The sequence below is a fragment of the Pseudophryne corroboree genome, chromosome 4 (assembly GCF_028390025.1).
Source record: "Pseudophryne corroboree isolate aPseCor3 chromosome 4, aPseCor3.hap2, whole genome shotgun sequence".
NCBI lineage: Eukaryota > Metazoa > Chordata > Amphibia > Anura > Myobatrachidae > Pseudophryne > Pseudophryne corroboree.
Genome location: NC_086447.1, coordinates 858,855,820 through 859,100,843, shown reverse-complemented (window position 1 = coordinate 859,100,843; position 245,024 = coordinate 858,855,820). Strand labels below are relative to the sequence as shown.

The 245,024-nt window shown below is 46.4% G+C and overlaps 1 long non-coding RNA gene across 1 annotated transcript; it reads left to right on the top strand.

The window, feature by feature from the left end:
* Nucleotides 1-1,853: 1,853 nt before the first annotated feature.
* On the top strand, nucleotides 1,854-175,775 carry LOC134911841 (uncharacterized). The gene is made up of 3 exons (XR_010176888.1): nucleotides 1,854-2,405; nucleotides 134,945-134,999; nucleotides 174,716-175,775. It is a non-coding gene; the product is annotated as an uncharacterized LOC134911841 (long non-coding RNA).
* The last annotated feature ends 69,249 nt before the right edge of the window (nucleotides 175,776-245,024 follow it).

Genomic DNA, 245,024 nt, shown 5'->3' with positions numbered 1-245,024 from the left:
AAAATGGTGAACATTGACTCATTACCATTTGATGGCGACAAACATTGGAAAGTTGCCATCAAGTGGTAAAACTACTACCAACAAAACAAAAACATCGATGGTGTGAGCCATCATCATTCGATGTCCATCCCTAGCTACAGTACTTAGCAACTGCACTAATGCATGTCACACTCACAGAAACTCAACAACTGTAGAGGTACAAACAAGAACAGCAACACATATTAGAAGCACATTATAAAAGTGTGACCGGTCTCACCTGAGGCTAGGGGGTATATTTCATACAGGTCGATTGAAAATCGATTTCAGATCATTTAAAAACCGGTCTTAATCGATGTTGGGCTTCAAAAGGGATGTTGGGCTTCCAGGGGTAAAACAAGCATTTACTAACAATTAAAAAATATAAACAATAAATGTGTGTTTAAACACTGTAAACCCAACATCGATTCAAATCGATCTAAAATCGATTAAAAAAATTGACTTTTAAATATACCCCCAGCAGTCATTACACGCATCAGCTACGTGTCAGCAGTGTACAATATGTGACCGGGATAGTACTTGATGCTGCTGCCACTGAGAGACAGTGAAGTGGACCGGGGGTACGTAGTGTGAGCAGAGGGGGAGCTGATGGGGATGCTGCCTGATGCTGCTGCCACTGAGAGAGAGTGAAGCAGGGTCCACTTCACTCTCTCTCAGTGGCAGCGGCATCAGGCACCATCCCCGTCAGCTCCCGCTCTGCTCACACTACGTACCCCCGGTCCACTTCACTCTCTCTCAGTGGCAGCGGCATCACGCACCATCCCCGTCAGCTCCCGCTCTGCTCACACTACGTACCCCCGGTCCACTTCACTCTCTCTCAGTGGCAGCGGCATCAGGCACTATCCCGGTCAGCTCCTGCTCTGCTCACACCACGTCCCCCCATCCACGCACGCAGATCACTATGGTCAGATTAGCCGTCTCCCTTCCGCACAAGGCAGGCTGTGAGGGGGGAGGGAGGAGCGTTACCTTGCAAGGCGGCCCCTAGTTACGGCCCTAAAGACATTGGCACTGGACTGGAACCAGAGGAATACGTTGGAGCAAGACTTTAACCGGAGGAATACACTAGATCAGAGATAAGTCCCAGGAGCTCAGCAAGCAGGGCACAGTTAAGACTGTGCTGATATTGTACTGGCGCCAGTTGGCTGGCAGAAAGTCTCTTATATACCGTTATCTCACAGGGGATTGGTCATGGATGTCCTGTGATCGAATACTGGTCTCCCATTGGTGGTGCAGCGGTCAGCTGATGCATACTGTCATGGCAGCACTCATCACCCGGCGCTGGCGGGAAAGGACCGCAAGTGAACACCAGAGCCATGTGGCATGCTGTGGGGAGCGGGTGCAGAGGCTGCAGCCCATGTTGAAGCCGCAGGGATGCAGGGAAAGCTTCTGGCAAGCAGGAGACTGGAGGAGCATTGCAGATAAGTAATATGGAGGCAAGTGCCCGTTTTGTGCCAGACTACTGCATAGGCACATCCATTCCTAATACATACAAATCTATGCGGTCACACCAACACACTCTTTCGTATGCAAGTGCAACTGTCATTATTTTCATCAGAACTGGCACCTATCACATGGTAGGTGCAGGAGATCTGTCTGAATTTGATGTTCAAAATACGTATGCGTGACTCAGACTAGTGAGTTGCTCCAGCCACTCACCTGCGACACACCTCACCAATGGGGCAGTTCTCTGCATGCATTCGCAGTTGTTGCCATTCAGTTACCACCCATTTAGCAGCAGCAGAGAAATGACTGAGATGTTTATGGTGTGTTCATTTCCAAAGAGGAGGATGCACTGTAGCATGCAGGGCCGGATTAACAATGGGGCGGATGGAGCTGCAGCTCCAGGCCCCCCACTGAAAATAGGCCCACAGGATCTCCTGCAGTGCTGCCAGTGTTGACAGGGAAAAGTTTTTCCTGTCACCACCAGCAGCTCACTCCCTTCCCTCACCTCAGCCAGCCGACAAAACTCCTTCCTATCTCACAGTCAGACTCTGGGCCACCCGACCTGTAAGAAGCTCCGGCCCCGTTTTTGCGAAAGCTCCACCTCGCACACCAGACAAGCGGCGCCTCCCTCACCTGACAGAGACTCCACCTCCCGCAGCAGAAGCTCCCCCACAGCCGTCAGAAGCTCCGCCCACAGTACCCGACAGAAGCCCCGCCTCCCGCAGCCGTCAGAAGCTCCGCCCCTGCCCCCTTCCAGAAGCTCCCGCTCCCCGACAGAAGCTTCTCCTCCAGCAGCCGTCAGAAACTCCACAGCCATCAGTAGCTCCGCCTCCTGCACCCGTCAGAAACTCTGCCTCCCGCACCTGTCACAAGCCCGCCTCCTGTACCAGTTGGAAGTTTGGAAGCTCCGCAGTCACGATGTCCGGGTAAGAACTTGAAGTTCAGAACTTTTGAAGCTAGATCGGCAGCACGTGAGTAGAGCTGGGGATCATTGGGGATGTTAGGGGGGTGGTGGTGAGTAATTGACTGCTTAGGACAGAGGTTTAATACTTGGTTGTCAGGAATTTCACAATGCAGCCAATATCACAGGGTTCACAGCTCTTCCTGTGGATATGCTCCGCCCCATGACACCATTTTTGCTCCTACCCTGCTGCTCTTCCACCAGTATCTATGCTTTCTAGGGATCTGGATTGGCCTGATTGGTAGCCGCCTAATAGTAAGTAGTATTACTTACACCCACCCTCCCTCCGTGCAGTGCTCTCTAACAGCCTCCCTTCCGCGCCGCTACCTACACCCTCCCTCACGCGCTGCTCCCTACACCTCCCTCCCGCACCGCTACCTACACCTTCTCTCCCGCGCCGCTAACTACACCCTCCCTCCCGCGCTGCTACCTACACCCCCCCTCCCCCGCCGCTACCTACACCCTCCCGTACCGCTACCTACACCCTCCCTCACGCGCTGCTCCCTACACCCTCCCTCCCGCATCGCTACCTACACCCTCCCTCCCGCACCGCTACCTACACCCTCCCTCCCGCACCGCTACCTACAGCCTCCCTCCCGCGCTGATACCTACACCTTCCCTCCCGCACCGCTACCTACACCCTCCCTCCCGCGCTGATACCTACACCTTCCCTCCCGCACCGCTACCTACACATTCCCTCCCTCACCGCTACCTACACATTCCCTCCCGTGCCGCTACCTACACCCTCCCTCACGCGCTGCTCCCTACACCCTTCACTGATCCCTACTGCAACCCCGGGATTGAGTGTTTTTCAATCCCGAATCCCGGGAATGAAAAACAGCCCAGGATTGGCCTCCCTAATGCTTTCCTCTCCAGCTGTATCTCTGCCCCCTCCCCACCTGTATCTCTGCTCCCTCCCCACCTGTATCTCTGCCCCCTCTCCACCTGTATCTCTGCCCCCTCCCCACCTGTATCTCTGCTCCCTCCCCACCTGTATCTCTGCCCCCTCCCCACCTGTATCTCTGCTCCCTCTCCACCTGTATCTCTGCCCCCTCCCCACCTGTATCTCTGCTCCCTCCCTACCTGTATCTCTGCCCCCTCCCCACCTGTATCTCTGCTCCCTCCCCACCTGTATCTCTGCCCCCTCTCCACCTGTATCTCTGCCCCCTCCCCACCTGTATCTCTGCTCCCTCCCTACCTGTATCTCTGCCCCCTCCCCACCTGTATCTCTGCCCCCTCCTCACCTGTATCTCTGCCCCCTCCCCACCTGTATCTCTGCTCCCTCTCCACCTGTATCTCTGCCCCCTCCCCACCTGTATCTCTGCTCCCTCCCTACCTGTATCTCTGCCCCCTCCCCACCTGTATCTCTGCTCCCTCTCCACCTGTATCTCTGCCCCCTCTCCACCTGTATCTCTGCTCCCTCTCCACCTGTATCTCTGCCCCCTCTCCACCTGTATCTCTGCCCCCTCTCCACCTGTATCTCTGCCCCCTCTCCACCTGTATCTCTGCCCCCTCCCCACCTGTATCTCTGCTCCCTCCCTACCTGTATCTCTGCCCCCTCCCCACCTGTATCTCTGCCCCCTCCCCACCTGTATCTCTGCCCCCTCCCCACCTGTATCTCTGCCCCCTCCCCACCTGTATCTCTACTCCCTCTCCACCTGTATCTCTGCCCCCTCCCCACCTGTATCTCTGCTCCCTCCCTACCTGTATCTCTGCCCCCTCCCCACCTGTATCTCTACTCCCTCTCCACCTGTATCTCTGCCCCCTCCCCACCTGTATCTCTGCTCCCTCCCTACCTGTATCTCTGCCCCCTCCCCACCTGTATCTCTGCTCCCTCTCCACCTGTATCTCTGCTCCCTCTCCACCTGTATCTCTGCTCCCTCTCCACCTGTATCTCTGCTCCCTCTCCACCTGTATCTCTGCCCCCTCCCCACCTGTATCTCTGCTCCCTCCCCACCTGTATCTCTGCCCCCTCCCCATCTGTATCTCTGCCCCCTCCCCACCTGTATCTCTGCTCCCTCTCCACCTGTATCTCTGCCCCCTCCCCACCTGTATCTCTGCTCCCTCTTCACCTGTATCTCTGCCCCCTCCCCACCTGTATCTCTGCTCCCTCCCCACCTATATCGTTGCTCCCTCTCCACCTGTATCTCTGCCCCCTCCCCACCTGTATCTCTGCTCCCTCTTCACCTGTTCCTGCTCCCTCCCCACCTATATCGTTGCTCCCTCTCCACCTGTATCTCTGCCCCCTCCCCACCTGTATCTCTGCCCCCTCCCCACCTATATCGTTGCTCCCTCTTCACCTGTATCTCTGCTCCCTCCCCACCTATATCGTTGCTCCCTCCCTACCTGTATCTCTGCTCCCTCTTCACCTGTATCTCTGCTCCCTCCCCACCTATATCGTTGCTCCCTCTCCACCTGTATCTCTGCCCCTCCCCACCTGTATCTCTGCTCCCTCTTCACCTGTCCCTGCTCCCTCTTCACCTGTTCCTGCTCCCTCCCCACCTGTATCTCTGCTCCCTCTTCACCTGTTCCTGCTCCCTCCCCACCTGTATCTCTGCTCCCTCTTCACCTGTTCCTGCTCCCTCCCCACCTATATCGTTGCTCCCTCTCCACCTGTATCTCTGCCCCCTCCCCACCTGTATCTCTGCCCCCTCCCCACCTATATCGTTGCTCCCTCTCCACCTGTATCTCTGTCTCCCTCTCCACCTGTATCTCTACCTCCTCCCCACCTGTATCCCTGCTCCCTCTCCACCTGTATCTCTGCCCCCTCCCCACCTGTATCTCTGCCCCCTCTCCACCCGTGTCTCTGCCCCCTCTCCACCCGTGTCTCTGCCCCTCTCCACCTGTATCTCTACCTCCTCCCCACCTGTATCTCTGCCCCCTCTCCACCCGTGTCTCTGCCCCTCTCCACCTGTATCTCTGCCCCCTCTCCACCCGTGTCTCTGCCCCCTCTCCACCTGTATCTCTACCCCCTCCCCACCTGTATCTCTACCCCCACCCCATCTGTCTCTGTCTCCCTCCCCACCTTATCTCTACCCCCTTCCCACCTGTGTCTCTGCCCCCTCTCCACACATGTTTCTGCCTTCTCTCAACCCGTGCTTCCGCCTACCTCTCACACTTGTGTCTCTTCCACCTTCACTACTTGTCTCTCTGCCACCTTAACTGCCTGTGTGTCCACCCCTCTTCTCACCTGTGCCTTCCTACTTGCGCCTCTGCTTCGTTCCCCACTTGGGTCTTTGCCCCCTCCTTACTTGTTTCTCTTCATTCTCCCCACTGTGTCCCTTCCCCCTTCACCACCTGTGCTTATGGCCCCGTTTACACATGTGACTCTGTCCCCCTATCCAGCTGTATCTCTGCCTTCCACCCCACCTGTGGTTCTACCTTCTCTCTACCTGTGCTTCCACCTCCCTCTCCACCTCTCCAAAAGCATCTCTGTCTCCCTTCACACCTGTATCTTTTCCCCCCTCTCCACCTGTATCTCTATCTTCCTGTCCACCTATCCATCTACTATTCTGCCTCACTCCCCACCTGTGGTACTACTCCCTTCGACCCATGCTTTCGCCCATCTCACTGTAACCAGTTTCGCAGGGACAGAGCTCTCTCACAAGCTCTGTCCCTGAATATGATAATTGATACATCCTTGTGATGAATTCAGTCATCTCAATGTGATTTTGGTCGAATTTATCACATTCTATTCACATCTGAGAAGTGGATTGTAATAACTATGCCCCATGGTGCAGAGATGTAGTGTAGTAGTAATTGTACTAAGCAGTGATAAGAGCGGAGAAGTGAGCCAATGGAGAAGTTGTCCCATCAACCAATCAGCATTGACGTAACATTTATCATTTGCAAACTATAAAAGTATACAGAGCAGTTCCACTGGCTCACTTCTCCACTTTTATCACTGCTTAATACATCTCCACCATAGTTAAGAGATGTAGTATGAGGTGGAAGTGCAGTGATGTAGTATGCCACCACACACCCCTACCCTCCCAGGTAGAAATTCTGTGACGCTAATCACACCCACTGCGTGGCGCGCAATAGGCCCTTCATAAATTTCAGCTCCAGGCCCATGTGGACCTTAATCTGGCACTGGTAGCATGCCATGCAGCATGCTAGATGCTAGAAATCACTAGTTGCGTCAGCATCAGGTCCTGAAACGCTGTCTGCTTTGTACTTGTAGCCCATAAAAGTTTTCACACTGCAGTATAGATTTGGCTTTGGGCACAGCCCAGGACTTACTCCTACAGTGCGATGAGAACAGGCTGATCTGGTCCGAAGCTGACATCAAACACCCTCCCTGAAAACACTGCGTTTTCCCTGACACTGCCAGAAAATGGTCAGTTACCACCCACAAGCGCCCTCTTCCTGTCAATCAGCATACGAATGGCTGTGCAATTGAAATTTTCGCACCAGCCTGTCGCTGTTTGGTGATGCCTGTTGTTGTTTGGCGATGTATGTGCGCATTGCAGTGCATACGCATGTGCAGTCTATCGATAATCGTCCGCTGTGCAAAAACGGACAGCAGCGGTCAGGTCTGAATCGGGCCCCAAATCTCTGCACCTGTTACATCTGCCCCACCTGCAGTGCAGCCTGGTTTTACCAAGGTGCACAGTTACCTGCTCTTTTATTGCTCCCAACTGACAATTAGCCCCATTAGTGTATTTAGCATTTTTCTCATGACAATATTTATTTAGTAATTCTAATTAAATAGAAGTGTGGCTGTGGTTTATTGCTTGATGCGGCCTGTTTTGCTATGTTTGTGCACATGCTTAGACTTACATTATGTCTATGTTATAGAGAAATATTGCTTTTGTTCTGTACATTATGACTTAATTAGACGAGCAAAAACACTGTAGTGTTTTAAAGGGCACCCTGACCTTAACCAGACTGGCAAGTGCTCTCATACGTTTCTCCAACTACTGAATGCTGGATACAGTACAGCTTTTTCAAGTGTCCCATTTTTCTTTCTTATGAACATCTCAATGATTTGTCTGTAATAGTTATACTGATTATTTACTTAATACTTTTACAGTTCGCACAATGTGTTTATGCCATTTCAAATGGAAAGTTCCAGCTATGACATGAAAGTATTACAGTCTGCTGATTTTGGACTATAAGACCATTTGATTATTTGATATAATACAGACTCACAGATTAACTTGGACACCGAGACAAGCTACAGTGGGGGTAATTCAGACCGGATGGCTGCAGCGATCGCAGTCTGAATGACTATGCGCAGTGCGCACGCCATATATAGCAAGGAGACAAGCTGGCACTCATAGAGACTTAAACAAATGGAAGACACAGTTTCTGATGTCAACGTTTCAGGGTATTACCCTTTTATCAAGACCAACTGTAAAGAAACAATAAACAAACACTTATACATTACCGATCACCGCGTGCACAACTCATCCACTGCGCCCGCAGAGACCCGGTGACGTCATTGGCGTTCGCCAGCGCCGGCGACCCGGCGTCAGTAGGGGGCATGGAGTAACTGAATGAGTGACCCATCACCATGGAAACATGGACGGCTATAGGAAAAAATGCATGAAGTGTCAGAATACCTTAGAGCATAGCACTGTTACACTTAAACTAGAGGGACTGATAATAAAGTAGACTACAGAAATAAGAGAACCTAACCTTCACTCATTAAAGCGTAAACCTGCCGGATTCATTTATGGGGGCCGTCTTGTAGGTCTTAAAGATGCAGATAACCGGACCTCTAAAAGTGCTTCTATGAGAGAGAGGTAGCCCAGTAAATAGAAGTAGACCCCTATTCAGTAAATACAACTATAGGGATACATGCTAAGTGATGTCAAGAGCTAGAGGAAGCATGTGTATGATAGTATTTCGTTTAAACTCAGAGGTTTAACAGTCTGCAAAGTGTGAATCTACCACACCTCCTTTTGTAATAGGGTGCGTCCACGATTGCCGCCTCTTAGAGATTCAGGGACCCCATCAATAATTTTATATCGAATAGAGCACAGGTTCTCAAATTCGGTCCTCAGGACCCCACACAGTGCATGTTTTGAAGGTCTCCTCACAGAATCACAAGTGACATAATTAGCTCCACCTGTGGACCTTTAAAAATGTGTCATTGAGTAATTAATACACCTGTGCACTTGCTGGGTTACCTGCAAAACATGCACTGTGTGGGGTCCTGAGGACTGATTTTGAGAACCACTGGAATAGAGGATATGCTGTGTTGAAACTCCTTAAAGTGACGGGCTACTGGTTGATCTGCTCCTCGTCCTTCAAGGGCCGCCTATATGCTGGACCGGTGGAGCGCTATTCTTTCTTTACATTGTCGTATGGTTTTACAAATGTACAGGAGCCCACAGGGGCACTTGATATAGTATACGACATATCGACTTGAGCATGTAAATGAGTATTTGATCTTAAACTCTTTGCCCGATCTGGGATGATGAAAGACTACACCTGATTCCAGACTGCTGCACGTTGTGCAGCCCAGGCACTTATAGTTGCCCGGCTTCCTAGTCAGGAAATGTGTGACCGGCGGGGGCTTAAAAATGGTGATGTCGTTGTGTACAACAGAGTCTTTGATGTTACGTCCTCGACGGTAAGAAGGTAGAATGGTGGTCTCTTTGAATGACCCTAGTTGTTTGTCTTGGGTTACAATCGGCCATATCTGTTTTGCTTTTCGCATTGCATCAGTACTGGAGGTTGAGTAGTTTTGTGGCCACACTATGCGGTTGTGATCTTTAACACTTTGTGTTTTTTGTAATAGGCTGGTACGGTCCTGCCTTAGTGCCCTTTGTTTAGCTTTCTTGAGATATTTAAATTTGTAGCCTCTCTGGATGAATTTACGAGTCATAATGTCCATTTGTTTAATGGCCTCTGCTCTATCACTGCAAATACGCCTGATTCTGATGAATTGCGAGTATGGCAGTCCCTACTAACGGGCGGTGTGGGGGTGGTGGTGGTGGTGATGGCTATTGGCGTGTAAAGTAGTGTTTCTGTTGGTGTCTTTCACCAACAGGGAAGTATTAAGGCAGTGGAGTGAATCTTGTCTGACAGCCACGTCTAGATAGTGAATTGAAATATCTCAAGAAAGCTAAACATAGGGCGCTAAGGCAGGACCGCTCCAGCCTATTACAAAAAACACAAAGTGTTAAAGATCACAACCACGTAGTGTGGCCACAAGACTACTCAACCTCCAATACTGACGCCATGCGAAAGGCAAAACAGATATGGCCGATTGTAACCCAAGACAAACAACTAGGGTCGTTCAAAGAGACCACGATTATACCTTCTTACCGTCAAGGACGTAACATCAAAGACTCTGTTGTACACAATGACATCACCAATTTTAAGCCCCCGCCAGTCACACTTACCTGACTAGGAAGCTGGGCAACTATAAGTGCCTGGGCTGCACAACGTGCAGCAGTCTGGAATCAGGTGCAGTCTTTCATCATCCCAGATCGGGCAAAGAGTTTAAGATCAAATACTCATTTACATACTCAAGTCGATATGTCGTATACTATATCAAGTGCCCCTGTGGGCTCCTGTACATTGGTAAAACCATACGACAATGTAAAGAAAGAATAGCGCTCCACCGGTCCAGCATATGGGCGGCCCTTGAAGGACGAGGAGCAGATCAACCAGTAGCCCATCACTTTAAGGAGTTTCAACACAGCATATCCTCTATTCGATATAAAATTATTGATGGGGTCCCTGAATCTCTAAGAGGCGGCAATCGTGGACGCACCCTATTACAAAAGGAGGTGTGGTGGATTCACACTTTGCAGACTGTTAAACCTCTGGGTTTAAACGAAATACTATCATACACATGCTTCCTCTAGCTCTTGACATCGCTTAGCGTGTATCCCTATAGTTGTATTTACTGTTTAGGGGTCTACTTCTATTTACTGGGCTACCTCTCCCTCATAGAAGCACTTTTAGAGGTCCGATTATCTGTATCTTTAAGACCTACAAGACGGTCCCCATAAATGAATCCGGCAGGTTTACGCTTTAATGAGTGAAGGTTAGGTTCCCTTATTTCTGTAGTCTACTTTATTATCAGTCCCTCTAGTTTAAGTGTAACAGTGCTATGCTCTAAGGTATTCTGACACTTCATGCATTTTTTCCTATAGCCGTCCATGTTTCCATGGTGATGGATCACTCATTCAGTTACTCCACGCCCCCTACTGACGCCGGGTCGCCGGCGCTGGCGAGCACCAATGACGTCACCGGGTCTCTGCGGGAGCAGTGGATGAGTCGTGCACGCGGTGATCGGTTATGTATTAATGTTTGTTTATTGTTTCTTTACAGTTGGTCTTGATTAAAGGGTAATACCCTGAAACGTTACCATCAGAAACTGTGTCTTCCGTTTGTTTAAGTCTCTACGAGTGCCAGCTTGTATCCTTGCTATACACAAGTCTTAGAGAGCAGGGCACCGGAGCATTTACGTTATACACCTTAAGTGGAGTGCCGGACCTGTCTTTCATATATCTGCACCCTTTTGGATTTTGCTCCATTAAGGATCGTTCAAGCACCCAGTGTGCAGTATAGTTTCAAAGACTGCTTGTGGTTTTTAACAGTTTACTGGCTGGAATAGCATGACTACTGTGGATGTAGTACCCGGATACAGCAATATTTCACTTCCAGTGGGAGAAGGATTATGTCTGACAGACTCAGAAGCCGAGGCTATCTTATTCACTGATAAATTAGAGGATGCCTGTGGAGGAGAAACGGCTGAACAAATATTCATTGCAATGAACAGACTGAAGAAACGGGAAATTTACTTTTATTTTCACGGAGTCACATTATCTGACTATTATCGGGATAAAAAAATACCCTGCGTGTTCCGTATCTGCAACATACCTACGATTGGTCGATATAACCCCGATTTTTGTCGATGTTGGGCTGCAATATTAAATAAATGCTCGTACGACCTGATCCTCTTGGTCATAGAGGAATCTCGTAGAGAATTACTTATATCTAAAGAAAGAACCACCGTCTTTGAATCAATCAATTCCATTACAATTAATGCTGATACAGCGCAAGATTTTTTTGAACAAACTGATTTCGGACATTGAAAAGTACCACCTGGACCTAATTCAATTTAAAAATCCAAACGTAACATGGTCAACAGGGACTATCTGGAGCATAAGGTTTATGCATGGGCTTATACCCGCAACTCAGATACAAACAGAATACCCAAATACAGACGTAACAAGAGATTTATCTTGGAAACTGATCATTCTAGTGCGCTCTCATCTAACGACACAGAATGTGTAGAGGGTACCTCGTCAAAAACCTTGAAAAAAACCCCAGCGAGGGGTCACTACCCGAGCGGCGCGAGAACTCAAAAAAGTCCCTACACCTGTCGTGGTGGACAATGGGCAAGGAAAATAAAAAAAAGCCAGGAGCAAGAAAACATAGTTTTTAATCTATCATCTCACTCATTGACATCTGACGAATTATCCGTTCTTAATAAGGGTTTGCCCTATGTCCCAACTAAAAAGCCGGACATTTTCCGTAACAAAGTGGACCTATATAAGTTTCGTCGCAGAGTACGAATGAAGGAACACTTTGGAGATGATTCTACTTTAATGGTACAGGACATACCTTTATACAAACCCTCTACATTTGACCCGGTTTCCACTAACCTGAACATCAAGTGTTTTATAAATTACATGAATAACGTCTATCAGGATCCTCTAGTACAGAACACCACCCATGTCAACAATTTACCGGTGTCGGAATATACAGCACTCAATAATTTGGCTAACTACAAGGACATTGTCATCTGCCCGTCAGGCAAGGGCGGAGGCATAGTGGTTCAAGACCTCTCAACATATAAAGCAGAGGTCTACAGTCAGCTTGCTGACGAGTCTACCTACCAATTGCTGTCTGCAGATCCAACTTCTAAGTATAAGGCAGAAATTGATGGTATTCTTAATGAGGCAGTTGTGGAGAACATCATCAGTCTAAAGACTAAGGAAACATTATCACAAGATTGGCTGGTAATACCAGTTCTGTACACCATCCCCAAGCTGCACAAGAGTCCGTCAAAGCCTCCGGGACGATCGATCACTGGGGTCCGTGATTCCCTGTTCTATAATATATGGAAATATTTGGACTTTTTTTGCAGCCCATTGTACAAGATCAGCAGGTTTACCTTAAAGACACGATATAATTTCTGACACAGATTGAGAAATTATTACCCATTACCTGAAAAATATCTAATGTGTACTATTAATGTGATCAGCCTATATACCAACATCCCCCATAAAAGAGGTATTGAGGCCATCAGACGCTGTATTACAAGCAGTCATAGATACACGGTTCCGGATGTAGCGTTCTTTATTAATCTATTAGAATTGACCCTTACCCGTACCTATTTTCTCTTCGACGGGAAGATATATCGGCAGAGCTCGGGCTGCGCGATGGGGTCGTGCGTAGCCCCAAGCTTTGCTAATATCTTCATGCGTGAAGTTGAAAATGACCTGTTTCTCTGTAATCCTAATGTATCCTGCAAGTAATATTTTACAGTCCATATTATAATCAGAAAAGACGGTTTATTGTGGTATAAGGACAAACATCATTCCGACGTTTTGGTCCCGGCCAGGACCTTTGTCAAGGCTATATATATATATATATATATATATGGCAAATACCATATATGGCAAATACCACTGACTCATCACAAAATCTCCTGAACCATAAGGACTGGAAACTTGACAATTGGACAGTAACTTGCTTTTGTGATGTAGGCACCAAGTAAGAAGGGATTTTTCAAAATTCCACCCACGTGGAGGAGAGTTCAGACAGCCCACACAGCCGAGGCTATAAAGAATGCATGGTGCCGGCGATACAAAGTCGCGGAGGGAGGAGGACACAATGCTCTGTTCCTGGACTTCCTTACCACTGGCAGTTGCACAGCAGTCCGTTATTCAAATAGGGGAGCCACATCAACTGCCATCCCTAAACACTTTGAAACATCGCTGGGTGTGGCTCCCTTATTAGAATAATTGACTGCTGGCAAGGAAGTGCAGCCTTATGGTTCAGGAGCTTTTGTGATGAGTCAGTGGTATTTGCCTTTAAGTACTTACCCAACCTATTTCCAGTCAGAAGTGTCTCAATTATCAGAGGTGAACCTGTCACTTGAACTAAACATTGCCAAACCTCTCAGAGAGCAATATGAGGTATGCAGAGATAGATATTTTGACTCTTAAATGCATTAACGGAAAGCTTGATAGTCAGCAAATGGTTATCTGCTGTGTAAAGGGTACTGACAGCTCTCCCAGTGACCTTAAGTGTTGTGCATAAATCTTTACCTTTTTACCTCAAAGGAGAAGCTAAGCAAAGAGACCTAGGGCCCTTAGGAATAGAGTCAGCCTACCCCTGCAAACCTGCAAATCCAGATATAACACCAAGATGGCTGCCTCACCTTTTGCATGCTCCTGATCATCTCCATAAAACAGCTGAAATTCACCACAACTGACCTATAAATCATCATAAATATCCAAGGACTTACCTTTAACTTGTACTACTCTACGCGGACATCTCATCAAAACCAACGGATTGCATTCCTGCGATGAGATATACACTAGATTGAAACCTCTGCAAATCTCCACTGAGAAGTCCTTCAGTTTGGAATCTACTGTACTCTGCATTGGACATCCCAGACAAGGTACTGTGGACTACAACCTGTATTTGACTCCATCCAGCCCCTCACTTAGACATCATTCACCTCTGATCTCTGAGCAAAAAATATCTGACTTCTTGCATTAATCAACTAATATACAGCATATTCAGGCTCTGAATCACTGAAGGGTCACTGTTCACTTCAATTTGCAAGAGAGCCATTCCATAGGACACATGTTATCACTACCCCCACAAGAAATCTACTTCAAAGGCCTCTCACACTGAGATCTTTCACAGCTACTCAACAGGAATTGGATTCTAACACCTCTCCACAAGTCTGATTTGACTAAATCAGCAACAGAAAAAGCAGTTATTTTATTTACAGTATCACTTGTTTCAAATATACCCATTGTATTAAGGAGCAGCAATAGGTTACAGCAACAACGATTATAGCGATTACAATCTAAGATGGCGCCGCAGATGGCTGCCTCGGAGCTACGCAGCTCAGCCAAAATACCTGTTTCCCCTTGTTTTCCCCTGCCTTTGTCTACCCCACCGGTGACCAAATACAGCAGTGAAGCTCTCCTAAGTTGGAGCGCTCCTGAGGTGCTTACCACATGTTCGGGCCCGTCGGCGGGCGGATCAGCGGCCCTTGCAGCCCTTGCTGCCCTGTGTGGCAAGGATGCAGACGTCGTGGACACCCAAGTGGATGACCGAGCGGCCGCGCCCCCCCGCAGCCCGGGTGGTGACTGGCGAATGGATCGCCGGCCCCGGAAAGAGAATGATGAAGGCCCTCATGTCGGCCCTAGTAGAAGGACCTGGGCTCAGAGGAGAGGCTGTCGCGCAGGTGCCCTAGTGAGGTGGCGGCGGCGAGTGCACCGGTCTGCACTTCCCACGATCCTGCTTTCGAATGTGCGCTCACTGGCAAACAAGTTCGACGAATTGTCCCTCCTTCTGGGCAGTGAAGGGTCAGGCATTACCGGGTCGTCCGTCCTCTGCTTGACGACAATATTGCGGACAGCCCGATGTCTCTGCCGGGCTTCAGTCTATTCAGGGCCGATCGCTCCAAGGTTCTCTCAGGAAAAACGAAGGGTGGTGGCATCTGCTTCTACATCAATGACGGATGGTGCACCAATGTCACGATCATAGGCAAATCATGTAGCCCTCACCTGGAGATGCTGAGTATCAACTGCAACCCCTTCTATTCCCCCCGGTAATTTGCCTCCATTGTCCTTGTGGGAGTGTACATCCCCCCCCTCGCCTGCGCGAACGAAGCCCTGCACCACCTGGCCGTATGCATATCCAACATAGAACAAAAACACCCAGACTCTCTGCTTATAGTACTGGGTGACTTCAACAGAACTAACCTGAGCAAGGAGCTACCTAAGTACAAACTACAAATCACGTGTCCCACTAGAGAAGGGCACCCTTGATCATTGCTACACTACCCTCAAGTCTGCCTTCCGGTCTATCCCGAGTGCTGCACTCGGCCTATCTGACCACTGCCTCTTCCACCTACTCCCTACCTATACACAGAAGCTGAGAGCGGTTAAGCCTGTCGTCAAGACTGTTAAGAAATGGACCAATGAGGCCAAAATGAAGCTCCAGGCCTGCTTTGACTGCACGGACTGGGGGGTCTTCGAAGCCTCGGCAACCGACCTGAACGACCTAACAGACACTGTCACATCCTACATCAGCTACTGCAAAGACATGTGTGTACCTACCAAGACTTACCGCATTTACAACATTAACAAGCCCTGGTTCAACGCCCAGCTCAGGAAACTTCGTCGGGCCAAAGAGGAGGCCTATAGCAGCAGTGACAGAGAACTATACAACCGTACTAGGAACTCTCTGACTAAAGGAATCAGGCTAGCAAAAAAGAGGTTCTCGGACAAGCTAACAAACGATCTCTCCACCAATGACCCTGTATCTGTATGGAAAGGAATGCAATCCATAACCAACTATAGGAAAACATCGAAGTCCACCACCATGCACCAAGACCTAGCAGACAAACTGAACCACTTTTATTGCAGGTTCGAAAAAGAAGTCCCCTGCAACCCAAACAATCACCTCTACGATGCCCTGAACACCGAAGGCCAACCCCAGGCACTGCAAGTTGCCCAAGAAAAGGTGGAGGCATTATTTAAAAGGGCCAAACCCAGGAAAGCTCCGGGTCCTGACGGAGTGTCACCATCTGCCCTAAGAGCATGTGCGGGTCAGCTCGCCCCCATATTCACCAAGATCTTCAACAAATCGCTGGAGCTACAGAAAGTCCCTTCCTGCCTCATAAGGTCTACTATCGTCCCTGTCCCCAAGAAACCCTATATCACGAACCTGAACGACTACAGGCCGATAGCACTGACGTCTGTGGTTATGAAAACGTTCAAGCGTCTGGTTTTGAATCACCTGAAAACTGTGACTGGCCCCCAACTGGACCCCCTGCAGTTCGCCTATCGATCAAATCGGTGTGTCGAGGATCCAGTCATCCTGGGCCTGCCCTAGACATTCCCGGTACGTATGCGAGGGTCCTGTTTGTCGATTTCAGCTCCACCCCAAATTACTTCGCCTAGGGGTCCCAGAAGCTACCTGTTCCTGGATAGTAGACTTCCTGACAGATAGGACACAGGTGGTGAAAGCGGGGGAATTCACCTCTCAAGCGCGGTCCATTAGTACAGGGGCCCCTCAGGGCTGTGTCTTCTCACCCCTGCTCTTCTCCCTGTACACAAATGACTGTACCTCAGAGGCGCAATCAGTAAAGATCATCAAGGACGGGGACGAAACGGCCTATAGACGGGAAGTAGACCAGTTGGCCCAGTGGTGCATCCACAACAACCTTGAGCTCAACCCCCTAAAAACTGTCGAGATGATAGTGGACTTCAGGAAGAAGTCATCTAGTGCACCTCCGCTAATGATTGCTGACAGTGTGGTATCGCTAGTGGACTCCTTCAAGTTTCTAGGGACCACAATCTCCCGGGACCTTAAATGGGGGTCCAACGCTGATGCCACTGTTGGGAAAACGCAGCAGAGGTTGTTCTTCCTCAGGCAATTAAGGAAGTTCAACATCCCACAGATGCTTCTGCTCCTCTTCTACTCCGCAATTGTGGAACCGATACTGTGCTCCTCGATACTCGTATGGTACATCTCCGCCAGCGCGAGGGACAGATGCAGGCTCCAAAAGGTGGTCAGAACCGCAGAGAAGATCATCGGGGCCAACCTTCCCTCAGTCCAGGACCTGTACCTTTCCAGAGCTAAAAAGCGGGCAATGAAGATAGTAAAAGACCAGCTACACTCCAGCCACAGCATGTTTAACTTGTTTCCTTCAGGTAGGCGTTACAGGGCCGTCCCCGCCAGGTCCACCAGGAGCCTCAAAAGTTTATTTCCCCAAACGGTCCGCCTGCTGAACTCCTGAACATTGACTGACTAGACGTACATGTAACTAACTTGTGTCCCTACCGTATACCTATATGTGTGACTTTACTCCCCCCCCCCCCACCTTCTTATCTGTTACCTACTTGGCTGTTGTATAGCAAACCGAAGACAAATTCCTAGTATACGCAAGTATACCTGGCCAATAAAGCTGATTCTGATTCTGATTCTTACATATTTAACATAAAACGGGCAGAGCTTGGCCTGTCGTCCCAGTATCTACAGCTTTGAGCAGGGCAGCATCAGAGGCGCGACGGGGCAGAGAAAGAGGTGGATTATTCTCCTCAGCGCCAGCCTTTTGACAGCATCATTCCAGGGAAGGCCCGTCTGGAGGTGCGGCCTGACAAAGATTGGCATTATACTTGAAATTCCGTAGCGAAGCACGGGCATTCAGCTAGTGTGGTAGAAAAGGAACTCGAGTGCATTCTAATGTTACATAATATGAACCTGGGGCATTTAATGTAGCACAATATGAAGCGGAGGCACTATAGTGTGACATAACATGAACTGGGGACACAGTATGTGACAATGTGAATTAGAGGATAATGTGTGACATAATGTGTACTGGCAGCCGTACCATGTGACATAATGTGAAATATGCCACTACTATGGTTCATGAATTAAACTAGGGGACTACCACGGGGCATAAAATTAACTAAGGCATTACTATGGTTCAGCAAATGAACTGCACTATTATGAGTCATAACATTACATTACAACTGCTGTGGAAAGTTATCTCTCAAGAAGTAATGGGACAGGGGCCCCTTCACAATGTTGCTACGGGGCCCACAATGTTCTGGCTATGCCCTTGTTACTAAGATAAGATGCTATTTAATCAGCACATCAATATTTCCCTTAGGATATTTACGGTTCCAGAGCTGAATGAAGTATATCTTGTCCCTGTGGTGATGCATCTAAGCTCTGCAATGCTACTTATGTGGAACAGAGCATTCTGCTCCTGATTCTTCAGTAAAATCCAGAGAAACTATAAAAGGATTTATAGTAATGAATAAAAAGGATTGCACTGCGGAGCCAATCTGACAACAGACTGATATTACCTATTTTAATGTACTGGACTCCGTCCAACATGCTACTTTCAACGCATATTATTAACACTGTTTTATTAACTCCCTGAAGACTAATGCCATTGACAAAATAAACATATGACTCCTTGTGTGCTAACTATCCAATTATGCCCTTACTTTATTATTGTTCCAAGATTCAGAGACTTCTAGTAGTGCCCTGTGGGAGATTTATAGAGGCTTACTATAAATTACTTTTGAACGATGGTCGATTTCCTGATTTTCCTCTCTCTTCTTTAGTATGTTGTTTCATTGAATGATTATGTGATCTTAAATGCTTTGCGTATGCCCTTATCACTTAATTCATCTAACTCTAGATTTAAAGGAACAGTCTACTGAATTCTCCCAACATATGGAAAGCAATTATTATTATTATTACATTTTATTTATAGGGCGCCACAAGTGTTTCGCAGTGCCGTACAAAGGACAGCACAGGGAGACAAAACTTAGCATAACAGTAAATAAATAACAAAAATGGAGTGCAGGTAACAAAGAGCACCACAATTCTCAAACATAATACAGCTTAGATGTAAGTAGCAAGGAAGTAATCATTGTACTACTTGGGGCTGGCGGCCATAGATAGAGAAGAGCCTTTACCAGTAGGAGAAAAGGCAGGTAAAGATGGTCGCTGAGTGAAATGTGTCGAGAACAGGGCTGAGACAACAAGAGGAAAGAGGGCCCTGCTCTGAAGAGCTAACAATCTAGTGTGGAGGGGCGACAGACAGATGACATGAGGTGCAAGCAAGCAGGAGGAAGCCTGATGGCAGTATGCAAGCAAAGCAGAAATGTCCAAGGCATGGGGCAGGGGGATGGAGGACCAGCCTAAGGACTAGGTTATGCATTGGAGGGGTACGCTTTGATAAATAGGTGGGTTTTCAGTGCCCGTTTGAAGCTTTGCAAGGTCGGGGAGAGTCTAATGGAGCGGGGAGTGCGTTCCACTGCAGTGGTGCAGCACGGGCAAAATTCTGAATTCGTGCATGGGATGCAGTGACCAAGGGAGAGGAGAGGCGACGGCCATCAGCTGACCGTAGTGGGCGGGAGGGAGTATGAAGGGAGAGGAGGTTGGAGATGTAGGGAGCAGTGGAATTAGAGATGGCCTTGTATGTGAGGGTAAGGAGTTTGAAGAGGATTCTGTAGGGGAATGGGAGCCAGTGTAGATTTTGTCGAAGGGGAGTGGCAGAAGTGGAGCGGCGGGAGAGAAAGATGAGCCTAGCTACGGAGTTGAGGAAAGATTGGAGGGGAGCGATGTGTGCGCAAGTGAGGCCAGTGAGGAGAACATTGCATTAGTCGAGTCGTGAGATGACCAGTGAGTGGATGATAAGTTTGTTTGCACTCTGGGAGGGAAATGGCCTGATGCGAACAATGTTGCGTAGCTGGAACCGACAAGATTGCGCCAGAGCTTGGATGTAGGGTGCAAAGGAGAGGGAGGAGTCAAGAGTGACGCCCAAGCAGCGGTGTTGGGAAACGGGGGATATGATAGTGTTGTCAACAGTGATAGAGATATTTCTCTTACGTCCTAGAGGATGCTGGGTACTCCGTAAGGACCATGGGGTATAGACGGGCTCCGCAGGAGACATGGGCACTCTAAAGACTTTAGATGGGTGTGCACTGGCTCCTCCCTCTATGCCCCTCCTCCAGACCTCAGTTAGATCCTGTGCCCAGAGGAGACTGGATGCACTGCAGGGGAGCTCTACTGAGTTTCTCTGAAAAGACTTTTGTTAGGTTTTTTATTTTCAGGGAGCACTGCTGGCAACAGGCTCCCTGCATCGTGGGACTGAGGGGAGAGAAGCAGACCTACTTAAATGATAGGCTCTGCTTCTTAGGCTACTGGACACCATTAGCTCCAGCGGGTCGGAACGCAGGTCTCACCCTCGCCGTTCGTCCCGGAGCCGCGCCGCCGTCCTCCTCACAGAGCTGGAAGATAGAAGCCGGGTCAGTATGAGAAGAAAGAAAACTTCAAAGGTGGCAGAAGACTTCAGATCTTCTATGAGGTAACGTGTGGCGGTAACGCTGCGCGCCATTGCTCCCACATTAACACACACACTGGCGGCACTGTATGGGTGCAGGGCGCAGGGGGGGGCAACCTGGGCAGCAATTATTAAACCTCTAGGGACACTGGCATAGTTATATACTGCGGAGGCAGTATATTACAAAAACCGCCGCCAGTATATATATTTGAGCAGGATCGAAGCCCGCCGGTGAGGGGGCGGAGCTTGATTCCTCAGCACTAACCAGCGCCATTTTCTCCACAGCACGCTGCAGAGAAGCTGGCTCCCCAGACTCTCCCCTGCTGAACACAAGTACAGAGGACAAAAAAGAGGGGGAGGGCACATTTATCTGGCGCAGTGAGTATATTTTTATAAAAGCGCTGTTCTGGCTGGGATTTTATTCCATTGTCCAGGGGCGCTGGGTGTGTGCTGGCATACTCTCTCTCTGTCTCTCCAAAGAGCCTTATTGGGGGACGGTCTCCATATATATATCTATATATATATCTATATATATATCTATATATATATATATCTATCCCTGAGTGTGTGGGGGTGTCGGTACGTGTGTGTCGGCATGTCTGAAGCGGAAGGCTCATCTAAGGTGGAGGTGGAGCAGATGATTGTGGTGTCTTCGTCGGCGACGCCGACACCTGATTGGCTGGATATGTGGAATGTTTTAAATGCAAATGTGTCTTTATTACATAAGAGAATGGACAAAGCAGAGTCCAGAGAAAAGACAGGGAGTCAATCCATGGCTTTGGCTGTAGCACAGGGCCCTCCAGGGTCTCAGAAACGTCCCCTGTCCCAAGTAGCAGACACTGATACCGACACGGATTCTGACTCTAGTGTCGACTATGATGATGCGAGGTTACACCCAAGGGTGGCCAAAAGTATTCATTATATGATTATTGCAATAAAAGATGTTTTGCATAACACAGATGTCCCTGACTCTGTCATAACTCTGTCCCTGACGCGAGGGTATGTATGTTTAAGGAAAAGAAACCTGAGGTAACCTTTCCCCCATCTCATGAGCTGAACGCATTATTTGAAAAGGCTTGGGAAACTCCAGACAAGAAACTGCAGATTCCCAAGAGAATTCTTATGGCGTATCCTTTCCCTGCACAGGACAGGTTACGGTGGGAATCCTCGCCCAGGGTGGACAAGGCTTTAACGCGATTGTCCAAGAAGGTGGCGCTACAGTCTCCAGACACGGCAGCCCTCAATGATCCTGCTGATCGCAGACAGGAAACTACCTTAAAATCAATTTATGCACATACGGGTGCCTTGCTCAGACTAGCAATAGCATCGGCTTGGGTTTGTAGCGCAGTAGCAGCTTGGGTAGATAACTTGTCATCTGACATTGATACCCTAGATAGGGATAGCATTTTATTGACCTTGGGTCACATTAAAGACGCAGCCTTATATATGAGAGACGCTGCGAGAGACGTTGGGCTGTTAGGTTCAAGAGCCAACGCCATGGCGATTTCTGCTAGGCGAGCACTGTGGACCCGCCAATGGACGGGTGATGCCGACTCAAAGAGACATATGGAAGTTTTGCCTTACAAGGGTGAGGTTTTATTTGGGGACGGTCTCGCGGACCTGGTTTCCACAGCTACCGTGGGTAAATCTACTTTTTTACCTTATGTTTCCCCACAGCAAAAGAAAACACTACAATATCAGATGCAGTCCTTTCGGTCGCATAAGTCCAGAAGAGGTCGGGGCTCTTCCTTCCTCGCCAGAGGTAAAGGTAGAGGGAAAAGAATGCCTGCTACGGCTAGTTCCCAGGAGTCCTCCCCGGCTTCTACTAAATCCACTGCATGACGCTGGGGCTCCACTGAGGGAGTCCGCACCGGTGGGGGCACGTCCTCGACTCTTCAGCCACATCTGGGTTCAGTCAGACGTGGATCCTTGGGCGATGGACATTGTATCCCAAGGCTACAAGCTGGAATTCGAAGAGGTGCCTCCTCGCCGATTTTTCAAATCGGCTTTACCAGCTTCTCCCCCAGAGAGGGAGAAAGTTTTAGCTGCAATTCAAAAACTGTGTCATCAACAAGTGATTATCAAGGTTCCCCTAGGTCAACAGGGGAAGGGGTACTATTCAACCCTGTTTGTGGTCCCGAAACCGGATGGCTCGGTCAGACCCATTCTAAATCTAAAATCCCTAAACCTGTACTTGAAAAAGTTCAAATTCAAGATGGAATCGCTCCGGGCAGTTATCTCCAGCCTGGAAGGGGGGGAATTTATGGTGTCACTAGACATAAAGGATGCAAACCTTCATGTCCCCATATATCCCCCTCATCAGGCGTACCTGACATTCGCTGTACAGGACTGTCATTACCAGTTTCAGACGTTGCCGTTTGGGCTTTCCACGGCCCCGAGGATTTTCACCAAGGTAATGGCGGAGATGATGGTGCTCCTGCGCAGGCAGGGAGTCACAATTATCCCATACTTGGACAATCTCCTGATAAAAGCAAGATCGAGAGATCAATTGCAGAAAAGCGTGTCGCTCCCCCTGAGAGTGCTGCAGCAGCATGGCTGGATTCTAAATCTACCAAAGTCACAGTTGGTTCCAACGACTCGGCTGTCTTTCTTAGGCATGATTCTGGACACGGAACTAAAGAGGGTTTTTCTCCCGATGGAAAAAGCCCAGGAACTCCAGAACATGGTCAGAGACCTGTTAAAACCGAAAAGAGTGTCAGTCCATCAATGCACTCGAGTACTGGGAAAAATGGTGGCGACCTACGAGGCCATCCCCTTCAGCAGGTTCCATGCGAGGACGTTTCAGTGGGACCTTCTGGACAAGTGGTCCTATCTACAAATACATCTGAAAATAAGCCTGTCCCCCAGGGCCAGGGTGTCTCTCCTGTGGTGGCTGCAGAGCGCTCACCTTCTCGAGGGTCGCAGGTTCGGCATTCAAGACTGGGTTCTGGTGAGCATGGACGCCAGCCTCCGAGGATGGGGAGCAGTCACACAAGGAAGAAATTTTCAGGGACTATGGTCAAGCCAGGAGGCTTGTCTACACATCAACGTTCTGGAATTGAGGGCCATATACAACGGCCTACGATAAGCGGAGAATCTTCTTCGCGACCTACCGGTTCTGATTCAATCAGACAACATCACAGCTGTGGCTCATGTAAACCGCCAAGGCGGGACAAGGAGCAGAGTGGCAATGGCGGAAGCCACCAGGATTCTTCGCTGGGCGGAAAATCACGTAAGCGCTCTGTCAGCAGTCTTCATTCCGGGAGTGGACAACTTGGAAGCAGACTTGCTCAGCAGACACGATCTCCATCCAGGAGAGTGGGGACTTCATCGGGAAGTTTTTGCAGAGATAACAAGTGGGGACTTCCACAAATAGACATGATGGCGTCAGGCCTCAACAAGAAGCTTCGGAGGTATTGTGCCAGGTCAAGAGACCCTCAGGCAGTGGCGGTGGACGCCCTGGTGACACCATGGGTGTTTCAGTCGGTCTATGTGTTCCCTGCTCTTCCGCTTATCTCAAAAATACTGAGAATCATAAGACGAGAAAGAGTGCAGACAATACTCATTGTTCCAGATTGGCCTCGAAGGGTCTGGTAGTCAGATCTTCAGGAAATGCTCACAGAAGATCCGTGGCCTCTTCCTCTCAGGGAAGACCTGTTGCAGCGTGTTCCAAGACTTACCGCGGTTACGTTTGACGGCATGGCGTTTGAACACCAAATCCTAGCGGGGAAAGGTATTCTGGAGGAAGTCATCCCTACTCTGATTAAGGCTAGGAAGGAGGTGACGGCGAAACATTATCACCGCATCTGGAGGAAGTATGTATCTTGGTGTGAAGCCAAGAATGCTCCTACTGAAGATTTCCATTTGGGACGTTTTCTCCACTTTCTACAGACAGGAGTGGATATGGGCCTGAAGTTAGGCTCCATTAAGGTACAGATTTCGGCCCTATAATTTTTCTTTCAGAAGGAATTGGCTTCTCTTCCAGAAGTCCAGACTTTTGTAAAGGGAGTGCTGCATATCCAGCCTCCTTTTGTGCCCCCCAGTGGCACCATGGGACCTTAACGTGGTGCTACAGTTCTTAAAGTCTCACTGGTTTGAGCCTCTTTAAACAGTTGAATTAAAATTTCTCACTTGGAAGGTGGTCATGTTGTTGGCCTTGGCATCTGCAAGGCGGGTGTCCGAATTGGCGGCTTTGTCTCACAAGAGCCCCTATCTGATTTTCCATGTGGATAGAGCAGAATTGAGGACTCATCCTCAATTTTTGCCTAAGGTGGTTTCATCTTTTCATATGAACCAACCTATTGTGGTGCCTGTGGCTACGGGTGACTTGGAGGATTCCAAGTCCCTTGATGTAGTCAGGGCCTTAAACATTTATGTAGCCAGGATGGCTCGGGTTAGGAAAACAGAGGCTCTGTTTGTTCTGTATGCAGCCAACAAGGTTGGCGCTCCTGCTTCTAAGCAGACTATTGCCCGCTGGATCTGTAACACAATTCAGCAGGCTCATTCTACGGCTGGATTGCCGTTACCAAATTCGGTAAAGGCCCATTCCATTAGGAAGGTGGGCTCGTCTTGGGCGGCTGCCCGAGGCGTATCGGCATTACAGCTTTGCCGAGCGGCGACTTGGTCGGGTTCAAACACTTTTGCTAAATTCTAGAAGTTTGATACCTTGGCTGAGGAGGACCTCATGTTTGCTCAATCTGTGCTGCAGAGTCATCCGCACTCTCCCGCCCGGTCTGGAGCTTTGGTATAATCCCCATGGTCCTTACGGAGTCCCCAGCATCCTCTAGGACGTAAGAGAAAATAAGATTTTAAATCTACCAGTAAATCTCCTAGTCCGTAGAGGATGCTGGGCGCCCATCCCTGTGCGGACTAAATTCTGCAAGACTTGTATATAGTTATTGCTTACATAAGGGTTACAGTTTTGATCAGTCTCTGGCTGATGCTGTTTTGTTTCATACTGTTAACTGGTTTGTATGTTCCAAGTTGTACGGTGTGGATGGTGCGGGCTGGTATGTATCTTGCCCTTAGATTACCAAAAATCCTTTCCTCGTACTGTCTGTCTCCTCTGGGCACAGTTCTCTAACTGAGGTCTGGAGGAGGGGCATAGAGGGAGGAGCCCCTGCACACCCATCTAAAGTCTTTAGAGTGCCCATGTCTCCTGCGGAGCCCGTCTATACCCCATGGTCCTTACGGAGTCCCCAGCATCCTCTACGGACTAGGAGAAAAAGATTTACCGGTAGGTTTAAAATCTTATTTTGTAGCGGAGGTTGTTGTTCTAGCTGGGGGAAAGATGATGAGTTCAGTTTTGTCCATGTTGAGCTTCAGAGAGTGCTCAGACATCCAGGAGGAGATGGCAGAGAGGCAGCTGGAGACATGAGAAAGGACATAGGGGGACAGACTATGGGGATTATTCAGTATGGATTACAGATTTAGCTAAAAAGCAGAATCTGCAATCCTTTCTTTCACATGCTGGGGGTCTCAGATCACAGCGAAAGGCTGTCCAGCATGCAGAATGCTGCCATTGCAATTTATTTGCTGATGCAGCAAATGTGGATGAACCCCTGCCGCCGCAGCTAGGCTACGTATGCAGGCGATCAGCCTTTTTTCTCATTGGAGCGGCTGTGTGTGACGTCACGCAGCCGCCCCAAAAACATAGCCGACCCACCCTCATTTTCCCAGCGCTACCCACGCAACGCTCTGTCGCCGTTCGCAGCCATTCCGAGCGTGCGCAGGATGGGACCTGCACATGCACATTGGCGCCGGGAATGAGGTTATTGCGGTTGCATTACTTAGCGATGTGACCTGAATAACCCCCTATACTCATGACAGTTTTTCCAATATACTGTATATATAGTTAAAATACAGTTTCCTGTCTCATTTCTGAAAATTACTGTGTAGGTGGAGTTTGTTATCTGTTTCGAGACTCCACAACAGTAACTGACGGTCCAAACAGCTGTTAGATGTTGACCAAAAGGTGGCGATGTAGGCAAAAATCTGAAATCACAAAGCATAGCATATCACTGGTCAGACTCCTGTACATTAATTGGTCTGTAGATTGTACAGATAGAAATTTGTCAGGTGACACTTGAAGAAGGGGCCAGGCCCCCGTAAAGATGTGCATCTCAGCCATTTGGGAATCAAGTACTCATACAAGAAAATTTGCCCACTTACCTAACATGGGACTGATTCAGTATTGTACACAAACCCAAAGGTTTGCATACACCTTCAATGGCGGGGGTACTGGCATGTGCATAACTCGTTCTGTGCAAGTGCTGAACGGGTCCTGCGTCATCGATTGACAGAATGTGGGCGTTGTTAGGGTCTCCTGCTCTGTGCTGCCACGTCGTCATGGCAACCGGGAGACAAGTGCTAGCGGAGTAACCTGAGCGTAGCTGATACTCCGGTTCGGGTCTTTTGCTGTGCAGTGGTTACAGGCTCTGTGCACGGCAGGAGATCCGGTGCTGGTTTTTGTGCTCACAGTCTGTGAGGTCTGAGTGGGGCGTGGACAGCACCTGCTATATAAACCCTCTTCTCAGGTTAGGCAGATGCTGCTGAATCTTTGTTGGTTAGTCAGTTCCTGAAAGCTAGCTAGTACTGTGTAAACTTTGTATTTGTTTGTTGCTTACTGCAAATAGGCCTTGGGATTTGGTATTACACTCTGCCAATCCAGACCTAGCAGTAAGACTGGAGTCAGTCGTTTAACCTGCTGGGGTTCTTTTGCTACTCTGTGAACCTAGCAAGTTTGCGGCTGTATTCTCAGACTTGACTGCCAAAATCCTTTCTCACTGTGCAAGGTGTTCAGGTGTCAGTTTAGTGGCAGTAAACTGAACCAGTGCACTGCAAGTGAGGACTAGGATTGTGGAGACTCTCCTTGTGTCTATTATTCCATCTCTGACCAAGGAGTTTACTGCCACACCCGTTGGTTACCCTTTAGGGGTTTGCTGTTGCCCTTAGCAACAGCATTTCGGGTTCTCTACGTATTAAATCACTACATCTCGCTTCTTTCCATCTGAGCATTCCTAATACTAGGGAGACACCCAGTTTCTTAGCCTTTGAGCTTCTCTGTTCACTTTGTGTTTATTTTGTTACCCTATCACCTTCTGTGTATGTAATGTCATATTCCCCAGTCTGTCTGTGAGTTCATTTGTTTTGCATCCCTCACCGTTCAGACACCAGTACATTCCTGCTGGCACTGGTGTGCATAACAGGCGTTTGGGGCAGGGAGGGTGTGGTGCAGTGTAGCGTTTCTGAAAATGGGGGCTCGTTCTTCACATTTGTATTTGTAATGAACTCTGGACTATGAAAATGGTCTGTACTTTGTCCCCCACAATGTGAAAGCAGTGGTGACTGTATAGTATTCTGAGTAAGACGCAGAGTGGCCGCGAGTGCTGATGTCGGCGGCAGACAGATTTATTACCTTATGCTGATGCTGATATTCGTCCATCTACCAGCATATGGCGCCCAGCTATTTTTCTTCGTAAGCTGTCATCATTAGAATTGGCACGTTCACCTGTCTCGGCTGGATGCAAAAGATCTGTCTGATAAAGGTGTCCACGCACTTCATCTATGTCCGTGTGCCTCAAACAAGCAGAAGAGACAGCTGCTTGCCCATGCTGCTCCCACAGGACTCCATGAGACATCTGTTCCGTGCATCCGCATTGCACAAACCATCTGTTCCCATAACCTCCAGTAAGGAGTACATGCGTGGTGCGGCACAAGCACACTTTGCATTCGCTTTCCTTGGCGCATGTACAGTCTGCTGAAAATCATGTGATGAGTCAGCTACTGGACTTTGCTCCTGACTCAGGCCCTATATGAGTGCATGTGGAATTTCTTTCTGTAGTTTATACAGAATATTGGCTTTGCATGTCTCCCACTGAGCCTGTATTAGCTGGCGTTAGATCTGATCTGCCACAGAAGTTATAAACTTCACACGTCAGATGCATTCGCACGCCACTCAAGCACACTTATCTTAGTAAATAAAGACTGAACAACCGTAATTGGCGTGAAAGGGGTCAGCTTTTTATTTTGACTGAGAGGAAGGCCTATTAATACTAAAACTAAAATTGCAGACTTCCCTCTCTAACTAAGGTGGCGGGGAGAAGAACGGTTAAGCCTGATAAACAACTTAATAAGGGTGATCCAAAATTATATGACAAAATAAAGCAATAAACATATGTGTGTGAGGGGGCCTTCTACCCCAGATGTTCTGGGATCGGCCTCTTGCCTGCATCCCAGACATCGGAAATCCAAAATACAAGGCCAGGGGTCGACCTTCTGCCACTACCCCTGCCCACCAACAGTTGTAGGGACGGAGGTACGCTCCGCCCCTACGGGGTAAAAAATTGGGCCTCCGGCCTCGATATCCGCACATGTTTATGGTCTATCATATGGGCCCACCAGGTACGGTGGTGCCCATCAATTAATACTAAGACTATAAAAATATCTAAAAGTTCACCCGAACTTACTAACAATAAACTCCTTAAGTTAAACTTCAATAACCGTTCAGAAACCGGCCACCAAAAGCCGACACAAGTAACCCCATTGTAGCAACAAAAAACCAACTCCCCAGGGCGGGAGGGTGGGTCACGGAAAAGCTGGAAAGAGGCAGGATGTCCTAGGTCTGAAGACTATATGTATGTCAGACCAGCCCCTATACAGTATACAGCCAATCACAATCCAGGCAGTTTTCCTTAAGTTCCTCCCACAAAAACTGTAACCCCTTCCGTGCCAGAGTGATGCATTAAGAGGCGTGCCGCAAGCCCAGCCGGTGAGTTTATGCTGTTTTGGCCACATTCATGACCTATGCAGTCTATATTGGCTTACTAGAAAACAAGACAGATGGAATAAAACTTCCATTATGATGCAGATTGGTTATGCCCACAGAAATCTACATTTAGTGAATAGCTAGACTCTCCACCTCGCTACAAAACTTCAAACGGGCTCTCAAGACCCACTTCTTCACCAAACCCAGCCTACTCTCTTCCTAACCCTCCTGTCTATGCTCATTGTCTACCCCATCTGTGTCACCCCAGTCTGTTTGGCCTTCACCTTTTAGATTGTAAGCTCTCAAGAGCAGGGCCTTCTTTCCTCGTGTGCCTTTCCTTCTCTTACACTATCTTATACTCCATACTTCCTTTGATGGCACCTAAACCCTGGTTTTCCATACCTGTCCTATATTGTCTTGAACTGAAAGTGCTGTTTTTTGTTTGCTCATTTGATTCCATACTGTGTAATGGGCGCTGCGGATCCCTTGTGGTGCCATATAAATAAAGGATAATAAAAATAATAATCATAATAATAATAATAACAATAATAATTTACATTTCCACCCATTTACAGACTTCAAAACCCTGCATTCCACTTCCATTCAATTCCTGCAAATTCTCCATTGCAGTTAATTAATCATGTCAGTGTGGGAAATACGCACTTTCCTTGTGCAGGAAGAATATGGTTATTGATCCAGAACATAACAGATCAGCCAAGAAAAACAAGAAATCAGCCCAGAGCCAATATAGCAGCCAAGAGAGCAAAGAGGATTAAGCATGAAAGTAGCACTGTCATCTCCACATAAAGCTATACTAGTGCCCGCTAGATATCGCTGTACTGGAAACAGAAAGGAACTGTGGCCTTTTCTATTCTATCCTCAAGCACAGTGACTGTACACTCTGTATACTGTAGCCTATGAGGATACACGGTGGAAGCCAGCAGGAAATTTATCAGACCTCAGTAGGTGCAAAAATAACCTAAAAATATGATACAATGATTGATGAACCCTGTCACTAACAGATAGGTGGCAGCCCTCTTGTGGGCTGAACCCAATATTCATGAGAATACGTCCACTAGGAATCAGTGTCTCATTAATATTAGTAAGACAATGAATATTGGTCATGTATTTCTATGAGAAGGTCATTAGTTCATAGTGAATAGCTAGGCTGTATTTCCATGAATGCTGTTCCAGCCCGCAAATGGCTGCAGGTCCACTGTGTGCGGATAACAGGTTCTCTTGATAAGGGTGTGGTATGAAATATTGAAAGTCATAATGTTGACATGAGACTGTTGATATGGTCATAATATCGATATTGACCGTGTCAACAGTCATCATGCAGACAATGGGAAAATGTTGAAATATCGATCCTGGTGGGCAGCCGGTACTTTATTTGCTCATGGTGGCTACTGCAGCATCTTCCAGGTCCCAGCGGTCATGTGATCGGCAGTTCCAGGTCAAGCCTCTAATCATCTGGGGTTCAGGTAAGTACGTCTCCCATATCCCTAACCCTAATCCCTACCCTTAACCCTCTTAGTGCATAACCCTAACCCCACCCCCTCCTCTGCCTAACCCTATCCTCTTTCTAGTGCCTAACCCTATCCCTTCCCCCTCCTCTGCCTAAACCTAACCTCCCCCTAGTGCCTAACCCTAATCCCACTCCCTCCTCTGTTGAACCCAAACTACCCTCTAGTGCCTAACTCTAACCCAACCCACCTCCTCTGACTAACCCTAACCTCCCCCTAGTGTCTAAAGGGCCCCATACACTAGAACGATATGTCTGAGGCTGAAGTCGGAGGCGATTTATCTTGAACTCTTCCCGGAGCTTCCTGGGAGTGGTTCCATACGATTCCAAACGATTTGGTACATTTTACATGCGATATATCATATGCGATCCCAGCCATGCCTGCGGGAACCGACATATCGCGACCTAGGGGATCCGATCCTACACTCACGGGAATGCACACTGGATTGGATCGGAAACACTTCCAGATTTCACTCGATATATCGGTCCCGAATGAATTATCGTTCTAGTGTATGGGGCCCTTAACCCTAACCCCACCTCCTCCCTAGCATAACCCTATCCTCTCCCTAGTGTCTAACCCTAACCCCACCTCCTCCCTAGCATAACCCTATCCTCTCCCTAGTGTCTAACCCTTTCCCCACCTCCTCCCTAGCATAACCCTAACCTCCCCCTAGTGCATAACCCTAACCCCACCCCCTCCTTCGCCTTACCCTTAACTCCCCCTAGTGCCTAACCCTAACCCCACCCCCTCCGTCGCCTTACCCTTAACTCCCCCTAGTGCCTAACCCTAACCCCACCCCCTCCTCCTGCTAACCCTAACCTCCCCCTAGTGCCTAACCCTAAGCCACCCCTTTCTCCGCCTAACCCTAACCTCACCCTAGTGCCTAACCCTAACCCCACTACCTCCACCGCCTAACCCTTGTCACGGTCCGGGTAACTAGACGCTGTTTCCTACCTGTTAGGTGCCTCCTGAGATTGGCGCAGCGAGCCAGAGCCGGGCCATAGTTATGTTTTTAGTTATGGCCGGCAGCGCTGGTTTCAGCGGCCTTATCAGTAATTGCACTTACGGCGGTGCGGCGTTCTCAATCCCGTCGCGGCTGTCACTGCCGTGCCTGTGGTCCTCTGCTTGGTGTGCGTCCTCCGTGTGCCCCGGCTGCCGCTTCCATCCCTGTGGCCGCTGTGCGCATCTGGGCGTGTGGAACTCTGCTGCTGCGGCCTCCGCCGCCATTGTTGCTTTACACATGGTCTCAGATTACTTCTTTCCCCTTCAATCTCCGTCTATGGGCGCAGCCATTTTGGACTCTAATCACATGTCCCCATTTCACCTATCCACAGTGCTGCTGGAGCCAGGGCATAATTGTCAGCCAATCCCTGCTATCCAGCAGGTATAAATATCCTGTCCCAGCACCTAGAAGATTGTCAGTGCTTCAATTGTCTCTCCAGCGTTTCCAGTGTGCAGTTCACTGTGGACTCTCCTGTGGACCTTCTCTGCGATATAGCCTGACTCCCTGGTACTTTCCCTCTGTGGTGCTGTTCCAGTCTTCCTATGCTAAAGTCTGTGGTGCTACCTGCCTCCTTTGTACCTGCACCCAGCGCTAGCAGAGTATGTCTCTCCGGCTTCCAGCAGCCACCCTCCAGCAGCTCTCTGCTTTCCTCTCAACCAGTATTAACTCATACTGTGGTATACTAACCTGCGAACCCCAGCTTCGCTCACAGTTACCTACGAACCCTAGCTTCATTCTAAGTTTCACCTATGTTTCCCAGCATTCACCTTTAACCTCACCTGGGCTCCCAAGTATTATACAGCACTCTTCACTCCAGCTCCTGTTTACTGGTCTCTACCAGTAGTGCTCAGAGACTCACGTCCTCACTTATTGTTTGGTTGCTTGTTATTGACTTTTATTTAATAAAACCCTCAAAGGCATCTTCTGTTGTCGTGGTCACGCCTTCGGGCATCTGGGTACTACTGCCTAAGCGCATGTCTAGGAGTCCTCTCTCACCTCCTAAATTCCGGTACCCGTCAGCCCCTACAGCTGAGGCTTCCAGCTACTGTCACCAGCCCTCAGTTGTGACAACCCTAACCTACCCCTAGTGCCTAACCCCATCCTCACCCCTTCCTCTGCCTAACACTAACCTCCCCCTAGTGCCTAACCCTAACCCCACCCCCTCCTTTGCCTAACCCTAACCTCCCCTTAGTGGCTAACCCTAACCCCACCTTCTCCTCCGCCTAACCCTAACCTCCCCCTAGTGCCTAACCCTAACCCCACCCACTCTTCTGCCTAACCCTAACCACCCATCATAGTGGCTAGTGGGGATAGCGGAGGGGAACGCAATGATGCTTGGGAGGTGGTGTAGACTGTGGCAGCCGATTCCAAATAGAGTGCTCATTGACGTAGATGCCATGCAGCCTACTACTACAGTGCATGTCGCCACCCCCTTCTCTGCTGCCTCTAACCCCTCACACACTCTGGAAGGGGGCAACCAGGTTGACATAACAGAGTGGATGGGCATGCAGGGGCATGGAATAGGTGGAAGGCACAGAGGGTGGGGCCAGGATGGCGCAATTCAGTGAGAATGGTATCATCGGCAATCTGGACTGCCTACGGTGAGCAGCTGCCGGACACTTAAATGCTCTTCCAGGGGGGGCAAGCGCGTCTCCCCTATCTTCCTCATTAATACATAAGCGTCTCCAATTATTTGACACTGCCACTGCAATGCAAACCTCTTTAGTAAAGTAAATACTATATCTTGACAAACATTATTTGCAAGACAGAGATTTCTCAAACTCATTTGCTGAACTTTAGTTCCTACAGGCTCTAGAGCTGTAATGATTAATAATATAATTCCTTTATTTAAAAATATGAGCATAATATGCAGCACTGTACATTGTGGTGATCATGAGACAAATAATCTGCGTGTAGTGACATATCTCAGAAGGTAAGGCGTGTGCTGCCCATGTGAGCTCACAATCTTAGAGGTGTGGGCAACACATGACACTTAAGGGATGTACATAAATTAATGGAATAGCAATTTTATCTGCTCATTGGAAATTGCTCGGCTATCTAATGCCTACTGATTAGGTCATTAATATTGATGTACTGGGGATCTGTAGTCAATACAGTAGCATTAGTTAGAGTGAAGTCTCCATTAGGTTTAGTGAAGGTGTATTCCATACAGCTACTGCACCTGACAGTCCTGTATTTCTGAATGCTGCACCTATGCTGGATATACTGTATACTTGTAGTTCCCAGTCACATATCATACTGTTTAAAAACATAACCACATTGGGGGTAATTCTGAGTTGATCGCAGCAGCAAGTTTGTTAGCAATTGGGCAAAACCATGGGGGTAATTCCAAGTTGATCGCAGCAGGAAATTTTTTAGCAGTTGGGCAAAACCATGTGCACTGCAGGGGAGGCAGATATAACATGTGCAGAGAGAGATAGATTTGGGTGGGTTATTTTGTTTCTGTGCAGAGTAAATACTGGCTGCTTTATTTTTACACCGCAATTTAGATTTCAGTTTGAATACACCCCACCCAAATCTAACTCTTTCTACACATGTTATATCTGCTCCTCCTGCAGTGCACATGGGCCCTCATTCCGAGTTGTTCGCTCGCAAGCGGATTTTAGCAGATTTGCTCATGCTAAGCCGCCGCCTACTGGGAGTGAATCTTAGCATCTTAAAATTGCGAACGATGTATTCGCAATATTGCGATTACACACCTCGTAGCAGTTTCTGAGTAGCTCCAGACTTACTCGGCATCTGCGATCATTTCACTGCTTGTCGTTCCTGGTTTGACGTCACAAACACACCCAGCGTTCGCCCAGACACTCCTCCGTTTCTCCGGCCACTCCTGCGTTTTTTCCGGAAACGGTAGCGTTTTTTCCCACACGCCCATAAAACGGCCTGTTTCCGCCCAGTAACACCCATTTCCTGTCAATCACATTACGATCGCCAGAACGATGAAAAAGCCGTGAGTAAAATTACTAAGTGCATAGCAAATTTACTTGGCGCAGTCGCAGTGCGAACATTGCGCATGCGCATTCAGCGGAAAATCGCTGCGATGCGAAGATTTTTACCGAGCGAACAACTCGGAATGAGGGCCATGGTTTTGCCCAACTGCTAACAAATTTGCTGCTGCGATCAACTCAGAATTAGGCCCATTGGTGGTCATTCCGAGTTGTTCGCTCGTTGCCGTTTTTCGCAACGCAGCGATTAGGTGGAAAATGCGCATGCGCATGGTACACAGCGCGCATGCGCTAAGTTAGTTAACACAAAAATTAGTAGATTTGCTGGTGTTCGTGCGGCGCTTTTCAGTCGCACTGCTGATCGGTGAGTGATTGACAGGAAAGGGGCGTTTCTGGGAGGTAACTGAGCGTTTTCCGGGAGTGTGCTAAAAAATGCAGGCGTGCCAGGGAAAATCGCAGGAGTGGCTGGCCGAACGCAGGGCGTGTTTGTGACGTCAAACCAGGAACTAAACGGACTGAGGTGATCGCAATCTAGGAGTAGGTCTGGAGCTACTCAGAAACTGTAGGGAATTATTTAGTAGCAATTCTACTAATCTTTCGTTCGCTATTCTGCTAAGCTAAGATACACTCCCAGAGGGCGGTGGCCTAGCGTTTGCAATGCTGCTAAAAGAAGCTAGCGAGCGATCAACTCGGATTGAGGGCCATTGTGCAGAATATTGCTCTTTAGTAACAGGGTCTTAATCGTCTAGATAAATAAACTGTGTGATGCAACTTCATTATGCAAATCAAGGGGCTGATTTAGAGTTGAATGCAAGGTGGCTGCAGATGTGGCAGCATTGTGTACCCAGAAATAAATGCAGATCTCTGTGTGTGTTGGCTGCACAGACCATAGCCCTGAAAATAGCCAACATCTTTATAAGTGTGATATTTCACCAGCCCTGAGCGTATGCTCTCTCCCCATACGCTCAGCTCTGAATACAGTAGCTCGAAGGTCTGCCTACATACCCACGGAACACTCCACCTGCATGCAAACCGCTGAGTGCCGCACAGTCGTACCCACTAAGTCGCAGGTGATGTGTCTGAGATGCGTACGACACTGAATCACCCATAGTTGCTCAAAGATGTGTATATTCGGCACCAAATCATGAGCCATCTGAAAAATTACAAGAATTGTTCACAAAACAGACTTAGGTGCAACTCCGATGAGCCCCTAAGTATATACTGTACTTAGAAACATAGAATTTGACAGCAGATATAATAAATGTATTATATGAATTTGTACGGTTTCCTTTTATTTTCCAATAACTAAATGAAATGAGAAACTGCTGGAACCCACAGGAGAATGAACCCTTGCCTTGCTTTCTATGTCCTTGAGGAGCTGCAGAATTACAGACCCCAAGGTAGAAAGAAAAGTTGCACAAATTATACTTCAAAGCAAAACGGGTGAACATGTTGCGGAACTGAGGTTAAGTGCCTGATTCAGAGGTTGTGTCTGCAGGTGTCTCTGTTGGTGGAGCCACGGTGGCAAAAATAGGTAAATGCTAGTATCAGCCTCTCCCCGGTGCAGTAGCCAGCGTCTGAGTGAACAAGCCCCGAGGTGCCCACTTTCTGCATCTCTGCACGCTGCAACACCGCCGGGGATGCTTCACACGCCACTATTGGTGCACCAGCATTATGTGCACCAACAGCTCCTGCACCAGCACTATGGCAGGTGAAGTTTGTCCAGGTGAACATGCCCTCTGTCGCTGTGGCTCACACTGACACTCCAATAACGCACACGAATTGGGCTCAGTTCAGGCCGCCTCCCAGTCACCACCCAGCAACACTCATCTCTTCCCATTTCTGTTGCCGTCTTTCCCGATTGCAGTAGAATAATGGAGCATACTCTGTGTAACGCATGCCCCATAGGAGTAATTCAGGGCTTTTGGCCCATGCACAGTGGCATACTGGGCAGATGTATTAAGCCTGGAGAAGGGATAAAGAAGTGATAAGCGCAAAGTGATAACGCACCAGCCAGTCAGCTCCGTAATTACTGAATGGTGCCTTATCACCTTGCGCTTATCATTGCTTTATCACTTCCTTTTCCCTTATCCAGGTTAATACATCTGCCCCACAATCTCTAACTGCATAACAACGACATTGCGCTCGATTTGCCTGCGCTCGAATCAGGTCCTAAAACCCACATATATGTCAGATAAAGTTTATGCTCACAGCAACTAAGGGAGTTTTTTCATTACTATCATCTTATGTTAGAGATCGTCATAAACCGCATCAGCATTGCAAATTGAAGTGTAGTATACATGGAACATTTATTCCATAGACAGTATGCATCATCTCTGAACTGTCATATGAGCTGTCATTAAGGAACACCAAGCTATATTTATCAAAATCTCATCAAGTTATGAATGAGGTAAACTATCACTTTTCAAATACTTCTGCAGTATATTTACTTTCCCTTATCTTTAATCACTTTTTTGTACTAATACATCTCGGGTATGGAATATCGAGGTGTTATAAATACAAATTCAAGAGCAGTTTGTCATGGACAAAAATATAATATAATAAAAAAGTAAAGGTTAGTGTGGGTCATGACAAGATGATTGATGTAATATTATTTCCCAGATATTATGGACTCTCTAAGTTACCCTCCTCTCAGAGGCTGATATTTGTCAGTATGAATGCCGAACGCATTCAACAATCTCCCACTTTTGAAATAAGTATCCTTGAAGAGAGCATAAAATGAAAATGACATTGAGTATAATCAAATAACATGAAGTCTAGGGAAAAAGGATCATATTGTAAATATCTCAGCATTTATCTCCCTGGAATGTCTCTGTCCTTGTATGTCTCAACCGCACTTTCAGGCATTTCGTGACTTCAATGCAACTTTTAGCTTCGTGGGCTGATTCTTGTAAAATGTCGGCTGCATCTCTCTTTAGTGATTAATGGGAAAAAGACGGAATACTGTTTGTCCGCACATGGAAGTCGATGAAATCAATAATGAGAAAATGTGTCCATTTAAAAAAAAAATTCAGATAACTCTATATTCTGAGCCTGCACAGCCAAACTGAAAAAGCATAGACATCCTGCATTATCCGTTTTATATATTTATAACCCAGCGCCTGTTGCATTTTTCTAAACCGATTTGTCTATTGTATCACGCGGCGACATCTAATTTATTTAAGTATTGTATGCGTGTTTTATTTAGTATATATGAGGGTGGTTTAATAAGTAAGGTAATAAGACCATGGGCCAAATGTAATAGAATGAGAGTTTCAAAAAGTGAGAGATTTGGTAAGGTTTTGCTGTTTTTTTTAAAAGTGGCAATCATTTACACAGCAAGATCAACCTGGTTTTGCAGTGTAAATGATTGCCACTTTAAAAAAACTGAAAAACCTTACCAAATCTCTTACTTTCTGAAACTCTCACTCTATTACATTTGGCCCCATAGGTAATGTTATCTATTTCATTCTAATTTCCCACCAGCCCAGAGCAGGTAGGCCCATGTTTTCCCTCACGGCCATTAGACTGCTCCTCATATCAGTTATACTGTTCCAACATCACTTCTAAGATGACAGGGCTGGCGGAATCTAGAGATGAGCGGGTTCGGTTTCTCTGAATCCGAACCCGCACGAACTTCATGTTTTTTTCACGGGTCCGAGCAGACTCGGATCCTCCCGCCTTGCTCGGTTAACCCGAGCGCGCCCGAACGTCATCATGACGCTGTCGGATTCTCGCGAGACTCGGATTCTATATAAGGAGCCGCGCGTCGCCGCCATTTTCACACGTGCATTGAGATTGATAGGGAGAGGACGTGGCTGGCGTCCTCTCCATTTAGATTAGGGTTGAGAGAGAGAGATTGACCTGAGGCTGTGATACTGTAGAAGAGAGTGCAGAGTTTAGTGACTGACGACCACAGTGACCACCAGACAGTGCAGTTGTTTGTTTTATTTAATATATCCGTTCTCTGCCTGAAAAAAACGATACACACAGTGACTCAGTCACATACCATATCTGTGTGCACTGCTCAGCCCAGTGTGCTGCATCAATGTATATATATATCTGACTGTGCTCAGCTCACACAGCTTATAATTGTGGGGGAGACTGGGGAGCACTGCAGTGCCAGTTATAGGTTATAGCAGGAGCCAGGAGTACATAATATTATATTAAAATTAAACAGTGCACACTTTTGCTGCAGGAGTGCCACTGCCAGTGTGACTAGTGACCAGTGACCTGACCACCAGTATATATAATATTAGTAGTATACTATCTCTTTATCAACCAGTCTATATTAGCAGCAGACACAGTACAGTGCGGTAGTTCACGGCTGTGGCTACCTCTGTGTCGGCACTCGGCAGCCCGTCCATAATTGTATATACCACCTAACCGTGGTTTTTTTTTCTTTCTTTATAGTCATACTAGTTACGAGTATACTATCTCTTTATCAACCAGTCTATATTAGCAGCAGACACAGTACAGTGCGGTAGTTCACGGCTGTGGCTACCTCTGTGTCGGCACTCGGCAGCCCGTCCATAATTGTATATACCACCTAACCGTGGTTTTTTTTTCTTTCTTTATACATACATACTAGTTACGAGTATACTATCTCTTTATCAACCAGTCTATATTAGCAGCAGACACAGTACAGTGCGGTAGTTCACGGCTGTGGCTACCTCTGTGTCGGCACTCGGCAGCCCGTCCATAATTGTATATACCACCTAACCGTGGTTTTTTTTTCTTTCTTTATACATACATACTAGTTACGAGTATACTATCTCTTTATCAACCAGTCTATATATTAGCAGCAGACACAGTACAGTGCGGTAGTTCACGGCTGTGGCTACCTCTGTGTCGGCACTCGGCAGCCCGTCCATAATTGTATATACCACCTAACCGTGGTTTTTTTTTCTTTCTTTATACATACATACTAGTTACGAGTATACTATCTCTTTATCAACCAGTCTATATTAGCAGCAGACACAGTACAGTGCGGTAGTTCACGGCTGTGGCTACCTCTGTGTCGGCACTCGGCAGCCCGTCCATAATTGTATATACCACCTAACCGTGGTTTTTTTTTCTTTCTTTATACATACATACTAGTTACGAGTATACTATCTCTTTATCAACCAGTCTATATATTAGCAGCAGACACAGTACAGTGCGGTAGTTCACGGCTGTGGCTACCTCTGTGTCGGCACTCGGCAGCCCGTCCATAATTGTATATACCACCTAACCGTGGTTTTTTTTTCTTTCTTTATACATACATACTAGTTACGAGTATACTATCTCTTTATCAACCAGTCTATATATTAGCAGCAGACACAGTACAGTGCGGTAGTTCACGGCTGTAGCTACCTCTGTGTCGGCACTCGGCAGCCCGTCCATAATTGTATATACCACCTAACCGTGGTTTTTTTTTCTTTCTTTATACATACATACTAGTTACGAGTATACTATCTCTTTATCAACCAGTCTATATTAGCAGCAGACACAGTACAGTGCGGTAGTTCACGGCTGTGGCTACCTCTGTGTCGGCACTCGGCAGCCCGTCCATAATTGTATATACCACCTAACCGTGGTTTTTTTTTCTTTCTTTATACATACATACTAGTTACGAGTATACTATCTCTTTATCAACCAGTCTATATTAGCAGCAGACACAGTACAGTGCGGTAGTTCACGGCTGTGGCTACCTCTGTGTCGGCACTCGGCAGCCCGTCCATAATTGTATATACCACCTAACCGTGGTTACGATTACGGACATGTCGTCTACTGTCACTGCATATGATTCTCTCCCCATTGAAAGAATGGTGGAGGATTATATGAGTGACCGCATCCAAGTAGGCACGTCACACTGTCCGTACTTATACTGGCAGGAAAAAGAGGCAATTTGGAGGCCCTTGCACAAACTGGCTTTATTCTACCTAAGTTGCCCTCCCACAAGTGTGTACTCCGAAAGAGTGTTTAGTGCCGCCGCTCACCTTGTCAGCAATCGGCGTACGAGGTTACATCCAGAAAATGTGGAGAAGATGATGTTCATTAAAATGAATTATAATCAATTCCTCCGTGGAGACATTGACCAGCAGCAATTGCCTCCACAAAGTACACAGGGAGCTGAGATGGTGGATTCCAGTGGGGACGAATTGATAATCTGTGAGGAGGGGGATGTACACGGTGATATATCGGAGGATGATGATGAGGTGGACATCTTGCCTCTGTAGAGCCAGTTTGTGCAAGGAGAGATTAATTGCTTCTTTTTTGGTGGGGGTCCAAACCAACCCGTCATATCAGTCACAGTCGTGTGGCAGACCCTGTCACTGAAATGATGGGTTGGTTAAAGTGTGCATGTCCTGTTTATACAACATAAGGGTGGGTGGGAGGGCCCAAGGACAATTCCATCTTGCACCTCTTTTTTCTTTTCTTTTTCTTTGCGTCATGTGCTGTTTGGGGAGGGTTTTTTGGAAGGGACATCCTGCGTGACACTGCAGTGACACTCCTAGATGGGCCCGGTGTTTGTGTCGGCCACTAGGGTCGCTTATCTTACTCACACAGCGACCTCGGTGCAAATTTTAGGACTAAAAATAATATTGTGAGGTGTGAGGTATTCAGAATAGACTGAAAATGAGTGGAAATTATGGTTTTTGAAGTTAATAATACTTTGGGATCAAAATGACCGCCAAATTCTATGATTTAAGCTGTTTTTTAGGTTTTTTGGAAAAAAACACCCGAATCCAAAACACACCCGAATCCGACAAAAAAAATTCGGTGAGGTTTTGCCAAAACGCGGTCGAACCCAAAACACGGCCGCGGAACCGAACCCAAAACCAAAACACAAAACCCGAAAAATTTCCGTCGCTCATCTCTAGCGGAATCATGGTGAAACATTGAGGTGCGTAGTGTGATGAGATTTCTGTGTCTAAAGGGCACATCAGCCGCTGAAATTCATTGCCAACTTGTTGAGGTGTACGGTGATAGCGTCATGTCACGGAAACAGGTTTGGGCTTGGTGCACTGCCTTTAATAACTGCAGGACAGACATTCCAGCGATCCGGAAGGACAGACGTTCCAGCGATCCGGAAGGACAAGCACGTCCACCACAGGCAGAGCACCAAACTCAAACTTCTTTCCGTGACATGACATTATCACCGTACACCTAGAGTTGATCCAGACACGACGGGTCCTGGATCATGACGGGCCATGACGGGTCCATGTCGTTAGGCACAGACTTACTGGACCCGGTTGTCTGGATCCTACGGTCAGCCTGAGTAGGCCCCAGCTTACTCAGGCTGAGCGGTGCCTAAAAACAGTGTTTTTTGCGACCATCCGAGGCTGCGTCCTCAGAAGCAGCACTCAGATCTTGCAAATGCACTCAGGAGCTGTCTAGGGGCCTAATTCAGACCTGATCGCTGTGCTGCAAATGACACTGTCCTGTGATTAGATATAGAGATGAGCGCCTGAAATTTTTCGGGTTTTGTGTTTTGGTTTTGGGTTCGGTTCCGCGGCCGTGTTTTGGGTTCGAACGCGTTTTGGCAAAACCTCACCGAATTATTTTTGTCGGATTCGGGTGTGTTTTGGATTCGGGTGTTTTTTTCCAAAAACACTAAAAAACAGCTTAAATCGTAGAATTTGGGGGTCATTTTGATCCCAAAGTATTATTAACCTCAAAAACCATAATTTACACTCATTTTCAGTCTATTCTGAATACCTCACACCTCACAATATTATTTTTAGTCCTCAAATTTGCACCGAGGTCGCTGTGTGAGTAAGATAAGCGACCCTAGTGGCCGACACAAACACCGGGCCCATCTAGGAGTGGCACTGCAGTGTCACGCAGGATGTCCCTTCCAAAAAACCCTCCCCAAACAGCACATGACGCAAAGAAAAAAAGAGGCGCAATGAGGTAGCTGTGTGAGTAAGATTAGCGACCCTAGTGGCCGACACAAACACCGGGCCCATCTAGGAGTGGCACTGCAGTGTCACGCAGGATGGCCCTTCCAAAAAACCCTCCCCAAACAGCACATGACGCAAAGAAAAAAAGAGGCGCAATGAGGTAGCTGTGTGAGTAAGATTAGCGACCCTAGTGGCCGACACAAACACCGGGCCCATCTAGGAGTGGCACTGCAGTGTCACGCAGGATGGCCCTTCCAAAAAACCCTCCCCAAACAGCACATGACGCAAAGAAAAAAAGAGGCGCAATGAGGTAGCTGACTGTGTGAGTAAGATTAGCGACCCTAGTGGCCGACACAAACACCGGGCCCATCTAGGAGTGGCACTGCAGTGTCACGCAGGATGTCCCTTCCAAAAAACCCTCCCCAAACAGCACATGATGCAAAGAAAAAGAAAAGAAAAAAGAGGTGCAAGATGGAATTGTCCTTGGGCCCTCCCACCCACCCTTATGTTGTATAAACAAAACAGGACATGCACACTTTAACCAACCCATCATTTCAGTGACAGGGTCTGCCACACGACTGTGACTGATATGACGGGTTGGTTTGGACCCCCCCCAAAAAAGAAGCAATTAATCTCTCCTTGCACAAACTGGCTCTACAGAGGCAAGATGTCCACCTCATCTTCACCCTCCGATATATCACCGTGTACATCCCCCTCCTCACAGATTATCAATTCGTCCCCACTGGAATCCACCATCTCAGCTCCCTGTGTACTTTGTGGAGGCAATTGCTGCTGGTCAATGTCTCCGCGGAGGAATTGATTATAATTCATTTTAATGAACATCATCTTCTCCACATTTTCTGGATGTAACCTCGTACGCCGATTGCTGACAAGGTGAGCGGCGGCACTAAACACTCTGTCTGCTGCTAATATATAGACTGGTTGATAAAGAGATAGTATACTCGTAACTAGTATGTATGTATAAAGAAAGAAAAAAAAACCACGGTTAGGTGGTATATACAATTATGGACGGGCTGCCGAGTGCCGACACAGAGGTAGCCACAGCCGTGAACTACCGCACTGTACTGTGTCTGCTGCTAATATATAGACTGGTTGATAAAGAGATAGTATACTCGTAACTAGTATGTATGTATAAAGAAAGAAAAAAAAACCACGGTTAGGTGGTATATACAATTATGGACGGGCTGCCGAGTGCCGACACAGAGGTAGCCACAGCCGTGAACTACCGCACTGTACTGTGTCTGCTGCTAATATATAGACTGGTTGATAAAGAGATAGTATACTCGTAACTAGTATGTATGTATAAAGAAAGAAAAAAAAACCACGGTTAGGTGGTATATACAATTATGGACGGGCTGCCGAGTGCCGACACAGAGGTAGCCACAGCCGTGAACTACCGCACTGTACTGTGTCTGCTGCTAATATATAGACTGGTTGATAAAGAGATAGTATACTCGTAACTAGTATGTATGTATAAAGAAAGAAAAAAAAACCACGGTTAGGTGGTATATACAATTATGGACGGGCTGCCGAGTGCCGACACAGAGGTAGCCACAGCCGTGAACTACCGCACTGTACTGTGTCTGCTGCTAATATATAGACTGGTTGATAAAGAGATAGTATACTCGTAACTAGTATGTATGTATAAAGAAAGAAAAAAAAACCACGGTTAGGTGGTATATACAATTATGGACGGGCTGCCGAGTGCCGACACAGAGGTAGCCACAGCCGTGAACTACCGCACTGTACTGTGTCTGCTGCTAATATATAGACTGGTTGATAAAGAGATAGTATACTCGTAACTAGTATGTATGTATAAAGAAAGAAAAAAAAACCACGGTTAGGTCACTGGTATATACAATTATGGACGGGCTGCCGAGTGCCGACACAGAGGTAGCCACAGCCGTGAACTACCGCACTGTACTGTGTCTGCTGCTAATATAGACTGGTTGATAAAGAGATAGTATACTACTAATATTATATACTGGTGGTCAGGTCACTGGTCACTAGTCACACTGGCAGTGGCACTCCTGCAGCAAAAGTGTGCACTGTTTAATTTTAATATAATATTATGTACTCCTGGCTCCTGCTATAACCTATAACTGGCACTGCAGTAGTGCTCCCCAGTCTCCCCCACAATTATAAGCTGTGTGAGCTGAGCAGTCAGACAGATATATAATATATATATAGATGATGCAGCACACTGGCCTGAGCCTGAGCAGTGCACACAGATATGGTATGTATGTGACTGAGTCACTGTGTGCTGTGTATCGCTTTTTTCAGGCAGAGAACGGATTATAAATAAAAGTGGTGGTCACTGGTCACTATCAGCAAAACTCTGCACTGTACACTACTGAGTACTCCTAATGCTCCCCAAAATTAGTAAATCAAGTGTCTAAACGGAGAGGACGCCAGCCACGTCCTCTCCCTATCAATCTCAATGCACGTGTGAAAATGGCGGCGACGCGCGGCTCCTTATATAGAATCCGAGTCTCGCGATAGAATCCGAGCCTCGCGAGAATCCGACAGCGTCATGATGACGTTCGGGCGCGCTCGGGTTAACCGAGCAAGGCGGGAAGATCCGAGTCGCTCGGACCCGTGAAAAAAAACATGAAGTTCTGGCGGGTTCGGATTCAGAGAAACCGAACCCGCTCATCTCTAATTAGATAGTTGCTGCCCAGGGGCAGTGAAAATTTGCCCCGTGCAAGTGAGTGATTGCATGTGTACACTGTGCGAAAATTCCCCTCAATCAGCGGACAGCTGCAAAACCGTTCACATCACACTCACCATCGAATGTTTTTCCCATGCTGTGCAGTGTGTGCAGTCTGTGCATAGCTCAATACTCACTCCTCCAGTGCGAAGAAATCAGGCTGATCGGGGCTGGAGCTGACGTCAGTCACCCTCCCTGAAAACGCTTGGGAGCGCCTGCATTTTTCCAGACACTCCCAGAAAATGGCCAGTTACCACCCACAAATGTCCTCTTCCTATCAATCACCTTGCGAACACCTGTGCGATCAAAATTTTCAGACCATCCAGTCGCTGCTGTCCGTCAAGCATGCGCATTGCTGTGCATACGCATTGCATACGCATGCGCAGTAGTTCGATATATCGCCCGATGTGCGAAAATGCATAGCAGCGATCAGTTCTGAATTGAGCCCAATATATTACAGACGCCTCCTTTTGTATTTGAATTTTAATGACATGGAAGTGCACATCCGCTTCCTGGTGACTGTGCAATTCCTGACAAACATGAATGAGGCCCTCTGAGAGGAGTACATTTTGGACAATCTATTACAAGACAATCGGATGGCTGGGTACAGAGACCTGTGGGCTCTTAATAGTTAATGGGAGTGTAGACATGGATGTGTTAGAACTCATAAGTAAAGATTCTAATGACATACTCGTAAGCCAGCAAGGAAAGTACAGTGTAATGAAGTCCAAGGAAGCTAATGGTATGCAGGAACAGGGAATGATCAATAGTGTCAAAAGCAACATACAGAAGGAGCCGCTGCATCGCAGACGGGGGCGCGCAGCGTGACTAGGCGCGTGTGCACCTGGCCTCGCCGGCAAGTGTAAATATATGCTCCCATTCACTTTGAATGGGGAGCATGCGCATCCCATTCATTCCCAGAAGTGCGCCTCGCCGGGTGCACTGAGTCACAGACGGGGCCACGATTAGCGCGGCTCCATCCGTAGACCTTAAGTTTCTATGACACTGCTTACCTCCACTGACACTCAGGTGTTTGCAAGTCACAATCAGCACTGTAAGGGCGGGGCTAGTATATGTAGTTTGCTTGTGAACTGATCTTTGCTTGTTCTGATTTGCTTGTCTGCAATCTGCACTGACATCAGCCTGTTGCAAGATTTTCTTTATCTGACTTCAGCCTGTTGTAAATTTCTGCCTGCCCTTACCATGGTTTGAGATAATATCTGTTATCTGCCTGCCCTATTACAGACTGTACCTGACTATCCTGCCTTTATTTTGACTTTTTGTCATCTGATATCTGGTATTTACTCTATACTAGGTCATGGCCATCAATATATCCTATGCATACATCATTCTATAAACCTATACTACTACTTTATTGAAGATGAGAGCTGAATCCGATGGAAACTACAGTATTTAGGTGTCATTGTGTACATGTAGATTTGGCAATGGGGTCAGGTGGGGGATGAAGTCAAGGTCACTGAGGAATAAATCATATGTGTTCACTATGGCTACTCAATAATGTTTCCAGTTCATATAATAATTCTTCTTTTTCTTCTTCTATTTCTTCTTTTTTCTTCTTCTTCTTCTTCTTCTTCTTCTTCTTCTTCTTCTTCAATAAGGCTGCTTAATATTTTGATAAAAACAAGAAATAGAATTCAAAAAAGTATGACAAGTTGTGATGACATTAAAATCATGTTGAGTTGAATGCACATGCATAAAATAATTGGTTTTAAGGAGTCTTAGGGGTATATTTACTAAAGTTCGGGTTTATACAAGTGGAGATGTTGCCCAGAGCAACCAATCAGATTCTACTTATTATTTATCTAGCACCTTCTAGAAGATAGCATGTGGAATCTGATTTATTGTAATAGTCAATATCTCCACTTCTATAAACTTGCACTTTAGTAAATATACCCCTTACAGTATATAAAAATTGCACCGTGATGACCATATCCTGAGCTGTAGGCATAGCATCCATCTCCAGGGTCAGACTGGGGAATAAAGGGCCCACAGAGAAATGTTTTGGTGTTGTCCTATAACATAATGTGTACACCACTAAGGGAGCATGGTCTGTCACCAGAAGGGTTGTGGCCAACCACTATATGAGCAAGGCTAGCCATTAGAGGAGACATGGTCAGCCCTATGAATAAAGTATTACAGCAACTTCAAACCAGTTGCAAATCGCCTGTGATTTTGCCCCTAAAACCATCAGATTTAATTTTCCATTTTCCACATTCCATTATTCTCCCCAAAGAGATCAAAAGGAAATGAAAGTTGGTAATAAAACCATCCTAAATGCAATAAAACTAATAGAACAATTCTAAAACAGTAATATTTTTATCCATTTTCTCTTTAAATATAGTAACAAGATAAGGAGGTCCTGTCCTCTCATAAACTGGGTGAATCAAAGATATAGGTTCTATGAACTTCCTTTATTGGTCCAACTCTTAAGCAGCAATTCTTGTTTGCAATTCGCCAACAGCAACATGAATATTTATGACTGTTCCAATTTCCCAATAGGCGTGGGGCAGAAACACATCTAAACCAGAGCAATGACAAGAGGTGCTTCCACTGTGCAGGACCTTCCAGTTTTTATGTGAATACAATGTTCATTTGCAAATGTACTAGAGATCGATACAAATAAAGTGTATGACAGCAGTAATGGCGCCTTTCCTGGTAGACTCATATCACGAAACTGCAGATACCTGTATCTGTAACTAGATTGACCTTGCTCCAATCCTCGTCCTCAGTGCTAATCACATAAGTCCACCAGCATCCGTAAAGGATCAGACTAAGGGGCATATTTATCAAACAATATTTACTGGTGTACCCACAAATAATAAGGATCCCCTGAATGTATCTGCAAGGACTGCTACAAGCCCTCCTTTTTGAACTGCAAAAGCAGCCTCCATAGGTTTTTAAGGTGGGCCTGCCTAAATGCCCAAAATACCAATTTTACTAATCTCTTGAATATGAATCAAGTAGCTGAGACCATCCGCTGATGTCATTAGCCATTATAAAATATGGGCTGGAGATGGCAAAATTTACATGGGAGGGATCTGTAGGAACCCTATCCAGGACTATCAGCCCGCACATGCCCTATCATCAGATCGATTGTTAGATCACTCTACATTTACATGTCGCAGGGACGGGCTTCTATCAGAAATTACAATTATTAGGTCTAAAACACCACAAATAATAAATAGGCTGATATATTCTTAGACAAATATAAAGGGAAAATAACAAAAAGTTTCCTTTTAAATGCCCTTAAAATATTTCTAACATATATACGATAAAATTAGAAGAGGACAATGACTTTGCATTTTTAATTTTATTTAACTATTAGAAATGAGAAAAATTGCAGCAAAATCCCAGCACAGTGACTTTTGCAGAACATATTTCACAGGGGTTCGGTCACATAACTACATCCCATTTCACAGATGTTGAAGCGTTGGTGACACAACGTTCATGTTCCGCTTTTCTGCCTTACCACTTTGATGAATGCCGTTCATCACTACATTGGTAAATAGTATATGCAGTCTATGAATACAGCTGGGATGACAGTGTTCTGTTGGTTTTGCTTTGTCGTGTGGGCGCGGGATGAGTGGGAACAATAAAGGCCTGATTCCAGTGGTGAAACATAACACAATTTCATGATCAACTATGGAACTAGACAGAAGAGTATTGAAAACTTTGCTCATCTCTATGACTTTTTTTTAACATGTGAAATGTAGAGGAAAGTAGGATGGAGAATCAACACTAAAAACATGTTGGCAAATTAATTTTATTACATGAGCATTGTACATGGACCCATTAGAAACTATGGTAAGTCATAGATTGCGCTGCAACCCTCAGGGAATTTGTGCCATAGCCAAACAATGGGTTATAGGGGGAGATGTACCAAGCTTTGGAAAGAGGTAAAACGGAGAGAGATAAAGTACAAACCAATAAGCTCCTAACTGCCGTGATACAGGCTGTATTTGAAAAATGACAGATAGGAGCTGATTGGTTGTTACTTTATCTCTCTCCACTGTATCTTTCTCCAAGGTTTATCACTTTTCATAGGGGGTAATTCAGATCTGATCGCAGCAGCAAATTTGTTAGCAGTTGGGCAAAACCATGTGCACTGCAGGGGGGGCAGATATAACATGTGCAGAGAGAGTTAGATTTGGGTGGGGTGTGTTCAAACTGAAATCTAATTTGCAGTGTAAAAATAAAGCAGCCAATATTTACCCTGCACAGAAACAATGGCCCTCATTCCGAGTTGTTCGCTCGCAAGGCGATTTTAGCAGAGTTGCTCACGCTAAGCCGCCGCCTACTGGGAGTGAATCTTAGCATCTTAAAATTGCGAACGAAGTAATCGCAATATTGCGATTACACACCTCGTAGCAGTTTCTGAGTAGCTTCAGACTTACTCGGCATCTGCGATCAGTTCAGTGCTTGTCGTTCCTGGTTTGACGTCACAAACACACCCAGCGTTCGCCCAGACACTCCCCCGTTTCTCCGGCCACTCCTGCGTTTTTTCCGGAAACGGTAGCGTTTTTTCCCACACGCCCATAAAACGGCCTGTTTCCGCCCAGTAACACCCATTTCCTGTCAATCACATTACGATCGCCAGAACGATGAAAAAGCCGTGAGTAAAATTACTAAGTGCATAGCAAATTTACTTGGCGCAGTCGCAGTGCGGACATTGCGCATGCGCATTAAGCGGAAAATCGCTGCGATGCGAAGATTTTTTCCGAGCGAACAACTCGGAATGAGGGCCAATATAACCCACCCAAATCTGACTCTCTCTGCGCATGTTATATCTGCCCCCCCTGCAGTGCACATGGTTTTGCCCAACTGCCAACAAATTTGCTGCTGCAATCAGGTCTGAATTACCCCCTTAATCTGCAGAGCAGAAATATTTGCAGTGTTGACTGCCACTTGCATTTACAGTAAAGTACATTTTCCAATGAGAATTTTCAAAACCTGGGGGTAAATTTACTAAGCGGCGGCTTTTTGGAATATTAACTTTGGCATTTAAAACAACAATGATATTAAAAGCAAAACACATTGGGGGTCATTCTGACCCGTTCACTCGCTGCTTTTTAACGCAGCAGAGCGAACGGGTCCCTACAGCGCATGCGCCGGCGCCGTAATGCACCGGCGCATGCCAGACAGCCGAAGGCCATAGCAGGGATGCGATCGCCTCTGCCTGATTGACAGGCAGAGGCGATTGCTGGGCGGGAGGGGGCGGAACGGCTGCGTTTGGCCGCCGTTTCATAGGTTCGGTACGGCCAACGCAGGCGTGGCCGGACCGAATAGGGGGCGGGCCGCAGCGGCTGCGTGATGTCACACGCAGCCGCTGCGGGCCGGGGAGCGATGAGTAGCTGCGCTGGTCGGGAGCTACTCTTAAAGTGCAAAGGCATCGCCGCAGTGCAATGCCTTTGCACTTCTGTGCGGGGGGGGGGGGGGGGGGGGGGGCGGATTAGCCCTGTGCTGTCCCCCTGCATGTCAGGGAAGATGATTGCAGCTGTGCTAAATTTAGCACAGCTACGATCAACTCGGAATGACCCTCTATGTATTTCCTTTTACTATCATTCCCTGGTTACATTTCTGTCTGAAACACATCTAGAAGTGGTGGCTTAGTAAATGTACCCTGTGGAGTGAGTGAAAGATAGAGAGGTCCTAAAACAGTGGCTTCCAACCTCAGTCCTCAAGTACCCCTAACAGTTCATGTTTTCCAGGTCACCTAGCAGTTGAACTGGTGTAGTCATTACTCACTGACACATTTTAAAAGACCCACAGGTGGAGCAAATTATTTCACTTGCAATCCTGTGAGGAGACCTGGAAAACATGAACGGTTGGGGGTACTTGAGGACCGAGATTGGGAACCACTGTTCTAAAAGGCGCTAAATTATTTAATATCAATGGTAGGAAAGAACTCAAAAATAAATCTGAGTTCTACCCAAATAAATCAAAGGGGTCAAGTATTGACAGCTTTTACAAAACAACCCTAGAAGACTTTCAAGACATGTGCTCTAAAACTTCTGACTCGCATAAATCTGACAATCTAAATAAATGGGAGAAACAAGCTCTTGCGTAAATTAATGAAGGATGATGCCATCATAATTAAGCAAGCAGATAAGGGTGCAGGGGACTCATTATGCAAGATAGATCAGATTATGTTAAGGAGGCCAATAGGCAGCTCCATAATGGTGAGTTTTATAGGATTCTTCAAAAGGACCCCACCTATCAATATCTTTCAGAATTGTATAACCTTCTTGATGGTGCTTTGTGTAACAATCTGATCTCCAGGGAAGAATTTAGATTTTTATATAATTCACACCCTACTGTCCCCATTTATTACCACCTCCCCAAGATCCATAAGTCACTCACGTCACCTCCTGGTCGTCCCATAATTTCTGGTGTAGGTTCCCTAACATCCAATCTTTCACATTATGTTGATATTTTTTTTACAGCCACGAGTTTCTATGCTCAAGTCACATATTAAGGACACAATCCACTTTTTGAATCTTATCAAAGACATTGAGTGGAGAGATACGTATGGATTCCTCCCAGCCAACGTCCAGAGTTTGTACACAAATATTCCCCACGACTTAGGTATTAATGCAATAGCAAAAAAACTCACTGAGGATGGGGATCTCACCCCTTTACATCAACAATTTATTTTGGACTCAATACTGTTCATCTTAAGTCACAATTATTATTAATTTCTTGACACTTTCTACCTTCAGGTGATGGGGACGGCCATGGGAACCAGGTTCGCGCCCAGTTGCGCCAACCTCTACATGGGTGAGGTCTAAGACCAGCTCATGTGGGGCGGCAGCTTTGGCGCGAACCTGGTTCTCTATGGCCATTATATAGATGATCTGTTTATTATTTGGGATGGGGACAACACTTCGGTTTTATCATTTGTTACACATTTAAATTCTAATCCTTTTAACTTGGTTTTTACACATTTTTTTCACTCTCACAAGATTAACTTTCTGGATATCTCCCTGGAGATCAGGGATAACCAAATCTCCACTATAATTTTTTTGAAAGATGTGGGGACAGATGCTTATTTGCACTTTAAAAGCAGTCATGATATGCCCAGGAAAAGGAGCATTCCGAAGAGACAATTATTACGACTCAGGAAAAATTGCTCAGATCTCACCTCCTTTGATATTCAAGCAAGAACTATGTCTGAAGCTTTCTTCAGTAGAGGATACCCAGCAGAGCTAGTTAGAACATCTTTAGTAGAAGTTAGAAATAAAGATAGAAATGAATTGTTAACATCTAGAACAAGGAAAGAAACCAAAGGTGACAAAATGGAGGAGATAGCATTTATCTCCACATTCAATAAGTGTCATTCGGAAATCAAGAAGATTGTTTCTAAGAATTATGACATCTTAAGACATGATCTACAACTTTCTACAATATTAACCCCTGAACCTAGGTTCATTTTTTGCAAGAATAAGTCTCTCAAGAATTTGTTAGCACCCAGTCATTTGAAAAACATCAGAGAAATCACTGAAGATGGGGCAAACAATGGGGATTGGCTTAGAAACCACCAACAAAAAGTAAAGGGATGCTATAAATGTGGGAAAAGTAAATGCATAACTTGCAACTACATACAGAACCGTATTAAGAAAATCACTGTAGATAAGATCGAAGAAATCTCATTTGAAATCGAGAGTTTTATTAATTGTGATACAGGTTGAGTCTCCCTTATCCAAAATGCTTGGGACCAGAGGTATTTTGGATATGGGATTTTTCCGTATTTTGGAATAATTGCATACCATAATGAGATATCATGGTGATGGGACCTAAATCTAAGCACAGAATGCATTTATGTTACATATACACCTTATACACACAGCCTGAAGGTAATTTTAGCCAATATTTTTTATAACTTTGTGCATTAAACAAAGTGTGTCTACATTCACACAATTCATTTATGTTTCATATACACCTTATACACACAGCCTGAAGGTCATTTAATACAATATTTTAATAACTTTGTGTATTAAACATAGTTTGTGTACATTGAGCCATCAAAAAGCAAAGGTTTCACTATCTCACTCTCACTCAAAAAAGTCTGTATTTCGGAATATTCCGTATTTCTGAATATTTGGATATGGGATACTCAACCTGTACATTTTATGTAATCTATTTGCTGACCTGTGGTTGTGATAAGAAATATGTGGGTCGTACGAATAGACCTCTTAGAGTAAGATTCTTAGACCACAGGAGGAACATCATGAAAAGAGCGCAGACACATAGTGTCTCCAAACATTATGATGTCGTTCATAATGGAGACCCAAAGTGTTTGAGATTAGTAGGATTGGAATCCATACTACGTACTTCACGGGGTGGTGATAGATATAAAAAATTATGTAGGCAGGAGGTATTCTGGATGTTCCGGATGAACACTATCTTTCCAGAGGGTCTCAATGAATCGGTCGAACTAAATGCTGTAATTTAATTTGGGGTCCACCTTGACTACATATCTGGTTCCAGTTGGTGAAATCTAGATGGTGATTGTGCTTTATTAAGGAATCTTCCCACTTATTGATCTATCTATACATATTGGGCTCTTTCTTTCCTTTCGGTTTGGCTGGGGGCCTTTTTAGGTCCTTCATAATTATGGTAATAGGATAATTTCAGTTATAGATTATGGGGAATATGTGAAAAGTGTAAATTAAACTGAATTAATGCTACATCTAGGAGACTGTATCTGACCAGACATGTTCTGAAATTACTATAATGAGAAAATTCGTTGATGTGTTTTTCCCTTTTCTCCCCTCTCTGTCATTATTCTCTTCCCTTTATGATATCTCTTATTAAGTGTATAATCTGTGCAGAGGGTTTTATAAAAATTACCTCTGCAGAGTTTTTAAAAAAAAATGCTTAGTTTAAATGTTTAGATACTGCTGTTTCTCTATATATCTTAGTGGGTTATCGTTTTTATTTTTTTATTTTTCTATAAAAAGTATATTATTAGTAGGTTTTCTATAGAATGAATTGTGAATTGCTCGGAATATTAGAAAAGGGGAGAGAACCACATTTTAGTAAGCCTCGTAATTGGATAATGGTTTCCAGGGCAACAAGTATAAATATCTTCCCCGTCTGATAGCGTCTCTGCGTCACGTGCCAGGAGTTGCTTCTGGTTACGTGATTGCGGAGACATGAGAGATGAGAAGCAATCCCTGTTCCTCCCCTTGGTGACCGCAGCTTGCGGTTCACCTAGTGGAAGTGACGCTAGATGTGACACCCAGAACTTCCGGTCATGGGATTGCGGTGACTCGCGAGACAGGAAACAACTCCTGTTCTTCCATTCAGCAACCGTGACTTGCGGTTCACTGAATGGAAGTGACATCAGAGACAGTACCCGGAAGTGATTACTGGGATGTCGGCAATTTAAGTTAAAAACGAGCCTTATACTGTTGATGCCCTCCGTTTTTAAGTAATGATGTAATTAAAATAAGGTTATTTGTCACAGAATGGCTGGATATATGAAACAATCCGTTATTAATGAAATTACCCTGGAGCTACACGCTCCCCTTAACTCGGAAGTAATTGAAGTGTGTTTGAATTTTAGATGAATTAAAAACTTTATAAAGAGATATTTCACATATTAATACTATTCATAAAATGAGTCTGTCCTAGGATTATACTTTTTAAGTATATTTTAAGTGTTTTTTTATTGATTTAAAGTGAGTAGAAGGATTGAGTAAACAGCTGTTAATCATCTGACTATTATGAAGGGTATAAATACCCAGACATTTCACTTGTACAAACCACCTTTGATAAAGCTACAGGACCTGCAGCGAAACGCGTCAGGAAGGAGGCTATTGGGGTCCCCATTCTTCTGAAATTTATTGCCCAAGTGTGCCCGGACCAGGACTGGACTTTGCTTTTAGCAGAATTGCTGTGGTGATTGCTAACAACAGGACTACCACTATTCCTCCCTATCTAAAGAGGACACCGCGATGCAGTGAGGAGCCGCAATTATGAACTATTTCATGAGTTAATCTCTAGGGACTCTACCTCCAGCGGCCAAATGTGGTAAATAACTTTTAACTTTAGGACTGCGCTGTCGGTCCAGTGACAACCTTTCACCTATCTGCTATCCGGTCTATACCAAACAGGAACGGATCACACAGAAAAAGGCAGCTATTAATGTGACCCTTTTTAGCATTATTTGATTTTATTTATATGTGGATGTTTATGTCAGTAAAGCGTTTTTATGGTTTATTAAATATTACCAATTGGTACTCAATCCTTCTATTTAATTAATTTCTATATTAGCGCTGCTACCTGGTTTTCTTGTGTTCTGTAATTTAATTGGGTGTGACTATCCCAATTATTTAGCAGCAGCTTAGAGAAACAGCACATAAAAGCGCCCGATCTTTTATCTTCTTAATAAATTTCTTCTTGCGACCTGGAAAACATGAACTGTTGGGGATACTTGAGGACCGAGGTTGGGAACCATTGTTCTAGAAGATAATAGCTGCCATCTGATTGGTTGCTATGAGCAACATCTTCACTTCTAAAAACCTGCAGTTTAGTAAATACACAACTTACTACAGTATATACGTTTTTCATGCATTTAGAAGTGACAAATTCAAATCTAATGTTTACCTAAGATTCCCTGTGTGCCACCTGTCCATGCACAACACAAAACAGAGAAAAAGAAGACTCCTGTGTGTGTGGGCGCACTCTTGTTTTTTTAATAGATAGGAATCAGCAGTGGTATAAATTATGAGATGTTCTGATCTGTCTCTTAATGGAGAGGATTAAAAAGATGTAGACACGGCAGTACTACATGTGTTTTACACTGACCATTACAGTTGAATCTGTATTGCTGAGACCCCAATGGGTCATTTAAACACTAGGGAGAGCCTACACACCTGCTTATATATTTATGAGGACCTCGTAAAGTTGATAAGGGCAATTCTATATAAGAAATTAGGATACGAATTAGCTATAATTTGCTAATGAATAGATTGAAAAAAGGAAAAGTGGTGATCCTGCTGTTAGTGTTATTGCTTGAATTACACAGCCATATTAGTCCAGTTTATCTACAACACTTGGTATTCCCTGGGGATTTCCCTCCCAAGTACTGACCTAGCCCAATACTGTTTGGCTTCCAAGATCGGACGAGATCGGGCATTGATGCTAAGGTATGGTTGTAGGGGTTGGACTGAATCGCCACAACACTAAAGAGAGCTAAAAAAATGCAAAATCATGCACTTGAGTCCCAAAAACCCAAAGGCTAAATATAGTATCAAGGGTACTATAATGGAAACTACTGAGGAGGAAAGGGATTTAGGAGTCACTATTTCAAGTGACTTGAAGGCAGGAAAGCAATGCAACAGAGCAATGAGAAAGGCAAGTCAGACGCTTGGTTGCATAAGGAGAGGAATCAGTAGCAGGAAAAAAATAAGTGATAATGCCACTGTATAGGTCATTGTTTCCAGTTCTGAAACCAGAAGGATATAAATACATTAGAGAGTGTACAAAGAAGGGCAACTAAAATGGTGCATGGCCTACATCACAAAACTTACCCGGAAAGGCTAAAAGATCTTAACATGTATAGTTTGGAGGAGAGAAGGGAAAGGGGGGACATGATAGAAACTTTCAAATATATCAAGGGCCTTAGCAAAGTTCATAAGGGAAACATTCTTCAAAGGAAGAGAAGTATTAGAACTCGAGGACATACACTGAAACTGGAAGGGGGGGGGGGGGGTTCAGGGGAAATTTAAGGGAAAATTACTTCACAGAAAGGGTAGTGGATAAGTGGAATATCCTCCCATCAGAGGTGGTAGAGGCTAAGTCTGTAGAGCAATTTAAACATGCTTGGGATAGGCATATGAATATCCTTACAAAGAATTAAGGTTCAAACAGGGTTGAAATTGCCTAAAGGATAAAAAAGGGGCAGACTAGATGGGCCAAGTGGTTCTTATCTGCCGTCAAATTCTATGTTTCTATGTTTCTATGAGAGTGCACCTTGATAGAGGAGAAAGTTGGTGGAAGAGACCACAAGGGGTGGGTTCAGGTTGAACCGTAAGTATAAGCAGGCAGTGGATCTGCTGTCTGCATTAGGCAGGTAGAATAGGGGTGGAGAAAGTTATAAAGAAAAATAACTGTTCCTTAAACAAGCCCAAATTTCTCCACCCCTTCTCTACCGAAACTCTTCAAATGGACTCTCATCTGTGATCCATGTTATACCTGCCTAGTGTTTAAATGACCCATTGGGGTCTCAGCAATACAGATTCATCTGTGTTGGTCAGTGTAAAACAGATGTAGTACTGCCGTCTCTACATCTTTGTAATCCTCTCCATTAAGAGACAGACCAGAACAGCTCTTCGGGGGTAATTCCAAGTTGATCGCAGCAGGAAATTTTTTAGCAGTTGGGCAAAACCATGTGCAGTGCAGGGGGGCAGATATAACATGTGCAGAGAGAGATAGATTTGGTTGTGGTGAGTTCAATCTGCAATCTAAATTGCAGTGTAAAAATAAAGCAGCCAGTATTTACCCTGCACAGAAACAAAATAACCCACCCAAATCTAACTCTCTCTGCAAATGTTATATCTGCCCCCCCCTGCAGTGCACATGGTTTTGCCCAACTGCTAAAAAATATCCTGCTGCGATCAACTTGGAATTACCCCCTTCATTTTTACCACTGCTGATTCCTACCTAATAGGAATTGTGCCATACTGTCAGTGGGATACTAATTATCTAATCTCTTAACGAGAAAGTAATAAAAGTGAATTTGTATCTGTTACTTTCTTTCAAAATTTTCTTAAGATATCTATCAAAAAAACAAGAGTGTGCCCACACAGGAGTCTTCTTTTTCTGTTTTGTGTTGTGCATGTACCTACTTCTGACTCTGGGCGCACCACCCAGTGGACGTAATAAGAATGAATATTACGTTCTAACATATCGTGCAATTTGGGTACTCATATATTTATTCTGAATTATCTGACTTGTGCGGAATCGTCACCTTGTCTCCTGTCATCTGTCCTTTGCAGATTCTCCATCCTCCTCTTCCATGCAGTTCTTACCTGTTGGAATAATTAATAAGGTAAGGAAGCAAGGATAGCATTCCTGGCTCCTCCGAAGATGTGGGGCACCTCCCTGCATTCAGCAGCTCAAACCCAGATGTCTGTAACCCCTAAAAGACATCCCCTTGAATTAGCAGAATTCATTTTTTTTTTGTAGGGTTACCCTACAGTAATTCTGAATAATTAATTTACTGCAGTTGTTCCCCCCCCCCCCCCCCCCCGTAACATACTGTATAGGAAACTGGGTATAATACAGATGTATCCCCCTCATCACTGCCGTGATGCTCACACACATGCGCAAACATCGCCGTAGCAATTACACTGAATTTCATATCATTACTGTAAATGTTTTTTGTCAAATATTAATATTATTATTATTTTTTTTTTATAAATCCTTCGATCCATGTGATTCTTAGATGTCTGTTGTATAGCGCCACCTCCTGGTGAACAAGAATAGCTGCATCTCGCCTGTTGACCTCAGACGTGTCACTCATACATAATAATCTGATGTTAATGTTGGAATTTTGTCAGGTTACACAGACAGTTACCATAAAGCACGCTACAGCATAACCCTAAGTAGGTTGATTTGCAGCTGTTAAAAAGTGCACTTTCTTTTAAATGTTTCCTATTGTGCTTGACGAATAATTTGTCTTATATATTCTAAAGTAGTATATTCCATCAATGTATACTTAATGATGACTACATTAAAGCATTGAAAGGCAAGCATCACAAGTAAAATGCCATGCCTTCTGCGACGTGTTGAGAGGCAATTATGTGAAAACAAACAACTGAGTTTAACAGGTTATTTTAAACCTAAAATATGACAGGTAGTTATTTTATCTACCACTCAAACCTACATGTGTGTTTAAGTGGAGGTCACTGTTGGTTCTTGATGAATCAGACACATTCTGTGTGTTTGGTGATTTTTGTTTTGCTGTTGGTTGTCTTAGAATTGCAGCTTCTGGCATTAAGGGTCTAATTCAGCATGGAACGCTGCTGTGTCAGCGCTTGCATGCTGAAGCCCTGTGAAGTGTGCATGTGCGTGCGCACACAGTGGGATGCAACGGCATGAATCCCCGCACGTCCATGCAATGGATCATAGATCTACGATCCATGCTGAATCCATGCTGAATTAGGCCCTAAGGGGTCTATTTACTTGCATGGAGATAAAGTGGCCGGAGATAAAGTACCAACCAACCTGCTCCTGTCATTTTTCAAACCCAGCCTGTGACATGGCAGTTAGGAGCTGATTGGCTGGTACTTTATTTCTGTGCACGTTATGTCCGTCCAAGGCTTAGTAAATAGACCCCTTAGTCCTTTATTTTGTTTATTCAGACTCTGCTGTGCCATTCCAGTTATGGTAGAACCGACTGTAGAGGTTGCTTCATGTCACCCTCTGTGCTTTAAAATGTCGTGCACTATCCTTCATTCACACGCATACTCAAGACATACTCTAAAGAAATAACTGACACCGACAACAGGAATAAGTTTGCCAAATAAAAATGTCAGCTTTATTATTAAACAAATGGTATGGAGGGACGGCCTATTTAACTTAAGTCCCTATTTATTCTACATTTTAACCCTTTTAATTGTGGCTGACCCAAACAACATCTACATTTCAGAACACAAGAAGAGGCAAGGGCCCAACCTCAGTCCAGCTTCCATTGCATCACAAGGGACCATAAGGGGCCATTTGCCACCCCTTGTGTTGATTAATCTTTACCGGGGATACTGTGGCCAACTCTCCACTCAAGGTATTCCCCAACTCCAAACCAAAAGGTGCTCAGGTGTCTACCCACTCCACCGGAGACAGAAGCCCACCTGGTCCGATGGTACTCCGGCCCCGTAATGTATCAAACTTTACCACCTTTTCATCTCCTGAGCACATTTAAAACCTTTACAACTACAGCCACAATTTCAGGCCATCCCAACCCGTCACAGTTTCAAAGAAACCCCGCAACCATACCTCAAACCTTAAAAACACTCCGCTTACTCCTCCTAAAAACCTTCTACCTAACTTGTTGTCATTTTTCTGGAGGACAGCAAGTTCTCCAGAAAGATTTCCATACCTCTCAAATTTAAATGGACACCATCGGCCATGTAAAGTTGAGGGGCAGAAACCGAAATGGAGGGATGCAGGACCACAAACCCCCAATTCTCACTCACAGCCCGGCCCACCACAGAATTGATCCGGTGCCGGACCAACTCTATGGCAGCCGGTCTCTCCGCACCTCTTCACACCAACCGTGGAACAATGTCAGACCATCCCACGCTTAGAAAGGGTAACCTGTTTTGTAGGCTAACTAAGTCCCTAACCATGGTTTACCGAAGGTCAAGACCCGACCTTTTGGTCAAGTCGTTTCCCCTGGTATGGAACACCATTCTCAACAGGCATCCAGACCTCTGCATCTGCTGCCAAAACAGGGGCATGACTTGCTCCCAACGTAGGCCCCTCACACCGATCCACCTGATCAGTTATGCTTCAGGGCACTGAGGGTACTCCAACCCAGACCTTTCACCGTGGAAGACATGTGAGTGCCCCACAATCCATATCGGACACTCATCCAAATGCCAATCTGAAAATACAAAAACAATGTTCACAGAACCTTCATACTACAAGAAATTCAAATAAGATGACCTAAAAAACAAAATTACTTCCAAGACAAAAAACCACCCGACTATTCCCATTATAACCTTTCTAACATGGTATTTTTTAATCATTAAGCTATTTTAATTTGGACTCTAAGATAACGAATTTGAAATGTAGGGTGGTGGGGGGAGGGAATATGAAGAATCAGACTTGACGAGAGGCGAAAAACATACCTGCGAACCCCATGGCTTACGGCACCTGACAGGATGAAAAAATAAGATTTTAAACCTACCGGTAAATCTTTTTCACCTAGTCCGTAGAGGATGCTGGGGACTCCGTAAGGACCATGGGGTATAGACGGGCTTCGCAGGAGACATGGGCACTACAAAGAACTTTTAGTATGGGTGTGCACTGGCTCCTCCCTCTATGCCCCCCCTCCAGACCTCAGTTAGAAAACTGTGCCCAGAGGAGATGGACAATATGAGGAAAGGATTTTGTTAATCTAAGGGCAAGATTCATACCAGCCCACACCAATCATACCATATAACCTGGAATATACGCAAACAGTCAACAGTATGAACAAAAAACAGTATCAGTCAAAGACCGATTCCAACTGCAACATAACCCTTATGAAAGCAACAACTATATACAAGTCTTGCAGATTTAGTCCGCACTGGGACGGGCGCCCAGCATCCTCTACGGACTAGGAGAAAAAGATTTACTGGTAGGTTTAAAATCTTATTTTCTCTTACGTCCTAGAGGATGCTGGGGACTCCGTAAGGACAATGGGGTTTATACCAAAGCTCCAAACTGGGCGGGATAGTGCGGATGACTCTGCAGCACCGGCTGAGCAAACGCAAGGTCCTCCTCAGCCAGGGTATCAAACTTGTAGAATTTCGCGAAAGTGTTTGAACCCGACCAAGTTGCTGCTCGGCAAAGCTGTAATGCCGAGACGCCTCGGGCAGCCGCCCAAGAAGAGCCCACCTTCCTAGTGGAATGGGCCTTTACGGAATCTGGTAACAGCAATCCAGCCGTAGAATGAGCCTGCTGAATCTTGTTACAGATCCAGCGGGCAATAGTCTGCTTAGAAGCAGGAGCACCAATCTTGTTGGCCGCATACAGGACAAACAGAGCCTCTGTTTTCCGAACCCTAGCCATCCTGGCTACATAAATCTTCAAAGCCCTGACTACATCCAGGGACTTGGAGTCCTCCCAGTCCCCCGCAGCCACAGGCACCACAATAGGTTGGTTCATATGAAATGAAGAAACCACCTTAGGCAAAAATTGAGGACGCGTCCTCAACTCAGCTTTATCCACATGGAAAATCAAATAGGGGCTCTTGTGGGGCAAGGCCGCCAACTCGGACACCCGCCTTGCAGATGCCAAGGCCAATAACATGACCACCTTCCACGTGAGAAATTTTAGCTCAACTGTTTGAAGAGGTTCAAACCAGTGAGAACTCAGGAATTTTAAGACTACATTAAGGTCCCACGGTGCCACTGGGGGCACAAAGGGGGGCTGGATGTGCAGCACTCCCTTCACAAACGTCTGGACTTCTGGGAGAGAAGCCAATTCCCTCTGAAAGAAGATAGATAGGGCCGAAATCTGTACCTTAATGGAGCCTAACTTCAGGCCTATATCCTCTCCTGTCTGTAGAAAGTGGAGAAATTGGCCCAGATGGAAATCTTCCGTAGGAGCATTCTTGGCTTCACACCAAGATACATACTTCCTCCAGATACGGTGATAATGCTTTGCCGTAACCTCTTTCCTAGCCTTTAGTAGAGTAGGGATGACTTCCTCCGGAATAACCTTCTCAGCTAGGATTTGGTGTTCAACCGCCATGCCATCAAACGTAACCGCGGTAAGTCTTGGAACACACATGGCCCCTGCTGTAACAGGACCTCCCTGAGAGGAAGAGGCCATGGATCTTCTGTGAGCATTTCCCGAAGATCTGAGTACCAGGCCCTTCAAGACCAATCTGGGACAATGAGTATTGCCTGCACTCTCCTTAGTCTTATGAGTCTCAATAATTTTGAGATGAGAGGAAGAGGAGGAAACACATAGACCGACCGAAACACCCATGGTGTCACTAGGGCGTCTACAGCTACTGCCTGAGGGTCCTGTGACCTGGCACAATACCTCCGAAGCTTTTTGTTGAGGCATGACGCCATCATGTCTATTTGAGGAATTCCCCAAAGACTTGTTATCTCTGCAAAAACTTCTTGATGAAGTCCCCACTCTCCAGGATGGAGATCGTGTCTGCTGAGGAAGTGTGCTCCCCAGTTGTCCACTCCCGGAATGAAGACAGCTGACAGAGCGCCTACGTGATTTTCCGCCCAGCGAAGAATCCTGGTGGTTTCCGCCATCGCCACTCTGCTCCTTTTCCCGCCTTGGCGGTTTACATGAGCCACGGCTGTGACATTGTCTGATTGAATCAGAACCGGGAGGCCCCGAAGAAGATTCTCAGCTTGTCGTAGGCCGTTGTATATGGCCCTCAATTCCAGTATGTTGATGTGCAGACAAGCCTCCTGGCTTGACTATAGTCCCTGAAAATTTCTTCCTTGTGTGACTGCTCCCCATCCTCGGAGGCTCGCGTCTGTGGTCACCAGAACCCAGTCTTGAATGCCGAACCTGTGACCCTGTAGAAGGTGAGTACTCTGCAGCCACCACAGGAGAGACACCCTGGCCCTGGGGGACAGGGTTATTTTCTGATGTATTTGTAGATGAGACCCGGACCACTTGTCCAGAAGGTCCCACTGAAAAGTCCTTGCATGAAACCTGCCGAAGGGGATGGCTTCGTAGGCTGCCACCATTCTTCCCAGAACTCGAGTGCATTGATGCACAGACACTCTTTTTGGTTTTAGCAGGTCTCTGACCATGTTCTGGAGATCCTGGGCTTTTTCCAATGGGAGAAAAACCCTCTTTTGTTCCGTGTCCAGAATCATGCCTAGGAACGATAGCCGAGTCGTTGGAACCAATTGTGACTTTGGCAGATTGAGAATCCAACCGTGCTCTTGCAGCACTTTCAAGGAGAGCGACACGCTCTCCAGCAATTTGTTTCTCGATCTCGCCTTTATCAGGAGATCGTCCAAGTATGGGATAATTGTGACTCCCTGCCTGCGCAGGAGCACCATCATCTCTGCCATTACCTTGGTGAAAATCCTCGGGGCCGTGGAAAGCCCAAACGGCAACGTCTGACACTGGTAATGACAGTCCTGTACAGCGAATCTCAGGTACTCCTGATGAGGATGGTATATGGGTTTATGAAGGTATGCATCCTTTATGTCTAGTGACACCATAAAATCCCCCCCTTCCAAGCTGGATATTACCGCTCGGTGCGATTCCATCTTGAATTTGAACTTTTTCAAGTACAGGTTTAGGGATTTCAGATTTAAAATGTGTCTGACCGAACCATCCGGCTTCGGGACCACAAACAGGGTTGAATAATACCCTTTTCTCTGTTGGACCAGGGGAACCTTGACCACCACTTGCTGGTGACACAGCTTTTGAATTGCAGCTAACACTACTTCCCTCTCTGGTGGAGAAGCTGGCAAGGCCGACTTGAAAAATCGGCGGGGGGGTACCTCTTCGAATTCCAGCTTGTAGCCCTGGGAAACAATTCTGAGTGCCCAAGGATCCACCTCTTAAAGAAGCAAGATTTGGCTGAAAAGTCAAAGACGTGCCCCCACCGGTGCGGTCTCCCTTAGGGGAGCCCCAGCGTCATGCGGTTAATTTAGTAGAAGCCTGGGAGGACTTCTGATCCTGGGAACTAGCCAACGCAGGCGTTCTCTTTCCCTTACCCTTACCTCTGGCAAGGAAGGAGGAGCCCCGACCTCTTCTGGCCTTATACGACGAAAGGAATGCATCTGATACTGTGGAGTTTTCTTTTGCTGTTGGGGAACAAAAAGGTAGATATACCCGCGGAAGCTGTGGCAACCAGGTCTGCGAGCCCCTCCCCAAACAACACTTTGCCTTTGTAAGGTAAAACCTCCATATGCTTCTTGGAGTCTGCATCACCCGGGTCCATAGAGCTCGTCTCGTAGAAATAGCCATGGCATTGGCTCTGGAACCCAGCAGCCCCACGTCTCTTTGAGCATCCCTCATAAATAAGACTGCGTCTTTAATGTGGGCTAATGTTAATAAAATAGTATCCCTGTCTAGGGTATCAAGTCCAGCTGACAAGGTATGTCCATGCTGCAACTGCGCTACATACCCATGCCGATGCTATTGCCGGTCTGAGCAAAACACCTGTATGCGCATAAATAGACTTTAAAGTAGTCTCCTGTCTGCGATCAGCAGGATCCTTGAGGGCTGCCGTGTCCAGAGATGGTAGTGCCACCTTCTTGGACAGGCGTGTCAAAGCCTTGTCCACCCTGGGAGAGGATTCCCAACGCACCCTGTTCTGAGCAGGGAAAGGATACGCCATAAGAACCCTTTTGGGAATCTGCAGTTTTTTATCTGGAGTTTCCCAAGCTTTTTCAAACAACTCGTTAAGCTTATGAGAAGGGGGAAAGGTTACCTTAGGTCTTTTCTCCTTATACATGCGCACCTTCGTGTCAGGGACAGAGGGGTAATCTGTGATATGCAAAACCTCTTTCATTGCAATAATCATACACTGAATACCTTTAGCCACCCTTGGGTGCAATCTTGCATCATCGTAGTCGACACGAATCAGAATCCGTGTCGGTATCAGTGTCTACTATTTGGGATAGAGGACGTTTTTGAGACCCAGAGGTCCCTGTGGCCCAGTCCAATCCGTGGATTGACTCCCTGCTTTCTCCCTGGACTCTGCCATGTCCAGTCTCTTATGCAATGAGGCCACACTTGCATTTAACATATGCCACATGTCCATCCAATCATGAGTCGGCGTTGCCGACGGAAACACACCACTCATCTGCTTCACCTCCTCCTTGGACGAGCCTTCCGCTTCAGACATGCCGACGCGCACGTACCGACACCCACCCACACACACACACACACACACACACACACACACACACACACACACACACACACACACACACACACACACACACACAGGGATATATCTATAAGGGGACAATTCCCAACAAGGCCCTTTGGAGAGACAGAGAGAGAGTATGCCAGCACACACCCAGCGCCCACTGATACTGGAATATAACCCAGATAGCGCTTTTTATTATTAATCAATGTGTATAACACTCGCTGCGCCTTAAAAATGCCCCCCCCCCCTCTTTTTCAGCCCTCTGTCACCGAGTTCAGCAGGGGAGAGTCCGGGGAGCCAGCTTCTCTGCAGCGTTCTGTGGAGAAAATGGCGCTGTTAGTGCTGAGGGATCAAGCTCCGCCCCCTCCAGCGGCGGTCTTCGGTCCCGCTTCAATATACAAAAAATGGCGGGGGATCTCTTCATTTACTGCCTCCGCAGCCTAATGTGCCCTTATTGCCAGTCCCGAGGTTTATTGCTGCCCAGGGCGCCTCCCCTGTGCCCTGCACCCATCAGTGTCTTTCTGTGTGTGTAGTGTGTGGGAGCTTACCTCAGTGAAGATCTGAAGTCTTCTGCCGCCTTGAAGTCTTCTTTTCTTCCCATACTCACCCGGCTTCTATCTTCCGGCTCTGCGAGGAGGACGGCGGCGCGGCTCTGGGACGAACGGCGGGATGAAACCAGCGTTCTGACTCCCTCTGGAGCTAATGGTGTCCAGTAGCCTAAGAAGCAGAGCCTAGCATTTAAGTAGGTCTGCTTCTCTCTCCTCAGTCCCACGATGCAGGGAGCCTGTTGCCAGCAGTGCTCCCTGAAAATAAAAAACCTAACAAAATTATTTTTCAGAGAAACTCTGGAGAGCTCCTCTGTAATGTACCCTATCTCCTCTGGGCACAAAATCTAACTGAGGTCTGGAGGAGGGGCATAGAGGGAGGAGCCAGTGCACACCCATACTAAAAGTTCTTTGTAGTGCCCATGTCTCCTGCAGAGCCCGTCTATACCCCATGGTCCTTACGGAGTCCCCAGCATCCTCTAGGACGTAAGAGAAATTCCTCAATACCCCCAAATATGGCGAGTGGCTGAAACCTCAAGTCTGATTTAGATACCCCAAGTCAAAACCTGGCATATTTCTGAAATACATCAGACTTCCACCTCCCAAGAGCTCTAATTTGCCCGCTCGAACAGCCCTCAGCAGCCGCTGTTGTCACCGCACCTATTTCAATACTGGTAAACCTATCGTGAAAATACAGCGTTCCATCACCCATCTAAATTGGAATTGAGTAACCGGCATACCCTATATATGCTGCAGCCATGGACCTGGAATATCAGTCCTTGCTCTCAAATATGCATTTGCCAGAGACACTGGACAAATCTCATTATCGTCAACACACCTCAAGGCCACCCAACACCCTTTGCCTAATTTTGGAACGTTGCACTTTGCACCATAAGCATCCTTCTTCAAGTGACATATGCTCACGAAGCATAGGTGACATCACTGTTCTTGTTGCGGCCACCAATTCACTGACTCTAAAAGCCCCAGAGAAGGCTATCACGAAACACAATTTAAATACAAGTGCTTCGTAATCAGACGCACAAACCTCCTGCAAAATGACCGCCATGCGCTGCAACATTGAAATGGTTATTGGTCTTCGTGCATCCTGTACAGGGGGCATTGTTCGTGCCCACCCTTTAAGTACTCTCACTAAAAAGAAAAATTTAGTGAATTCATGCCGGCCTTCAAGTCTCAAGAAGTAAGATAGAGCAGACAGTAAGCGTGATACAAATCTCTTGGCTTGCCTGCCCTAAAACATTCCCAAACATAATCCAATAACATGGTATACTCATTCTTACCTTGGTCTCGACGCATGTGGACATATCTCTTGCTGTTCTGTACCCCCAAAGAGTAGAAGGCGCCAAGGATCTTAGCACTAAGCCCTTCAATCTGGGCGTCTCACCTACCAGGCACAAGACGGGCAAGGGTCACCAGATACATTCGCATCCGGCGCTAGCACCCACAACCTGTGCCACTCTAAACGTGAAAGAGCATCTGCCACGCCATTTTCAATGCCTGGAACATGCTTAGCGCAAAAATGTATATTCCATTGAAGGCAACGCAGCACAATCTGACACAACAAACGCAAAACAGGTAGACCAGCAGCTTTCTGTCTGTTGATCGCATGAACTACTCCCAAATTATCACACCAAAAACTACTGAAACATTGCCCAATACCTTGTGCCATAACTCAGCCAGTGCAACCATAATTGGGAACAATTCTAACAACAACATATTCCCAGTAAGACCTTCATCAAAACATGCTTTAGGCCAAGGGGAAGAACACCACCTACCCTCCAGATACGCTCCGAAACCCAAAGAACCAGCTGCATTCGTGAATAATTGCAACTCAACATTGGATCTGGGTTCAGACTGCCAAATGCGAACACCATTAAAATTTGACAAAAACCCTTCCCAAATATGCAAATCCCTACGAATTTCTTTAGATAATCATATAAAATGACCAAGCCTCCCAACACCCTTTGTCTCTCTTTCCAACTTCCTGCTAAAGACCTTACCCATTGGGATAACTCTGCAAGCGAAATTGAGGGACCCCAATAATGATTGAGCTTGTTTCAACGTCACTTTGCCATTGGCCAATGCCACCATTATCTCCTCCCTCAGCTTAGCTATTTTTTTCAATGGGCAAACGGCAGCAACCCTCAATCGTATCAATTTCAATACCCAAGAACAGAGCCGGCCCTAACCAATATGATGCCCTAGGCAAGATTTTGGCTGGTGCCCCCTAGCACCACCGCTGGTTCGGCCTCTGACCTTGCACCTCTTTTCCCGGCACCATCACCCCTCACCCATAGCAGTCGTTATTTTGGTGTTTGTACCCCCTATATTTTAAATAGGAACAGACTGCACATTTGGTGCTCAGCCCAAAAAGGGGCGTGTTTTTGCTGGCAAGGGGTATGGCCACACAATAGTAACCCCAATTCCAATTACGCCACACAGTACTGCAACTTTATTCACATTTGATCATGCGATAGTGTCCATAATTCAGATTACATCCCACAGTAGTATCACTTTACCTTATATACGTTACTCCTCACAGTAGAGACCCTTATTCACATTACATCACACTGAATTGCTCCTTATTCACATTACACCACACCTTATTGCTCTTTATTCACATTAGACGATACAGTAGTGCCCTTTCTATACACAATGCCACATAGTAGAGCACCTTATACACATAATGCCACAGAGTAAAGCCCCTTACACATATGAGACACATTATTAATGTCCTTATAAACATAATGTGCCTTACACATTATGAAAACTTTTATTAATGCCCTTTTACACATAATGTCCCTTACACATATGCCGCAAATTATTAATGCCCTTATACACATAATGACACACATAGTGCCCCCTACACATTTGCTGCACATAATTTGTGCCCCTATACACATAATGACACACATGCAGTAGTACCCTGTTACACATATGCCGCACATTATTAATGCCCTTATACACATAATGACACATATAGTGCCCCTTACACTAGAGATGAGCGGGTTCGGTTTCTCTGAATCCGAACCCGCCCGAACTTCATGGTTTTTTTCACGGGTCCGAGCAGACTCGGATCCTCCCGCCTTGCTCGGTTAACCCGAGCGCGCCCGAACGTCATCATGACGCTGTCGGATTCTCGCGAGACTCGGATTCTATATAAGGAGCCGCGCGTCGCCGCCATTTTCACACGTGCATTGAGATTGATAGGGAGAGGACGTGGCTGGCGTCCTCTCTATTTAGATTAGAAGAGAGAGAGAGAGAGATTGACCTGATTTACTGGAGCTTAGGAGTACTGTAGAAGTGTAGAGAGTGCAGAGTTTACTAGTGACTGACCACAGTGACCACCAGACAGTGCAGTTTTGTTTTATTTAATATATCCGTTCTCTGCCTGAAAAAAACGATACACACAGTGACTCTGTCACATACCATATCTGTGTGCACTGCTCAGCCCAGTGTGCTGCATCATCTATGTATATATATCTGACTGTGCTCAGCTCACACAGCTTATAATTGTGGGGGAGACTGGGGAGCACTGCAGTGCCAGTTATAGGTTATAGCAGGAGCCAGGAGTACATATTATATTAAAATTAAACAGTGCACACTTTTGCTGCAGGAGTGCCACTGCCAGTGTGACTGACCAGTGACCTGACCACACTGACCACCAGTATAGTTAGTAGTATACTATATTGTGATTGCCTGAAAAAGTTAAACACTCGTCGTGTGACTTCACTTGTGTGGTGTTTTTTTTTTTATTCTATAAAAAACTCATTCTGCTGACAGACAGTGTCCAGCAGGTCCGTCATTATATAATATATACCTGTCCGGCTGCAGTAGTGATATATATATATTTTTTATATCATTATTTATCATCCAGTCGCAGCAGACACAGTACGGTAGTTCACGGCTGTAGCTACCTCTGTGTCGGCACTCGGCAGTCCATCCATAATTGTATACCACCTACCCGTGGTTTTTTTTTCTTTCTTCTTTATACATACATACTACTACATCTCTTTATCAACCAGTCTATATTAGCAGCAGACACAGTACAGTACGGTAGTTCACGGCTGTAGCTACCTCTGTGTCCGCACTCGGCAGTCCGTCCATAATTGTATACCACCTACCCGAGGTTTTTTTTTCTTTCTTCTTTATACATACATACTACTACATCTCTTTATCAACCAGTCTATATTAGCAGCAGACACAGTACAGTACGGTAGTCCACGGCTGTAGCTACCTCTGTGTCGGCACTCGGCAGTCCGTCCATAATTGTATACCACCTACCCGTGGTTTTTTTTTCTTTCTTCTTTATACATACATACTACTACATCTCTTTATCAACCAGTCTATATTAGCAGCAGACACAGTACAGTACGGTAGTTCACGGTTGTAGCTACCTCTGTGTCGGCACTCGGCAGTCCGTCCATAATTGTATACCACCTACCCGTGGTTTTTTTTTCTTTCTTCTTTATACATACATACTACTACATCTCTTTATCAACCAGTCTATATTAGCAGCAGACACAGTACAGTACGGTAGTCCACGGCTGTAGCTACCTCTGTGTCGGCACTCGGCAGTCCGTCCATAATTGTATACTAGTATCCATCCATCTCCATTGTTTACCTGAGGTGCCTTTTAGTTGTGCCTATTAAAATATGGAGAACAAAAATGTTGAGGTTCCAAAATTAGGGAAAGATCAAGATCCACTTCCACCTCGTGCTGAAGCTGCTGCCACTAGTCATGGCCGAGACGATGAAATGCCAGCAACGTCGTCTGCCAAGGCCGATGCCCAATGTCATAGTACAGAGCATGTCAAATCCAAAACACCAAATATCAGTAAAAAAAGGACTCCAAAACCTAAAATAAAATTGTCGGAGGAGAAGCGTAAACTTGCCAATATGCCATTTACCACACGGAGTGGCAAGGAACGGCTGAGGCCCTGGCCTATGTTCATGGCTAGTGGTTCAGCTTCACATGAGGATGGAGGCACTCAGCCTCTCGCTAGAAAAATGAAAAGACTCAAGCTGGCAAAAGCAGTAGCACCGCAAAGAACTGTGCGTTCTTCGAAATCCCAAATCCACAAGGAGAGTCCAATTGTGTCGGTTGCGATGCCTGACCTTCCCAACACTGGACGTGAAGAGCATGCGCCTTCCACCATTTGCACGCCCCCTGCAAGTGCTGGAAGGAGCACCCGCAGTCCAGTTCCTGATAGTCAGATTGAAGATGTCAGTGTTGAAGTACACCAGGATGAGGAGGATATGGGTGTTGCTGGCGCTGGGGAGGAAATTGACCAGGAGGATTCTGATGGTGAGGTGGTTTGTTTAAGTCAGGCACCCGGGGAGACACCTGTTCTCCGTGGGAGGAATATGGCCGTTGACATGCCTGGTGAAAATACCAAAAAAATCAGCTCTTCGGTGTGGAGGTATTTCAACAGAAATGCGGACAACAGGTGTCAAGCCGTGTGTTCCCTTTGTCAAGCTGTAATAAGTAGGGGTAAGGACGTTAACCACCTCGGAACATCCTCCCTTATACGTCACCTGCAGCGCATTCATAATAAGTCAGTGACAAGTTCAAAAACTTTGGGTGACAGCGGAAGCAGTCCACTGACCAGTAAATCCCTTCCTCTTGTAACCAAGCTCACGCAAACCACCCCACCAACTCCCTCAGTGTCAATTTCCTCCTTCCCCAGGAATGCCAATAGTCCTGCAGGCCATGTCACTGGCAATTCTGATGATTCCTCTCCTGCCTGGGATTCCTCCGATGCATCCTTGCGTGTAACGCCTACTGCTGCTGGCGCTGCTGTTGTTGCTGCTGGGAGTCGATGGTCATCCCAGAGGGGAAGTCGTAAGACCACTTTTACTACTTCCACCAAGCAATTGACTGTCCAACAGTCCTTTGCGAGGAAGATGAAATATCACAGCAGTCATCCTACTGCAAAGCGGATAACTGAGGCCTTGGCATCCTGGGTGGTGAGAAACGTGGTTCCGGTATCCATCATTACTGCAGAGCCAACTAGAGACTTGTTGGAGGTACTGTGTCCCCGGTACCAAATACCATCTAGGTTCCATTTCTCTAGGCAGGCGATACCGAAAATGTACACAGACCTCAGAAAAAGAGTCACCAGTGTCCTAAAAAATGCAGCTGTACCCAATGTCCACTTAACCACGGACATGTGGAAAAGTGGAGCAGGGCAGGGTCAGGACTATATGACTGTGACAGCCCACTGGGTAGATGTATGGACTCCCGCCGCAAGAACAGCAGCGGCGGCACCAGTAGCAGCATCTCGCAAACGCCAACTCTTTCCTAGGCAGGCTACGCTTTGTATCACCGCTTTCCAGAATACGCACACAGCTGAAAACCTCTTACGGCAACTGAGGAAGATCATCGCGGAATGGCTTACCCCAATTGGACTCTCCTGTGGATTTGTGGCATCGGACAACGCCAGCAATATTGTGTGTGCATTAAATATGGGCAAATTCCAGCACGTCCCATGTTTTGCACATACCTTGAATTTGGTGGTGCAGAATTATTTAAAAAACGACAGGGGCGTGCAAGAGATGCTGTCGGTGGCCAGAAGAATTGCGGGACACTTTCGGCGTACAGGCACCACGTACAGAAGACTGGAGCACCACCAAAAACGCCTGAACCTGCCCTGCCATCATCTGAAGCAAGAAGTGGTAACGAGGTGGAATTCAACCCTCTATATGCTTCAGAGGTTGGAGGAGCAGCAAAAGGCCATTCAAGCCTATACAATTGAGCACGATATAGGAGGTGGAATGCACCTGTCTCAAGCGCAGTGGAGAATGATTTCAACGTTGTGCAAGGTTCTGCTGCCCTTTGAACTTGCCACACGTGAAGTCAGTTCAGACACTGCCAGCCTGAGTCAGGTCATTCCCCTCATCAGGCTTTTGCAGAAGAAGCTGGAGACATTGAAGGAGGAGCTAACACGGAGCGATTCCGCTAGGCATGTGGGACTTGTGGATGGAGCCCTTAATTCGCTTAACAAGGATTCACGGGTGGTCAATCTGTTGAAATCAGAGCACTACATTTTGGCCATCATGCTCGATCCTAGATTTAAAGCCTACCTTGGATCTCTCTTTCCGGCAGACACAAGTCTGCTGGGGTTGAAAGACCTGCTGGTGAGAAAATTGTCAAGTCAAGCGGAACGCGACCTGTCAACATCTCCTCCTTCACATTCTCCCGCAACTGGGGGTGCGAGGAAAAGGCTCAGAATTCCGAGCCCACCCGCTGGCGGTGATGCAGGGCAGTCTGGAGCGACTGCTGATGCTGACATCTGGTCCGGACTGAAGGACCTGACAACGATTACGGACATGTCGTCTACTGTCACTGCATATGATTCTCTCCCCATTGAAAGAATGGTGGAGGATTATATGAGTGACCGCATCCAAGTAGGCACGTCACACAGTCCATACTTATACTGGCAGGAAAAAGAGGCAATTTGGAGGCCCTTGCACAAACTGGCTTTATTCTACCTAAGTTGCCCTCCCACAAGTGTGTACTCCGAAAGAGTGTTTAGTGCCGCCGCTCACCTTGTCAGCAATCGGCGTACGAGGTTACATCCAGAAAATGTGGAGAAGATGATGTTCATTAAAATGAATTATAATCAATTCCTCCGCGGAGACATTGACCAGCAGCAATTGCCTCCACAAAGTACACAGGGAGCTGAGATGGTGGATTCCAGTGGGGACGAATTGATAATCTGTGAGGAGGGGGATGTACACGGTGATATATCGGAGGATGATGATGAGGTGGACATCTTGCCTCTGTAGAGCCAGTTTGTGCAAGGAGAGATTAATTGCTTCTTTTTTGGGGGGGGTCCAAACCAACCCGTCATATCAGTCACAGTCGTGTGGCAGACCCTGTCACTGAAATGATGGGTTGGTTAAAGTGTGCATGTCCTGTTTTGTTTATACAACATAAGGGTGGGTGGGAGGGCCCAAGGACAATTCCATCTTGCACCTCTTTTTTCTTTTATTTTTCTTTGCGTCATGTGCTGTTTGGGGAGGGTTTTTTGGAAGGGACAACCTGCGTGACACTGCAGTGCCACTCCTAAATGGGCCCGGTGTTTGTGTCGGCCACTAGGGTCGCTAATCTTACTCACACAGCTACCTCATTGTGCCTCTTTTTTTCTTTGCGTCATGTGCTGTTTGGGGAGGGTTTTTTGGAAGGGACATCCTGCGTGACACTGCAGTGCCACTCCTAAATGGGCCCGGTGTTTGTGTCGGCCACTACGGTCGCTAATCTTACTCACACAGCTACCTCATTGCGCCTCTTTTTTTCTTTGCGTCATGTGCTGTTTGGGGAGGGTTTTTTGGAAGGGACATCCTGCGTGACACTGCAGTGCCACTCCTAGATGGGCCCGGTGTTTGTGTCGGCCACTAGGGTCGCTAATCTTACTCACACAGCTACCTCATTGCGCCTCTTTTTTTCTTTGCGTCATGTGCTGTTTGGGGAGGGTTTTTTGGAAGGGACATCCTGCGTGACACTGCAGTGCCACTCCTAAATGGGTCCGGTGTTTGTGTCGGCCACTACGGTCGCTAATCTTACTAACACAGCTACCTCATTGCGCCTCTTTTTTTCTTTGCGTCATGTGCTGTTTGGGGAGGGTTTTTTGGAAGGGACATCCTACGTGACACTGCAGTGCCACTCCTAGATGGGCCCGGTGTTTGTGTCGGCCACTAGGGTCGCTAATCTTACTCACACAGCTACCTCATTGCGCCTCTTTTTTTCTTTGCGTCATGTGCTGTTTGGGGAGGGTTTTTTGGAAGGGACATCCTGCGTGACACTGCAGTGCCACTCCTAAATGGGCCCGGTGTTTGTGTCGGCCACTAGGGTCGCTAATCTTACTCACACAGCTACCTCATTGCGCCTCTTTTTTTCTTTGCGTCATGTGCTGTTTGGGGAGGGTTTTTTGGAAGGGACATCCTGCGTGACACTGCAGTGCCACTCCTAGATGGGCCAGGTGTTTGTGTCGGCCACTAGGGTCGCTTAGCTTAGTCATCCAGCGACCTCGGTGCAAATTTTAGGACTAAAAATAATATTGTGAGGTGTGAGGTATTCAGAATAGACTGAAAATGAGTGGAAATTATGGTTTTTGAGGTTAATAATAATATGGGATCAAAATGACCCCCAAATTCTATGATTTAAGCTGTTTTTTAGGGTTTTTTGAAAAAAACACCAGAATCCAAAACACACCCGAATCCGACAAAAAAAATTCGGTGAGGTTTTGCCAAAACGCGGTCGAACCCATAACACGGCCGCGGAACCGAACCCAAAACCAAAACACAAAACCCGAAAAATTTCAGGCGCTCATCACTACCTTACACATATGTTGCACATTAGTAATGCATTTTTACATGACACACATAATGCTCCTTACACATATTCCGAACACTGCTGCACAACCAACCCACTCACATGCACACAGCACTAACACAGCCACTAACACTGTGACCTCTGCCTCTGCTTGGATACAGATGTGTCCTCATAAATCTTGCCTCAATGCTAACGTCGGGCACCTTTTTTTATGAAAATGCAGCTTATTTGCATTGCTATGTGGCTAGGATGCACAAGCAGCTCCTGCTGATTAAAACAAAATGTAGCATGCCTATATACTGTGTGAGACTGTGGCTGTATCTGCATATGAAATGCTACACACATAATATAGGCATGCTGCATATCATTTTAATCAGCAGAAGCTGCTGATGCCCCTAGGCATATCAAATGCCCTAGGCAATTGCCTAGTTTGCCTATGCCTATGGACGGCTCTGCCCAAGAAGGTTAACACCGATACAGGGCCCACCGTCTTATCCTCAGCTACTGGAACCCCAAATTCAGTAAACAATGACAAAGCATTTGATAAAATATTACCACAAATATCGGACTCAGCTGGGCACATGACCAAAAAATCATCTAAATAATGAACAATTCCAGACTGACCTGAATATTCTGAAATGCACCAATGTAAAAATCTACTAAACTTTTTAAAATACGAACAAGATATAGAACAACCCATCGGAAGACATCTATCATCATAGTAACCATCATCCAGGCGAAAACCCAAATAACGAAAAAATTCCGGATCAATGGGCAAAAGATGAAAAGCCGACTCTATGTCAATTTTACTCATCAACGCTCCTTTACCCAATAACCTAATCTTTTCCAACGCATCCTCAAAAGATTGATAAACTACCACGGACAAAGACTCAGGAATTGCATCATTAACTGAAGACCCCTTTGGACAGGATAAATGCTGAATTAGTCTAAATTTTCCCGCTGTCTTTTTAGGAACAACACCCACCGGGGACAACATTAAATCCGGAAAAGGTGGAGAACTAAATGGCCCTACCATTCTTCCCAAAGCAACCTCTTTATCAATTTTTTCTTTCAAAATTTCCGGGAACTGCTCAGCCAAGCGCAAATTACGAACAAAACCACAACTAACTTGGCCCTTAATAAGCAAAGGGAAACCTCTGAAAAAACCCAACCTCAATAAATCAGCATCCTCTCTGTTTGGATAATAATCTAACCAATAAGACAATTTATCCAATCTCACAGGAGTAGGGGCCCTACATAGTATTGGCAACTGTGGGAGCGCAGTTCTGCTGTGTGTTAAAACCTCCTCTACCATCTGAGGGTCGCGAGCAGTCTCTAATGGGATGTGACCCCCCACAGCGGATACAAACATGCTGAAAATGACACATTGACCCTAGGGTGCATTGACCATTATTAAAAGCATAGCACCTACCCTGTTCTTCCCTGCCGTCCATCTATTACTGTTACTACCGCGTTTCTCACTAATCGCTTCAGAACCACTCTTCAGTGGTTGTGTAACATCTACAAATATCTCCACATCTTTTTTTACCAAAATCTATGACTGCTTTGCCATTCTGTTTCCTGCGAAACTCCTCCAAGCTGTCCCACTCCCTGATCTCGCCAATTCACGTAACAAATACATATATTTGATTATGTTCAAATGCTCTTGAGGTCTCGTCTCTAAGTAGCAGGCCGCAAAGACCAGCATGCCTTTTTGCCAGTTAGAATATGATTTAAACGCCTCTTCACTTATACCCGATTTCTTTCTGGCCGCAGCTAATGCCTTCTTTGCTTTGCTGGTTAACGCAAACATGTTAACAAATCTGCCCTCTCGCATACGATCCCTAATTCTGGGCCGTACTCCTCTTAAAACAGCCATATTAGCACATTGCAGAGTCCTCAGGACCCTCCTCTGAAAACATACTAGAACTGCTGTGTCTGCGCCTTCTTTTGTGTTTTTCTTGCAACCACTGCAATCGCTGTCTACCGAATCTGAGGACTCAGAGGAAGATGTGGATGAACCACTCTCCTTCCTGAGCCTGCGCCTACCCTTTCGTTTATCCGCAGCTTTTTGCTTGCATGTTTTCTCCTTACCCGATGACTTATTACCCGAGCTGGCTACTACACCCTCCTGACATGCTTCAATGTCAAACTCAGACTCACCATAAAATCGACCGCCCTCATCCAGAGCGGATTCGACCACAGCCGCCGACTCCCCTGAATCTTCCTGTAGTTTGGGGGCAATCAAAGATTCTGCAGGAGAAATGCAAGGGGAAAAATCCACTAGACACTCATCAAGTATCTCATTACCCCCTCTTTTCCTGCGTGCCCTAACTCGTGAAGCCGCGGCCGCTGGCTCACTTACATTAGCCTCATTCATCATGGAGGGATTCTGCCCACTCAAGACTCTCCCCTCAGCATGACCTGCCGCAAGAACAGGGACCAGTGCTGATAGTACTGAAGTGCATATAGACGCTACTTCAGACGAGTTCCAGCCAGCACCTTCTCGCCCAAAACGCACAACGTATGAATGCCTAGAAACCGTGCGCCTGATTTTATTTACCTCAGACGCCACACTTCTACCCCTCATACACAAGTTAACAGGCTCCATTACCTGCAGCACATCAGCATTTTCCAGGCCTGAAGTACCCGTACACTGACCAACTCCCTCCATGATTTCACAGGTACCCCTTAAACTGGCCCTCTCCCTGTTAAAGCCTCTATTAGGTGGTCCCACTCCTTGCACCACCAATTGCTCAGTTGTGCCCCTTCCAGTTTGCTCACCTCTGAAAAGTCTGGTACTGCGACTAACGCCTATGCCAGCCACGGTCCCCCGCGGGCCCACGGGACGACTGCGGCACACCTCCAGCACATGTAATCCTGAGGTAACCCCTCTCCTTGTTACCACTCTCCGCATCACCCTAATCCGTGACTCCACCATAGCTCCCACGCTCCGAGACATTGCACCTTCGGTCTGTACTTCCAAAGGATAAGCACTCAAAGCACTAAGTATGCCACCAGCATGTGACACAGACCAGCTGTTCACCCGGTTTCTGCGTGATGCAGCTCCGCCAGTCACAGCCCTCTCAGGCGGTCGAGGCCGACCCCTGGTGGCGGGATTACCACACACATTTACTACACCTTGCCATCTTCCCTGTGCTGAAACAACCTGTCCCCACCTGACACAGACTCAGCGTCACCCCTTGCACCGCTTTCAATAAAATTGATAGGGGGACCCACAGCACGACTGGGCCTTGGCATGTTAAAGGAAAGAATAGTTATATAAAGAAAGATTTAGAGAAAAAGGGGTGAGAAAAATAGAGAGTAGTAAAGATTGAAAGGAAAAGGAGTAGAAAATACCACAAATTCACAGTTATAAACAGTTCTGTATAACACAAACACAAAGCACTTCACTGTTCAATTTTTCCTGAGGAAAAGAGGGAGAACTTAATCAATTCTCCCCTCATAAGGGCTAAGCCCCTCCCATCACATGATTCCTCAGCAATCTCATAGGTCAAGCAGTTACCACCTCCACCTGTCCTTGCTGCTTCATTCAGTATACTACTCAGAATTTTATGTCACTATGGACATACAGTATGAAATGTCCTTTGTTCTCTTAATTGCAGGCTGTAGGGTCACAAATGTTGAGCAGTCAAGTGGAGGTGAGCAGTGGTGCAGATAGGGGGGGACGAGTACAAATTACCTGGGCGCGGGCTGCTGGAGGGGCCCGGCGGGGGGGGGGGGGGGGGGGCAGGTCTGCTAACCCCCCAGTATACCTGTGCTGTGGCACCATCTTCCTGGTTATCTCTTAGGGACGATAGTCCCACACATACAAAGCAAAGTATCTGGCACTGTGCCAGAATCTTTGCTCTCCAGTTGCCAGCGTCATCTTCCCATATCACTGGGAAGATGGCAATGGCCGGGGGGAAGGGACCCTAACGAGGACATGTATTTATTGGCAGAACCTATCGATGTATTGGCAGTGGGTAAGGCAGGGGCAAATGCAGGATGTCTGGAGGGGGGTGTCTAAATGTTTGATGTTAGAGCGAATGTCAGATTCTCTCTGAAGTGCACTGATTGAGCACTCCAATATACAGACACACACAGCACACTTGGTATGAAAATCTGCGGCCACTGGGCATGTGCAGCAGCTCCATTCCAGCCTTTATCGTGCATATAGTGGCCGCTAGCCAGGCTGTAGGGAAATGGGGTTTCTGGGCAACTGCCCCCCCCCCCCCCCCCGTGTATGCCTATATAAGGAAATCAGTCCACACTTTGACTATAAACCACAGTAAGTTTTATTGAAGATAATGGGATACATGTGATAGATGATAAACAACAGTCAATTTGATAAGGTAGCAATCTCACTGTGACACTCCAATACCTCAGTGACTGGCTTGGGCATATGCAGACCCTTTTACAGAGCCAAGAAAACAGCATGCACCTGCAGTCTAATCAGCTTGACCTTTAAGTCTGGTGACTCAGAAATGTGATGTTATTGTGGCTGATGAGTCATACATAATAACAATCAATTAAGAGACAGCTTGTTGTCTTTAACCATTTAACTACATATCAACAAGATGTTGGTAGCAGCAGTGTGTGATGAAGGTCAGTCCACACAATAAATAACTTAATCAGGTTGTGGTAGAACTAGGTAGAACGGGTTGCACAATAACACAGGGTTAATGTAGTAGGCATACAATGTACTATATGTAGCATGTTTAACAGATCCAGCCAGATATTTGTGTTGGTTACTATAGGAGATGTGCTATATAGTGAGGCACACATCTGTGAGGCACACTGGTTTCATTGCTGTAGGTGCACCGCACCCATGTTTAATACTAACCTCTCTGGAGTCCCACATCGGCACGCCATAAGCAGCAGGAATCACTGGGAAAATGGAGTGGGGGGGCTACTTCCCTGGAGATTTGCATATGCACAGTAAAGAAGTCACAGAGAATATGTCGCAGGAGCCATATTCCCGGAGACATGAGCATGCACAGTAGACTCTGGCACTATTCCAGAGTCTACTGCACTGCATAGAGGTAGCAGTCTACACATAGGCTCCCTCCACTTTTTAACAACTCCTGAGTGGTGGCAGTGGAATACTTAGTGCAACTAGCGGTGTTGACAAACTGGCACTTTCAGGGTCTGTTGTTACTCACCATCTCCACACAGGGAGACATACAGGGGTACAACCTTCTACCATGGAGGATAAGCTGGAAGATGCCCGGACAAGCCACACATGCGCCTTAGTTGGCTGAATCGGAGGCTGTGCTGTGTCACCACTCCAGCATTACTGGGTCCTCTAGCAGAACTAACATCTCACTTATCTACAGTATGTGCTCTATGGTATCCTACATTATCATGTAGTGCAGTGATGAAGGACATCTTATCGCAGCAATGTATTAAATGCAGAGTTACCACAGAGGTGTTACAGTCCCCCCCGGTGATCTTGATCCGTCTGTATTGCATCATCATAGTGCTGATGCCATATACTGTACAGTGTTTTAATTCCTATTTGCGCATTTGTGAAATCTTTAAACAAGATCTTAATGGAAGACAGCTCCCCATACGGAGGCGACAGCGGGACCTGTAAGTAAGCATAGTGCCATCCTCAGATGGAGCTATAGTAGGTGTTATTAGACAGGTAAGTGCCCATCATACTTAGACACCATAGAGCCTAATTCAGATCTCATGGCTGGGCTGTGTTTTTGCTGCCCTGCGATCAAATAGTCGCCGCCTACTGGGGTAGGATAAAAACGCTGTGCAAATGTGCGATCACTTCGTTAGCAGAGCTGCACAAAAATCAGTTTGTGCAGTCTCTGCGCAGCCCAGGACTTACTCAGCCGATGTGATTGAATCCTCCTGATCGGGGCCGGAGCTGACGTCAGACACCCTCCCTCAAAACGCCTGAGCCCGCCTGCCTTTTTCCGGACACTCCTGGAAAACGGTCAGTGGCCACCCACAAACGGCCTCTTCCTGTCAATCTCCTTGCGAACGCCCGTGCAACTGGATCCTTTGCACCATCTCATCGCAGGGCGCCGGTCCCCGTAGCAGCCATCCGTCGTGCCGGCGCAGTGCGGCTCAGACTCATGCGCAGTTCGGATCTGATTGCACGCTGTGCAAAAACAGCACAGCAGCGATCAGATCTGAATTACCCCCATAGTTGGCTATATGTTCAGCATTATTAAAGTAACCAAAAGCTTCGCTGGGCTGCATTATAATGCATTTTGGAGAAGCAAAAAAAAAAAACCCTTCTTCAGTAAAATGCTTAAGAAAGGAGTTATCACCACTTGATGCATCAGCGGGATTACTGGAAGATTTCAGTTCCGAATACGGAGGAAATGTAAAACTCTCTTCTTTCCCCCATGAATTCAGAAGTAGATTAAAGGATTAAATACATAATAATAATAATAATAATGGCACTTTTTGATGCTAAAATGTACTCTGCAATATCAGGGTCACTTTGCCCTTTCCTAACTGTGGAAAGTAAAGTGATTTGTGATGAAAGACTAAGGGGCACAACATCTAACCTCCTCCTGTCTACATAATTGTCTCCTGTTTGTTTTGTTACTAAAGCAGCAAATGGAGAATTCAGTCGTCCCTGACAGCTCTCCTTCCCGGATTCAACACCAGAGATCTCCCTGTACTGTGGGAGGAATTTCATCAACTAACCAGAACAATCCTGAAATTTCAGCTTTTAACTATAGGGCTGTGTCCCCTAAGGAGAAAGTACCATATAATTAGATAGTATTTTATAGATGACTGCCTGGCACGTCTACAAGACTGACTGGCGTGTGTGAGTGTGTGTGTGTGTGTGTCATACTTACCTACATTCTGGCTGCTCTCTGCGGGAGAGAGCAGCCAGGTCGTCTCAGAGGGCGGGCAGGGGAGGCTGTGACGTGGATGAAGGGGTGGGCCGGAGGCGGGGCGGAGTCACGATGACACTGCCTTTAAGCCACGCCCCCCGCACTGTAATGCCGCGATCACCGGCATTACACTGCAGGGGGCGTGGCTATGATGACGCGATTCAGCAAGAATCGCGTCATCAACTGCCCGGACCGCCCACTTTACACACTAAGTGGGCGGACGGGCAGGGGGACCCCGCTAATCGGGAGACTTGCCTGCTCTTCCGGGGGGCCGGGAGGGTCACCCGATTTTCGGGAGCCTCCCGGCCATTCCGGGAGAGTAGGCAAGTATGGTGTGTGTGTGTGTGTGTGTTAGAGATGAGCGGGTTCGGTTCCCCGGAATCCGAACCCGCCTGAACTTCATTTTTTTTTACACGGGGCCGAGCGACTCGGATCTTCCCGCCTTGCTCGGTTAACCCGAGCGCGCCCGAACGTCATCATCCCGCTGTCGGATTCTCGCGAGGCTCGGATTCTATCGCGAGACTCGGATTCTATATAAGGAGCCGCGCGTCGCCGCCATTTTCACACGTGCATTGAGATTCATAGGGAGAGGACGTGGCTGGCGTCCTCTCCGTTTATAGAGAAGAGAGTGAGACTAGAGTAGAGAGAGACACAGTAGTAATTTTGGGGAGCATTAGGAGGAGTACTTTAGGAGGAGTACTACTACTTGCTGAAGTGATAGATAGATAGTGTGACTGTATAATGTATATCTGACTTGTGGGGGAGACACTGACAGTGGGGAGCAGTTAGAGTCTGAGAGCAGGACTCAGGAGTACATATAACGTACAGTGCACACTTTTGCTGCCAGAGTGCCACACTGCCATTGTGACCACACTGACCACCAGTATAATATATATTGTGATTGTCTGCTTAGGAGTACTACTTGCAAGTTGCTGATAGTGTGACCAGTGACCTGACCACCAGTTTAATAATCACCACCAGTTTAATATATATAATATATATATATAATTGTATATAATATATATATAATATTGTATACCACCTACCCGTTTTTTTTTTTCTTTCTTCTTCTTTATACATACTACTATAGTAGCTTACTGTAGCAGTCTGTGGTGCTGCTGAGCTGACAGTGTCCAGCAGGTCCGTCATCAGTCATTACATAATAAATATATATACCTGTCCGGCTGCAGTACTAGTGATATTATATATATATATATATTGATTTCATCTCATTATCATCCAGTCTATATTAGCAGCAGACACAGTACGGTAATCCACGGCTGTAGCTACCTCTGTGTCGGCAGTCGCTCGTCCATCCATAATTGTATACCACCTACCCGTGGTTTTTTTTTTCTTTCTTCTTTATACATACTACTATAGTAGCTTACTGTAGCAGTCTGCGGTGCTGCTGAGCTGACAGTGTCCAGCAGGTCCGTCATCAGTCATTACATAATAAATATATATACCTGTCCGGCTGCAGTACTAGTGATATTATATATATATATTGATTTCATCTCATTATCATCCAGTCTATATTAGCAGCAGACACAGTACGGTAGTCCACGGCTGTAGCTACCTCTGTGTCGGCAGTCGCTCGTCCATCCATAATTGTATACCACCTACCCGTGGTTTTTTTTTTCTTTCTTCTTTATACATACTACTATAGTAGCTTACTGTAGCAGTCTGCGGTGCTGCTGAGCTGACAGTGTCCAGCAGGTCCGTCATCAGTCATTACATAATAAATATATATACCTGTCCGGCTGCAGTACTAGTGATATTATATATATATATTGATTTCATCTCATTATCATCCAGTCTATATTAGCAGCAGACACAGTACGGTAGTCCACGGCTGTAGCTACCTCTGTGTCGGCAGTCGCTCGTCCATCCATAATTGTATACCACCTACCCGTGGTTTTTTTTTCTTTCTTCTTTATACATACTACTATAGTAGCTTACTGTAGCAGTCTGCAGTGCTGCTGAGCTGACAGTGTCCAGCAGGTCCGTCATCAGTCATTACTTAATAAATATATCTACCTGTCCGGCTGCAGTACTAGTGATATTATATATATATATATATTGATTTCATCTCATTATCATCCAGTCTATATTAGCAGCAGACACAGTACGGTAGTCCACGGCTGTAGCTACCTCTGTGTCGGCAGTCGCTCGTCCATCCATAATTGTATACCACCTACCCGTGGTTTTTTTTTTTTCTTTCTTCTTTATACATACTACTATAGTAGCTTACTGTAGCAGTCTGCGGTGCTGCTGAGCTGACAGTGTCCAGCAGGTCCGTCATCAGTCATTACATAATAAATATATCTACCTGTCCGGCTGCAGTACTAGTGTGATATTATATATATATATATTGATTTCATCTCATTATCATCCAGTCTATATTAGCAGCAGACACAGTACGGTAGTCCACGGCTGTAGCTACCTCTGTGTCGGCAGTCGCTCGTCCATCCATAATTGTATACCACCTACCCGTGGTTTTTTTTTTCTTTCTTCTTTATACATACTACTATAGTAGCTTACTGTAGCAGTCTGCGGTGCTGCTGAGCTGACAGTGTCCAGCAGGTCCGTCATCAGTCATTACATAATAAATATATCTACCTGTCCGGCTGCAGTACTAGTGATATTATATATATATATATTGATTTCATCTCATTATCATCCAGTCTATATTAGCAGCAGACACAGTACGGTAGTCCACGGCTGTAGCTACCTCTGTGTCGGCAGTCACTCGTCCATCCATAATTGTATACCACCTACCCGTGGTTTTTTTTTCTTTCTTCTTTATACATACTACTATAGTAGCTTACTGTAGCAGTCTGCAGTGCTGCTGAGCTGACAGTGTCCAGCAGGTCCGTCATCAGTCATTACATAATAAATATATCTACCTGTCCGGCTGCAGTACTAGTGATATTATATATATATATATATTGATTTCATCTCATTATCATCCAGTCTATATTAGCAGCAGACACAGTACGGTAGTCCACGGCTGTAGCTACCTCTGTGTCGGCAGTCACTCGTCCATCCATAATTGTATACCACCTACCCGTGGTTTTTTTTTTTCTTCTTTATACATACTACTATAGTAGCTTACTGTAGCAGTCTGCGGTGCTGCTGAGCTGACAGTGTCCAGCAGGTCCGTCATCAGTCATTACATAATAAATATATATACCTGTCCGGCTGCAGTACTAGTGATATTATATATATATATATTGATTTCATCTCATTATCATCCAGTCTATATTAGCAGCAGACACAGTACGGTAGTCCACGGCTGTAGCTACCTCTGTGTCGGCAGTCGCTCGTCCATCCATAAGTATACTAGTATCCATCCATCTCCATTGTTTACCTGAGGTGCCTTTTAGTTGTGCCTATTAAAATATGGAGAACAAAAATGTTGAGGTTCCAAAATTAGGGAAAGATCAAGATCCACTTTCACCTCGTGCTGAAGCTGCTGCCACTAGTCATGGCCGAGACGATGAAATGCCAGCAACGTCGTCTGCCAAGGCCGATGCCCAATGTCATAGTACAGAGCATGTAAAATCCAAAACACCAAATATCAGTAAAAAAAGGACTCCAAAATCTAAAATAAAATTGTCGGAGGAGAAGCGTAAACTTGCCAATATGCCATTTACCACACGGAGTGGCAAGGAACGGCTGAGGCCCTGGCCTATGTTCATGGCTAGTGGTTCAGCTTCACATGAGGATGGAAGCACTCAGCCTCTCGCTAGAAAAATGAAAAGACTCAAGCTGGCAAAAGCACCGCAAAGAACTGTGCGTTCTTCGAAATCCCAAATCCACAAGGAGAGTCCAATTGTGTCGGTTGCGATGCCTGACCTTCCCAACACTGGACGTGAAGAGCATGCGCCTTCCACCATTTGCACGCCCCCTGCAAGTGCTGGAAGGAGCACCCGCAGTCCAGTTCCTGATAGTCAGATTGAAGATGTCAGTGTTGAAGTACACCAGGATGAGGAGGATATGGGTGTTGCTGGCGCTGGGGAGGAAATTGACAAGGAGGATTCTGATGGTGAGGTGGTTTGTTTAAGTCAGGCACCCGGGGAGACACCTGTTGTCCGTGGGAGGAATATGGCCGTTGACATGCCTGGTGAAAATACCAAAAAAATCAGCTCTTCGGTGTGGAAGTATTTCAACAGAAATGCGGACAACATTTGTCAAGCCGTGTGTTGCCTTTGTCAAGCTGTAATAAGTAGGGGTAAGGACGTTAACCACCTCGGAACATCCTCCCTTATACGTCACCTGCAGCGCATTCATAATAAGTCAGTGACAAGTTCAAAAACTTTGGGCGACAGCGGAAGCAGTCCACTGACCAGTAAATCCCTTCCTCTTGTAACCAAGCTCACGCAAACCACCCCACCAACTCCCTCAGTGTCAATTTCCTCCTTCCCCAGGAATGCCAATAGTCCTGCAGGCCATGTCACTGGCAATTCTGACGAGTCCTCTCCTGCCTGGGATTCCTCCGATGCATCCTTGCGTGTAACGCCTACTGCTGCTGGCGCTGCTGTTGTTGCTGCTGGGAGTCGATGGTCATCCCAGAGGGGAAGTCGTACTCGTAAGCCCACTTTTACTACTTCCACCAAGCAATTGACTGTCCAACAGTCCTTTGCGAGGAAGATGAAATATCACAGCAGTCATCCTGCTGCAAAGCGGATAACTGAGGCCTTGGCATCCTGGGTGGTGAGAAACGTGGTTCCGGTATCCATCATTACTGCAGAGCCAACTAGAGACTTGTTGGAGGTACTGTGTTCCCGGTACCAAATACCATCTAGGTTCCATTTCTCTAGGCAGGCGATACCAAAAATGTACACAGACCTCAGAAAAAGAGTCACCAGTGTCCTAAAGAATGCAGCTGTACCCAATGTCCACTTAACCACGGACATGTGGACAAGTGGAGCAGGGCAGGGTCAGGACTATATGACTGTCACAGCCCACTGGGTAGATGTATGGACTCCCGCCGCAAGAACAGCAGCGGCGGCACCAGTAGCAGCATCTCGCAAACGCCAACTCTTTCCTAGGCAGGCTACGCTTTGTATCACCGGTTTCCAGAATACGCACACAGCTGAAAACCTCTTACGGCAACTGAGGAAGATCATCGCGGAATGGCTTACCCCAATTGGACTCTCCTGTGGATTTGTGGCATCGGACAACGCCAGCAATATTGTGTGCGCATTAAATCTGAGCAAATTCCAGCACGTCCCATGTTTTGCACATACCTTGAATTTGGTGGTGCAGAATTTTTTAAAAAACGACAGGGGCGTGCAAGAGATGCTGTCGGTGGCCAGAAGAATTGCGGGACACTTTCGGCTTACAGGCACCACGTACAGAAGACTGGAGCAACACCAAAAACGCCTGAACCTGCCCTGCCATCATCTGAAGCAAGAAGTGGTAACGAGGTGGAATTCAACCCTATATATGCTTCAGAGGTTGGAGGAGCAGCAAAAGGCCATTCAAGCCTATACAATTCAGCACGATATAGGAGGTGGAATGCACCTGTCTCAAGCGCAGTGGAGAATGATTTCAACGTTGTGCAAGGTTCTGCTGCCCTTTGAACTTGCCACACGTGAAGTCAGTTCAGACACTGCCAGCCTGAGTCAGGTCATTCCCCTCATCAGGCTTTTGCAGAAGAAGCTGGAGACATTGAAGGAGGAGCTAACACGGAGCGATTCCGCTAGGCATGTGGGACTTGTGGATGGAGCCCTTAATTCGCTTAACAAGGATTCACGGGTGGTCAATCTGTTGAAATCAGAGCACTACATTTTGGCCACCGTGCTCGATCCTAGATTTAAAACCTACCTTGGATCTCTCTTTCCGGCAGACACAAGTCTGCTGGGGTTCAAAGACCTGATGGTGAGAAAATTGTCAAGTCAAGCGGAACGCGACCTGTCAACATCTCCTCCTTCACATTCTCCCGCAACTGGGGGTGCGAGGAAAAGGCTCAGAATTCCGAGCCCACCCGCTGGCGGTGATGCAGGGCAGTCTGGAGCGACTGCTGATGCTGACATCTGGTCCGGACTGAAGGACCTGTCAACGATTACGGACATGTCGTCTACTGTCACTGCATATGATTCTCTCCCCATTGAAAGAATGGTGGAGGATTATATGAGTGACCGCATCCAAGTAGGCACGTCACACAGTCCGTACTTATACTGGCAGGAAAAAGAGGCAATTTGGAGGCCCTTGCACAAACTGGCTTTATTCTACCTAAGTTGCCCTCCCACAAGTGTGTACTCCGAAAGAGTGTTTAGTGCCGCCGCTCACCTTGTCAGCAATCGGCGTACGAGGTTACTTCCAGAAAATGTGGAGAAGATGATGTTCATTAAAATGAATTATAATCAATTCCTCCGTGGAGACATTGACCAGCAGCAATTGCCTCCACAAAGTACACAGGGAGCTGAGATGGTGGATTCCAGTGGGGACGAATTGATAATCTGTGAGGAGGGGGATGTACACGGTGATATATCGGAGGATGATGATGAGGTGGACATCTTGCCTCTGTAGAGCCAGTTTGTGCAAGGAGAGATTAATTGCTTCTTTTTTGGTGGGGGTCCAAACCAACCCGTCATTTCAGTCACAGTCGTGTGGCAGACCCTGTCACTGAAATGATGGGTTGGTTAAAGTGTGCATGTCCTGTTTATACAACATAAGGGTGGGTGGGAGGGCCCAAGGACAATTCCATCTTGCACCTCTTTTTTCTTTAATTTTTCTTTGCGTCATGTGCTGTTTGGGGAGTGTTTTTTGGAAGGGCCATCCTGCGTGACACTGCAGTGCCACTCCTAGATGGGCCAGGTGTTTGTGTCGGCCACTAGGGTCGCTTATCTTACTCACACAGCTACCTCATTGCGCCTCTTTTTTTCTTTGCGTCATGTGCTGTTTGGGGAGTGTTTTTTGGAAGGGCCATCCTGCGTGACACTGCAGTGCCACTCCTAGATGGGCCCGGTGTTTGTGTCGGCCACTAGGGTCGCTTATCTTACTCACACAGCTACCTCATTGCGCCTCTTTTTTTCTTTGCGTCATGTGCTGTTTGGGGAGTGTTTTTTGGAAGGGCCATCCTGCGTGACACTGCAGTGCCACTCCTAGATGGGCCAGGTGTTTGTGTCGGCCACTAGGGTCGCTTATCTTACTCACACAGCTACCTCATTGCGCCTCTTTTTTTCTTTGCGTCATGTGCTGTTTGGGGAGTGTTGTTTGGAAGGGCCATCCTGCGTGACAGTGCAGTGCCACTCCTAGATGGGCCCGGTGTTTGTGTCGGCCACTAGGGTCGCTTATCTTACTCACACAGCTACCTCATTGCGCCTCTTTTTTTCTTTGCGTCATGTGCTGTTTGGGGAGTGTTTTTTGGAAGCGCCATCCTGCGTGACACTGCAGTGCCACTCCTAGATGGGCCCGGTGTTTGTGTCGGCCACTAGGGTCGCTTATCTTACTCACACAGCTACCTCATTGCGCCTCTTTTTTTCTTTGCGTCATGTGCTGTTTGGGGAGTGTTTTTTGGAAGGGCCATCCTGCGTGACACTGCAGTGCCACTCCTAGATGGGCCCGGTGTTTGTGTCGGCCACTAGGGTCGCTTATCTTACTCACACAGCTACCTCATTGCGCCTCTTTTTTTCTTTGCGTCATGTGCTGTTTGGGGAGTGTTTTTTGGAAGGGCCATCCTGCGTGACACTGCAGTGCCACTCCTAGATGGGCCAGGTGTTTGTGTCGGCCACTAGGGTCGCTTAGCTTACTCACACAGCTACCTCATTGCGCCTCTTTTTTTCTTTGCGTCATGTGCTGTTTGGGGAGTGTTTTTCGGAAGGGCCATCCTGCGTGACACTGCAGTGCCACTCCTAGATGGGCCCGGTGTTTGTGTCGGCCACTAGGGTCGCTTAGCTTAGTCATCCAGCGACCTCGGTGCAAATTTTAGGACTAAAAATAATATTGTGAGGTGTGAGGTATTCAGAATAGACTGAAAATGAGTGGAAATTATGGTTTTTGAGGTTAATAATACTTTGGGATCAAAATGACCCCCAAATTCTATGATTTAAGCTGTTTTTTAGTGTTTTTTGAAAAAAACACCCGAATCCAAAACACACCCGAATCCGACAAAAAAAATTCGGTGAGGTTTTGCCAAAACGCGGTCGAACCCAAAACACGGCCGCGGAACCGAACCCAAAACCAAAACACAAAACCCGAAAAATTTCAAGTGCACATCTCTAGTGTGTGTGTGTGTGTGGGGAGGGGCAACGGGGAAGGGGGAGATGTAACAAGTCTTGGAGAGAGATAAAATGGATTAGTTGCTTAAAGCACCCAGTCAGCTTTTAATTTAGCTTTATCTAGCACAATCTATGACAGGGGTATATTTATTATAGTACGGGTTTATTGAAGTGGAGATTCTAATTATCACTTATCTACACCTTCTAGAAGACAATAGCTAGAATAAGATTGGTTGCTATAGGCAACATCACCACTTCTATAAACCCCAACTTTATTAAATATACCCCTTAGAATCTGATTGGCTGCTTTGGGTGACTTCTACACTTTAGTCTAGATCGCAGGTTCTCAAACTCGGTCCTCAGGACCCCACATGGTTCATGTTTTGCAGGTCACCTGTAGATTTTTTAAATATGACAGTTGGTGACACACAGTGCAGCTGCTGGGTGACATGGAAAACGTGAACCGTGTGGAGTCCTGAGGACCGAGTTAGTTTGAGAACCACTGGTCTAGATGCATCATCACTTGTAAAGTGAGAAAATGCGGAGCAAAAAAGTACCAGCCAATCAGCTCCCAACTGCCATGTCACAGGCCCTGTTTGAAAATAAGAGTTACTGTAGGAGCTGGTTGACTGGTACTTTATCACTTTCCATTTCATCACTCTCCAAGCGATGATGCATCTAGCCCTTTATCTCTCTGGGGCTTGATACATCTTCCCCGAAGAAATGTAAAAATAAGTGTTACCTTAGTGATACATTTAAAGCAGCATACACCACCGACTATGCTCTTCAGCAGGGGTAGCCATTGTAGTTCAACTGTAAAGCATAGTAAAGCTGTAGTGTAGTAGGAGTAATTGTAGTGTACAGTAGTAGGTAACTCAATACATGTACCAATAATATGATGGAACCGTAGGGCCTGATCAGAGTTGGACGCAATGCCGATATTTGTGCAGATAGCCGATGTTTCTTACCGGGCAGTTTTTAGAGTTGTACTGCACATGTCCCACATTGGTCTTGCAATGACAGCCATAGTGATAATTGGGATGCAGAGTGATTGACAGTTATAGAGCATTTGTGAGAGGTATGGGGATGGGGTGTGGTAACTTAAATGCAGGCATGTCGAGACTGTTTCGGGGGCATGTTGCAGCCAGTAACAGCATCTTCTAATGCAGTGGCTCTGGCCCCGGTGTCTTAATGGTGACAGTCCGATGGTGCTACCGATAGTGTATCCAGTATTGCGTCTTCATGCGCAAGTGGTGGATCTGAGATGCCGGCAGTGGGCTTCTCACAACAGGGAATTATATATATTTTTTTTTCTCTTTTTGAAACCTTCTAAAAAGGATTAGTGAAGATAGTGCCCACAGCATTCAGAATCTAGCTATCATGTATTTAGTACATTCTCTCTATAATATAATAATGGACCTCTCTAGAATATGTACAGTAGAGATACTATCACATAGAGTCCAATTTTGGTATGAGTGGATGCTTAGCATAGTACCCGCTTAATGGATCTTTCTGAGGGCCTAATGCAGACCTGATCGCAAAAGCAAAATCTTTCTCTAAAGTTCAAAACCATGTGCACTGCAGGTGGGGCAGATATAACATGTGCAGAGAGAGTTAGATTTGGGTGGGTTATTTTGTTTCTGTGCAGGGTAAATACTGGCTGCTTTATTTTTACACTGCAATTTAGATTTGAACACCCCCCACCCAAATCTAACTCTCTTTGCACATGCTATATCTGCCCCCCCCCCCCCCCCCCCCCTGCAGTACACATGGTTTTGCCTAGTAGAGAAAAATATTGCTGCTGGGATCAGGTCTGCATTGGGCCCTGAATTGGGCAAACGATTTGTTTTACCCCTCCCATCTAACCCTCTATTCCTAATACAGGTTGAGTATCCCATATCCAAATATTCCGAAATACGGAATATTCCGAAATACGGACTTTTTTGAGTGAGAGTGAGATAGTGAAACCTTTGTTTTCTGATGGCTCAATGTACACAAACTTTGTTTAATACACAAAGTTATTTAAAACATTGTATTAAATGACCTTCAGGCTGTGTGTATAAGGTGTATATGGAACATAAATGAATTGTGTGAATGTACACACACTTTGTTTAATGCAAAAAGTTATTAAAAATATTGGCTAAAAGTACCTTCAGGCTGTGTGTATAAGGTGTATATGAAATATAAATGCATTCTGTGCTTAGATTTAGGTCCCATCACCATGATATCTCATTATAGTATGCAATTATTCCAAAATACGGAAAAATCCCATATCCAAAATACCTCTGGTCCCAAGCATTTTGGATAAGGGATACTCAACCTGTAGATAAAAGAAAAAAAAAATGACACCTATTAAGATGCTTTGTCCTTTGCTAGACAGATCAAACACGACAGGTACCTACAGTATATTCTCTAAATACCCTCATAAATATAACTGATTACTGTTCAAATAAACTAATGTTACAATTTATTTAAATCCAAGTGACCTTTGAGAAAGGGACACGGGCCCTCATTCCGAGTTGTTCGCTCGGTATTTTTCATCGCATCGCAGTGAAAATCCGCTTAGTACGCATGTGCAAAGTTCGCACTGCGACTGCGCCAAGTAACTTTACTATGAAGAAAGTATTTTTACTCACGGCTTTTTCTTCGCTCCGGCGAACGTAATGTGATTGACAGGAAATGGGTGTTACTGGGCGGAAACACGGCGTTTCAGGGGCGTGTGGCTGAAAACGCTACCGTTTCCGGAAAAAACGCAGGAGTGGCCGGAGAAACGGTGGGAGTGCCTGGGCGAACGCTGGGTGTGTTTGTGACGTCAACCAGGAACGACAAGCACTGAACTGATCGCACAGGCAGAGTAAGTCTGGAGCTACTCTGAAACTGCTAAGTAGTTAGTAATCGCAATATTGCGAATACATCGGTCGCAATTTTAAGAAGCTAAGATTCACTCCCAGTAGGCGGCGGCTTAGCGTGTGTAACTCTGCTAAATTCGCCTTGCGACCGATCAACTCGGAATGAGGGCCACTGTTACTCCAACTTCCTGAATTAGAAACTGACAACTCGGGGGGCGTGGCTTGGACGCCATACTGAGCAGCAGCACTGTTTGTGAGCTCCGGGTTTTCGGCCCACAGATTCCGGCCTCCCACCCTTACACTCCCCTTCCCGCCTCACTTACATTATCCCCCGGCTCGGAGGTTGGTGCGCGGCAGCGACAGGGCAGGTCCATGGAATCGGGGACCGCAAAGTTGCGCTCCTGCGGGTTGCGGCCTGCTCCAGTCCACTAAGCCGGGGACTTGATTTTCTGGCACAGCCGGGGTGGAGCTCCAGGATCGGCGGACGGCTGTGATTGCGGAGGCCTGGCGGCTGGAGGTGATCTGGGGGTGTCCACCGGCTCCCCAAGGTGTCAGGTACACACTGGAGACCCCGCTGGATAAGAAGGAGAAGCCCCACAGAGGTGAGGGAGACAGAAGTAGCTGGAGGGCCTGGCTGAGGGAACTGCGGTGGCCATCTTTGATCAGGGCACTGACAGGCACTAAGTGCTAGACTGGCTGGGCTGACATATAAGGCAGCAGCAGTCTAACACCTTTCACTCAGCTACCTTGGTTTCCTGCTTCTCCCCTGCTAAATAGCACCTATTCCTGACCATGGATATTTATTCTCCTCACTGCTATATTATACTCTCCTCATACTCCATCTCTGTCACATACTCCGCATTTATTATCTGAAGTGACCTGCCGGCCCTCGCCCTTCCACCACTGGATTTCTCGTAGCAATGAGAAGATCCCCTCCCACCTCTCTGACAATGCGGATATCCACTTGATGACCGGTCAAAGCCATGTGGGGGGCTACTGCATGGTGATAGTCCACGCATTTTTATAATACCAAGGACACGTACAGAGAATCCCGTCCCGCTATTTATTATAAACCGATCTCATGGTGAGAGGCACGAAAAAAAAGACCATGACCAAGCCAGACGGGACTCCGAGATCTGCTGTCCGCCATTCGTCTGACCTACGTCAGTTCTTAACGCTGTCCGGTGCAGACCTGTCTTTTATTTCAACGGCTCCTGATTCCCCGACCTTGTCTTCTTCGGCTGTCGATATGTCCTCCCTTAGGGACACACAACCACAGGCGGCCTATTCTCTGACCGCAGAAATTAGTAAGATCTTATCCCATGTCAAGTCACTACCCACAAAACAGGACTTTTTGGCTTTAGAGACTCGCTTGCTATCCAACATCAAGCAAGAGGTGACCATCATCCAAAAAGACATGATCTCTCACCAGATGAGTGATATTTCCATTCTCAAATCACGCATTGAAGATATGGATAATCGTGGGAGACGGAATAATATTAGAGTCAGAAGCCTACCTGAAAGCATCCCACAAGCGGACCTGACGAATGCTCTCACAAAAATATTTGGAGAACTCATTGATCTAGATCCAAAGAGTAGTATAGTGTTTGACAGGGCACATCGTGCTCTCTGGCCTCGTGGCCTACCATTGGACAGACCACAAGACGTGATTTGCAGGCTTCATTACTATACTCAAAAGGAGGAGATAATGAGGAAGTTCCGTCAACTGTATGGAATCGATTTTCAAGGCGACAGGATACAATTATTTCCAGATCTGGCCTGGTCGACTCTACAACAACGCCGAGCTTTGAAGCCCCTTGAACTGAAGTACAGTTGGGGCTTCCCTTTCTCTCTCTTCAGGTTTCTCATAATTATTATTATTATTACATTTTATTTATAAGGCGCCACATGTGTTTCGCAGCGCCGTACAAAGGACAGTACAGAGGACAAAACATTGCATTACAGTAAATAAATAACAGAAGTAAAGTACAGGTAACAGAGCACCACACATTCTCAAGACATAATACAGCTAAGATGTAAGTATTGAGGGAGTGATCATCGTACGACTAGAGGCTGGTGGCCATAGATGGAGATGAGCCTTTACTAGCAGGATAAAGATGGTCGTTGAGTAGGGGAGAGCTGTGAGTGAAATGTGTTGAGACGAGGGCTTAGATAACAAGAGGAAAGAGGGCCCTGCTCTGAAGAGCTAACAATCTATTGGGGAGGGGCGACGATGGTAAAGTAGCTACACTCTTCAAGCCAGCGGACTTGCCGACCTTTTTTACTACCCTCGGCATACAACCGCTACTGCTGCCAAACTGGGACTATTTCCACCACCAACCTGAACTCCCTTCCGTAGTTCTTCCAGATGATGTTTGGCACCAGGTACGCTCCCCACGGATGCGAGGGAAACATCCTATGAGCCCAAAATCTTCTGAACCGCCTTGATTGAGATGTTTTGCCTCCCGCTGGTGAGGTGGTCCCTGTCATTGCTGACATATGCTTTATTCTTCTTCACTATGCTAAACTATGTCACTGAAGCATTATGTCTGTTTCTACTGTTCGTATAATATACAGTCTGCTACTGTTAGAGTTTGCTTTCATATGTTCATACTGAAAACCCTTCACTGGCTGTACCGTTTTTTTTTTTTTTCTCTCCATATTTGGATTTTTTATACTTTAGAGTATGCTAGTTTTCACTCCTTCGTTATTTTTGCATTAGGCAATTCTGTAGCCTGGACGGTCACTGTCTTTGTCCCCCCGAAGGACCCCCCCCCCCACTATGCTGCATTCTCTGTCTCTCTGGGATGGGAGTCGGCAGGTTTCCACTCCTGACCCTTTTGCAGCATTCCTTTCTTTCATGTTGGTGTTAGTTTTATCTTATACAAATGTACTCTGTTGTGTGTCACTTTACACGATAATCCTTTCTCTCACCTTTCTTGTTTTCTTCTTATCTCTATTACTATTGTCGAAGTAGGAAAATATTATGGTACACACATCACGTACAAACACCACACAGATGGCCTCCGTGCGCGTACTTGTTCTGCCGTGCGTGCGCATATTCGCAAATTGCGTATGACCGCTCACACGGTAGTACGTATTCGCGCGTGGTATGAGTAATTATGGTAGCATTTGTATTTGCACGGAAAAGCCACAAAGACATATCTCATATTTAATCCACATAGTGCAAAATGTACACATAGCCCACATGCACCACACCAGCAAGTTATACTTGTTTAAAAGGTACAATAACAAAGGGATTCACTTTTACAGGATATGAGGGGACAGCATTAGGTTAGGAGGTGGTGCTTGGTATCTAACTGTAGGGTATTTTAAGGGCAACATTCCGGTAGCAGTTTGCAGAAGATAGCACGCTCCTAGATATGCGCAGGAACACAATATTACTATTATACTGTATTTACTGTACTCTGATATTCGGAGGGAACCCAGTGGAGACCAACTGCAAGTGCACCTGGACCAGGCATCGCCCACCTATTCAAACCAACCTATGACTTCTCCTGTACTGTAAATGACCAGCCCTTTGACCCATAGGTGAAGAGATTTCAGTTTCTATTGTATTATGTTTTAGCCAAATGTATAAAAAGCCAAGCTGCTTGGCCGGTCTCTCTCTCTGAAGGTCATCTTGCTTGATTGACTGAGCACCGGGACCATGTGGCGCTGGCGAAACAAACGTATGTACCATTGATTGTAGCCTCTTTTTTCTTATTGTGATTGTATTGTTATTGTAACTGCCTTTTTCAATTATATGTTGGTGGGTCGGATCCCAGCATTTTAAATACAATTGGTGTCGTGTCTCTTTCCTGCTAAGGTTTAAAGTGTATTTCAGCCACACGTGTAGCTGCATTGTGCTTTCAGAGTGTCGGTGTGTGTGTACGCTAAGTTAGTAAAAAGTATTGTCAAAGTTGAAAAATAATGTAATGCATACACCATGTACTAACCCCATGCACATGCCCGCTGCGCGTGCACTTAGTCCGCGTGCGTGCACATATCCGCAATTTGCGTATGATCGCTCCCGCGTTCCTGCGCGTGGTATGGGTATTTACGGCGGAGTTTGTGAGCGCATAGGGGGTTATTAGAACATTACTTATTTAACCCAAATAGTGTACATTTTAGATATAGCTCCCTTGCACCACATCAGCGAGTATCAACAGTTTAAATAGTTCCAGGACTAAGGGATTCGCCTTTGCATGATAGGAAGGGTCAGACTGAGGTTAGAAGGTGATGTCTAGTATCCAGCTGTAGGGTATTTTAAGGGTAACATTTCGGTGTTGGTTAGAGAAAGATAGCATGTTCCTGCGTATAGTTATGTGCAAAAGTAGAATATAGATATTAACTGTATTTACTGTATATTATGTATGCGGTGGGAATCCAGAGGATACCACCCACAAGAGCAGTTGAGAAAGACATCGCCCACCTTTTAAAATCAACCTATGACCTCTCCTGCAATGTAAAGACACATCTCTGTGTCCAATGGACAATGAGATTACAGTGACCATTGTATTGTGTATGTAAGTTGTGTATAAAAAGCCCGTTGTTGCCTGGCCGGTCAGAAGACTCTGAACGCTTTCTACCTGATAAGCGGAGGACTGGTCCAGTTGCGCTTGCGAACATTCTCACGTATGTACATTGACTGTAGCCATTATTCTGTTTTAGATTTATCTTGTTAGCCTGTAGTGTATGATTTGTACTGTTTTACCTTTTGAAATAATCCACTGTGGCCTTAGAACCCTGTGGTTTCAACTACAAATCGGTGTTGTGTCCTCACTTTCCTGCAAGGGTTTAAAGCGTATTTAACTATATAAGGTTTATAAGTATTGATAAGGTGTACGCACTGCGGGTACTTTATACCGCCAGCGCTAGTTAAGGTTTAAAGTATAACATCATTACAGTGCTTTGCGGCACATGGTTTAGAGTGTAAGAATAACATTGCATTGCATTACGAATAAGGTTTAAAAGTTATCAATTGTGTGTGCGCGTGCTGTGCGTACTCTGTACACTCAGCGCGACGTGTGTACGCCAAGTACGTACCACGTACGGGACTCTGTACACAAATAGCGTAGAGCGTGTATTCAGTCTAGCGGCCATAGCGGCTCCACGGTAAAAATGTATCTAGAGGTATAGCTTTATGGTTTAAAATAATATCGACATTATCAATTGGGGGCATCGTCCGGTTTTTCCTTATACCCGCAGCCTAGTAGGGTACAGCAGACTTTATCTATCAGCAAAGGGCGGAAAGGTATGCCACATAAGCCTTCTCCTGGTTGGTGGATACACTAGTGCTGATTAGATAAGCGTCTGCTCTGCATGGTTTGTAGGGATGCTGGAGGGATCCGTAAGGTAAGAACGAAAAGCTATTTTTAAAGTCTGTAAATTTCTGTTTGGCGCCAAATGCGCACACAACACACGCATACACCTGTATTTTGTACTTTGCATATCTGCTCGCATTATTGCCATAAGTAGCGATTATTAGATTCATTTTGACCTGTACTGAGAAAATTTGTTGTTATTTAGTTAAAATACAGAGTTAATATTTAAGGAAGTAAGTGTAAGACGCACACGCAGCCTGGCCTAGTTGTAAAGGTTTATACAGAAGAAACTGTGTGTTGTGTTAAGTGAGCGATTATAGTTAAATATTGCTTACATTTATAGAAGTGTGGGATTTGTAGTACTGCGGACGTACGGCCTTTGTACACGTGTCTCGTTCAAAGTACGGGACTGCGTACGCAACGTAAAGGCATACACACGTGGCGTGTTTACGCAACGAGCGTAAAGGTACGACCGCTAAGTACAAGCCACACAATAGCATTGTTTTAGTTTAGGCGCGAAACGGTAGCCACGCGATAATAGCACAAATTGTTCAGTTTCCAATATTTAGTTTAAAAACATTTTTTACTGTATTACCTCTGGCACTAAGGCTGTTTTAGCTGAATGAAAGTTAATTTTCTGTACAGAAAAACCAAAGTGTATATGAGTGAAGGAGCGTGAGTGTGCAAACAAAAGGTTTTGTGGACCCAAGGAATTCCGGATCCCGTAGGAGACCACACCAGGTGAGTGGACACTTGGTGGCGTGAGAGTGGCTTGCTCACGTTAACATTGATTAAAGTACAAAGGAGCAAAGTAGTAGATATCGCAGAACAAAGGTCAGCGAAGATATAGAGTACCGCAGACCAAAGGTCAGCAAGGTTTTTGTTTAGAGATCGCAGCCCAGGGGGTTAGCGAAGAACCCATATAGGCCCGTTCAGATACGCTCCGGCTGAGGTTTCGCAGCCTGAAAAACGATTCCATTGGTCGTACGGCGGATAAGTAACAGTTACCTATACGCTGTGCGATTGGACCGCGCGTTCGTGGGTGCAATACTTAGCTCAACGTGATACCCTTTTTACGAGCTTTGCATAAAATCGCGGGATCATTAGCGTTGGGTGTAGCATACGCAAGCGTGATTTGAGTAAAAAGTTTTTGTTTTAAGGGAGTTTCGCTGGTCACTCAGGAAATCTCCAACAACCAATATTTACTGGAAAGGGTAAGTCACTCCCAGATACTTTCAGTGAATAGAGGTTACACAGGGGCCCTAGGTTGGGTACATTGCCTGCGCTATCAACAGTGTATGGTAGTATTGGCCAACGTGGGCGTGAGTGGGTGAGAGCACTCGTTGAACTTTCACCGTTGCGTTATATTGAGTATTTTGTTTTTTTGTAGGAATTAGCTGAGAAGGCAATAACTGCAAAATATGGGGGCCAGTTGCTCAAGTAAGGGACGATCAACCAGGGTTCAGGTTGATATTCCGCGGCCCAAGGGGTCGGCGAGGTACATAATGTGTGAGAAATATGGATCACACGCAGAGGTTTTATGCAATGAATGGGAACGTATGACTGCGGAAGATAGGGAACCATTCCCTAAGGTAGGCAGTTTTAGTCCAGAGGTGTTGCAGAATTTAAGGATTAGGATATGTCTGTTAAAATCCCGAAAACAAAGGGTCAGACACGCAAACTGTTTACATTTATGGCAGCAAGATGGTGATATGCAGAGGGAACTAGCTCACGCAGCCGGTTCCAACCCTAGCAGGAAACTGATAGCAACTGCACCACCACCACCGTATATTACAGGGGAGAAAGTGGCTACAGACAATGGCATACTAATATATGATAAGAGTGAACTTGATAAATGTATTAATGCTAACCCGTGCAAGTTGTATCCCATCTTAAACTTCCCTCAGGACTGCGACCAAGAAGACGAGCCCAGCACGATATCGGCACTCTCTCTAGCAGCCACCATACAAGACACACAAGTGGGCACGGCCCAACCAGTAAGAGCAGTAGCAAAGGCCCCTAGCGGAGGGACAGGTGAGGTCGTGTCCACAGGTAAGTATGGTACCGTACATTATGCAGAGACAATAGCACCTCACATTGTAGAAGCAACTCAGAATGATGTATTTGAACTAAATCCTGTCAGGGTGATCGCAGTCCCCAATGGGAAGACTGACGCTCAGGGAGTCACTCCCATCAGGAACATTGCTATGCATTGTCCTTGGTCCCGGACAGAATTGAGGACAATTATGTCTGAATTTCCCGATCCCAGAAAGGATCTAGCCGCATGTCAGAGGTTTATTAGAGAATTAGGTAACGCCACCGAACCCACAAACAAAGATTGGCGAACAGTGCTACGGGCATGTTTACCCTCCAATATTGACCCTGCCAAATTCATTGCTGATTGTAAATTAGATATAGAAGTACCTCTCACTGATGAATACACTCAGGAGAATGTACGACAAATCAATCTACAATTAGGAGTATATTTCCCTACTGTTGTCAAATGGAATAAAATCTTTTCCATAAGACAAAAAGAAGGTGAAACTGCTTCTGAATATTTCCATCGAGCCCGGCAGGAAATGGCTAGATACACTGGGGTCGAGGACGTTAAGGAAAATGTACATCATAGAGAGGTAGCTGTGTCAGTATTAATGGACGGGTTAAAAGAAACGTTGAGAACAAGGGTACAAACCACTCAACCTAACTGGAGAGGTATTTCGGTGGCTGCATTAAGAGAGTCCGCTATCGAGCACGATCGGAACATCATTAAGCACAGGGAGTCACAGGGGGATAAGCTGATGACAGTAAGTATAAAAGCCCTGACAACGAAGCCACATCAGCCAAAATCCCAGACCCCTGATGGTAAGTCGTATGTAGTAAAATGTTCTAATTGCCAGAGGGAAGGACATTGCGCACGGAACTGTAATTATAAAGGCACACATAAGGTATATCGACCCCCTAGACCAGAACATGACTCACAGCATAACACACGTAATTGGGATCAGGGATCGCATAGGAGGAGTTATGAGCCACATGCAGGGTAAACAAGAAGGTACCCACCTAGGAGGGACTGGCTGATCTCTGAAAATTCTCAGCTACCCCCCTCACATATTGTAGCTGCCAGCGCGTTGCGGGAGGGTCACAGCCTACAATAGGGGTTAGGCCACATCTGTAATCTGCAGCCAGTGAAGTTGATTGCTAGCCTTGGAAATGAACCCGAGGTTACAGTTGATGTAGCTGGTAGATCACTACCTTTCCTTGTAGATACAGGGGCGGCCAGGTCAGTGTTAAATTCAACGGTAGGTATGAAAACCACGGGTAAAACAATTTCAGCAATGGGGGTAACAGGAATAGTGCAACACTACCCTTTAGTAGACCAGCGGAGATTACGATAGGGCCTTTGCAGACCAAGCACTCCTTTTTGCTAGCTGCATCGGCTCCGACTAATCTACTTGGGAGAGATTTATTGTGTAAAATGAGGTGTGTCATATATTGTACTCCTGAGGGTGTCTTCTTAGATATACCCGAGAATCACGTTCAGGAAGTGCAGGATATGTTAGACACCCCACAAAGGTTAATGTCACACTCTGCTGTTATAGACAGGTGTCCATCCAAGGTAGAGGAAATGATCTCCCAGATACCGTAATCCTTCTGGACCAAAGATGGACAAGACACTGGATTGATGGCAAATGTAGCTCCTGTAGTAGTGCAAGTAAAAGATGGTAGGATAGCTCCAAAAATCCCACAGTATCCTCTGAAGCCAGAGGTGGAATTAGGAGTGTACCCAGTCATAGAGCGCTTGCTACAACAGGGCATCCTAGTTAGGACGTCCAGCACTGCCAATAGTCCCATCTTCCCTGTGAAAAAGAGTGGGGGGAGGGGTTACAGGCTAGTGCAGGATCTAAGGGGGATAAACAAGATAGTTGAGAGCCAATTCCCCGTAGTGCCAAATCCAGCTGTCATCCTCATGCAAATTCCCCCTACTGCGAAATTTTTCACTGTCATTGACCTCTGTTCTGCTTTCTTTTCGGTCCCTCTGCACCCTGACAGCCAATATTTGTTTGCATTCACATACAGGGGAGTACAGTACACCTGGACTCGCCTACCCCAAGGTTTCATTGACAGCCCAAGTATTTTCTCCCAGGCTTTGCATGACTGTTTACAATCCTTTCAACCTGAGAGCGGATCAGTATTAATACAGTATGTAGATGACTTACTGCTGTGTTCAGATTCACTCGAGTCGTCCTTGAAAGACACGAAACAGCTTCTGTTTCTCCTTTCTAATACGGGACACAAGGTTTCAAAGGATAAGTTACAGTTGTGCCAGACCAAGGTAAAATATTTGGGACATTGCTTGACACAAGGACTTAGACACCTCACCGCTGATAGAATACAGGCGATTCGAGACATGACTCTGCCACAAACCCAGCAGCAGATCCGCACTTTCCTTGGAATGTGTGGGTACTGCCGAAACTGGATCCCAGGGTTCTCCATACTGGCTTTACCTCTGCAGGAAATGGTCTCTTCGAACAAACCAGATCAGATCTCTCACACAGATGAGTCCGAACTGGCATTTGAGAGACTTAAACAATGTCTATCACAGGCACCTGCATTAGGCATGCCAGATTATGGGAAACCCTTTGAATTGTATGGTACGGAAAGTGCTGGGTGTGCGGCAGGTGTCCTAACCCAGAAACATGGTGATGCCAGCAGGCCGGTAGCTTACTACAGTGCACAGTTGGACACCGTAGCACGGTCTCTCCCCACATGCTTGCGAACTGTTGCAGCGATAGCTTTGCTAGTGAGTAAGGTGGTCATTCCGAGTTGTTCGCTCGCAAGCTGCTTTTAGCAGCTTTGCACACGCTAAGCCGCCGCCTACTGGGAGTGAATCTTAGCATAGTAAAATTGCGAACGAAAGATTAGCAGAATTGCGAATAGAAACTTTTTAGCAGTTTCTGAGTAGCTCCAGACTTACTCGGCAACTGCGATCAGTTCAGTCAGTTTTGTTCCTGGTTTGACGTCACAAACACTCCCAGCGTTCGTCCAGACACTCCCCCATTTCTTCAGACACTCCCGTGTTTTTCCCAGAAACGGTAGCATTTTTTCACACACTCCCATAAAACGGCCTGTTTCCGCCCAGAAACACCCACTTCCTGTCAATCACATTACGATCACCAGAACGAAGAAAAAACCTCGTAATGCCATGAGTAAAATACCTAACTGCATAGCAAATTTACTTGGCGCAGTCGCAGTGCGAACATTGCGCATGCGCAATTAGCAGAAAATCGCTGCGATGCGAAGAAAATTACAGAGCGAACAACTCGGAATGACCACCTAAAAGCGAAGACGTAGTGTTAGGACACAACCTGACCATCCATACACCTCATGCAGTGTCAGCCTTACTGAACTCTGCCCAAACCAGACATGTCTCATCACCACGGTTTACAAGGTGGGAATTAGCACTAATGGCCCCTGTAATCATCACCATAAAGAGATGCAGAGCACTAAATCCTGCAACTTATCTCCCAGGTGTGCCTGGACAGGCACAAAGGGTGGAGGATGAGAATGATGGTGAAGGAGGATTTAGTATAGACACTGACACACATGATTGTATGGAATATCTGAACCAAACTTTCACTGCAAGACCCGACATTAGTGATAATCCACTGGAAGGCGTAGATTTTACTTTTTACACTGACGGTAGTTGCCACAGACAGACGGACTCTGGAGACCTGTGTACTGGATACGCAGTCGTAGATGACAGAGGTATCATAGAAGCTGAACCCCTGGGCCCACCGCACTCAGCACAAGTTGCCGAGCTGGTCGCCCTAACCAGAGCGTGTGAATTGGCAAAGGGTAAGTCAGCCAATATATATACAGATTCTAGGTATGCCTTTGGAGTAGTGCATGATTTCGGGGCCCTATGGCGCCTCAGAAATTTCATGACGGCAGCTGGCACACCTGTAGCGCATGCATCCCATATAAAAAGACTTCTAACAGCGATACAGGAACCTGACAGAGTGGCTGTTATCAAGTGCAAAGCCCATACTTACAGTCAAGACCCAGTGTCACTTGGTAACAGCCAGGCAGACGAAGCTGCTAAAACAGCAGCCAGCACCCCCATACAAACAGATATCACATCACTGATGATATTCAACACCGTCAATACACAAAAACTAAGTGAAATGCAAAATTTGTGTTCTCCACAGGAAAAGGCAGTCTGGAGGTCAAAGGGATATGGCCAGGAGTCCTCAGGACTCTGGACAGATGGACAGGGTAAGCCAGTAGCCCCCAGAGCATATCTTGAGGAAGAATATTGGAAAGTCAATACCAACAGAACCATCCCATATCCCGCCAACAGACGGCCCTTTTCAGGTAATACAGATTGATTTCATACAGTTGCCACCCTGCAGAAATGTAAAATATGTGTTAGTCTGTATTGATGTGTTTTCAAATTGGGTAGAAGCGTTCCCCGCTGCCACAAATACTGCTACGTTCACTGCAAAGAAAATTGTGCAGGAATTTGTGTGCAGATATGGTATCCCTAGGATAATTGAAAGCGGTAGGGGTACCCATTTCACAGGTGAAGTCTTTCAGGTTAAGTGCAAACTGATGGGGATTAATAGCAAGCTGCATACTCCGTACCGCCCACAGGCGAGTGCGAAGGTGGAAAGAGTAAACAGCACTATTAAGAACAAGCTGAGCAAAGTGATGGCTGAAACTGGATTGTTGTGGCCAGAAGCATTGCCACTTGTATTGTACAGCATCAGAACCACTCCCAGCCCCCCCCTTAACCTATCACCCTTTGAGATTCTTTTTGGTCGACAACCCCATGTAATGATTGACCCCCAGGATGATTTGAAATGCAATAATGAGGTGACTGTAAAATATATGGTTAAGATGAGCCAGCAGTTGAGGAATCAAAACAGAAATCTATAGCTGGTGATTCCTGACCTACCAAACAGTAATTGTCATGACATTGAACCTGGTTATTATGTAATGATTCGAAATTTTCTACGCTCAGGTTGCCTCATTGATAGGTGGGAAGGACCGTACCAAGTCTTACTAACCAGCACGACAGCATTAAAGGTTGCCGAAAGAGGGACTTGGGTCCACTCGTCCCACTGTAAGAAGGTCGCTGACCCAGAGAGAGCCCGTGACAAAGAGCAGAGTGTAGAGGAAATCGTATCACTGGAGTGTCTGTTCCGGGAAGGTTGAGAGGCAGGACTGTTGTCACGGCACCTGAGCACGGAGAACTACAAGACCAGAGGCGGTTGTCGCACCAAATTTCTTTTTCCTTTTTATTATTTTCTCCATCTCCCTTTACCCTCCTTTCCTTCCCCTTCTTGCTCCCTTTTCTCTCCCCTTAACAAGATGGACTTACCCCAAGAGACTGCGTTCCGGGTTTTCCTGTTGACTCTGTTGTTGACCAGAGCAGTCTGTTTCGGTGAGAGTACCAGAGAGGTTAAGAAAGGATCTGGAATGAGTTCTGATGGCAAGGACGGATTTGTAGAATTCCAAGAGCAACACATCCACCGAGCAAAGGCGAGTATCAGAAAACGATCTGGTAGTCAAGAAACTAGGAGGCACTGTGAAGGGTTATTGGCTGAGGAAAATTGTATTTGTAGATACTGTGAAAACATAGTTGAGGACGGGTGCATCCAGAGATGTCAGTCCAGCCTTAATATCAACATGGACCGTCATCCATTGAGTGATTATCACTCATTAGTTGGCACGGTTTTAAACCAAACAGAATGCTGGGTGTGCTCACAAGTACCTCAAGGTCAGAGCAAGTCAGGACTAGTACCATACCCTTTAACAATAGATGAGGTACTTGAATTACGGGGTGGGAGACTGGTGGACAAGAAATTTAATATTTCTAGGCCCCCTAGTTTGAAGCTCCACCAATATCATGTGGATAGATCCTTAGTATGTTTCAACATTTCCAATTCACGAAAGCCGGGAAATTGGGAAGTGTCATGGAATAACCAGACCATGGCATATTCACACAGAGCTGATAGAATGCCCGTAGATTCTGAACTTATACGCCAAATAGCCGACGGTGGAAGGTATTTTCGGTATAGGTATACCCTAGGAAGTAAGACCATGCGGGTTGGAGAAGTATCACCAGGGTACTGTGCGCATATCATACAGCCTGATACGTGTACTGAACAGATGAGAGAACTAGGGATTGGGTTTTTCACTTGGAAGGTTTGCAATATGGTAATGTCATATTCTGTCCCATATGTTCTCCCCGATGATGCTTATTTCATACTAGGTGCTTCATCGCGCCCTACAGGCGCTGTTCACACCGTCGCAAGGGGCTACGCCCCTTTAACACTTGCATGCCTATATGGGGTTCAATATTTGTATTATATGGAGTATTACCTGCATTCCTTTGTTAGTGGTTAAATATTGCACAATGAAAGGGCGTGCGATGGTGAAGGAGGCGCAGCCCCTTGCGACGGCGTGAACAGCACCTGCAGAGCACGATGTACAGAATGAGCGGGTGCGGGGGGGACTGCGGATGGGGAAGGGTGTCTGTAGATGCTGCAGGTGGAGGGGGGGCAGATGCGGGGGGGCCCGGATGGGGAAGGGTTGGGAGGTGCTTTGGGTGGGGGAGAGACATAAGAGTGGGGGCTGTAGATGGGGGAGGGGTCCGGAGGCACTGCAGGTGGGGGAGGGGCAGTGGTGCCACGGGGGAGGGGCAGGTGCAGGGATGTTGTGGATGGGTGAAGGGTTCCGGAGGTGCTGTCGGATGGGAAGGGGCGGGGGTGCCGGGGGTGTGGTTGGGGGTCCGGAGGCACCGCGGTGGGGGAGAGGCAGGTGCGGGTGGTGCGGCGGACGGGGAAGGGGGTCCGGAGGCGCTGCAGGTGATGGAGGGGCAGGTGCGGAGGTGCCGTGGGTGGGTGAGGGGGGGACCACGAATGGAGGAGGGTGTCTGCAGATGCTGTGGGTGGAGGGGGGCAGGTGTGGGGGTACACATATATGGGGGGTGGATGGTGGAGGGGATCTGGAGGTGCTGTGGGTGGTGGAGGGGTGGGGGAGTGGGAGCCGCTGGTGGTGTAGGGGGTCTGGAGACACAGCATGTGGGAGAGGGAAGGAGTGTCGCATGTGGTGGAGGGGAAGGTGCGGATGTGCATTGGGGAGGGGTCTGGAGGCGCTGCGGGTACTGTACCTGCCAAAAAGGTAGTTGGAGGGTATGCAGTAACAGGGCCAGGACAGGGGTGACAGGGTCAGAACAGGGGTGACGGGGCCAGGACAGGCGTGACGGGGCCAGGACAGGGGTGACAGGGCAAGGACAGGGGTGACGGGACCAGGACAGAAATGACAGGGACAGGATAGGGGTGACAGGGCCAGGGTAGGGGCGGCAGGACCAGGATTTGGTTGACAGGGCCAGGATAGGGTTGACAGGGCCAGGATAAGGGTGACAGGGCAAGGCCAGTGGTGACAGGGCAAGGCCAGGGGTGACAGGAACATGACAGAACACAGGGCACGGAGAGATTGGTATTAGGGACAAAACAGTGGTGACAGACAGATGTGTCTTACCGGAGTCACTGCTGCTGGCTGCTGCTGTTCCACTCCAACCTGTTTGGATCTGCTGCTGGTGGAGACTTGGCATGGTTGACTCTATCAGGCTGGAGTCCTGCTTCCTCTGCCCGTCCGCATCCCTCCCCCCCACTCCTCAGTCACACACCGCGGACCTCGCACGGCTGCTGGGCACTGTGGTAAGGGGAGACTGGGAGTAACTGGTTAGCCCCCAGGAGACGCTGTGGCTGGAGGGAGGAGGGGGTCATAGCATGCACGCGGTGCGGACCTCGCGGCTGCCGGGCACTGTGGTAAGGGGAGACCGGGAGTGACTGGTTAGCCCCCAGGAGACGCTGCGGCTGGAGGGAGGGGGTCGGAGTCTGCAAGCAGCGCGGACTTCTGCAGCGCTGCCCGCCGGCTAAAGTGTGTGAAGGAGCTGGGCGCACCTCACTGCGGGTGGCAGCGCTGCAGCTAGCGGTGGGGTTGCCGGGGCTGGAGATAACAGAGGCAGTATGGAACCTGCACAGCGGCAGGTGCCCCACAAAACTGCAGCTAAGAAGCGTTGAGTGTGCCAGAAAGTGACGCTCCTCCGCATCAGATAGACCCTGCTGAGTATGCTGATGTGGGTGGTCAAGTACACAGTGAGCTGGTGCCCGTCTGTCTGTATGGCATACCCCCTCACACACCCCCATACCTCCCCACTGTCCTGATTTTCGCGGGACAGTCCCATTTTTTTGGGTCTGTCCCACTGTCCCACCCGCGGGCCGCAGTGTCCTGCGGTGGGGGGGTGGCAGTTGGGAAGCTCCTGTACTCGCTGTTCTGCTTAGCATGCACACAGCGTCTATTTAGTGGAGACAGAGGGAGAGGGGGCATCAGGGGGTATTGATTAAGGGTGGGCCCAGGGGGTACGGATTAGTTTTAGGGGGACCCCCAGCTGGAGTCGCTCTGTCCCAGCTCTGAAGCTCCCCCGTCCAGCCAGTAACAGCTGCAGCATTGTCCTACAGTCATAGGCGTGCGCACGGGGGGTGCCTGGTGTGCACAGGCACCCCCTAATGTCCATCACCCCCCGCACGCAGGGCCAACCGTCGAACCTTTGTCCTGGGCCCTGACAGACATGGGGGCCCAGGTGGCATCGGAGTACATGTGAGCCGGCGGACAGAAGCAGGGCAGTCAGTAATCAGACAGGGCAGGGAGCGCTGCGCAGTAGTGAGTGACAGACTCGATGGTGGCATTAAAATGCAGCGCCGGTCTCCAGCCAATCGGAGCTCTCGTAGCGCTAGCGAATCGGGAGCAGCGGCTACTGATTGGCTGCCGGGCCGCGGCTTCTGATTGGCCTGTGGCCAGCGCCACATTTGAGTTGCCACCAGCAAGCCTGTCACTCTCACTACTGCGCAGCGCTCCGAGTCCCTGCCCTGTCTGATTACTGACTGCCGCGGTGCTGCTCCTGGCCTCACATGCAGGTGAGAGAACGGAGGGGGGAGAAGGGAGGATTCACACAGATTGAGGTGCAGGCTGAAAGGGTGAATGGGGGCAGGCTGAGAGAGTGAAAGGGGGAGGGACAGGCTGAAAGGCACAGAGGGATGGGGTAGCCGGCAGAGAGGCACAGCGTAAAGGAGGGAGGGCAGGCTGAGTGGTACAGAGTGAAAGGGAGGGGTAGGCTGAGATGCACAGAGGGAAGGGGTAGCCAGCTGAGAGGCACAGAGGGAAGGGGTAGCCGGCTGAGAGGCACAGAGTGAAGGGGGGCAGGCTGAGAGGCACAGAGTGAAAGGGGGGGGCAGGCTGAGAGGCACAGAGTGGAAGGGGGGCAGGGTGAGAGGCATTCTTTGCATTCTTATGCTCCCCCACTTATACTAATTGTAAAATGGTGCAAGCCGCACCCAATAGGTGGTGCTAGACTTGCCCCTCCGGCGGTGCACACCCTAATAAAATGTGCTGCGCACGCCTATGCCTACAGTCAGCACACACTGCTGCGTGTTGGCAGGTCTGTGGTGTTGCAGGGAGGCAGCAGCCTCCCTGCTTTCTTCTGCCTGTGCGGGTGTGTAGGGGGGAGCAACCACCCCCTCTGGATTTACCCCTAGCTGAGGGGCCAAAATCCCATAAAAAAAAAATATCCCGGAATTTGCATAAGGGGGCGTGGCCACGAGGGCACAATTAGGTCACGCCCCCAAACCCACAGCAGGCACAGCAATGAGATAGGGTTCCTGTCTCAAGTGCCCTGGGCCCCCCTGACTCATAATCTGCCACTGGGGGCATGCCAGCAGCTCACAGAGTGCTGGGCATGCCCCCTCACTGACGAAAACAGGGGCGTGGCTCGAGATCGCAGGTCCACACGTGAAGCCACGCCCCCTTTCCCATTGGCCATGCCCCCTTTTTGCTGTGTGTGTGTCCCTCCTGCCTGAAGAAAGTTGGGAGGTATGCACCCCTGCTTGTGCCATGGCCATACCATCTGCTCCTGCTCCAAGTCTCCTATAGATTTGCCCAGATCTGTGACTCATTTGACTAACTCCGCCCAGTGTTTTGACTCCACCCAGCGTTAGCAAATGAAGCACAAAGTCACAGATCTGGGCTATTATATAGGAGATGCAGGACGAAGGCGTATAAGTGGCTTGCCCCAAACTCAGAGGGATTGTGTTACATTGGAAGAGTGTTGCCAGAAGTAATGACCATAACCCATAATAAGATGAAAGACGTTCACCGCAATGCTCAAGCTCCTTACACTCATACTCACTATGAACACATTGTTAAGAGACACCTTATAGATAGGACAGAGCATGCAGCCTCTGATTTGATCCACAAATCCACCGGGATTCAATTCCTACTCACGTTAGACATCACCCGTACCGCCAGAGGAATTATAAATTATAGGTATATCCACGCGCTAGCGAATCTGATAGATAATATCACCGAGATGTATGATGACACCTTCAGGTATACAGGAAGGGAGTTGCAAGCTTACAAAACGGAACTGATCCAGCACAGGATGGTCCTCAATTATATCACAGCGGTGACAGGCGGGTACTGTGTCACTTTGGCAACTCAGTATGGTGTGAAGTGCTGCACGTATATTACAAACAGCACTGATCACTCAACCGAGGTCATAGATCAAAAGATGGACGATATCTTGCAGTTGAAGTGGGAGTTCCGGAGGAGACACAACCTTACCCTTACTGCTGTGAGTAATGAATTCACCGGCTGGGTCTCATGGTTGAACCCACGCAATTGGTTCTCAGGTTTAGGAGAGTGGGCTCAAAATGTTATCGTGAGTGTAGGAAAGTTTCTCCTTTGTATCCTGGGAGTTGTCATAATGATTGGCTTGATATTTAGGTGTGTTCGAATTTTAACGCGGCGCAAGCACGGTACCAAAGTGATGAGTTTAAGGAGCGGGGGCATTGTTACAGCAACTGATTTAATTTATGACCCATCAATAGAGACAATGTTGTGATAAAACGGGATTCCACGGTCCGTTTCTTTCACCCGTTTCTCCTTTGTTTTCCCTCAGCAAAAATACACCCATCCGGAGAAGACTTCAATCAACACCCAAGAATGATTACGCAAATGTTATGTGAATGTATGTTTGATATGTGTCTTATCTTCATCTCTACAACCTTCAGGTAGTGACACACATAGTCGACAGGTGATATCCACATATTAGCATTCACATGTGCTCCCCCTCCATGTATCATCAACTAAATGTGCACCCCATTTGTTGGAACAAGAAGCCGAAAAAGAGCTCTGTAGTGTTTGTTGGCCCATTTACAGACCCTTAATACGGGATAAGAAGGATTTAATGTGTACTTCGCAATACCTCGAAGCTTATCTAGAACATATACGGCACGATGATACATGCCCCTCAGACATGGATTTCATACATACATGCTTTTACTATCCCACTATGTCATACATTTCCCGCCTACACCTCTCCTCCTACCATCCAATCATCTGTGGATAATGTATTGTATATTTTTATCCAATCATCTGTAAATATTGTATTGCATATTTTTCTCTTACGTCCTAGAGGATGCTGGGGACTCCGTAAGGACCATGGGGTATAGATGGGCTCCGCAGGAGATAGGGCACCTAAAAAGAACTTTGACTATGGGTGTGCACTGGCTCCTCCCTCTATGCCCCTCCTCCAGACCTCAGTTAGGTCTTGTGCCCAGAGGAGAATGGGTGCACTGCAGAGAGCTCTCCAGAGTTTTCTGTGGAAAAATAATTTTGTTAGGTTTTTTATTTTCAGGGAATCCTGTTGGCAACAGGCTCCCTGTATCGTGGGACCGAGGAGAGAGAAGCAGAGCTGGCTTGTTAAGTTGGGCACTGCTTCTAAGGCTACTGGACACCATTAGCTCCAGAGGGAGTCGGAACACAGGTCTCACCTGGGGTTCGTCCCGGAGCCGCGCCGCCGTCCTCCTCACAGATGCCGAAGGTAGAAGCGGACAGAGAAGACAGAAGACATCTTAGGCGGCAGAAGACAGCAGATCTTCATGAGGTAAGGCGCTGCGCGCCATTGCTCCCACAAACACACACAGAGCAGCACTGAAGGGTGCAGGGCGCAGGAGGGGCAGCAATAAATCGCACATTTTGGCAGAAATACAGTGGGATTAGACTGCGGAGGCAGTAAATCGCTGTTCCCCCGCCATTTTATTGAAAAATCACTGGGACCGAAGCCCGCCGTCGGGTGGGCGGGCCTTGATCCTCAGCACTAACCAGCGCCATTTTCTCCACAGAAGCTGCATGAGAAAGAAAACACTGGCTCCCTGGTCTCTTCCCTGCTGAACACAGGCTGGAAAAAAAGAGGAGGGGGGCACTTTGGCGTCGCAGTGAGTGGGAATTGACATAATATATATAAAAAAGCGCTATCTGGATATATATATATTTTTTCCAGTGTTGTTAAGCGCTGGTGTGTGCTGGCATACTCTTTCTCTGTCTCTCCTTAGGACCTGGTTGGGGTTTTGTCCCCTTATAGGTTAATCCCTGTGTGTGTGGGGTGTCGGTACGTGTGTGTCGACATTTCTGAGGCGGAAGGAGGAGGTGGAGCAAATGAGTGGTGTGTCCCCGTTGGTTGTGCCGACTCCAGATTGGATGGACATGTGGCATACGTTGCATGCAAGTGTGGCATCTTTACATAAAAGGCTTGATAAGGCTGGTTTAGGGGGGACATCAGGCGGTCAATCCTCAGATTGGACTGACTCACAGGGCCCGTAGGGGTCTCAAAAGCGTCCCTTAACACAAGACACTGCTACCGACACGGATTCTGATTCCAGTGTCGACTATGACGAAGTAAAATTGCACCCTAGGGTGACTAAAACCATTCAGTGTATGATTGTGGCAATAAGGGATGTGTTGCATATTGTGGATGAACCCTCGGTCCCCGACACAAGGGTACACATGTTTAAGGAAAAGAAACAGATTATTAATTTTCCCACATCTCATGAATTAAATGAGTTCTTTGGAAAAGCTTGGGAGACTCCAGATAAGAGACCGCAGATCCCCAAAATAAATTTTATGGCATACCCTTTCCCTAAGCAGGACAGGGAGATTTGGGAATCACCCTCCACTGTGGACAATGCCCTGACGCGCTTGTCCAAGAAAGTGGCGCTACCGTCTCCTGACACAGCGGCCCTTAAGGACCCTGCAGATTGCAGGCAAGAAACTACCTTAAAGTGTATTTATTCTCATACGGGTGCTGTGTTAAGACCGACGATTGCGTCGGCATGGGTGTGTAGCGCAATTGCAGCTTGGACAGATGAGCTGACAGATCAATTTGATACTATGGATAAGGATACTATATTCCTAACTCTAGCCCATATAAAAGACGCAGTCTTATTTATGAGGGATGCTCAAAGGGACATTGGATTGCTAGCTTCTAGGGCCAATGCCATGGCTATCTCAGCGAGAAGATCCTTATGGACTCGCCAATGGACGGGTGATGCGGATTCCAAAAAACATATGGAAGTACTACCCTATAAGGGGGATGTATTGTTTGGGGATGGGCTGACGGACCTGGATGGGCTGACGGACCTGGTATTCCCCAACAGCAAAAGAAAGCAACACCCTATCAGATGCAGTCCTTTCGGTCGCACAAGTCCAAAAGAGGTCGGGGATCCTCTTTCCTCGCCGGAGGTAAGGGCAGAGGCAAGAGAGCACCTGTTTCGGCAGGTGCCCAGGAACAAAAGTCCTCCCCGGCTGCTCCAAAAACCACAGCATGACGCTGGGACTCCCCTGAGGGAGTCCGCACTGGTGGGGGCACGTCTTCGACTTTTCAGTCAAGCCTGGGTCAGATCGGACCTGAATCCCTGGGTGTTGGAAATAGTTTCCCAGGGTTACAAATTGGAATTCGAGGATGTGCCCCCGAGCCGATTTTTCAAATCAGCCCTACCAGCTTCCACATCGGAAAGGGATGTAGTGTTAGCTGCAATTCAAACGCTGTGTATACAGCAAGTGATAATCAAGGTTCCCCTGCACCAGCAGGGAAGAGGTTATTATTCAACCCTATTTGTGGTCCCGAAACCGGACGGTACGGTTAGACCGATTTTGAATCTGAAATCCCTAAACCTGTACATAAAAAGATTCAAATTCAAAATGGAATCTCTCAGAGCAATAATAGCCAACATGGAGGAGGGGGAGTTTATGGTGTCTCTGGACATAAAGGATGCGTACCTTAATGTCCCCATATATGCCCCCCATCAGGAATACCTGAGATTCGCTGTACAGGATTGTCATTACCAATTTCAGTCGTTGCCGTTTGGACTTTCCACGGCCCCGAGGATTTTCACCAGGATAATGGCGGAAATGATGGTGGTCCTGCGCAAGCATGGAGTCACAATTATCCCATACTTGGACGATCTCTTGATAAAAGCGAGATCAAGAGAGAAATTGCTGAGCAGTGTGGCGCTCTCTCTGAGAGTGCTCCAGCAACACGGTTGGATTCTAAATCTACCGAAGTCACAGTTGATTCCGACAACTCGACTACCGTTCCGAGGTATGATACTGGATACGGAACAAATGAAAGTCTTCCTCCCAATAGAGAAAGCCCAAGACATCCAGAACATGGTCAGAGACCTGCTAAAACCGAAAAGGGTGTCAGTTCACCAATGCACTCGAGTTCTGGGGAAAATGGTGGCGGCCTACGAGGCCATTCCCTTCGGAAGGTTCCATGCAAGGACTTTTCAATGGGACCTTCTGGACAAGTGGTCCGGGTCCCATTTGCATTTACATCGGAAAATAACTCTGTCCCCAGGAACCAGAGTGTCCCTCCTGTGGTGGTTGCAATGTGCTCACCTGCTGGAGGGTCGCCGGTTCGGGATTCAGGACTGGATCCTGGTTACCACGGACGCGAGCCTCCGAGGATGGGGAGCGGTTACACAGGGAAAGACTTTTCAGGGTCTTTGGTCAGACCAGGAGTACTGTCTACACATCAATGTGTTGGAACTCAGGGCCATTTACAACGGCCTTCGACAAGCGGAGAGTTTTCTTCGAAACCTTCAGGTTCTGATTCAATCAGACAATGTCACAGCAGTGGCTCATGTGAACCGCCAAGGCGGGACAAGAAGCAAAGTCGCGATGGTGGAAGCCACAAGGATCCTTCGCTGGCGGAAAATCATGTAAGCGCTCTGTAGGCTGTCTTCATTCTGGGAGTGGACAACTGGGAAGCAGACTTCCTCAGCAGACACGATCTCCATCCAGGAGAGTGGGGACTTCATCAAGAAGTCTTTGCAGATGTAACACGTCTTTGGGGAACTCCTCAAATAGACATGATGGCGTCACGCCTCAACAAAAAACTTTGGAAGTATTGCGCCAGGTCTTGGGACCCTCAGGCAGTAGCAGTAGACGCACTGGTAACACCGTGGGTGTTCGAATCGGTCTACGTGTTCCCTCCTCTTCCTCTCATCATGAAAGTGTTGAGGTTCATAAGACGAAGAAGAGTACAGACGATACTCGTTGTCCCAGACTGGCCTCGAAGGGCTTGGTACTCGGATCTACAAGAGATGCTCACAGGAGACCCCTGGCCTCTTCCTCTGAGGGAAGACCTGTTGCAGCCGGGGCCCTGTGTATTTCAAGACTTACCGCGGTTACGTTTGACGGCATGGCGGTTGGACGCCGAATCCTAGCAAAAAAGGGGATTCCGGAAGAGGTCATCCCTACTTTAATAAAGGCTAGGAAGGAAGTGACGATAAAACATTATCACCATATCTGGCAAAAGTATGTGTCTTGGTGTGAGACCAAGAATGCACCTACGGACGATTTTCATTTGGGTCGTCTTCTCCACTTCCAGACGTTTGTAAAGGGAGTGCTGCACATCCAGCCCCCTTTTGTGCCTCCTGTGGCACCATGGGATCTGAACGTGGTGTTGCAGTTCCTAAAATCACACTGGTTTGAACCGCTTAACAAGGTTGAGTTGAAATTTCTTACCTGGAAGGTGGTAATGTTGTTGGCCTTAGCATCAGCAAGGCGAGTGTCAGAATTGGCGGCTCTATCACACAAGAGCCCCTACTTGATTTTTCATGTGGATCGAGCTGAATTGAGGACACGTCCGCAATTTTTGCCTAAAGTGGTTTCGTCGTTCCATATGAATCAACCTATTGTGGTGCCTGTGGCTACCAGTGACCTGGAGGATTCCAGATCCCTGGACTTAGTCAGGGCCTTAAAAATGTATGTAGCCAGGACGGCTAGAATTAGGAAAACAGAGGCTCTGTTTGTCCTGTATGCGGCCAATAAGATTGGCGCTCCTGCTTCAAAGCAGACTATTGCTCGCTGGATCTTTAATACGATTCAGCAGGCTCACTCTACGGCTGGATTGCCGGGACCAAATTCGGTTAAGACCCATTCCACTAGGACGGTGGGCTCTTCTTGGGCGGCTGCCCGAGGCGTATCGGCTTTACAACTTTGCCGAGCGGCGACTTGGTCGGGGTCAAACACTTTTGCTAAATTCTACAAGTTTGATACCCTGGCTGATGAGGACCTAGCGTTTGCTCAGTCGGTGCTGCGGAGTCGTCCGCACTCTCCCGCCTGATTGGATGCTTTGGTATAAACCCCATGGTCCTTACGGAGTCCCCAGCAACCTCTAGGACGTGAGAGAAAATAAGATTTTAAACCTACCGGTAAATCTATTTCTCCTAGTCCGTAGAGGATGCTGGGCGCCCGTCCCAGTGCGGAAACTCTGCAAGACTTGTATATAGTTGTTGCTTACATAAGGGTTATGTTACAGTTGACATCGGTCTTGGACCGTTACTGTTGTTTTTGTTCATACTGTTAACTGGTTATGTATGTTCCAGGTTACATGGTATGATTGGTGTGGGCTGGTATGAATCTTGCCCTTGGATTGCTAAATCCTGCCTTGTATTGTCCATCTCCTCTGGGCACAGTTCTCTAACTGAGGTCTGGAGGAGGGGCATAGAGAGAGGATCCAGTGCACACCCATAGTAAAAGTTCTTTTTAGGTGCCCTATCTCCTGCGGAGCCCGTCTATACCCCATGGTCCTTACGGAGTCCCCAGCATCCTCTACGGACTAGGAGAAATAGATTTACCAGTAGGTTTAAAATCTTATTTTCTGTTTAATGTTTAGATAGTGGCAGTTATTGTTGACTGCCAAAGGGTGGACTGTCAAAGTCGAAAAATATTGTAATGCATACACCATGTACTAACCCCATGCACATGCCCGCTGCGCGTGCACTTAGTCCGCCGTGCGTGCACATATCCGCAATTTGTGTATGATCGCTCCCGCGTTCCTGCGCATGGTATGGGTATTTATGGCGGAGTTTGTGAGCGCATAGGGGGTTATTAGAACATTACTTATTTAACCCAAATAGTGTACATTTTAGATATAGCTCCCTTGCACCACATCAGTGAGCATCAACAGTTTAAACAGTTCCAGGACTAAGGGATTCGTCTTTGCATGATAGGAAGGGTCAGACTGAGGTTAGAAGGTGATGTCTAGTATCCAGCTGTAGGGTATTTTAAGGGTAACATTCCGGTGTTGGTTAGAGAAAGATAGCATGTTCCTGCGTATAGTTATGTGCAAAAGTAGAATATAGATATTAACTGTATTTACTGTATATTATGTATGCGGCGGGAATCCAGAGGATACCACCCACAAGAGCAGTTGAGAAAGACATCGCCCACCTTTTCAAATCAACCTATGACCTCTCCTGTAATGTAAAGACACATCTCTGTGTCCAATGGACAATGAGATTACAGTGACCATTGTATTGTGTATGTAAGTTGTGTATAAAAAGCCCGTTGTTGCCTGGCCGGTCAGAAGACTCTGAACGCTTTCTACCTGATAAGCGGAGGACTGGTCCAGGTTGCGCTTGTGAACATTCTCACGTATTCACATTGACTGTAGCCATTATTCTGTTTTAGATTTATCTTGTTAGCCTGTAGTGTATGATTTGTACTGTTTTACCTTTTGAAATAATCCACTGTGGCCTTAGAACCCTGTGGTTTCAACTACAAATCGGTGTTGTGTCCTCACTTTCCTGCAAGGGTTTAAAGCGTATTTAACTGTATAAGGTTTATAAGTATTCATAAGGTGTACGCACCGCGGGTACTTTATACCGCCAACGCTACTTAAGGTTTAAAGTATAACATCATTACAGTGCTTTGCGGCACATGGTTTAGAGTGTAAGAATAACATTGCATTGCATTACGCATAAGGTTTAAAAGTTATCAATTGTGTGTGCGCGTGCTGTGCATACTCTTTACACTCAGCACGGCGTGTGTACGCCAAGTACGTACCACGTACGGGACTCTGTACGCAAATAGCGTACAAGGTGCGTAGAGCGTGTATTCAGTCTAGCGGCCATAGCGGCTCCATGGTAAAAATGTATCTAGAGGTATAGCTTTATGGTTTACGATAATATCGACATTATCAATATGTATGTTAAAGATTAGATCCAGCAGCCACAGCTGCTCGAATTTCAGTGTAAAAGCTATTGCTTTTTCTGTTCTGTATGTTAATCAACATTAACAATTGGTGGCTCGGCCGGTTTTCACACATTCATAGACTGGCATACCATAGCAGACTATGATCTATCAGCAAAGGGTGGAGACGCATCTTTAAGTGAAACCTTTTCCTGGTTGCTAGGGCATTTTAAAACTCTCTTTTGTGCTGAATTAGATCACGTCTGCTCTGTCTAGTCTACAGAAGTGCTGATAGAACCCGGAAGAAACAGGAAAAAAAAGCTATTTAAAAAATCCGCGTGTAAACAGAAAAAAAAGGCTATTTAAAAACTGTGTCAAATTTTTTTGATGCCAAAAGGCATACACAATGCGTACTGATACTTTGAATACTCTCTCACATATTGTTGCCATAGGTTACTAGTCATTTTAAACCTGTGTGAAATAGGATACATTTGTTTGCTATATAGATAAATTTGAAATAAGTGTATTAAGGGTGTAATTATAAAACACAAAATGCAGTTCTGGCCTAGTCATTAAAGGTTTATACAGAAAAACTGTGGGATGTGTTTGTGAGCGATAGAAACTTTTATTGCTCACATTTATAGAGACTGTGTAGTTTGTTGAATTGCAGACGCACATTTCTACACGTGGTATGGACAAAGTACAGGAAAGGCACGCATGGTCACGTGTTTACGCAAGGTTGCTTAGGATTGCGGATGCAAAGTACAAATCACACGATAGCTGTTCAATTAAAGGTGGGATAGTATACATTTAATACAATAGCACATAACTATCCGATTTCAAAAGCAGGTAACCTTAATTCTTTGTTTAAACTGTATTACCTCTGGGATAAGACCACTAGTCAAAAGGAGTGATATTTTCTGTACAGAAAAGAAAAACACAGTGTATTTGAGTGAGTGAAAGTAGGAGTGGATGTATTGAACCCCGACGAGAAATCAGGATCCCGTGGAAACACTGGGTTAGTAGAGGCTCAGTGATGTAAGGGTTCGCAACCCTACGTATTGTCTAGGTGTTCTAGGTGGTCTGAAGTGGTCTAGGTGATCTAGGTGGTCCAAATCTAGGTGGTCTAGAGTGGTCTAGGTGTTTCAGGTAACCGATCATAGGGTGGATAGATAACAAGTATCTATATTCTGTGCGATTGAACCGCATGCCCGTGTGTTCTACACATCACAACGTGATACTATTGTGTCATATGCGCTGTGGAAAGCTTACGCAGGCGTGATTGTGTAAACAAGGGGTTTTTCTTTGATAACGTCGGGAAATCTCCCTGGTGGGCTTCCACTGGAAAGGGTGAGCAATAGTTATTGAAGTTTTCTATTTTTCATCCTACAAAATTCCAGTGGAAAGATACCGAAAAGGAATTTTTCGCGGCCTCTCTCAGGAAAATATTCCAACAGAACTTCCACCGAAAGAAATTGCGGTGCTGTAAGGTCTGATAGGAGCCATAAATTGGGTACATCGCGATCCACTATCAACAGTGTATCGTAGTACTGGCCAGCGTGGGCGAGAGCAAGTGAAAGGTGCTCAAGTAACTTTTACCGTCTACTTGTATTGTGTATTTTGGTGTTTGTGGCAAAAGGCCCACAAATATAGGAGCCAGTTGCTCAAGCAAGAGACGTTTAGCCAGGTTTCAGGCAGGAGAAGTGCGACCAAAAGGGTTAGCAAGGTTTATTATGTGTGAGAAATATGGTCCACACACGTAGGCCACCATATAGGACACCCAGGTGGGCACGGCCCAACCACCAAGAGTAGTAGCAATACCCCCCAGCGGAGGGGTTAGTGAGGTTGTGTCCACTGGTAAGTATGGTACCATACACTATGCAGAGACAATAGCTCCTCGTATTATAGAATCAAACCAAAATGATATAGTTGAACTAAATCCTGTCAGGGTGATTGCAGTCCCAAATGGGAAAACTGACAGTCAGGGGGTGACTCCCATCAGAAACATTTCCATGCATAGTCCTTGGTCCCGAGCAGAGTTAAGGTCAATTATGTCAGAATTCCCCGATCCCAGAAAAGATCTAGTCGGATGCCAGAAATTCATTAAAGAATTAGGTAACGCCCATGAGCTCACAAACAAGGATTGGTGGACAGTGCTCAGAGCGAGTTTACCCTCAAATATTGACATCCCAAAATTCATAACGGATTGTAAATTAGACGCAGAGGTACCTCTCACTGATGAGTACAATCAGGAGAATGTACAGCAAATCAACCTGCAATTAGGAGTGTATTTCCCTACTGTTGTTAAATGGAATAAAATCTTCTCCATAAGACAAAAGGAAGGTGAAATGGCATCCGAATAGTTCCATAGAGCACTGCAGGAAATAGCAAGATACACTGGGATCGAGGATATTAAGGAGAATGCACACCACAGGGAGGTAGCTGTCTGTGTTAATGGACGGTTTAAAGGAGGCACTAAGGACAAGAGTTCAAACCTCTCTGCCTAATTGGAGAGGTATCTCAGTGGCTGCGCTGAGAGAGTCCGCTATCGAGCATGATCATAACATCAGTAAGCACAAGGAGTCGCAAGGAGATAAGCTGATGACGATAAGTATACAAGCTCTTACAGCAAAACCCTATCAGCCAAAACCCCAGACCCCTGATGTTTGGAAAAGGCAGAGAATATGTTACATTTGTAAAAAGGAAGGACATTTTGCCCAGGATTGCAGGAGTAGTAGGACACATAATGTATACAGACCCCCTAGACCTGAATACGAACCACACTACAATTCACATAATTGGGATCAGGGACCACACAGAAGAGATTACGAGCCACATAGAGGGGAAACACGGAGGTACCCACCCAGGAGAGACCAGAAGGCCTCCGAAAACTCACAGCTGCCCCCCTCACATATTGTAGCTGCCAATGCGCTGCGGGAGGGTCGTACTAAACAATAGGGGTTGGGCCACACCTGTAGTCTGAAGCCAGTGAAGTTTATTGCTAGCCTTGGTAGTGAACCTGAGGTCATGGTTGATGTAGCTGGTTCACCATTACCTTTTCTTGTAGATACAGGGGCGGCCAGGTGACTGTTGAATTCCACAGCAGGTGTAAAAACCATGGGTAAAATGATTTCGGCAATGGGAGTAACAGGAACAGTGCAACAATACCCTTTGAGTAGACCTGCAGAGATTACGATAGGTCCCTTGCAGACAAAACATTCATTTCTGCTGGCTGCATCGGCTCTGACTAATCTACCCGGCAGAGATTTGTAGTGTAAAATGCGGTGTGTCATATACTGTACTCCTGAGGGTGTGTTCTTAGCTATACCTGAGAGCCATGCTCAAGAAGTGCAAGATATATTAGACACCCCTCAAAGGCTAATGTTGCACTCTACTGTTATAGACACGTGTCCATCGCAGGTAGAGGAAATTATCTCACAAATACCGGGTTCCCTATGGACCAAAGATGGACAGGACACTGGATTGATGGCAAATGTAGCTCCAGTAGCAGTACAAGTAAAAGATGGTAGGATAGCTCCAAAAATCCCTCAGTATCCTCTGAAGCCATAGGTAGAATTAGGAGTGTACCCAGTCATAGAGCGGCTGCTACAGCAGGGCATACCAGTCAGGACATCCAGCACTGCCAATAGTCCCATCTTCCCTGTGAAAAAGAGTGGGGGGAGGGGTTACAGGCTTGTGTAGGATCTAAGGACGATAAACAAAATAGTTGAGAGCCAATTCCCCGTAGTGCCTAATCCAGCTGTCATCCTCATGCAGATTCCCTCTACCGCAAAATTCTTCACTGTCATTGACCTCTGTTCTGCTTTCTTTTCTGTCCTTCTTCACCCTGACAGCCAATGCCTCTTTGCCTTTACTTACAGGGGAGTACAGTACACCTGGACTCGCCTACCCCAAGGATTCATTGACAGCCCGAGTATTTTCTCCCAGGCCTTGCATGACTGTTTGCAATCCTTTCAACCTGAGAGTGGATCAGTGCTAATACAATATGTTGATGACTTGTTGTTGTGTTCTGACTCACTCGAGTCATCCTTGGCAAATACCAAACAGCTTCTGTTTCATCTTTCCCAGACAGGACACAAGGTTTCAAGGGATAAGCTGCAGGGTTAAATACTTGGGACACTGCTTGACACAAGGACTTAGGTACCTGACCGCTGATAGGATACAGGCGATTCGCGACATGACCCTGCCACAAACTCAGCAACAGATCTGCATGTTCCTCGGAATGTGTGGGTACTGTCTGAACTGGATTCCAGGGTTCTCCATACTGGCACTACCTTTGCAGGAGATGGTCTTTTTGAACAAACCAGAATGGGTCTCACACAGATGAGTCCGAACTGGCGTTTGAGAGACTAAAACAGTGTTTATCACAGGCACCTGCGTTGGGAATGCCAGATTATGAGAAGCCCTTTAATTATACGGTACTGAAAGTGCTGGGTGCGCGGCAGGAGTTTTAACACAGAGACATGGTGATGCCAGCAGACCGGTAGCCTACTACAGTGCACAGTTTGACACTGTATCATGGTCTCTCCCCGCTTGCGAAGTGTTGCAGCAATAGCTTTGCTGGTAAGTAAAAGCGAGGACATAGTGTTAGGACACGACTTGACCATCCATACACCTTATGTATCAGCCTTGCTAAACTCCACCCAAACCAGACATTTCTCATCTGCTCGGTTTACAAAGTGGGAATTATCACTGATGGCCCCGGTAAACATCACCATTAAGAGATGCAGCTCACTAAATCCTGCAACATACTTGCCAAGTGTGCCTGGTCATGCACAAAGGGTGGAGGATGAGAACGATGGCGAAGGAGGATTTAGTGCAGATACTGATACGCATGATTGTATGGAATACCTGAACCAAACTTTCACTGCGAGACCTGACATTAGTGACAACCCACTGGAAGGAGTAGACTTTACCTTCTGCTCTGATGGTAGTTGCCACAGACAGACGGATTCGGGAGACCTATGCACCAAATATGCAGTTGTAGATGATGAAGGTATCATAGAAGCTGAACCCCTTGGCCCACCACACTCAGCACAAGTCGCTGAGCTGGTCGCCCTGACCAGGGCATGTGAGTTGGCCAAAGGTAAGTCAGCTAATATATGCACGGACTCTAGGTACGCCTTTGGAGTGGTGCATGATTTTGGGGCCCTGTGACGCCTCAGAAATTTCATGACGGCAGCTGGCACACCTGTAGCGCATGCATCCCACATCAAAAGGCTTCTGACAGCAATGCAGGAACCAGACAGAGTGGCTGTTATCAAGTGTAAAGCACACACTTACAACCAAGACCCAATCTCACTTGGGCAGACGAAGCTGCTAAATAAGCAGCAAGCACAACCATACAAACGAACATCACATCACTGATGACATTTGAAACAGTTAAATGAAATGCAAAATTTGTGTTCCCTACAGGAAAATGTAGTCTGGAAGGCGAAGGGATATGGCCAAGAGTCCTCAGGACTTTGGACAGATGGACACGGTAAGCCAGTGGCCCCCAGAACATATCTTCCAAGTCTAGCTGAGGCGGCACATGGTCTGACTCATCTGGGCAAGGAGTGTATGTGCAAGCTGGTAAGAGCCTACTGGAGTGCACCAGGATTCTCTTCTCATGCAGGTAAGAAAGCAATGACATGTCTTACTTGCTTGAGGAAGAATATTGGCAAGGCAATACCAACGGAGCCATCCCATATCCCTCCTACAGACGGACCATTTCAGGTAATACAAATCGACTTCATACAGTTACCACCCTGTAGGAATTTAAAATATGTATTAGTATGTACTGATGTGTTTTCCAACTGGGTAGAAGCATTCTCCGCTGCCACAAATACTGCTGTGTTCACTGCAAAGAAAATCGTGCAGGAATTTGTGTGCAGATATGGTATCCCTAGAATGATTAAAAGTGTTAGGGGTACCCATTTTACAGGTGAAGTCTTTCAGGTCATTTGCAAACTATTAAGAATAAGCTGAACAAAGTAATGGCTGAAACTGGATTGTTGTGGCAAGAAGCATTGCCACTAGTGTTGTACAGCATCAGAACCACTCCTAGGTCAATGCTTAACTTATCACCCTTTGAAATTCTTTTTGGTCGACAACCCCATGTAATGATAGACCCCCAGGATGATTTGAAATGCAATAACGAAATAACTGTGCCATACTTGGTTAGGATGAGCCAGCAGCTGAGAAATCAACAAAGAAATCTAAAGCTGGTGATTCCTGACCTACCGAACAGTAATTGTCATGACATTGAGCTTGGGGATTATGTAATGATTCAAAATATTTTACGCTCAGGTTGCCTCATAAACAGGTGGGAAGGACCGTATCAAGTTTTGTTAACCAGCACGACAGCACTAAAGGTCGCCGAAAGAGAGACTTGGGTCCACTCGTCCCACTGCAAGAAGGTCGCTGACCCAGAGAAAACTCGTGACAAAGAGCAAGGTGAAGAGAACCTCGAATCACTAGAGTGTTTATTCCTGGAAAGCTGAGAGGCAGGACTGTTGAAACGGCACCTGAGCGCGGAGAACAACAAGATCAAAGACGGTTGTTGTACCATTTTTCTTATTTTTCACCTCCCACTGCATTTTTCTCTCTTTCCCCCTTCTTATTTTCCCTCTTTTTCCCTTAACGAAATGGATCTACCTAAAGAGACTGCGTTTTGGGTTTTTCTGGTAATTCTGTTTTTGACAATCTGTTTTGGTGAGGGTCCCAGAGACGTCGAGTAAGGATCTGGAATGGGTTCTGATGGCGAGTACGGATTTGTAGGATCTCAGGAGCAGCACTTCACTCTAGTAAATGCTGGTACTAGTAAGCGCTCTGGTAGTCACTGAGCTCGGAGGCAATGTGAGGGGTTATTGTCTGATGAATATTGTAATTGTAGGTATTGCGAGAACATAGTCAAAGATGGGTGCATCCAGAGATGTCAGTCCAACATTAATATCGACATGGACCAATATCCGTTGAGTGATTACCACTCACTAGTGGGTAAGGTCTTAACGAAGACAGAATGCTGGGTGTGCTCACAGGTACCTTAAGAACAGAGTAAGTCAGGATTAGTGCCGTACCTTTTAACGATAGATGAGGTACTCGAATTACGGGGTGGGAGACCGGTGGACAAGAAATTCAATATATCTAGGCCCCCTAGCTTGAAGCTCCACCAGTATCATGTAGATAGATCACTAGTGTGTTTTAATATTTCCAATTTCCGAAAACCAGGAAATTGGGAAGTGACGTGGAATAACCAGACAATGACCTTTTCGCACAGAGCTGATAGGATACCTATCGACTCTGAACTTGTACGCAAGATAGCCAACAGTGGGAAGTATTTTCAGTACCGGTATACACGTGGAAGCAAAACCATGTGGGTTGGAATGGTATCGCAGGGGTATTGTGCCCATGTCATCCAGCCCGATACTTGTACTTAACAAATGAGAGAACTAGGGATTGGTTTCTTTACATGGAAGATTTGCAATATGGTGTTGTTACATTTTGTCCCCTATGTTCTCCCAGACGATGCCTATTTTATATGTGGGAGGAAAGCGTACAAGTGGCTTACTCTGAGCTCTGAGGGATTGTGTTATATTGGGAGAGTACTACCAGAGGTCATGACCATAACCCACGACAAAATGAAAGACGTCCACCGCAACGCTCAGACTCCTTATACTTATACCCATTATGAACACATCATCAAGAGACACCTCATAGATAGGGCAGAGCACGCAGCCTCTGATTTGATCCATGAATCCACCGGGATTCAGTTCCTTTTCTCATTAGATATCACCCGTACTGCCAGAGGAACTATAAATTATAGGTACATCCATGCGCTAGCGAACTTGATAGATAATATCACAGAGATGTATGATGACACCTTCAGGTATACGGGAAGGGAGTTACAAGCCTACAAGAAGGAACTGATTTAGCACAGGATGGTCCTTAATTATGTTACAGCTGTGACAGGTGGGTACTGTGTTACCCTGGCAACTCAATATGGCGTGAAGTGCTGTACGTATATTACGAATAGCACTGACGACCCTATGGAGATAATTGATCAAAAGATGGATGAGATCTTACAGTTGAAGTGGGAGTTCAGGCGGAAGCACAACCTTACCTTGATGGCTGTGGGTAATGAACTGACCGGCTGGGTCTCATGGTTGAACCCACGCAAATGGTTCTCAGGGTTAGGAGAGTGGGCACAGAATGTTATTATGAGTGTGGGAAAGTTTCTCCTTTGTATCCTGGGAGTCATCATAATTATTGGTCTGATATTCAGGTGTGTTCGAATTTTAACGCGGTGCAAGCATAGCACAAATTTGATGAGTCTAAGGAGCGGGGGGCATTGTTACAGCAGCAGATTTGATTTATGACCCATTTGTAGAAACAGTGTTATGATAAGGATTGCAAATTAATTTCATGGCCTGTTTTCTTTCACCATTTTTCTCTGTTTCCCCCTTTACCCAGAAACATCCAACCGGAAAAGACGTCAACCCTACCCAAATGTTTATGTGAATATATTTTTATATATGTGTCTTATCTTCATCTCTACAACCTCCAGTTAATGGCACACATAGTCGACAGGTGTTATCCACATATAGTAGCACTCACATATATTCCCCCTCCTTGTATCATCAACTAACTGTGCTCCCCATTTGTTGGTACTAGAAGCCAAAAAGGTGAGGGTCAAAAGCCCTTACCCGAAAGGAGCTCAGTAGTGTTTGTTTGCCCATTTACAGGCCCTTAATACGGGATGAGAAGGATTTAACGTATACTTCGCAATACCTCGAAGCTTACTTAGAACATATACGGCACGATGATACATGCCTCTCATTGATTCATACATACATGCTTTTTACTATCCCACTAGGCTATACATTTCCCACCTACAACTCTCCCCCGATCATCCAAACTTTGCATATATTGTATAAATAATATTTTCCGTTTATTAGTTAAGAGTGGCAGTTATTGATGACTGCCAAAGGGTTGACTGTCGAAGTTGGAAAATATTATGGTACACACATTACGTACAAACACCACACAGATGGCCTCCGTGTGCGTACTTGTTCTGCCCTGCGTGCACATATTCGCAAGTTGCATATGACCGCTCACGCGGTAGTGCGTATTAGCGTGTGGTATGAGTAATTACAGTAGCATTTGTATTCGCACGGAAAAGCCACAAAGACATATCTCATATTTAATCCACATAATGAAAAATGTACACATAGCCCACATGCACCACACCAGCAAGTTATACTTGTTTAAAAGGTACAATAACAAAGGGATTGACCTTTACAGGATATGAGGGGACAGCATTAGGTTAGGAGGTGGTGTTTGGTATCTAACTGTGGGGTATTTTAAGGGCAACATTCCGGTAGCAGATTGCAGAAGATAGCACGCTCCTGCGCATAGATATGCGCAGGAACACAATATTACTATTATACTGTATTTACTGTACTCTGATATTCGGAGGGAACCCAGTGGAGACCAACTGCAAGTGCACCTGGACCAGGCATCGCCCACCTATTCAAACTAGAAATGAGCGGGTTCAGTTCTCCAAGATCCGAACCCCCCCGAACTTCACCTATTTTACACGGTTTTCGAGGCAGCCTCGGATCTTCCCGCCTTGCTCGGTTAACCCGAACGCACCCGAACGTCATCATCCCGCTGTCGGATTCACGCGAGATTCGTATTCTATATAAAGAGCCACGCGTTGCCGCCATTTTTACTCGTGCAATGGCCCCCTTAACCCTTGCATGCCTTTCTGGGGTTCAATATTTGTGTTATATGGAGTATCACCTGCATTCCTTTGTTAGTGGTTAAATATTGCACAATGAAAGGGTGTGCGATGGTGAAGAAGGCGCAGCCCCTTGCAACGGCGTGAACAGCACCTGCAGACCACAATGTACAGAATGTAGCGGGTGCGGGGGGTACTGCGGATGGTGTCTGTAGATGCTGCGGATGGAGGGGGGGCGGAAGTGGGGGTGGGGCCCGGATGGGGAAGTGTTGGGAGGTGCTGCGGGTGGGGGAGGGGCAGAGGAGTGGGGGATGCAGATGGGGGAGGGGTCCGGAGGCACTGCAGGTGGGGGAGGGGCAGGGGTGCCATGGGTGGGGGAGGGGCAGGTGTGGGGATGTTGCAGATGGGTGAAGGGTTCCGGAGGTGCTGTGGGATGGGAAGGGGCGGGAGTGCCACTGGTGGGGTAGGGGTCCGTAGGCGCCATGGGTAGGGGAGGGGCAGGTACGGGTGTTGCGGCAGATGGGGAAGGAGGTCCGGAGGTGCTGCAGGTGGTGGTGGGGCAGGTGCGGGGGTGCCATTGGTGGGGGAGGGGTGGGTGAGGGGGGGACCGCGGATGGAGGAGGGTGTCTGCAGATGCTGCGGGTGGAGGGGGGCAGGTGTGGGGGAGACATATAAGGGGGGTGAATGGTGGAGGGGGCCTGGAGATTGCTGGGGGTGGTGAAGGGGCGGAGGAGTGGGAGCCGCGGGTGGTGTAGGGGGTCTGGAGGCACAGCATGTGGGGGAGGGGTGGAGTGCCGCATGTGGTGGGGAAGGTGCGGAGGTGTGGTGCATTGGGGAGAGGTCTGGAGGTGCTGCGGGTACTGTACCTGCCAAAAAGATAGTTGGAGGGTATGCAGTAACAGGGCCAGGACAGGGGTGACAGAGTCAGAACAGGGTTGACTGGGCCAGGACAGGGGTGACAGGGTCAGAACAGGGGTGACAGGGTCAGAACAGGGGTGACGGGGCCAGGACAGGGGTGACGGGGCCAGGACATGGGCGACGGGGCCAGGACAGAAATGACAGGGACAGGATAGGGGTGACAGGGTCAGTGTAGGGGCGGCAGGACCAGGACAGGGGTGTCAGGGCCAGTATAGGGTTGACAGGGCAAGCACAGGGGTGACAGGGCCAGGATAGGGGTAGCAGGGCCAGCATAAGGGTGACAGGGCCAGGATAAGGGTGAAAGGGCCAGGATAAGGGTGAAAGGGCCAGGATAAGGGTGGCAGGTCAAGGCCAGGGGTTACAGGGACATGACAGAACACAGGGCACGGGAGAGATTGGTATTAGGGACAGAACAGTGGTGACAGACAGATGTGTCTTACCGGAGTCACTGCTGCTGGCTGCTGCTGTTCCACTCCAACCTGTTTGGATCTGCTGCTGGTGGAGACTTGGCATGGTTGACTCTATCAGGCTGGAGTCCTGCTTCCTCTGCCCGTCCGCATCCCTCCCCCCCACTCCTCAGTCACACACCGCGGACCTCGCACGGCTGCTGGGCACTATGGTAAGGGGAGACTGGGAGTGACTGGTTAGCTCCCAGGAGACGCTGATGCTGGAGGGAGGAGGGGGTCAGAGCCTGCAAGCAGCACGGACTTCTGCAGCGCTACCCGCCGGCTAAAGTGTGTGAAGGAGCTGGGCGCAACTCACTGCGGGTGGCAGCGCTGCAGCTAGCGGTGGGGTCGCAGGGGCTGGAGATAACAGAGGCAGTACGGAAAGTGCACAGCGGCTGGTGACCCACAAAACTACAGCTAAGAAGCGTGGAGTGTGCCAGAATGTGACGCTCCTCCCTGCCAGAGAGACCCTGCTGAGTATGCTGATGTGGGGGTCAAGTATGGCATCCCCCCTCACACACCCCCATACCTCCCAAATGTCCCAATTTTCGCGGGACAGTCCCATTTTTTGGGGTCTGTCCCGCTGTCCCACCTGCGGGTCGCAGTGTCCTGCGGTGGGGGGGGGGAGCAGTTGGAAAGCTCCTGTACTCGCTGTTCTGCTTAGCAGAGCAGCGGTGAATAGTGGAGACAGGGAGAGGGGGCATCAGGGGGTACGGATTAAGGGGGGGTTCCAGCAGCAGGGCCGGATTAAGGGGGGGGGCAGGCGGTACGTACCGTTGGCCCCACAGTTTTAGGGGGCCCCCTGGCTGGAGTAGCTCTGTCCCAGCTCAGAAGCTCCCCCGTCCTGCCAGCAACAGCGGCAGCATTGTGCTACAGTCAGCACACGCTGCTGCGTATTGGCAGGTCTGTGGTGTTGCAGGGAGGCAGCAGTCTCCCTGCTTTCTTCTGCCTGTGCGGGTGTGTAGGGGGGAGCGACCACCTCCTCTGGATTTACCTCTAGCTGAGGGGCCAAAATACCATAAAAAAAAAAAAAAATCCCGGAATTTGCATAATGGGGCGTGGCCTCGCGTCCCGCGATTAGGCCACGCCCCCAACCCACAGCAGGCACAGCAATGAGATAGGGCTCCCCTGTCTCAAGTACCCTGTGCCCCCCGGACTCATAATCAGCCCCTGGGGCCATGCCAGCAGCTCACAGAGCGCTGGGCATGCCCCCTCACTGACGAAAACGGGGGCCCTCCCGCAAAGCCACGCCCCCTTTTCGCCGTGTGTGTGTGTGTGTGTGAGTGTGTGTGTGAAAGCTGGGAGGTATGCACCCTGCCTGTGCCATGTCCATACTATCTGCTTCTGCAGCTGCTCCTAGTGTCCTATAGATTTGGCCAGATCTGTGACTCATTTGACTAACTCCGCCCACTGTTGTGACTCCGCCCAGCGTTAGCAAATGAATCACAAGATCACAGAATAGGGCTATTATATAGGAGATAGTACAGTAGGCCATTGCTGTATCTTGCAGCTCTGTGTCAAGTATACGATCTCTGTGCTGCATTATTGTGAGCAGTATATAGTAGGACAGTGCAGCATTTTGGTGACCAGCAGTATACATATAGTACAGTACAGTAGGCCATTGCTGTATCTTGCAGCTCTGTGTCAAGTATACTATCTCTGTGCTGCATTATTGTGAGCAGTATATAGTAGGACAGTGCAGCATTTTGGTGACCAGCAGCATATATATAGTACAGTACAGTAGGCCATTGCTGTATCTTGCAGCTCTGTGTCACTTCTAGTATCCTGATCAGTGCTCAATATCTGCTGCATTGTTGTGACCAGTATGTATACTGTACTGTGCGACGTGTGTTATACACCTGGTGATTTTATACATCCTGTAATCTGTACTGAGCGATGTGTGAGATACACCTGGGGATTATACACCCTATATACTGTACTGTGCAATGTGTGTTATACACCTGGTGATTATACATCCTGTAATCTGTACTGAGCGATGTGTGAGATACACCTGGGGATTATACACCCTATATACTGTACTGTGTGATGTGTGAGATACACCTTGGGATTGTACACCCTATATACTGTACTGTGTGATGTGTGAGATACACCTGGGGATTGTACACCCTATATACTGTACTGAGCGATATGTGAGATACACCTGGGGATTATACACCCTATATACTGTACTGTGCGATGTGTGTTATACACCTGGTGATTATACATCCTGTAATCTGTACTGAGCGATGTGTGAGATACACCTGGGGATTATACACCCTATATACTGTACTGTGTGATGTGTGAGATACACCTGGGGATTATACACCCTATATACTGTACTGTGCGATGTGTGTTATACACCTGGTGATTATACATCCTGTAATCTGTACTGAGCGATGTGTGAGATAAACCTGGGGATTATACACCCTATATACTGTACTGTGTGATGTGTGAGATACACCTGGGGATTATACACCCTATATTATTATTATTATTATTATTATCCTTTATTTATATGGCGCCACAAGGGTTCCGCAGCGCCCAATTTCAGAGTACATAAATAGTCAAACAGGAAAACAGCAATTTACAGTTGATGACAGCATAGGACAAGTACAGGGTAAATAAACATAGTTACATCAGCAGATGACACTGGAATGAGTATCAGGTGGCAGAAGACTGCTGGATGTGGTACAGTTGAAGATTATTAAAGTAAGACAAAGGATAAGCACATGAGGGAAGAGGGCCCTGCTCGTGAGAGCTTACTATCTAAAGAGGAGGGGTAGACATACATGGGTGACACAGATGGGGTACATAGAGAACATGGAACAGAGGGTTAGGATGAGATTTGGCTGGGTTTGGTGAAGAAGTGGACCCCCAGAAGGCACAAGTCAATACTTAACATTGCAACATCTTACTGGGCTATGCAGGAGAAAATTAAAAATAGGGAAGGGGGGGGGGGAAAGAATCGATAACTTCTACCGCTTTCAAAAAGGTCAATGGAAGCTGAAATAATGGACAACTACCTCATGGAAGCCAGATACAGTATACCAAACAGTACTTAGCAGAGTTAGGAATGAGTGCTTATGAAATACAGTAACATTTTTTCACAATATTTCAGAAACTGCATGGCTGGTCTCTTGCACTCTTTTGCTCTAATACACCACCTGCTTTAGGATTTATATTCAAAAACATTATGTCTCCATAATCCCAAAAACGTCAGTCTTCTTGGAAAGTGGTTTGTTTCTTTGTAAGGGAAAGAGAACAAACGTTCTCAAACAACGGTTTCTCAATTTAATTTTCCTCTGGGAAGGGATTGTGGATTCGCAGGAATATCTGAGCATTTCTGTAATCAGAAAGCAGCGACTTTCTACAAATGTTTACGAATAATTCTAGTGGTTTTGTAATTTTCTTCCAGTGATTTGGAACAATAATACCATTGATTAGAATGAATAATTCCAGTGATTTTTTCATTTTCTTCCAGTGATTTGGACCAATAATACCATTGATTAGAATGAATAATTCCAGTGATTTTGTCATTTTCTTCCAGTGATTTGGACCAATAATACCATTGATTAGAACAAATAATTCCTGTGATATTGAGGTGTTTGTGTCGCTTAGCTTAGCCGTCCAGCGATCATAGTGCACCTCTTTTTCTCTTTTCTTTGCATCATGTGCTGTTTGGGGCCAATTTTTTTAAGTGCCATCCTGTCTGACACTGCAGTGCCACTCCTAGATGGGCCAGGTGTTTGTGCTGCCCTCTTGGGTCGCTTTGCTTAGTCATCCAGCGACCTCGGTGCAAATTTTAGGACTAAAAATAGTATTGTGAGGTGTGAGGTGTTCAGAATAGACTGGAAATGAGTGGAAATTGTGGTTATTGAGGTTAATAATACTATAGGATCAAAATTACCCCCAAATTCTATTATTTAAGCTGTTTTTGAGGGGTTTTTGAAAAAAAAACACCCAAATCCAAAACACACCCGAATACGACAAAAAATTTTCAGGGAAGTTTTGCCAAAACACGTCCGAATCCAAAACACGGCAGCGGAACCAAATGCAAAACCAAAACACAAAACCCGAAAAATTTCCGGTGCACATCTCTAACAAACCAACCTATGACCCCTCCTGTACTGTAAATGACCAGCCCTTTGACCTATAGGTGAAGAGATTACAGTTTCTATTGTATTATGTTTTAGCCAAATGTATAAAAATCCAAGCTGCCTGACCGGTCTCTCTCTCTCTCTCTGAAGGTCATCTTGCTTGATTGACTGAGCACCGGGACCGTGTGGCGCTGGCGAAACAAATGTATGTACCATTGATTGTAGCCTCTTTTCTCTTATTGTGATTGTATTGTTATTGTAACCCCCTTTTTGCAATTATATGGTGTCGTGTCTCTTTCCTGCTAAGGTTTAAAGTGTATTTCAGCCACACGTGTAGCTGCATTGTGCTTTCAGCGTGTCGGTGTGTGTGTACGCTAAGTTAGTAAAAACTCTGTATGTTAAAGATTACATCCAGCAGCCACAGCTGCTCGAATTTCAGTGTAAAAGGTATTGCTTTTTCTGTCCTGTATGTTAATCAACATTAACACTATTCCCTAGTGCTTTTCCCACACCCCCTCCCTGTTCTTTATTTGTTGCTGGATGAGGATCCTCTCTGGTCTGATTTATAATGGGTTCGGATGATTTACATGTAACTACCCTTAATGTAAAAGGCCTAAATATTCCTGAGAAAAGATCTAAACTTCTTAAATGGCTTAGGGATGAAAAGGTTGATGTTGCCCTCATTCAGGAAACACATTTTAGGATTGGCAGTGTGCCGTCACTTAAATGTCACTATTATCCCCATGTTTTTACAGCCAACAACCCTTCTGGCAAGACACTGGGAGTGGCAATTTTATTGGCACGTCACTTACCTATCCTTAATGTCACTTCTCATAGACTAATTGAGGGCAGGGGATTATTAGTTAAATGTGATATCAATAATCAACATTTTATCTTTTTGAAGGTCTATGCTCCCAACACAAAGCAGCCTTCCTTTCTATCTTCTGTTTTATAAAAAGTTGAACCTCTCCTCGAAGGGGTACTGGTGATGGAAGGCAATTTAAATTGGACTCTCGATCCTCTCCATGACATCTCAAAAAAAGTTTCCCATAGACCAGAAAAAGAGTATAGGAGGGTGAGACGTAGCCTGCTTGATCACCAGCTGTTTGACACCTGGAGATTGACACATCCCTCTGATGTGGATTATTCCTATTTCTCACATCCTCATCAGACATACTCCAGAATAGATTATTTGTTTCTAAGTCACCGGCACCTCCATTTAATTTCTGACGCTTCGATAGGGCAAAATACATGGTCTGATCATGCCCCTGTTAATCTTATGTCTTCCGACACAAACATGAGGGCCATGGTCATGGCGTTTTAATGATACCCTCCTACAAGATTCATCCTGCTGCACCCAAATTGATTCTGCCATAGAAGCTTATATTAGTACTAACGATCACGTTGATATCTCTAAAGTTCCAGTCTGGGAAGCACATAAATGCGTTTTACAAGGTGTTTGCATCCAGATAGGCTCACATCGGAAAAAACAAAGGGTGAAACATAAAGATGACCTACTAACTAAGATACGAATTCTTGAAACTATGCATTAGAAATTTCAATCCCCTCAACACTATTCTGACCTCGAAAATACCCGAGCCGCTCTGAATAAACTTCTTTCTGATAATGTTAAACTGTCATATCAAAAGTGTCGTAGCAGATACTATCAATGGGGCAAAAAGCCTGGTAAGTTGCTGGCCAAGGCTCTTTGAGAACAACGGGCACTTACCTTTATTCATGCAATAAAGGATGATTAGGGTAGGTCACATCACAAAATATTACACATTGCTAAGGTCTTCCAGGCCTATTATTCCACCTTATATAACCTTTCAGGGCCGAATAATGGGTAGATGCAATATCACTCCAAGGCGCTGTTTCTGAATATCTGAAATCCTTGGATATCCCCACTCTGCCAAAGGAAGAAGCAAATTGTTTGGATGCCCCCTTCTCTACTGAGGAGGTTCTGAAAGCTATTGACTCCTCTTCCAACGATAAAAGTCCAGGCCCTGATGGGTTTTCTATTGCTTATTATAAAGCCTTTTTATGGGGAAATTAGCCCCTCTTCTCACGAGGGCCTTTAATGCTATTTCTGAAGAATCCAGTTTCTCTACAAAATCCCTGGAGGCTCATGTTACAGTATTGCCCAAAGAGGGTAAAGATCCCAGTCTCTGTTCAAGTTACCGGCCGATCTCATTGTTGAACATAGACATAAAACTTTTTGCCAAATTGATCGCAAACCGCCTTAAATTATTATTGCCAGATTTGATTCACGGAGATCAGGCGGGCTTCGTTATGGGTCGGGAAGCCAGGGACAATACCTCCAAAGTACTCAATATGATTCACTATGCTAACCAATCTTCATCTCCCTCTATTGTGCTATCAACAGATGCCGAAAAAGCATTTGATAGGGTAGACTGGGGTTTTCTGTCTGGTATATTGCGACATCTGGAGCTAGGTAACACCTGTCTCCATAGAATCTTATCTCTTTACACTACTCCATTCGCCAGAATTAAAATCAATGTCTCCCTGTCTGATCCTTTTACCATTTCTAATGGCACAAGACAGGGATGCCCCCTGTCCCCGCTATTATTTGTTCTATTTATGGAAGCTTTGGCTAGGAGCATTAGAGCCAACGAAAATATTTCAGGTCTGCTAGTTAAAGGGGAGGAATATAAATTAGCTCTCTATGCTGACAATTTGCTTGCCCTAATCTCGAATCCGACGGCTTCACTTCCGAACCTGATGTCGGAATTTGATAGATTTGGAGCTCTTTTCAACTTAAAGATAAATTATTCCAAATCCATTGCTATGAATCTAACTCCTCCTCCCAGTGTTACTGCTGGTTTGAAATGCTCCTTCCCTTTCACATGGCATGATCATAAACTGAAGTATTTGGGGGTTATGCTCTCTAACGACTTATCCAAACTGTTTTCCTTGAATGTTACCCCCTTATTAAAAACACTCCGTCTAGATTTTCAGCGGTGGAGGCGATTACGTCTATCTTGGTTTGGTAGAATAAATGTGGTCAAAATGAATTCCCTCCCCGGATATTATTTTTTCTACAAACTCTTCCCATACATATCCCGCTCCTATGGTTTCGTGATATTCAGAATCTCATTCGGATGTTTGTTTGGGGTCGCAACACACCTCGCTTTAAACATGAGATTTTATTTAGGAGAAAACACCATGGAGGTCAACAGCTCCCTCACATTCCCAGCTATTATAATGCAGTGCTATTAAATAGAATTTTAGAATGAACGCGGGCTAAAGATTGCAAACAATGGGTACTCCTGAAAGAAGGCTGTCTACCACATTATAATGAAATTGCCCCTTGGCTGTCCACCCTTCCGAAGGTTGCCCATCCCACGGTCTCTCCTACACTTAAACTGTGGAATAAGCTTCGGCTACAAAGCCACATATCTTCCAAATTTTCCCCTCTTACTTCCTTTATTTTTAATCCTGAATTTATTCCAGGTCTCCATGGAACAGCTTTTAGTCAGTGGGCCGAGACTGGGTTTTTTAGGGTTGGTCAGCTGGTGAGTTCTGGCAGAGTGCGGTCATTTTCTGATATCCAATCTCTCTGGAATATACCAAGTTCTGATTTTTGGAAATACCTTCAGGTACGCCACTTCCTAACATCTTCCAAGAATCTCTCTGATATAACAAGAGATCTCACCACTTATGAAAAACTGTGCTTGTCCCCCCAATCCCCTATACACACTATTTCTCATATTTATACACTTATTATTAAAAATCTTTTTACTCAACCCCCTTCCTTTACAATCTCCTGGGAGAAAGAGATGCAGGGATTAGTCACACAATTTATTTGGGATTCCGTATTCCGTAACATGCAGACGAGTTCTTTATGTTTATCAACGATGGAAACGCTGTACAAAATTATATACAGGTGGTACAGAATCCCCCTTATCCTTATTAAGATGTTTTCCTCAGTCTCCAACCTGTGCTGGAGAGGTAAAGCGGCTCCAGGGAGGTTTTTTTTACATATCTGGTGGGACTGCTCCCTCATATCCCCTTTTTGGACAGAGGTCTTTAAATGCTCCTAATTAATATTAGGGGATGTAGTATCTAAGGATCCGGGGTTCTGGCTCCTCAACCAGACTCCGGCAAGTACGCATTCCTATAAATGTTCACTACTCAGACATCTTAACAATGCAGCCAAGGCCATTATACCGGCTCTTTGGAGATCTTCTTCAACGCCATCGATCAAGCAATGGTTTTAGAAGATTGACTATTTTTTAGATATGGAAGATATCATCTCCTTTTCTGTAGGAAAAACCATTAATTTTACGACCATTTGGTTCCCCTGGTGTGAGTTCAAAGAGACGCCTCTATATGAGTCTTATTTAGGTATATAGATTACTCTCCACTACTGATCCATACATCTCTCGTACACATTTCAGAGTCTCTAACGGCAGTGCCTCCCTCCCCATGTCTACTAGACCCATTCCTACACTAGGAATACCCTCGCTCGATTTCTCTTCTTTCTATTTCTATTTTTTTTTTCTTTCTTCTCTTCACTTTCTTCCTTTCTCTCTCTATACATTTCTTATTTAGCTGTTTTACTAAAATTTTTATTTTTTAATGTATACTTTTATAATTGTACATGTAGACAAATTATTATTTGGAGACCAACATATGGACAATTGATATGTATGTATCTTTGTGCGCTTTCACACGATTGCACTGACACTGTCTCCTGATGTCGGATTTATGTTGTTTTATTTGCTTGTCTACTGTCTTAATAAAAACAGTTTGAACACAAAACAAAACAAAACAAAAAACTGACAACTCTATTAAACAAGATAGCTAGAACTAACAGCATTCCTACGGTGAATGTAATTAACTGTTTGGAAGTTTGTTTAAAAAATAAAACAGATTAGTTGTGTATATTCTTTTGTTACATAAACCTTTACAATTCTCTCTCATTCCTTTTCCTATTAATAATTATATCATCTTATGTATCTCTTAAAAAGAACAACTGGTTGATCAAAACAGTTGTTATTCTATATGAGATCTCTCCCACTTGCCGATGTACACTACAAGTTAGAATCATTTATTGAGTGTTGAATTATATTACCTATGGTGAAGCACACTGCTGAAGGTAAAGTAAGTTGAGAAATACAAAATAATTATATTCATGAATGAAGTGTGCAGACCATCCAACACGACCCCTTCCACCAGATACAAAATGTTCTGCTCCTGGAATTCCTAGTTTAGTTACAATTCCAGTGTTGATTGTGTTTTAAGTTAACACAGATGACTGCAATTATAATTCAAGTGGGAAGTCCAAGAGTAGAGCGTTTTGTACCTGGTGGAAGGGGTCATGTTGGAGATTCTCAGTGTGTACCTTCAGGAATAACATTTCACTAATTTGCTTAGTTTTCCCTCACTCACCCTCAGGGCCGTCTTAACAGCAGTGTAGGCCCCTGGGCATAGCAATGCACTGGGGCCCCTATCCATCCTCCATTAGTAGGGGTGGGGGGGTCACCAACAATGCGACCAGTCAGAAACGTAGAGTGGCCGGCTGCCGGAAGATATTCTTCTAGCAGCCACCAAACACAAAGGGACCATCCGGACCCTCTGCATCCCTGCACCCTCCCCCATTGTCTGCTGTGCTGCCAATCAGTCAGCACAGCAGGTGTAGAGAGGAACAGCCGCCCGGGAAATGTAAATGAGCAAATGCTAAAAATTGTTTATTATAAAATCGTTTTGGATAAGTTTTATATGTACTGTATATGTGTTCTTGACCTAAATCAATAATAAAAAACCCCCAGACAATTTCTGAGAGTTTTTTGGAGAAAACAAAATTGCCATTTAAGTGGTTAATAAGATGTTATGGATATGAAAACCTTACACAAGATCGGGGTAAGCAGTCTATCCATAATATGTATCATACAGAGCAAAAACAACTACAGGTTGAGTATCCCATATCCAAATATTCCGAAATACGGACTTTTTTGAGTGAGAGTGAGATAGTGAAAACTTAGTTTTTTGATGGCTCAATGTACACAAACTATGTTTAAATACAAAAAGTTATAAAAAATATTGTATTAAATGACCTTCAGGCTGTGTGTATAAGGTGTATATGTAACATAAATGCATTCTGTGCTTAGATTTAGGTCCCATCACCATGATATCTCATTATGGTATGCAATTATTCCAAAATACGGAAAAATCCCATATCCAAAATACCGCTGGTCCCAAGCATTTTGGATAAGGGATACTCAACCTGTATATAACATTTTCTATTACAAGCAATATGAAAATATACTTTGGTAATGCAGACTTCATTATCACAGAAATTACTGTATAATAACGAATTGACTTATATATATTCTGTCACAGAATCCAGATGAAAGGTCGACAGTTACTAGGGCGCCGGTCAGTAGGTCGACACCTTGCCCGAAACTTGGCGAGATACACTTATTGGGGTTCCACGTGCTAATACGGAGAAAATGATATTAAAATAAACTAAAAAACTCATGTCGACTTTTTCACGTGTTAACCTTTACTGTGTTGATCTTTTGTCAATGTCAACCTAGTGCATGTCGACCTTTTGGGGTCGACGTAGACACTGTCGACTTAATAACTGTTACATGAAGTGGTGCGTGAAGTGGAGGAGTCCTATTCCGGCGGCTCAGCATCCTCCGAGAAGCTCATGCGTGTATAGTGTTATTCGCGGGATAGAGAACCACAGTTCCGCGAGACAGTTACTGTGATACGGCAGGGTTTGCAGGTGGTGCGGTGAAAGGATAGTCGATGCTGCAGCGTCCAAATACAGCGTGTGCGTCTGATGCTGCAGCGTCCAAATACAGTGTGTGTGTCTGATGCTGCAGCGTCAAAATACCGCGTGTGTGTCCGATGCTGCTGCGTCCAAATACAGTGTGTGTGTCTGATGCTGCAGCATCCAAATACCGCGTGTGTGTCCGATGCTGCAGCGTCCAAATACAGTGTGTGTGTCCAACGCTGCAGCGTCCAAATATAGCGTGTGTGTACGATGCTACAGTGTCCACATACCGCGTGTGTGTCCGATGCTGCAGCGTCCAAATACTGTGTGTGTCCAATGCTGCAGCGTCCAAATACAGTGTGTGTGTCCAATGCTGCAGCGTCCAAATACAGTGTGTGTGTCCAATGCTGCAGCGTCCAAATACTGCGTGAGTGTCCGATGCTACAGCGTCCAAATACCGTGTGTGTGTCCGATGCTGCAGCGTCCAAATACTGCGTGTTTGTCCGATGCTGCAGCATCTAAATACCGTGTATGTGTCCAATGTTGCAGCTTCCAAATACCGCGTGTGTGTCCGGTGCGGCAGCGGTCAAATACAGCGTGTGTGTCCCATGCTACAGCTTCCAAATACCGCGTGTGTGTCCCATGCTGTAGCGTCTATATACCGCGTGTGTGTCCAATGCTGCAGCGTCCAAATACTGTGTGTGTGTCCGATGCTGCAGCGTCCAAATACAATGTGTGTGCCCAATGCTGCAGTGACCAAATACCGTGTGTGTGTCCAATTCTGCAGGGTCCAAATACCGCGTGTGTCCAATGTTGCAGCGTCCAAATACAGAGTGTGCTTCCGTTGCTGCAGCGTCCTAATACCGCGTGTGTGTCTGATTCTGCAGCATCCAAATACCGCGTGTGTGTCCGATGTGGCTTCGGTCAAATACAGCGTCTGTGTCACATGCTACAGCGTCCAAGTACCATGTGTGTGTCCGATGCTGCAGAGTCCAAATACCGCGTGTGTGTCCGATGCTGCAGCGTCTAAATACTGCGTGTGTGTCCGATGCTGGAGCATCCAAATACTGCGTTTGTGTCCAATGCTGCAGCATCCAAATACAGTGTGTGTCCGATGCTGCAACGTCCAAATACAGCATGTGTGCCTGATGCTGCAGCCTCCAAATACAGTGTGTGTCCCCGATGCGGCAGCGTCCAAATACTGTGTGTGTGTCCAATGCTGCAGCATCCAAATACTGTGTGTGTCCCCGATGCGGCAGCGTCCAAATACTGTGTGTGTGTCCGATGCTGGAGCATCCAACTACTGCGTTTGTGTCCAATGCTGCAGCATCCAAATACTGTGTGTGTCCCCGATGCGGCAGCGTCCAAATACAGCGTGCGTGTCCAATTCTGCAGCATCAAAATACAGTGTGTGTGCCTGATGCGACAGCGTCCAAATACAGAGTGTGTGTCCAATGCTGCAGCGTCCAAATATCGCGTGTTTGTCTGATGCTGCAGCGTCTAAATATCGCGTGTGTGTCCAATGCTGCAGCATCCAAATACAGTGTGTGTATCCGATGCTGCAGCCTCCAAATACAGCGTGTGTGCCTGATGCTGCAGCCTCCAAATACAGTGTGTGTCCAATGCTGCAGCCTCCAAATACAGCATGTGTGCCTGATGCTGCAGCCTCCAAATACCGCGTGTGTGTCCGATGCTGCAGCATCCAAATACCGTGTGTGTGTCCGACGCTGCATCGTCCAAATACAGTATGTGTGTCCGATGCTGCAGCGTCCAAATACCGCGTGTGTGTCCGATGCTGCAGCGTCCAAATTCCACCTGTGTGTCCGACACTGCAGCGTCCAAATACAGTATGTGTGTCCGATGCTGCAGCGTCCAAATACAGTGTGTGTCCGATGCTGCAGCGTCCAAATACAGTGTGTGTGTCCGATACTGCTGCGTCCAAATACAGTGTGTGTGTCCGATGCTGCAGCGTCCAAATACCGCGTGAGTGTCTGATTCTGCAGCGTCAAAATACCGCGTGTGTGTCCGATGCTGCTGCGTCCAAATACAGTGTGTGTGTCCGATGCTGCAGCATCCAAATACTGCGTGTGTGTCTGATTCTGAGGCATCCAAATACCGCGTGTGTCCAATGCTGCTGCGTCCAAATACAGTGTGTGTGCCCGATGCTTCAGCGTCCAAATACCGCGTGTGTGTCCGATGCTGCAATGTCCAAATACAGTGTGTGTGTTCGATACTGCAACGTCCAAATACCGCGTGTGTGTCCGATGCTGCAGCATCCAAATACAGTGTGTGTGTCCAATGCTGCAGCGTCCAAAAACAGTGTGTGTGTCCAATGCTGCAGTGTCCAAATACAGTGTGTGTGTCCAATGCTGCAGCGTACAAATACAGTGTATGTTTCCGATGCTGCAGCGTCCAAATACAGCGTGTGCGTCTGATGCTGCAGCGTCCAAATACCGCGTGTGTGTCCGATGCTGCAGCATCCAAATACAGTGTGTGTGTCCAATGCTGCAGCGTCCAAAAACAGTGTGTGTGTCCAATGCTGCAGTGTCCAAATACAGTGTGTGTGTCCAATGCTGCAGCGTACAAATACAGTGTATGTTTCCGATGCTGCAGCGTCCAAATACAGCGTGTGCGTCTGATGCTGCAGCGTCCAAATACCGCGTGTGTGTCCGATGCTGCAGCGTCCAAATACAGTGTGTGTGTCCAACGCTGCAGCGTCCAAATATAGCGTGTGTGTACGATGCTACAGTGTCCACATACCGCGTGTGTGTCCGATGCTGCAGCGTCCAAATACTGTGTGTGTCCAATGCTGCAGCGTCCAAATACTGCGTGAGTGTCCGATGCTACAGCGTCCAAATACCGTGTGTGTGTCCGATGCTGCAGCGTCCAAATACTGCGTGTTTGTCCGATGCTGCAGCATCTAAATACCGTGTATGTGTCCAATGTTGCAGCGTCCAAATACCGCGTGTGTGTCCGGTGCGGCAGCGGTCAAATACAGCGTCTGTGTCCCATGCTACAGCTTCCAAATACCGCGTGTGTGTCCCATGCTGTAGCGTCTATATACCGCGTGTGTGTCCAATGCTGCAGCGTCCAAATACCGCATGTTTGTCCGATGCTGCAGCGTCCAAATACAATGTGTGTGCCCAATGCTGCAGTGACCAAATACCGTGTGTGTGTCCAATTCTGCAGGGTCCAAATACCGCGTGTGTCCAATGTTGCAGAGTCCAAATACCGCGTGTGTGTCCGATGCTGCAGCGTCTAAATACTGCGTGTGTGTCCAATGCTGCAGCATCCAAATACTGTGTGTGTCCCCGATGCGGCAGCGTCCAAATACTGTGTGTGTGTCCGATGCTGGAGCATCCAAATACTGCGTTTGTGTCCAATGCTGCAGCATCCAAATACTGTGTGTGTCCAATGCTGCAGCATCTAAATATCGCGTGTGTGTCCAATGCTGCAGCGTTCCAATACTGCGTGTGTGCCTGATGCTGCAGCATCCAAATACAGTGTGTGTCCGATGCTGCAACGTCCAAATACAGCATGTGTGCCTGATGCTGCAGCCTCCAAATACAGTGTGTGTGTCCAATGCTGCAGCCTCCAAATACAGTGTGTGTCTCCGATGCTGCAGCATCCAAATACCACGTGTGTGTCCGATGCTGCAGCGTCCAAATACCGCGTGTGTGTCCGATGCTGCAGCATCCAAATACCGTGTGTGTGTCCGACGCTGCATCGTCCAAATACAGTATGTGTGTCCGATGCTGCAGCGTCCAAATACCGCGTGTGTGTCCGATGCTGCAGCGTCCAAATTCCACCTGTGTGTCCGACACTGCAGCGTCCAAATACAGTATGTGTGTCCGATGCTGCAGCGTCCAAATACAGTGTGTGTCCGATGCTGCAGCGTCCAAATACAGTGTGTATGTCCGATGCTGCAGCGTCCAAATACAGTGTGTGTGTCCGATACTGCTGCGTCCAAATACAGTGTGTGTGTCCGATGCTGCAGCGTCCAAATACCGCGTGAGTGTCTGATTCTGCAGCGTCAAAATACCGCGTGTGTGTCCGATGCTGCTGCGTCCAAATACAGTGTGTGTGTCCGATGCTGCAGCATCCAAATACTGCGTGTGTGTCTGATTCTGAGGCATCCAAATACCGCGTGTGTCCAATGCTGCTGCGTCCAAATACAGTGTGTGTGTCCGATGCTTCAGCGTCCAAATACCGCGTGTGTGTCCGATGCTGCAATGTCCAAATACAGCGTGTGTGTTCGATACTGCAACGTCCAAATACCGCGTGTGTGTCCGATGCTGCAGCATCCAAATACAGTGTGTGTGTCCAATGCTGCAGCGTCCAAAAACAGTGTGTGTGTCCAATGCTGCAGTGTCCAAATACAGTGTGTGTGTCCAATGCTGCAGCGTACAAATACAGTGTATGTTTCCGATGCTGCAGCGTACAAATACAGCGTGTGTGTCGGACGCTGCAGCGTCCCAATACAGCGTGTGTGTCGGATGCTGCAGCGTCCAAATACAGTATGTGTCCAATGCTGCAGCGCCCAAATACCGCATGTGTCTGATGCTGCAGCGTCCAAATACAGTGTGTGTCCGATGCTGCAGTGTCCAAATACCGCGTGTGTCTGATGCTGCAGCGTCCAAATACAGTGTGTGTCTGATGCGGCAGCGTTCAAATACAGTGTGTGTGTCCCATGCTGCAGAGTCCAAATACCGCATGTGTGTCCGATGCTGCAGCATCCAAATACAGTGTGTGTCCGATGCTGCAGCATCCAAATACAGTGTGTGTGTCCGATGCTGCAGCGTCCAAATACAGTGTGTGTGCCCGATGCTGCAGCGTCCAAATACTGCGTGTGTGTCCGATGCGGCAGCATCCAAATACCGCGTGTGTGTCCGATGCTGCAGCGTCCAAATACTGCGTTGTCGAAGTCAAAAATATTACATAGAAAGAACATACAAACTCTACACATTATAAGTCGCTATACTTGCAAATACGCGCAGCGAGCACAGCAATATATGGTAACACACGCATTTACATGGACATGCCACAGAGATGGATTCGACACTTATTTCATACAGTACATAATTATAATAATATCAAGCGCCAGACATCATAATGATTTAACATTATATAATGAAGTAATGTCATGTATGTGTATTATTTGAACGAAGCAAGATAGACCTGTCATATTTACTATTAAAGCAACCAGATTAATGTGTAGATTCATTTGATACTTGTTATTAAGTTGTAGGATATTGCAACAAGGAGTTATGATTAAATGTATGAAAGCTAAAATCACTCTTATTAGGATAGTGGACAGGAAGCTCAGGCCAGCCCCTTTTAATGTCTTCAAGACGGAACCTGTTTAGCATACGAACAGACTAGTGACTCATCATGAATGAAAAAGTTCCCTCCCACCAAACTAGATAACACATTGCTGAACACACAGTTGCCAGTTGCTGTTTTTGTCCCAGACGATGATGGAGTGCCTGCATGATTTTACAGAGAGAGAGAGAGAGAGAGAGAGTGATATGGAGGGACGGATATATTAAGAGAAAGATATTGTGATTGTATCGCTGGCCTGTAACTGTATGTATTTTGTATTAACTGATTATTGTATAAATTGTAACCATGAAACTATATGTATACTGTACATTGTAATATATTGAATCCATATCCTTTTAATAACAAATATATACATCAATGAGCTTTGGAACTCAGATAATGTGTGGGTGTATTGTTTTCTCTTATGGGATGCAGTGTTTTGCGATGTACAGCGCACTTTTATCGTATATGGTAATAAGATGCGCCTGGCGTCTGCAGTATATATTAGAGTGGGCATTTAAATATTTGTTAGAAAGCAATTTGGTATTTACAGATGAGGGCTCATCCGCGATATCAAGGTCTTAATGATGCACTGTACATTACAAACGCGGCTGTGAATGACCGGCTCCGATGGACGCATCGCGACGCTGATGAATAACATCCACGTGTGTATTGTTGTGTTATCAGTAAGCCAATTATATCAAATTTCAAGGGACAATGTGTTTCTCATAATATTTAAGATGCTAAAATGTATTTTTATTGTTGCAAAACAAAGTTCAAATAAGTCATATTGTGCTTGATTCAGATTGGATTGTTTATCTGTTAAGTAGATTTAAAAGTACATTTAAAGTTGCTGTATAGCTTTGATAAAGTTTTTTTTAAAACTCAGGCCTAAAATAATTTCTGGTGCTTGTATAATGTGTGATTTCTTTGTGACAAAGGAAGCCGCAGGGTCTGTCCTCCATTTTGGACTAACCACATGGCCTGTACACCATCTTGTGTAAACCTCATGGATGTGGAAAGGGGAGGAGCAGTGGCCATTTTAGGAAGGTCATTTTCTAAATAGCTGATTTTCAGTCTGCTCAGAACAATCAGTTTCCTTTGTCACATCAAGCACCATTTATGAGTTACCAATGCATTTATTTAACCCATGCCATAGTCAATTATAAATAGTTTCAATTGGGCCTAGTGAGAGTAAATGGAGAGATAAGTTTTTTTTTTCTTTCCTTCTTGTCTGTGCGTAATTACTTTACATCAAGTGGGGAGTTGCACACAGATAGAAAAAGGAAAGAAAGGGGTTTTTTTTTGTTTTCCTTCCAAGACTTGTAGAATCTGCTTACTAGGGAGGATAGCCATTGAAATGCAAATTAACCTGTGTAACTGCTTTTTTTTAGCAGTGAAAAGCAAATAGCTTTGATATGCAAATAAGAGGTAAGTTGTCACATAGAAGGCTAGTGAATGATATATATATAATATTATTATAATTATGTGTATATTTATATCAGTGTATGTTCTGCAAGATAGCTATCCAATCTGAATCATATTTAAATTATAGATTATTGCAGTCATTATAGATCTGTGCGAAATTGTATACATTTGTTGCTATATAGGTAAATTTGAAATAACAGTATTTAAGGAAGTAAGTGTAAAGACAAAAACGCAGTTCTGGCATGGTTGTTAAGAAAAAACTGGGTGTTGCGTTAAGTGAGCGATTATAGTTAGTATTGCTCACATTTATAGAGACTGTGTGGTTTGTTGAATTGCGTACGCACATTGGTACACGTGGTATGGAACGTGAGGACAGCGTACAAAAACGTGCACGTGGTGCAAGGCCACACACGTGGCATAGGGGTACGCACGGTTGCGTAATTATGCAAGCTTGCGTAGGGTTGTGTGCGCATAATAAAACCACACGATATTTGTTCAATTAAGGTGGGATAGTAGCCATGCTACAATAGCACAAAACTACCCAGTTTCTAAAGCAGATTAGTATAAAACTTTGTTTAAACTGTATTGCCTCTGGGGGAAAAGCTGCTGATCAGAACGAGTGGAAATTTTCTGTACAGAAAAACAAAGTGTATTTGAGTGAGCGAAAGCGGAGTGAGTGGATTTGAACCCCGGAAATCGGGTCCCGTGGTACACCAAGTAAGTGGATGCTTGGTGGCGTGAGGCGGCTGACTCACGTTAATATAGAATTGAAATACGCAAATCGTGAGATTTGCAGAGGAGCGTAATAGGGAATTGTGAATTGTGTAATATTGAAGTAATAAGGTTTTTTGTTAGGCTCCGAACCGAGGGTCGCAATTTGTACATCGACCCGTGGTCGTACGGCAGATAGGTAACAAGTACTTATACGCTGTGCGATTGGACCGCGCGTTTGTGGGTGCGGTATATAGCACAACTTGATACCCCTTTTACGAGCTTTTGCGTAAAATCGCGGTATCATTAGCGCTGTGTAGAGCATACGTAAGCGTGATTTGTGTATAAAAAAAAGTGTATAGGGAGTTTTCGCTGGTCTCTCTCAGGAAAATCTCCAGCGGTGGATATTTACTGGAAAAGGTAAGTCACTCCTAACACTTCCAGTAAATAGAAACCAATAGGGCCTCACTGGGTACGTGGTGTTCACTATTGGAGTGAGTCATGGTACTCAGCGGAGAAGGAGCGAGTGAAAGCGCTAGGTGTCTTTCACCGTCTATTTGCGGTGTGCATTGGGGATTGCGTTTATTGGCAAAAAGTCCGCGATGGGATCCAATTGCACAAGCAGTGGGCATTTGGTATCTAGGGTTCAGGCTGAAGAAGTGGGACCGAAAAGGTCAGAATTGCGACCGAGAAGGTCAGCAAGGTTTATTATGTGTGGAAAATATAGTTCACACACGTAGGCTTTTTGCAATGAATGGTTACGTATGACTGACAAAGATAGGGTACCATTCCCTAGGGTGGGCAGCTTTGAACCAGAGGTACTGCAGAACTTAAGGATAAGGATATGTCTGATAAAATACAGAAAACAAAGGGTCAGACATACAAATTGTTTAAACCTGTGGCAGCAAGAGGGGTTGGTGAGTTTGATCCTAAGGTATTGCAGGTGGTATGTCTAACCAAAGTCATATAAGACAAGAATGGAAATATAAGAACTGTTTGAACTTGTAGCAACAATAAACAAGTAGGAAGAAAAAAAATAAAAGAGAATGCAAGTACACCGCCATATGTAGATGTGGAAGCAGTTACGGCCAGCATACAAACTATAGAAAATAATAAAAATATAAAAAATATGACTGTAACCTATATATGTACTAATGAATGTTGAAGTTTTATTTAGGAGGAGAAGGTGACCTGATTGTTTTCAGCCATTTCTCATGTACCCAGAGGAGTATCCAACCGGTAAAAGAAGAGCAGTAGCCTGTGGGGGAAGTGGCTGGGACCAGTGGAACAGGTAAGTATGGTATCATTCGTGTACATATATAGTAAAACCCAAAAATAAAACAAAAACAAAATCAAGAAAGTAACGTCAGAAATGGAGAAAAACCTGTCCGCACATTAGTTTTTGCCAATAGGAAAGCGGACAGAGACAAGGTAACCCCCGGGTATTTCTTTCAGTTACCATATAAGAAGTATTCATTCCTAGTAATGCCCCTAGTCAAGATGAGCTCGGAAATGTTTGTTGGACCATGTACAGACCCTTAATACGGGATGAGAAGGATTGAATGAATACTTCGCATGACCTAGAAGCTTGTTAAACTTTTTTTTTTTTGTCTTTTGCAGTAATAGAAAACTCTCCATCTGGATAAGATCACTGGTAAACACTAATTCGACAAGTGGGAGGTGGCTGTCTCTGTGCTAATGGACGGGCTCAATAAGGCATTGAGTGTCAGGGTGCAGACTTCTTTGCCAAACTGGAAAGGGGTCTCAGTAGCTAATCTTAGAGAGTGTGCTATTGAACATCACAAGAATAGTGCTAGGCGCAGAGAACAACAGGTGGAGAGGTTGAGGACGGTAAGTATACTAGCACATACAGGAAAGACCCATCAGCCCATACCCCATATCCCTAATGGTCAATAATATGTTACTCTTGTAGGAAGGAAGGGCATTTTGCCAGAGATTGTAGGAGTAGTAGAACACATAGTCAATATAGACCCCCTAGACAGAAAACACAAGCCACATTATTAAACACATAGACGGGACCAAGGGACATATAGTAAGGCATCATAAGCCATATAGAAAACACAGATTCGGCTAATGGGAAGAACAAAATAAATGCAACATTACCCTTTGACAAAACTTGCTGGGGTTAAGATGGGGCCTCTAAACTTTTGCTTCTTTTTCCTAGCAGAAATGGCCCCTGAAAAACTTAATTTTGTTAGATATGATATACATATACTGTGCTCCCGCTCAGGAAGTACAAAGTATGTTAGACACCCACGAAGACTAATGTTACATTTCATGGTTCTAGATTCATGTCCATCACAGGTAGAGGAAATTATCTCACAGATACCGGGTTTCCTATGAACTTAGGATGGACAGGACACTGGATTGATGGCTGGGATAGTCCCAATAGCGATACGATAAACACAGAATTTTTTTTAAGGGGAGTAGACCAAATAGAGAATCACTTCCCCGTAGTGCCCAATCCAGTTGTCAAATTTTTATAAAATCTTCTCCACTTCTACAAACTCATCTGTCACCAACCTCTATTCTGTTTCTCTACAATTTCCTCTTCATCTTTTGCGTTCACACAGGGTGGTACAACACATGGACCCAAGTACAGTTCAAACTCCACATGCCTAAAAGGTCCTTCAGATTTCTGCCCATACCCAGTATATCTCAACAGCACGATAACACCAGTATTACTGCAGTGTGCCTTGTCATGCACAAAGGGTGGAGAATGGGAATACTGGTGAAGGGAAATTTTGTATAGACACTGATATGCCTGTTGGTGAATGTCAAACCTGACATTTTCTTTTTCATTTTCTTCTTCTTTCTCTCCTCTAGAGATGTTTCTTTTTTCTTTTCTTTTTGAGTTATGCTCATGGTACTCCACATTGCAAACACACAATGACTTCGTACAGTTAACACCCTTTAGGAATTATTGTTATGTATTGGTCTGCACTGATGTTTTCTCAAACTGGGTAGAGGCATTTCCTGCCGCCACGGATGCTGCTGTGTTTACCGCAAAGAAAAATTGCACAAAAATTTGTGTGTAGATAATGGTACCCTTAGAAGTTGGAGCAAAGCTTAAAATTGTACTATAGTGATCATAGATACTGCCACTAGTATTATGTAGCATCGTAACCACTCCCAGATCTTCACTTAACGAATCACCCTCTTTGAAATTTGTTTTTGTTTTGGTTTTGGTATTTGTGTCTTTTTTTTGGGTTGTTTTTGGAAGACAACCTCATGTCATGATTGATCCGCACAATGATCAGAAATACACTAATGAGGTGACAGTACAGTACCTTATTGAGATGAGCCAGCATTTGAGAACTTGACAAAAGAACGTGAAACTGTTGATTGCTGGTATGCCAAATACTAACTGTCTTGATTGTGAACCAAGACACTGTGTGATTGTTCTTACGCTCAGGTTGCCTAATAGACAGGTGGGAAGGACCATACCAAGTTTTGTTGACAGCACTATCCCAGTGAAAGTAGCTGAGAGAGAGACTTGGGTCCACAATTCCCATTGCAGGAAAGTCGGTAGTCCGGAAGGAACTCGTAAATGGAGTGAGATCGCAAAAGTATCACCAGAGACTCTGTTCCGTGAAGACTGAGAGGCGGCACTGTTGAACACTACCTGAGCGTACTAAAGGATTGCAGAAAGACCAGTCATTGTAATTGATTTGTTATGAACAAGAGTTGTTTTGTTCTATTTCTCTTTTCTCTCTTTCCCGCTGACAAACCTTTTTTTTAGGACATTCTATTTTTGCGAGGTTTTTTTTATGAGGAGTCGAGTGTGGGACTGGAACTGGTTCTGGAGGAAGGAGTGATTTCCTTATAGGATTCCAAGATTAGCCGATCAGTTTGTTAAAGCCAGAGAAAAATCAAAGGTCTAGTCGTTATGGAGTTCAGAGGTAATCAGGAACAATCAGACAATGGCTATTCACACATTGCAGATAAAGAGCTCATTAATATATGTGGAAGAAAGGTTTATGAGTGGCTCTCCCCGAACTCCGAAGGTTTATGTTATTTAGGAAGGACACTACTTATAACCCTTGTTCAATTATTAAACAGACCTAGCATATGTTCCAGAAATGGAAACAATGTTCAGAAAATGATAGGAATATGTAGATCATGAAAATTTTATATGTCACTTTCACGATTTGTTTGTGTCTTCTTCATCTACCCAGCAGAACCTCAATCTAATCCAAACATCAGTGTACAAAGATATAGGTTCATGTATGTGTGAAATGTTCGTTGCAAATCAGACATTATAGGCCAAAGCACTGCCCCAGCATACTCTAGAGAGAGAGTGATATGGAGGGACGGATATATTAAGAGAAAGATATGGTAATTGTATCGCTGGCCTGTAACTGTATGTATTTTGTATTAACTGATTACTGTATAAATTGTAACCATGAAACTATATGTATACTGTACATTGTAATATATTGAATCCATATCCTTTTAATAACAAATATATACATCAATGAGCTTTGGAACTCAGATAATGTGTGGGTGTATTGTTTTCTCTTATGGGATGCAGTGTTTTGCGATGTACAGCACACTTTTATCGTATATGGTAATAAGATGCGCCTGGCGTATGCAGTATATATTAGAGTGGGCATTTAATTATTTGTTAGAAAGCAATTTGGTATTTACAGTGTGTGTGCCCGAGGCGGCAGCATCCAAATACTGCGTGTGTGCCCGATGCGGCAGCGTCCAAATGCAGTGTGTGTGTCTAATGCTGCAGCATCCAAATACAGTGTGTCCCCCCGATGCTGCAGCGTCCAAATACAGTGTGTGTATCCGATGCTGCAGCGTCCAAATACAGTGTGTGTATCCGATGCTGCGGCGTCCAAATACAGTGTGTGTGTCCGATGCTGCAGCGTCCAAATACAGTGTGTGTATTCGATGCTGCAGCATCCAAATACAGTGGTTGTATTCGATGTTGCAGCGTCCAAATACAGTGTGTGTCCCCGATGCTGCAGCATCCAAATACAGCGTGTGTGGCCGATGTTGCAGCTCCCAAATACAGTGTGTTTATCCGATGCTGCAGCGTCCAAATACAGTGTGTGTATCCGATGCTGCAGCGTCCAAATACAGTGGGTGTGTCTGCTGTTGCAGCGTCAAAAATGCTGCGTGTGTGTCCAATGCTGCAGCATTGAAATACAGCGTGTGTGTCCGATGCTGAAGAATCCAAATACAGCGTGTGTGCCTGATGCTGCAGCATCCAAATACAGTGTGTGTGCCCGATGTTGCAGCATCCAAATACAGTGTCCCCCCCGCTGTTGCAGCATCAAAAATACTGTGTGTGTGTGTTAGAGATGTGCACTTGAAATTTTTCGGGTTTTGGTTTTGGGTTCGGTTCCGCGGCCGTGTTTTGGGTTCGACCGCGTTTTGGCAAAACCTCACCGAATTTTTTTTGTCGGATTCGGGTGTGTTTTGGATTCGGGTGTTTTTTTCAAAAAACACTAAAAAACAGCTTAAATCATAGAATTTGGGGGTCATTTTGATCCCAAAGTATTATTAACCTCAAAAACCATAATTTCCACTCATTTTCAGTCTATTCTGAACACCTCACACCTCACAATATTATTTTTAGTCCTAAAATTTGCACCGAGGTCGCTGGATGACTAAGCTAAGCGACCCTAGTGGCCGACACAAACACCTGGCCCATCTAGGAGTGGCACTGCAGTGTCACGCAGGATGGCCCTTCCAAAAAACACTCCCCAAACAGCACATGATGCAAAGAAAAAAAGAGGCGCAATGAGGTAGCTGTGTGAGTAAGATAAGCGACCCTAGTGGCCGACACAAACACCTGGCCCATCTAGGAGTGGCACTGCAGTGTCACGCAGGATGGCCCTTCCAAAAAACACTCCCCAAACAGCACATGACGGAAAGAAAAAAAGAGGCGCAATGAGGTAGCTGTGTGAGTAAGATAAGCGACCCTAGTGGCCGACACAAACACCTGGCCCATCTAGGAGTGGCACTGCAGTGTCACACAGGATGGCCCTTCAAAAAAATACTCCCCAAACAGCACATGATGCAAAGAAAAATGAAAGAAAAAAGAGGTGCAAGATGGAATTGTCCTTGGGCCCTCCCACCCACCCTTATGTTGTATAAACAGGACATGCACACTTTAACCAACCCATCATTTCAGTGACAGGGTCTGCCACACGACTGTGACTGAAATGACGGGTTGGTTTGGACCCCCACCAAAAAAGAAGCAATTAATCTCTCCTTGCACAAACTGGCTCTACAGAGGCAAGATGTCCACCTCATCATCATCCTCCGATATATCACCGTGTACATCCCCCTCCTCACAGATTATCAATTCGTCCCCACTGGAATCCACCATCTCAGCTCCCTGTGTACTTTGTGGAGGCAATTGCTGCTGGTCAATGTCTCCATGGAGGAATTGATTATAATTCATTTTAATGAACATCATCTTCTCCACATTTTCTGGAAGTAACCTCGTACGCCGATTGCTGACAAGGTGAGCGGCGGCACTAAACACTCTTTCGGAGTACACACTTGTGGGAGGGCAACTTAGGTAGAATAAAGCCAGTTTGTGCAAGGGCCTCCAAATTGCCTCTTTTTCCTGCCAGTATAAGTACGGACTGTCTGACGTGCCTACTTGGATGCGGTCACTCATATAATCCTCCACCATTCTTTCAATGGGGAGAGAATCATATGCAGTGCCAGTAGACGACATGTCCGTAATTGTTGGCAGGTCCTTCAGTCCGGACCAGATGTCAGCATCAGCAGTCGCTCCAGACTGCCCTGCATCACCGCCAGCGGGTGGGCTCGGAATTCTGAGCCTTTTCCTCGCACCCCCAGTTGCGGGAGAATGTGAAGGAGGAGATGTTGACAGGTCGCGTTCCGCTTGATTTGACAATTTTCTCACCAGCAGGTCTTTGAACCCCAGCAGACTTGTGTCTGCCGGAAAGAGAGATCCAAGGTAGGTTTTAAATCTAGGATCGAGCACGGTGGCCAAAATGTAGTGCTCTGATTTCAACAGATTGACCACCTGTGAATCCTTGTTAAGCGAATTAAGGGCTCCATCCACAAGTCCCACATGCCTAGCGGAATCGCTCTGTGTTAGCTCCTCCTTCAATGTCTCCAGCTTCTTCTGCAAAAGCCTGATGAGGGGAATGACCTGACTCAGGCTGGCAGTGTCTGAACTGACTTCACGTGTGGCAAGTTCAAAGGGCAGCAGAACCTTGCACAACGTTGAAATCATTCTCCACTGCGCTTGAGACAGGTGCATTCCACCTCCTATATCGTGCTCAATTGTATAGGCTTGAATGGCCTTTTGCTGCTCCTCCAACCTCTGAAGCATATATAGGGTTGAATTCCACCTCGTTACCACTTCTTGCTTCAGATGATGGCAGGGCAGGTTCAGGCGTTTTTGGTGGTGCTCCAGTCTTCTGTACGTGGTGCCTGTACGCCGAAAGTGTCCCGCAAATCTTCTGGCCACCGACAGCATCTCTTGCACGCCCCTCTCGTTTTTTAAATAATTCTGCACCACCAAATTCAAGGTATGTGCAAAACATGGGACGTGCTGGAATTTGCCCATATTTAATGCACACACAATATTGCTGGCGTTGTCCGATGCCACAAATCCACAGGAGAGTCCAATTGGGGTAAGCCATTCCGCGATGATCTTCCTCAGTTGCCGTAAGAGGTTTTCAGCTGTGTGCGTATTCTGGAAACCGGTGATACAAAGCGTAGCCTGCCTAGGAAAGAGTTGGCGTTTGCGAGATGCTGCTACTGGTGCCGCCGCTGCTGTTCTTGCGGCGGGAGTCCATACATCTACCCAGTGGGCTGTCACAGTCATATAGTCCTGACCCTGCCCTGCTCCACTTGTCCACATGTCCGTGGTTAAGTGGACATTGGGTACAACTGCATTTTTTAGGACACTGGTGAGTCTTTTTCTGACGTCCGTGTACATTCTCGGTATCGCCTGCCTAGAGAAGTGGAACCTAGATGGTATTTGGTAACGGGGGCACACTACCTCAAGAAATTGTCTAGTTCCCTGTGAACTAACGGCGGATACCGGACGCACGTCTAACACCAACATAGTTGTCAAGGCCTCAGTTATCCGCTTTGCAACAGGATGACTGCTGTGATATTTCATCTTCCTCGCAAAGGACTGTTGGACAGTCAATTGCTTGGTGGAAGTAGTAAAAGTGGGCTTACGACTTCCCCTCTGGGATGACCATCGACTCCCAGCAGCAACAACAGCAGCGCCAGCAGCAGTAGGCGTTACACGCAAGGATGCATCGGAGGAATCCCAGGCAGGAGAGGACTCGTCAGAATTGCCAGTGACATGGCCTGCAGGACTATTGGCATTCCTGGGGAAGGAGGAAATTGACACTGAGGGAGTTGGTGGGGTGGTTTGCGTGAGCTTGGTTACAAGAGGAAGGGATTTACTGGTCAGTGGACTGCTTCCGCTGTCGCCCAAAGTTTTTGAACTTGTCACTGACTTATTATGAATGCGCTGCAGGTGACGTATAAGGGAGGATGTTCCGAGGTGGTTAACGTCCTTACCCCTACTTATTACAGCTTGACAAAGGCAACACACGGCTTGACAAATGTTGTCCGCATTTCTGTTGAAATACTTCCACACCGAAGAGCTGATTTTTTGGGTATTTTCACCAGGCATGTCAATGGCCATATTCCTCCCACGGACAACAGGTGTCTCCCCGGGTGCCTGACTTAAACAAACCACCTCACCATCAGAATCCTCCTTGTCAATTTCCTCCCCAGCGCCAGCAACACCCATATCCTCCTCATCCTGGTGTACTTCAACACTGACATCTTCAATCTGACTATCAGGAACAAGACTGCGGGTGCTCCTTTCAGCACTTGCAGGGGGCGTGCAAATGGTGGAAGGCGCATGCTCTTCACGTCCAGTGTTGGGAAGGTCAGGCATCGCAACCGACACAATTGGACTCTCCTTGTGGATTTGGGATTTCGAAGAACGCACAGTTCTTTGCTGTGCTTTTGCCAGCTTGAGTCTTTTCATTTTTCTAGCGAGAGGCTGAGTGCTTCCATCCTCATGTGAAGCTGAACCACTAGCCATGAACATAGGCCAGGGCCTCAGCCGTTCCTTGCCACTCCGTGTGGTAAATGGCATATTGGCAAGTTTACGCTTCTCCTCCGACAATTTTATTTTAGATTTTTGAGTTCTTTTTTTACTGATATTTGGTGTTTTGGATTTTACATGCTCTGTACTATGACATTGGGCATCGGCCTTGGCAGACGACGTTGCTGGCATTTCATCGTCTCGGCCATGACTAGTGGCAGCAGCTTCAGCACGAGGTGGAAGTCGATCTTGATCTTTCCCTATTTTTGGAACCTCAACATTTTTGTTCTCCATATTTTAATAGGCACAACTAAAAGGCACCTCAGGTAAACAATGGAGATGGATGGATACTAGTATACTTATGGATGACGAGCGACTGCCGACACAGAGGTAGCTACAGCCGTGGACTACCGTACTGTGTCTGCTGCTAATATAGACTGGATGATAATGAGATAAAATTAAAATATATGTATATTTCACACTAGTACTGCAGCCGGACAGGTATATATTATGTAATGACGGACCTGCTGGACACTGTCTGTCAGCACTGCAGACTCCTAAAGTAAGCTACTAGTATCAAGAAGATAGAAAAAAAAAAAAACACGGGTAGGTGGTATACAATTATGGATGGACGAGCGACTGCCGACACAGAGGTAGCTACAGCCGTGGACTACCGTACTGTGTCTGCTGCTAATATAGACTGGATGATAATGAGATAAAATTAAAATATATATATATATCACACTAGTACTGCAGCCGGACAGGTATATATTATGTAATGACGGACCTGCTGGACACTGTCTGTCAGACTCAGCACTGCAGACTCCTAAAGTAAGCTACTAGTATCAAGAAGATAGAAAAAAAAAAAAACACGGGTAGGTGGTATACAATTATGGATGGACGAGCGACTGCCGACACAGAGGTAGCTACAGCCGTGGACTACTGTACTGTGTCTGCTGCTAATATAGACTGGATGATAATGAGATAAAATTAATATATATATATATCACACTTGTACTGCAGCCGGACAGGTATATATTATGTAATGACGGACCTGCTGGACACTGTCTGCAGAATGCGTTTATAAAAACACCACACGACGAGTGTTTAACTTTTTCAGGCAGACAATCACACAATATACTGGTGGTCAGCAGACAATCACAATACTGGTGGTCAGTGGTCACTGGTCAGTCACACTGGCAGTGGCACTCTGGCAGCAAAAGTGTGCACTGTACTTAAAATATGTACTCCTGCTATAACTGCTCCCCAGTCTCCCCCACAATTAAGCTGTGTGAGCAGTGAGCACTCAGCACAGTCAGATAATGATATACAGTATTACATATGATGCAGCACACTGGGCTGAGCACAGATATGGTATGTGACTGTGTCACACTGTGTATCGTTTTTTTTCAGGCAGAGAACGGATTAATTTAAACTGGTGGTCACTGGTCACACTATCAGCAGCAAGTAGTACTCCTCCTAATAATATGCTCCCCAAAATTTGTGTCTCTCTCTAGTACTCTAGTCTAAACGGAGAGGACGCCAGCCACGTCCTCTCCCTATCAATCTCAATGCACGTGTGAAAATGGCGGCGACGCGCGGCTCCTTATATAGAATCCGAGTCTCGCGATAGAATACAAGCCTCGCAAGAATCCGACAGCGGGATGATGACGTTCGGGCGCGCTCGGGTTAACCGAGCAAGGCGGGAAGATCCGAGTCGCTCGGCCCCGTGTAAAAAAACCTGAAGTTCGGGCGGGTTCGGATTCCGAGGAACCGAACCCGCTCATCTCTAGTGTGTGTGTCCGATGTTGCAGCATTGAAATACAGTGTGTGTGTCCAATGCAGCAGCGTCCAAATACATTATGTGTGTCCGATGCTGCAGCGTGCGTGCGTGCGTGTGTCAACGGTACACGGTGGGGCTCGGGGTTTGCTATTACTTTAACTAGTGGGGGCCCCCCACAACTTTGTTGCCCCTGTGCCCCCACCAGCCTTAATCCTGCCCTGATCTTCACTAATTAGAGTAGCATTTACTGATGTGCAGCAGAGGAATATGATTTGTAGACATTGTGGTACCTACTGTAATTAGTAATTAATAATGCCATCCTCAAAATGATTAAGATGACTGAAGGAGCTGAGTAAATACATGTAACCTGCAAGATAAGCTCTTAATTACTGTACTGTAATTAACCGGTCACAATACCAACGTCAAGATCCCGATCCCTGAATATCCGACCAACAGGGACTATTCCCACTCATGGGTGTCCACTACACCCGTAGAGTGGGAATAGAACCTGTGGTGAGCGCAGCGAGGGGCTTTATTGCGCTTGCTTCCACCCCGCCAGCCAACTAACCGGGATCCCGGCGTTGGTATGGAGACCGGCGCTCAGGCACACAAACCCAACCCGTCCATTTATGTGATTGCTTTACAAAATGTTTTAATACAGCATGTGATGCCTGTTATACTGTGGGAAAATGTGCGATATTGAATACATCTTTGTTATTGTTGGAGGCACATATTGTATTATATTAATTAAGTATGATATGCAAATATTAATGTAAGAATTGGACTTCAACCTCATAACATTATAATGAATAATAAATGACAGCTAAAACAAATATTCAAACAATAGAGAATGAATAATCTCTTTAGCATTACATTATAGAGTAGTTTAAAAAATCATTAAGCTCATAAAATAGGACCCACATGTGAGTTCTCAGGGGAGGCTTTGACCTTGATTTAATAGACAGAAGAGTTTTATTTCAAAATTATATTCATGAATAATGTACCAAAGCAGTTAATGATAATTAATATCAATCATGGGGGTCAATCCAATTAGCCATGATGATCTTGTGGGTGCGATTCCGTGCGGCACCGGCTGCACTTTACGGTGGCCCGAATTTGCACAATAGTGCTCACCACCCCATAGAGGTCCAAGCAATTTTGTGCAAATTGGGGCTGATTTCAGCCCGCGAAGGGTGGGAGATTGGGTGTCGTTGCCGGCATTGCAACGGCGCATCGCACCCTTCGCGGCTAATTGGATCGACCCCGTGTGTTGGGAATTTTTTGTCAACATATATCATGTCGACATGAGACTGTTGATATGGTTGTAATGTTGATACTCACCATGTTGACATCTGCCTACACTGATGAAATATGAATATGATGAATATGAATTCCGTAAGTATGTCTATTATTAAAAAGTGAGAGACATTGGCCCTCATTCCGAGTTGTTCGCTCGCTAGCTGCTTTTAGCAGCATTGCACACGCTAGGCCGCCACCCTCTGGGAGTGTATCTTAGCTTAGCAGAATAGCGAACGAAAGATTAGCAGAACTGCTACTAAATAATTCTTTGCAGTTTCTGAGTAGCCCCAGACCTACTCCTAGATTGCGATCACCTCAGTCCGTTTAGTTCCTGGTTTGACGTCACAAACACACCCTGCGTTTGGCCAGCCACTCCCCCGTTTCTCCAGCCACTCCTGGATTTTTACCTGGCATGCCTGCGTTTTTTAGCACACTCCCGGAAAACGCTCAGTTACCTCCCAGAAACGCCCCTTTCCTGTCAATCACCGATCAGCACAGTGACTGAAAAGCGTTGCTCAGACCTGTGTAAAATTGCTTTGTTTGATGTTAAAATACTTAGCGCAAGGGCGCTGCATTTTCCACCTAATCGCTGCTTTGCGAAAAACGGCAACGAGCGAACAACTCGGAATGACCACCATTGTTCATGATTCTACTGTTTAGCAATGTTTCCCAAATCCAGTCCACAAAGTACCCTACCAGTACTCATTTTTAGGGGTGTATTCAATTGTTTGAAAAGTCAGTTGGGTGTCTGTTTTTTTCCTATCTAATAGACTGGAAAAAAACAGACACCCAACCAACTTTTCAAACAACTGAATTCCGCCCAAGTATCACACAGAATCACAATAAAAATAAGTAGTACAGTACCACCTTTGAATCATTTAAAATGTGTTAATCGGTAATAAATACACCTGTCTCCTGGCAAGAAAATACAGGAAACATGCACAGCTAGGGTGGACAACCCATAGTCAGGTACTCCTGTATACTATAAATAGCAGGATTTGTCTAATGTCTTCTTGGATGTTGGTACTATGTTGGCTATTTAAAACTCTTTAGATAGTCTGCACAAAGTACGTGAGTCTTTGGATTACTGTCATTTATCTGCATGTTTCTTAATATTCCCTAAATGTCATTATATTTTACAATATGGTTGCAGGACCCCATGTGTGAGCTACAAGAATAACTCATGTCTGCTCTTGTTGGATTCAGGTAACACTTAAAATGTAGGGCAATACTGTAGGTAAAGTGAACAGTACAATATATACAGTAGTTGGAAAAGCTTGAGAGGTCTCATTTATGCAAAAAAGTTGGTTTTAATATAACATTATTTACTCTCTTCATCAATTTATTTCAATACAACCATACATAAAGAAGCTCTTGACTTCTAAAAAATACAATTCATAATATAGGCCACTCTTTTGTTTCCAAAGGTTCTGCTCTTGATTTCCCATTCATGCCCAATGTATCCACTAACTCATTGACCGGCTTTTTTAGTTTTTTTGCTCCCCTTTGACCTGTCCCCCGCTCCTCGTACAAACCATTCTCTCTTTTGGGCTCTCCTACTCTCACATGGCTGTATTCCTAATTATCTAACCACTCCTTCACTGTCCTACATCTTACTGTTTATGTCCACCAAAGGCCTTGGTCCCCTTCTATTCTCCCTCTACACCTTCCCCTTTTATGAAATCATCATCTCCTTCAGTCTTCATTACCACCTTTGTGCTGAGGATACACAAATCTACTTCACCTCTTCTGACTGCTCCCTTTCCAATCTCTCTCTCATGTCTGTATTCCTTCTCTTCCTAGATGATTCAACACTTTCTCAAATTCAATATGTCTAGGACTGAGTTTAATGTCCCCCCTACCCCCCTAGGGCCACATTTCTTTCCTATTTCTGTTGCTATGACTGTCCTCTCTCCTGCCCTAAAGTCCATTGCATGAGTGCAATCACTGACTCCTCCCTCTCCTTCACCACCCACATTCATGTTATCCCCCAATCCTGTTACTCTCACTTCCTCATCTTCAGGAACAAACCTTATCTCACCCTAGAGGCTTCCAAAACTGTTCTTCATGCTCTTGTAATCTCTCATCTGGACTAGTGCAATCCCCTACTCTCTGGCATTCATCTCTCTTGCCTATCCCTTCTTAAATGCATATTCAGTGCTGATGATCATCTCATTTTAATTTCTCATCACACTCAGTCGAATTCTCCCCCCTAATGTCTTTATTGTTTTCACTTCATATACAGAATCCAGTTTAAGCTCAACCCCTTCACTTTCAAAGTTTTCATTTGTTCCTCCCCATCCTACATATCTAGCCTTTTCTCTATACACACCCCCTGGAGAGTGGGAGGACCTCTCTTTGTTCTTTTGACTGTCAGATATCCTCTGCACTGACCACCTTCTTCCACTCCCCTTCTGGTTCTCCTGAATTATCCTTGTCCACAGGGTGTTCTTACTCACAGTCTGTGACTTGATCATTTCTGCCCACACCCCCAGGGCTGGTACAGTGGATTCAAAGGGACATACAGTATAGATGAGGCAATGACATGAATTCTGGCCATAAAGTCCAGTGAAGACATACAAATATGCATGTTTGTAGTAGAGATGTGCGGCTGGCATTTTTCGTGTTTTCTGTTTTGGTTTTGGTTCTCATTCCACTTTCGTGTTTTGGTTTTGGGAATTGATGGAGGTATTGTGTCCCTGGTACCAAATCCCATCTAGGTTCCACTTCACTAGGCAGGCGATACCGAGAATGTACAGAGACGTCAGAAAAAGTGTCGCCAGTGTCCTAAAAAATGCGATTGTACCCAATGTCCACTTAACCACAGACATGTGGACAAGTGGAACAGGGCAGACTAAGGACTATATGACTGTGACAGCCCACTGGGTAGATATATGGCCTCCCGCAGCAACAACAGCACCGGCACCAGTAGCAGCATCTCGCAAATCCAAACTCGTTTCTAGGCAGGCTATGCTGTGTATCACTGCTTTCCGTAAGAGGCACACCGCTGACAACCTCTTATGGAAACTGAGGGACATCATTGCGCATTGGCTTACCCCACTAAAACTCTCCTGGGGATTTGTGATATCGGACAACGCCACCAATATTGGGGGTCATTCCGAGTTGTTCGCTCGTTGCCGATTTTCGCTATGCTGCGATTTGTTGCTAATTGTGCATGCACAAGGCACGCAGGGCGCATGCCAGTGCCAGCAACACCCATATCCTCATCCTGGTGAACTTCAACAGCGACATCTTCAATTTGAATATCGGGAACTGGACTGTGGGTGCTCCTTCCAGCACTTGCACGGGGTGTGCAAATGGTGGAAGGAGGTACCTCTTCCCGTCCAGTGTTGGGAAGGTCAGGCATCGCAACCGCCAACACACTTGGACTCTCCTTGGGGATTTGTGATACCATCTCAGAACGCACAGTTCTTTTCTGTGCTTTTTCCAGCTTAACTCTTTTTATTTTTCTAGCAGGAGGATGAGGACTTCCATTGTCACGTGAAGCTGAACCACTAGTCATGAACATAGGCCAGGGCCTTAGCCCTTCCTTGCCACTCCGTGTCGTAAATGGCATATTAGCAAGTTTACGTTTCTCCTCAGACCATTTCAATTTCTTTTTTTTTCTTCTTTTTTTTACTGTACTTTGGCTTTTTGGATTTTACTTGCCCTCTACTATCACATTGGGCATTGGCCTTGGCAGACAACGTTGATGGCATTTCATCGTCTATGTCATGGCTAGTGGCAGCAGCTTCAGCACTAGGAGGAAGTGGTTCTTGATCTTTTTCTGGAGTTATATAACACAATATGCTGCACAGGATCAATGGACATATGGCAGCAGAGGATACCACTATGACTGGTCACTGGAATGACTGATGGCTGATACACAGGACACTACCACTGGTCTGATGCAGGACAACACAGCAACACTGTAAGGGACTTGTTATTATTATACAGCAGCACTGGACATATGGCAGCAGAGGATACCACAGTGATTGCCTGGTCACTGGAATGACTGATGGCTGATGCACAGGACACTACCACTGCTCTGATGCAGCACAACACAGCAACACTGTAAGGGACTTGTTGTTATTATTATACAGCAGCACTGGACATATTACAGCAGAGTATACCACTATGTCTGGTTACTGGAATGACTGATGGCTGATGCACAGGACACTACCACTGGTCTGATGCAGGACAACACAGCAACACTGTAAGGGACTTGTTGTTATTATTATACAGCGGCACTGGACATATGGCAGCAGAGTATAACACTGTGACTGGTCACTGGAATGACTGATGGCTGATGCACAGGACACTACCACTGGTCTGATGCAGGACAACAAAGCAACACTGTAAGGGACTTGTTATTATTATACAGCGGCACTGGACATATGGCAGCAGAATATACCACTGTGATTGCCTGGTAACTGGAATGACTGATGGCTGATGCACAGGACACTACCACTGGACTGATGCAGCACAACACAACACAACTGAACTGATGCAGCACAACACAGCACCCTATACAGCAGCACTGGACATATGGCAGCAGAGGACACCACCACTGTGACTGGACTGATGCAGCACAAGACACCACCACTGAACTGATGCAGCACAACACAGCACCCTTTACAGCAGCACTGGACATATGTCAGCAAGAGGACACATCCACTGTGGCTGGACAGATGCAGCACAAGACACGGACACTGAGAGAACGGAGACACGTCCTCTCTGTACACTCTCCAATGCCGGAGTGAAAATGGCGAGGTTGCGCGGCTCCTTATATGGAATCCAAATCCCGAGAGAATCCGACAGCGGGATGATGACATTTTGCCTCATTCTGGTTTTCCCGCCTGACTCGGATCCGGGCTCGGAGCGTGAAGTCCGGTAGGGTTCAGTTCTCTGAGAACCGAACCCGCTCATCTCTAGTTTGTAGATAAATGACTTGCAGGTACTAAAAAACTGGAGTTGGTGATGAGGACCTCCGCAGGCCAAGCCTGCTTTTTCCAATGCATTTAAGGAACACCCAATAAAGCAAATAAAATAAAACTGCCACTGTTGTGATGTAAAGATAACAGTGTACTGAACACTTAATAAAAAAATAAAATAAAGTATGTTTCCTACTTTATTTGGAGCAGGGAAAGTGACCCCTATGTTTATTATCGTAAACCAGTGGAGGGTACATTTTTTCTTTCATTAGTGAACATTTTAATGATAAAACATAAAGTTAGCTAAATGATATCAAAATCACCTACTTTCTGCTGGAATTACAAAAACATTCTCCTGTGCGCACAATGGTTCAACATCTTGGAGGGTTAAGGTGTGGGAAAGGGTAGAGGTTAAGGATAAGGGTTAAAATACTGTGGCAGGAGAGGTACTTTGCCACCTGTAAGCTACACACAGGGTCCTGGGGGTAGGTGGGAAGTGTGCATGGACCAGGTTCCCATCCATTTGGCCCAGACCAGGTCTTATAGGCTTCTTAGCCCAAGAAGCTACTTCATCAGCCAGCACCTGGGTGCTGGGTTTAAAGCAGAGTCTCTCCCATGAGTCAGGGCTCCTGAAGGCAGTTAGCGTCCAGGTGATAGGCTTGCTATGGACAGTGGGATCCAGAGGGCTGGGCCAGTAGTGTCAGGATGCCGAGACTTGAAGGATTCCTTATTAAGTAAGAGGGAGTGAGGCAGGGCCTAACCTCCCTGGTAGTTTATTCTAAAGACAGTGATCTTTGTTTTATGTATATCTTTGTTTTTGAGCTACCTGAATAAAAGGTATTTGTTGTTTTTGCACAAGCCTGGAGTCGGTCGTTGGTGGAAATTGTTGTAGCAGAGCACATTCTAGCAAGACTACTGTTACTATACTTACCGGATTGCTAGAGGAGCAGACATCTCAGCCGCAGGTGCTGGTTGAATGGGTGCTTTAAACCCAGCAGATGACGCTGGAGACACCGCTGATTTTGAGCCAGGTAAGTTACTAATGGGCCACTTGGGATGTCATGTTGACATTCTGTCATGGTGACAGGTTTGCATTTCGACATGAGAACTGTTGATCTAACATACCATGCCGCCACCATGGAATACTGTAGATGCACTGAATCTATATTTATCACGTTAATTATACAGGAAAATCTATACATTCACCTCTTCTGTTACAAGAAGTCATATAGCTGGAATTGTTATACATCAGCGACTATTACATGGCAATGTACTGTACCTTTAAATGTCACACAAAGAAGATTGTTAGCTTCCAGCACCATTAATACAGTAGGCAGTTGTTCTTGCTACGACTGAATTTTTAGATTCTTGCTGAGCTGGAAACCCGGCAGCATTTTTCAAAAATGTCCAAAAGACAATTCAAAGTCACTTATTATGGGTCATTTTCTTATGAAGAGAGGTGACTCCATTTCCCATCAGAAAATCACCCTAATGCTTGGTGAATGGTACGGAATTGCTCCAACTTTTCCCATTTCATCATATACTTAGAAAACAGTCTTTACAGTATGTCAGCTGCCCCAGTGTGACAGGCGGGCACCGTGTATCGTACTCAATTTTCTTTGCAGCCTAAGAAGGACATTTATAAAAAATGGAGAAATGGAAATGTCATGCTTAAAGACGCCTATGTTACAGTAAAATTACATTGCGATAATGTCCGGCAGCCTCTAGAATAAGCTGTGATCAGGTTCAGTGGATACAATACGTTAATTGGGGAAGTGTCCTATGCAGTGGTAGATTTTATCTATGGGCTGCAGGACTGCTGCCCCCCCAGTAAAATCCACCACTTCACTGAGCTCAGCTAAGCCAGTTTCAGCCTGTGACAGGACTGGCTACACTGTGACGGTCAGTGACTTCCTACTGGAAGTACTACCTGCCAGTCACCCGCAGTACAGGCAGTCCCATTGGGAGGTGTTTCCTCCCTCTGGGACTGCCAGTCCGGGCTGCGATTAGCAAAGAGCTGGATTCCTGTAGGAAGCCACTCCCTGCCTGATCGGCAGCCTTAGCTGGCTTCTATAGGCTGCAGCTGACAGAGTCTGTAGAATCCGGGGGTTTGCGCATGCACAATCAAGCTGCCACTTGTGCGCATATGCCAGTCCCAAATGCCAGAACCCGGATGTCTCCTTGCCCCATCCTCCTCTCTGGGCATGGGTAGTGGCAGCCCCCCTACCCAAAAAAGGTAGGAGCCGCCGTTGGTCCTATGACAGTATAAAGTGCAGAATATTTAAATTATGAACATGTTCTGTGGCTAAGTAGATAGGTGCAAACAGTGCTGTAGCATGGCATGACTTGGTCCTTGCCCCCCCCTTCCCTCCCCACACACAACATTCGCTATGACACCCCCACACACACCCCCTGAGGTTAGTATCACAAAAATTTAGTTTCAACACCAACTCACAACACTCTGCAATTTAGATTACGTTACATACAGACAATAATTTTACGAAATCTTTTTAGGAATTTTTGTATCTGGAACGCCTAACGTCAATGAAGCTCTCTCTCTCTGCTGTGAATAAAGCATGCACGTCTACAAAGCAGAATAATACATTTCAGCATTTCACAACTTAACAAACTAATAGAGGAAATGAGAAATGATCATGTATGAACTGTAGTCCTAATGGGGCCCCCATATACTAGTTTATGTTAGAGATGAGCGGGTTCGGTTTCCCTGAATCCGAACCCGCCAGAACTTCATGTTTTTTTTCACGGGTCCGAGCGACTCGGATCTTCCCGCCTTGCTCGGTTAACCCGAGCGCGCCCGAACGTCATCATGACGCTGTCGGATTCTCGCGAGGCTCGGATTCTATCGCGAGACTCGGATTCTATATAAGGAGCCGCGCGTCGCCGCCATTTTCACACGTGCATTGAGATTGATAGGGAGAGGACGTGGCTGGCGTCCTCTCCGTTTAGAATTAGAATAGATTAGAGAGACACTTGATTTACTAATTTTGGGGAGCATTAGGAGTACTCAGTAGTGTACAGTGCAGAGTTTTGCTGATAGTGACCAGTGACCACCACTTTTATTTATAATCCGTTCTCTGCCTGAAAAAAGCGATACACAGCACACAGTGACTCAGTCACATACCATATCTGTGTGCACTGCTCAGGCTCAGGCCAGTGTGCTGCATCATCTATATATATTATATATCTGTCTGACTGCTCAGCTCACACAGCTTATAATTGTGGGGGAGACTGGGGAGCACTACTGCAGTGCCAGTTATAGGTTATAGCAGGAGCCAGGAGTACATAATATTATATTAAAATTAAACAGTGCACACTTTTGCTGCAGGAGTGCCACTGCCAGTGTGACTAGTGACCAGTGACCTGACCACCAGTATATAATATTAGTAGTATACTATCTCTTTATCAACCAGTCTATATTAGCAGCAGACACAGTACAGTGCGGTAGTTCACGGCTGTGGCTACCTCTGTGTCGGCACTCGGCAGCCCGTCCATAATTGTATATACCAGTGACCTAACCGTGGTTTTTTTTTCTTTCTTTATACATACATACTAGTTACGAGTATACTATCTCTTTATCAACCAGTCTATATATTAGCAGCAGACACAGTACAGTGCGGTAGTTCACGGCTGTGGCTACCTCTGTGTCGGCACTCGGCAGCCCGTCCATAATTGTATATACCACCTAACCGTGGTTTTTTTTTCTTTCTTTATACATACATACTAGTTACGAGTATACTATCTCTTTATCAACCAGTCTATATATTAGCAGCAGACACAGTACAGTGCGGTAGTTCACGGCTGTGGCTACCTCTGTGTCGGCACTCGGCAGCCCGTCCATAATTGTATATACCACCTAACCGTGGTTTTTTTTTCTTTCTTTATACATACATACTAGTTACGAGTATACTATCTCTTTATCAACCAGTCTATATATTAGCAGCAGACACAGTACAGTGCGGTAGTTCACGGCTGTGGCTACCTCTGTGTCGGCACTCGGCAGCCCGTCCATAATTGTATATACCACCTAACCGTGGTTTTTTTTTCTTTCTTTATACATACATACTAGTTACGAGTATACTATCTCTTTATCAACCAGTCTATATATTAGCAGCAGACACAGTACAGTGCGGTAGTTCACGGCTGTGGCTACCTCTGTGTCGGCACTCGGCAGCCCGTCCATAATTGTATATACCACCTAACCGTGGTTTTTTTTTCTTTCTTTATACATACATACTAGTTACGAGTATACTATCTCTTTATCAACCAGTCTATATATTAGCAGCAGACACAGTACAGTGCGGTAGTTCACGGCTGTGGCTACCTCTGTGTCGGCACTCGGCAGCCCGTCCATAATTGTATATACCACCTAACCGTGGTTTTTTTTTCTTTCTTTATACATACATACTAGTTACGAGTATACTATCTCTTTATCAACCAGTCTATATATTAGCAGCAGACACAGTACAGTGCGGTAGTTCACGGCTGTGGCTACCTCTGTGTCGGCACTCGGCAGCCCGTCCATAATTGTATATACCACCTAACCGTGGTTTTTTTTTCTTTCTTTATACATACATACTAGTTACGAGTATACTATCTCTTTATCAACCAGTCTATATATTAGCAGCAGACACAGTACAGTGCGGTAGTTCACGGCTGTGGCTACCTCTGTGTCGGCACTCGGCAGCCCGTCCATAATTGTATACTAGTATCCAATCCATCCATCTCCATTGTTTACCTGAGGTGCCTTTTAGTTGTGCCTATTAAAATATGGAGAACAAAAATGTTGAGGTTCCAAAATTAGGGAAAGATCAAGATCCACTTCCACCTCGTGCTGAAGCTGCTGCCACTAGTCATGGCCGAGACGATGAAATGCCAGCAACGTCGTCTGCCAAGGCCGATGCCCAATGTCATAGTACAGAGCATGTCAAATCCAAAACACCAAATATCAGTAAAAAGCCTCTTTTTTTCTTTGCGTCATGTGCTGTTTGGGGAGGGTTTTTTGGAAGGGACATCCTGCGTGACACTGCAGTGCCACTCCTAGATGGGCCCGGTGTTTGTGTCGGCCACTAGGGTCGCTTATCTTACTCACACAGCGACCTCGGTGCAAATTTTAGGACTAAAAATAATATTGTGAGGTGTGAGGTATTCAGAATAGACTGAAAATGAGTGTAAATTATGGTTTTTGAGGTTAATAATACTTTGGGATCAAAATGACCCCCAAATTCTATGATTTAAGCTGTTTTTTAGTGTTTTTGGAAAAAAACACCCGAATCCAAAACACACCCGAATCCGACAAAAAAAATTCGGTGAGGTTTTGCCAAAACGCGTTCGAACCCAAAACACGGCCGCGGAACCGAACCCAAAACCAAAACACAAAACCCGAAAAATTTCAGGCGCTCATCTCTAGTTTATGTCCAATAAATAGTTCATGTTGTAATCTCTTTAGCTCCTTATCCAGTTTTTCCAACTCAGGGGTTTATTTACTAAGGTGGGAGGTTTTTTTTTTTTAGCACTGGTGATGTTGCCCATAGCAACCAATCAGATTCTATCTATTATCTTCTAGAAGCAGCTAGATAAATGTTAAGTAGAATCTGATTGGTTGCTGTGAGCAACATCACCAGTTCTAAAAATACTCCCACCTTAGTAAATTTACCCCTCAGAGTCTTATGCTAAATATGTACATTTTGTAGGAGTAGGCTGGTTGTAGTCCAATGGGGGAAAGTTTCCCTTTCTTTATATAAAAAGATGACCAGGGATTAAAGTGAGCCGGAATGGGGCGGAACTGCGTTCCGTCAGTTCCACTTGGAGACGGAACGCAGTTCCGCCTCCTCCGACTCACATTACCCGATGTGTGCCCGGCGCCGCAGGGAGATGACGGGCACCCGCTGAGATTATGTTACCAGCGGGTGGCTGTCTCCCTCTCTACAGCGGAAGCTGGGGGCAGGAGCTGAGTACTGAGCTCCGGCTTCCGGCGCTGTCACTGTGCACTATGGGATAGACGTCATGACGTCTCTCCCATAGTACCGAGGAGCGGACGCGAGGAGGACTGCAGCGGTCTGGAAGCGGGAGCGGGGCTCGGTGAGTATTGTGATTTTTGTTTGTTTTCTTCCTTAGTGTAGCGGCGCATCTACTGAGGACAAACTACTGGGGGGGGGGCATTACTACTGGGGGGGCATCTACTGGGGTCAAACTACTGGGGGCATTACTACTGGGGGAGTATCTACTGGGGGCAAACTACTGGGGGACATTACTACTGGGGGCCAACTACTGGGGGCAAACTACAAGGGGGCAGGCTACAAGGGGACAAACTACAAGGGGGCAAACTACAAAGGGGCTATCTACTGGGGGCAAACTACAGGAGGGCATTACTTCTGGGGGCATAACTACAGGATCATTACTACAGGGGGGCTAAACTACTGGAGTCATTACTACTGGGGGATAAACTACAAGGGGGCATTACTACAGGGGGGCTAAACTACTGGAGGCATTACTACTGGGGGATAAACTACAAGGGGGCATAACTACAGGGGCTAAACTACTGGAGGCATAACTACAGGGGCTAAACTACAAGGGGGCAAACTACAGGGGGGCATTACTACTGGCGGCTAAACTACAAAGGGGCAAACTACTGGGGCTAAACTACTGGGGGCATTACCACTGGGAGGCTAAACTACATGGGGAAGACTACATGAGGGCTAAACTACTGGGGGCAATACCACTGGGAAGGGGGGGGGGGATAAACTACTGGGGTCATAACTGCAGGGGCATTACTACTGGGGGCTAAACTACAGGGGGCTAAACGACTGGGGGCATTACTACAGGCAACATTACTACGGGGGGGCAATACTACACAGGGGCATTACCATTAAGGGCATTACTACTGGGGGCCCTACTAATGAGTGCATCGTAAGGGGCATCACTCCTGGGGACAGAAGGGGCACTACTATTGCGGGCATTGCAAAGGGGCACCACTACTATGGGCTCTATATAAGGGGCACTACCACTGTGGGCACTACCAGTACAGTGGACATTGCATAAGAAGCACTACTACTGTGGGTATTGTATAAGGGGCGCTACCTCGGTGGGCATTATGTGTATTATGGGGTGCTACTACTGTGGGCATTATTACTATTGTGTGAACACGCCCCTTTATTTTTGAGACCACGCCCCTTTTATATGGCACGCACAATACCTTTAATACATGGGCACCGTGGGGTGGGTGGGGGTCGGGGGGGTTAGTTCTACCACCTCTCTAGGACCACTTTAAGCACTGAAGATGACACTGTTCAACTCACAGTCAGTTGTAGCTTTGTAAATTTCTCCAGGTAACTTTCCCCACAAAAGTATCTACTTCTAACTGTTATAGGAATCTATAACTCAGTCAGATATGGGGGAGAGACTGGAGAAATCCTGCTGCACTGGCACATAATACACAAGCATACCTCCCAACTTTCACTAGGGAGGAAGAGGGAGCCCTGAGCGGTTAAGCCGCATGTGACCTGAAAAATGGACGTGGCTTAGTGTGGGATGGGCGTGGTCTTGGCCGAGTGGGCGTGTCCGAGCATCACGGACCCGTTTTCGGCATTTTGGGGGCGTGCCCAGTGCTCCCTGAGCAGCTCGGCAGCTCCCTGCTCCTCTCCCAGCATTGATTAGATGCCGTGCGCTTGCGCACGGCAGCTTTTCAGTGATCACTGGTTGCTTTACAGAGCAGAGCAGCGGGTGAGCAATGCCTCCCCCAACTGCTCCCCCGCCCGCGGGACACTGCGATCCGCGGGAGGGGTAGCAGGACAGTGTCCGAATAGCGGGACTGTCCCACTGAAATCGGGACAGTTGGGAGGTATGCACAAGTGACAGGTGGTGCAGAAGTCAGTCTCTCTATGGGGGTAATTCCAAGTTGATCGCTCGCTAGCTACTTTTTGCAATGCTGCGATCAGATAGTCGCCGCCTATAGGGGAGTGTATTTTCAAGTGTGAGAATGCCTGTGCAGCCGAGCAGTACAAAACCAGTTTGTGCAGTTTCTGAGTAGGTCTGAACTTACACAGCTCTTGCGATCACTTCAGCCTGTTTGGTCCCAGAATTGACGTCAGACACCCGCCCTGCAAACGCTTGGACATGCCTGCGTTTTCCCAAACACTCCCAGAAAACGGTCAGTTGACACCAATACATGCCCTCTTCCTGTCAATCTCCTTGCGATCGGCTGTGTGAATGGATTTTTCGTTAAATCCATCGCTCAGCAACGATCCGCTTTGTACCGGTGTGATGCGCCTGCGCACTGCGGTGCATACGCATGCGCAGTAGTGACCTGATCGCTGCACTGCGAAAAACAGCAGCGTGCGAACAGGTCGGAATGACCCCCTATGTGTTATTTGTCACTCTGACTTATATTTATCAGAATCACTATTACTGTCCTGAAGGCGTGTAATCTGCCGTGCAATGTTCACAATGTCTCTCAGATCATGGCAATGTTTCTCCCCCTCCTCCTCCTCCTCCTCACTAACAGTGTAGGGCTTTGCATTGTGAGGAAAATGCTTTCTGTACATCCTGTAATCACCTCCTCTTCTTCTCTTACCAGCTCTTACATTGGTGAACTCTGGTCTACAGGAACAGAAGGTGGCTTTCCATAATCTGAGCAGCGCTCCTGTCACACACCGGCCACCACAGTGCCCCATCCAGGGGTGTTTTAAGAGAGGAGGCAGCCATTTTGGGACAGATTTTTGACACTACTGCTGCGGCTTCATTGCCCATCACGGGACTCCGGAAAGATGAGTTTTAACACAGCATGGGTGCAGTGTGTGTGGTGTGGGCCCCCCTGGCACCGCACACATTGCACCCATGGTAGAAACGCCAATGGCCCCATCCGATGCGCAAGATGACTGCAATTAACTGCTCCAACTGCCACTCTGCCTGACGCCTCTTTTGCAGCACAAGCTCTCTGTTCCCTGCCAGAGCCGCATGTCACTCTCAGTAGCCGGCATGTGGGTGAGAGTTTCTTCTCACAACGTGCCAGCTCTGTAGCTACTGTCACACCATGACCCCACAACACGATGTCATGATGCCATGGAAGAGGCAGCCGTGATAACTGATCACCTGGGGTGTCCAGAGCGTGGTATGCAGCTCTCCAGGCGGCAGGGTGTTGTACCAGACTGCCTGCAATCCAAATACAGGTTCCATTAGACAGCACTGTTTCCATCCCCTATGGGCGGGTGAGTCAGCCTCACACCCTTAATTATGGCCCCGGGTGTAAAATCCTTTGTATTTGGTGAGCAATAGATTGATATGATGGCACTGGCAGATCAGCGGTGAGTAGATGCTGTGTATATATGCACAGAATTTATTCAAGGGAAGGAGGGACCTGATTGTATGCATGCCCCCACACTAATGAAAACATGGACATTGCACATAGACACAGCATTCCCATGAGGCTATGCCCCCTAGCCACGAGGCCACACCCGGTAATTTGGGCGAATGTCCCTCTTCTGGCTGGCAAGAAGGAGGGAGCTATATGACAGCCGCAGTGTCTCATGTCTGCACCGTATGTAACAGAATAGAAAATAATCATGTCCTGTGGTCATTTTTCTGTAAAGTGGGTGCAGTGTTCAGTGGCTATAGTGTATATAATGTAATAAAATGATGACCATGTATTGTAGTTGTGTTGAATACAGTAGGTCTAGTGTCCTTGTGTATTAGTGAGGATCTGAATGTTGTGTCTGAGCATGCAGCCCCGAATCACCACCGCGTACCAGCCAGCCTGCGTATGCTGTAGCTTGCTCAGGCTGGCCGTCAGATCCGGACACCAGTCCAGGAATTCTACCTCTGATGACACAGACCCTGGATCCATCACGCTTTCAAAGCGGGGGCGACACACCCCTGTTTTGAAAAATGCTGCCAGGTGCTTCCCATGCTCCGCCCCCCAAATGCTACAGCCAGGGCAGTCTTAACAGCATTGCAGGCACCTGGGCAAAGCAATCCACTGGAGCTCCTACCCACTAATTCATGGGAATATGTAAATAAAAAACCTCCTACGGTCTCGCGACATCTCTCCACATGCTTCCTGGCTACTGCTCCCCCCCTACTGCCCGTATGCATGCCTACTGCTCTCCCCTGATTGTATGCATGCCTACTGCTCCTCCCTGATTGTATGCATGCCTACTGCTCCCCCCTGATTGTATGCATGCCTACTGCTCCCCCCTGATTGTATGCATGCCTACTGCTCCCCCCTGATTGTATGCATGCCTACTGCTCCCCCCTGATTGTATGCATGCCTACTGCTCCCCCCGATTGTATGCATGCCTACTGCTCCTCCCTGATTGTATGCATGCCTACTGCTCCTCCCTGATTGTATGCATGCCTACTGCTCCCCCCTGATTGTATGCATGCCTACTGCTCCCCCTGATTGTATGCATGCCTACTGCTCTCCCCTGATTGTATGCATGCCTACTGCTCCCCCCCCAATTGTATGCATGCCTACTGCTCCCCCCTGATTGTATGCATGCCTACTGCTCCCCCCTGATTGTATGCATGCCTACTGCTCCTCCCTGATTGTATGCATGGCTACTGCTCTCCCCTGATTGTATGCATGCCTACTGCCCCCCCCACTGTATGCATGCCTACTGCCCCCCCCCACTGTATGCATGCCTACTGCTCTCCCCCCCACTGTATGCATGCCTACTGCTCCTCCCTGATTGTATGCATGCCTACTGCTCCTCCCTGATTGTATGCATGCCTACTGCTCTCCCCCCCACTGTATGCATGCCTACTGCTCTCCCCCCACTGTATGCATGCCTACTGCTCTCCCCTGATTGTATGCATGCCTACTGCTCCCCCCCCACTGTATGCATGCCTACTGCTCTCCCCTGATTGTATGCATGCCTACTGCTCCCCCCTGATTGTATGCATGCCTACTGCTCCCCCCCCAATTGTATGCATGCCTACTGCTCCCCCCTGATTGTATGCATGCCTACTGCTCCCCCCTGATTGTATGCATGCCTACTGCTCCTCCCTGATTGTATGCATGCCTACTGCTCCCCCCTGATTGTATGCATGCCTACTGCTCCTCCCTGATTGTATGCATGCCTACTGCTCCCCCCTGATTGTATGCATGCCTACTGCACCCCCCCCCCAATTGTATGCATGCCTACTGCTCTCCCCTGATTGTATGCATGCCTACTGCTCTCCCCTGATTGCATGCCTACTACTCTCCCCTGATTGTATGCATGCCTACTGCTCTCCCCTGATTGTATGCATGCCTACTGCTCCCCCCCCCACTGTATGCATGCCTACTGCTCCCCCCCCACTGTATGTATGCCTACTGCTCCTCCCTGATTGTATGCATGCCTACTGCTCTCCCCAGATTGCATGCCTACTGCTCTCCCCTGATTGTATGCATGCCTACTGCTCTCCCCTGATTGTATGCATGCCTACTGCTCCCCCCCACTGTATGCATGCCTACTGCTCTCCCCCCCCCCCACTGTATGCATGCCTACTGCTCCTCCCTGATTGTATGCATGCCTACTGCTCCCCCCTGAATGTATGCATGCCTACTGCTCCCCCCTGATTGTATGCATGCCTACTGCTCCTCCCTGATTGTATGCATGCCTACTGCTCCCCCCTGATTGTATGCATGCCTACTGCTCCCCCCCCCAATTGTATGCATGCCTACTGCTCTCCCCTGATTGTATGCATGCCTACTGCTCTCCCCTGATTGCATGCCTACTACTCTCCCCTGATTGTATGCATGCCTACTGCTCTCCCCTGATTGTATGCATGCCTACTGCTCCCCCCCCACTGTATGCATGCCTACTGCTCCTCCCTGAATGTATGCATGCCTACTGCTCTCCCCTGATTGTATGCATGTCTACTGCTCCCCCCTGATTGTATGCATGCCTACTGCTCCTCCCTGATTGTATGCATGCCTACTGCTCCTCCCTGATTGTATGCATGCCTACTGCTCCCCCCCCAATTGTATGCATGCCTACTGCTCTCCCCTGATTGTATGCATGCCTATTGCTCTCCCCTGATTGCATGCCTACTGCTCTCCCCTGATTGTATGCATGCCTACTGCTCTCCCCTGATTGTATGCATGCCTACTGCCCCCCCCCACTGTATGCATGCCTACTGCTCTCCCCCCCACTGTATGCATGCCTACTGCTCCTCCCTGATTGTATGCATGCCTACTGCTCCCCCCTGATTGTATGCATGCCTACTGCTCCCCCCTGAATGTATGCATGCCTACTGCTCCCCCCTGATTGTATGCATGCCTACTGCTCCTCCCTGATTGTATGCATGCCTACTGCTCCCCCCTGATTGTATGCATGCCTACTGCTCCCCCCCCCAATTGTATGCATGCCTACTGCTCTCCCCTGATTGTATGCATGCCTACTGCTCTCCCCTGATTGCATGCCTACTACTCTCCCCTGATTGTATGCATGCCTACTGCTCTCCCCTGATTGTATGCATGCCTACTGCTCCCCCCCCACTGTATAAATGCCTACTGCTCCCCCCCCCCACTGTATGTATGCCTACTGCTCCTCCCTGATTGTATGCATGCCTACTGCTCTCCCCTGATTGCATGCCTACTGCTCTCCCCTGATTGTATGCATGCCTACTGCTCTCTCCTGATTGTATGCATGCCTACTGCTCCCCCCCCACTGTATGCATGCCTACTGCTCTCCCCCCCACTGTATGCATGCCTACTGCTCCTCCCTGATTGTATGCATGCCTACTGCTCCCCCCTGATTGTATGCATGCCTACTGCTCCCCCCTGAATGTATGCATGCCTACTGCTCCCCCCTGATTGTATGCATGCCTACTGCTCCTCCCTGATTGTATGCATGCCTACTGCTCCCCCCTGATTGTATGCATGCCTACTGCTCCCCCCCAATTGTATGCATGCCTACTGCTCTCCCCTGACTGTATGCATGCCTACTGCTCTCCCCTGATTGCATGCCTACTACTCTCCCCTGATTGTATGCATGCCTACTGCTCTCCCCTGATTGTATGCATGCCTACTGCTCCCCCCCCACTGTATGCATGCCTACTGCTCCCCCCCCCACTGTTTGTATGCCTACTGCTCCTCCCTGATTGTATGCATGCCTACTGCTCTCCCCTGTTTGCATGCCTACTGCTCTCCCCTGATTGTATGCATGCCTACTGCTCTCCCCTGATTGTATGCATGCCTACTGCTCCCCCCCCACTGTATGCATGCTTACTGCTCTCCCCCCCCCACTGTATGCATGCCTACTGCTCCTCCCTGATTGTATGCATGCCTACTGCTCCCCCCTGATTGTATGCATGCCTACTGCTCCCCCCTGAATGTATGCATGCCTACTGCTCCCCCCTGATTGTATGCATGCCTACTGCTCCTCCCTGATTGTATGCATGCCTACTGCTCCCCCCTGATTGTATGCATGCCTACTGCTCCCCCCCAATTGTATGCATGCCTACTGCTCTCCCCTAAATGTATGCATGCCTACTGCTCTCCCCTGATTGCATGCCTACTACTCTCCCCTGATTGTATGCATGCCTACTGCTCTCCCCTGATTGTATGCATGCCTACTGCTCCCCCCCCCACTGTATGCATGCCTACTGCTCTCCCCCCCCACTGTATGCATGCCTACTGCTCCTCCCTGATTGTATGCATGCCTACTGCTCCCCCCTGATTGTATGCATGCCTATTGCTCCCCCCTGACTGTATGCATGCCTACTGCTCCCCCCTGATTGTATGCATGCCTACTGCTCCCCGCTGATTGTATGCATGCCTAGTGCTCCCCCCCCCCAACTGTATGCATGCCTACTGCTCTCCCCTGATTGTATGCATGCCTACTGCTCTCCCCTGATTGCATGCATACCTACTGCTCCCCCCGATTGTATGCATGCCTACTGCTCCCCCCTGATTGTATGCATACCGACTGCTCCCCCCTGATTGTATGCATGCCTACTGCTCCCCCCTGATTGTATGCATGCCTACTGCTCCCCAACAATTGTATGCATGCCTACTGCTCTCCCCTGATTGTATGCATGCCTACTGCTCCCCGATTGTATGCATGCCTACTGCTCCCCCCTGATTGTATGCATGCCTACTGCTCCCCCCCAATTGTATGCATGCCTACTGCTCTCCCCTGATTGTATGCATGCCTACTGCTCCCCCTGATTCTATGCATGCCTACTGCTCCGCCCTGATTGTATGCATGCCTACTGCTCCCCCCTGATTGTATGCATGCCTAGTGCTCCCCGCCAACTGTATGCATGCCTACTGCTCTCCCCTGATTATATGCATACCTACTGCTCCCCCCTGATTGTATGCATGCCTACTGCTCCCCCCAATTGTATGCATGCCTACTGCTCTCCCCTGATTGTATGCATGCCTACTGCTCCCCCTGATTGTATGCATGCCTACTGCTCCTCCCTGATTGTATGCATGCCTACTGCTCCCCCCTGATTGTATGCATGCCTACTGCTCCCCCCCAATTGTATGCATTCCTACTGCTCTCCCCTGATTGTATGCATGCCTACTGCTCCCCCTGATTGTATGCATGCCTACTGCTCCCCCCTAATTGTATGCATGCCTACTGCTCCCCCCCAATTGTATGCATGCCTACTGCTCCGCCCTGATTGTATGCATGCCTACTGCTCCGCCCTGATTGTATGCATGCCTACTGCTCCGCCCTGATTGTATGCATGCCTAGTGCTCCCCCCTGATTGTATGCATGCCTAGTGCTCCCCCCCAACTGTATGCATGCCTACTGCTCTCCCCTGATTATATGCATACCTACTGCTCCCCCCTGATTGTATGCATGCCTACTGCTCCCCCCCAATTGTATGCATGCCTACTGCTCTCCCCTGATTGTATGCATGCCTACTGCTCCCCCTGATTGTATGCATGCCTACTGCTCCTCCCTGATTGTATGCATGCCTACTGCTCCTCCCTGATTGTATGCATGCCTACTGCTCCCCCCTGATTGTATGCATGCCTACTGCTCCCCCCCCAATTGTATGCATTCCTACTGCTCTCCCCTGATTGTATGCATGCCTACTGCTCCCCCTGATTGTATGCATGCCTACTGCTCCCCCCTGATTGTATGCATGCCTACTGCTCCCCCCCAATTGTAGGCATGCCTACTGCTCTCCCCTGATTGTATGCATGCCTACTGCTCCCCCTGATTGTATGCATGCCTACTGCTCCGCCCTGATTGTATGCATGCCTACTGCTCCCCCCTGATTGTATGCATGCCTAGTGCTCCCCCCAACTGTATGCATGCCTACTGCTCTCCCCTGATTGTATGCATACCTACTGCTCCCCCTGATTGTATGCATGCCTACTGCTCCCCCCTGATTGTATGCATGCCTACTGCTCCCCCCTGATTGTATGCATGCCTACTGCTCTCCCCTTATTGTATGCATGCCTACTGCTCCCCCCTGATTGTATGCATGCCTACTGCTCTCCCCTTATTGTATGCATGCCTACTGCGCCCCCCTGATTGTATGCATGCCTACTGCTCCCCCCTGATTGTATGCATGCCTACTGCTCTCCCCTGATTGTATGCATGCCTACTGCTCCCCCCCAATTGTATGCATGCCTACTGCTCTCCCCTGATTGTATGCATGCCTACTGCTCCCCCCACTGTATGTATGCCTACTGCTCCTCCCTGAATGTATGCATGCTTACTATTCCCCCCGATTGTATGCATGCCTACTGCTCTCCCCCCCCACTGTTGCGTGGCTACCCCTTCCCCCCGTATGCATGCCAACTGCTCCCCCCCCACTGTTGCATGGCTACTGCTCCCCCCGCATGCATGCCAACTGCTCTCCCCCTGCTGAATGTTGGTAGGCATGCCTACTGCTCTCCCCCCGCTGACTATTGCATGGCTTCTACTCCCCCCAACTGTATGCATGCCTACTGCTCCCACTCCCCCCACTGTTGCATGACTGTTGCTAGAAGCCCCCCCCTGCTTGCTTCAGGGTTCTTCAGGTAACGGCCTAGGCAGAGTGGGCTGAGCTGCATGCGCGGCCAAAATGTCCCGGGCCCCTAGGATCATTAAGCCCATGTGAAAAGACACCCTTAGTTACAGCATGTCAATCATACTGTGGCTGAAGGGGGGCTGCAAGTGACATCGGAAAACCCATACGGCACATGTGCAGGACAGGTCTTGCGCTTGCACAGATCCCCAAACAATTGGGTTTGTGTACAAATAGGAATTAGGTCCACTGTCAGGGAACGTCAATAACATTTCCGCTGCTGTACGTCCAAATCTGTACTGCGACTCTGTACAAACAATGGTCCTCATTCCGAGTTGATCGCTCGCTTGCTATTTTTTGCAGAGCAGCGATCAGATAGTCGCCGCCTCTAGGGGAGTGTATTTTCACTTTACAAATGCTTGTGCAGCCGAGCGGGACGAAAAAGTTTTTAGCAGTTTCTGAGTAGGTCTGAACTTACTCAGCCCTTGCGATCACTTCAGCCTGTCCGGTCCCGGAACTGACATCAGACACCCGCCCTGCAAACGCTTGGACACGCCTGCGTTTTCCCTACCACTCCCAGAAAACGGTCAGTTCACACCCATAAACGCCCTCTTCCTGTCAATCTCCTTGCGATCGGTTGTGCGAATGGATTAGTCGCTAGAAGCCTTACACTGCAACGATGCTATTTGTACCCATACGACGCGCGTGCACATTGCGGTGCATATGCATGTGCCGTAGTAACCTGATCGCTACGCTGCAAAAATCTGCAGTGTGCAATCAACTCGGAATGACCCCCAATATCAGGACACATTTGCGATGGAACTAAATGCATGTGCAGGCAAATAAACATCTTCTGTTTTGGTGAATCTTGGAATTGTGTCTTGACTCAGGCCAATAAGGTCATGTAACCGCAAGAAGGACAACATACTGAATGGCCACATGCCCCTGCAGCTACCAACAATGTTGCATGAGTAGCTGGAAGTATTGGGGGATGGAGCTACTCCCCAGAAGAAAGCAGCATTTTCGGTGGGATTTTTGCTGCAGCGCTTGTCTCTGGACTCCGGAAAGGTAAGTATTACAACAACATGGGTGCGGTGTGGGCCGCACCGGTGCACCTAATGTTGAGAGCATCTCCGTCCGGCCAGGCACGCGCGACCAATGACGAAGATGCGCCCCATTCACTAGAATGGGAGAGTGTCTCTGTCGCATGCCCGGATGGAGCTGTGAATGGGAGCATCTCTGTGCACTCCCGGCGTGACTAGGCGGATAGATTGCCTAGTCACGCCGGGAGTGCATGCCTGCGATGGAGCCGCCTCAGATGAGCGTGGCTCCATCTGTACTTTATCACTGTTCAATTTATCACTCTTCAGGTCTTCATAAATCTGGGCCTTGAGGCTGATATAGATACTCATTTGTAGCTGTTTGAGAAATTGATGAGTGTACATGAAATAAGAGAGGAGCAATGGTCTAAATATTTAGGTCCCAGTTTGACAGGAAAAACACTAGAAGCTTACCAGGTGCTAAACGCTCGCGAGTGTGGGGGTCTATGAAACATTAAAAAAAGCGTTGTTGGTTAAGTTTCAAGTGACCGTCGAATCCTAACATAACTTCAAAAACTGTGTGCAAGTGTACCTAGAAGAATTTATGCTGTTTTGAAGGCAAAGGGTGGTCACACCAAATATTGATTTAATTTAGATTTCTCTTCTGTTCATTCACCTTGCATTTTGTTAATTGATTAAAATAAACTATTAACATTTCTATTTTTGAAAGCATTCTTGCTTTGCAGCATTTTCTCCACAACTGCCTAAAACTTTTGCAATACGAGTCCGGATCCAAGTCTGGCTCGGGACTTCCCACCTTACTCAGATCCCAAAGCGAGGCCGAACATCATCTTCCCGCTGTCGGATTCTTGCGGGTTTTGGATTCTAGAAAGGTCCCAGATGATCGGCGTCATCTTCACTCCGGCTGTGGAGAGTACTGGACAGACATGTCCGTCAGTTCTGTGTTATTTCGGCGTGGGGCGGGTGTAACTGAAAGGAGTGCTCTGTGTCTGCTCTGCTGTATCAGTTGAAGTGTTCTGTCTGCTCTGCTGTTATCAGTCTAGTGGTGCTCTGTCTGCTGTATCTGAAAGGAGTGATCTGTCCACACATCCAGGGGCTCCGCCCCGGTGCAAAATTAAAATAATAAAAGCTACACACGAAAAGCCTAGGGCGGTTTTGGCAAAACCAATCCAGATCCAAAACACGAAGGAGAATCAGATCCAAAACCAAAACACATAACCTGAGAAATTGGCCAGCGCACATCCCTATATATATATATATATATATATATATATATATAGTATCACTTAACCCCTAGTCTCCTCCAGGGGGACCCATCACACCTTTTTACTGCTAAGGTTTTCTTTAGACTTTAGTTTTGCTTTTATACTTTAAATGTCTTTCTCTGAGAACAATATACCACAGCTGCCCCATGAACGTTATATCTCCTTCTTGCAACATACTTGCTTTATTTCCACACTGTAGACCCCAGGACTGATCTCCTGAGTCACTTGTACGCATTCGTTCTAATTTTCAAACAACCTTCCATCTTGTGCCTAAGGCTTACCACACAACTACTGTATATACCTAGTCAATGTCTGTGTTCATTTTATTTTTATCTTTGCCTAATAGTAGCTTTAAACAGCAGCAAACATTGGGGCTGATACTAAGTTGTGGGTTTGTGCGTCTACTAGTGGAAACCCGTGCCGCCCACGGCTGTTATGCCAGCTGCCGCTAAAGGGGGTCATTCAGACCTGATCGCATGCTAGCTTTTTTTGCAGCGGTGCGATCGGGTCTGAACCTGTGCATGCGTATGCTCTGCAATGCGCAGGCACGCCGACCATCGGTAACGGGGATCACCGGACTGTGACAGATTTCACAAAGAAAGCGTACGCACTTGCGAAGATTGACAGGAAGAGGCCTGTCCAGGAGAACGCAGGCGTGTCCAGCCATTTTCAGGGAGGGTTCCTGGCGTCAGTTCCAGGCCGGATCATCGCAGGCAAGGGCGTAGCTACAATAGGTGCAGGAGGTGCAGCTGCTATGGGGCCCAGGAAGCCTCAGGGGCCCGGCCCTCCTCCTGCACCTAGTTGTTGAGCCCCATTGCTTTTATTTATCAGCAGTGTGCTGCTGCTCTGGCGGCCGCCTCCGTCTCCTCAGTCCTAACTGATGCTGGTAGGAAGCGTGGCTGAGCCTGCAAGGACATCCCCGGACTGCGGCCACGCCTCCTCCCAGCGTCAGTAAGGAGAGACGAGACGGAGCCAGCCGGGATGGAGAGCGGAGCAGTACACTGCTGAGAAATGAAAAGCAGGCAGCGGGGCACCGATGGTGAGTGCCGGCCTGCTGGCACTTGGGGTGGGGTCTTTGGTTGGTTTATGGGGGGAGGGTGTCTCCTTGAGCAATCCACGGGGTGGGTTGCGGGGGAAGGGGGAAACTTTGGTGTTTGTGCGTAGTCCACAGGGGAGGGGAGAGGGGGGCAGTCTCAGCAGTCAGCCAGGGTGTAATTGTGCTGTGGTGCCCCCATTGGTATAGCTACGCCTCTGGTCGCAGCGGCTAAGTAAGTCCTGAGCTGTGCAGAGACATTTGTGCAGCTCTCTGCACATGCATTCGCACCCAGCACAGCGATTACCCCCTCCCCCTGTTGGCGGAGACTACCTGATAGCAGCACTGCAAAAAAAATTACTGCGTGCGATCAGGTCTGAATCACCCCCAAAGTCATCATTAGTATTTGCACTTGCGCCAGCACCATGGTAGGTGCAAGAGATCCATCAGACCCAGCCTTCCCCTCGCTCTGTATTTTCCACGACACAAGGCCATTCCGTGCGTTCACATTGCTGCTACCAAGTTGCTGCCCAGAATCACCCAATGTCACTGAAAGAAAGATCCATTCAAGTTCCGCATAGGACAGATATATGCAAAATGCGCAAATTGCATCTGCACTTGCACTTTATGCTAAAACTAGTGATTTGTGCACGTGCACTGAGGTTCTTCTGGCTCAAAGCACATTATCTTCTACCCTAGAGGATACAGATTAATGCAAAAACAAAACAAAACAAAACGTGCATCTCTAAAATGTATGCGATATTGGTTAATACAGATTTATAAAAAAAAAAGTATGAATTTCCCTTTAAAAAAAATATTCAAAAAATAAAAATCTCAACCACCACATAAAAAAGACGTGGTATATATTTTTTTTGTCTCTGTAACTGTGTTGCTGCACTTGTATCACTTACTAAGCAGAGGTCTGGAAAGTACAGTAACTATATGACAATTCCACAGTCACAGTGGCGTGCTTTGTGTATGCACTGCATGGCGCTATGTACTTTTCACAGCCGACTTCCAGCTTTTTGCACAGCTAAAGGCTTTTACCGTGTTGCTGCCCATAACTATATTGCTAAAAGGCTCTTTCCTTTTCATGAAAGTAAACTCACCTGCTTTGTCACCCTAATGAAATGCACCAAGTCCGCTGAGGCACCTGCAGAATAGTATTGCTTGCCAAAAGGCTCAGCAGCTTCACTATGTGAGGCGATAATAAAAGGAATATGAATTGTCCTTTTTTCAGAAAGTACAAGATCTTCATAGCGTTGTATATAGATAGACTACAGTAGCAGGTATAGAAAACATCCTTCACGCTTTCCCCTCTACAGCGCGGTTCAGATAAAACACTGTGGGGCAGATGTATTAACTTGGAGAAGGCATAAGAAAGTGATAAACCAGTGATATGTGCAAGGTGATAAAGGCACCAGCCAATCAGATCCTAACTGTTAATTTACATATTGGAGCTGATTGGCTGGTGCCTTTATCAAGTTGCACATATCACTGGTTTATCACTTCCTTATGCCTTCTCCAGGTTAATACATCTGCACCACTATCCTGTAGCAAGGCTCCCACTACTAATATCAGACTGACCCAAGGATGTTGATTTAATTTTAAAGGTGAATCACTTTCTGATTCAATACTACAGTATATGTTTTCCAGCGAGATATGGTCGTTAGGTCGACCCAACTTAGGTCGACACTCATTAGGTCAACCACTGAAGATCAACATTGCCCTTAGGTTGACAGGTCAAAAGGTCGACATGAGTTTTTCAAAATGTGAATTTTTTTTGGGATTTTTTTCATACTTAACAATCCACGTGGACTACGATTGGAATGGTAACCTGCCCGAGCCATGCGAGGGGACACGGTGCACTAATTTGGGTTCCCCGTCACTTTACGGAGAAAACGACACCAAAAACAGTAAGAAAACTCATGTTGACCTTTTGACCTGTCGACCTAACGGCCGTGTTGACCTAATGCATGTCGACCTAAGGGCAATGTCGACATTCGGTGGTCAACCTAATGAGTGTCGACCAAAGTTGGGTCGACCCAACGACCCATACCCTTTCCAGCTTAAAGAAAAAAAAGTTCTTGACAAGCAACAGTATTAGTCGTGACACATCCCGACAACAAAAGAGTAGTCAGCTTTATTGAGGTAAAGTTAAATGCTAGGCAGGGCCATCTTACCATATGGGCTTAATGGGCAGCTGCCCAAGGGCCCTACAATTCTAGGGACCTTCGAGCATATTGTGCTATGTATAATATTCAGTGGCTACATCCAGAAGCAGATTTGGACTGGCACACTGGGGTACAGGGGAAACCACCGGTGAGCCCTACTGCCTGGGGCCCAACCTTCTGCTCTAAGGATCAGGTTTCAGACTGTGCACTTGATTTATACATTATACATATGTTACCTTATACTGGACTATGGTGTATTTTCTACAGTGCATTGCTGTTATTAATCTGTTATTAACCTGGTACATTATCATGCATGCAGCAGCTGAATTTACTGTATATATTTATGAAGGGGCCCAGATGTTGCACTCTCTAATGGTTAGTCAAATCAATGAGGTGGCAGGCCACACCCCCTCTTCAGACTGGCCACACCCCTAAACATAGGCCCCTACCACTGCATTCCCCCGGTGGGCCCTACATGCCCCAGTCCGACACTGTTGTCACACGCAGCCGCTCCGATCTTAAAAATGGCGGGGGGCCTCCTGCTGTCACAGCCAGGCTGCGCCAACAGGAGGCTTCCATAATTTCGGCGATCACGCCGCAATTTCAGCCTGATCGCAGTGGGTGGGCGGCCCACAGCATGCGAATGAAAGGATTGCAAATTCTGCTAAAAAGCAGAATTTGCAATCCTTACTGAATAAGGTCCTAAGTCTTCCCAGTCTGATCCTGACCACGTCACACGGCAGAAGGAATTGACAGTTGTTGTCCTAGCTTTATTCATAAAGTATAAACTCAGGTTCCAGTTTAATACTGTGCATCCTGTAGCGGGGCAAGACAAAAGCGGAACGGAGTACACTATGGACATGCTCGACAGAACTTCGTAGCTTTGTTACTTGGCCTATTCCACAGTAAAATACGAATCTCGCAAAATGAGTCAGGAGCTGCTTAAAACCACTTAACTGACGATTTTTCCCTTCAAAAGCGTTAACAACATTGTTTTTTAAAATGTATTTTATTTCATAAGTTGAAAAAGTATTTTTTCAAATATTTAAACATTATATTATGCACATCTGCAGAACGGATCTCCTCGTCAAAAACGGGTGGACAGGGTAGGACGACGCAGTTGCATGAAATCTGACCATGCCGGTTAAGTGGTTATTAATTAAACACAAATGCTTTATATTGTGTAGATGTGTTTAGAGTGCGGTTCTGCGGCTGTGTTGTTTTGCAGTTTTGTTTGTTCATTTTTACTGCAATCAAAACTGAGCAACTATTGTTTTTGCATAGCTGTAAAGAGAACATATAATTTTAGAACACTTTTTTAAATAAACTGTTTATATTGAAGCAATGTAACAGTCTATGCTATAATAGTGTACTGTACTGTGTAACACAAACGTTACTCCATCTAGTGGATAAATACAGATTATTTAGCCACTGAAAGAGAACAGTTGCAGTTATATCACACTGATTAAGGGGTCTATTTAGTAACATTATTTTTACTAAAATAATGTGAAAAGGCGTTTTCACACCCTTTTCACATTATTTTAGTATCACCTGAATGTATTAAAGGGCATTTGGAGCAGTTTTCATGAAAAACTGCTCCAAATCCTTTTTTTACTTTTTTTTTTTTAGTAACCCACATCGCATTCCCCATACTTATAATGGGAAATGTGATGTGGCCAAATTTACTAAATAAAAAATACTGCAGTGTGCCCCAGCTCAGGCTGGTGAGATCACAGGGCAGCACTGCGATGTGCACCCTTTTGCCCAGCTTTCTCTGTCCCTGGCAGAGAAAGCTGAGCGGGCACGCGGCAGAGTGATCAGCTATGTGTGTCCGATGGACACAATCTGATCACAGTGTAAAAATAAAAATACAAAAAAACAAAACAAAAAAAAAACATACTCACCTGTCCAGGGAGCCGGTGAGCACTGCCGAGCGCCGGTTCCCCCATATGCTGCGCTGTGACCCCGGTGCAGAAAAGTGACGATGTAAAACGGCAGCGCACTTTACAGTACTGGGGGTCGCAGCGCAGGAGAAGGACCCGGCGCCTGGCAGCCTCCTGAAGCAGCGCTGACCAGCTCGGCAGTGTCGGCGGTGGCGGTGCATGCGCAGCAGAACATAGGGGTATATTTTAGGAAAAATACCCCGATGATGCTGCGAAGAGGCATCGCAGGGACAGAGCTTGACCGCAAGCTCTGTTCCTGCATGCGATAATTGATACATCCCTGTGATGTAATCAGTTATCGCAGTGCGAGTTGGGGCGATTTATCACCTGTCATCCGCATCCTGGATGCGGATGATGATAAATAGGCCCCTAAGACTGAAGGTGCGGGTGCTTAGGTGGGCAATGTTCTGCCATCTATTATGTTTTATGGAAATATCATTTTGTGCTTTAATTTCACAGTGCAGAATTACATGAATTTATATTTAGATAAATAAATACTGTGCAGATATTTTGAGATTATAATGTGGAACAGACGAAGCTGGAAGTTTATGTATTAAAGCATCTGATAGCGTTCCAGATCCCGCAGGCTCCCCAGACATCTGTAAATGATTATTATGTGTCGTACTGAAGTAGAATATTATAGTACATACATTATGGTCAGGTATAGATGTCAAGGGAGCCGTGTGCGATACTATAATGTGCAATCACAGTATAGCACATTATAACCATCATATATAGATGTCTAGGGAGTTTGGTTGGAGTTGAAACCCAGAAGCTCTGTAAAACTTTGTAAAAATCTTATTTTTTATTGTTGATATAATAAATTTGTATAGCCCAATAATTCCCGCAGTACGGGACAGAGTAAAAATATATGACATGGATAAACAACAGGAATTAGACTCTGCTGGCAGAAGCTTATAGGGGGCGGTAATTCCAAGTTGATCGCAGCAGGAAATTTTTTAGCAGTTGGGCAAAACCATGTGCACTGCAGGGGAGGCAGATATAACATGTGCAGAGAGAGTTAGATTTGGGTGTGGTGTGCTTCAATCTGCAATCTAAATTGCCGTATAAAAATAAAGCAGCCAGTATTTACCCTGCACAGAAACAAAATAACCCACCCAAATCTAACTCTCTCTGCACATGTTATATCTACCTCCCCTGCAGTGCACATGGTTTTGCCCAACTGCTAAAAAATTTCCTGCTGCGATCAACTTGGAATTACCCCCATGGTCAGAGGAAATGAGAATTAAGCTATAATGCCTGATATTGACCTGATTTAGGGGGTCATTCCGAGTTGATCGCTCGCTAGCAGTTTTTAGCAGCCGTGAAAACGCTATGCGGCCGCACACTGGGAGTGTATTTTAGCTTAGCAGAAGTGCGAATGAAGGGATCGCAGAGCAGCTACAAAATTTTTTTTTGCAGTTTTAGAGTAGCTTCAAACCTACTCAGCTTGCGATCAATTCAGACCATTCAGTTCCTGATTTGACGTCATGAACACGCCCTGCGTTCGCCCAGCCATGTGTGTGTTTTTCCTGGCACGTTCGCGTTTTTCCGATCACTCCCTGAAAACGGTCAGTTGACACCCAGAAACTCCCACTTCATGTCAATCACTCTGCGGCTGCCTGTGCGACTGAAAAGCGTTGCTAGACCCTGTGTAAAATGACATTGTTCATTGTAATAGTAAGCCACGCGTGCGCATTGAGCCGCATACGCATGCGCAGAAGTGCCGTTTTTTTGCCTCATCGCTGAACAGCGAACGAATGCAGCTAGTGAACAACTCGGAATGACCACCTTAGAGTACTGTAGGTTTTACTTTTGCGGTCCGGGGCCTGATTCTGAGTTAGCGCAAGTACGGATTCCCGTAGCAACCAGAATTAGCACCATACAATATTACAGCTGCAAACATAATCATTCATATACGAATTTGCAGTACCTCATTCTGGGTGCAAGACATCCCTAAAACAGATGTCCCGCCACCATACTGTATGTATGCCTCATAATCAGGGCCGGTTCCAGGGCTTCTGGCGCCCCGGGCGGCATTGGGGGGCGTGGCTTCATACAGGGGGCGTGGTCATTTACGCCCCCTGTACAGACTGGAATGATGCGCGGTGCGCAATGACGTCATCGCGCACCGCACATCAAAGGTCCTTTCAACGAAGAGAAACTAGACGCGTAGCGTCTAGTTCCCTTCGTGGAGAGGACCTTGGCCGTGCGGTGCGCGATGACGTCATTGCGCACCGCACAGTAAAGGACCTCTCCACGAAGGGAAACTAGACGCGTACGCGTCTAGTTTCCCTTCCCAGCGGCCAGCGGCAGCAGGGCGACAGCGGGGGCCGGGGGGCACACACTGCAGCAGCGGATCTTGCCCTGGTACTGCGCCCTCCGGAAGGCGCCCTGCGCCCTCCGGAAGGCGGCGCCCCAGGCAAAAGTACTGCTTGCCCGTGGCAAGATCCGCTACTGCTCATAATAGCTACACGCCATGACCAGGGCTGTAACTAGGGGGGGGGGGGGGGGCTAGGGGGGCACGTGACCTGGGCGCAGAATTCTGGGGGGGCGCAGAGAGACCAAGAGAACAGGTGGCAGACCCGGCAGAAGCAGCAGCAGTATATAAAACTTGGAGCTCGCGGCTGTGAGAGGCGGACCCGTAGTGGAGCTGTGACACAGACGCTGGCTTCTCCTTGGTGGAGTAGTGAAGCCGCGCCTCCCGAGTCTGCCTCTCACAGCCGCGGATGTCACTCACCGGTCCTAGCACGCGGCGATGTCCCAGCTCTCAGCAGCATGCTGACATCACTAGCAGGCGGCCCGGCCAGAGGAGAGGAGACGGCCAGCAGAGTCAATGTGTGCATGCAATCTCTGCTGCGCCCTACCTCCTCTGCAAGTGACCCTTTGTATATAGTGGCTGGTCCCTGCTCCAGGACCAGCCACCCGTGTGCTGCTGCTGCTGCTGTTGTGAACCAGGTGGCCTGCCCCCCTTCATCCACCGAGCCCACTCCATGCTGCCCTAGTTTAAATCTAACTGGAGCTCCATAGTAGCACAGAGGTGCTAAGAATGAAAGACACATCTTACTCAAGGTAAGATGTTCTGATGTTATTGTGGGGAATGGGCGCTGTAGTGTAGTTATGTAGTGTAGTATATAGGGTATGTAGTGCAGTGCAGAGGAACATGTAGTGTAGTATTGTAGTGCAGCGTATAGGGGGTTATAGTTAGAGATGAGCGCCTGAAATTTTTCGGGTTTTGTGTTTTGGTTTTGGGTTCGGTTCCGCGGCCGTGTTTTGGGTTCGAACGCGTTTTGGCAAAACCTCACCGAATTTTTTTTGTCGGATTCGGGTGTGTTTTGGATTCGGGTGTTTTTTTCCAAAAACACTAAAAAACAGCTTAAATCATAGAATTTGGGGGTCATTTTGATCCCAAAGTATTATTAACCTCAAAAACCATAATTTACACTCATTTTCAGTCTATTCTGAATACCTCACACCTCACAATATTATTTTTAGTCCTAAAATTTGCACCGAGGTCGCTGTGTGAGTAAGATAAGCGACCCTAGTGGCCGACACAAACACCGGGCCCATCTAGGAGTGGCACTGCAGTGTCACGCAGGATGTCCCTTCCAAAAAACCCTCCCCAAACAGCACATGACGCAAAGAAAAAAAGAGGCGCAATGAGGTAGCTGTGTGAGTAAGATTAGCGACCCTAGTGGCCGACACAAACACCGGGCCCATCTAGGAGTGGCACTGCAGTGTCACGCAGGATGGCCCTTCCAAAAAACCCTCCCCAAACAGCACATGACGCAAAGAAAAAAAGAGGCGCAATGAGGTAGCTGTGTGAGTAAGATTAGCGACCCTAGTGGCCGACACAAACACCGGGCCCATCTAGGAGTGGCACTGCAGTGTCACGCAGGATGGCCCTTCCAAAAAACCCTCCCCAAACAGCACATGACGCAAAGAAAAAAAGAGGCGCAATGAGGTAGCTGACTGTGTGAGTAAGATTAGCGACCCTAGTGGCCGACACAAACACCGGGCCCATCTAGGAGTGGCACTGCAGTGTCACGCAGGATGTCCCTTCCAAAAAACCCTCCCCAAACAGCACATGACGCAAAGAAAAAAAGAGGCGCAATGAGGTAGCTGTGTGAGTAAGATTAGCGACCCTAGTGGCCGACACAAACACCGGGCCCATCTAGGAGTGGCACTGCAGTGTCACGCAGGATGGCCCTTCCAAAAAACCCTCCCCAAACAGCACATGACGCAAAGAAAAAAAGAGGCGCAATGAGGTAGCTGTGTGAGTAAGATTAGCGACCCTAGTGGCCGACACAAACACCGGGCACATCTAGGAGTGGCACTGCAGTGTCACGCAGGATGTCCCTTCCAAAAAACCCTCCCCAAACAGCACATGACGCAAAGAAAAAAAGAGGCGCAATGAGGTAGCTGACTGTGTGAGTAAGATTAGCGACCCTAGTGGCCGACACAAACACCGGGCCCATCTAGGAGTGGCACTGCAGTGTCACGCAGGATGTCCCTTCCAAAAAACCCTCCCCAAACAGCACATGACGCAAAGAAAAAAAGAGGCGCAATGAGGTAGCTGACTGTGTGAGTAAGATTAGCGACCCTAGTGGCCGACACAAACACCGGGCCCATCTAGGAGTGGCACTGCAGTGTCACGCAGGATGTCCCTTCCAAAAAACCCTCCCCAAACAGCACATGACGCAAAGAAAAAAAGAGGCGCAATGAGGTAGCTGACTGTGTGAGTAAGATTAGCGACCCTAGTGGCCGACACAAACACCGGGCCCATCTAGGAGTGGCACTGCAGTGTCACGCAGGATGTCCCTTCCAAAAAACCCTCCCCAAACAGCACATGACGCAAAGAAAAAAAGAGGCGCAATGAGGTAGCTGTGTGAGTAAGATAAGCGACCCTAGTGGCCGACACAAACACCGGGCCCATCTAGGAGTGGCACTGCAGTGTCACGCAGGATGTCTCTTCCAAAAAACCCTCCCCAAACAGCACATGACGCAAAGAAAAATTAAAGAAAAAAGAGGTGCAAGATGGAATTGTCCTTGGGCCCTCCCACCCACCCTTATGTTGTATAAACAGGACATGCACACTTTAACCAACCCATCATTTCAGTGACAGGGTCTGCCACACGACTGTGACTGAAATGACGGGTTGGTTTGGACCCCCACCAAAAAAGAAGCAATTAATCTCTCCTTGCACAAACTGGCTCTACAGAGGCAAGATGTCCACCTCATCATCATCCTCCGATATATCACCGTGTACATCCCCCTCCTCACAGATTATCAATTCGTCCCCACTGGAATCCACCATCTCAGCTCCCTGTGTACTTTGTGGAGGCAATTGCTGCTGGTCAATGTCTCCACGGAGGAATTGATTATAATTCATTTTAATGAACATCATCTTCTCCACATTTTCTGGATGTAACCTCGTACGCCGATTGCTGACAAGGTGAGCGGCGGCACTAAACACTCTTTCGGAGTACACACTTGTGGGAGGGCAACTTAGGTAGAATAAAGCCAGTTTGTGCAAGGGCCTCCAAATTGCCTCTTTTTCCTGCCAGTATAAGTACGGACTGTGTGATGTGCCTATTTGGATGCGGTCACTCATATAATCCTCCACCATTCTTTCAATGGTGAGAGAATCATATGCAGTGACAGTAGACGACATGTCCGTAATCGTTGTCAGGTCCTTCAGTCCGGACCAGATGTCAGCATCAGCAGTCGCTCCAGACTGCCCTGCATCACCGCCAGCGGGTGGGCTCGAAATTCTGAGCCTTTTCCTCGCACCCCCAGTTGCGGGAGAATGTGAAGGAGGAGATGTTGACAGGTCGCGTTCCGCTTGACTTGACAATTTTCTCACCAGCAGGTCTTTCAACCCCAGCAGACTTGTGTCTGCCGGAAAGAGAGATCCAAGGTAGGCATTAAATCTAGGATCGAGCACGGTGGCCAAAATGTAGTGCTCTGATTTCAACAGATTGACCACCCGTGAATCCTTGTTAAGCGAATTAAGGGCTCCATCCACAAGTCCCACATGCCTAGCGGAATCGCTCCGTGTTAGCTCCTCCTTTAATGTCTCCAGCTTCTTCTGCAAAAGCCTGATGAGGGGAATGACCTGACTCAGGCTGGCAGTGTCTGAACTGACTTCACGTGTGGCAAGTTCAAAGGGCATCAGAACCTTGCACAACGTTGAAATCATTCTCCACTGCGCTTGAGACAGGTGCATTCCACCTCCTATATCGTGCTCAATTGTATAGGCTTGAATGGCCTTTTGCTGCTCCTCCAACCTCTGAAGCATATAGAGGGTTGAATTCCACCTCGTTACCACTTCTTGCTTCAGATGATGGCAGGGCAGGTTCAGTAGTTTTTGGTGGTGCTCCAGTCTTCTGTACGTGGTGCCTGTACGCCGAAAGTGTCCCGCAATTCTTCTGGCCACCGACAGCATCTCTTGCACGCCCCTGTCGTTTTTAAAAAAATTCTGCACCACCAAATTCAAGGTATGTGCAAAACATGGGACGTGCTGGAATTTGCCCATATTTAATGCACACACAATATTGCTGGCGTTGTCCGATGCCACAAATCCACAGGAGAGTCCAATTGGGGTAAGCCATTCCGCGATGATCTTCCTCAGTTGCCGTAAGAGGTTTTCAGCTGTGTGCGTATTCTGGAAATCGGTGATACAAAGCGTAGCCTGCCTAGGAAAGAGTTGGCGTTTGCGAGATGCTGCTACTGGTGCCGCCGCTGCTGTTCTTGCGGCGGGAGTCCATACATCTACCCAGTGGGCTGTCACAGTCATATAGTCCTGACCCTGCCCTGCTCCACTTGTCCACATGTCCGTGGTTAAGTGGACATTGGGTACAGCTGCATTTTTTAGGACACTGGTGAGTCTTTTTCTGAGGTCTGTGTACATTTTCGGTATCGCCTGCCTAGAGAAGTGGAACCTAGATGGTATTTGGTAACGGGGGCACACTACCTCAAGAAATTGTGTAGTTCCCTGTGAACTAACGGCGGATACCGGACGCACGTCTAACACCAACATAGTTGTCAAGGCCTCAGTTATCCGCTTTGCAGCAGGATGACTGCTGTGATATTTCATCTTCCTCGCAAAGGACTGTTGGACAGTCAATTGCTTTCTGGAAGTAGTACAAGTGGTCTTCCGACTTCCCCTCTGGGATGACCATCGACTCCCAGCAGCAACAACAGCAGCGCCAGCAGCAGTAGGCGTTACACGCAAGGATGCATCGGAGGAATCCCAGGCAGGAGAGGAATCGTCAGAATTGCCAGTGACATGGCCTGCAGGACTATTGGCATTCCTGGGGAAGGAGGAAATTGACACTGAGGGAGTTGGTGGGGTGGTTTGCGTGAGCTTGGTTACAAGAGGAAGGGATTTACTGGTCAGTGGACTGCTTCCGCTGTCACCCAAAGTTTTTGAACTTGTCACTGACTTATTATGAATGCGCTGCAGGTGACGTATAAGGGAGGATGTTCCGAGGTGGTTAACGTCCTTACCCCTACTTATTACAGCTTGACAAAGGCAACACACGGCTTGACACCTGTTGTCCGCTTTTCTGTTGAAATACCTCCACACTGAAGAGCTGATTTTTTTGGTATTTTCACCAGGCATGTCAACGGCCATATTCCTCCCACGGACAACAGGTGTCTCCCCGGGTGCCTGACTTAAACAAACCACCTCACCATCAGAATCCTCCTGGTCAATTTCCTCCCCAGCGCCAGCAACACCCATATCCTCCTCATCCTGGTGTACTTCAACACTGACGTCTTCAATCTGACTATCAGGAACTGGACTGCGGGTGCTCCTTCCAGCACTTGCAGGGGGCGTGCAAATGGTGGAAGGCGCATGCTCTTCACGTCCAGTGTTGGGAAGGTCAGGCATCGCAACCGACACAATTGGACTCTCTTTGTGGATTTGGGATTTCGAAGAACGCACAGTTCTTTGCGGTGCTTTTGCCAGCTTGAGTCTTTTCAGTTTTCTAGCAAGAGGCTGAGTACTTCCATCCTCATGTGAAGCTGAACCACTAGCCATGAACATAGGCCAGGGCCTCAGCCGTTCCTTGCCACTCCGTGTGGTAAATGGCATATTGGCAAGTTTACGCTTCTCCTCCGACAATTTTATTTTAGGTTTTGGAGTCCTTTTTTTACTGATATTTGGTGTTTTGGATTTGACATGCTCTGTACTATGACATTGGGCATCGGCCTTGGCAGACGATGTTGCTGGCATTTCATCGTCTCGGCCAAGACTAGTGGCAGCAGCTTCAGCACGAGGTGGAAGTGGATCTTGATCTTTCCCTAATTTTGGAACCTCAACATTTTTGTTCTCCATATTTTAATAGGCACAACTAAAAGGCACCTCAGGTAAACAATGGAGATGGATGGATACTAGTATACTTATGGATGGACTGCCGAGTGCCGACACAGAGGTAGCTACAGCCGTGGACTAACGTACTGTGTCTGCTGCTAATATAGACTGGATGATAATGAGATGAAATCAATATATATATATGTATGTATATATATATAATATCACTAGTACTGCAGCCGGACAGGTAGATAATATATTTATTAGGTAATGATGACTGATGACGGACCTGCTGGACACTGTCAGCTCAGCAGCACCGCAGACTGCTACAGTAAGCTACTATACTTTAGTAGTATGTACAAAGAAGAAAGAAAAAAAAAAAAACACGGGTAGGTGGTATACAATTATGGATGGACTGCCGAGTGCCGACACAGAGGTAGCTACAGCCGTGGACTAACGTACTGTGTCTGCTGCTAATATAGACTGGATGATTGATAATGAGATGAAATCAATATATATATGTATGTATATATAATATCACTAGTACTGCAGCCGGACAGGTAGATAATATATTTATTAGGTAATGATGACTGATGACGGACCTGCTGGACACTGTCAGCTCAGCAGCACCGCAGACTGCTACAGTAAGCTACTATACTATAGTAGTATGTACAAAGAAGAAAGAAAAAAAAAAAACCACGGGTAGGTGGTATACAATTATGGATGGACTGCCGAGTGCCGACACAGAGGTAGCTACAGCCGTGGACTAACGTACTGTGTCTGCTGCTAATATAGACTGGATGATTGATAATGAGATGAAATCAATATATATATGTATGTATATATAATATCACTAGTACTGCAGCCGGACAGGTAGATAATATATTTATTAGGTAATGATGACTGATGACGGACCTGCTGGACACTGTCAGCTCAGCAGCACCGCAGACTGCTACAGTAAGCTACTATACTATAGTAGTATGTACAAAGAAGAAAGAAAAAAAACCACGGGTAGGTGGTATCCAATTATGGATGGACTGCTGAGTGCCGACACAGAGGTAGCTACAGCCGTGGACTAACATACTGTGTCTGCTGCTAATATAGACTGGATGATTGATAATGAGATGAAATCAATATATATATGTATGTATATATAATATTACTAGTACTGCAGCCGGACAGGTAGATAATATATTTATTAGGTAATGATGACTGATGACGGACCTGCTGGACACTGTCAGCTCAGCAGCACCGCAGACTGCTACAGTAAGCTACTATACTCTATAGTAGTATGTACAAAGAAGAAAGAAAAAAAAAAACCACGGGTAGGTGGTATACAATTATGGATGGACTGCCGAGTGCCGACACAGAGGTAGCTACAGCCGTGGACTAACGTACTGTGTCTGCTGCTAATATAGATTGGATGATTGATAATGAGATGAAATCAATATATATATGTATGTATATATAATATCACTAGTACTGCAGCCGGACAGGTAGATAATATATTTATTAGGTAATGATGACTGATGACGGACCTGCTGGACACTGTCAGCTCAGCAGCACCGCAGACTGCTACAGTAAGCTACTATACTATAGTAGTATGTACAAAGAAGAAAGAAAAAAAAAAAACCACGGGTAGGTGGTATACAATTATGGATGGACTGCCGAGTGCCGACATAGAGGTAGCTACAGCCGTGGACTAACGTACTGTGTCTGCTGCTAATATAGACTGGATGATTGATAATGAGATGAAATCAATATATATATGTATGTATATATAATATCACTAGTACTGCAGCCGGACAGGTAGATAATATATTTATTAGGTAATGATGACTGATGACGGACCTGCTGGACACTGTCAGCTCAGCAGCACCGCAGACTGCTACAGTAAGCTACTATACTCTATAGTAGTATGTACAAAGAAGAAAGAAAAAAAAAAACCACGGGTAGGTGGTATACAATTATGGATGGACTGCCGAGTGCCGACACAGAGGTAGCTACAGCCGTGGACTAACGTACTGTGTCTGCTGCTAATATAGAGTCTAGACTGGATGATAAATTATTGATAATGAGATGAAATCAATATAATATCACTAGTACTGCAGCCGGACAGGTACTATATATATTTATTATGTAATGACTGATGACGGACCTGCTGGACACTGTCAGGTCAGCACAGCACCGCAGACTGCTACAGTAAGCTACTATAGTAGTATGTATAAAGAAGAATGAAAAAAAAAAAAAACACGGGTAGGTGGTATACAATATTATATATATATATATATTATATACAATTATATATATATATATATATATATATATATATATATATTAAACTGGTGGTGATTGATTATTAAACTGGTGGTCACTTCAGGTCACGTTGCAACTTGCAACTAGTACTCCGAGGCCTAAGCAGACAATCACAAAATATATTATTATTATACTGGTGGTCAGTGTGGTCACAACAATGGCAGTGTGGCACTGACTCTGGCAGCAAAAGTGTGCACTGTACGTTATATGTACTCCTGAGTCCTGCTCTCAGACTCTAACTGCTCCCCACTGTCAGTGTCTCCCCCACAAGTCAGATAATACACTTACAGTCACACTATCTAATCTATAAATATCACTTCAGCAAGTAGTATAGTAGTATACAGTATAGTAGTACTCCTCCTAATAATGCTCCCCAAAATACTGTGTCTCTCTCTTCTCTAAACGGAGAGGACGCCAGCCACGTCCTCTCCCTATGACTCTCAATGCACGTGTGAAAATGGCGGCGACGCGCGGCTCCTTATATAGAATCCGAGTCTCGCGATAGAATCCGAGCCTCGCGAGAATCCGACAGCGTGATGATGACGTTCGGGCGCGCTCGGGTTAGCCGAGCAAGGCGGGAAGATCCGAGCCTGCTCGGACCCGTGTAAAAAACCTGAAGTTCGGGCGGGTTCGGATTCAGAGGAACCGAACCCGCTCATCTCTAATATATACACATGTATATACATACATACATACATATAAACACACACACACACATATGATATATATATATATATGGGTACTGTATGTGTGTGTGTGTGTGTGTGTGTGTGTGTGTGTGTGTGTGTGTGTATGTGTATATATATATATATATATATATATATGTATGCATGTTTAATATGCTATGTATATGTGTATATGGGTTCACTACGATCTCCCGGTGGCCGGCCTCCCGGCAACCAGCATACCGGCGCCGGGAGGCCGGCCGCCGGCTTACCAACAGTGTGGCGAGCGCAAATGAGCCCCTTGCGGGCTCGCTGCGCTCGCCATGCTACGCGCGCCACACTATTCTATTCTCCCTCCAGGGGGGTCGTGGACCCCCACGAGGGAGAATAAGTGTCGGTATGCCGGCGGTCAGGCTCCCGGCGCCGGTATGCTGGTCGCCGGGAGCCCGACCGCCGGCATACTGAAGACCACCCGTGTATATGTATGTGTGTGTGTATGTGTATATATATATATATATATATGTGTGTGTGTGTGTAGATATATGTGTATATATATATATATATATATATATATACACACACACACACACACACACACACACAGACACACTAGTTTTACGGACCCAGCATATACTGGGTCACCTCAGTCCCCACCCCCGTGATTGGCTCCGCCCAGTTCTGGAAACCCCCCCATGCAAATCCTGCGTTTGCCACTGCCAATAGTTAATAATCTGCCACATGAGATAACATTTATTTTATAATTTTCTTTCATTTACTGTATTTATGTTGTCTCCCACTTTTACAACCCATTGTACTGTGCTTACTGTGATGCTCCCTTTACTGTATGGCGATCACTGGGAAGCTCTTTGAATTGTACAGTGGTCATTAGGCTGCTATCTGTATTGTATGTTAATTACTAGGATGCTACTTGCAATGAATATCACTAGAAAGTAGAGATGTGCACTGGAAATTTTTCGGGTTTTGTGTTTTGGTTTTGGAATCGGTTCCGCGGCCGTGTTTTGGATTCGGATGTGTTTTGGCAAAACCTCCCTGAAAATTTTTTGTCGGATTCGGGTGTTTTTTTTTTTTTTTAAACCCTCAAAAACAGCTTAAATCATAGAATTTGGGGGTAATTTTGATTCTATAGTATTATTAACCTTAATAACCACAATTTCCACTCATTTCTAGTCTATTCTGAACACCTCACACCTCACAATACTATTTTTAGTCCTAAAATTTGCACCGTGGTCACTGGATGACTAAGCTAAGCGACCCAAGAGGGCGGCACAAACACCTGGCCCATCTAGGAGTGGCACTGCAGTATCAGACAGGATGGCACTAATTTGGCCCCAAACAGCACATGATGCAAAGAAAAGAGAAAAAGAGGTTCACTGTGGTCGCTGGACGGCTAAGCTAAGCGACACAAACACCTCAATATCACACCAATTATTCCTTCTAATCAATGGTATTATTGGTCCAAATCACTGGAAGAAAATGACAAAATCACATGAATTATTAGTTCTAATCAATGGTATTATTGGTCCAAATCACTGGAAGAAAATGACAAAATCACTGGAATTATTTGTTCTAATCAATGGTATTATTGGTCCAAATCACTGGAAGAAAATGACAAAATCACTGGAATTATTTGTTCTAATCAATGGTATTACTGGTCCAAATCACTGGAAGAAAATGACAAAATCACTGGAATTATTTGGCAAGATCACTGTAATTAATCATTATAAATCACTGATATTAATTGGTAAAATCTCACTATCGCCTGCCTAGTGAAGTGGAATCTAGATGGGAATTTGTACCGGGGACACAATAACTTAATAAATTGTCTAAATCCCACTGCACTAATGGCGGAAAATGGGCACACGTCTAACAGCGCACTGATTATACTGAGAACTGATTATACTGATCACTGATGATACTACGGAGAACTGACACTGAGCAGCGAGAACAGCACTGGACTATTGTACTGTAGTATACTGGTCACCACAATGCAGCACTGACACTGAGCACAGATATTAAGCACTGATCAGGATACTAGAAGTGACACAGAGCTGCAAGATACAGCAATGGCCTACTGTACTGTACTACTATAATTATATACTGGTGGTCCCCACAATGCAGCACACTGAGCACAGATATTACCAGGTGTATCTCACACATCGCTCAGTACAGATTACAGGATGTATAATCACCAGGTGTATAACACACGTTGCACAGTACAGTATACAGGGTGTATAATTAATTGTTTAAAGAAAAAACACCCAGCGCCAGCTGATATTTAAATATCTGCAGCCTCCAAAGTGGGTATGCTCCTCCCACAACAAGACAAAAAGGACTAAAAAGTTTTTTTCTCCCCACGAATGGAGAAAAAAAAGGGGTAGAGGCGCTGATATGAAAATATTATTAATAGATACACAATATAACAATGTATATAGTTAATAGTTTATTTAAACAATAAAATTGTTATTATTAATATTTATATTAATACCGGCCGGTAAATACAATCAGATACATTTCCTTAAAATTAAGCAATTTAAAACAAATTCATTCCTGGATCTAAAGAACTGCACCACAGAGTATCTTTTATAGTAAACACGTATCCAGATGCTTATAATGAACACGTGTGCCCAACTCAACAATTATAATCACTCTTCCCGTCCGCTGGTTGCAATTCCTTTATGTGCGGACATATCTGGAAATCCGGTGAGTATATTTAATTCACAGCTGGTTTTTATGATACTCAAAATTGGTGTTGATTTGCCCAGTAAGTTTCACTGTAAGGCAGTCTCTTAATTACTGAGCCACAGAGACGGCAAACTGTAGGCAGTCTATTGATCACTGTACCACAGGAGGGGCACAATTTTCCTTTGTGTGCATGATACTTTAATTAATAATGGGAGAGCTGGACGGCAATATTTCCATTTATATGAGATGTGTATTAGGGTGCTCACCTCGTCCTTTACGCTGGACTATAAGCCGCTTCCAAGTTGAGCCGCCGGCGTCGCTCAAAGCGCTTATCTCTCCCGCAGCCGTATCATGAACTGCTCCCTCTGTGCCGTAGTGTCGAGCTCCACGATGCACACGAGCCGCACGGCAATTGATGTCCTCAGTGCCGCTCGCTCCCGGGCCAGGTTACCGACGCTGCCTTGAGCACTTGTCCCTCCTGCAGCCGTCTCCTGGTTAGCTCCCTCTGTGCCTGCAGTGTCGGACTCCACATTGCATGTGAGTCGTACGGCAGTAGTTGTTCTCCGTGCCGCTCCTCCTCAGGTATCAGTTCACTCTCAGGGCATATGAACCAATAAATAAATAGCCGGCTTGTAGTACAAAATATGAAAAGGTTTACGCGTTTCTCTGCCTTTAGATCAACTCGGCAGCTTCCTCAGAACACTGAGGAAGCTGCCGAGTTGATCTAAAGGCAGAGAAACGCGTAAACCTTTTCATATTTTGTACTACAAGCCGGCTATTTATTTATTGGTTCATATGCCCTGAGAGTGAACTGATACCTGAGGAGGAGCGGCACGGAGAACAACTACTGCCGTACGACTCACATGCAGTGTGGAGTCCGACACTGCAGGCACAGAGGGAGCTAACCAGGAGACGGCTGCAGGAGGGACAAGTGCTCAAGGCAGCGTCGGTAACCTGGCCCGGGAGCGAGCGGCACTGAGGACATCAATTGCCGTGCGGCTCGTGTGCATCGTGGAGCTCGACACTACGGCACAGAGGGAGCAGTTCATGATACGGCTGCGGGAGAGATAAGCGCTTTGAGCGACGCCGGCGGCTCAACTTGGAAGCGGCTTATAGTCCAGCGTAAAGGACGAGGTGAGCACCCTAATACACATCTCATATAAATGGAAATATTGCCGTCCAGCTCTCCCATTATTAATTAAAGTATCATGCACACAAAGGAAAATTGTGCCCCTCCTGTGGTACAGTGATCAATAGACTGCCTGCAGTGTACCGTCTCTGTGGCTCAGTAATTAAGAGACTGCCTTACAGTGAAACTTACTGGGCAAATCAACACCAATTTTGAGTATCATAAAAACCAGCTGTGAATTAAATATACTCACCGGATTTCCAGATATGTCCGCACATAAAGGAATTGCAACCAGCGGACGGGAAGAGTGATTATAATTGCTGAGTTGGGCACACGTGTTCATTATAAGCATCTGGATACGTGTTTACTATAAAAGATACTCTGTGGTGCAGTTCTTTAGATCCAGGAATGAATTTGTTTTAAATTGCTTAATTTTAAGGAAATGTATCTGATTGTATTTACCGGCCGGTATTAATATAAATATTAATAATAACAATTTTATTGTTTAAATAAACTATTAACTATATACATTGTTATATTGTGTATCTATTAATAATATTTTCATATCAGCGCCTCTACCCCTTTTTTTTCTCCATTCGTGGGGAGAAAAAAACTTTTTAGTCCTTTTTGTATAATTAATTACCCGGTGTATCACACACATCGCACAGTACAGTATATAGGGTGTATAATCCCCAGGTGTATCTCACACATCACACAGTACAGTATATAGGGTGTATAATCCCAAAGTGTATCTCACACATCGCTCAGTACAGATTACAGGATGTATAAAATCACCAGGTGTATAACACACGTCGCACAGTACAGTATACATACTGGTCACAACAATGCAGCAGATATTGAGCACTGATCAGGATACTAGAAGTGACACAGAGCTGCAAGATACAGCAATGGCCTACTGTACTGTACTATATGTATACTGCTGGTCACCAAAATGCTGCACTGTCCTACTATATACTGCTCACAATAATGCAGCACAGAGATAGTATACTTGACACAGAGCTGCAAGATACAGCAATAGCCTACTGTACTGTACTATATGTATACTGCTGGTCACCAAAATGCTGCACTGTCCTACTATATACTGCTCACAATAATGCAGCACAGAGATAGTATACTTGACACAGAGCTGCAAGATACAGTAATGGCCTACTGTACTGTACTATATGTACACTGCTGGTCACCAAAATGCTGCACTGTCCTACTATATACTGCTCTCAATAATGCAGCACAGAGATAGTATACTTGACACAGAGCTGCAAGATACAGCAATGGCCTACTGTACTGTACTATATGTATACTGCTGGTCACCAAAATGCTGCACTGGCCTACTATATACTGCTCACAATAATGCAGCACAGAGATAGTATACTTGACACAGAGCTGCAAGATACAGCAATGTCCTACTGTACTGTACTACTATAATTATATACTGGTGGTCCCCAGTCCCCACAATGCAGCACACTGAGCACAGATATTTGCAGCACACTGAGCACAGATATGGAGCATTTTCAGTCAAAGAACGTCGATATTTTCAGCACACTGAGCACAGATATTTGCAGCACACTGAGCACAGATATTTGCAGCACACTGAGCACAGATTACGGAGCTTTTCAGGGAGAGAACGCAGCCACGTCCTCTCCGTTCAATCTCCAATGCACGAGTGAAAATGTCGGCGACGCGCGGCTCTTTATATAGAATACGAATTTCGTGAGAATCCGACAGCGGGATGATGACGTTCGGGCACGTTCAGGTTAACCGAGCAAGGCGGGAAGATCCGAGGCTGCCTCGGAACCGTGTAAAATAGGTGAAGTTCGGGGGGTTTGGATCTCGGAGAACCGAACCCGCTCATCTCTGCTAGAAAGGTAGACAGATGCATTCAGATTTATTTTTTCTTTTACACTGCAAGAAAAGTTATGTAACCTGTTAGTGTTTAATAGTGGATGAGACCCCAATAAAGATGATTTATGTCATAGTGACCATGCTTCATCCAACAGCCAGGACTCTTCTATTACTACTTCAGAGGTACTTGTGGGAATTCCCTGCTGCTGAATTAAGTGGTGCAACTCAATTAACTATTGTGTTCTCGACCCCCCTTTGTCCTGACTCTATCTACTTGTTTGTTGCACCTACCAGTGCAATTTTCCACCTACTAATGCCAGCTTCACGTACCTTGACAGGGTCCTTCTGAAGCTGCTGTGATTCCACCTACCATATTGCATTGACCTTGCTTACTACCATTGTGGCTAGTGCTAACGATTTGCTTACCCTACCTACTTTTGTGTTGGGATCTCCTACAGAATATTTATTACATCCTACATGAGACCACATTCCAAATTTTCCCAGGGCCACTTCAAGTTCCCAATCCGCCACTGCTCTACATTGCATGGCGATCAGAACCATATACTATGCACTAAGGGGGTCATTCCGAGTTGTTCGCTCGCTAGCAGATTTTAGCAGCATTGCACATGCTAGGCCGCCGCCCTCTGGGAGTGTATCTTAGCTTAGCAGAATAGCGAACGAAAGATTAGCAGAATTGCGAATAGAAAATTCTTAGCAGTTTCTGAGTAGCTCGAGACTTACTCCTACACTGCGATCAGCTCAGCCCGTTTCGTTCCTGGTTTGACGTCACAAACACGCCCTGCGTTCGGCCAGCCACTCCCCCGTTTCTCCAGACACTCCTGCGTTTTATCCTGGCACGCCTGCGTTTTTCCGCACACTCACAGAAAACGGTCAGTTTCCGCCCAGAAACACCCACTTCCTGTCAATCACACTCTGATCACTTCAACAATGAAAATTCTTAGTTTGGACGTGAGTAAATCTACTAAGTTTTGTGCTAAAATACTTATTCGCTCCGTTGCGAAAATCGGCAACGAGCGAACAACTCGGAATGACCCCCTATTTATTGTATTACAGTAACTAAGACGCTCCCTGTATTGCACAGCAGTCCCTGGAATGTAGCACTGTCTACTGTTACTCTCAGCTTAGTGCTTTATTATGACTTTTGTTCCTGTTCAGTTACGATGCTGCAAGATTAACTACTGTGATATTCTGAATGAGGAAAAGTGTCATAAGACCACCTAACTTTATTCACTCCAACCCAAACCTGTCATGCCTAGTGGCCTAAACAAAACACAGGCCTTGACACCAGTGACCAATAACTAATACAGAGAGCATCCCATTAACCAATTTACAATACCTAGGACATCCAAATGAACCTCATAAAATACTGAATGCATGATAGTGATCACCATACAATACAGAGAGCATCCTAATGATGGAATACCATACTGAGAGCGTCCTAATGATGCTATACAATGCTGAGAGCACCATACTGACACATTTACAATATACAGAACATCCCAGAGGTTGATGTAAAGTACAAAGAGCATACCTGTGACAAATATGCAATACAGGGAGCACCCAAAAACTCAGATATAGCATACAAAAAAAAATGAGAGGATCTTAAACAATACACTTTTTGTACCACATGTAAGGGGTAAGTAACTAAGATGTTGTTTTATTTTTCTATACTGTGAGAAACTTATCAGTCATTAACATGTCTATGGCTGTCAGTGATCGAGGGGTTCGCCAAAAGATATCACCCTCCCCTTCAAACACTTATATGGGGACAAGGCCATGCAGATGTTTTAACCTCTTCTACTTGTGAAGTGGGGTCTTCTTTAGTCCTGAGGTCAGATGGTTGCTTAACAATGCTTGCTCTTGTCATGAACCAGCTACCTGCTAGATGATTCCCCATAATGGATTGACAGGAGGAGGAGGAGGAGAAAGAGCAGGAGGAGGAGGAGGAGAATCTTCTGTGGCAATGCTTTGTGGCTGTGTAGTAGGTATGAAGGACGGCGCAGAGATGTTTGTGTGATGTTCTTCTGCAAAGATCTACAGTTGAGCCAAGGAGGGCTCTCTTTCTCAGTTATCAGCCTTCCTCTCTCTCAGTTTGTCTGTCTCTCATCCTGTTTCTGTCCAGGGGCCTCCCATGCTTTCACAGGAACCCAGTAAAATGTTGTGCACCTTAATGGGAAAATCACATAAACATTAGAGATGTGCACTTGAAATTTTTCGGGTTTTGTGTTTTGGTTTTGGGCTCGGTTCCGCGGCCGTGTTTTGGGTTCGACCGCGTTTTGGCAAAACCTCACCGAATTTTTTTTGTCGGATTCGGGTGTGTTTTGGATTCGGGTGTTTTTTTCAAAAAACCCTAAAAAACAGCTTAAATCATATAATTTGGGGGTCATTTTGATCCCAAAGTATTATTAACCTCAAAAACCATAATTTCCACTCATTTTCAGTCTATTCTGAACACCTCACACCTCACAATATTATTTTTAGTCCTAAAATTTGCACCGAGGTCGCTGGATGACTAAGCTAAGCGACCCAAGTGGCCGACACAAACACCTGGCCCATCTAGGAGTGGCACTGCAGTGTCACGCAGGATGGCCCTTCCAAAAAACACTCCCCAAACAGCACATGACGCAAAGAAAAAAAGAGGCGCAATGAGGTAGCTGTGTGAGTAAGCTAAGCGACCCTAGTGGCCGACACAAACACCTGGCCCATCTAGGAGTGGCACTGCAGTGTCACGCAGGATGGCCCTTCCAAAAAACACTCCCCAAACAGCACATGACGCAAAGAAAAAAAGAGGCGCAATGAGGTAGCTGTGTGAGTAAGATAAGCGACCCTAGTGGCCGACACAAACACCTGGCCCATCTAGGAGTGTCACTGCAGTGAACAGCACATGACGCAAAGAAAAAAAGAGGCGCAATGAGGTAGCTGTGTGAGTAAGCTAAGCGACCCTAGTGGCCGACACAAACACCTGGCCCATCTTGGAGTGGCACTGCAGTGAACAGCACATGACGCAAAGAAAAAAAGAGGCGCAATGAGGTAGCTGTGTGAGTAAGCTAAGCGACCCTAGTGGCCGACACAAACACCTGGCCCATCTAGGAGTGGCACTGCAGTGTCACACAGGATGGCCCTTCCAAAAAACACTCCCCAAACAGCACATGACGCAAAGAAAAAAAGAGGCGCAATGAGGTAGCTGTGTGAGTAAGCTAAGCGACCCTAGTGGCCGACACAAACACCTGGCCCATCTAGGAGTGGCACTGCAGTGTCACGCAGGATGGCCCTTCCAAAAAACACTCCCCAAACAGCACATGACGCAAAGAAAAAAGAGGCGCAATGAGGTAGCTGTGTGAGTAAGCTAAGCGACCCTAGTGGCCGACACAAACACCTGGCCCATCTAGGAGTGGCACTGCAGTGTCACGCAGGATGGCCCTTCCAAAAAATACTCCCCAAACAGCACATGACGCAAAGAAAAATTAAAGAAAAAAGAGGTGCAAGATGGAATTGTCCTTGGGCCCTCCCACCCACCCTTATGTTGTATAAACAGGACATGCACACTTTAACCAACCCATCATTTCAGTGACAGGGTCTGCCACACGACTGTGACTGAAATGACGGGTTGGTTTGGACCCCCACCAAAAAAGAAGCAATTAATCTCTCCTTGCACAAACTGGCTCTACAGAGGCAAGATGTCCACCTCATCATCATCCTCCGATATATCACCGTGTACATCCCCCTCCTCACAGATTATCAATTCGTCCCCACTGGAATCCACCATCTCAGCTCCCTGTGTACTTTGTGGAGGCAATTGCTGCTGGTGTTAGGGTCTCCTGCCCTGTGCTGCCACGTCGTCATGGCAACCGGGAGACAAGTGCTAGTGGAGTAACCTGAGCGCAGCTGATACTCCGGTTCGGGTCTTTTGCTGTGCAGTGGTTATAGGCTCTGTGCACGGCAGGGGATCCGGTGCTGGTTTTTGTGCTCACAGTCTGTGAGGTCTGAGTGGGGCGTGGACAGCACCTGCTTTATAAGGCCTCTTTTCAGGGTAAGCAGATGCTGCTGAATCTCTGTTGGTTAGTCAGTTCATGAAAGTTAGCCAGTACTGTGTAGCTTTGTATTTGTTTGTTGCTTACTGCAAATAGGCCTGGGGATTTGGTATTACACTCTGCCAATCCAGACCTAGCAGTAAGACTGGAGTCAGTCGTTTAGCTTGCTGGGGTTCTGTTATTACTCTGTGAACTTAGCAAGTTTGCGGCTGTATTCTAACACTTGCCTGTCTAATCCTGTCTCACTGTGCTAGGTGTCAGGGGTCAGTTTAGTGGCAGTAAGCTTAAACCTGTGCACTGCAAGTGAGAATCAGGATTGTGGAGGCTCTCCTTGTGTCTATCATTCCATCTCTGACCAAGGAGTTTACTGCCACACCCGTTGGTAACCCTTTAGGGTTTTGCTGTTGCCCTTAGCAACAGCATTTCGGGTTCTCTACGTATTAAAACACAACATCTTGCTTTTTACATCTGAGCAGTTCTAATACAAGGGAGATACCCAGTTCCTTAGCCTCTGGGCTTCTCTGTTCACTGTGTGTGTATTTTGTTACCCTATCACCTTCTGTGTACGTTATGTCATATTCCCCAGTTTGTCTGTGAGTCCATTTGTTTTGCATAACAGTTCAAACACCAGTACATTCCTGCAGACACTGGAGTGCATAACAGTTCTGACACTAGTACTTTCCTGCAGGCACTGGTGTGCATAACATATTCAGCAGCCTAATACTCCTGTTGAAATTTTGTGGGAATATGGAGCATACCCCTCAAAATACGTTGCAACAGGTGGTCGATCAGGTGCAGGTCCTGACTCGGCAATTTAATGATTTGTCCATTAAAATGCACACCTCCCAGGCTGCTGGCGGAGCTCCCGCAGCAGCAGCACCTGCAGGGGTTAAGGAGCCGAAAGTAAATCTCCCGGATCGTTTTTCTGGAGATCGCTCGCAGTTCTTTTGTTTCAAGGAGAGCTGCAAGCTATACTTCCGGCTTAGGCCTCAGTCTTCTGGGTCGGAGATTCAGCGGGTGGGCATAGTGATTTCCTTGCTACAAGGAGACCCACAGGTCTGGGCATATGGGTTGCAGCCTGACTGTCCGTCGCTTAAAAGTGTTGATGCTTTTTTTACGGCACTGGGCATGTTGTATGATGACCCTGACAAGACGGCCTCAGCCGAGGCTCAGATTTCGATCCTTAAGCAAGGGCGAAGGCCAGTTGAGGTTTACTGTACGGAGTTTCGGAGGTTGGCCCATGATACCCAGTGGAATGACCCAGCCCTGAGACACCAGTCCCGAAGAGGTCTTTCTAACCAGATAAAGGACCAACTGGTACAATATCCCTTGCCTGATAGCTTGGATCAGCTCATGCAGTTATCCATCCGGGTGGATAGACGGCTGAGAGAGCGTAGGCTTGAAAGGGAGACTGAGATTTCCTTCCTTCCCAAGGGAACCTCAGACTCTGAGGAATTTTCTGAGGAGCCTATGCAGATTGGGGCTACCCGCCTCTCCTCGCGTGAGAAGACGCGGAGGAGACAGCAGGGGTTGTGTTTGTACTGTGGGAATAAAGGTCATGTGGTAGTATCATGCCCAGAAAAGCCGGAAAACTTCAGGGCCTGAGGGTGATGGGAAATATCCTGTCAGGCCAGAAGTCAGAATTTCCCAAGAAGACTTTTATCATTCCGGTGACCTTGAAGATCCTCGGTCAAACTGTCAAGACTGAGGCGTTTGTGGACAGTGGGGCCGACGGGGTTTTTATGGACCGCCAATTCGCCCTAAAACACTCTGTTCCCTTAGTACCCTTGGCATCGGAAATTGAGATTTGTGGGTTAAACGGGGAACCATTATCCCAAGGTAAAATTACCTCTTGCACTAGCCAGATTTCTTTGTTTATTGGAGCCACACACTCTGAAAAATTGTCCTTTTATGTGACTGTCTGTACTTTTGCCCCATTGGTGTTGGGGTTACCCTGGTTAAGGGCCCACAATCCTCAATTTGACTGGGTCTCTGGGGAGATTCTTAGTTGGGGTACTGATTGTTTCAGGAGTTGCTTGAGCCTTCCAGTCAGGCTCTCGCAGCTAAGTTTGCCAGGATTGCCAGGGTGTTATGCAGATTTTGCGGACGTGTTCTCCAAAAAAGTTGCAGAGGTACTACCTCCCCATCGCCCCTATGACTGTGCCATTGATTTGTTGCCAAATGCTAAGCTTCCCAAGAGCAGGTTGTACTCCCTGTCACGTCCTGAGACTCAGGCTATGGCAGAGTACATTCAGGAGAACTTGGCTAAGGGATTTATCAGACCTTCACAGTCTCCAGTTGGGTCGGGGTTCTTCTTCGTGGGTAAAAAGGACGGTTCGTTGCGACCCTGCATCGACTTCAGGGAATTGAACCGTATCACGATTAAAAACTCATACCCACTGCCTCTCATTTCGGTCTTGTTTGACCAGCTTCGTACTGCCACCATTTTTTCTAAGATTGACCTACGCGGTGCGTACAATCTAATCCGAATAAGAGAGGGGGATGAATGGAAGACTGCCTTTAATACCCATTCAGGGCATTATGAATATTTGGTGATGCCTTTTGGGCTCTGTAATGCCCCGGCAGTCTTCTAGGATTTCATGAACGATGTGCTCAGGGAATATTTGGATAGATTCTTAGTTGTATACTTAGATGACATCCTAATCTTCTCCCATTCCCTGGAGGAACATCGGAAGCATGTACGCTTAGTCCTCCAGAAACTCAGAGACCACCGGCTTGGGGCGAAGCTGGAGAAGTGCGAATTTGAAGTTCAGCAAATCGCATTTCTAGGATATATTATCTCCCCAGAAGGTTTCCAAATGGAGGGTTCCAAGGTACAGGCAGTCCTGGATTGGGTGCAGCCCACTAGTTTGAAGGCGCTTCAGCGTTTCCTGGGCTTTGCGAATTTTTATAGACGATTTATCGCTTGATTTTCGTCTATAGTGGCGCCCTTGGTGGCACTCACTAAGAAAGGGGCGGATGTTGCTCACTGGTCTTGTGAGGCTAAAGCGGCTTTTGCCCGTCTCAAAAGGGCATTTGTTTCGGCCAAGGTGCTGCGACACCCAGATCCAGAGCGTCCTTTTGTGGTGGAGGTGGATGCCTCTGAGATGGGTATTGGGGCAGTGCTTTCTCAGATGGGAGTGTCTGATAATCGCCTTCATCCCTGTGCTTACTTTTCCCGTAAATTTTCGCCTGCCGAGATGAATTATGACGTGGGTAACCGGGAATTGTTGGCTATTAAGGATGCACTCGAGGAGTGGAGACACTGGCTTGAGGGGGCTAAGTTTGTGGTCTCAATTCTCACTGACCATAAGAATCTGGCATATTTAGAGTCAGCGAAGCGTCTCAATGCCAGGCAGGCACGATGGGCTTTGTTTTTTGCTCGCTTTAATTTTTTGATAACATATCGCCCTGGGTCAAAAAACATCAAGGCTGATGCGCTCTCGCGGAGTTTTGCTCCAATCCAGGAGACCACCGAGGAGCCGTTGCCCATTGTTTCCCCATCATGTATTAAAGTGGGCATTACCCAGGACCTCTTATCATTAGTCCTTAGAGCACAGGAGCAGGCTCCTCCAGACCTTCCGGTAGGTCTTTTGTTTGTGCCTCCTAGGTTAAGACAGCGAGTGTTCCTGGAATTCCATGCCAAGAAGTCGGCAGGTCACCCGGGTATTGCCAGAACTCGGGAGTTGCTATCTAGGGCGGTGTGGTGGCCCTCGGTGGCTAAGGATGTGGATCAGTGGGTTCGGGCATGTGACATCTGTGCCCGAAATAAGACTCCTAGAGGGGTTCCTGTTGGCCCATTACATCCACTCTCTATCCCATCTAAGCCATGGACCCACATTTCAATGGATTTTGTGGTGGACTTGCCCAAATCCTCGGGGATGACAGCCATCTGGGTTGTCGTTGACAGGTTTTCGAAGATGGCGCACTTCGTTCCACTGGTTGGGCTGCCATCAGCCAGACGCCTGTCTGAATTATTTATGCTGCATGTTGTGCGTCTCCACGGTGTCAAAGTCAGAAAAATGTCTCTATGCACGTTGCCATATTTGCACCGCACACTGGTCCGTGCTGCGCATGCGTACGCTCTCCCGTGAAGGCGCATACCCGCAATAGCGTGCACTCGCAGGCGCGGTATGCGTATTTACGGTAGAGTTTATGTAGTCGTAGCGTGCGACTCATTCGTTACATATTTTCACAATTAATGTAGTTTATAGATCATGATCCCTTTGATAGTTTCTGAAAGTTTGGTTAATATAGAAGGTCCCTGTTTAAAGTAATCCCTCTTTGTATCGTACGAAGGGTCTAACAAGACTCATACAGCAGTGTTTGGTACCCATCGGAAGAGTATTTAATTAGCAATATTCCGGTGTTGGTTTGGAGCGTATTAATCGCTCGTGCGAATAGTTATGGACATAAGAAGTTTATGTCCATTTCTACTATTTACTCATACTCAGGTATGCGGCGGGAAACCTAGTTCCCCACCCACCTGAGCTGTTTGAAATCGTCACAGCCCACCTGTATGAATCAACCTATGACCTTTTGTTGTGATACAGGGTCGAATTCCTTCATCCAATGGACAATGGGATTGTAGGGACTATGAGATTGCATTGTGTGTGGGGCATAAATAGGCAGGCCGACCACATCCAGCTCTCACTCTTCAACGGTTCTCATTGCTGAAAATCGGGTGCTGGATGTCCAGGCGCATGCGATCGTTTACCCTTGTGCGTAAGTTTCTCTCCGTAATCATTGTCTTTCTGTGAGCCAATTTCTCTCATCTCTCTCTCTCTCTCTCTCTTTCCCTTCTCTTTCTCTCGTATCTCCCCTAGACTAGTATTGTATTGTATTAGATAGTATTGTATTTTGGTTAGGAAGTCTTTGTTATATTGTAGTGTATCATTTGTACTGTTATCCCCTTTTTACAAGTATACTAGATATAATACAGTTAATAGGCTTTGGACCCTAAACCAGTATCTGTGTATTTCCTATAGTGTTAAGTGTTCACTTGAGCGTCGGTGACGCTCAAGCAGCTTTGTAGTTAGTCAGGTTACACAAGGTTGCACTTACACCCTGTATTCACATTAAGGTATTCCGTGTATTTCATTGGTATAAGGTTTAGACATAAAGGTATAGCGCTGTGAGCGTCTGCGCCGCTGGTGATCTCCTCGTGGTCTCGAGCGTCCGCTACGCCATAGCGAATCATTACTCTAGTCATAGCCAATAACGTGTCCTGTGATCGCTGGGCCGTGAGCGAACGTGACACTTGAGCGTCTCGCCTACGGCTGAGCGATCATTACGCAACTAGCGTACCATTACGGTACTTCTTAAGTAAACAGCGTACAGTGTTCTTAGCTTCATAAAGGGTTGTTTATACGACAAGGGAATTTAGCATTGTCAATTGGGGACTCGTCCTATCCTTCTCATATCTGCACTAGGTAGATCAGCAGACATTATCCCCCCAGCAAAGGGTGGGAGGTTGTCTCGCAGTGCTGACGGGATAAGCGTCTGCTTCGCTTAGATAAAGAGTGCTGAAGGAATCCGGGAACTGGAAGTAAGAACAAAACGCTTGTGTCTTTTAAAACTGTTTTATTTCTCTTCTGTCTTGCGTATACACGCACACATACATTTATCTGCATTTCTTTTTCAAATTTCGTATATCACTATTCCTGTTTGCCAAGTTTTATAGTTGATAGAAAGTGCAAAAAGAGATTTGCTGTTATTTCATAGTAGAGGTAATAGTTAAAGTATAGACCAACACACGGCTTGTCTGGGAGATAAGACAGTCAGTGTGGTGTGCGGTAGATGATCAGGGATCATCTACATTGATAAAGGTAGAAATTGTGTTACGGTGGATCTTTGTTTTGCGTACACGTGTCCCTAACAAAAGACTTGCGTACGCAATCCAAACGGCAGACGCACGCAGCGTACATTACGCAACGTAGCGTCTGGTTACGCAACGTAGCTCTAGTCACGAAAAGTTGAATTAGCGCAAAGCGATAATTAGCGCAAAGGCGATAAGTAACGCACAGCGGTAAATAACGCAAATCTATTTTTGGAAAATCTGAAATTTAGTTTAACAGATCCTGCTCCTAATTAGTAACACTGTTGGACTGAAGACAATTTCTGCGCAGAAATAGATATAGAAACAAAGTGTACATGTGTTGAGTGAGTGTGTTTTTATTACATAAGTTTATATAACTTAAGAGGTTGAACCAAAAGGAAAGTCGGGTACTCGTCAAGGGACACACGTGTAAGTGACATATACGGTGGCTAGGGAGGCATCCTTGGTTAAATAATATTTGAGCATTAGAGTATAGCGGACCATAAGGTAACAGACCAGGAGGTCATAAGGTAACAGACCAGGAGGTCATTAGGTAACAGGTAAAATAGACAAAGAGGTCCGCTATAAAAGTCCAGTGGCACAACGCCTGGGGTGTTGGTGCAGAACCCATATAGGCCATAAGCTCTTGCTGAAGGAATCGCGGCCGGAAACATCGATTCCATTGATCTTTCAGTACATGACAAGTAGTGCTTATGTACTGAACGATTGGACCGCACGTAATTGTGTGCAGTAGTTAGTAATCTGACCTAATACCATTAGAGTAAAGTGGTCACAAACGCTATCTGTACATTCTGACGTGATTTGTGTAATTTTTTATTTTTGGAAGGGAAGTTCGCTGGTCACTCAGGAACTATCTAACAACCCCACCTTTACTGGAAAGAGTAAGTGTCCTGCGGGTAACCCTCATATGTTCCAGTAAACTGAAGGTTCCATAGGGGCCCTGTATCGAGTACGCCAGCACCATATCGGTGTGATCAGGTCGTATTGGTCGAGGTGGGCGAGTGAGTGGGGTACTCGGTAAACCGCCACCGCCGGCCTATTTTTGGACAATTTGGTTTGCTGTAAGGGTTCGCTGAAAACCTTGAGATAAAGATCCAAGGAGGAATAAGCAACACCTGCAGAATTATGGGGGCCAGTTGTTCAGGTAGGGGGCGATCAACCTCGGTTCGGGTTGATTCAGAGAACCGACCCGTTGGGTCGGCAAGGTACATCATGTGTGAAAAATACGGAAGTCACACAGAATCTTTATGTGATGAATGGGAGAGAATGACTGTACAAGACAGGGACAAATTCCCAAGAATAGGTAGCTTCAGTCCAGACGTGTTACAAAATTTAAGGAGGAGGATATGTCTCGTAAAATCATCAAAGAGACGAAATCAGCATCATGATTACTTACAGTTATGGCACCAGGAAGGTGAGATACAGAGAGGTTTGGCTCTGGCGGCGGGATCTGGGGCAGTCAGGAAGCTGATAGCCACAGCTCCACCTCCACCATACATTGCAGGAGAGAAGCTGATTACGGAGAGAAACGCACTGGGTTGTAAAACACAAACTCTTAGTAACCCTGTAAATGTTAATGATGTTAACCAAATAACTCATGCAAGTATTAACCCGTGCAAGATGTACCCTGTTTTGAACCTTCCTCAGGAGTGTGATCAAGAAGAAGATTCGGCAACAATTTCAGCGCTCTCTCTAGCGGCCACCATATCAGAAACCACAGTGGGAACTGCACCACCCACGAGATTAGTGAAGGCCCCTAGCGGAGGGATAGGTGAGGTCGTGTCAACGGGTAAGTACGGCACCATGCACTACACTGAAACAATTGTACCACAAGTTGTAGAATCTACGCAGAATGAGGCTGTTAGAATTGCTCCTGTAAAGGTGATAGTAGTTCCCAATGGGAAAACAGATGCATCAGGAGCCACACCCGTCAGGAACATTGCCATGTATTGCCCGTTCACTAGAATGGAATTGAGGACCATAGTGTCTGAATTCCCAGACCCCAGAAAAGATTTAGTGGCAAGCCAAAAATACATCAGGGATCTAGGAAACACTTTAGAGCCCAATAATAAGGATTGGCAGATAGTGCTAAGAGCTTGCTTACCTTCCAATGTCGACTCAGTTAAATTCTTGGCTGATTGTGGACTAGATAAAGATGTACCGCTTACAGATGTGTACGACCAGGATAATGTAAAAAGGATAAATTTACAGCTAAAGGAGTATTTCCCAGCCGTTGTTAAATGGAATAAAATATTTTCCATTAAGCAAAAGGAGTCCGAAACGGCAGCAGAATATTTCCACCGGGCACTATCAGAAATGGCAAAATACACTGGTATAGAAGACATTAAGACCAACCCAAACCATCGAGAAGTAGCAGTATCTGTACTGATGGATGGTTTGAAAGAAACATTAAAAGCTAGGGTACAGACCACACAACCATGTTGGCGAGGTCTGTCAGTGTCCACCTTGAGAGAGGCTGCTGTTGATCACGACAAAAACATCACTAGACACAGGGAGTCGCAAAGTGATAAGTTGATGTCCGTAAGTATACAGGCGCTGACCACAAGGCAGCCTGCGTATGTACCACCGAATCCTGTGGGTAAGGCAAGTGTAATAACATGTTTTTCTTGTAACAGACCGGGACACTTTGCACGAGAATGTAGAACAAAGAATGTACAAAGATCTTTTCAACCCCCTAGACAACAACACAACACACGACATTGGGAGCAGGGTCCATAGAGGCGGAGTTTTGAGCCACATACAGGGGAAACAAAAAGATATCCCCCGAACAGAGACTGGCAGGCCTCTGGTAGTTCCCAGCTAACTCCCCCACAAGTAGTTGCTGCCAATGGGATTCAGGGAGGTCAGCATACCCAATAGGGGTGTGGCCACACCTGTAATCTGCAGCCAGTTAAATTGATTGCCAGTCTTGGAAGCGAACCAGAGATTGCAATCAATGTAGCTGGTAAAACTTTAAACTTTCTTGTAGACACAGGGGCGGCCAAGTCAGTGATAAATTCGACAGTGGGCATGAGAACCACTGGTAGGACAATTCCAGCCATGGGAGTAACAGGAGTAGTCCAGCACTACCCTGTTAGCAAACCAGCCGAGATTACAATAGGGCCTTTGCATACCAAGCATTCCTTTTTGCTGGCTGCATCGGCACCAACTAATCTCCTGGGGAGAGACTTACTATGTAAAATGGGTTGCGTCATTTATTGTACTCCTGAAGGTGTATTCTTGGACATTCCTGAGAATCACGCTCAGGAGGTACGAGACATGTTAGACTCCCCATCAAAATTAATGTCACATTCCATTATGACAAATAGGAACCCATCCCAAGTAGAAGAGATGACATCTCAGATACCAGAGTCACTTTGGACAAAAGATGGACAGGACACTGGATTAATGGCAAACGTAGCTCCAGTAGTTGTACAAGTAAAAGATGGTAGGATAGCTCCAAAAATCCCACAGTATCCTCTGAAGCCAGAGGTGGAGTTAGGAGTTTTCCCAGTAATAGAACGCTTGCTGCAACAGGGCATTCTGGTAAGAACGTCCAGCACAGCCAATAGTCCCATCTTCCCTGTTAAAAAGAGTGGGGGGAGGGGTTACAGGCTAGTGCAGGATCTAAGGGGGAATAACAAAATAGTTGAGAGTCAGTTCCCCGTAGTGCCTAATCCAGCTGTCATCCTAATGCAAATTCCTCCCACTGCCAAATTTTTCACTGTTATTGACCTCTGCTCCGCTTTCTTTTCGGTACCTCTGCACCCTGACAGCCAATATTTGTTTGCATTCACATACAGAGGAGTCCAATACACGTGGACTCGGCTACCCCAAGGTTTCATAGATAGTCCAAGTATATTTTCTCAGGCTTTGCATGATTGTTTACAGTCTTTCCAACCAGACAGTGGATCAGTATTGATACAGTATGTGGACGATTTATTACTGTGTTCAGATTCACTGGAAGCATCTCTGAAGGATACGAAACAGCTCCTGTTTCATCTTTCAGACACAGGTCACAAGGTTTCCAAAGACAAGTTACAATTATGCCAAACTAAGGTAAAATATTTGGGACACTGTCTAACACAAGGACTGAGACACCTGACCGCTGATAGAATCCAAGCCATTAGAGACATGACACTGCCACAAACCCAGCAACAGATCAGGACGTTTTTAGGAATGTGTGGGTATTGCCGTAATTGGATCCCAGGGTTTTCCATATTGGCGTTACCTTTGCAGGAAATGGTCTCTTCAAACAAACCTGACCGGATTTCGCATACAGACGAATCCGAAACAGCATTTGAGAGACTCAAACAGTGCCTAACGCAGGCACCAGCACTAGGTATGCCAGACTATGGGAAACCCTTTGAACTATACGGAACAGAAAGTGCTGGGTGCGCAGCAGGTGTACTAACCCAAAAACACGGTGACGCCAGCAGGCCAGTCGCATACTACAGCGCCCAGCTAGACACGGTAGCGCGATCCCTCCCCACATGCTTGCGTAGCGTTGCGGCGATAGCATTGCTAGTGACAAAAAGCGAAGATGTCGTGCTAGGCCACAACCTCACAATCCATACACCACATGCGGTATCTGCCTTATTGAATTCTGCCCAAACCAGACACGTCTCATCTGCAAGGTTTACAAGATGGGAATTGGCATTAATGGCCCCAGTAAACATCACCATAAGGAGATGCAGCGCATTAAATCCTGCAACTTTTCTCCCAGGTGTGCCTGGTCAGGCACAAAGGGTGGAAGGTGAGAGTGATGGGGAAGGAGGATTTAATGCAAAGGAAGATACACATGATTGTATGGAATATTTGACCCAAAATTTCACCGCAAGGCCTGACATCAGTGACAACCCACTGGAAGATGCAGAACTAACGTTCTACACGGACGGTAGTTGTCATAGACAGTCAGACTCGGGAGACTTGTGTACTGGATACGCAGTCGTAGATGACCAAGGCACCATAGAAGCGGAACCGCTAGGCCCACCTCACTCAGCCCAGGTTGCTGAACTGGTCGCCCTAACCAGAGCATGTGAATTGGCTAAGGGTAAGTCAGCCAATATCTACACCGATTCTAGATACGCCTTCGGGGTAGTCCATGATTTCGGAGCCCTATGGCGGCTCAGAAATTTCATGACGGCGGCTGGTACACCGATAGCGCATGCAGCTCACATAAAAAGGCTTCTAACAGCGATACAGGAACCCGACAGAGTGGCTGTTATCAAATGTAAAGCACATACATATAGCCAAGACCCAGTATCCCTTGGTAACAGCCGAGCAGACGAAGCCGCAAAGCTTGCAGCTGCTACCCCCATACAGACAGACACCACACAACTGATGGTATTTAATACCATCAACACACAAAAGTTGTGTGAGATGCAGAATTTGTGTTCCACACAGGAAAGAGCAGTCTGGAAGGCAAAGGGATATGGCCAGGAGTCCTCAGGGCTCTGGACGGATGGACATGGTAAACCAGTGGCCCCCAGGGCATACCTTCCATGTCTGGCTGAAGCAGCTCACGGGCTGACTCATCTAGGCAAGGAGGGGATGTGCAAATTGGTAAGAGCATACTGGTGCGCCCCAGGATTCTCCTCTCATGCGAGTAAAAGAGCAATGTCATGCCTTACCTGTCTGAGAAAGAATATTGGAAAAGCAATACCTACAGAACCATCCCATATCCCACCTGCTGGCGGCCCTTTCCAGGTAATACAAATTGACTTCATTCAATTACCCCCATGTCGAAATTTGAAATATGTACTTGTTTGTATAGATGTTTTCTCGAATTGGGTCGAAGCTTTCCCAGCAGCTACAAATACCGCTATGTTTACAGCTAAGAAAATTGTGCAGGAATTTGTATGTAGATATGGTATCCCTAGAATCATTGAAAGTGATAGGGGTACCCATTTTACAGGTGATGTCTTTCAAGGAATGTGTAAGTTGATGGGAATTGATAGCAAGCTGCACACTCCGTACCGTCCACAGGCGAGCGCGAAGGTCGAAAGAGTGAACAGCACTATTAAAAATAAATTGAGTAAAGTAATGGCAGAGACAGGATTGACGTGGCCAGAAGCTTTACCCATTGTTTTGTATAGCATCAGAACCACTCCCAGGTCCCCTCTTAATCTGTCTCCTTTTGAAATCTTGTTTGGTCGACAACCGCATGTCATGATTAACCCTCAGGATGATTTGAAATGTAACAATGAAGTAACTGTAAAGTACTTGATTAACATGAGTAAGCAGTTGAGGAATCAAAATGATAATCTGAAGTTGGTGATTCCTGATTTACCAGATAGTAATTGTCATGACATTGAACCTGGGGATTATGTAATGATACGAAATTTTCTACGCTCAGGTTGTCTTATTGATAGATGGGAAGGACCATACCAGGTCTTATTGACTAGCACCACAGCATTGAAGGTGGCTGAGAGAGAGACTTGGGTCCATTCATCCCACTGCAAAAAGGTTGCTGATCCAGAGAAGTCCCGTGATAAGGAACAGACGGTAGAGGTTGTATCACTGGAGTGTCTGTTCCAGGAGGACTGAGGCGGCACCTGAGCCTTGAAGACCGAAAGCAGTTGTCGACTCCCTTCTCCCTTTTATTGTTTTTCTCCACTTCCCATCCCCTCTTCCTTGAAATTTCTTTTTTCCCCCTTCTCATTCTTCTCTATTTCCTCCTCAAAGATGGACTTGCCCCAAGAGACTGTGATCCGGATTTTGATGTTAACCATGATGTTGACCAGAGCAGTCTGTTCCGGCGAGAGTACCATAGAGGTCGAGAGAGGTTCTGGAATGGGTTCCGATTATGATGATGGAGGCGTAGTTTTCCAAGATCAACCAAACCAACAAGCAAAGGCGAGTATCAGAAAACGATCCGATAGAAGAAATTGTGATGGATTGTTAGCTGAAGAAAATTGTATCTGTAGGCTCTGTGATAATCTGGTTGAAGATGGATGCATAAAGAAATGCCAATCCAGTTTTAATATCCATATAGACCGGCTTCCATTGAGTGACTATTACTCTTTAGTGGGTAATGTGTTAAACCAAACAGATTGTTGGGTATGCTCTCAAGTACCTCAGGGTCATAGCAAATCAGGGCTAGTACCATTTCCTTTAACGTTAGGGGAGGTACTTGAGCTAAGTGGTGGGAGACCGGTGGACCGGAGGTTTAATATCTCCAGCCCTCCTAGTTTGAAGCTCCACCAATACCATGTGGATAGGTCCCTCTTATGTTTCAATATCTCCAATCCCAGAAAACCGGGAAATTGGGAAGTGTCATGGAGCAACCTTACCATGACCTTTTCACACAGAGCAGATAGAATGCCTACAGATACAGAGCTGGTACGCCACATAGCCAGTAGAGGAAAATCTTTTCGGTATCGATATACCTTAGGAAATAGGATTACTAGAGTTGGAGAGGTATCACCAGGATACTGTGCACATATCGTACAAACTGATACGTGCATTAAGCAGATGGAAGAATTAGGGTCAGGAGATTTCACCTGGAAGGTTTGTAACATGGTCATGTCCTTCTCCGTCCCATATGTTCTCCCCGATGACGCATATTTCATATGCGGGAGAAAGGCGTACAAGTGGCTTGCCCCAAACTCTGAAGGATTGTGTTATATTGGAAAAGTATTGCCTGAAGTGATGACTGTAACACATGACAAAATGAAGGACATACACCGTGGTGCCCAAGCTCCTTATACTCACACTCATTACGAGCACCGAGTTAAAAGACAACTGTCAGAAAGGTTAGAGCATCCGGCCTCCGATCTTATCCATGAATCCACCGGGATTCAGGTTCTGGTAGCGTTAGATTTCACTCGCACCGCTCGAGGAGTGATGAATTATAGATACATTTCCGCACTCGCCAATTTGTTAGATAATATCACTGAAATGTATGATGACACGTTTAGATACACTGGAAGAGAACTTCAAGCTTATAAAACAGAACTAGTTCAGCATAGGATGGTTCTTAATTATCTTACAGCAGTAACAGGCGGATATTGTGTTACATTGGCAACACAGTACGGCATAAAGTGTTGCACTTATATCACGAATAGCACCAAGGATCCGGTAGAGGTCATAGACCAAAAGATGGACGATATTCTCCAATTGAAGTGGGAATTTCGTCGAAAACACAATCTCACCCTTGCTGCTGTAGGTAATGAGCTGACTGGTTGGGTGTCATGGTTGAACCCGCGAAATTGGTTCTCCGGTTTGGGGGACTGGGCTCAAGGAGTCATAATGGATGTTGGAAAGTTTCTACTATGTATCTTGGGTGTCGTTATATCGATTGGATTGATATTTAGATGCGGGCAGGCTTTAATGAGGTGCAAACAAAGTACAAGAGTGATGAGCTTGAGGAGCGAGGAAACTGTAATTAACCTGGATTTGATTTATGACCCAATGATAGAAACCAGGATGGGATGAAAATGCGATTATACGGTCCGTTTCTTTCACCTGTTTTTCTGCTTTTCTCAAAGATACAAAGACCCCCTTGGACGAGGAAGTTGACGAGACGCTATACAGACAACAGACAAGCACCAAAGATGAAGTTTTGACAACCTATGATATGGACACTTGATGAACTTTGCCATGGATCCCCAGTTTCCCTAGTACTTTTAAACTCACGCTAGCCCAACATTTTTTTGTAAATCTGATGGCTCAGACAAAGCTATTTGCTCATGCCCAAGGAGCAATACAGCGCAAAGAAGACGACTCTCAACAGATACCGAACACAACTTCGACGACAGATGTACATTTCCCTGACATAGAATATCATTGCATTTTCCATAAGTGTTCTTTATCTTCATCTCTACAACCCTCAGGTAATGACACACATAGACGATAGGGAATACAGGCACAGATATCAGCAACCACATACCTCCCCCATTCATGTATCATCAACTAAAATGTGCTCCCCATTTTGTTCAAAATCCGAAAAGAGCTCGGTAAAGTTTGACAGCCCATCCACAGACCTGTACCACAGGATAAGAAGGAATTCAAATGTATACTTCGCAATACCTCGAAGCTTGATGTACAACACGTACGGCACGATGATACATGACCCCCCAAACATGGATTCATACACACATGCTTCTGCTATCTCACTAGGTCATACCCTCTTCACACCTTCTCCTCTCTCCTCCCTTACCCAACCATGGAAATCAATTAACCCCTGACTTGCATTTTTCTCCTTAAATGTTTTGTGGCAGTTATTATTGACTGCCAAAGGGTGGACTGTCAAAGTCAGAAAAATGTCTCTATGCACGTTGCCATATTTGCACCGCACACTGGTCCGTGCTGCGCATGCGTACGCTCTCCCGTGAAGGCGCATACCCGCAATAGCGTGCACTCGCAGGCGCGGTATGCGTATTTACGGTAGAGTTTATGTAGTCGTAGCGTGCGACTCATTCGTTACATATTTTCACAATTAATGTAGTTTATAGATCATGATCCCTTTGATAGTTTCTGAAAGTTTGGTTAATATAGAAGGTCCCTGTTTAAAGTAATCCCTCTTTGTATCGTACGAAGGGTCTAACAAGACTCATACAGCAGTGTTTGGTACCCATCGGAAGAGTATTTAATTAGCAATATTCCGGTGTTGGTTTGGAGCGTATTAATCGCTCGTGCGAATAGTTATGGACATAAGAAGTTTATGTCCATTTCTACTATTTACTCATACTCAGGTATGCGGCGGGAAACCTAGTTCCCCACCCACCTGAGCTGTTTGAAATCGTCACAGCCCACCTGTATGAATCAACCTATGACCTTTTGTTGTGATACAGGGTCGAATTCCTTCATCCAATGGACAATGGGATTGTAGGGACTATGAGATTGCATTGTGTGTGGGGCATAAATAGGCAGGCCGACCACATCCAGCTCTCACTCTTCAACGGTTCTCATTGCTGAAAATCGGGTGCTGGATGTCCAGGCGCATGCGATCGTTTACCCTTGTGCGTAAGTTTCTCTCCGTAATCATTGTCTTTCTGTGAGCCAATTTCTCTCATCTCTCTCTCTCTCTCTCTCTTTCCCTTCTCTTTCTCTCGTATCTCCCCTAGACTAGTATTGTATTGTATTAGATAGTATTGTATTTTGGTTAGGAAGTCTTTGTTATATTGTAGTGTATCATTTGTACTGTTATCCCCTTTTTACAAGTATACTAGATATAATACAGTTAATAGGCTTTGGACCCTAAACCAGTATCTGTGTATTTCCTATAGTGTTAAGTGTTCACTTGAGCGTCGGTGACGCTCAAGCAGCTTTGTAGTTAGTCAGGTTACACAAGGTTGCACTTACACCCTGTATTCACATTAAGGTATTCCGTGTATTTCATTGGTATAAGGTTTAGACATAAAGGTATAGCGTTGTGAGCGTCTGCGCCGCTGGTGATCTCCTCGTGGTCTCGAGCGTCCGCTACGCCATAGCGAATCATTACTCTAGTCATAGCCAATAACGTGTCCTGTGATCGCTGGGCCGTGAGCGAACGTGACGCTTGAGCGTCTCGCCTACGGCTGAGCGATCGTTACGCAACTAGCGTACCATTACGGTACTTCTTAAGTAAACAGCGTACAGTGTTCTTAGCTTCATAAAGGGTTGTTTATACGACAAGGGAATTTAGCATTGTCAACGGGTTGCCACTTGATGTGGTCTCTGACCGCGGATCCCAGTTTGTGGCCAAATTCTGGAGGGCATTTTGTTCCGATCTCCAGATTTCTGTCAGCTTGTCGTCAGGCTACCATCCGCAGTCTAATGGGCAGACTGAAAGGGTGAACCAGTCCTTGGAGCAGTTCCTCAGGTGTTATGTCTCCAAGTGTCAGACTGACTGGGTTGCTCATCTGTCCATGGCGGAGTTTGCCTATAACAACGCGGCTCACTCTGCTACAGGGATCTCTCCCTTCCTTTGTGTGTATGGGCATCATCCTAAGGCCAATTCTTTTGACCCCCTGGACTCCACGCCTGGTGGTTCCTCTGTGGTTTCGGTCCTTAGAGGTATTTGGCGGAAAGTGAAGAAAGCCCTTGTGTCTGTGTCATTAGTGACCAAAAGGGTTTTTGATAAGCGGAAAAGACCCTGCAGCTTCAAATTAGGAGACTTCGTCTGGTTGTCTACCAAGAATTTGAAGTTGAGACAGCCATCTCATAAGTTAGGGCCCCGGTTCATCGGCCCTTATAAGATCACCAGGGTTATCAATCCGGTGGCATTTCAGTTAGATCTGCCCCGTTCTTTGGGTATCAATAAAACATTTCATTGTTCCCTTTTAAAACGGGCGATTAGTAATCCTTCTTCCAGTGGAAGACCTTCCCCTCTTCTGATACGTGGCCAGAGGGAGTTTGTTGTTGAAAGGATTCTTGACTCCAAGGTGGTTCGGGGTCGGCTGTCATTTTTGGTGCACTGGAAGGGGTATGGCCCGGAGGAGCGGTCGTGGGTGCGCAGTTGTGATCTTCATGCCCCCAGACTGATACGCTCTTTCTTCTCGCAGTTCCCCGATAAACCCGGTGGTAGGGGTTCTTTGACCCCTCGTCAGAGGGGGGGTACTGTTAGGGTCTCCTGCCCTGTGCTGCCACGTCGTCATGGCAACCGGGAGACAAGTGCTAGTGGAGTAACCTGAGCGCAGCTGACACTCCGGTTCGGGTCTTTTGCTGTGCAGTGGTTATAGGCTCTGTGCACGGCAGGGGATCCGGTGCTGGTTTTTGTGCTCACAGTCTGTGAGGTCTGAGTGGGGCGTGGACAGCACCTGCTTTATAAGGCCTCTTTTCAGGGTAAGCAGATGCTGCTGAATCTCTGTTGGTTAGTCAGTTCATGAAAGTTAGCCAGTACTGTGTAGCTTTGTATTTGTTTGTTGCTTACTGCAAATAGGCCTGGGGATTTGGTATTACACTCTGCCAATCCAGACCTAGCAGTAAGACTGGAGTCAGTCGTTTAGCTTGCTGGGGTTCTGTTATTACTCTGTGAACTTAGCAAGTTTGCGGCTGTATTCTAACACTTGCCTGTCTAATCCTGTCTCACTGTGCTAGGTGTCAGGGGTCAGTTTAGTGGCAGTAAGCTTAAACCTGTGCACTGCAAGTGAGAATCAGGATTGTGGAGGCTCTCCTTGTGTCTATCATTCCATCTCTGACCAAGGAGTTTACTGCCACACCCGTTGGTAACCCTTTAGGGTTTTGCTGTTGCCCTTAGCAACAGCATTTCGGGTTCTCTACGTATTAAAACACAACATCTTGCTTTTTACATCTGAGCAGTTCTAATACAAGGGAGATACCCAGTTCCTTAGCCTCTGGGCTTCTCTGTTCACTGTGTGTGTATTTTGTTACCCTATCACCTTCTGTGTACGTTATGTCATATTCCCCAGTTTGTCTGTGAGTCCATTTGTTTTGCATAACAGTTCAAACACCAGTACATTCCTGCAGACACTGGAGTGCATAACAGTTCTGACACTAGTACTTTCCTGCAGGCACTGGTGTGCATAACAGCTGGTCAATGTCTCCACGGAGGAATTGATTATAATTCATTTTAATGAACATCATCTTCTCCACATTTTCTGGAAGTAACCTCGTACGCCGATTGCTGACAAGGTGAGCGGCGGCACTAAACACTCTTTCGGAGTACACACTTGTGGGAGGGCAACTTAGGTAGAATAAAGCCAGTTTGTGCAAGGGCCTCCAAATTGCCTCTTTTTCCTGCCAGTATAAGTACGGACTGTCTGACGTGCCTACTTGGATGCGGTCACTCATATAATCCTCCACCATTCTTTCAATGGGGAGAGAATCATATGCAGTGCCAGTAGACGACATGTCCGTAATCGTTGGCAGGTCCTTCAGTCCGGACCAGATGTCAGCATCAGCAGTCGCTCCAGACTGCCCTGCATCACCGCCAGCGGGTGGGCTCGGAATTCTAAACCTTTTCCTCGCACCCCCAGTTGCGGGAGAATGTGAAGGAGGAGATGTTGACAGGTCGCGTTCCGCTTGACTTGACAATTTTCTCACCAGCAGGTCTTTGAACCCCAGCAGACTTGTGTGTGCCGGAAAGAGAGATCCAAGGTAGGTTTTAAATCTAGGATCGAGCACGGTGGCCAAAATGTAGTGCTCTGATTTCAACAGATTGACCACCCGTGAATCCTTGTTAAGCGAATTAAGGGCTCCATCCACAAGTCCCACATGCCTAGCGGAATCGCTCTGTGTTAGCTCCTCCTTCAATGTCTCCAGCTTCTTCTGCAAAAGCCTGATGAGGGGAATGACCTGACTCAGGCTGGCAGTGTCTGAACTGACTTCACGTGTGGCAAGTTCAAAGGGCAGCAGAACCTTGCACAACGTTGAAATCATTCTCCACTGCGCTTGAGACAGGTGCATCCCACCTCCTATATCGTGCTCAATTGTATAGGCTTGAATGGCCTTTTGCTGCTCCTCCAACCTCTGAAGCATATATAGGGTTGAATTCCACCTCGTTACCACTTCTTGCTTCAGATGATGGCAGGGCAGGTTCAGGCGTTTTTGGTGGTGCTCCAGTCTTCTGTACGTGGTGCCTGTACGCCGAAAGTGTCCCGCAATTCTTCTGGCCACCGACAGCATCTCTTGCATGCCCCTCTCGTTTTTTAAATAATTCTGCACCACCAAATTCAAGGTATGTGCAAAACATGGGACGTGCTGGAATTTGCCCATATTTAATGCACACACAATATTGCTGGCGTTGTCCGATGCCACAAATCCACAGGAGAGTCCAATTGGGGTAAGCCATTCCGCGATGATCTTCCTCAGTTGCCGTAAGAGGTTTTCAGCTGTGTGCGTATTCTGGAAACCGGTGATACAAAGCGTAGCCTGCCTAGGAAAGAGTTGGCGTTTGCGAGATGCTGCTACTGGTGCCGCCGCTGCTGTTCTTGCGGCGGGAGTCCATACATCTACCCAGTGGGCTGTCACAGTCATATAGTCCAGACCCTGCCCTGCTCCACTTGTCCACATGTCCGTGGTTAAGTGGACATTGGGTACAGCTGCATTTTTTAGGACACTGGTGACTCTTTTTCTGAGGTCTGTGTACATTTTCGGTATCGCCTGCCTAGAGAAATGGAACCTAGATGGTATTTGGTACCGGGGACACAGTACCTCCAACAAGTCTCTAGTTGCCTCTGCAGTAATGATGGATACCGGAACCACGTTTCTCACCACCCAGGATGCCAAGGCCTCAGTTATCCGCTTTGCAGCAGGATGACTGCTGTGATATTTCATCTTCCTCGCAAAGGACTGTTGGACAGTCAATTGCTTGGTGGAAGTAGTAAAAGTGGTCTTACGACTTCCCCTCTGGGATGACCATCTACTCCCAGCAGCAACAACAGCAGTGCCAGCAGCAGTAGGCGTTACACGCAAGGATGCATCGGAGGAATCCCAGGCAGGAGAGGACTCGTCAGAATTGCCAGTGACATGGCCTGCAGGACTATTGGCATTCCTGGGGAAGGAGGAAATTGACACTGAGGGAGTTGGTGGGGTGGTTTGCGTGAGCTTGGTTACAAGAGGAAGGGATTTACTGGTCAGTGGACTGCTTCCGCTGTCGCCCAAAGTTTTTGAACTTGTCACTGACTTATTATGAATGCGCTGCAGGTGACGTATAAGGGAGGATGTTCCGAGGTGGTTAACGTCCTTACCCCTACTTATTACAGCTTGACAAAGGCAACACACGGCTTGACAAATGTTGTCCGCATTTCTGTTGAAATACTTCCACACCGAAGAGCTGATTTTTTTGGTATTTTCACCAGGCATGTCAATGGCCCTATTCCTCCCACGGACAACAGGTGTCTCCCCGGGTGCCTGACTTAAACAAACCACCTCACCATCAGAATCCTCCTTGTCAATTTCCTCCCCAGCGCCAGCAACACCCATATCCTCCTCATCCTGGTGTACTTCAACACTGACATCTTCAATCTGACTATCAGGAACTGGACTGCGGGTGCTCCTTCCAGCACTTGCAGGGGGCGTGCAAATGGTGGAAGGCGCATGCTCTTCACGTCCAGTGTTGGGAAGGTCAGGCATCGCAACCGACACAATTGGACTCTCCTTGTGGATTTGGGATTTCGAAGAACGCACAGTTCTTTGCTGTGCTTTTGCCAGCTTGAGTCTTTTCTTTTTTCTAGCGAGAGGCTGAGTGCTTCCATCCTCATGTGAAGCTGAACCACTAGCCATGAACATAGGCCAGGGCCTCAGCCGTTCCTTGCCACTCCGTGTGGTAAATGGCATATTGGCAAGTTTACGCTTCTCCTCCGACAATTTTATTTTAGATTTTTGAGTCCTTTTTTTACTGATATTTGGTGTTTTGGATTTTACATGCTCTGTACTATGACATTGGGCATCGGCCTTGGCAGACAACGTTGCTGGCATTTCATCATCTCGGCCATGACTAGTGGCAGCAGCTTCAGCACGAGGTGGAAGTCGATCTTGATCTTTCCCTATTTTTGGAACCTCAACATTTTTGTTCTCCATATTTTAATAGGCACAACTAAAAGGCACCTCAGGTAAACAATGGAGATGGATGGATACTAGTATACTTATGGATGGACGAGCGACTGCCGACACAGAGGTAGCTACAGCCGTGGACTACCGTACTGTGTCTGCTGCTAATATAGACTGGATGATAATGAGATAAAATTAATATATATATATATATATATATATATCACACTAGTACTGCAGCCGGACAGGTATATATATATTATGTAATGACGGACCTGCTGGACACTGTCTGTCAGCACTGCAGACTCCTAAAGTAAGCTACTAGTATCAAGAAGATAGAAAAAAAAACCACGGGTAGGTGGTATACAATTATGGATGGACCAGCGACTGCCGACACAGAGGTAGCTACAGCCGTGGACTACCGTACTGTGTCTGCTGCTAATATAGACTGGATGATAATGAGATAAAATTAAAAAATATATATATATATCACACTAGTACTGCAGCCGGACAGGTATATATATATTATGTAATGACGGACCTGCTGGACACTGTCTGTCAGCACTGCAGACTCCTAAAGTAAGCTACTAGTATCAAGAAGATAGAAAAAAAACCACGGGTAGGTGGTAAACAATTATGGATGGACCAGCGACTGCCGGCACAGAGGTAGCTACAGCCGTGGACTACCGTACTGTGTCTGCTGCTAATATAGACTGGATGATAATGAGATAAAAATAAAATATATATATATATCACACTAGTACTGCAGCCGGACAGGTATATATTATGTAATGACGGACCTGCTGGACACTGTCTGTCAGCACTGCAGACTCCTAAAGTAAGCTACTAGTATGAAGAAGATAGAAAAAAAAACCACGGGTAGGTGGTATACAATTATGGATGGACCAGCGACTGCCGACACAGAGGTAGCTACAGCCGTTGACTACCGTACTGTGTCTGCTGCTAATATAGACTGGATGATAATGAGATAAAAATAAAAAATATATATATATATCACACTAGTACTGCAGCCGGACAGGTATATATATATTATGTAATGACGGACCTGCTGGACACTGTCTGTCAGCACTGCAGACTCCTAAAGTAAGCTACTAGTATCAAGAAGATAGAAAAAAAAACCACGGGTAGGTGGTATACAATTATGGATGGACCAGCGACTGCCGACACAGAGGTAGCTACAGCCGTGGACTACCGTACTGTGTCTGCTGCTAATATAGACTGGATGATAATGAGATAAAATTAAAATATATATATATATATATATCACACTAGTACTGCAGCCGGACAGGTATATATATATTATGTAATGACGGACCTGCTGGACACTGCCTGTCAGCACTGCAGACTCCTAAAGTAAGCTACTAGTATCAAGAAGATAGAAAAAAAAACCACAGGTAGGTGGTATACAATTATGGATGGACCAGCGACTGCCGACACAGAGGTAGCTACAGCCGTGGACTACCGTACTGTGTCTGCTGCTAATATAGACTGGATGATAATGAGATAAAATTAAAATATATATATATATATCACACTAGTACTGCAGCCGGACAGGTATATATATATTATGTAATGACGGACCTGCTGGACACTGTCTGTCAGCACTGCAGACTCCTAAAGTAAGCTACTAGTATCAAGAAGATAGAAAAAAAAACCACAGGTAGGTGGTATACAATTATGGATGGACCAGCGACTGCCGACACAGAGGTAGCTACAGCCGTGGACTACCGTACTGTGTCTGCTGCTAATATAGACTGCATGATAATGAGATAAAAATAATATATATATATATATATCACACTAGTACTGCAGCCGGACAGGTATATATATTATGTAATGACGGACCTGCTGGACACTGTCTGTCAGCACTGCAGACTCCTAAAGTAAGCTACTAGTATCAAGAAGATAGAAAAAAAAACCACGGGTAGGTGGTATACAATTATGGATGGACCAGCGACTGCCGACACAGAGGTAGCTACAGCCGTGGACTACCGTACTGTGTCTGCTGCTAATATAGACTGGATGATAATGAGATAAAAATAAAATATATATATATATATATCACACTAGTACTGCAGCCGGACAGGTATATATATATTATGTAATGACGGACCTGCTGGACACTGTCTGTCAGCACTGCAGACTCCTAAAGTAAGCTACTAGTATCAAGAAGATAGAAAAAAAAACCACGGGTAGGTGGTATACAATTATGGATGGACCAGCGACTGCCGACACAGAGGTAGCTACAGCTGTGGACTACCGTACTGTGTCTGCTGCTAATATAGACTGGATGATAATGAGATAAAATTAAAATATATATATATCACACTAGTACTGCAGCCGGACAGGTATATATATTATGTAATGACGGACCTGCTGGACACTGTCTGCAGAATGCGTTTATAAAAACACCACACGACGAGTGTTTAACTTTTTCAGGCAGACAATCACAATATACTGGTGGTCAGCAGACAATCACAATATACTGGTGGTCAGTGGTCACTGGTCAGTCACACTGGCAGTGGCACTCTGGCAGCAAAAGTGTGCACTGTACTTAAAATATGTACTCCTGCTATAACTGCTCCCCAGTCTCCCCCACAATTAAGCTGTGTGAGCAGTGAGCACTCAGCACAGTCAGATAATGATATACAGTATTACATATGAGGCAGCACACTGGGCTGAGCACAGATATGGTATGTGACTGTGTCACACTGTGTATCGGTTTTTTTTCAGGCAGAGAACGGATTAATTAAACTGGTGGTGGTCACTGGTCACTGGTCACACTATCAGCAAGTAGTACTCCGTCCTAAGCAGACAATCACAATATACTGGTGGTCAGTGTGGTCACTGGTCAGTCACACTGGCAGTGTGGCACTCTGGCAGCAAAAGTGTGCACTGTACTTAAAATATATTATTTATGTACTCCTGCTCTAACTGCTCCCCAGTCTCCCCCACAATTAAGCTGTGTGAGCAGTGAGCACTCAGCACAGTCAGATATACAGTATTACATATGATGATGCAGCACACTGAGGCTGAGCACAGATATGGTATGTGACTGTGTCACACTGTGTATCGTTTTTTTTCAGGCAGAGAACGGATTAATTAAACTGGTGGTCAATGGTCACACTATCAGCAAGTAGTAGTACTCCAGTCCTAATATGCTCCCCAAAATTAGTAAATACCAAATAGTGTCTCTAACTCTCTACTCTCTTCTCTATAAACGGAGAGGACGCCAGCCACGTCCTCTCCCTATCAATCTCAATGCACGTGTGAAAATGGCGGCGACGCGCGGCTCCTTATATAGAATCCGAGTCTCGCGATAGAATCCGAGCCTCGTGAGAATCCGACAGCGGGATGATGACGTTCGGGCGCGCTCGGGTTAGCCGAGCAAGGCGGGAAGGTTCGAACCTGCCTCGGACCCGTGTAAAAAGGCTGAAGTTCGGGGGGGTTCGGTTTCCGAGAAACCGAACCCGCTCATCACTAATAAACATTCAACCCAGTTTCAAGTCTTACGCTGGGATCAAGGAAGTTGTGGATGTGTCAGTTATGATATATGAGGAAGTACAAACTTAAAGGGGCTATTTACTAAGCCTTGGAGAGAGATAGATAAAGTGGACAGAGATAAAGTATCAACCAACTAGCTCCTAAGTGTCATTTTTCAAATGCAGCCTGGAAAATGGCAGTTAGGGGCTCATTGGCTGGTACCTTATTTCCATGCATTTTATTTCTCTCCAAGGTTTAGTACATAGGGGGTAATTCTGAGTTGATCGCAGCAGGAACTTTGTTAGCAGTTGGGCAAAACCATGTGCACTGCAGGGGAGGCAGATATAACATGTGCAGAGACAGTTAGATTTGGGTGGGTTATTTTGTTTCTGTGCAGGGTAAATACTGGCTGCTTTATTTTTACACTGCAATTTAGATTGCAGATTGAACACACCACACCCAAATCTAACTCTCTCTGCACATGTTACATCTGCCCCCCTTGCAGTGCACATGGTTTTGCCCAACTGCTAACAAAGTTCCTTCTGCGATCAACTCAGAATTACCCCCATACATCCCTAAGTCATAAAAGATAAGTCCTCCTTATGCAATTATGCATAACTAAGCAAATATGCTGTTGCTATATTAAAAAATTGTTGATAATATAATAACCACCTTTTAAGGTGCACATTTTTACAATAAATGGTGTAATCACTTAGAAATTAATCTATGAAATGACTTAAGTGTTGACCTTGATTATTTATTTTGTCTTTGGAAGCTATAGATTTGAATATTGACTGAGGAAATTAGACACAATTGGATATTGATAGATAGTATTACTAGACCAAATCACAATGTAATGTATTGTGATTATAAAGAATATAATTAAACAATGTACCCTTTAGGCAGCAATAACATTTACATTGTGGAAAACAAGTCAATATTTTCCTTTAGGCCTACACTCCCTTTTATTTATTACTTTCTGCTATTTCTGTATGTATGAAAAGACTTGGGGTCATTTTTACATAGATGGATGGTTTCCAAACCAACATTATACACCGTAACTAAATTCCAATGTGTGTCTCAGATATATCCTCTCTACTCTAGATGGGGCTCATTAAAACACCATGGCATAAAGGTCTACATGGTTTAAAAATAATGATTATAATTAGCCGCTGCTGTAAAGCTGGAAAACATTCTTTGTTCTAAAAAGAGGTGTGTGGCTAGTGTATGGGGTGTGGATCATAGGGTCGATAGTAACTAGATCGACCACTATTGGTCGACATTGACTAGGTCGACACAGTCATTTGGTCGACATGGAAAAGGTCAACCTGGGAAAAGGTTGACATGAGTTTTTTTTATATATTTTTGGTGTTGTTTTCATTCATAAAGTGACGGGGAACCCCAGGTAGTGCACCGTATCCCCTCTAATGGCGAGCGAACTTCGGGCAAGGTGCCTCGCTCCGCTATCGCCGCGCTCGGCACAGGTTACTATTCCCAATCATAGTCCACGTGGATCGTAAAGTATGAAAAAGTTCAAAAAAGTATTATTATTTTTTAAAACTCATGTCGGCATTTTCATGTGTCATCCTTTGTTTCGACCTAGTGACCATGTCGACATAATGCATGTCGACCAATAGTGGTCGACCTACAGATGGGTCCATGTTTATCTTGGCCTTTAATAGTATTAACTGAGACTGGGCAATCGGATTTAATCCCCTGCTGTATTGTTCTCTGTATTGTATTATAGCTGAGAACAATAGATGAAGGGTTTATGTAAATAAACCATGGTGTGCCTAGGCGCAGCAAAGAAGCCAAGATAACCGTGGATCTATCTGTAATGAGTGGCGACCTAAGTGCTGTTGACCTAAAGACCGGATCCCAGTGTATGCTATCCAGGCACTGTGTTCTATGCAAACAGGTTATGATGTCAAGTTGCAGAGGTGTGATGTTATGGTGATAAGTCTCTGAGTTGCTCTTTTGTTTTGTTGTTAAATAGAATTGTGACACGTTGTTTGTAAACAAGACATGTGGTGGTAGTATATGTGTGTCATACTGGTTGACAGTAGTGATATCATGCCAACCACTCTTGTATTTAGGAAGTGTTCGTCAGCCATCTTTCTTTGTATGCTCATGGAGTGATAACACTTTTCAGCAGCAATCCAATGTCCTGTCATGTTCCACACACACTTCAGTCTACAACGGTGGTTTTTCTACCTTATCTTTTTTTCAATCTGCTTTTAATGATCTTAAGTGCCATGCGACTACCATGGCAACCACAGTTACATAACATATGATGAAAATGAAGCTTCTCTTCTCATGAATCATTATTCACAGAACAATCTACCACCCCCTTCTTTCTCTGATGTGATATAAATAGAGGAAGGGCACAGACTCATAGATTATGGGGCATATGTATCATTTGGGTCTAAGGGGTAGATTTACTAAAGCTTGTAAAACAGACAAGTGGAGGTGTTGCCTATAGCAGCCAATCAGGTCCTGACTATCATTTTGTAGGATGCAAATGAGAAATGGTAGCTAGAATCTGTTTGATTGCAAACATCTGCTGACCTCCCCTTTAAAAGATTACCGGGGAATGTAAATGTAATAAATCAAACAGATCTCAGAAGTCACACTATCATTAATATTATTAGTGGGAGGGATTGTGATACACTCAGCCAATAAGATGTGTCCTCCGATCCTCATAATCAATCAATCAATCAATCAATCAATCATCACCATCATCTTTGAATTTTGCACCAGCTATTAAGCCTCCACAACAGGGGCGTATTGATTCTGATGGGCCCAACCCTCGCCATTGTACCTGGAGCCGGCTAGTGAGTTCTCATGGCCCCATGATGTTTGAGAAGATGAGGCATGTGCACAAGTGTCCTTGCTTTCACTGCATGGTGTCATCTTACCGAAGATGTCACTGGGAAGATTGTACCACATATGAGGATGGGAGGGGATTGGGGAAGGTAAAGGAGGGAGGGTAGGAGGGCCTCAAACACTCTGGGTGTGCTGTGAAGCCCCCCCCCCCACACCCGTACTCATACTGCACAACCTACACCCTTTACAGTTACTAATTTAGCGTTACTTTGAGAAATATGGTGCCAGAATAATGGTGTGAGAGGCCCATCCTGCATCCTGACCATTATTCAGAAGATAATGCTAGCAATATGGCACATTTGCCGGCAGCATTTCTTTTCCAGATGGAGAGGGCCCACATGCACATGGCTCCTCCCTGTCTTACAATGAGCCTGAAGTGTGCAGCTTTAGAAGTCTTCCTCGCATTCTGCAAAAGGAAGCCTGAGTTATAGGACGCAATTCTGGAAAATCCATCTACTGTAAGATACAAATTTTGCAGTTCAAATGAAAAATGGTGGATGTTGCCCATAGCAACCAATCAAATTCTAGATATCTCTATCGAATCCTAGACAATGAATCTGATTGTTCACAAATTTTCCTCTTCGGAAACTTTAGTAAATATACCCCCTATCTCAACAAGTGAACTTTGAGAGTAAGTCACATGATGTCCCCTCATTCCCCTTCTCTTCCCTTCCCCAATCTCATTTAGACCCTCCCTTGTACATCTTGGTTAATTATATATTTCTTTGTACTTTCTATTGTGAATTGAAAATTCACAACACAGATGTGTCCTGTCCTATTTGCGCAATATGGAGAGAGAGGCCTGTCGCGCCTTATGAGCCCCACTGTGAGTAGTGATTCCTGTGCTTACGTACTTTCTCCTGCTCTTTGCGTCTTTTTTCACTAATAGTGTACGTATCAGTATCTTTGTCACAAAGGAATTGATATATACTAGCAGGTTAAGCATAACAATTCCAATACCTTCTATAAGACCTCTGTTTTTTGCCTTTTTATCCAGATTACGTTCCTTTTCCTGAGTTTTTCATCTTAATTCGCTAATAGTGACAGATATACTAAGCATTGGAGAGAAATAAAACGGAGACAGATAAAGTACCAGCCAATTAGCTCCTTACTGCCATATTACAGGCTATGGGGCAGATGTGCAAAGTCTTGGATAGTGATGGGGGACATTAAAGGGGGGTACTCACGGAGCGATAATCTAAACAATCTGACTAGATTGCTTAGATTTTAAGCATGATCGCTCCGTGTGTACCCCCTACAGCGATAGCGATGCGCAGCCCCGAGCATCGCTATCGCTGGTGCTAGATTGGCCTGCTATGTGAAATGCACGCTGGGTGAAATGAGCGCCCCCCGTCTTTCCCCGCACGCTCAGCACACATCGCGCTGTGCTGAGCGGTGGGAGAGATGTGTGCTGAGCGGTTCGCTCAGCACACATCTCTCCCACATCGGCCCGTGAATACGGGCCTTTACTAAGCTGTGATAAGAGCAGAGAAGTGAGCCAGTGGAGAAGTTGCCCATGGCAACCAATCAGCACTGAAGTAACATCTATAATTTGCATACTGTAGAATTATACAGAGCTGCTGATTGGTTGATGGGGCAACCTCTCCACTGGCTCGCTTCTCCACTCTTATCACTGCTTAGTAAATATCCCCCAAAGTGTAGAAAGATAAAAGTACCAGCTCCTAACTTTCATTATTTAAACACAGCTAGTAACATGGCAGTTAGGAGCTGATTGGCTGGTACTTTATACCCATCCACTTTATCTCTTTTCAAGGCTTAGAACATAGACGGGCAGATGTATTAAGCCTGGAGAAGTGATAAAATAGTGATAAAGGATTGCTAAGTGGAAGGTGATAACGCACCAACCAATCAGCTCCTGTCATTTTTCAAACCTTCCACTTTTCACTGCTTTATCACTTCTCTGGGCTTAATACATATGCCCCAGCCTCCTTTATCTCTCTCCACTTTATCACTCTCCAAGATACATATGGCACGGTTTTGTCTATGACATGCCAAATGGCTCTATACTAGTGCAATTTGAGGATAGGTATATCTGGACACTTCTATAAGTAAAATAGTTACACACCGTATGCTATACATGTTAATGACATTTTAAACCATGGAAAACATTTCTGTAGCTCATTCTATGAGCTCATTAAGTTTAAACCCATAATTACAGTACCTAGAGTCAGGCCTGGCGTAATTGTGCCAACAATCCATCCATATTGTCCTGTATATTATAATATAGATTGGTGTAAGAATTCTAGAGCACTGATAACACAGCTAATACTCAGCACCAATCTCTCTATGCACTTCCACAAGCACAGATATGTGTTGATAAATGGTTTGAGCTTTGGAACACAAACAGAGCTGTTTTTGCTACTGCAAACCTCGGGTGACAGATATAAATGGTCTTACCTTTTCTAATGTGTTTTCTACTGCGAGGGGCTACAGAAAAGTGAAACAGCAATAACTTGTGGCCCAAACTTTCAACTGATCCTTATTTGCTGCAGCGCTATTATTATTTTATTACAGTTGTGATCCCCATCTCTTTGACCTATATTGAGCCTATATATTGTTATGTATACAAGACTTGTCAGTCCTTTCCAGTGTTGTGGATAAAAAACAACGTGAACAGCTGTTATCAAATAAGTCTTTTATATTGATACTGGCAGAGCAAGATTACAATAAAGTGACAGCATGCACTTACAGGTAATATTACAAGAGCGCTCGGTCTGCCCAGAACATGACAGACAAAAGCCATTAATATTGCATATTACAAAAATTCCTCCACCCAGGCTGGACCAATCCGAGCAGGCCTTGAGGCCAGTTGCTCCTTATCGAACAACATCTGTCCTGGCTTGGGTACATGACGTACAGAATTCAGCAAGGCTAGGATGACTTCGCGAAGTAGGCAAGTTCTTGTCACAAACATACATTCCTTGTCACAAACATGTGTTTCATAATATTGCTTTAAATATTGAATGATATTAAAAGACATTGCAGAATGCTAGAAATTGCTTAATTTCCTTAACAATTTTCACCCTTTTGATAATTTTATTATCACACATACAGTATATAAAAACATCACCTAAAAGGTAACAATGGCAGTACAAGTAATGCTAAAAAGGTGGTGTGACTGTGACTGGGGATGATATAGCCAAATACGCACCTGGGCCTACCCTGACTCTGCTGCCACACCCCGCAGTCGATTGGTACCTGCAGGTCAAAGTCTTGTCCTATAGCAGCCGCTTTTCCCGTACGAATTAGGTCCACCCAGTACTCTGATGCCCCCAGATATTGTTGGATGACAAAGTACAAATTGAGACATTGTATAAACAAAAGGAAGAACTGACTAAGTACTGCCTCTCGGTTGCTATTCAGCTAAGCATTCTCACACCTTTACTGAAACATTCACACACCTATCTAGCTGTAAGAATAATAACAGCAGCCAGAGATGCACTAGAGCACAGAGACCACTCGGTGAATTCGCTGGAATTGGAATGACTGACTCGTCGAAACCACTTCTCGGGATAAACTCCCTCCGGGGTGGTGTCCAAACTGTCGAAGTGCACCTGCAGGACCCTCTTTCAGAGATGATGTCTTCCACCCAACTCTTACAACCACTGAGGGGTCTCTCAGAAGAGATGAGCAGTTGGGCTAGGCCATCAGACGGTCATCTCTGTGGCTGTTATCATTCTTCCTATTAAGCGAGCGGATCTACATTTTTCCTGAAATGAGAAATACAGCACATAAATAATTTCCAAGCAATCAAAAGAAATACAATCAATCCTATCACTACCACTATGGGTTTTATTAAATCTGATAACAGATTGTTAAACCATACACCAATTGACCCCATCCAGGAGAAGGGATGTCTCTAGCTTGTTTCTGCAATTCCTTTTCTCTGACGTCCTAAGTGGATGCTGGGGACTCCGTCAGGACCATGGGGTTTAGCGGCTCCGCAGGAGACAGGGCACAAAAGTAAAAGCTTTAGGATCAGGTGGTGAGCACTGGCACCTCCCCCTATGACCCTCCTCCAAGCCTCAGTTAGATTTTTGTGCCCGGCCGAGAAGGGTGCAATCTAGGTGGCTCTCCTAAAGAGCTGCTTAGAGTAAAAGTTTGTTAGGTTTTTTATTTTCAGTGAGTCCTGCTGGCAACAGGCTCACTGCTACGAGGGACTTAGGGGAGAGAAGTGAACTCACCTGCGTGCAGGATGGATTGGCTTCTTAGGCTACTGGACACCATTAGCTCCAGAGGGAGTCGGAACACAGGTCTCACCCTGGGGTTCGTCCCGGAGCCGCGCCGCCGACCCCCCTTGCAGATGCCGAAAAGTGAAGGTCCAGAAACGGCGGCAGAAGACTCTTCAGTCTTCATAAGGTAGCGCACAGCACTGCAGCTGTGCGCCATTGTTGTCAGCACACTTCATAGCAGCGGTCACTGAGGGTGCAGGGCGCTGGGGGGGGGCGCCCTGGGCAGCAATGATAGTACCTTATTCTGGCTAAAAATACATCACATATAGCCCCTGGGGGCTATATGGATGTATTTAACCCCTGCCAGGTCTCAGAAAAACGGGAGAAGAAGCCCGCCGAAAAGGGGGCGTGGCCTATTCTCCTCAGCACACAGCGCCATTTTCCCTCACAGAAATGCTGGTGGGAAGGCTCCCAGGCTCTCCCCTGCACTGCACTACAGAAACAGGGTTAAAACAGAGAGGGGGGGCACTTATTTGGCGATATGTATATATATATTAAAATGCTATAAGGGAAAAACACTTATATAAAGGTTGTCCCTGTATAATTATAGCGTTTTTGGTGTGTGCTGGCAAACTCTCCCTCTGTCTCCCCAAAGGGCTAGTGGGGTCCTGTCCTCTATCAGAGCATTCCCTGTGTGTGTGCTGTGTGTCGGTACGTGTGTGTCGACATGTATGAGGACGATGTTGGTGAGGAGGCGGAGCAATTGCCTGAAATGGTGATGTCACTCTCTAGGGAGTCGACACCGGAATGGATGGCTTATTTAAGGAATTACGTGATAATGTCAACACGCTGCAAGGTCGGTTGACGACATGAGACGGCCGGCAAACAAATTAGTACCTGTCCAGGCGTCTCAAACACCGTCAGGGGCTGTAAAACGCTCATTTACCTCAGTCGGTCGACACAGACACAGACACGGACACTGACTCCAGTGTCGACGGTGAAGAAACAAACGTATTTTCCTTTAGGGCCACACGTTACATGTTAAGGGCAATGAAGGAGGTGTTACATATTTCTGATACTACAAGTACCACAAGAAGGGTATTATGTGGGGTGTGAAAAAACTACCTGTAGTTTTTCCTGAATCAGATAAATTAAATGAAGTGTGTGATGATGCGTGGGTTTCCCCCGATAGAAAATTATTGGCGGTATACCCTTTCCCGCCAGAAGTTAGGGCGCGTTGGGAAACACCCTTTAGGGTGGATAAGGCGCTCACACGCTTATCAAAACAAGTGGCGGTACCGTCTCCAGATAGGGCCGCCCTCAAGGAGCCAGCTGAGAGGCTGGAAAATATCCTAAAAAGGTATATACACACATACTGGTGTTATACTGCGACCAGCGATCGCCTCAGCCTGGATGTGCAGCGCTGGGGTGGCTTGGTCGGATTCCCTGACTGAAAATATTGATACCCTTGACAGGGACAGTATTTTATTGACTATAGAGCATTTAAAGGATGCATTTCTATATATGCGAGATGCACAGAGGGATATTTGCACTCTGGCATCAAGAGTAAGTGCGATGTCCATATCTGCCAGAAGATGTTTATGGACACGACAGTGGTCAGGTGATGCAGATTCCAAACGGCACATGGAAGTATTGCCGTATAAAGGGGAGGAGTTATTTGGGGTAGGTCCATCGGACCTGGTGGCCTCGGCAACAACTGGAAAATCCACCTTTTTTACCCCAAATCACATCTCAGCAGAAAAAGACACCGTCTTTTCAGCCTCAGTCCTTTCGTCCCCATAAGGGCAAGCGGGCAAAAGGCCAGTCATATCTGCCCAGGGATAGAGGAAAGGGAAGAAGACTGCAGCAGGCAGCCCATTCCCAGGAACAGAAGCCCTCCACAGCTTCTGCCAAGTCCTCAGCATGACGCTGGGGCCGTACAAGCGGACTCAAGTGCGGTGGGGGGTCGTCTCAAGAGTTTCAGCGCGTAGTGGGCTCACTCGCAAGTGGACCCCTGGATCCTACAAGTAGTATCCCAGGGGTACAGACTGGAGATTCGAGACGTCTCCCCCTCGCAGGCTCCTGATGTCTGCTTTACCAACGTCTTCCTCCGACAGGGAGGCAGTATTGGAAACAATTCACAAGCTGTATTCCCAGCAGGTGATAATCAAAGTACCCCTCCTACAACAAGGAAAGGGGTATTATTCCACACTATATTGTGGTACTGAAGCCAGACGGCTCGGTGAGACCTATTCTAAATGGGAAATCTTTGAACACTTACATACAAAGGTTCAAATCAAGATGGAGTCACTCAGAGCAGTGATAGCGAACCAGGAAGAAGGGGACTATATGGTGTCCCTGGACATCAAGGATGCTTACCTCCATGTCCCAAATTGCCCTTCTCACCAAGGGTACCTCAGGTTCGTGGTACGGAACTGTCACTATCAGTTTCAGACGCTGCCGTTTGGATTGTCCACGGCACCCCGGGTCTTTACCAAAGTAATGGCCGAAATGATGATTCTTCTTCAAAGAAAAGGCGTCTTAAT